At 50.4% G+C, this 221,544-nt stretch overlaps 2 protein-coding genes across 12 annotated transcripts; one reads left to right on the top strand and one right to left on the bottom strand.

The window, feature by feature from the left end:
- Positions 1–9,787: 9,787 nt before the first annotated feature.
- Positions 9,788–55,985, top strand: PARP6 (poly(ADP-ribose) polymerase family member 6). 7 transcript variants are annotated; one of them, XM_090029109.1, is made up of 23 exons: positions 9,792–10,181; positions 22,113–22,376; positions 26,786–26,863; positions 27,600–27,694; positions 32,991–33,051; positions 33,900–33,990; positions 34,290–34,356; positions 35,342–35,491; positions 36,261–36,438; positions 37,509–37,562; positions 38,846–38,941; positions 39,824–39,916; positions 40,452–40,577; positions 41,366–41,431; positions 41,978–42,045; positions 42,720–42,768; positions 44,002–44,111; positions 45,660–45,732; positions 46,577–46,646; positions 51,939–52,018; positions 53,011–53,074; positions 54,328–54,412; positions 55,312–55,985. In XM_090029109.1, exons 2-23 carry the CDS (start codon positions 22,374–22,376, stop codon positions 55,412–55,414), a joined length of 1,860 nt encoding a protein of 619 aa, XP_089885235.1. In that variant the 5' UTR covers positions 9,792–10,181; positions 22,113–22,373; the 3' UTR covers positions 55,415–55,985. The 7 variants fall into 7 exon arrangements, 6 of the variants coding, with proteins under 6 accessions (XP_089885238.1, XP_089885235.1, XP_089885234.1 ...); XM_090029108.1 differs by having other exon boundaries at positions 9,793–10,169; positions 43,999–44,111; XM_090029111.1 differs by having other exon boundaries at positions 9,793–10,181; positions 36,261–36,411.
- A 2,204-nt stretch (positions 55,986–58,189) lies between these two features.
- CELF6 (CUGBP Elav-like family member 6) lies at positions 58,190–199,162 on the bottom strand. 5 transcript variants are annotated; one of them, XM_090030176.1, is made up of 12 exons: positions 199,015–199,162; positions 149,204–149,252; positions 116,923–117,051; positions 115,521–115,600; positions 112,930–113,073; positions 110,935–111,070; positions 109,277–109,426; positions 106,978–107,040; positions 99,613–99,693; positions 98,421–98,564; positions 85,889–86,044; positions 58,190–72,609 (listed from the first exon to the last, which is right to left on the bottom strand). In XM_090030176.1, exons 1-11 carry the CDS (start codon positions 199,129–199,131, stop codon positions 85,917–85,919), a joined length of 1,221 nt encoding a protein of 406 aa, XP_089886302.1. In that variant the 5' UTR covers positions 199,132–199,162; the 3' UTR covers positions 58,190–72,609; positions 85,889–85,916. The 5 variants fall into 5 exon arrangements, with proteins under 5 accessions (XP_089886302.1, XP_089886300.1, XP_089886301.1 ...); XM_090030174.1 differs by having other exon boundaries at positions 58,191–72,609; positions 110,935–111,079; XM_090030175.1 differs by having other exon boundaries at positions 58,191–72,609; positions 110,935–111,079; positions 116,923–117,048.
- Positions 199,163–221,544: the final 22,382 nt, after the last annotated feature.

Genomic DNA, 221,544 nt, shown 5'->3' with positions numbered 1-221,544 from the left:
CATATTATATAGCTGCAAAAGATTCTGGGAGATGGGCTGTGGGATGACATATTGGGCAATTCTGTGGGCTACAAAAAGAGAAGGATAGGAGGAGCCGATGGAGGAGGCAAGGACTGTTAAGTGGAGATGCTTGCAAGGTGCAGGCCAGGTCCTCGTGTTGCTGGGATGAGAGGTTGGGCCAGCACTCGGATCCTGTTGGCCATGGGGGGGAAGGTAGAGCCGACATTCAGATGCTGAGGAAACCATCTGAGAATGAACCCTTCTCCCCCTCCGGAGGAATTGGGAAGGAGGATAATTAAGGAGTACTCCTACAGCAGCTGGCACCACAGGGATGTGGCCTACAATTAGGGATCCCAGGCACCGTGCTAATGCATATGACTATATTAATTTGTTCTCCATTCAGTCTTTGCCCCCTCTGTGCCAGTTATGAGTAGGCAATCCTCACTGAGGCCCAAGGAGGGTCCCCTTCCTTGTGGGCAGCATAGGAGATGCTGGGGTCAGAGCTCTCTCAAGCTGTTAGCCACAGCTAATTATTCTGCAGAACAGGGAGGGAGGTTGCCAGGCAGGAGGGAGGCTACATGGTATTCTCTCTAGGGTCCCATCTAGCCAGTCCAGTCCTGTGCCTCCCTGCACAGCCTAATCACTGAGCCTGGAGCCTTCCCTGGTGATAGTTGAGTCCCGGGGGTCTCAGACGTAGCAGCCTGTCAGCTGTGACAAGGTGCCAGGAGTGAGCAGAGATGAGGCACCGACTTCTTTAACATGTGACACAGGCCTTTCCCGTAGTGGAGCCAGGACTGGAGCTTGCTAAAGGGCACCAGCAAGGTTGATCTATGAAGTATCTGACCCTCCATATCTTAAATGTCACTGTAACCTCTTCCAAGTGTCCTGCTGGGAACTTTTTGGTTAACACATATTTTAAAGGAGGGCTACAGTATAGATGCATTATAGATACAATATAGATGGATTCTATACATAAATATGTGTCATGTTAATGCTTTATTAACATTATAATATATACTATGCATATATTATATAGCACAGTGATAGGATTGTATTAACGTGTGTGTGTGTGTGTATCCAGGTTGTAGCCATATTGGTCTAGAGGAAAAAGCAATCAGGGCTCGTGGACAGAGGTGATATATTTTATTAGAGCAACAAGATTTTGGCAAAAAATAATTCTTTAATTGCAAGCTTTTGAGCACAAACATCAGGCATCAGAGAAAAAGATTGTAAAAGTTCTCCTGGGTACTTCTCATTTCTACCTGGGAGAACTTTTACAATCTTTTCTCTGATGCCTGATGAAGGGTTTTTGTGCCCAAAAGCTTGCAATTAAAGACCCTTTTTTTTGCAAAAAATTTGTTGGTCTAATAAAAGATATCACCTCTACCACAAGCCCTGTGTGTATAATAAATATATAAGTAAAATAAGCAAGCAGAACAGGCTCTGTAAGGTCTAGCTAGATTAGCAGGTAGCAGGAGGCACTGTGGTGTGCATTTTCCAGCTAGAAGTTGCTCTGCTTTCTCTCCTCCCCCCACCCCAGGAGCCACGTGTTATAAAGCGCAGAAGGGAACTGGCTGCCATCTGCAGGACTCCAGCACTGAGTGTTGCTAGTTGGATGCTGCTGCTATACCAGAGGCTTTTAATATGAGAACAGAGGAACGCTGCCTCTGGAGGACTCTTACTTTGGGAGTTGGGGGCGGTGTCGAAGCAGTAGGGGGAGGGATATTCTTTCCCTGTCTGGTAGGCATTTCTGGAGCAGCTTTCAGAAAGGTGCCACCAGAGAAGGTCAGTCCACAGCAGAAAGTTGTGTTGGATGGTAGGGTGCTTGTACTGGATGAGGATGTGGCTCTAAGTATATGGAAGTACATCCTGCTTCCATTTCCACTAAAATCAATAAGTATCAGACACTGACTTCATTGAGAGTCAAAACAGGTTCCTAGTTGGTTACCAAATATAGCTTCATATGTCGGCATCCCAAAGAATGGCTAAGTCATCCTGCCCGTCCCTCTCCTGCTGCAGCCTGCAGCGCTATGTCAGTCACATACACTGATGCCTGCCAGGGCGTGCAGCAGCAGAACATCCCCTGAAGCCCCAAAGTGGCCGTTACAATTAAAAGAGGAAGATGCCAAGGAAATCAGAAAAAGGCAGATGCTGTGAGAAGTGGTGAGGGAAATCAGTTCGCTAGATAACCTCAGTTTCCCAAGTGCCTGCTCCTCCCAGTTGAATACTAAACTGTACCCTCGGCTCAACGGCTCTTCAGTCCACATCTTCATCACTCCTGTGGGTTGGTTTAAAAACATCCCAAGGCGCATACTGTCCCCAAACATCATTGTTAATTTTACTGGAGAGACAGACAGATGGCAATGATTAAACATTAACACAAAACTCCATGACAATGCTCCGATAAATGCATGCAATCATTCCTGCCCTCAGTGTACTCTCTGCACAGCCTCCCCCAGGTGAATTCACTTCCTCATGCGTCCTGCTTTACCCTCTAAGCCAGTGATTCTCAAATGGGCACCCTAGGGCTCCACTCCATCTTTTGAAGGATGCTTGAGCTGTGAGGAGATAAGCTGATAAACTAAGCAGGTAAGTGCAGGCTCACTGCTGTCCCTGGCTGGACAATCCCCCATCCCCACTGCCAGACTCCTCTGCAAGGAAGCAAGCACTCTGATCTAAAAATTAGTTATTGAAATGAGGTGCCACTCAATTTACCAGAGTTAGGGAGGGGGTCCTCAGTTTCAAAAAAGGTGAGAACCAGTGCTCTAGGCACTAGGGCACCATAGGCCCACTACGCTGTTGCTCTGCTGCTGGGGGAGTTTTGACCTGGTCCCTGGAGGTGCTTATGTTTCTGCTGGAAAACCAGTGTGTTCAGTGAGCATCCAATCCTGGTCAGGTCCTGGCCCTGTGCAGCTCCTTCTGCCTCCGTGATCTCTTATCTCCGAGGACACTGAAAACAGGCTGCACTCAGACTGTGGAGGCTCTCCAAAAGCACCATCTTCCGCCCACCTGAGGGTTTCACAGCCAGTGCCAGTGTAATGGCATCAAGTCCTGGTCTTCTTGGGTCCTCCAGATATAGGGCATAGAGGCCAAGCGTCGTGGTGCTCTGAGATGACCCTTTCACAATGGGATGATGTGCCTTTGAGAGAGAAGTGGTGCAAATACCAAACTGGTAACCTCCTGGTGCAACACCACATGTATGAGGCACATCTGTTTGGTCCCCACTTGCAAATGCATGTGGTCAGGAAGGCCAAATCCTTCCTGGGCCCAGTGCTGAGTAGTTTTCCAGGGGATCCTGCTGCACTGGACTGAGATGTGATTCTTCCCTGTACTGCTTTGAATTAGTGGTCTCCTGCTTGAGCAATGAGGGGAAGGATTGAGGATCCTGCCTCCCTATAGTCAGATCCTTTGCCACTGTCTGCTAATCATGTGTTTGGCCCCGTATCAGCACTTACCACCTCCGGGGCTGGAGAACACATAGTAGGAAATCCCAGCAGTCCTATTACAACCAAACCTTGAGAAGTGAAGGTGGATACACCAGCTGCTTTATCAGCCATAAAGGTATGGAATCTCCCAGGTAAACTAAGGTGAATGGCAGCTCAAGATGACAATGCAACTGATTTACAGGTTGTTGATAAGAAATCAGTCTCCCAAGAGCTAATTCCCAGTGCCTTCCTGATTTGTAGAGGGTTGTGCTGCCCCTTTCAGCACCATCTACAGCCTGAGCTCTGAACTGGGAGGCAGCCAGCTTGGCCTGTCTCCATAGACCCTGCAAAATGCACCAGGCCTGATTCTCCTCTCATGTAAGCAAGTTTTATGTTGGCAAAACTCCTCTGACTTACATGTGCTCACTAACTCCAGGCATTCAAAGATCATGAAACCACTGCACGGTGCCAACTGGCTGCTGGCCTTTTAAATGCCTGCATAATAATTGCCCTCCCCAAAAACTATGAGACTGTCTTGAAAATCATGGGGTTTAAAAAAGATACTGCGTTCTGAATGCTTTTGATTTGCCTTCAGGCTTTTTAGCATCCCGTGGGTCATGTTTTCCACTTTCCTTGTGGACTCTGGGGACTAGTAATATAACTGTTTATTTAAATGAAAGCTCAGATTCTGGTGTATTCATGGTCCAGGGCTTTCAGAAATCACAGGACTCATGATACAGTTATGAGATCTGACTATCCTAACTCTGGATTTAGGCTGAGAAGCAAATCAAGCCCATTCTGGTTTTTGGGATGGTATTGTCAGGAAGATGGCAGCATCAGTCCCTTGGCACAAGCTCATCTGCTTCCCACCCTGCATTTCAAACCCTGAGCAGGCAGTACCTTAGCAAGAAAACAAATTTTCTTTCCAGCTTAGTTTATTCTATTTTCAAATTGATCAGTGAAGAAGAGAACAATCACGTCAACAACAGTCATCTATAAAGCGTGCCGAAGGTTCCTAAGCTTTTGGGCTATAACAGCTCTATGAACATTACTTCGTAGGTCTCTGAAATACTTTGACCTCTGAGGAGGAGCTTTGCAGCTGCATACAAGTGCACAGGAAAGCTACAGAAGAGAATAGGATGAGAAGCAAAAGACATTCCTGTATCCAACTGAAATTGCTTTTCTGTACTGGAGCCAAGTAGTATTTATTATTGGTTATTATTAAGACAAATATGTCCAAAGGATAATGGCTCATACCTTTAATCTAGGGGGATACTGAGGCTAATAGCTGGCTAAACTGTCAGATTAATTTTATGCAGCCACTTCTGGGGTGGAACCAGGCAACTGTTTAACAGCACTAAGAAACACAGCACAAGGGTTTAGGGAGGAAGTAAAGGAGAATTTCTTATCCAAACAAAACTCACCAGACTGCTTCCTGAGGCTGACAGTAGCTCCCTGAACTGGAGACTGGCCAGGGCATGAGCCTAACATCACTCATCCTGTAAAAATGGGGCCAGACACGTCAGGGACCATGAAAGGCCAAGACCTTGGTTGCATATTTCATTCCATTCATTGCTGAGCTCTCTGCAGTGGCTCTGGCTGGTTGGACACAGCTCATCCCCAGGAGAGAGAGGGGTCTGGGAGAACTGCCCCTTGCTATTGTTCTATTGTCTGTGGAAAGGCAGCCAGCACCACGACTGCCAGGGCTTGTGTTTGTGCAAGCCAGGACTCTGACAAGGCAAAAACAGGGCAACGCTTGCAACATCTTGACTTCCCAGAGCCTCCGCTGAGCAGGCCAGATATTTGTGGTCCATCCTTTGCATTACCCTGGGCAGTCCTCCAGAGACAGCAAGTCATGGAGGTGAAACTTGTGCTTTCCCCAGAGCATACCCAGGTCTGCCAGTCCCACATACCCAGCTGAGAAACTGGAGTTGTCATGCCCCTCCCCCATATTCTAGAGACCCCAAGTGAGGCTGGTGTACTGTGATGGACAGGGACACTGTGGGCAGCTGAGGACAAAATATAACCACTGTGTCCCTGCTATCATTCACACCACCTTTCTACTGCTGATACCCATCACTTCCATAGCAGAACTGTGTACTCAAGCCCCTTCTAAGAAGTCCATGTGAGGCTCATCCACCTCCTCACTGCTTATGAGTCAAAGGGCCATGGTAGGAGCCAAGGGAAACATGGAAAAAAGGCCAAATCCCAGCTGCAGCAGTGCAAACCCACTGTGCATGCTAGGTCCTGGGAGTGCTGACAAAGGGGACACATGGGTTCTTGAAAGAGAAGAGGCTGGTGAATGGGAGGATTCACAGGAGTGCTGTGGCCACCACACACCAAAGTAAAATGCCTGCAAGACAGTGCAAGGCCTCCAGGAGATTGCCTTTGGCAAAGGAGGTTTCTGACCCCATTCTGCATTTCTGCTCCTGTTACCTACTCCTGCAGTGGCATTCAGCACAGGAGACATTAATTCATCTTCCCCTTTTGGATGCAGCCCCACTGGGTAGTAACAGAAGGTTGTTCCCATCTGGTGGTAAGCCACTGCTTATGTGAAACAAGCTTGTTGGGACTCAGAGGAGTTCCCAGAGGACACTTCATCAGCTGCTAGGGCAGGAATGGACTGACCAGGGAGGCTGCACTTCCCTGGATATGGTCCCTCTGTGCATGGGAAAGGTGGCAGTGAGCTGTCCCTCCTCTGTGGACAGAAATGCTCCAGTCTCTGGGGCTGTCAACCCCTACTCAAGCAGTTATCTGGATCCTGTGGCCTCTCCTTCTCTCCTTTCCTTCTTGGCTCCATTCACCTTTCTCAGCCCTCCACCAAGTAGATGTCAACCATATACAGAAAATGGATCACTGCCTTCTGCACCTTCCCCTTCGGGTTATTTCCTCTCCTGCTTCTCTCAGGCCCCCTCCTTGCAGCCCTGTCCCCTGGACTTGCTGGCTTTGTAAGGGCTTGGGAGATTCTACGCAAGAAAGAAACTTGAGAAGCCTCTTCTCAAGCCTAGTCCCCCCTCCCCTCTGCCAGGCATCCAGCCATCCAGTTCTTGTCACGACTGAGCAGCCCACCTCCTGGGTGTGTGGGGGATGAGGCAGGGTTACAAGCCCTTGAATGCCAGTCGTTGTTAGGCTGGAGCAGGTCTGAATGAATCATCCACTGCAGTCACCAGGTGCCTGTGGGGTTGCTGGCTCTGCCATCTGAGACTCGCCTGTATGCGAGGGCAGGTCTCAACACACCAAAATGCTTGGTCAGAGCAGCGCCATCAGCTCCAGTGCACTCTCCCACCACACCGCACCACACCACACCATACCACACCAACATGGGTACAACCTATACCCCTCTCCACCGCAGTCACTTTGCAAAAAGACAAAACATCAGACCGCTGCTTCCCTCTGCAGGGATGGTACAGGGTCTGCAATCAGATGTGTTTTCAATAAGGGCTTCTGATTTTGGGTCCCTCCATTAGATGCACAAGTCATTGGGCAGCTAACAACTAAAGGCACTGGGAATCTGTGACTGCTTTTGCAAACCTGACTACTTAACCTGTCTGTGCCTTGGTTTCGCCCTCTGCTTTGTTATATTAGAGTGATCTGGCTTACCAAGCTGGGACAAATTCATTCATGTGTGCAGCCTACTTTGTGTCCTTCAGGTAGAAGGTACTACCAGGTACTATCAAGCAGGCAGCATTTAAAGGGTCTGCAGCCAGTTATGATTACCCCGTGTAGGCCCAAGGAAATGCCTGGCTGGGCCTTCATTGTTTTTGGTGGCTTTGCAATTCATTTGTTAATCATGGAAAGGGGCTACATTTGTGAGGGAAATTCTATGAGACAAAGAGCCTGCCCAGCAGGGCTGTTTCTAGAGCCAGGAAGAGAGGGATTTCTTAGGCAGCTGTTTGGATGCTGGCCCCTGGGGTGGGGGAGCACAGCATTCCTCAGACTTCCTGATCAGATGGCAACCGGTCAGGTCTGCAAGCCCAGACCCCCTGTGCAGTGTAGGGAAGGCAGCACTCAGCACCTCCCCCCAGCTCAGACAAAAGGCAGGAAATGCCAGTGTCAAGAGCAGCAGCTAATTTTGGATGCCCCTGTTTTTGGTATCCCAGCTTCACACTCCGTGTCTGATTTTTTTGGCTGTTTGGGGGTCGAGGCGTTCACTTGGGCCTGGGGACACCCGGGTTCCAGTCCCAGTTCTGCCACCATCTCTCTGGGTGACTTTGGGCAAGTCAGTGAGCCCCTCAGTTCCCATCTGTCTGGTGGACAACAGTTCCTGTCCTGCTGCCTCTTGGTGGTGTGAGGAGAAATGCATTACCGGGTGTAGGGTGTAGCCGTGTTGGTCTCAGGACACAGGCAGACAGGTTCTTTGGGTAAATCTGGTATCTGTTATTAGATCAACTCAAATAGTTGGAAATTTATTCCATCCAGGAAGAGCGCACAGCAGGTGCAGATATGTCCTCAGCCTGACGAAGGGTGTTTATATCTGAAAGCTTGCAAAGAAGAAGTTTTCCAACTATTTAAGTTGGTCTAAGAGAAGCTATCAAATTTACCCAATGATCCTTGTCTTACAGAGTATGAGGAGCTTAGACCCAAGGGTGGGGGGGCACCACAGAGAAATAGGTCTTGTCAAACAAACGGGGAGGGAATACCCGAGAAGATGTCCATGCCTCAGGAGGCCACGCCGCAGCTGGGCACAGTTTCCACACTGTGTGGATGGATGATGCATAAGGAGAGCAGCAGCCTCAAAGACTCAAACCTCAAAGCAATGTGAGAGAGAAAATGGATGCAGCCAGAAATAAACCAGTAGGTAGGACAACCTCCAGGGCTGCCATCAGGTGATACTGCTGCAGGGTCTCTGAAGGGAGCTGCAGTCAGGGTACATTAGACTCATCCAGGCTCCCCACTGCGGGGGGTCTGTGCAGAAGTCACAGCCACTTTGCCTGGCTCAGAAGGATAAAGGTGCCCTGAGCTTGTCCTGTGACCTGACAGCCTGAGAGCTGTCCTGGCTGCGGAGCTCAGAAAGGCTGGGCAGACGGAGAGATGTCAGTGCTGCTATATGCTCTCCAGGCCACACCACCAGCATCGCCTCTATCCTGTTGGAGCTAAGCAACAGCTGGGCACTAGGAAAGCCACACTGGCTGGGTCTGATGCAAATGGCAGGTGGAGCTGTGGGTTATCCTTGAGAGCTGCCTGAGCCACCTTCCCCTCAGCCTTGCAAGGCCTGAGGAGAGCCATCCCTGTTATCTAGGAGAGGGCCCAGGCAGAGATGAGCCACTGGCCAAATCTATTCATCCTCTGTGATCTGTGGAGGGGCAAGAAATCCCATATGAGGGCCCATCCAGGGTCTGCAAATAGGACAGCAACACATCCTGGCTACTGGCCCAGGCCCTATCTGACGTGGGGAAAATTCATTGACCAGTCAGACCTCCCCGAGAACGTGGGCAGGAGAGAGAGCAGGAGTCAGGGAGGGGAGTGAGGATGGGGGAGAGTGGTGCTGATGCAGCCTTTCCCAAAGAAGGAAGGTTGGAGACAGGGTTGTAACCTAGGAGGCTGCTGGTCCTCCATGATCAAGGTGTTCCCTGGGGAGAAAATAGTGCCAAGGTCTCTAGTTAACTCTTGGTCCCCCAAAATGACCCACCTTCCCCTTTCTTTGGGACTGGCAGTGCCTGCAAGTGGTATGATCCCATCCCACAGCCCTGTAGGCTGCAGATCCCCAACGTCTGCCTAAATTTCCTTGAGCGAAATCTCAGGGGGAGGCTGCATTTGCTCTCTGCTACAATGAAACCCAGCAGTATGGATTGAACCTGAGCAGCCTTATCTGCAAAGCAAACAGGACATTCCTCCCAGCAAAGAAACAGGCTGGCTCACTTTCCAAGTCACCTCCTGAAACAGCCAACTGGGGATCTTGCAGTAGGTCAAGCTGAAGAAACAAAGGTGCTCTTGGTTTTCATCTCCCTCAAAGCCCACAGCGTCAGAGCCTCTCCTGACTGTAGCAATGCAAGCAGCTGTTTGGGGGATGGTATAAAGGGAATGGACATCTGGGAGACCCTATATAAAAGAGCAGAAGTGAGGGAGATGGTTATAATGTGTCCCACAGAGAGGGGTCTTGCCCTGGGCTGCACAGAGAGGTCCCAGACCCATACCCAGCTGTCCCTGAGGGCAGGCCAGGGGACAGTCTGTGGGAAGGACATCAGGGCAGGTGCCATGACTTCTCCAGCATCTCATCTGGTGCCAAACCCAGGAAAGCCTATATCCCACCATGCACTGGGATTTTTGTGCCATGCTGAGCCAGGCAGGTGGGGAGGGAGACTCAGCCTCTGGGTCCCAGAGTGGCGAATGGGCTGCTGGTGCACCAGGGCTGCCTGAGTGTGTGTCTGTGCACGCGCGTGTGTGTGAACTTTGTGCAGCGCTGCCCCCCCCGGCGGTCTGTACTGCTCCTCTAGCCGAGAGGATCACATGATTCCAGCCTGGAGCTGCACTGAGCATGGGCGAAACCATCCGGGCCGCTGTGCTCCTGTAAGTGCAACAACAAAGCCTGCAGATCAGGCAGCCGACAAGCCTTTTGTTTTCTTCCAGTCAAGCCCCAGGTCCCCCTTTTGTCTGCTGCCTGGCAGAGAGGGGCTGGCGATTCTCCCCCCAGCCCTCGCTCCTCTTGGCTGGCTCTTGCACTGCTGCCTTCACAGACCGGGACCAGCGTGACAGCCTCCCTCCCTGGGCCTAACGATTTGTAGGGTCTTGGCCAAGGAAACTGCCGTGAGTATCGAGGTGGGTTGCTTGGCGCTGGCTGCGGCTGGGGAGGACTGGAGCTGTGTTGGGGGCTGCCTGTCACTGAGCTGGGATGGGAGGAGGAAGAAGGGGCAACATAGGGGGCCGGTAATCCCAAACTGCTGCAGGAAGGTAGACAGGCCCTGCCGCTCTGGGCACTGTCCAATGTGCTGGGCACGGGTGTGGCATGGGCCAGCTGGGGAAAGACCCCACTGGGGGCTGAGGCTATCCTTCTGGGAGGAAGAAGGCAGTCACAGTCACCCTTGTCCTTGCCTATGCAGATTGGCAGAGCGAGATGCCACCTGCCCAGTACCCTTTGCATGTGATTTGCTAGCAGTTCCAGTGCTACTTTTGCAGGGCAGACTTGGAGCCTGTACCAGGCAGATGCACAGGGGTCCAGCTGCTCTCAAGATGCTTGCCATGTGGCCCTGGGAATCCAGGCCGAGTCCTGCCCCTTCCTCACGCTGCCCCGTGTCCTTCTGGTCAGACTCTGTCCTGCTAAGAGGCTGCGCCCTTGGCTGGCTCTCCATAATCCAAGTCAGGGTCTTCTGCCCTCTGAGGAGCGCACTTCTCCCCCACATAGGGCCCAGAGCATCCCCTATGCAGGCAGCAGGACCTAGCCCAGAGGGTCCTGCCGTCCCTTTCCCTGGGAAAAGCTCGGAGTGGAGGGGTCAGGCTAATGCCTGGTAGCACAGACTGCAGTGGGGCCTGGCCCCTGGCTCCCTCTCCTGACAGCTGTGGCCACAGCTGAGATGGAATTTGGCTCTAGCCCTGCTTGGATGTTGGCACATCCAATTTAAAGAGATGCTGCCACAATCTGTGACTTCAAATCCTATGCCGAGGGACCCATCCCCACCCCCATCCACGAATGCTGCTGTGTGTTTACGTGCAGGCTCCAAGCAAAACCAAGTGCTCTGTCCCAGGGCAGGCTGGGTGTGCTGCTCCGGGGAGGAAGTGCAGATGCCTTGCATGACTCTTTCCTCTTGATCCGTGTCTCTGGTCACAGGGAGGCTGTGCCGTGGTGCTGCTGGCTGGGGAAGGAGGCTGTACAGCTTCGGGGAGAGAGGGAGAAATGCCAGAGGATAAAACGGAGCCCAAAATGTAACTCTGTGATTGTGCAGGACAAGTCTCCTAACCTCTCCCGGCAGAGGGCACTGCAGGGAGCAGTGTGGGACCTCGCACTCTTCTGTAACTCTGGGATACAGGACAGTGCAGGACCCCTGGCTGGGAAGGGCAGTGGGCAGACGTCCCTGGCTCCCCCAGTTTCAGCCTCCCTTCGCTGGTATTGCTGTAGGCATGGATACCTAGTAAGAGCCCTGCATCCTCTCTGCCTGTCCCCTGTATCCCTGGTTGCTTTTAAACAGGAGGGCAAATCCCCTGCCCTGCCTGTCTCACGTCCGCTCCGTCTCCCCCAGATGCTGCTCCAGGAGGGGTGGCTGGATGAGAGTCTGCCCCACCCCAGGGCAGCTCCATGTCAGGCTGTGATGGGATTTGTGTTCACGCTGGCTGTGGAGGAAACCTGCCCTGCCTGGGTCCCTCTGCCAGCAGAGTTCACTTGGGCAGGCTGATCATTGTGCCACACACTAAGTCTGCCCAGGCCTTTTTGTTGCCTATGTCTCTTCCAACTCCTCTAAGGAGATTTATCCCCCAAGCCTGGAGGGGGAGGTCAGTGGGATCCTGCCAGAGCAGCTGATCCAGCTCCTGCTTTTCCAGGTGTCCCTTTTTTGCTGGAGCCTGAGCATTTTCACAATGGCTTCTCTGAAAAACATGCACAGGCTGACAAGGAAGGCGTGAGAGGCTGCTGCCAGGATGACTCAGTGCTGGGAGCTGGGTGCTGGGCAGTGTTTCTCTCTGGGTCACATCTGTTCCTGGGCAGGATGGCCTCAGACATCCTTGGAAAGGCCTGTGGTGACATATAAACCTCCCCCTCACATGGCTGAGACCCTCAGGATCCAGGGCCCAAATATTTGGTAGCTCTTCCACTTTTTTCCCTGGGCAGTGGCTTTATCAGAGGAATGTACATGTAGTGCGTTGCCCAGAGAGTCCCATGGGGAAAACTACTGCCCAGGCAGCTACAGGCTGAACATCTGGAGCGAAGTCTGGTGTCCTGGCTTTGTCAGCCCCTGTGTCCTGTAGTGGACAGTATGGCCTGCTGGGCTTCTCTGTCTAGAACATTTATGAACGTGCAGTCACCTGCAAACCACTGCACCACCAAAGGTCTGTGGTAGGGAAACAAGCAGCCTGTTTTCATCTTCTTCCCAACCACTTCCTTTCTCCCAAGCCAGGACCATCCTATATAAGATGGAGGTGACATCCATGCTACAATGGGCAAGCAGCACCCTGGCATGAAAATGATATCTGCCTGCCCTTGAAATGAGTAGGAGCCCTGAGGTAGGAGGAATCTCCCTTCAAAAAGATCCAATATTGCTTGGACCCTTCCCAACCAGCCATTGCTGTGCCATTATTTCCTAGGATGTCTTGTGCTAGGGAAGGCTGGGCAGGGAGTGACCTTGCTACAGAAGTGCTTGTATATCAGGTACCTCTGCATGAGAAAGCCAGAAACCGGCATCCAAACATTTGTTACAGAGGAGAATCTGGCAGGTATGATAGACCCTGGGCCTTGACACATGGCTGAGTTGGGGCAGGGTGCTGTGAACAGCAGAAATATGGGGTTGTCTTTGAGTACCAGGAAGAAACAGGCACTTGCTGGGATTTGGGTTGGCCTGATAACTGTGTGTATATTCCTGCTCTCTACTGTACACACTGCGGGTGGCAGATTTCAAGCCAAGGTGTTTCAACTTTGCTCATCCAATAGCAGCACTTGTAGTATTACCAGTTCTGAGCACTGGGAATTTAAGAGTAGTTTCCCCCCACCCCTCCCCTCTGCCAAAAAAAAGATGAGATTGATTTAAAGAACACAAGGATTTAGAAATCTTTTGTGTTCCCTTTCATTTGGCTTTCAGCTGCATTGACTTCATGTTTCCTGGCTTTTCCCCCCCACAACCATATGGACTCTAAACAGCTTTATTTAAAATTAAAGCTGACATGCCCCTACCATCCCATGACTCCAGGAGCTGGAGCTTTAACTAAAAAACCCAAATACAGTGAAACTCACAATTAGATGGCAACATGGCATTGGTAGTTTGCCCAGGGTCTGAAGATCACTCCTAATGCATCTGAAATGGAGGTGCTTGTATTTATATTACAGGAGTGTTTAAAGTCCCCAAATGCAATCTGGCTCCATTGTGCTGGGTGCTGCACAAACCCAGGAGGAGGCAGTCCCTACCTCAGAAAGCTTACAATGTCTACAAGGGAGAGAGGGACACAGCAGGCCTGGAAATAGCAGAATACGTGCTGGAACCTGATGTCCCTCCCTGCAGGTGACACCTCTGTATTAAATATGGGGGTAGGGACAAATGGCCGGGCAGTGCGGCCCAGTGATTAGTTTCCTGAGCAGGGAAGCAGGAGTTACCAGGTTGTCTGTCCTCCAAGCTATTTCCTTAATTCCTAAATTGCAGGTGTTCTCACCTGGGTGAGCGAAGCACAGCCTCCAGAGCCTTCAAGTCTCAGCATGCATCCAGGTAGAACACACTGGAGCACTGCCCCCTGGGATATGTAGTTTCCATAAGCCTATGATCTGTTAAAGAGAAGTTTGTTCCCTGTTTCCACCCTGAATAAAAGGCAGCAGCAAGAAGTGTAGGGAGCAAGCAGCACAAGATCGTCAGCTCTATAATTTGCAGATGGGAGAAACTTTTCTGCTGCAGTAGCTGGCCAGATGTGCTCCTGGGTTGAGGAGTCTCCCAGCAAAATCCTATCAGGGAAAGAACTGTATCACTGAAGACATCCAGGGCCAGCCAGCTCCCGGCAGTCACAGAGGACCTACCCCCAGGTCTGGGAGCAGCTGAAAGGCCAGTGCAATCCCTTGTCTTCCCACAGGGCCCTCTTCCATGGATTAGGCAGCTGTGCATTGAGGAGGGAGCTTAGAGAGAGAAATGAGTGAAGTCCTTGGGGTTCATTGTCCTGGGTTGGTGGTGCCTAAGGGGTTCATCACCTGGCACTTGGGCTCATGTGGAAGGGCTAGTTCGGGATAGTTGCTTAGAACAAGCATGAAACTGAACCTAGCCCTCGGGAGTGAATCCTCTGCCCAGTGCCCTTTTCTTGTCACAGGGACCTGCAGCCTGACCAAGCTTTGTATGTATAGGTGAAGGTGATGTGACTTGCCAGTGGTCATACAGCGACTTGGTGGCAGAGGCAGGCATTCAACCCTAATACCTTGCAGTGCCACCAGGCCTGAGCATTCAGAGCTCATGAGTCAAGACCCTCCAAATCACAACATGATGGTACACCTTGGGGGTTTGGCCTTCTGGCTTGTGAATCTTGAGGTTGTCTTTAGATCCCATTTCCCACTTTTCTAAGCAATGATGAGGGCTAGCAACTTTCCATTTAATTGATAACTGAGGAGTTAACTAATCACATGCCTCTAGGAGCCGGGGCTTTACAAAGAGTATTAACTGTCATAAGACTGGTGTTGCCATCTCTCTTAATTTTCTCTAGAGTTCCAGGTGTCAGGGGGAATCAGTATGTGAGTAGTCAGGACTGGACTTGACCCTAGAAAGTCACAGGCCAGGGGATCAGGAGCAGATGAGACCAGGAACCAGAAGTACAGGTGCATACTGGAGCCACAAGGTCAGGTTTGAAAGGATCAGGAAGCAGGGACCCAGGTAGGAGTCTGGAATAAGGAACTAATAGGCTGGAACTAAGAGCAAGCAGAAGCCCAGGGTTAGCCAGAGAGCCCTTTCTCCCATGGAACAAGCTGGTGGACCCTGGAAGGACAACTTCTTATAAGCCAGAAACAACACCCTTGCAGATTAACAGGGGCAGCAGGAGTTTTTTAAAATTATAAATGTGTCAAACTCTTGATACCTTCTCCATCTGTGTTTTAGGTTTATAGAACACTAGCGCCCCTTCCCCTCTCCTGCTTTAGAAACATTCCCTTCGGTCCCCCTCTCTCTCCAATTTACCCCTTACCCCACTCCTAACTCAGACTTCACTACGAGTAGGCCAAAACTGATATCAAAGACCCTTCCAGTCTTGGTTACACTGTGTATCTTTGCAGGTAAACTCCTGCTTGCCACCACACTCAGCCTCCTCTGATAACCCACAACCTCCCACACCACTACAAGGACTGGCAGGCTGGTAGGACTTATGTTAACCCTACATGACTAATTAAAAAGTTTAAAACCTACATTTAAAGGTATATACAATGTTCTTCAAGTGTCATACATCATCCTGTAAAGCATATAAAGCTATAGCACATGTATCACATAACAAATGCTTGAAGGGTGATTAAAGAGAAGATAGAGATGGCCTTTTATTTGTTGCTGTAGGGGACAGGACTAGAAGCAATGGCCTTAACCTGCAGTAGGGGAAACTTAGGTTGGAGATTAGGGAGAACTTTTTGACTATGAGGGTTGTCAAGCTTTGGAGCAAGCTACCTAGAGAAGTTGTGGTATCTGTATCCTTGGAAACTTTCAAAAGCAGGTTGGGCAGACACTTGGTTGGGATGCTTTAGTTAGGGATTCTCCTGCCTTGAGCAGAGGGGCTGAAGTAGATGACCTTGTGAGGTCCCTTCCACCTCTACTTTCCTATGATCCTATGATTACAGTGGACATGCTAAAAATTGGTATATCAAACCCAAGATTTTTTAAAACACATAAAACCCACTCAAAATTCACCACCAGCTAAAACTTGGTCCCAGGGTTCCTTGTGAATAAAAGCCCCCAGTCACTTTGTGTCTGCTTCTTCCCATCTAAGCTCTTCATAATCATGGTTAGCATAACATCGAAGTTCATGTAGTACAAGTTTCAAGCAATCCTTAATCATAAAAACTAGGCTCTTAAAAGCCAGAAGATTTTGCACTCTCTCATTTTAAAAGAGATTAAAAATATCCTTAAAAATGCACTCTCAGGTCCTTTGGATACCAGCCCATATAAAACCATATCTTTTGTGAGGGTTTTAACATACAGCATTGTAGCCAGCTATACCTCCACTCTGCTCCATACTTTTGGAGACAAAGCAGTGGCAGAACAAGTTGGAGATCAATTTTTCATCCCCACACAATTCCCATGGGCACTGAGGCAGTTGGAAAGAGGCCACTAGCAGCCAGGCCCACTTGACTAAGGGCCAGCTGGGGGCTAATTAGTCTGCCTGCTCCCCTGACTCCTGACACTGCATGAGCACAGACTGTGCACCAAGGGCTCCTAAAGCTCAGCTTTGCACTGTTCCTGCTCTAAGTCTATGTGCACAGGTCCTCTGGCCCTGCTAGAGCTTCAAAAAGAGCCTCAACCTCTTCTCTTTAGCTGTGTCCCTTTAACTGTGTCAGGGAGGGTATGTAGCATCAGGGTTGCCATATTAGAGCTCTACCCCTGGAAGGTCCCTCGCTCGCAAGTGTGCTCCTCCCTGCCTGGGTTAATCTGATTTTACATTACTACAATGTAGTTGATCTGAATCAAGTGTTAATGTCTTCAGATACTTTATAAAACTTCTACTGGCACTCACTGGGTTCTTTGTTTTAGGGTATGTCTACACTGCCCACAGTGGTGCCTTCTGGTACCCAAGCTAGTCTGTGTAGACCTAAAGCCTGTCCTGGAAGTTAGGTCCTAGAAGTAGGTAGTCAGCAGACGCAGCTTTTTGGACTGAGCTATGCTTGATTGGTGTCTGCATATTGATTGCCCCAAAGCTCTCTTACTGCAGAATTACGGCCAACTGGCAGTCCTCGTACCCTTTTGGGCTGTCAGGCACCACTATATGTAAACTGCTGAAAAAACAGGCTCAGTGCTAGGAGACACAGCCACCCTGCCTTGCTGCATTCACTCTGGCCTGGGGCACTGCAGAGGTACATGCTTTATTCTGTTGTGAACAATGCAAAGGACTTGGCACCTTGGCAGCAGAGTGCCCGGGGGGGTGCTGCTGGGCCAGACACTGTGCCTTCTGGCCAGGCTAGCCCAAGGAGGAAGGGCTGCCTACAGCCTGAGAAGAAAGGCAGCTTGGTGGCCAGGGTGCTGTTCTAAGATCTGGGGGATACATGTCTGCTCTGCTGCCAATGCTGTGTGACCTTGGGAAGTTACTTTGCCCCGTAGCAGATTTGAGCCACAGGGGCTGCCGTGATGCTCCTTGGTGGCTGTGTGGCTCCTGCCTGGCTCTGCCTCTGATGTGGCCCTCCTTTAATTGCTCTCCTACCATGCCTTGTTCTTACTGAAATTAAGTAAGGGAGGCTGCCCAGGGGCCTTAGAGAGAGCCTGAGTCCAATCAACTCCTCAACAGATCTCTCCTGGACCCCACTAGTCTCAATCAGCCCTTATGCTAAATAGGCCCCCTCAGCCTGGCAGCACCCCTACAGGACACCTGTCATCCTAAGGGCTACTTGTATGTGGCTCCATTCCTCTCCTACACAACAGCCCAAGCCTTGTGGGTGTTATCACTCCAGGTATTAGTTTCTCTTAGCTCCTCTCAGGACTCTCAAACTCTCTGGGTCTCTCCATCCTCTATCTCTGGGACCACAGACCCCTAGCCCCAACATGTAGTCCCTCCCGGAAACTCTAATCCCTCGCTCCAACTCTTCCTGGCCAGCAGGTCCTCTGTTCAGCTTCCTGACTCGGTCTTTTCTCTGGGCTGGGGAACCATTTGTACCCTGCTCAGATCCTTCTCTCCTTCTCCGGGCTGGTGGGCACTATTCCCTTATTCAGCCCCTCCACTGGGTGGGGAAACCTTCTGTGCCCCACTCAGCCCCCTTCTCTGGGCTCATAGGCCCTATTCCCTTGCCCCCCTATCCCCACTCAGCCCCTTCTCCAAGCCAAGGACCCTCTGTATCCGCACTCAGTCCCTCTTCTGGGCTGGGGAATTATCTGTAGGTCTCAAACCTGCCTCCTGCAGGTCTCAAAGCTTGTACCTCAAACAATTATTCCAACATAAAACAAAGCCCCCTGCCTGCATAAACCCTTTCTTCTCTGCCCCAGGTAATATTCTCTGGTTCCCAGGCTTGCAGAGTCATATCTGCTTTTCCTGCCTTCTGGAGTCCTTCAGGAGTCCTGCTGCAGAGAACTCCTTTCTTTAACCTCTCAGGGCTAGGCTCCCTGACCTGCTCAGGCACTTATCTAGCTGCAGTGGGGCTTTCTTCCGGTCAGGTGAGCCTGCCATTAGCCCCCGTACCACCTAGAAGCTGCCTTTTACGCAGCTTTTCTCCTAAAGTAGCAGGCACACCACAGTGCCCTCCTACAGCCCTCCCCTCTCCCCCTCAATTTTTCATCTTTAGATGGGGTTAATACCACTACCTGCCCTACTGAAGACACTGAGCACACTTACATGTGCACTTCAGTGTGCATTAGCCTATTTTAATGTGCATCAAAATGTCACAAAAAGCACACTTTTGCTAATACACATTAAAATAGGCTAATGCCAAGTCCTTTATGGGTGGAGAGCCTGGGGCACTGTTTCAGAGGAAGAGCACAGCGGGCAGTGGCCTTGCCAGCCCAGCCCAGATTTCTCATGCACATTTGTGGGGTGGAGTTAGAAAGGCAGATACAACAGAGGACTTCTGAGGGAGTGCAGGAAGGTCTGGCTGGTAAGGCTGCTGGCCCATGTTTGTGCCAGCGCTGGGGAGTGTGGCTGGTATAACAACGGCAGCCCGTGAATGGCAGTGGCTGCACTGCAGCCAGTCACTGAGGTTTCCCTGCCTTAACCGAGCTTCGACACTTCCTTGTCATGGAGAAGAAACCACTCAAGGAAACTCAGCCCAATGTTACTGGGGCTGACCATGGCACTGCCTAAGTATAGGCCAGATGAGAGCCCTTGCTCCTGAATGCAAGGCTCAGCTCTCCCAACTCCAGTACCTGGCTCTCCATGTGCAGTTATGCTGAGCAGCCCCAGACATCCTGGGGGGAAAGGAGTGTCAGTGATAAAGTTTGTTCCCTGTGGGGAGATGACTGTGGGTTAAGTTCAAACTCCAGACCAAAGCCATCATTGCATGGACATATTCAGCTTGAACACTGACACTCTGGCAAATGGAGTGGGTCTGATTATCTCTCCAGTACAAGTGTTGCTCCAGGCTCTCTAGCACTGGCAGCTTTTGAGCAGCAAGGTGGGTGGAGGTGGTGCAGGGCTGCCCCTGTCCCTGATCCACAGGGAGGGTGAGAGAGAATTGGATATGGGGAAGGGCAGTATCTGTGCAAGAGATACCCCCAACTACAGCCAGAGCTATGGCAGCAGATAAGGGCTCAAAGTTACCCCAGTCCCTGTCCCCCCTAGATGTCAGGAGAAGGTTGGGAACTCATAGCTATGCCAGGCCCAGCCGCAGCCTGCAGGCCACAGCACAGCCACACGTCTCTGGCTTGGTTTCACGGTCCAAGCTGATCAGGAGACCATTGCAGGGTGGAGCAAGGTGTCCCAGGGTGCACGTAGGAATAGCAGCACCAGTGCGGAGACAACACTTTTGGAGCAGCCCCTCTGAGCATCGCTTTGATTGCATTTCTGAGTCCTGCTTGTGTTCAAGCATGTGGTAGCAGCCACTTGAAGGCGAGCTCAGAGCTGTAAGGGGCCCGCACTGGCTTCTTCTCCCATATGGGTCACAGAGAATCTGCTGGGAGGGTCCTGAGAGGAAGAGGGGACCAGAAAGTGTGGGGTGGGGTGGAGTGGAGTTAGCTTTGGGGCTGGAAGCACAGTGGCACTTGGGGGCTTGAGGTAGCTACTTGGGACTGTACACTGCAGAGAGACTATATATACAGGCTACGCTGTGTTAGCAGGGGATCCAGCAGCCTGACTTTTCCTCACTGGGTTTCTCACCCTTACCTTGGGGTGTAACAGCCTGGAGGAAACACCCTTGGTTGATGTCTGGGCCTGTGTTTGACTGCTTAGGGAGTGGCAATGAGGGGAGCTGGGCTCAACGGCAAACTCTTCCTCAGTTCTCCCCGTGGTTCTGTCAGGCAGACATGGGTCATAGTTGCAACCAGCCTGTCATGTAAGACATCCCCCCACAGAGCCAGTGATGCTACATATGTCATGATGGGGTAAGAGCAGGGCTGGGGCCCGGCCATGCTGGTTGGACACAGCTGCAATCCTGACCCATGCTAGAACCACCAGTATGCCCTTGCCACTTTACTTGGGAGCAGCTGGGCCTGGGATTGTGGGGAGGCAGGGAGGCTGCTGGGTGTGCGTGTGGGTGGGTGGGAGATTATGGTGGGCTAAAGTGGTGGTGGGTGCAGGCACATTAGGTAGAAGATGGATGGTGGATGGTAGGGGATTGAGTGGCTGGTGACCATGCTGGGTGCAGGTGGTTGGTGGGTGATGGGTGTCAGGGGCAGCATTTGGTAATGGGGTGCTGGGAGGTTGGTCTATGTGGGGAGTCAGATTCAGGGCAGTTGATGGATGCAGGGTGTGAAGTGGATGGTGTAGGTGCTCTGGGTGTGGAGTAGTTGGTGGATGTGGGGTGGTTGGTGATGTAGGGGGTGGGGTGCAGGGTGGTTGGTGGATGTGGAGTGGTTGATGGCGTGGTGCATTGGGTGGTTGAAGGCGGTGTGCTGGCAGCTCTGGCTGCATTAATGATAGCTGACTTGAGTATGTTGCTTGTGGACTCTGTGGAAGGAGTACTAGGAAGTGGCTGAATTCTAGTTTAGGGAATTACATCCCGCTGACCTGGATTCACCCTGCCTACGTGATTCCAGAGTGCTGCGGGCTGTTGCTGCATCATGTGTAACAGCTGGTGTGCTCCTCCCATAAGGTGGCTGAATTTCGGAGGCTGGGATGGGGATTGATATCCTATTCTAAAGATATCCTTTCCATATTTTAATTAATGCTACTGCAGAGTGTGGGACAAGAATACCTGACCACCCCAATACTGCTACGGTCAGGGACAGTGAAAAGCGGGGTGCAGTGGTGGTGGACAGCTCACTGCACATGCATCCAGCAGCCAAGACTGGAGTTCCTGGGGGCAAACTGGCAGCAAAGTGGGGTGTGAATGTACCACCATACCTCCCCTGGATCCTCCCTTGTCCAGGGTCCTCCCATGGCCCCCAAAATTGAGCATTACCTGTGAAAGGGGCACTTTGGGAGCTAACACTTCTCTGACTGTTAGGGGGTAGCAGACTTTTGTGGGCAGTCACTCGGAGGAGGACAGCGAGCCCTTCCAGTCAGCCAATGTGTTACCCTTGCTCAGTGCTTACTCATGAGGGGAGTTTTGCTTCAATCCTCTGGAAAAACTCTCTCTAAAAGCCAAGTTCCTTGTGCAGAAATGCACATACCCAAACCTGTCTGCCTCTGTGGCTGCAGTCACTGCTGGGACTAACCCCTACCATCATAAGCAGTGGGGGAAAATATTATTTGGGGAGGGGGGGCTGAGCCCTGGCTGACCCCTGTCCCTCCCTCCTGCGTGTGCTGGTGCTGTACACGGTGGTGGAGGAGCGGCTGCCCGCCGAGCAGCACTGGGTGCTGCTGCTGTCGCTGGCTGCCATGAAAAGTTTGGGGGGACTAAGCCCCATTAGTCCTGGCCTTCTGCCACCCCTGCCTACAATGCAAGAGGCTGCTGTGTGGGAGTCCTGCCTTTTACCAGCTTGGCCCTACTCTGCACACGTAGTTGCTGGTGCCAGGGGCACTGCCCTGGCATCCTGTTTGCAGGCGTGTTTCTGCCCCCTCTCACCTGTGAAAACAAGCTGCTTTGGGTTTAAATGCTACCGGAGACGGTTGCTTTTTCCATACAAGGTGCAAGCCCAGCTGGGTGGGGTGGGAGGGGGGTGAAGGGATAATCAGCGGGCCAAGTCGCTCCCTGGGGGAAGAGCTCTGGAGGCTGCAGCGCTGCTGGGGGGGTTGCAATGTGCTTGTGCCGCGTATCCTGTATTTACTCCCTGTTTGAGATACAAAAGAGCGCCTGTGTTTCCCTTGCAGGACAAGGCAGCTCTCCCAGCCAGCCAATGAGCCCCCGCTGCACGGCGCTGACGTAATGGGGATGCTGTCTGCCTTTTAGAGGACAGTGACTCGGTTGCCTGGGAGACAGCAGAAGATACTCTCCGGGCCGGGCCGGCTCTCATCCCTGACGTCACGGCCCGAAGCTGCCTGGATGTCTGTCTCCCTGTTTCCAGGCTGGCTGGTAGCATGGAGGGGAGAGGCCTAGCCCTGTCAGAGGAGTGCCTGTAAACCACTAAGCAAATGGTGAGGATGGCTTGGCAGAGGGCATCTGGCAGGAGATGGGCTGAGGGCGTGAGTCTTGGCCTGGCTGGAAACTGATCCCGGGAGAAGCCAGGGGCTTGCATGTGCGTGTGTGTTGGGGGGAGGGAGGGTCTTAAAGCATCCTGGAGGCTAACGGGGCTGCCCCTGTGGTGGGATCAAGCACCCTGGCCCCGCAGTGCGGCCGGCTGGCGGAGCGAGGGGGGCTGGCCGGGGCTGAACGCGGGGTGCCTGGTGCAGAGGTGATGGCGTGGGTGAAGCCCTCGGATGCCAGGCCGGGAGCCCGGGAGGCCCCCGAGAGAAGCCAGTTGGGTCAAGGCATCAGGCTGACCGCTCCGGAGACAGCCGGGGCACGCCTGGCCGTTTGGGCATGTCTTACATTTCCTGTACGTGCCTATCTACCTGTTTGTGTGAGTGTCTGTCTGTCACGCTAGCCTCACAACCTCGCCCAGCGCTGCTTTTCTTGTCTCGCTTCTAGTCTCTTTTCCATCTCTCATCAGAGCACTTTCTTTGCCCCACAGCAGAACAGACTCACCTCCTTCCTCCTTCACAGGCTTTTGCTTGTCTCTTGCTCATCCCTTTCTTTCCTCCTTCTCCCTTTCCTTTCTCCAAACCTTGCCTTTATCTTCTGTGAGCCTGTCCTCCCTGAAGGAACAGGGCATAGATGGGAGGGCAGTCAGACCCTATGGCAATGAAGAGGTGCCCGCAAACATCGCAGAGCGTTTAGATGGAGCTTCCTAACACCAATGGCCAGAAACGTGGTCCATTACGGGCCTAATCCTGCTCTCTGCTGCTTGTGGCGTACGAGGATTTTGGCTCTCCCCCCATGATTTTGGCTCTGAGCAGGGGACAGTTGCTCTCTTTGTCCTTTATGGCAGCCTTTCCAGTATTTGGAAACTTTTCCCATGTCCCTCCCACCTTAATCTCGTTTTCTCCAAACAGAACATCCCGAGTGCTCTCAATCGGTCCTCGTACAGTTCGCGTGCCAGCTCCTTTGTTAAAAAAAGGATTGGACACAGTCTTGGAGAAAAGTGGCATCAGCAGCTATGGGGCACAGGAGTTCGGGGCACAGCCTCCAAACCAGAACTTCCTCGACTTTAAATGCTGGCGGCTGCGAGCGAGAGAGGAACTGTGGAAAAAAACCTGAGCTGTATCCTGTTCACTCTCCCTTTCAGCATCCACACTTTGCCACTATGGCACAGGACAGCCGGCAAGATGGACCTATAGTCTGACCCAGTAAATGGCAGTTCTTATGTTCTTATCCTTTGTTGCTCACTTTTGGATCCTCTCCAGTTTCTCCACATCCTTCTGATAATGGGGTGCCCAGAACCACACGGGGTAGTCCAGCTGGGGCCTGGCCAGCACTGCGTACAGTGACACCTCCCCTGTCTTCCATACAGTGCTTTGCTGAACACAGCCCAAACTTGCATTTGTGGTTTTTGTGGCAGCTTTGCCCTCCTGACGTACATTGTGTTTGTTATCCACAGCAGTGGGTTAACCAGTGTGGGGTGACCGGAGGCCATCCCAGGTGCCAGCTCTGGGAGCGGGTGCTAAAAAATGGTTGCCACTGCCGCTGCATGATTGTGCCAGTGGTGAGGCAGTAGCTGCAAGCTGCTGCCGCCCCCGTGCATGGCACATCATTATGCCACTGATCTGCCATAACCCCCAGATCCTTCTCAGCTATGTCACTGCCTAACCTGTTATCCCCAGTTCTGTGTTTGTGCATTTGGGTTTTTTCCCTTAGTGTAGCATTGTACATCTGTCTTGGCTGAATTTCATTTTGTTGTCTCTAGCCTGGTTCTCTAATTTATCAGTCTCCTTTTCACGTCTGATCTTGTCCTCCAAAGTGTCTGCATCTCCTCCCAGTTTTGTACCATGTGCAAACTTGATTAGGAAACTCTTCAGTTCTGCATCCAAGCCATTAATACAAACGTTAAACAGCATCAGACCCAGAATAGACCACTGTGATGGCCCACTTGAGACCTCCTGCCATTCTGACATTGATCCATTTCTAGTTACTTTTGGCTTGTGGATATTCAACCAATTATGTATTTGCCTAATAGGAATTCTCTCTAGCCTCATTTTTTATTTTTAGTTAACTTCCAAGGATGTCATGTGGGACTATGCCACAAGCCTTACTAAAGTCCAGGTGCATTATGTCCATCGCATTTCCCTCATCCACCAAACTGGTTACCCTAGCAAAGAAGGAAATCAAATTGGTGTAGCGTGATTTGCGCTTAATGCATCCAGTTGTTGACTGCTAGTGATAATCCATGCTGGTTTATTAACAATTATTCTAGCATCAATTATAATAAACTTTTGATTGATTGCATCTAGCGATCCCCCCTGCCCTCACTGCAACAGAAGGAAAGGCTCCGTGGTGCTAGGAGCTGTACATTTTACAGTCTGTAGAACTTACAGCCTCAATAGACTGTAATAGAAGCTGGGAGGGGTTGTCATTGCTGCACATACGTGAGGTGGGGAAAAAGGGCATTAGTTTCTTTAGCAGAGACCTGCGCCAGCTCCTTGTAAAATGTAGTTTGTGCCTGGCTTGGTCTGGCTCATGTCTGATGCATCCAGACACCCCCAAAGGGTGTTTTTTCCCCACAAGAATTTTTCTCTGCTTGTTTTTGCTACTTTAAAAGATAAAGTTTGTTTTTTCTGCTTTTCAGCATCTGATGGAGTGAATTTCAGCCTACAAAAGCTTGTGCTCATTTATATACCTTATTTAGTTAGTCTATAAAGGTGCATATCTACCCTGCCTTCTGACTAGCACAGCTTACTACCTCTTTCCTTCTTTTGCCAAAAAGACTCCATGGAGGACTAGTGGGTTTCTGATAACCCAGACAGCAAGCAATATTTTCAAATGCACATAGGTGGCTTAGAAGTCTCATTACTTTTCACTTTGGGTCCTAAGGGACTTAAGTGCTTTTGAAAATCTTATGTATCAGGGTTCATTTTCAAGCAGAGGTGGTCAGAGGAGCATTTGTCTGATCAAATAAGATGCTTGCTCCTTATGTCCAGCAGACCAATTGCATCAAAGGAAACTAAAAATACATCAAATGTTTCCCTAGAGCCAGTCTTCCATCGAGTGAGCTCGGTAGCTGCCAGTGACCTGGGTGCTAACCCCAACAGTAGTGAATGGAGAGCCTGGTGTCTATGGGACAATTTACAATGGATCAGGAGGTGACAGCAAAGTGTAAAAACTAGAACAGCACAAGATTAATGCGTGTTCAGTTACATGAAATTAGGAGCAAATGCCTGGTATATAAATGTGGGGGCAGAGGGCTTAGTTAGCACTGATTACATTTGAGTTATCAAATGTCAGTACACAAGGGGGAAAAAATGCTCTTTTTGTTAAAGGTTCAGTATCTCCTTGTAGTTAATCTAATCATGTCTCTGATTCCTACATGTATGAACTCCAGCCTGAGGACATATCTGATACTGCTAAGGCAAAACTAAGGAAAGCTCCTTTTCTCTCTTTATGGAAAACAAGGCATGTTTCCACAAGCCTTTCTTCATCTGGGTGCTTCCTTGACTGGACATGTGTTTACTGGGGAAGCACGAATGTGGCAGCGTAATGAATTCTGTAGGTCTTCTCCTGCCTTTGGCACTGGCTCTGCTTGCTTTTGTCCCTTAAGTGTGCAAGCCAGATCACTGTTGAACAAGTCCCAGAGCTTGCTTGGAAGAAGGGTCCAGTGGTCAGACCACCAAATTCATAGATTTCATAGACATTAGGGCTGGAAGGGATCTTGCAAGATCATTGGGTCCAGCTCTTCCCAAAGGGCAGGCAGTCAGCAGGGGTCAAATGATCCCAGCAGGATAGGCATCCAAGTATTTCTTAAAGGAAACCAGCGTAGGTGCCTGCACCACCTCTGGGGGAAGTCTATTTCAGGCCCTGGGGACTCGGACAGTAAAGAAGTTTTTCCTTATGTCCAGCCTAAAACGGTCTTCCAAGAGTTTGTGACTGTTGGACCTAGTCTTCCCATGGAGTGCCCTGGTGAACAGTCATTCTCCCAGTTCCCGGTGCACACCCCTTATGTACTTATAGGCTGCCACCAAGTCACTCCTAAGCCTATGCTTCTCCAGGCTGAAGAGTGCCATGTCTTTCAGCCTCTCCTTGTAAGGCTTGCCCTCTTGTCCTCTAACCATTCGCATGAGGCAGAGGATAAATGGTGAGGCACTTGGAGAAACTGGCAACAAAGGCCACACAGACATGGTGATGAAGGCACATGCTTGGGTCCCCTCTGCACAGTCCTTGCCCATGCTAAACTCTTCTAGTCTGAGTTGCTTCTTTGATGGCTGCTATGCCAAACTGAGTACAGCTGAAGTGACTCTAGGCCCTGCTGCTTCTTCTGTGCCTTGTCAATTCTAATACTGGCCCCTTCTTTCAGGACATCAAAGGCCAGTACTGGACGGATGATGATTCGGATGGGGACAATGAATCTGAAGAATTCCTGTATGGAGTCCAGGTAAGGAGGCATGTGCTTATCTCCCAACGCACATCCACAGCTGACACCTCCTTGGCCCAAAGACTCTGGCTGGCATGAGGTTTAGTACTGTGTCTGTCAGGATAGTGCATGGAGAGCTCTGGTCTGAGCCTGGGAGAGGCACTGGATGGTAACAGCACAGTGATTTCCAAGAGCAGTAGTGGGAAGGGCATGGTCCATCAGTCCACTTTGCTCTTGAAACTGTGCTAACATGTGCCTGAATCAGGACAGAGCCCTGGAAACAATGCTGGGAGGAGCTGGAGAGCTCTGGGGGAAGATGCTCTCTACTTAGATCTCTTCCCAAGCGTTTCAGTAGCATCTCAGCATCCCCTGCTGGGCCCTCAGCCCTGGCTGCTCCACTAACAGGGCACATGGCAGTATTCTTCCTTTCTCTCACCCTCTGTTCCAATGATGCTGGTACCTGTGAGAAATTAGTCTCATGGTGTTGCTGAGAGGTAGGTGCTGGGGTGCCCCTCAGGTCAGACAACCTCTCCCATTGCCATCTGATCCTGCCCTCTGCTATCCAAGCTCCAGGCCTCAGCAGATGCACCTTGGTCCCGCTCTGCAGCCCCTACCATTACTGTCCCAGTCCCTGGCTTCGCCTGAGGGCAAGTATCTGGGAAAGGCCTGGCTGAGCCCCCCTTTTGCTGGCTGCAGCCACTGCTGGCTGTGGGTGCACATTCCCCTCCCATCACCAGCCTGGGTGCTGTGCTTGCAGGGGACATGTGCGGCAGACCTGTACCGACACCCGCAGCTGGATGCCGACATTGAGGCCGTGAAGGAGATCTACAGCGAGAACTCGGTGTCTGTCAGGTGGGTATTGCCGCCTCCTGCCTCCTGGACTTCCCGAGCTGGCTGCTTCTCTCATTCCTGTGCTGTTGGCTGCTCTGAGAGTGCACAGATTAGAGGTGGCCAGCAGGGGACAGTTTATATGCTCCGAGGTGCACATCTCTGCATCTCATAGTAGTTCTGCAGCAGTGCAGGGTATCGGTGCAGCATTGTTAGGAGCAGGGAGAGGTCTGGGTTGTGTTTGGATCGCACTTTGTCTGGGCTGCTAAGGTCTGGGGTGAGGTGCCAGCCCCTCTCTGCCTAGAAGGAAGAGAGTCACAGATGGGAGGTATTCCTTTTCTGTGGGTCCAGTAGACAGACTGGGGACACAGGGATCTTCAGAAAGTGTGGCTGCTGCTGGAGATGTGTCATGCACTGTCCCCACCAAGCAGCAGGTCTGGGCTGTGAAAACTGGTCTCCTGGGTGCGCTGGAAAAACATCTGTGGGGCTGACTGGAAACTGCAGTGGACAGGCAGAGCTGTGCCAGGGAAGGCCTCTCTGCCTATAAGCTGATCTAGGATTTTGAAAAGTGGTGCGCAGATGATACGGGACAATATCACATGTAACACAGCACATATATTTTCCAGCTAAAGAGAAACTATATGCTTTACTAATATGCTAGGAGGCTAGCATGATATTATTTAGTTTAGGATCAAAGGAAAAATAAACAAGTATTGGAATGTGCACTAATTTGCTGGATTATATATATGAAGTTAAACAAAACACAACACACTAGGCAAAAGATAGCCCAAATTGTCAAAAGATATTACCTCATTAGTCCTGCAGTCATTACAGTTAAATGTACATCTCTTATTCAGATTCATAAAACAAAATCTAGTCTTGAGCACCTTGAGGCTACCTCCAAAACTTCACTGTCAGTCACATTCCCATCTGAGTTATTCTTGCCACACCTGCATTAAGGTTTTAGCTAGAGCCAAAAACCGTCTGCAGAGCTGTGAAATAGAAGAGAGACAGTACCAAGGTTGGATAACAGATAGCAAAATTGAAGAAGAAAGGATAGTTTGAATAGTGGAACATCAAAGACCATTGAAAAGGAGAGAGGGTCATTAACACCTATGGAGTGGAGAGAGATTAGCAGGAATCAGGGAAGGGATAAAAAACCAGTTGATTCTCAGAACAGCCTGAATAGAAATGCTGCTGCCTCTCTCAGGTAGGTAGTTTTAAATTTTGGGTGAAGGAGGAATCAGAGGGCACACAACTGCACCACTGCACCTACCTTGGACCTGCCCCTGCCTCTGCCTTTCAGGAAGCTCCAGCAGATGTACTTCATGTCAGGGGAAGGGCAGTGGCCAGGGGAGATGGGGACAGCTACATTTTACCAGGAGCAGAGTCTGTCTGTTAGCATAGTCACAGTCCCTCCAGAGAGCTTTCCCCAGTAATGGGGAGGCAGGGTTTGGGTCAGGTCTCCTCCTCTCCTGTTAGCTTATCCAGAGCCTGTGACTGCAGCAGAGGTGTCCAGCTGTAAATGAGGGCCTGCAGCTCATCCTCACAGGCTACCCTGGTGCATGGGCTTGGGGAGAGGAGGCTGGTTTGATCTCCACTGGGTGCTGTGAACCCCTGCCCAGCTCAGCTGTAGATCCACAGTGTGGTCTACTCTGTGCAAGGGGTCTGAATCACCATCACTTGCCCTGCACGATGTCAGTCTTGTCCTCGTGGATCCATTGTTCTCAGGACTCAGGGGTCTGCCCCAGCAGGAGATCAAAGTGTAGCACCATCCCTGAGAGGAGCACATACCTTCTATGAGAAACCTGTTTGGTCTGAGCAAACAGTTACTTCAGAATAGAAGCAGACAGATGCCACAAACACCATTGCAATTTTACCTCTGATTTTTTTCCTGGAGCGATTCTACAGTTCAACTTACACAGCTGTAGTGGTTTATATCAATGGTTTTCAACCTTTTTAGACTCAGGGCACTCCTCTATAGATTTGAGGCGCCCTTCATTCATATTTGACTACAGAAAAAATAGAACAATCACAATTCTTCTGTTGCAAAGAACTCGGAGAGACCACAACAAGCCAGAAAGTTTTCAACATTATGGATTCCTATTTGAAATCTCTGGGTGTATCTTGTGAATCATGTTTCACCTAACAGTCCTAACATTGTGCAGCACCCCACAGACCCTTTGAAAGACTTTCAAGGCACCCCAGGATGTCATGGGATCCTGGCTGAGAATCACTGGTTTACATTGTCTGTCTGCTCCTTGTTTACAGCCTTTACTGAAGTGCAGGCTGGTTACACTGATATAAACAGGTCATCTGTCCAAACCCCAAGGGTCTCTGTGCTCTGCAATCCAGAGGTGAGGCTGCATATTGTGTAGACTCAAGTACCAGTAGCAGGATAACTGTGACAGACACTGAGCACTTAGCTTGGGCAGGAACAATGTTTCCAGCCCTGCTGTGGGTGTTTCACAGCCCTGCTGTGATGTTTCCAACTCATTGTTCCAGGGCAGGAATGATGTTTCCTGCCCTGCTGTGATTAGCCTGTTAGTCAGCTCCTAAGCTTGCTAGGTTAAAACAATCCTGAGTGTATTGACTTGATCTGCAGTCAGACCTCTGGACTGTGCTAGAGACATATCCAATGCACGATCAAGGCAAGGCCAGGTCTACTGGGCTTGGGATACAGGAGACTTTTTCTGATGCTCTGTGAAGGACTAAGACAGTGTTGATCCCCCGTTTCCAGCTGATGAAGTATCCTGAGGTGCAGGAACCCGAAGGATCTGACAGCAGACATGAGCCCAGGGAGAGGGGGAACAGCCCAAGCCCTGCTCTGCTGTTATTACAATAAGTTCGTCGTTCCCCACCTGCCTAAATATAGCTGCAGCGAAAGAGCAGCAGGATCTTATTCAGCATCTTTGTAAATCAGAAGCAGCCCATAAAGGACATAAGGGGAGAGTGGAAAGAGGGAACATATTTGTGAGGAATTGTGGGCAGCCCAGGGCATGCCAACTACTCTTCTGCCTTGTGAAGTAGAAACATCAGTCAGCTACGGCGGGTGGAAACTTCATGCCCTGGACAGTTTTAGCATCTGCAGTTGGAAAGAGGCAAACAGTTTTTACCACAGGACCCGGGCGCATGGAGTTGCAGCTGGTAGATCCTCATACATGCCACTGCTCTGGGCAAGAGGCCCAGGCCAGGTTTCATCCCAGGCTTGCAGGCTTACTTGTAGGGCAAGGGATACTTCTCCCCTGAGTGAGAAGGAGCTGAAGATGGCAATGAGTGTACCGTGATTTTAGCAGTGGCAGGGCCCAGAGCCCCCCTCCCGCCCTGCCCAAAACAGTCCAGACCTGAGAGCTGTGTTGTGCTATGCTCTGTATGGGGTTACAGCATGGAGGCAGACATTACTCCCAACTCAGGCACAAGGTTACTCCAGAGGGTAGGCTAATCCAACCTCCCTGATGTGTTAGGGAGGGCAGGGAGAAGGCCCCAGTCTTTTGTCACTGAATCCCATGGGCACAGACTCCTGTTCAATCCCTCCCTTTCATCCACCTTTTCCCTGGCCTGGTGGACAGTGGAGCACTGCAACTGCAAGACATGCAGCTTTGCCCCAGGGGATTCTGGGTGCTTTGGACGGGGCCATACATACCCCATAACAGGTAGAAAGAAGGAGCCCATACACCTGCCTACTCTGGGCAGGGCTGGCCAGAAAGGCTCTATTACCACTCTGTAACAAGTGGGCATCCCAGGGCTGGTCTAAACCTGGGCCCACCCACTTGTCTTGGGGCCAGCCGCCTGCCTCCTTGCCTGCCAAGCCTTGATGTTAATCAGGCGGGAGGCTGCCCATTTATCTGCCCTGATGACAAAGGCCTATGTATACGACTCTGACCTCCTCTTATCATATCCCATGCCTCGCTGATGTTTCCTCCAGCTAGCTAGCACTGGGTTTTCTCTTCACACACACAGTCTTGGTGCTGCAACCTCCCCCCCCCCACAATCTTGGGGCTCCGAGCCCAGTCCCCAAGCCCTCCCTGGGCAACCTCCTTATCCCTGGCCCTGGGCACTTTCTTAATAGCTCCCCAAGGCTCAAGGCCCCACCCCCATGGAGTTTCACACTGGCTCCTATATCCACACTGAGGATTATGCAGCCTCAGACCTCCACTGCAAAGTCCGGGAACTGCCACGGGTCCCTCCACCGACCTCAGTACTCTCAGTGAGTCTGGGCTCCCCCTGCTCGATCTCACCTACCAGAGATGTGGGGCTGGGTTTAGAAGGCCCCATACTTGCTTTCACCAGGGTGGTAACTGGCCTGGCATTTATGGGGAACTGTTCCACCATGGACAGTCCCACCAGGCCACCCATCCCCAGCAGGGCACAGTTTTCTGTCATACCCAGGAGCATGGGGCCTCCTCGTGCCCATAGCCCTAGCCCTTACTTCCAAGGATGTTGTTCCTTCAGCTGCAGCAGCAAATTGCTGCCTCTTTGCAGTTCAGGGATCAGCTCTTATAGAGCACAGATGGGCCCTGCTTCCAATCAGGCTACTCTGCCTAATTGGCATTGCAGGCAGCTGCAAGCTGCCTAGCTGCCGCTCAGGCCCCTGCTAGTAACAGAGCACCCTGTGCTCTGTTACACACTCCCATTGTTGGTTGGTTGTTTTGCACTAGCAGCTACAAGCACTGGTCAAGGACCTGTTGGTGCAAGGCTCATTGGTGCAAGGCACTGTATAAACACGGGACAGAGAGACAGTCTTTTCCGCCAGGATTTCATGCTGCTGGATTCAAGCTGGTCTCCAGCTCAGGGTGCAGATTTGGCTATTGTTATGTGCAAGGGCATGCTACACTTTTCCCACATGCCGAATCAGTTTTGTCTGTCTCATAAGCTACTGTAGTGTAATGCTGGTGGCACTGTTGTGTGCATGGGAGGCTGTGGATTGTCCGATGCATAAAGGGCACTGCTGTGCATGTGATGTGGTGGGGGTGCATGATGTGGGAACATGGTGTGTGTGCAGCATGGTGGCTGAGGTGTGTGACATGGGGACTGTGATGTGGGTGTGCTGTGGGAACACTGTTTTTTGTGTTACATGGGTTGCTGAGGGTTGTAAGTGACCTGTGGGTGAATGACAGAGCTACTATGTGTGCTTTGGGTAGTTCTGTGCCCACCCACTGCATTAATTATGGGTTTGTGTGATACCTGTAACTAGACAAAGGCTACTGAATCTGCCCACCAGGCCTAGGATGATGGGAAGAACCTTATAGAAATTCTTTGTGCGATGGTGATGACTCCATATATCCAACCCCCCTTACACCTATTGTGTGTCTCTTTGCAGAGAATATGGGACCATTGATGATGTGGACATTGACCTCCATGTTAATATCAGCTTCCTGGATGTGAGTAGTCCTGGAGATTTCCATGGGTGCATTGTGCAGGGCCCTCTCTGTTTGCAAGCTCTTCAGTGTCCTGGCTTCCAGTGGTTGATAGCAAGATGCAGAGCCCTCCTACAAAGCTATCCTGTACACCCTCAGAAAGCCAGTCTTCCCTGGGTTTGCAGTAAGATCTCAGATTTCAATGTCATAGTTGTGTGGCTTTTCTAGATACACCTGTTCCCTGGCTTCACTACATCTGGATGAAAACATCCATAGTTTCCAGAGAATTTATGCATTCAGAAATTACAAATGCACTCATTGCTTCACTATTGTCATTAATGGGCCAGGTCCAGGGGACTCTACTCATTCCTTACTCCGTGAGTCCAGGGACTGAGTAATTGTTGACTAGGGACATTTCTGACTTCTGTTGCCTGAGGAGAGTCCCGGAAGAGGGTCACCACACATGGAGATGGAGGTGGATGAGCCATTTGCTGCCCCTGTCTATAGTCAGGGTGTTGCTGTGAACCTGGGAGTCACTCTACACTTTGGGAATCCCAGGGATAGGGGAGAGCACCCTTTTGGGCAGTCAGACTGTAGCAGCAGTGGGACTAGGATGTGCCTCAGCACACTGGGAAAGTGGTTGACCCCACAGGTAGCAGTCAGAGACAGGCGTCAATGCTGTCTCCAGTCTTCTGTCACTCCCTAATGCTTCTGCAGGGTGAACACCCCAACAAGAGCAGCAGGTGATCAGTACTTATCAGTATCAGGCTCTTGGTCTGTTGCTGTCTGGTGAATGGTGCGAGGGAAGCTGGGCCCTGGATATCTCTGCTGTCCCATAGCAAGTGGCGATGATGCTCTGATTCTCTCTGCAGGAGGAGGTGTCGACCGCCTGGAAGGTCCTACGGACCGAGCCCATCATCTTGAGGCTGCGGTTCTCACTCTCCCAGTACCTAGATGGACCCGGTGAGTGCAAACACAGGCTGGGGGAGGGCTGCAGTAGGCCAGCCATGTTTACCTTGCTCAGAATCACCTCAAGGAGTTGATGGGAAATGTAGCCTCACCTTGGGACCTTCCAGCCCTTCTGTTAGGGCTGGGAGGTTCCTGGGATTAGGTTTCTTGGGGCAGGAGCCCCACAGTGGAAACTCTGTGCCCCCACCCCTTCTATTTCACTTGCACTTAAACAGGCGAGGGCAATGGGGAGCGATCTATGGAAACGGCAGGCAGCTTGAGACCAATGCCTGCTGCTTCTGCTCTCTCTGCAGAACCGTCCATCGAGGTTTTCCAGCCATCCAATAAGGAGGGGTTTGGATTGGGTCTTCAGCTGAAAAAGTAAGGACTTGGAGATCAACACTGTAAAATGCATTGCACTCAGGGTGGGAGCTAAGAGCCTGTTAGTGCAGAGGGGTGGGCTCAAGGCAGGGCTTGGGCTCTGCTTCATCTATGTTTATTGGACTGCCAGGACCAGGACCACCATCCTGCCTTGAGGAACCAGAGACTAAAATGATAAGGGGCTTCATTTTGAGGAAATGTCATTCCTTGCTGGCTCCCTGAGGCTCAAAAATCCAGTGGGAAACACAGCCCTGGGTGCACACCCCCAAGACACTGGTTCTGTTTGAATTCCCATGGGACCTAACTGCTCAGTTGTGGGCTGGGGCAGCATCATGTGCTGCGGTCCTGTGCTGCAGTCAGAGTCTGGTCATGGGACTTGCTGGCATGGGGGACTGGTAAGGGATGTGGCACTTTCCACCCCAAGGCCAAAGCCAGCCAAAGCTGAATGGAACCAGGTGAAGTGGGGCATGATCGCTGGATGCCCAGCTCCCAAGGCAGCTGGCGCTGGCTGGCATCCTTGGTAGAGAACTCAGCGAAGGAGACCAAGGCCTGGATGACCCGGACCTCCTCCTCACCCGGAGCTCCCCTTGGGCCTTGCCTCCCTCATTGTTTTGCCAATGCACCTCCATCCTGACCTGCCATGTCCTCTGCTGTTGGACTCTTGGACCTCCCCTGAGCAGAAGCCTACTCCATACCAAGCACGCTAGGCCTGGCTGTTGCCTGCATAGCCCTATATATGCGTAGTAGGCTTTACAAAGCCCCACTCATGGGCCACGCAATGCAGAAAATCTCACAAGAAACATTCAGGCCCTTTGAGTTTTGTGGGAGTCCATCAGGAATCAGACAAGGCCTCCACATAGCCTTCAGAGCTGGCATTTGTCTGGGTCCAGCCTCACAGAGTGGATCAGTCTTTGGGTGCCTTTATGATTTTTCCTTTGGTCCTGGCAGTGACTGACCGGGTTTCCGTGTTTGCCTTCCCCCCCAGGATCCTGGGAATGTTCACTTCCCAGCAATGGAAACACCTCAGCAACGATTTCCTGAAGACCCAGCAGGAGAAGCGGCACAGCTGGTTCAAGTCAAGCGGCACCATCAAGAAATTCCGAGCAGGGCTCAGCATCTTCTCCCCCATCCCCAAGTAAGGCTGCCCCAGGCACTTCCACTCAGGCAGTGGCCTCCAGGGCACAACTCTGTCTTCAGGCTGGCTCTCTCTTTCCTTTGAACTGGGTTTTCTGCTAGTGCTCCCAGACTTGCACTTCCCCCTCTCTCTACTTTCCCTCCCTCCCTGCTCCCCCCAGCCCCTCTCCCCTGTCTCCATCACTACTTCCCACTTGTGCTGTGAGAGCTGTGGGGCTGGGGTGCCCCTGCCCCATACTGCGTGAGTCCCCTCATTTGCTGCTCAGAGACTCATTGGTTCTCTTGGATGTCCTGCCTTTTCCTTCCAAGAGCTTCAATATCCTCACCAGCATGGGTCCTCTTCCTACTGTGTAGTTTGGCTACAGATCACCTGTGCGCTCCTAGCTGTAAAGTGGGCAAGGACTCTGTGAAGCCATGTGGGACCTTCACGGGGTGGGTGGTGCTGTATCAGGGCTGTGTCTGGTGCTGCCCCTCTTGGGACCAGGTCCAGCCTCAGGTTTCCTTTGCACCCGCTGGGCTGTGCTGATACACCGGGTCCAGTGAATGATGGACATTGCTCAGTCCTCCCCACCTTTGTGGAGTGGGGCCTGCTGTTCTTCTTCCTGAGGGGATTGTGGGGCACTCTGCAGTGGCTTTCCTTAACCCTGTGCCAGGTGGCCATGTGGTGATAGCTCTGGCCCTCTAGGCAACTTGGGGCCAGCCCCAGGCTCAGCCGTCAGCTACGGGTGGGAGGCTCTGTGGTGGCACTTATGGTTCCCTCTGCCTCCCAGGTCTCCCAGCTTCCCCGTCATCCAGGACTCTATGCTGAAGGGCAAGCTGGGGGTGCCAGAGCTCCGGGTCAATCGCCTCATGAACCGTTCCATCTCCTGCACCATGAAGAACCCCAAGGTGGAGGTGTTTGGCTACCCACCCAGCACCCAGGCAGGTGTCGCCCCATTCAGCATCCTGGTGGGTTTCCTCTCCATCCCCCTTGGCTCTGGGTGCACTTTGCACTCACTGCTCTTTGAACATGCTTCTCCAGGGTGTCCTCCCACTATTTCCCAGGCATTTGGAGGGGTGTCCCCTCTCCAGGTACCCTGGTGGCCTCCCCTCCCCATGGCATCATATCTCTGCAGCACACACTGTGCCTTGCTGAAGGGTTGGTGAATCCCATCTTGGCTGGGAGACTGTGTCTTGTAACAGCTTGACCAGATCTGGGGGTCAATAAGACTGAGGTCAGCCTGGCTTGGCCTGGCAGTAATGTTGCATTGAGTGCCTGGCCATTTCCTTCAGCCTAGAAGATGGTGCTGAGGTCTGCTGTCCTTCTGGGGATCTGGGGCTGCATCCAGAGCAGGATGATGGGTATTTTGCCTACACGGTGCCCCGTGGGAGCATGAATGGGCCAAATCACCTTGCTGTCATTAGTAGAGCACTGAGGCGCTGAGTTGGAGATTGAATGCACCCTCTCTCTGGGGCCTGGCTGGACTGGGAACTCAGCCACAGTAATACACTGGGCTCTTCAGTCTAAGCCTCCTTCTTGAGCTAGTTCTTGCTCCCTCCTAGCCTTGATCTCTCATTATTCTTCCCAAGGAAGCCACTCTTGGCACCCTGATATTGAGGTGGGGAGTCGACCAGCTGCTTCTGCCACAACATGGCAGCCTGTTGGCAGCCTGGTGCATGGTTTGAACACCTGCCAGCAGTGTGAGAGGGCAGAAGAGTCCTGCCTGCCCTGGCATGGATGCTCAGTGCAGATTTCAGCCATGCAAATGGCCCTAAGCATATTGGAGTCCCTTGGAGCTGTGGGATTTTATACGATGCTGATTGAGACTTGGAGAAATGGGGGGCAAGGCCCGAAGGTGGCTCATTCTCCGAGTCTGGCAAAATGTTCTGAATAGGCCTGTGGCCTGAGAGATGTGAATTCAGCCCTGCTGCCAGCTTTATCTCCCCACCAAGAGGCTGTGGGGTCAGTGGAAGGCAGGAAGGTGTGTGGAAGGGCTGGGGGGTGACACGACTGGGTCTGCTTTGTGTGGTCTCTATAGGTTGGTGGCCACTGCAAGAACATCCCCACGCTGGAATATGGATTTCTCGTCCAGGTAAATCAAGTCCCTAACATGGCTCTCTCTCTCTGGAAACCATCTGCCCCACTGAGAACTCCCTGTTTTAATCCTCTTCCCTCAAGTCATGGGAGTCAGGAGTCTTCCTGGCTATGATTTGCCCTGGTTTGTGGGTACTGTCCTCTTGGTGGAGAGGTTGTACTGACCAGTGGGCAGACCCTGTGTCCACAGGCCCCTGTCTTCAGAGACATATGTCTTGTTCCTGCTCCTGGCTGTACTTGTTTTTATACTGTGCCCCTAACTGTGGCATCAGAGCCCCAAGTGCCTCAGTATGGAGGAGGGTTGGGTCCATGCGGCAGTGTCATCTTCATACCATGGGTATTCCTTGCTGTGGACAGGGAACATTTCAGGCCATGTTTTCATAGGAAGAAATGTGGTATTTTTAACAGGGGTTAGTTGAGACTGTCCCAGAGTCTGGAGCTGCCAGGCCTGGACTCAAGGCCATTCTTCCAAGGGCATGAGGAGGTCAGGGCCCTGCCAGGCCTCCTTTCTCCTTAGTGAGCTCCTACCTGGTCTGTGCATCACAGTTCAGAGCCCCTGACTGCCAGGGCTGGTACCACAGATAGCTTTGCTCTTCACAGCTAAGTGGGTCCATCTGGGGGTGTCAGGGACATGGTTCTGCCACCACTGATTGTTTCCTTTGCGAGGCAGTGGAGTTTGAGGGCTGGCATGGGCACACTCATCAGTGTGTGTTGCCTCAGGAGACATTCAATACACTGTTGTACTCAGGGCTCCCATGTCCCAGGCCACGACTCCAGCCTTCATCCCAGGTATCCAGGTTGCCACCTGGCTGCCAGGAGTCATGTCCAGCAATAGCAAGAGGAGCTCCTTCGTCATGGGATGCTGTGAATGTGTCTGGCACTGGTCATGAGGAGCTGTCAGTCCAGGCTGGGACATGAGGAGCTCTGCAGACTTGCCCCGATCATGCCTGTTCTGCTGCTGGTCCTTTCAGTTCAGGTGTATGGGGGTAGGGCAGTGGCTGACCGATAGGGGCCAAGTGCATGAAGGTGTAACTCCTACACTTTGGGTGTAACTCCATGGGGTGTAGGTGAACTCTGCCCAGCTTGGTCGCTAAGACAACAGGTGGGACTGGACAGAGCCAGTGCAGCCCAGACCTGCCATTTGCCTGATGACGTGGTACCCACCAAGTGTGAGATTTTGCATGGTCTGGTACTGCCTGTCCTGGCATCTTCCTTGGGGTGCAGGGTGGCTGATGCTGGGGTTTCTTCCTGACCCTGCTCCCCCATGCTTCGTCTCTGCAGATCATGAAGTACGCTGAGCAGCGGATCCCCACCCTGAACGAGTACTGCGTGGTGTGTGACGAGCAGCACGTCTTCCAGAACGGGTCCATGCTCAAGGTACGGCCTGCCCCAGACTGTGCCCGTGGCACTGTCTGCCCATCCAGGGTGGAGAAGTGCCCCTGGGGCAGAGGATGAGCCCTTGGCATGGCTGGAGGCCTGGTGTCCCGTGGATCAACCAGAGTTGGGAAATCTCTGCTGCTCCATCATGATCCATCTGCACCCTGGTCAGGCAGAGACCCTGGCTTCTGGGGTGGAAGGTACCTCCTTCCTTCCCCTCCTCATCCCTCATGTACTTCTTTATCGCCCCAGCACTCCTGGGCTGGTGGGGCCGGACGTCTCCCTGGGGGATGGAGCATGGCGCGTGCATTGCGCTGGCCTGTGCCGGAGGGAAAGTTGCCTGTTCTGCTGCTGCCCTCTGCTGTCTGACTCATAAACAGCACACAAGTGTTCATCTGCCCTCCTCCTTGTGCCTCAGTCAGCCTGGGCCTCAGTTTCCCCACTGTGCTCGCACCCTCCTGTAGCCAGCCACCGGGGGCTGCAGCTGGCCAGTGCGGGCGCCTGCGCCAAGCTGTCTGAGCCCCTCAGGTGAAGGTGTGGAGAAGGCGGATGGATTGTCGCAGAGCCATGGTTGTTTCTGTGCCCCTCAGCAAAGCGCGGGCGGGAGCCCACAATTGCCACGCTAGGCAGAAACAAAACAGGTTCCCAGGATGCATCAGTGTGTGGTCATGCTGCCAGAGTGCGTATGGGAACAGCCTCCCAGCAGCACGTGCTGGTCACAGCCCCTGGGGGTGAGAGCAGCATTGCGGAGACACCAGGCCTTTCTCCAGTCTCACTGCACGTGGCTTTGGAGCTAGGGCTGGAGAGCGATGTGGAAGTGCCACAGTGGCCTGCCCGCAAGCCTACCTTTGACCCCTAGTGTCGCTTTTGTCTCCCCTGCAGCCGGCTGTGTGTACACGGGAGCTGTGCGTCTTCTCCTTCTACACCCTAGGAGTGATGTCCGGGGCCGCGGAGGAGGTGGCCACAGGAGCAGAGGTGCCGGCGCCAAGTGAAGAACTTCACTGGGGGCAGGGGAAGGAAGGGTTAAGAAGGGCCATCTCCATCTAACGAGAGGGCGAGCAATTAGGGGAGCAGGAGAGCTGTAGTGGCCTGGGGTCTGTCTCTATGGTAGGCAAGAAGCCCTCTGAGGAGTTGTTCTTTCCAGGAGCCCAAGCCCAGCGCTGGGAGAAACTGGAGTCAGCATGGAGGAGCACTGCATCGTGGGGTGCTTCTCGGACATCTTCTCCCTACCTTGTATAGAGCAGATCCCTCCCTGCTCCTGAGCAGGGCCCTGTGCCGTGGAAGCAGCTCACTGCCACACAGGCAGCCTCTGTCATGCATCTTGCAGCAGGGCCTGAGCTGGCTCCCCGTGAAGCCGAAGGCAAAACTAATCTGTGACTCGGGAGGGACCAGGGTCAGGCCCCTGTGAGGCTGGGACTAGCAGAGGGTGATTAGGGGTGACAGAGAGCTCAGGGCCTTTCTCCCAGTGCCTGCCCTCCTCCTCCTCTCAGCCCCTCTCCCTCTGCCCCAGGTGGTGGACCTGCTTGTGGCCATGTGTCGGGCTGCCCTGGAGTCTCCACGCAAAAGCATCATCTTTGAGCCTTACCCCTCTGTGGTGGACCCCAACGATCCAAAAACGCTTGCCTTTAACCCCAAGGTGAGTGCGAGGGGGGCCAGGAAACTGAGGAGGGTCCTTGTGCCACTGCTGGGCTAAAATGAGAGGGAAGGGCAGCGAGTGAGACTCCGGGAATTGGTCTGGGAGGGTCACCAAACTGGGCTTGGGTCCTTTTTGAGGTCATCCCAGCTCTGCTTTTTCTAACCCTCCATTGTGCCCCGTCACTGTCACGTGTGCAGTGGGTAGAGGAGGTCCAGAGAGCTTCCTTCCCACTGTGAACAGGGTGCTCATTGCTTTCACATCGGGGTAGCAGGTTGGCTGTATCATGCAGACAGTGCATACGTAAACCTTTCCAGACATGGCTGCACCTTGAGGGGTAGGAGATGCTACACTGTCATGTAGAGGGATGTCCTCTTCCTGGTTGTCGACTGATCCTGGGCATCTGCCTGGGGATATAGGGGTTGCTAGGTGGGGATCAGAACAGGGCCTAGCCCGCCAGGATGCGGTGGGTGACAGTGGCCTGGGACAGGCGCCCTGACGTTGACATCCATTTTCTATGGGCGGCTTGCAGTTCCATGCAAGAGGAAGAGGGCAGGTTGCAATCAGGTCCAAGGCCCCTCTTACTTGTATCGACGACTGTGGTATCCTTGCTCTCACTGAGCTCTGATGCGACATGTGGGAGACGGGGTGGAGGGGAGAGGATCATGCAGGGACTCGGAGTCTCCCAGGGAGGTCACAACCTGTGAGTGAAGTGTCCCTCACATCAAGGTGTGGGGATTGGCAGGGAGCAGAGGCTGACACACTTGTCCCTCCCTTCCCGTGTGCTGCAGAAGAAGAACTATGAGCGTCTGCAGAAGGCCCTGGACAGCGTGATGTCCATCCGGGAGATGACCCAGGTACCCAGAGCTGCCACCACCAGGCCAGGCCAGGCCCAGGGCAGACCTGAAAGCTCTCTGACTCTCTCTACTCCCCTGAACATCTGACCCTCCCACCCCATCCTTGTGGGATGGCTTCCAGCCGCCTGCTTTTCCGCATGCCAGGGTGGAGCAAGCTACCTCAGGACTCCTTAGAGCTCTGCATTTGTGTGCCTGGGACCATGACCAGGGCTCCATTGTGGTAGACCTTGCCCAGATATACAGTGAGTGGGGGTCTCTGTCCTGAGAAGTGCCTCACTGAAAGCCAAGCTGGGTCTAGGACCCACATGCTCCTGAGTAGTTGTCTGTTGCCCCCAGCCCTCACGACCCAGGATTGCTAGTCACCCTCTGTTCTACCCACTACCAAAGCACATGAGCCATGTGCTTTCCCCTCCTGTGTGAAAGAGACTCCATGGTCCACTTCTGGATAGGCCTTTCTGACTGAGGCCTGTCCTGACTTGGATTGACTGCCTGATGAGTGGGGGAACCTTATATGTGTAGCTGCAATCACTGGCTTATCTTTGGCAGGGTTCGTATCTGGAAATCAAGAAACAGATGGACAAGCTTGACCCTCTTGCACACCCGCTACTGCAATGGTAATCCCACAGTGGGCTTCTGAGCCAGGCTGAGTTAGAGCAGGGGCCAGAAGGAGAAGTGAGGTGCCAGGGGGTGAATGCACCAGCTCACAAAGGGGTGCACTTTCAGAGGGCTGGGCAGGGGACCAAAGGACCTTTCCTCTTGGAGGACCACCCAGGAGAGAGGGAGATCCTGAGCTTTCTGGGCCCCACAGTGTCACCATCCCCAAGGCAGGACGGGTCAAAACCCAGGATCATCAATGAAAGGAAAAGCCTGGGTGTCTCTGAGCCTGGAGTGGAGGTTGTGCCCAGCTCCTGGGCTCCCCTGTGCCAGCCCTGGCTTAGGAAGGTGCCCCCCAAGCTGTGTCTGTGTGGCTGTGCTTCTGGGGGTGCCATACAGGGAGCTGCGACCTTGGGAGGAGTAAGTGGCTCAGCCTTTTTCCATCCCTTGTGGCCAGGTTCTGGGCAGCCGTCTCTTGCAGGGGTCAGCTTGGGCAGGTAGTGAAGCCTGAAAGGCAACAGCTCTGGGGACAGGCTCTTTGCCCTGTGAATGCACCCAGCGAGGTGCAGCGGGGATCATCTGACTGTCTTCTGACATGCTGAGGACAGCCCACCAGTTAGGCCAGGGGTCAGGTCTATTTAGGGCTGGCTGTCACTCCTATGGGCTAACGGTCTCTTTCTCCCCCACTACCCAGGATAATCTCCAGCAACAGGTCACACATTGTCAAGCTACCTCTCAGCAGGGTAAGCAGCTGCTCCCCTCTTGGGGTGGGATCTTCTCCCCTTGGGGTCAGGTTGGCAGACACCCTGCTCTCTGGTGTTGTACCCCTTGTGGGTGCAGCCCTGATGCCAGGAGATGAGGAGGACTGCACTCTACCCATCTGAGCCTCTGCCCAGCAGAGCCTCCCTGCCCCGCAGGGTGCAGAGTCACCCCCCCGATTTGGGTCTCACAAGGGTAGTTGAGCAAATAGAAAAGGAAGCACTAGGGCTTAGGACAGCAGGATGTGTGTGTGTGCGCACGCGCGCGCGTGTGTGTGTGGTAGGGGAACAGTGATGCAGACGACACCAGGGTCGTGTGTGCAAACATCCCCTCAGCTGTGTGTGCTCGGCGGGGTGCCTCAGTGGCGTGTGCGTGCCCTGCTGTAGTGACTTCATTAAGAAGCTGTCCATTCCTCTCCCCCACACCGTTGGCCTGGCTCAGGCCTACAGCCAGGCAACCCCTCTCTCGGCCTCCCCAGCTCCTGACATCCCTCTTCTACGCCTGGGTTGGTGCCAATGGGCCGCCTCTGCTGGCATGACTCAGCAGCCCTCAGCTCTGCCAGTGAGTGCCAGCAGTGTGGCTCAGCAGAAGAGCCCTTTGTCTGCCGGCGGGGTCCTAGCACCTGCCTCCCCTTGCCCAGCTGGCATCTGAGCAGGCCCGCGCCAGCTGTTGTGGGCTCTTCCCCGCTCCTTACCCCCGGGACTGGAGTCCCCTCTGGTACACGAGCAATAGCTGAGCAGTCCCCCATCCCTCACGGGTGACTTCTCCCTGGGCTCAAGAGCCTGTTCAGGGACAGAGAGGGGATTTCTCAGTCCTGGTGGTGGCATCTTCATGACAGGGGCATGAGTCCAGCAGGATGCCAGATACAAGGCACTTGCTTATGAGTATCCACTAATGGCTTTCAGACTGTCCCAAGCTGTGTAGGGCTGAGAGGTGGGTAGCAGCATCTAGCACTGACCTCCATGCTGTCATGCCCCTTTGTGCTCCAACAACAGCTGTCTGGGGGCTCAACTTGCCTCTGTCCTGCTACCAGTGGCTCCCCCAGTATCCATGCACCATTGAGCCCTGCCCCTGCTCTGGTCTGGGCAGCAACTGGGGGTGGAGCTGGGGGCAGCGTTGAAACAAGCTTCCGTGCATGATCTCTCTCTTTTATTTCTTTCTCTTTCTCTCTCTCTTGCTCCTTCTCTTTTTTGCTCATATGTTTCCCTTGGTAGCAGCTGAAATTTATGCACACCTCACACCAGTTCCTCCTGCTGAGTAGTCCCCCGGCCAAGGAAGCCCGCTTCCGCACAGCCAAGAAACTCTACGGCAGCACCTTCGCTTTTCAGTAAGTCCACAGAGAGGGAGGCTCCCTCTTGTTGCCCACGTGCACCAAGGAGCTTCCGGCTACTCCTCCCTGTGGAGGCTGCTAGGCCACACGGGGTCTGGGCTGGCCAGCCTTGTGGGGAGCGGTTGCTCAGTTGCCCCATAGCACCGGGGACAGAGCAGTGAGGGAGAAGCAGCTGCTCCAGAATGAACCTGTTGCCCCATAACCTGATCTCTTCCTGTGCTGGTAGCAGCGCTTTGGGTCAGGCCCTCAGAGCTAGCCTGGCAATGGAAAGGTGAAGCTGTTTCCAAGGGATGGGGACTTTCTGTGGATGATAGCAGAAATAACTTGATCCATGGCCCAGGGATGGGGACTGGCTTCCAGGGCAGTCAGCAGCTGGCTAACACCCCTCTGCCTTGTTTTCCTGCTTGCTGCCTGCCAAACTGTAGCAACAATGTGCTGCTGGCTGGACAACCCCAGCCTGGTGTGCCCACCCCTTCCCATGGGGAAATACCAGGGGTGAGGCTGTGAAGGAGCCACTAGACTGGCAGTTGCTTATCTGCACCAGACAGGTCCTGGCCCTTTTGAGGCTATCCCAGCTCTGCTTGTTCTAACCCTCTGTTGTGCCCCGTCACTGTCACGTGTGCGGTGGGCAGAGGAGGTCCAGAGCTTCCTTCCCACTGTGAACAGGGCGCTCATTCAGCGGGGCTGCTGCTGTTTATCCTCCGTGGTGGGAGCAGAGCCAGCATCTCCAGTTAGCTTGAACCACTATTCTGCCCCAGGGCCCAGAGCTGTTCACAAGGGGACTTTGTGAGAGTGTCTCCTGCTGAAGCAGAGCAAAGGGGAGGGGAGTGTCGGTGTGTGTGTTTGGGGGCACAATTTAGTGAGTGTGTAAGTATGAGGGAGGGTATGGGGCCCTAGACCAGGGGTGGGCAAAATGAGGCCCAGGGGCTGGATGCGGCCTGCCAGGCCATTGTATCCAGCCCGCGGGGCCCCTAAAAAATTTGGAAAATTAATATTAATCTGCTCTGGCCTGCCTGTCATGCGGCCCTCGATAGCTTGCTGAAACTCAGTAAGCGGCCCTCTGCCCAAAATAACTGCCCGCCCCAGCCCTAGGCCCTGATGTGGAGGGGCAGTGGGCATGGAGACTGAGTTGCGAGGGAGGCAGGATGTGTGTGCATTTCCATGCAGGTGGTGCAAGAGGAAATGGGGGTGTGTGTGTGACAGGGCTGGGGAGAACGAGCAGTGAGAGGATGCACAAAGAAGGAGGGAAGGGTTTGTGATTCTGAGTGGAGGGTGTGTGTGAGACACCTTGAATGAAAGAAAGCAAGAAAGAAAGAAGGGTGCGTGCGTGTCATACTGAGCAGGAGGAGGAAGGATATGGATGTGAGGCAGAGATGGTACATGTGATTGCGGGTCTGAGTGGAGGATGTGTATGTGCCAGGAAAGCTGCACGTGTTGGAGGTTGGAGAGTGTGTGGCCGTGGTTCTAAGTGGAAGGACAGGGTGTGAGTGGCAGGACAGTCCATGCTGGGCCATGCTGCTGACCCCCAGTACCTTGCTCTTGCAGTGGCTCTCACATTGAGAACTGGCACTCCATCCTGCGCAATGGGCTGGTCAATGCGTCCTACACCAAACTGCAGGTAATGGTCCTGCACCCACCCCACCCCGCCCCGGGGCAGCTTGGTAAAATGCATGATGACCTAGACTTTTCAGTGCCTCTCCCCAAGACATCCAGGAGCCAGCGGCTTGGAGATCCCCAACCTGTCCAGAGCCAAGATTCACTCCCGCAGTGCTGGGCTCCAGCAAGTCCCTTGCAGTAGGGTTTTGTGTCAGTGTGGTGGGCCTTGGGTTGGTGGGCTCTCCATGGACAATGCACTTGGGTCCTGACTGTGTCCTGCTGAGGTAGCTAACCCTTCCTGTCCCTCCTGACCTTGGGGGCTCTTCTAGATGCTGTGAGAGGTGGGTGTGCAGCACTGTTTTTTACTGCTAGGAAGTCCTGTGAGTTTGTTTGCTGTGGGTGAAGATCATGTGTCCAGGTCTTTGCTCTTCCTCCCTGCCACACTGCAGCTTTAAATCCGACAGCCAAGCCTCACAAACCCACCCACCTCTCTGTGGTATGCTGCAGCCCTGAATTACTTGCTCCTGGAAGGGGCAGGCAGACAGATATAATTAGACAGCCTGGTGAGCCAGGGCCTGTTGCATGGGGCAGGCAGACAGACTGGTAGGTAGGGGTAGGGTGGATGGAGAGGAGTCAATGGATAGCATGATAGAAGTAGGGGAAGGCCGGAGAGGCTGGCAGTGGATAGAGACGTGCAGCTGACACCTGCCAGAGGGTCCGTGCTCTGGATTTCTCCCCCCTCCCAGTTCTCTTGGGCTGGGATATATGGTATCTGCTCCTATCCCCGCTGGGGCGAGGGGGTGCTGACTTCCTCACCACTTGCTCGCACCTTGTGCGTGTTGCTCACACTGGTGTTTCCCTGCAAGCTGCATGGAGCAGCCTATGGCAAAGGCATCTACCTGAGCCCCATCTCCAGTATTTCCTTTGGATACTCAGGTAAGAGGCTCTCTGCCCTGCCATCTCTCCACCTGTCTGTGCATGCCCTGTCCCATGGCATCTGTAAGCCGCATGTTCCCCTGCATGTACACCCAAGTGCAGCCTGCCAGGGTGACGGCAGGGCCTGGCAGGTCAGAGTGCTGGGGGAAGGGAGGGAGCCAAGATGCTTTTGCTGTGGTGATCCACAGAGCTGCTGTGGACGTGCTCTGGCTTAGCCCCAGCCCCACAGTGTTGCTGCAGGGCACAACCCCCATATCAGGTCAGTGCCAGCCCAGGAAGCCCTTCTCAGATCCATCCCCAAGTGCTGGCCTCACCTTCTATTGCAAACTGCCAGCCCCGCTCCAGACATGGCTTCTGCCACCAGACCCTATATGATTGTCATCAGCACCCCCAGGCCCTCCTGTCCCTATCAGCCCATCCTCTGTGCCATGCCAGGAAAGCTGGGCATGTGAGTGACAGAGGCAGGTTTAACCAATGGTTATAGGGGAGCTAGCCCAGTGATTGGCATATCATTGCACCCATCTTTTCGGAAGTTTAGGCCTCAGCAGATTGGCTCTTGTGTGTGGCGGGGCACGTACCTATCAGCTGTGCAATCCCTCCATACGTTCCTTCACCCCTATCCCCTGGAAGCAAGAACAACCGCACCTGTCTTTAGCCATCCGCTGGCTGTTCTGTACTCCGCAGCCGCCTGCGTGCATGGCAGCTTTCCCAACAGATGGATGCTGCGGGGTGAGGCAGGCCCTGGCTGTGTGGGTACTCCCTATAAGAGACAGGGGTGGCCTCAAGTGGTGGGATCTTGGTTCATGTGGCCACTGTCCCAAGTGCCTGGAAGCAGCCTGCAGTTTGGCAGGTCCAGTCTCATAAAACGGTGGGTCCTGCCTTGCTGTTAGGCAGCAAGGTGCTTTTCCAGCTCATATGGTGCATGCCTGTGGTAGCCAGTGTTCAAAGGATGACCGAGGCTCCCATGGCCCCCACCCCCCGGTCACTGGCCGTGCAGTACGTTCCCCCTGAGGTCACCGTCAGCGAGGACAATTATGGTTTTGCTGTTGGAGCCAACTGGGCCCCAGTGCCGCCATGCTGCTCTTGTCACCATTGAGTGGCGTTGGGGGGGTGGAATGTCTCTGTTATGAGCTCGGGCCCCCAGATCACGGGATAATTACTGGGGCCCTTTTTTCACACCGTTTTGCTTCTCTGAGTGTAATGGCACAAAAGGCCAATGAGCCAATGGCTATGGAAATGCATGGAGATTAGGCCCTGTTGGAAGTTTTACCTTATATAGGATTTTTGACAATTTTTTTTTTAAATGGAAAGTTCATGCTTTGATTCAAAAATGAATGTTTTAGTAAAAATTAGAAGTACAGATAATTCATTTAGTCACTTTTGGCTGAAAAACCAAACTGTCGAGTCAGCAATGCTCCTGCGGTGCCTTGGGGGAGCTCAGCTACGCTCCAGCTCCCCGCAGCTCCTGTGCTAGGGACCCAGCTCCTTGCCCAGGTTTGGTCTCCCATGATGCACCACAACTGTGCTCTGTGAGGTAGCACCTACCCTCTCCAATGGGAGACCGTGGTGCATCCTGGGAAGTGTAGGCCGATAAAGAACTGCGTCTCAAAAAGAATAACGGGAGCCTAAGTTGGCTGAACTGTAGCTCCCGTCAGACCTCTTACAGCAGTATTTCCAGATTGAAATGTTATGTCCAAAGTTGCCCAGTTCTCAATTTTTCATCTGAAAAACGTTCTGAAAAAAATGTTCTGCTAAAAATGGCTTTTCCGTTTTGGCAGGGATTTCAGTGGAAAGATGCCCTGTTTTCTGACCCTCCCCAATCACCATGTGCTCCCTGGAACACCTCTGCTAAGGCCACTGTAAGAAATCTTGACCCACATGTGGGCCAGTCCTGCTTTGATTGCACACTAAAGGCTCTTAGCGATTGATTTCAGTGGAAATTTTGGATGCAGCAGGTACCTGGCATCAGGACACTGCTCTCAGCCCACCACTTTGCCTGGTCTTCCTCACACACACAGTCTCACTGGACTTTGCATTACATTTTTCATCTGAGGTAGTCGTCTCTCCATGGTGGAGTCTGAAAACCAGGCATTGTGTGTGCAGATGATCTCAGGGCTAGGTTTAAGTGCCTAGCCCTAGTGACTTTGGTAGGCTATCCAAAAGGTCCCTGGAACCACTTAGTGTGGCAAAATCATTTGCAAACCTGAACAAGCCCTGGCCTATCCTGGACTCTGCATTGGTAATCCTTACTGGAGCATGGGCCCTGCCCAGGGGTGGGCAAGGGCCCCAAAGAGCTGGGGGATTCCCTTCCAGTCTGTTTTTAAATCAGCTGCTGCCTGTGCAGAGCCAAGGCACTTGCCAGCTGCAGATGGCAGTGTGTAGGGAGCAGCAGTCCTGTTCAGGAAACAAAGTATTTTGGTGCATTGAGACATTTCCATCAGGCCCCACCTGTCTTGTCTGGGGCTGGTGATGATGGGAGGGAGGGGAAGTCCTAGCACCACCGACCTAGCTTGATCTGTTGTCTGCTGTCCTAACCTAGCCAGCCTCCTCTGCATTCAGCCCCATGTCCCTTGATGGATACTTTGCATCTCCCCTGTGCTATGAGATACAGGGGGAGCAGCCCCAGCCCTGAAGCTGTAGCAGGGCTGTGTGGATAGGCAGGATGGCCACCCATCACATAGCCACTTCCATCCCCTCTGCAAACATCCCTGTGATTCCTTGGCCAGCTGAGAGCAAGGGTGTGGCTGGTGGGAGAGCTGTACCAAGCCATGCGTCACCCCAGCCCCAAGCCCCGCAGCAAAAGTCGCTGGAGACTGTGACGGGCTTGTTGTCACAGGGCTGGCCATGATGCTCCCTAGTAGCCTTAGCACTCCTGCCTGGCTCAACCTCCAATGCCACTCTCCCTGGGTTACTCTCCTGCCACACCTTGTTCTTATAATATTGATTCAGGAAGGCTGCCAACAGGCCTTAGAGCAAGCACTAATCCCAATAAGTTCCCACTGGGTCTCTCCCGAGACCCCTCCAGCCTCGATCCAGCCCTCAGCCTTATTAGGCCCCTGCAGGGCACCAAGAGCCTTAGTGGCAAGATGTACAACTGCTTCACCTCCTCTATACCGCATCCCAAGCCCCACGCACGTTCTCTCTTTGATCTTCCTCCTTACATACTTGGCCCCCTTGGGCTCACAGACCCCCCGTCCCATACACAGCTCCTCCTCCAGGCTCAGGCCCCCCAGTCCAGCTTGGGGCACTCTGGGCTTGTGGACCCTCTGGCCCAGCTCAACCTTTCCCTGATCTCTCTCGGACCTCCCAGTTTGTGTCCCAGTCTTTATATAAGCTCCCGGGCTCCTCACTGGGTCCCACCCTCAGTCTGAGTCTCTCTCAATAGGCTAAACTACTGGTTTAGCTCAAATGAATAAGAAACATCCCTGCCCTCTGCCAAGCATCTTGATCCCTATAGGGGTTTAACACAGAATAAGGCCCCTTGCCTGTAACCCCAGTCTTTCCCAGTCCCAGGAACTTGCCCCTGTTCCCAGGCCTGCAAAGTCATTCAGCCAAGAGCCAAGTCCCTTCAAGAGCCCCTACAACCAGGAGCTCCTCACTTCTTGACTGCTGGAGAGAGACTCCCTACCTCTGCAGGCTCTGGGTTTATATAGCCCCAGCCTGAGCCCTCTTTTGGTCAGGTGAGTCCCTCATTAGCTCCCCTCTGCCACCTGCAAGCAGCCTGTGGGCTGCTGGCTCCCTTAAAGGAGCAGGCAAATCCCAGTGCCTGCTCCAGAGACAATCAGGTGCCTCTTTCTTCAGGAGCCCACTTCTCGGGGCTGGCAGCCAGAGGCATCATGGCTACTGGCCAGATAGCACCGTCAGGGCCAAAGGGGTGCTCGGGTGTGGAAGGAGATTTCCATAGAGCCCTGGCTTTTAGGGCTTTTACTGATCCTTTTTTTGGTCCATGGAGGCTGGGGAGCAGGGATGTGCTCTGGTACCAACTCCACACATGGAGGCAAATGCAGGATCACTGTGATTCCCACAGCCCTCATTTGGGGCACCCCGTGGCCCCCCAAAACTGTCACTCTCATGATCTGGGGCTCAGGCAACCTGGGCAGGTCTGTGAGGCAGAAGATGATGTCTGCTTCAGCCTTCGCCTCCAGCCCAACTGAAACATCTTGCCCTGGTACAGGCCTTCCCCCCCTGGGTCAGAGCTGCCAGACCCATCACAGTTTCAGGAACAGGCCCTTGGCAGCTTGTTTTTGACTCTCTTCATGCCCTGAACCCAGAAATTGCCTGGGCAGCATAGATTTGGTCCAGGAGTGTTTAGTGGTGGTGCATGTCTCAGGGGTCCAACATAAGCCAGATGCAAGAAAGTCAGGGAGCCTGTGTTATCAACAAGAGCGCTTCTACTACTTGAGCTTAGGGCCACCAGGCTTGCTCTGCCCAACAGCATGTTGAGCGAAGCAACCCCGATGACAGCCTCCAGACTGAGATATCCCAACCCCCGGGCTCCCACCACCTGGGCACCACTCCACCCTGACCCTTCAGACCACCATTGATGGTGACTTTGCAGCGCTGTAGGTGTCTCTGTGTCACTTCTCCAACAGCAGCATGGTAACACTTTATTGTAGATCCCTGCTCTTTTAGAGCCTTTTACGTGTTAAGTTACAGACGATGTTACATGTCAAAGGCAAGGCCTGGACATAGGGTAGGAAAGGCTGCATAGTGGGTAGGGGCACCGACTGTGACTCAGGAGACAAAGGGTCTGCTCCCTGGCTTGGCTGTAAAGCCCTCTGTGGCTTTGATCATGCTTCTGAATCTACCTCATGACTCAGTTTCCTCTCTGTAAAATGGGGCTAATCCTAGAGCCTAGCTCTAGACATGGCTGTGTGGTACCAGGTGAGGAGGACCCATGTAAGGACCTAGATAATCAGCATTTTCTCCTCAGGGTGCCTGGCAGAGCGAGAGAGTGCTTCCCAGCTCGGCCAGGATCCATCTCATATATTCACCATGTCAACTCGATGTCTGGCCATTGGCCTGGGCTGCCTTGAACTCTGTGCCCCTCAGATCCTGCTGCGGGTTGTGTTGTCAGCCATGCTGTTCTCTGATGACATTGTCCCACCCAGCCGGGGGTGGCTGGTGGTAAATGTAGTGCTGCTGCCCTCCACTCAAAGTAGACTGCCCAGCACAGCCCCCTGCCATCTCCCTCAGAAAGCAGCTGTCCCCTGTGGCACATGCTTGCCCTAGGGAGGCCTTGAGTGCACATGTGCTGATCCGTGGTGCTGTTGTGACTTTGTTGCCAAACAGGGATGGGGAAAGGACAGCACCGGATGCCCTCGAAGGATGAGCTGGTCCAGAGATATAACCGGATGAACACCATCCCCCAGGTAACTGGCCCCAAAGGATGAGGGGCAGGGTAGACTGGGGAGCAATGCAGGGTATTTGCTCTTCTGACCTCAAGGGGTGTCAAAATTGATGTATGACATACCCCATAATACATTGCTGCTGCTGTACTTCTGGGGAGGGAGCATTGTCCAGTGGGTTGAGCAGGTGACTGGGCATCAGGACTCCTGGGTTCTGCACCCATTTCCACTCTCCTATTTGACTGTACATGTGACAGCCTCTCTAGATGGGATTTTCCTGGGCTCTTGGCCTCAGTTGAACACTGATCATACTGATAGCAATGCAGCTTTGTGTTCAAAGCCAGCCCTGAGCAGTTTGTATACCCTCTTCCTATGCCTCAGTTTGCCTCTCCACAAAACTGGTACATTTGTACTCACCTTCCTGGCTGGTGGTCACCCTGATCTTCTACATCTGGAGCCCTGGTGGTACATCCTTTGCATGCCTTACAACAGATGTCTGGGAGTATTTGTTGTGGCCATTTGTGCAAAGCCAAAAGTCTTATTATGTGTCCAGAGACAAGGAATAGTAGGGAATTTGGTGGCTGGGGACAAAGCTGAGCTGCACTAGTATAGCTCTGTGTATGCACCCCAGCCCTGGTCAGTGCCTGCCCACCCCATGCACAGCCCAAGTTAGTGCCATAAACCTCTGCATGGGACCTGCATCAAATCCTGGACTCAGTGCGACTGGAGATTCCCCAGGCACCACTCAGTGGAGGGTGGCAGGCTTTAAGCAGCCTGGAGATCAGCCTGTTGAGTACTGGGAAGGGGATGGAGCCTGAGAGCCACCCCTGAGATGAGAGCAGGGCCACAAAACCCACATCTGTGCAAACAACAGAGGCCAAGGAAGGGCAAACGTGGGATGGAGGAGCTGGGCACTGGGGTCACACTGCAGGCTTGGGCATTGGGGCAGGCCGGGCTGCTGAGTAGCAGAGGCAGGGGGCAGGCGGTGATGCTGGCTCTGTGTGGATCGTTTGCAGACCCGGTCCATCCAGTCGCGGTTCCTGCAGAGCCGGAACCTGAACTGCATAGCACTTTGTGAAGGTAAGAGGGGCTGGGGGCGAGGGGAAAGAAGAGGCCCTGGCTCACTGTCTACCCCTGGGAACAATACAGCAACAAGGGTGTGGTGCTGTGGGCACCTTTGGTCTGCCTTCTGAGGTCCGAGGTTGCTAGTGCCCCTGGTGCCTGCTGTCCCCATGCCGTGGTGGGAGGGGCACACTGCTCAGGACTCCTGCCCATTCCTACAGTGGCTCTTGACATCATCCCACTTGTGCTGTCCTCCCTAGCTACCCCGGTGCATGGATTACCTGAGAAGAGGGGTTGTAACAAAAGAGGTCCCTGGCTCCTGTGCTGTGAGCATCATGGAAGCCCACATGGGTTTGTTTCCCTTTATGGGAGTGTCTCAGCCTGTCCAGGGCAGTACCACAGCTGGAGGGGAATGATGCCACATCATCCGTGGCCACATCATCCATGAAGCTATGGATATAGGGGATGCCAGTACCATGGTTGGAGGGGAATGATGCGAGTACCACAGCAGGAGGGGAATGATGCCACATCATCCATGAGAGTCCTGGCTGGCTTTGCTCACTTGGGTTCCTCCTCAGATAGTGATGGTGACTTTGAATCCCCATCCCACAGCTCTCCTGGGGGCAGGAGGATGCTAATGATCTGACCTTCTCCCCCAGTTCAGTGAGCTGCCAAGGGAAGGGAGGGAGTAAAGCAGCATGGGTTGCTGCTGACACTTAAATAAGCATTGGTCTCGTTGGAGTGTCCCTTCCTTGCTTGGTACCTCAGTTTCCCCTCCCACCCTTTTTTCTGCCTATACAGCAAAGACTGTGGCTGGACACTAGTAATACATCAAAGGGGAGTGTGAGAGCCTCTGATCTGGGGGCTGGTACCTCCAGAGCACTGGCCAGTAAATGTCACTAATGGACAGAACTTAATGAATGAATGAATAAATGCTCACGGTGGCTGCTGGGACGGGCGCCTGTTCTGCGGGAACAGGAGTCCGTTGGGTTATGGCTCAGTCTAGAGCAGTTCCCTGGAACTGACATTTGGCTGCACTGCTGTGCAGCACCATCCATACCCTATTGTCCTTTAGCGGCCGGCAGCCACCTCCTGTCTCTGGAGTGGGCAAGGAGGGTCCCAGGAGGCAGCTCACTCTCTTTGGCAGTTGCAGGATGTAGCCCATCATAGCCAAAGTCTAAGGCAAGGCACTGGTGTAGTGCAGGATGAGGGACAGGGTGGGGCTGGCTGGGCTGGGCAGGCACCTGTCCGATGGCCTTCCCTCTTGGCAGTGATCACCTCCAAGGACCTCCAGAAGCACGGAAACATCTGGGTGTGCCCAGTCTCGGATCACGTCTGCACCCGCTTCTTCTTTGTGTGAGTACTGGGGCGTGGTGGGGCTGACCAGACTGGGCCAGGGCATCAAGAGTGCAAAGGAGATTGCTAAATGTCATGGGCACCAGCTCTCCCCAGCCCTGGAAAAAGGGGACTTGTGGCCCATGCCTCCTAGCACAGCTCCAGTGGGGGCAGGGGGCACGTCTCACACACACAACACGTGGATCTCAAGCGCAGCCTCCATGCCAGTGCAGCCAGGCCTCACAGTTGTGGCCACCCCCTCTCCCTCTGGCACTGCAGGGTGGCAGGGGGTGAACTCCTGGCCAGAGCTGCATTGGGACATAGGCATGGGGCATTCTCAGCCCCCTGCCTGCCTACCTGGGGTCAGCAACAGGCCGACAGGGAGCCCCAGCATGGTAGAGCAGGCATGGCTCAATGGCTGATACATGTGAGCATGGGGTGCTGTTGAAGGGAGGCAGCAGCAGCTCAGGAGGGAGTGTGGGGGCAGAGAGCCCTTGATCCCCATGCACAGCATCTGCGTCCCAGCAGCGGGGCTGCATTTAGTCCCTGGGAGCCTGGCCTTGGCCACATCCTGCCTAGGCAGAGACCTGCCTCCACCCCGAGAGCCGGCCAATGAGTGATGCTCAGGCCCCTTCACAGGCTCTGCATCCTGAGCATTAACAGACAGGACCATCCCCAGGTGTGGCTCAGTGTGGGTGCTTTAAATGAAGTGCCCTCTTCATCAGCATGATCCTGTCGCTCAGCGTGAGGTGCCCGCGTGTGAAGGCAGAGGTTCCTCTGTCCACACAGAGACACTGTTGATGGGCCACAGCCCAGCATGGAAGCTCCCCTTGTTGGGCAGAGCTGCACAAGGCTTGTTATTAGCCCCGCGGGCCCCCACATTCTTGTGTCTCCCCTCATGGAGCTCTCCCCCATCGCAGGTACGAAGATGGACAAGTAGGAGACGCCAACATTAATACTCAGGACCCCAAAATCCAGAAGGAAATCATGCGCGTGATTGGAACTCAGGTCTACACAAACTGAGGGGCGCACGGAGCATCCCACTTGTTCGTGCAGGGAGCCAGCGAGCTGCTCCCTCCCCTCAACATGGGCTGAAGGAGCCAGGTGTCCGAGGCTGCCGACTGGAGCAATGAAAACACCGGCTGGAAGAAGGAACCGGGAAGAAGGGGGGTGGGGGAGGTCGGGGATGAGGGGAGGCCTCAGCCGCCTCCTTCAGGGGGGATCATGCTGCTCTAGCCAGCGCCTCCGCCTGGACAGTGGTGGCTGTGGCGCCACATCAGAAGCTCAGCAGCGACTCAGTTTCCCCCCCCGGCTCCGCTTCTGCCTGTACATAGATGTAAAGCAGAGAATGCAGAAGGGGTGGACTTGTGGATACTTCCCTGTTTCCTCCCCAACCTGGCCCCAAAGTCCCTTTGTCCCAGCACCGCGAAGGAGCCCGTTGCCACGTCCCATCTCACTCATGCGCCCTCTGCCCGCAGGCCTGGCCTTTGCGGCGGGGCAGGTGGCCATTCTCACGTTTACAGTGATGACGTTTTTAACGACTAACAAAACAAAACAAAACAAAAAATGGTTTTAGCTTATTAAAGTTCTTTAAAAAACTCTCCCTGACTTCTCCAGTGGTGTCACGAGCTTGCGGCGGGTCTACTCATCAGTGCCTGTGGAAGGTAACCGTCTACTGCTGCCAGTCTTGCTCTCTTGGCTCAGGAGTGGAGCTCTGGGGTTCAGTGCTGAAGGACCTGGACGTGGAGCCTGGGGAGAGCATTTGAACCCTGCTGTGGGGGACTGGTTCCCTTCATATGCTGGCTTTGCTATTCCCCTGGCACCAGGAGGAGGTGCTGTGCCCCCCACCCCATTGCCATCTCTCCTTGCTCAGCAATGAGTGACTGCCAACACTTAGTGAGACCATCTTGGTGCAGCAGTGCCAACCGAGCTTTGGAGAGCTGTGAACAGCAGCCCTGCTCCAGGAGGCACCAACCACAATGGCAATGCCATCACCAGCCAGGGCAAGCTACTAGGTATTCAGTGATGTGAGCTTCTTGTGGGCAAGAGTGACGGTGGCTGACCTGCCGGCAGTCAAAGGCTGAGACCTGCTCCCATTGCTGACAGAGCAGGTGATGACCAGTAGGAGTCTCCACCGTGGCAGTTTCCTGCAGGCAGAGCTGCTGACTGGCATGGGAGGGGACCTGTAAGGATGCTCCCCAAGCTCCTGTCTCTGCAGCGTTGCTCTGGGACACGGTCCATTTACTGACTGCAAGTTGTCTTGGCAGTGGCAAGATGCGGGAGCTCCCAGTATGCCAGCGCTATCAATACAGAAGGGGCATCCGTCACGAGGGACGAGGCCCACCTACAGTGCTTGGTGCCAGGCAAGCCAGGTCTGGTCAAGCTCACCGGGCTCCTTTCCCCATAGCCACCATCCCCAGGAAAGACAGATCTGCCATCGGCACCAAGCTGGTGCTGCTCCATCAGGCAGGGGAGATGCTGCACCACTCTCCCAGAGCTGCCCTGCCTGCAGGCCTCAGAAAGGAGAGAATGGCTTTGTCCTGTAGCAGCCTGTGCTGCCTGTATCTGCCCTGCTTATGTGTGCCCCTAACACACCTCTGTGCGTGCCAACAGCCTTGAAGCCATCGGCTTGTCCCAGGTCCCCAGCCTCCATTGAGGAGAAACTGGCTTTGATTCAGCAAGGGCTGGAGGCACTTGCCCAGCTTTAAGCCCATGCCTAGCTTCACTGAAGTCAATGATGCTGTTCATGTTACACGTCTGCTTGTGACGAAGGTCTGGCTGAATCAGGGCCTGTGATATGAAGCTCCTCTTGTTCCAGCTCTTTAATGACACTGCTCGGCTCCAACACCTTGTGGCACTTCCCGACCAGGACCGAGGCTGGGCATGCTGGAGGTGGGATTTGAATTTCTATGGGAGAAAGGCACCTCAGTAGTGGGGCAGTGCTTCAGCACCAGGAGGTATCCTCTTCATTTCAGGACTCAAGGATGCTGGGGAAATTTAGGGCCATCGATGAAATTCGGACCCTGGTGAACTCCATGAGAGCATGATTTCACCCCACATTTTCGAGAAGACCTCTGATTTGGGACACCTTTATTCTAGGATACCAGCCCGAGCTGCAAAGATGGAGCAGGGTACTTCTTTCTTCTACTGACATCAGCTGGGGCGAGGTGAGGACGTTCCAAACCACTCATGTCAAATGCCTCCCGCCCCATTTAAAATGGAGTCTCCTTAAATTGGAGGCAATTCAGAATGTAAAGTCTTCCAGAGGAACCACGATTTCTCCTGCCGCAGGAGCTGCCCCTTAGCACAGACCCCAATGCCCAGAGGCCGACACAAAAGATTCAGCTCCTTGGAAAGAGTACAGCTGCTCCCACAGCGCTACGGCGCAGAGAGCTTTCTTTCCTTTTCTCTCTCTCTGGGAAGATCTTGTGTCTGTTGCCATTTCTCCCTGTCCCAGTAAATCAAAAACTGGTTTTTGGGGCTGTTTACTCAGACGGCACTGTAGCTGAGCTGATACGGTCAGAGCCACCATGTGGGCCGTGTAGAAAGATCAAGAGTGAAAACGGATAGTTCAGGGTTGTAGCATCGCGCCGGAAGCCATGTGCCAAGAGGCACTGTCAGCTGGGTTTGGCCACGTCTTGCGGATGGGCAGAGACACAAAGATGAAGAGATTCACACATGAAACAACAGGGAAAATTCCCACTGGACTGTGCTTTATTTCAGTCTAAGCAGAATATCATTAACTACAGAGCTACAGAGTTAACTTCCATTCGTCTTTCTTTATACTACAAGGAAAGCAAAAGAAGAATCATTCAAAATAATCAGAATAAATTAGAATTTCAAAGCCCCTGGTGGTCTGTTCCCCCCCCACGCACCATCCTCCCCACCACCCACGCTCCCCCTCCTGGGAAATGAGTGCTCTGTAGGCAATTGACCAAAAAAAAAAAAAAGGAAACAAAGGAAAAAAGAAAGAAAAGGCAGGAAAAAAAAAAAACAGCTGAAAAAAATCTTTTGGAAAACAATAAAAAGATGTTACGTGAATGAAGTGGTGGGTGAGAAATAAGGAGAGGGCTGGGAGCAGCATGTTCTGTTCTCAGTGACCTTCCATGGGCGGGTGTGAGGGGTCCATTTGGTCTGGCAGCCCAGTGTCCACCTAGACCCTAGGAACTGGCTTCCAAAGCTGGCGGAGCAACTTGCCGCCTGGGCTGTCTAGCTAGTCAAAGTGATGTGCACCTCTGCCCCCACGTTGGACTTTGGTACCTCAGAAAGAAGGAAGGTAATTATGGGTCGGTAGCTTCTTACAAAGCCACCTTGGTCCTGGACTGGGTGAAGAATGGAACGCACGGGAAAAGACTCACATATGGGACTGCTACCTTGAAGTGTGATTGGGCTGGAAGGATGAAACATACCCTCCCCTCTCCCCATTTCCCTGCTCCCTACAAAAAGAAAAGAAAAAAAAAAGCAGCAATTAGAAATAGCTTTTCCATCATGTTGCTCAGCCAGAGACTTCCCAGGCATCCCCTCCAAAGTCTGAGGCATAGAGAAATGCATTTAGCTGGACCGATACATCCCCATTGCTCCGACTGCCGTGCTCGGGGGTGCGGACAGGAAAACTAATGACTTGAATGCAAGATTGGAATGTATCTCACCAGCAAACTGAGCTAGGCCGGACCCCCCACACTTCCCATGATTGCTTTTGGGAAAAAGCCACATCAGCATGCAGAAGCTGAGAAGAAAGGCTGGGGAGAAGGAGATCAGGTCCCACAGTGTCTTGGGCAAGGCCATTTGAAGCCACGTGGGCAGTTGGGAGGGCTCCTGAGCTCAAGTTGGTATCCTGGGATGGGAGATGCTGCCTGTGATCTCAATATTCCCATGAACTCCTGTCATATTAAACCTCTCCTCACCAGCCCCTACCAGCCCCTCCTCACTGGCTCAGTCTGGGAGAAAAAGGGACAGTGGGGACACTGTGCAGGACTCCATCTTGCCAAGAGTATCTTCCACCACTAGCAGCTCAGTGTGGCTCTTGCAGTGTTGTCTTCAGCCCCCATGTTCCTCCTAGCTGAGGTCTCCTGGCCTCTCCTGGACACAGTGCACGAATACCAAGCAACTCTGAGCCTCATGACAGCAGACGGGAACTTTACTAAGGTGGGTGCAGGGTCTGTGGCCGGTTTGGTTCCATGGCTTCCCAGGTTGGGGGAAGATCAGGGGTGACGTGATATAGGACACGTGGGCTTGACCAAAGATAAGACAATGAGCCTTCAAGAGGAAGGCAATGGAGCCTGAACATTTTCAAGGGCTGTTGGCAGGAAGCAGGGAAGGGCAGCTGGAGAGCGAGGGGGTGTTGTCATGGGTGGTGCAATGGAGCACAGCCAGGAGATAGCAGCCTTTATGTCAGAGGTAGCTTTACACTGAGAACGCGCCTGTAAGTGTCCTGGTCATTCCTTCAAGGTAGCAATAGGCTATGGCAGCAAAAAATTAGCCCTTAGATATGGCAGTCACTGCTGTGTTTGTGCTCAATGAAAATGGTGGGGATGGAGCCAAGGGGAAAGAGCAAGAAGGTGAGAACAGAAGAGCTTCTGGGACAGGGTGCCCCTGTCCAACCCTGCATGAGGACAGCCCAGCTGAGGGATGGCGATGGCAAAGCAGACTGCCTCTTTGCAAATAAGCACACACCTTCAACCAAGAACCAAGGGGTTGTGTGCCAACCCCACCTTTCTCCAGCCCCTCTAGGGCAACCCAAGTGCAACCTTGGGGTTTCAGACCAGTGCCCCCCTGCCACCCTCCCCACCATGACATAAACACTCCAGAGCATTTGACTTATGCATGTTCTCCTTTCCCACTGTCAGCGTCTATCAACCCCAAACTCATGGGGGAGACATGGGGTATACAAAGGCATTTTTTTTTGTTTTTTTGAATGAGACTAGGTAGCTGCCTCTGTGGTTCTGGCTGCCTCAGACTCATGGAGGGGCGGGGGGGGGCGTGCTTGCCAACAGAACAGACTGGGCTAGAGGGCTGACTCTCCCACCTGGGCATATTTGTAAGGATTTCAAGTCTCTGGAGGAGGGAAAAAAAATAGCCCCCCCTTCCCCTCCCTCCACGTCCCCCCGCCCAAATAATCCAACCCCCAAATAAATATGCAGCAGATAATTCCCGTTCCCTTCTCCCCAGCAGCTTGGTCCAGCAGTGATCTCTGATAAGGAATTCCAAATTCTCCTTTGTTGCACAAACCCACTGAAATAACTTGCATTGTTTTAAACCATGATTTATAAAGAAAGTTAATAATAGAATTAAAAAATATGCTATATTATATACAGTTGCTGTGGCTAGTTGGCAATCATGGGTAAGCAGAGACAAAGAGAACAGCTGGTCCGTTTCAGTAGCTAAATCTCATGGTGACAGAACAGCCCCCAGCTCTGGCTCTAGAAGGGGCGTTGGCAAGGGAGATCTGGGAGGACGGCAACGCTGTTCTGGGATAGCCCATGGGTCTTGACTGCATAAACAGAGCCAGGTCTTTTGGCTCTGCTGTTGTATGGTGCTCGGCGCAATGAAGGCCCTGATGCATTAACTAGGCACTGTCACATCATCCTATTGGTATGCCTCGTCCTAGAGAAAGCCTCAGCAGTGGGAGTGGAGATGTGTTGTGGCCATTGGAGCAGTTTTTGCAGATCTAGCCCTGATTTTCTCACCTGAGACAACCAAATGCATGCTATAGCTGGTCAACTGGGTTTCACTGAAAAGCCTTTTTGACCAAGTGGAGATTTGCTCACAAAAATGTCTAGTTTTGCTGAAAAAAGCTGGTATTTCATCAAAACAGATTCCCCCTTTTTAAATAAAAAAAAGAAAAATTGAAATGCTGAGTGAAGAATGGTGACAGAAATGATTTTTTTGCTGTTTTTGAATTTTTTTTTCACTGAAAATCCATTATGTTTTCCAGCCAGCTCTTGACATACACACACAACTTTTACTGATGCCATTCAGTACAAGCAGAGGAAGCTTGGTATTGTTTAGAGAAGCCAAAACAGGATGTGCCTGCATTTACAACTAATAACTGCTGTCAAGGCTTGTGTATCTCCCAGTGATTATTAATTTAGCATACTCCCCTTTCCCTCTAAGCAGTCTCCATTTGTAGCCAAAAATACCAGGTAGTTGAAATTGCAGACTTGAAATTTGACATGTATTTTGAGGGTTTGATGCCCCTCTCCTCCAGGCCACGTCTCATGCCCGCTCACCTTAGTCGAATGACAGTGGTGTCAGGAGCGCATCTTGCTGGGTAGGAGCTGCTATGTCATTTTAATAGTTGGGCAGATCCCAAGCAATTTGAGATCCTCGTGCCCCAATCCAGAATGGTCCTGGGGATCAACTGGAATCTACAGTATTGTAATACAAGGAAAGGCCCCGAGGTGCCCAAGGAGCCCCGGGTTGGCTGTGGTGGATCACTCTCCATGTGAATGACAAGAGACAACCTGAAGTGTCCAAGAGGAGGGGAGTCAAAACCCTGTTCTGAGGATGGGGCTTTCCCTGCTGCAGCAGCTAGCTCCACTTTCCCACACAGCATTGGCCCGGAGCCCTGATCTCACTGGATGTGCCTGCCTGGACACAGCCTTCAAATGGCACCTCTCCTCGCACCATGGGAGGTGTCAGTGCTGGGTGCTGACAGCTCATTGTGCTTGACGGGGCCAAGGGCTGGTGGTTCATGTTGGATGGGATTGATAATTACTCTCCTTCTTGACTGTACTGTGAGGATGTCTCCAAAGACCCTAGTGGAACTAGAAGCCAGGCCATGAGTCGTTAAGGATCATGGGTCAAAATGGTCACCTATGCATAGCCCTCTCTTCACCAGCCCTTGCCCTTATGCCCGAAAAGGCAGTCAGACTGTACAGTGCACCATGGAATAATCATACTTTGCATGTCTGTAGTGCCTTTCCTGGGAGAGCTCAAAGAATGGTACAAACCTATTATCCACATTCAACAGCTGGGAAGACTGAGGCACCAAGGGGCGACATGACTTGCCAAAGAGCCAGGACTGGAACCCGAGTCTCGTGACACACTCTGCCACACCCTTCACAGCGCAACTGTTGGGTGTTGGGCACAGTGATGGCTTGGCTGCCATTTTGTTTCCTCCCCTTTTCAAATACTGCCACTCTCAAAAGGTGGGGCAAATCCACCCATGGGTAAGGTGCTCATCTTTCCCTCCTGCCCACCCACCCACCCCTGCTGCTGTCTCTTTGCCTCTGCTTGTACTCTGCAGAAAGAACCTTTGAACCGACAGTTTCTGTAACACCATCCTGGTTGCAGCGGTGGTCTGGCAGCCCAGGAGTACCATGCCCCCCCACCAATCATGGGGACCATGCTCAGGATGAAAATAAGGCTGGGAGCAGAGTGGCCAGGCTGGGCCTGGGTCCTCCATACATCATCACAGATGCGGCTCTTTCCCTGTATCTGAAAACTTTACACCAGACAGAAACACAACCGCTTGAGGTGGCAAGCTCAGGTCACAGCCCTGCATGCCTTAGCGGTGGCTGCTGTGCCTTGTATTTCCATGAGATTCCCACCAGATTTCAGTACTGGTGTCGATCCCTTCAGAAAAATTGTAATTTGGTGTTACATAGAAATTCTTTTGTTGTAGCCCTTTGAAATGAACGGGCTACTTTTGATTATGTGAGTTCCCTGGGACCCACCATGGCACCTTTAGTGATGGGGTTTGATAAGCCAAGACAATACCTTTATGTGGCCATTTGACCCTATCAGGAAATAATGGCAGAGCGCACTGGCTAGCATCCTGTCTCTAACATCTAGGGCCCAAGACCGGTTCTGCCCCTGCATCTCTTGCAACATTAATACCTCATAATACTCAAGAGGGGGAAATCCTCTTGTGAAAGGTGCTCTAGGTTTGCCTTGTAATGCCAGCTAGGAGGCTCCCAGACAGATTTTGATTCTCCTGAGCATGTTCCTTAAGAAGTCTGCCAAGGCTCAAGGATAAGAGTTCAGGCATGGGTGACTGCACTGCAGAATGAAGGCAATATTAGAGCATTGTTTAGGATAGAGTAATAAAGACTTCTACGCACACACAGCAGCGCTGCAGACCCACTGTCGCACAGCCCTTTCCAGATGCCTGGGGAAAGTATCCCAAAGGGAAAGATAAGCTGGCCTAAGTCTTGCTTGCTATTGCTGGCATGTATGTCATTGTGATTTAGCTGAGTCTCAAATGCCTGTCACCTAGGATCTTGCCCTAGGAGCAAGACTGCTGATGCCTGGCCAGGACCCAGTGCATTTGCATCTTAGACTGATATTCTGTAGGCAGACAGGATCCAGGAAGCAAGAGGGCAAACATCCTGACAACTCAACTTTGCCCCATTCTACCCTTCCTCCTCCAGCTACAACCTGCCCATCTGTTTTAGTTAGGAAGGAGCTGATGTCACTGTTGCCCTCAGAGTCCCATGACATCAGAGGAAGGCAGAGATCAAAATTTCTACTGGTTCTCTTAAAACATATCTATTAATATTTAACATACTAAACATTGAAGCGAGTGCTGTGTAGCCCTCTATACAGCCCTGTACAGCCCTCTATCGGCCCAATCCTCCTCCCAGTCATGCTGGTTTTAAAGAAGTCTAACTGCACTGACTTGATGTTACTCCTGATTTACACCTATGGGATGGGAGGAATAGTTCTTGTTAATGGAGTTATGCTGGTGCAGTTTCAGCTCCAAAGGGTGCCCTCTGTTTTCAGGGCTGTACGGGCACTGTGACCAGATGAACGACGCTTATGTTCATGGTTCATGAGCCATGCCACTGTTTTTTCCATCATTAAGTCTAGTCTGGAATTGAGTGCTTTTTTAATACGGGAGGATCCTAAAGTGGAAACCTTTCAGTTTTGATCCTGCTCTCACTTTCCTGCTGGATAAATCTCAGTGGGACAGTACCTCTGAGGAAGTCAATGGAGAGGGAAAATTCCAGGCAGCTCCATCTGAATCCTTCAGCTGACCTGCTCTAGTTTCTACTGAAGTTCCTGTAATCCTAGGAACAAACAAAAACTTGCTTGTTTCTCAACCCCCCAGTAATAGCCACCTTGGATGGACAGGATCCAGCTGGAAGTCCACATCTGCAATTTCCAGGAGGGCTGGATGGCACTTGGCCACCATCTTACTGCAGATGTTGTCAAGAAAGAATCCAGTAGCTTCTAGTTCTATGGTTTTGGCCAATTCATTCACTTGCCTGCTTGAGTCCTTACCTCAATTGCTTCATAATGAAAAATGGAGGGGAAGAAGACATAGGGCCAGATCTTTAGCTGGTGTAAATTAGCATTATTCCTTGGGATTCACTTAATTCAATTCTATTCAATTCAATGAAGCTAAACATACTTAGACCAGCGGAGGACCCAGATCAAGGTCTCATGTGGCCATGAACAAGCAGCCACCCTTCCATAAGACATTATAGAAACTATTTCACACTGGGCAAGAAGGTATCCTTTTTCTTAGAAGCAACTGGTACCTCAGCTACAGAACAAGGGGCTGTAGGTCCTGGCAGGTATACAAAGATTAAGGTGGGAAAAGATCATCTCTTCCGCTGAAGGGAACCAATAATGAAACCACGTTTGCAGGGACCTGCTAGGAAGTAAAAGCTGTGAGCTGAAAATAAAGAGCTCATCCAAGACACTGAGATGAAGGTGTTCCATGGATCCTTCAGACAACGCCTCCTGCTCACATCATGGTCTGGTCCAACTTACGGTGGTGCTGGAGAATCAGCAGGGCTTTTGAAGGAGATGGCAGAGCAAACACTGCCCCAAGCAAGATAGCTCAAGGATGGAATTAGAGCATTACTGCATTATTTATTCTGGCTGCTCTCACCCCTCTGGTTGCCCTCAGCTTAGTTGTTTCCATTTCTCTTTTATGCCACTAGGGAAAATGGAACAGAAAGCAATTCATGGGGCAGGTCCTCAGCTCTTGTCTTAGCCCTTCAGGGAGGCTCTTTTGGGCTGAGCTTTCTAAAGTGCCTTAAGGGGGCTATGCACCCAACTCCTGGCAGAAGCCACAGAAAATCAGGTGCCTCTTAGGTCCCTTTGGAAATCTCCCATTTAGTTCTTCTGCTGCTAAATTTAAGGAAGAGAAGGGGAGAAGTGGCCTTTTACACTTGGACTGTCCAGCCTGCCAGGGAATCCAGCACTACCAAAGCCTGTGACCTTAATGATATGAAAAAGCGTTTTAGGATCAATCACTGACCAGTGAATTAAAGGTATGGTTTAAAATTCTTAGAGGAACTTTAAAATAGTAATCATCTCCTTCTTGCAGAAAGCATCCTTCATCCCATGGTCTCAAAGCATGTCACAAGAATTTTCTCCTTCCAAGACTTCTGTGGGGTTGGGATAGTCGTTAAAATCCCAAAGATCTGAAGTCCCACTGTCTAAGCCTCCCTGTTCTGTTGGCTCCATGTCTGCTCCTTACCAACTATTCACATCTATTCCTATTCTATTTTAGTCAGGTTCTTACCCTGGGCTGAATTCCTATTTTGTGGCATCCAAGCCATTAAGCTAATGAGGAACATGCCTTAAAGCTCTTGTCTGTGTCAGTCCTAGGCTAATAGACTAGTTGTTTTCAGACAGTGAATAGCCAGGCTAGCTTTACTTCTCTCTACCATAATGTTAAGCCTTCCCTAACAGATCCTGTAGAGCCTTTACTTTGTTCTCCACTGCTGTTCAGTCCCCAGATTGGAACAAGCTAGCAAAGCTGATCCCCTTCACTTTGCCATCACTTAGAGATGAGCAGTTCCCAAACTTCGTGGGCAGCTATTCCAAACCAAAATGGCAGGCAATGGGACACCAGAGGAGAATGCTGTCCCGAGACACTTAAAAAAACCTTTCCAAAATTTGTAATTTAAGGGAATCATATAACAACTCAAAGTGTTTGCCTTATTCAGGGAACTAAAAAGTAGTGGGTCATGTCAGTGGTTGGTCTGAAGATGGCAGGCCCAAGTTTCCATTGTCCCATATCTTTGTCTCTTGTCGCACAGTGACCAAATGGATGCAAGATGTGACCATTTAGGCCGGGCATTATCTTACAGTCATTTACGGCACAGGGTGAAAGATGGAGGAGAACCAGGGCCTCTGTCCTGTGAGTAAACTTCTTACCTTTTGGTAATAGGTGACAAACTGATTACATGACTCAAGCACTCTGTAGCTAGTCCCCCATTCTGAGCAAAGGCATGTGGCTTTAGGATACACCGTAATGAAGCATACTCAAGACCTGCTTGCAGTACCTTGACTCTTGCTCTAAACAACTATTTTTAGCAGGTGGTCAGAGGTTGTAAATTCCATTCTAAAACTTAAGGTCGTAGCTCTCCTGGGACTGCCGTGCCTTTATTGTAGATTGCACAGAGTCTAACCCATCCAACTCTATGCCTCTGAAAGCAGCCCGGTTGAGCTAATGTGTATGCTGAGTGCCGAGTCCTAAAGTGGGCAGATGGGCAGGGAGGAAGCCACTGAATTCTCAGGCCAGTTATCTAAGAGCAAGGACTGGGCCACTCGTTAACTTTCCCGTAGGCAGCTGGAGCGGCAGGGCTGTCGCACCTCCCAGGTCCCGTGTTCATTACAGCGGTCTGCTGTTTGAAGTAGAGCTTGGAACGTGCTGTTCCCTTGTACTATGAGTATCGTTTGCTGATTGTAGCCCCTCGGTTGTACATAATTTTTTGTTTTTTGTTTTTTTACAAAAAAAAGTCACTTTCACATGATCACTAAAGTCGATTGTCTTTTTTGTTTGTTTGCTTGTTAGTTCATTTTCAAACGGAGGGAATATCCTACATTAAACGCTAACGTTCTACAAAAGCATTCTGTTCTAAACCACTAGGAAATGTAACAATGGATCACAGAAAAAGGAGTCCAGTGGCCCAGTAACTGAACCATGGAATGGGAGCTGTGAAGGGCACTAGCCGCATCCAGTCTCCTCACTTGCCTTGTGCATCCAGCATCCCCGTTAACTGGGCATTTCCCTAATTTCCCCTCAAACCTCCTCTCCTCTCCTCCCCTTGAGGCTTTGGCCAACTCGTTCATGGGCCACAAGAATCCTGCGACATCACGCAAATTGGTCACTCAAGACCAAAGGACAAAGTGGGGTGGGGTTACACGAGTGCAGCAAGCATCAGGATTTGGCCCTTGACTAATGTTACTCAGAGAAGCACAGCCCTTCTCCCCCATGGGGCAGCTGCAGGCCTCAGGGAGAATCATCAAGGTGCAAGTGTGATGGGGTAAACACCAGTGCTAAGAGGCAGGGGCAGGTTATGGTCTACTGTGAAGCAGGTACTGCGGCTCTGGTGGGATGCCCTAGAGTGTGGCACTGTAAGGCAGAAAACAGTTCTAGGGATGTGAACAGAAATCAATGAAAGATTGAGAGGCAACCCCTAGAAACCCATTGTTTCTGGCAGCGCTGACCCCATGGATCATGGCATTTGGCACAAGAAAAGCAATGAGAAGGTTTTATGGGTCGCTGGGCTTCATATAGAAAAAGAGGGCTGAAAGGGACCTTGGGAAGTCATCAAGTCCAAACCCCTGCTCAAGGCAGGAACATCACTGTCTAAATCGTATTACCCTAGAGGCCCCTCTGCCCACTTTCAGACTGTTTCCACTGACCACCTAGCTCCATATTAACTAATATCCTCAATAGCAGCAGCCACTTTATACCATGAATGGCATTCTTGGGGGGGTGCCAGTGGCACAATGACTTTTCTTTACCCATTCAGAGAGCAATCTCCTCGTGCCCTGGGTGCAACCTATATGATGAGCCTTCACTAACACACAGCAAAGCCAATAGTAAAGAGCCCATGGGATGGACAGATTCTGCTCTAATAGAATCCATTTAGTTTAGTTTAATTATTATAAAACATGAAACTAATTGGTTTTAACACTATGGAGTGGGAGGGCTCTTTTGTTGGGTCCATGATTCTAGTTTTACTAAATGGGAGGACACATTACAGTATCTGCTAGGTACAGAATAAATAATACTGATCATTTTCAATGTGTTCTCAAACCAGCTGGCAAAAGCCAATGAATTATGCTGTACAGTACCGCTTGCGTTACAGGCATCAATTATTATCCTTGTTCTCTGAATAGGGGAACGGGAGCATGGCATGGCAAGGGTAAGTGACTTTTAAAATAAATCTTTAATCTCATGCATTGACCATAAAGCAGCATCCGGAACAATGCCCTTGGGACTTTACACCTAATGCCTCACTCTAACTGTTATGAAAACCACTACGTATGTGCAGTGCCTAACACCCCTCCTCCTTCCACAGCAGCCACACACTACCTTATTTCAAGGTGCCACCTAATTTAGCCCTGAAAAAAAATGAATTGGAGAATAAATGTTGCCTTTGTCCTCCTGTAGGGCAGAGGCAGCAGTGTCTACCATAAACCACAATGTGATTATTAACACCATGATAAAAATGAACTGGCCCCCTGCATAACAGCAGTGAATCCAAGCTACTGCTTTGGTGGTATAGAGAGGGTGGGCAACTGGATAAAACAAGTCTGAATGTGTCTACATTTGGCTGCTGTATAACACATCCTGTGACTCAGCAAGTAGTTAGGTGGGTCTGGATTGAGGGATGCTTACAAACCCAAGCCCTACAAACCATGGTGATGGATTTTGTACTGCATGCCAAGGGGTCCTCTGAAAGGTGACACCCAGAGTGCTGCTCATAGGGACTGCAGGGTATGCAAGGTACTCACATGCCAATGGGTACTCAGAGAGCTAAAGCAGAGTTGGGGTCAGGCACTGAGCCATCCTACAAAGATGCCTGCCTTGAGGTTTGAGACGTTCCCTCATCCCCCAGGAGCAGACACCGGGCCACACACAATTCAGTTATCTAATTTTAGATTCTGTATCATTTCACTTTATGGATGTTAGCCCGATTCCTTCCATCTGCTCTCACGATGGCAGGGGTAAGCTCACGGTGGCAGGGGTAAGCACATGGGAAGGCACAAACTGATGCCTTATGGCAACAGGAAAGAAAAGCAGCAGATGGGTGAAAGGAAAACCGCATGCCTGTTCCTTGAGGATCCCACAGGTGCTACACTCCTTCCCCTTGAAGATCCCATCTGTCCTACAGGGTTTTCCTGCTATGCAGGGCTAATGCCATCAAATTACAAGGAAGTCCAGGTTAGAAAAAGGACAATGCCTGCTGGTAGAACAAGTGGAATTTTAAAGGGCCCCTTGACTCAAAGGAAAGGCTGTCCCAGTGGCAGGGAGGAACGGTACATAAAGTCAGCCACTTCTAAGAATTTCAAAGAAGGGGAGTCAAGGGCCAAAACTGGGATAATCAGAGAGAGTCTCCATTGGGAACAGAGTGGTATGCCTACATGCATGTATGGTTGGCTGGGAAATGGAGCACTGGCTTTAACAAATCTACTAAATTATTGGGTATGATAAACAAATAACGGGGTGAAATTCTACTATGTAGGAGGTCAGACTAGAGCATAATTGCCCCTTCTGGTCTTAACAGCTACAGTGAATGCTGGACTCATTGAAGTCAATGGTGAAACTCTAATGGATTCCAGTAAGAACAAGTTTTCTCCTTGTGACTCTCTACATTTCGATGGCACAAGGAAACTGAGTCTCCTGGGGTCTTGAAATTGGTCCGCCTCTAGTCTGTTTGGTGTGTGGTTTTTTAACTTTACCTGGAAGTGAGGGAAGGCAGCGATTAGCTTTCATGGAGGAGCCTCTATTGTATTGGACATATGGAATAGGGTTGGGGAATTAGCCTGGAAAGTGGGCCTGAACACCTGAACCTGATGATGAGGCCAATGTGGACTGGGGGGGAGTTGGACTGGAGGTCTACCCACCTGGACCTAACCTAGAGTCAGTTCATCCCTCTCATCACAGATTCAAAACTCTTCCACCAGGGACCACAGGAAACTGTATTTCCATCCTGATGGCTTGTTTATGTTGTAAACCCCAAGGAGGTGTGAGTAACCAGGCATCCAGAAGGAGGAAACACAGATGGTTTGGATTATTCCTCATAATCCTTGTGTAACAACAACCTCCTAGAGAACTATATCCTAACTTGTCCACATGTGCCTCCACTGAAGTCAACTGAATTGAGTCTGCTCTTAGTTCCACTGCCTGTAAATCAAGAATATATCTATAGGTTTCATGGGTGTTATTTTAGATTAACACCAATGAAAGTGGAAGGAAAGGTGGCCTGTTGCAGTTACTTCAGGGATGAATTATGACCTAAGTTAAACTTGATGGGTCAAGATAAGCTCAGATGGTTGCCCCATGCAGGCTGATTTGTCTCTGTTGGAATGGCAGAGGGTGTAAATCAGTGCAGAATCCAGCCCTTGATATTTAAATTGATATTACTAACTGGCGTGTTTTTTCCCTTGGTCAATGCAGCTATCAGTGAGATAAGTTCAAGGGGCAGATGTATCCTGATGCATATTTTTGACCCTTTCTGACAGGAAATCTGAGTCTTGGTGAAGGGATAAAGGAGAGATGCTGCATGTGTGAGTGAGCTCATGGAGAAGTGGTATGCTTCACATATGTGTTTGGCATAGTCTGATAAAGCCTCATGCTAGAGCATTAGAGACTCATGCTTCACAGATCTCAGTCTATCTGTAGCTTCTGAGCCAAATTCTTATGCTGATAATGCAAAGAATGACTTTAATGCACTGGTGTAACCGGGGCTGGGTTTGGCCCTGCAGGTGTATGTTGAGGGGTCTGATTCTCTTCTCGTACACAGCGTAAATGAGATGAGAATCAGACCATAAATGTTTTTGTTAGCTAACTAAAGTTGCAATACCCTCATCACTCCCGCAAAAGGAAAAACTGGTCAAAAAAATGTTGACCCAAGATTCTTAAATGCAAAATGCACCTTCACCAACAGTGAAATGTTACCACTGGGGAGAAACTGGATGCTTTGATTAGAAACAAACCATAGCTTTCACTGCAAGTTTGTCTCTTGAAAGCCCACATATTTTGTGAAGAATTTCAGATGCAACGATTTTCCTTTGATGTTCTTAGGGGAAATAAAATCAGATCTTTTGACCAGTTTTCTTAGTGCACCACGCACTTTGCTTCCCTTTTTTTTGTTTTGCTGGGTGGGTGGAGGGGAGGGGAGAAGAGGATGCTGTAATAGAAATACTATCTTTCCACTTTCCATAACCTCAGAAAAATTCCCCAGCTACTTACTCCTTTGAACTGCTACCACCTATGCAGTCACTAGGCCACTGGAACACACTACACTGCAAACAAAGTTCCTCTTAGTTACCTTGATTTGTGTTTCTCTTTGAAATGCTTGCAGCTTTTACATGATACTTTTACCTTTTTTCTTTTCTTTTTGTTTTTTTTTAAATTAATTTATTTATATATATATTTAAAAAAGCAATAGTCCTTTGGTCCCTAAACTCTAAGGAATGATATGACTTGAAAGAAGTAATCCTATGTCCCTGTGCCAGTGACAAGCAGGCGGGGAGAAACAGATCCCGCCGCCCTGCTCCATGGGAGATATATATATATATATAGATATATATATATAGATATATATATATATACTTATTTATATATATCTTCTATAAGTCCAACATCCTCTTATCATTTGATTTCTTTTTCTGTTTTTTTCCAGCCAGATGTGGAAAAAAAATCAATTCCTTTTTCCCTTTTAAACAAAATGTTATCCAGGTGAAACATACAAGCCTGGTCCATTCCCACTGGCTTTGGTTTATATCCGTTTGGAGCCTCTTTCCTAGTTCCTCCTTTGAAATTTGTAGCAGCAAATGAGTGCTTTAAAAAGGTAGGTTTTTGTCCTCGCAACTGAGCTGTCCCAGCTGACAATCCTGGGCTGGTTTGTTTTTTATCCCTTTCAAGAATCCTGCCTTTTTCCACATGAGGAATTCACAAAGTCTTCTCAAGCAGCCGCCGTTTCAGAGTTTAAGCAAATCTTTGCACCTGTTTGCCTTTGTCCAACATCGTTGTGTCTCTCTTCCTTTTGTCTGTTCGTCCTTCCTTCCCTTCTTGTTAAGAAACAAACAAAATCAATTGGAAAATTAAAAAAGAAAAAGAAAAGATACAACCGAAATGGCTCTCTTTTTTTTCACCGGTGTTTCTTCTCCTCCATTGGTTCCTCTTCCTCCTCCTCCTCCTCATCCATTATATGTTGCAAAGAAAGAGAGTTACAAGTTTGGATACTGCACTTGGGAAAAGGGGAATACTCTTCAAACGCTGCAGGGCATCCAACCTGCAAGACAGCAAAAGGTATGTTAGATCTGCCAAGCCATCCGAGGGTCTGCCAAGCCACTGGACGTAAAATACAGAGAAGCCCACTGGGAAAGGCTATGACACATGTCGAGTTGTAGTACTAGGGTAGCAGAGGATGGGGCACTACTGGATAGTCATATTGCTAATGTGGGTTCCTTTCTCTCAGCCAGCTCTGCTAAGGCAACTCAAGGATGTCCTACAGCCTTACTGCCTGACCAGCTCCACCAGCACTCTTCCCTCCTAAGCTGAAACACCCACTGTTACTCCAGACCTGGGTTCCTCTCATACAGTACACCTCAGTTTGGACTTGCAGTGCCCTCACTCTGCCAGCCATGGGCTCCTCACTCAGATCTGCCAACGAACACATCTCAGTCTTGACCCACCAACCCTTCTGCTAATGCACTCTTCAGTCCCCACCTCAGCAGCTCCCCTTATTGTCCCAGTCCTTGGTCCGCCTGAAACCAGACCTCCTTCATGTTATGCAAATGATTGCTTTTGCCATGTGGAGAAATGTCTTTTAGGAGTTAAATGGAGTTCCCTTTACCATGTTGCCACCTGGAAGTGAAGCTGGATTTGAGGCTGGGTCTCTGAATATGAAAAGTCCAGCGCATATCTAACTTCTCTGGGGTCCTCACTAACTAGTTAAGTGGTATGGAGGAGCATCTGTGTGACTCTGGTGAGGAAACATGTAGGTCCTTAGCTAGGTCACTACCTCTAGTTTATCGTCTCTGCAAAATGTCCTGCGTTAAAGAAACATCAGAAGCCAAATTCTCTGCTGGTGAAATTCCAGTGAAGTCAATGCAATCAACTGAGGTTTTAGACTTAGGTGTCTTTGACAAATTTCATTTAGCACTTTTCCCTACTGTGAATTTAGGCTTCCTAGCTCTGACGATTCACAAAGGCTGACTACTCTATCCCTTCTCATTTAAGCAGAATGCTTTGCAGGGAAATCCAATGTCTTTTCACGATGGAATAGCTCTGGGTGAAGAGTTGAGTTACAAACCCTCTGCACTGGACACCAGATTCTTACAGACCCTTTAAAAATTCCCAGTTTCTGCCCCATAAGTTCTACTGTCACTTTCTGCTTTTCTTCCATGAACTCCCTCCTGCATGGGATGGGAAGGAATATCCAGGAAACAAATGCAAGACTTCAGGTTCCGACTCAGAGCAAAGGATCAACATCTGGGATATTCCTGAGTGCTTTCTTTCTTTCTTTTTGAGAGTCTACTTTACAAGGTAAAAAACAAAAAAGGTGATTCAAAGAAAGGGAAATACAAGACTTGTCATGTCTAACTAAAATTAAGTGAAAACCATTTCTTTTTAGAAATACTATCAAAATCAAGGGTGATTCCATAACAATCACGACAGTTCCCCAGTCATCATGGCCATATGGTGAATGCAGGTGAAACACACATACAGATATTGTTACATTACAACAGAGAGAAAAGAAGAACGGGCAAAGGAAGAGGAAGTGGTGTTCAAGGGGTCAAAGGTCACAACTAAGTAAGACTGACCAATCAGCACTCCAATAACTATCCACCATGGGCTTCAATACGGCACTTCACAATCGCCAAAACAAAAGAACTGATACAGAAAAAATAAAGATATATATAGAGAGAGATACCAAATACTCAATGTCAAGTCATGCAACGAGGTAACAACCGGCCACATGGCGTCATCGCAGAGGACGATGACAACATGAGTTAGTCACTTACAGTTTCGGTTTATTTGGGAGGGACAGATTTTGTTTGGGTCTCCCATAACAGCTAGAGGGCTGCTAGGCAACTGTGGGGCCATCTTGGAGCAATGATTGGCCTGGTCTGGTTAGGTACAGTAGTGGTTGGGTTGGAGGAAACAAAACATAAAAAAAGATGAATTGGTTTGATGGAGTTTTTTCAGTTTCATTCCTGTTTGTGGTTGATCAAGAATAGAAAATGTGCCTTTGAGGACCCTCATACCAATGTCTGCCCTTCTCGAACACCTTTCCCTCTAAGCATCTCACAAGGCTTTGTACTCATGAACTGACACTCACTCATGACCTATGGAGAGATCAGCATTATTGTCCCCATTGCTAAAGCTATGGGAATAATTACAAATGAATACGTTACCTGATGAATTTGGGCTTTTTTAACTTATGACATCTCTCTGAATATCCTCCAACATTTGGATTTATTTTCGTGTTTGGATTTATTTTGCAAATACCTTTGGAGAATGCTGTATTGTCCAGCTTGGCTACAATTACTCATTTCCATAATGCTCAGCTGTGATTGGTTAGATAAATGGTATAATTTCTGTTCCCTGACTGGATGTCAGCTGGCAAGGTCATCCCCCTGGAAAATCTATGTGCAAATTTATTATTTGTCTGCCAAGAATGGTCATGTATGCAACTCTGAAATGCACAGCTTCTTGTTTCTGCTTGAGGTGTCTAACTCTGCTCACTGGGAGGGAAGATGAGGCACAAAGGAGGTAACTGATCTACCCAGGATCACACAGTAAATCAGAGGTGGAACTGGGGATAGGATGCAGGTAGCCAGGCCCTAAATCCATTTTCTCAAGAAAGCACACACGCTGTTTCTCTGCTGAAATAACTGAACACTGAACAACAACAAAAATATTTAAATAAAGAGAGCAAGACTAGCTTATTAATAGTTCTGAACATGAAGCAGGTGGCAAAGGAAGACTCCAGGTTGTATGCTACAGTTTTTTTCTTCTAGGAAACATTGTTAAATACTTAATAAAGGGCTATGAAAACCACTGCTCAGTCTTCCCAGCTGTCAGCACCAGCAGGAAAATGACTCTCCCTGACTGATCCGCTCACATGCATGGCAAGTGAGAGGTAGGCAGTCTCACCATGCTTTAACTCTAGTGCTTTAACTCAGCAGTGTAAGCCATAGCCCTCAGGACCTGGCATGCCATGCTCCTTTTAGATGTGAGAGGCCATGTTGCCAGGCTGAACAAAGCATGCTGGGACTGGCTGTCGCTCCAATCCATAACTTCATGTTTCTACCCAAAGGGAAGTTGCAAGTCATGTATTTTGCAGAAATTAGATGCAGCTGGTGGCCTCTGGCTATGGGCCAACATTCAGAACTCCAGTTTTACATGCAGCAAGTGAAGAATCCATTGCCCAAAGCATGCCAGTCGGAGAGGGAAACATGCTCTCTCTCTAGCTGAGCAACCAGGACAGGGGAAATGAAGTCAAACAGTTGTCTAAGCTTGGTCATGACTTTGCAACCTACTGACCAGCAAGGAGTAGCCAGATGTATTGGGGTTCTCATGCTTCCTAGACTGCAGGTAAAAGTAGCTGAAGACTTCATGCTGTAACTAGGTTAAAAGGCTTGATCATGAAAGGATGGAAACATGAATCGGACAAGGAAATCAGGTTGAATAAAATGAAGTAAGGTTACTCACCTGAAGCTCTCTATCACTGTCTCTGAAGTGCCCACCCTCAGGGATGCAAGGCACAAACCCTACTACCATGTCACCCAGATATATGGCTCCACAGATATGCTCACTGGCAGAGCCCTTCCACCCATTCAGAAGAAGGGATGGAGATGGTAGAATGTAAGCCAGCAGCAGAAAGACTAGTTACAGGTGTGTATCCTTTCTCTACCTGGGACTGTCTCTGCAGATTCTCACACTTGGCAAACTGACTAGCAGCTAGTAACCCACCGGAGTAAGGCTGGGGAATAATCTTTCATTAAACAAAGCTCAGAAGAACTTTCTCTCAACATCAGCACCTTAGTCAAGACAGTCTTGTGTGAACGGCACTCAAGGCAACTGCTTTGTGATGTCCAGCGTTGCAGGAAAAGTGCTCTGGGAAATTGCCTGAAGGCTCCCTGACCAGTTGGCCATAAATCACTGCTTGATCTGGGTTGAATCCGGAGTCTAATCTGTTTATACAGCCTCTGAACAGAAACTGATTTCCTCTTAGGCTTGTTCTGAAATACCACCAATAACCCTGAAAATCTGCAAAGGATTTTGTTCTTTCCAGGTATAACACAATACCCTCTCAATACCTGATGCATGCAGCTTTGCTTCATCTGGTGAGTCATGATGTTGAGGGAAGAAAGAGACAGAATTTCATCTTAACCAGTCTAAGGGAAATCACTTCGTGGAAGTATTCAAAGCATGGGTGCAGTACTGTATTATCCTCAGCAGATGCCATCAAAGGAAGATAGCCATAAATGTGTGTCTTTTACCTTGGCCACATATCTGCTTCTCGGAAAACAGCTTTGTAGGAAAGATGGTAAGGAGAAGCCCTGTCAGACAGGCTCAAATGAAGGGTCTCTGAAGCTCCTAACTGATTCTATACTGATGGATAGACATGACCTACCCTGGAGTAACCTTTTTATAATAGGATGAACAAAAGCTGGACTGGAAGATGGAAATCACCGAGGGCTCACAGGCAACAGCACACATTCAGACTCTAGATGTGATACTACAGAGAAAAGAAATTAATGTGAAAAACTGGTGTGAGACAGCAAAATGACCCCTGTTTTGCTTTACTTTTCTGATGACCCAAGAAAGCAGCGGGATTGGTCAGAGGAGTACAGGAGAGGCTTATTTTAGTCTGTAAGGAATAAACCCAAGAGACAGGCAGGATCTCTGCCAGCTCTTACACAATATGGAGGTTATTTGACGTTGTCTTCAAAGGCAAAAAAAAAAGACCACCCCCAACCATCTTGGATATTCAATTGACTGAAGAAGGCAACAGACACTGACAGTGATAGCCATGACTCTGATTTCAGTCTAGTGTGTGGCCTGTTTTTCTCCAGCAGGTAAGGGGCTCCAGGAAAGACATGGTAAAGAATATGCACCCTTTCCCCAAAGCACTACAGCTTGCAACCCGAGTCATGTATGATGTGCATGTCATGCTGGTTATATGATATTTGTTTCTCTCTTTTGTCTGGATGAACACAACTCCTAGACTCCATGGAGGAAAACACTACAGAAGAGCTAGGTATCATTTTTCAAGGTTGGAGAGCCAGCCAATGTTACATAACTGTACCTGGTCATCACTACCTAGAAAGCTGCCTCCCTCACTCCCCGTATCTTATGCTGGAATAAGATTGTCTTAATTTTTATCATTCCATACTCCAGCATACTTTCCCTAGGTCACAGAAGGGAGTGAAGCCAGCCTGGACTAGAAGTCTTTGGCTAGTGTGAAGAGTCCCTTGTTTATATGAACAGTCTTGCCTGGTTTCTGACCCTGAAGAGACTTTGTGACCTCTCTCCCTCTGACCACTCCAGAGTGTTGTAGTCCTGCCAGAAAGGCCCATAGCACCATTTAGTCTTCCTTTAGTCCATTTCTTCCTTTGCCATCTCATGGATGGTGTGGTTTCATTTCCTTCTGGTAAGGGAAAAGGGGAAGCTTCTGCAAGGATCATTAGGGTCATCTGATTCCTTCACCACCTTTCCAGACTCCAAAGATCATTCTTCAGACTTGTCACTAAAGAGGAAAGCAGGCTTCAGGGAGATGCAGTGAGAATGCTCTGGAGATGCGTTAAGTACAGTTCACTTAGCAGAAGTCCTCTCAGGGGAATGGTTTCTGGCTGGATAGCCAGACAATGTCCTTTGTGCCATAGAAGCCCCAGGGTATGATAAATGCAAGCGGTCTCTAGGAGACTCTTGAGGGGAGGGAGAAATCCAAAGATCAAGACTAACTATAACCTCAGAGCCATCCTGGATACACATTTTCAAGGTGCCAGGAGAGGAAGGATGGTCCTCTCTCCCATCTTAGCTCTGGTCTTGCAGGGGGGCTTATAGATCTAAAAGCCACTGAAACGATTCCTCTGATCCTATCTCAGATGTCACTAATGCTGCCTTGATGGCCCATGGATTAAATCTGAGACATCAAGGCAAGAAGTGCCAAGGGAGATCTTCGGCCTTTGGGATCTGATGATGTCAGGGGAGATATTCCACTCCCAAGTGAAGAGTTTGACTCTGAGTTCTACACAGAACAAGGGCAGAGACAGATCACACCATTAGTGACCGGATCCCAAAAGGCAAGGGCAGGCACTCCCACACCATCAGTGGGTGCTTGGAGCTGAGCTCTCCATGGTGCCTGGTACTCATCTAATAGAGAACGCATGGGCCTACACCGAGACTTGTTAATGGAGAAGATGGCAGGATCATGAAACAGCTGCTTTCTCACTGAACCTTCCTTGGCCACATTGGTTCTGAGATGGATCCAGATTGAAATAAGATCAGTTCTTTGGAGGCCACTGGTGTACAAAAGCTGGACAGAATTTCAAGGCATTTTCCATTAATAGATGCTTAAGCTGTCATTCCTGACTGAGGATAGCCTGGGGATGAATCTAGCAAATGCGCAAAAGGAGCACCCTTCTCCCCTGCATGGCCTGTTATGGACACTTCACTGTAAGACATGAAGGTTTTAAATGGGTACTGAGCTGGGTAGTGAAAGAATGTGGACAAGAACACCATGGCACAGAAAGGAACTACACAGTGCACCCATCCAACCTGCTCTATCACACTAATTGCACTATTACAAAACTGAGGCAAGTCTTCAAAATCCACCAGCAAACATGTGAAATGATGTCAAAAGACAAGGAAAAGTGGAAGTCCAAGTCCTGCATGAAGATGACCTGAATGCTAGTCCTGAGACTACTGGGGATGGAACTAAGGCTGGTTAGAGGGAGGTTATAGTGGAAGGGTCTGTCACAGCCCCCTGTGCAGCCTTGTACCAAACATGTTAATCAACAGGAAGTTGGGCAGGCAGCCCCAAAATGGTCCAGGGCTTGCAATGCAAAGGCTCACACTGGTGAGGAACTGCCGATGCAAAGTCAATTGCTGTTGTCATCACTCCACACCATTCTTTGGTGCTTTGTTGAGATTTAAAGAGACACCATCCTCTGCCCAAAGAACTGAGCACCTTCATAAGACATGTGAACTAAACCAGCTGACGATATGCAAAGGGAAAGCCAGGCGAGGCATTAAAGCAAGACAAGGTGACATGCGCTGTATTTGAGAGTGGTCTGCTTTGTGTAGTTCTGGCTTGTTTGAAGCAAGCACTGAGAGTGGGCAGAGGGGAGGAGTGAGGAGCACAGGACAAGGCAGGGGGGGTCAAGGAAAAGATAGAGGGCACATGGCGTATGTAGAGAGGTCATGTTAGGTCTGGGGAGAAGGTTAAGAAAGTCATGAGGGTAAGAAAGAAAGGAAGCCAGCTTGGAAGAGAACTGGCACAGCACTCAGGGCCTGGTGGGCATGATGACCTTGGTAAAGGACAACATAACAGGGCCACAGTGCAGGGTTTACCATGGGTGCAATGGGGGATGAGACAGGATGTAGGCAAGGGCAGATCATGGAAGCGGGGGAGGAGACAAATTGAGATGCTGGAGGAGAGGTGAGAGGAGCTACTTCTCCCTGGAGAAACTGTATGCAAACCTTGGCCAACACCTGACATGACCCTGCCCAAAACCATTTAAGGTTTGAATCACTTTGGTCACATTTTCTTTCTTGGGCCTGGGCGCAGAACTGCTGACGGAATCCTGTGCTGACGGCACTCCCGGCCTCAGGGGACCCATCACAAACATCGGCTGGACTTAGGGGCCCAGGCACTGCTTCCTGCCAGGGGCTGGACTGGGGTTATGGTGATCCCTGTCTGCAGGGACACAATGTCCCATGAGGGGGCTTGGCCCATAGCCTGGAGTGGGCTGGGTTCTCCCCTGGGTTCAGCTGCTAATAGGAGGAACACAAGGCTGAGTTCTCCAAGAGCCCCGATGGAAAGACCTGTTTGGAATCCATGGACACAATCAAGTGTTTGCTGCCGGCTGACAGTCCCTTGTGGCTAATATGAGCGCCCATGTGCGCAGTCAGCTTCCATTTGACCAAACACTGATGTTGCTCTCAGCAGACAAGGAGCTGTAACCAACCAAACGTGATGCTCAGAGCCTGGGAGTGGGGGGACAATAAACACTGCATGCCCCCTCCCCACCCCAGCCACACTTTCCCCCAGTGTGAAAATGCCTTTGATGAGTAAGGGGGTGTGAATCCTTTTCTGGTACCCAAGTTGAGGTTTGGAGGGCCTGATTTTCAAAAGAATGGAGGATCCTCAACTCCAGCAGAAGTTAACAGGAGACACAGTTTTCCAGTTCTTCTGAAAACCAGGCCCACAAACTGCTTTGAAAAGCTGGTCTCCTACAAATATATGCCTCCAGATCACAGGCTGATTTTAAAACGGGCCCATTATTATCACGATGTGGATGCAGCATCTTTCGTTCTGAAGGGTCCTGTGTAAACTGGACCTGACTTCTGTCTGAGCCTGATTTCAGTCAGCAAACCAATCACAGTGTCCGCAGCTTTTGTGTCATTGTGTGAAACAAATCGCTGCATCTTGTATGCAAGTGAATTTCAGGCACTGGCTTGCTCATGGGCCGTGTGCATGTTGTGCGTGCTTCAAGTGCGTCAGCTTCAGATGTCTCCATTGGACATCTGTCGGTCACACGGTATTTGTTTCTCTCCTTTGACTGGATGAGCATAATGCTTAGAACCAGGCCCCTGGCTGAGTATGAAATTGGCTGTGCTTTCTTGCCTCTAGTCCCTTTAAGATTTGCTGTTACCTTGCCAGGAAATTAGCTGGCCAGGTTATCTGCGGAAAACAAATGCAAAATGGGCACAAGCAGAACTGAAACCAGCTTGTCTGAACATTCACATTAGTGCTGGTGAATAATCTGCTGCAGGATTTGCCAAGCTGGACAAGACTAAATGTCAAAGAATTGAGGATCTGGCCTTCTCTGTCAGACATGGTGTTGTTTCATCTAGTCATCACCTCTGCAGAGGAACGCAGGTATTCAACTGGGGCCAGCGGCAGCACATGACTGTTTTGGGCAAGGTGCGAAGGGGATTTTACCTGGGAAATTCAAGTCAACAAAATCAAATTACCTAAACTACAGTCTCTTTGGATGGGGTTGATGTTCTAGGGCACGCCTGTCCAGCTTCTGCGTGGCTGGGGGCCACAGGCTATTCAGCCACATGCTTCAGGGGCCACATGCCATTTTATGCCATCTGAGCCAGCCTGCACTGCGTGGTGGGTGTCCTCCTGCTGCACTGCACTTGTCCCCTCGCACTGCGCCACACGGGACCACACTGTGCAATGGCCGACCCCCACTGCATCATGCTCGTGTCGTTGCTCAGTGTGGAATCCCCACGTGCTCCCGAGCCCGCTGGCTGCCGGCTCCCTCAGCCCCGTGGGCCATGCCCCGTCCCCAGAGATGGGGGAGCCTGAGAGGCCACAGGTTAACCCTTGGGAGGCTGTATGCAGCTCCTGGGTCACCAGGTGGACAGCCCTGCCCTAGGATCAAAGTGATATGAGCTCCAAAGGGCTTTGCTGCTAAGCCATGTTTGAAAACAGCACCTCCATTGGCTTGGAGCCCTAATGCTGTGCTGATTACCACCACTGACTGATCTTCTATCCCAGTTGCCCCTGAGGTCACCGTGGTCACCCAAAGCTACATGTCACACCAGAAAAAATGAAGAAACAACATAAGACTTGGACAGAAGACTCCACAGCATGGAACACAAAGGCCATGGGACCTGTTCTGTTCTGAGAACAAACCCAATGACACTGATGGGAGGAGTATGCACCCATGGCATGGAGTTTGCTCCCCTCTCTGGTGATGTGCTTGGAACTGACCTGCTCATTGGTAACCGACTCCACTCACAAGCAAACAGTCATTTTGCATGTACCACTTCATTGTGTCTAACCTGGGCAAGGGGTAAGTAAAAGCTCAGACTCATGCCTGCAAATTGCACTGATGCATAGCAGAAACTAATCTTTTAAGGCATACAGAGTAGATCAGGCATAACTTTCACTTGCTCTGGAGCCAACTTGGAAGTCTCAGGTCACAGTTTTGAAAGATTTTGGTCTTTCAGGGATAACTTGGAAAATATTAACCAGCGTTTCCTTTGTGTGTGTCCACAGACCCTCTGCTCTGCTGACCAAATGGTAGATGGGTAGAAGAAACAGGTTTCCAGAGCCAGACAGCAGGACATTTGTGTGCCCCACTGGACCATGAGACAGGTACAAAGCACCCCGGCCAGCTGAAAAGCAGGAATGTAGTGGTGAGCATGGAGTCAGCAGCATATGTGTTAGCAGTCACTGAAGCCTCTGATGATATGTCTCTGGGCAGTGGCTATTAGCCACAGCAGCATGTGCTGTCTCATATCCTGCCTTAGAAAGATGCTAGGATAATAGGAACAGTGACTTTTCTTGCTGCCTCCCTTGTAATTTTTTTCTAACCTGCACAGAAGCCTGAGTTCACCATACATAAGCCACTGGGGGAAGCAGACCAGCTATAGATATGGACAGTGTAGACTGCGTTGGATGGCTGGGACCATGGCCTTCCAATAAATCTGGGGTCTTAAAAGTTCCCAGTGTTGTTACTTGCTAGTCTCCTACTCAGCTCTCTCAATACACCTTGCATCTGAGCTGCAGCAGCTTGGATATTCCACTCCTGGGGTCCCCATACAAGTCTGCTCCCATCATAGTGACAGCTACGTATCCCCCATCTCCTCATAGTCCAAGCCCAGGAACCATAGTCAGCTCTCTCCATGCATCTCTTCCCTGACCTGTAGCTCCATTTTCTACTCCACTGCTCCTTTCCACCTCCCTTGCCGTTGACCCATTCCCTGCTCAGAGCCTGCTAACAACACCAAATTGTATGGTGCTCTAGCAGTGTACCCACTGGGGACTACAATTTCAAAGCTCTTGTTGATGTGCCTTAATCAGATTTAGCTGTTCAAGTCTCCACAGCTGACAGTCATGCCACAGTTCTCCTCTCCACCACTGAGCCCTTCTTTGGGAATTAGTTTTCCAGTTCAACAATGTAATTACTTTCCTGTTACTTTTCCCCATTTACACAAAGCAAGGGCAAGAGTCAGGTGTCTTCTGCCATGTTTGATTAGATGCCACCTGGGAAAGACATTGTGTGACAAAAATCTAGCGGGACTTGTTTTCTACAGTACATTCAATTGTTGCTTCATGTACAAACCAGCCAGGCCAGACATTATGAGCCCTTGGGCATTAGAAGCTCTTCTCCAGGCAGAAACACAGGAAAAGCTAAGATGAATCAACTGAAGTTGTAAAGGAGGATTAAGCCACAGAAAACAAAAGCCAATGTACTTCTGAATGAAAGCATGCCATGGGAGGGCTAGATGTGCTTCAACAGATATGTGGTAGCATCATGTCTTTGACAATTCGTCTTCTTTCCTGAGTGTCTGACTGCAGCATCTTGTAAGAGCCCCAAATGAATGGGCTTCAGACTTCTGTTTTCTTCTACACTCCAGGCTCCCTACCTGGACTTCATCTCCCATCATTCAGCACCTGCCCTAGCCAAGGATGGAGACTGTGAGAGATGCAGTTGGACCGTGAGGCCTGAAATACAGCTCCCATCAGCCACTCTCAGCTGTGCCAGCATTTTAGGTTTTCTTCAGCTAAAATATTTCAGATTTTGATTTTTCACTAAAAATTTGAAATTTCCTGTGGAAATCTGCCTCCTATTCCCCTCCCACCACTTTCCAACCAGTCTTACCCAAACTGCCCTTTCTCCTGTGGGGAAGAGGGAGTCCAGTATGTGCAGGGCCAGTCTATAAACACTGATACAAATGCTCCCCAGAGGCTTGTAACAAGATGGTAGCCATAACTCCCCCTGGTTATTACTGCCTATGCTCATGATAGTCATCAGGGACAGGTTAGGCAATAACTGGAGTCTGCACTTCAGATGCTCAAACAAACAGGCTAAGGCCATAAGCTCAAAATCATTCAAGAACATGCTGTCTTGCTAGATTTTCCCCATTGCTTCCTGTTTCTACTGAGAGGGGTATAGAACAGAACAGAGAAACCCAAAGTGCCTGAAAATAAATTAAGGGGAAAAAAAAAACGTGGACAGAGCCTTTCAAAACCTGTGAGGAGGCTAGGGGGCTGTCTTCTATTTTCATTTAGGATGGAAGGTTGCTGGACAGGAATATTCTGGTTTTTATACTAGTGCGGGGTTCCTCTAGCCTGTATGAGTTTTAGGGAAGAGTCAGGTGAAATCTTAATTTATCCAGTGTGATTCAAATATCCTTAGATCGGGCTTGCCTTTTGCTAAACCCAGTACCCTTAGCAGATGTCTCTGGCTGGAAGGACCTGGGGGAGGGTGGGGGCACCATTTTGGGAGGGAAAGGTCAGGCACACATTCAAACGAAGGAAGATCCCAACCAAACCCTTGGATCCAAATGCCGCCCCATTCTTTCTCTCACTTGAGTTCTGATCCACACGCTGCAGCTTCAGCCCATCTCCACTTGGAAGTGGCCTCAGCTGTGAGAGGGGGTGGGGAGGAGACATCCACAGTCTGACGGAGCGGTGAGAATGGGTGGCTGGTATGTTCCCCATGGGGCCAAGTAAAAACCTAGTGCTTGTAACCTAGTGCTTGTCTTCTGGAAAAGAAGCAACCCTGGGAAAATAGTGAGCTTCTAGTCCTCTCTGTGGCAGGATCCCCTCAGCTTGTGTGTAAGTGCATCACTGCCCTTAGCTAGATCCTGCAGGTCTTGTTGCAGTAGGACAGATGTCCCATGCGTTCCTAGACAGCAATGTCTTGGTTGCGTTGTGGCCTGCAGGCAGGCAGGCTGGCTGGCTGGTGGTTGTGCCCTCTGCCCACGCAGGCAGGCATTGTTAGAGCAGCACCCGATCGGGAACTCTGCAAGTCTTTGGGGCTGCACGTGACGCCTTCGAAGCACTGTGTGGCCAGCCGCATCAGCAATGCTCTCTAGCATCTGTAAATCTCCATGTATATTGAAAAGGGGGGAATGTGTCAATCTTTGTTTTACAGATGAGGCAACTGAGGTCCAGAAAAGGGAAGCGGCTTGCTCAGCAGAGTCAGGAACAGAGCCCAAGTCTCCTGAGTCACCGCCTGGTGCCCTTAGTCCCTGGACAACACTGCTTTCTGCTGAGTTAAACCCAAGACTACCAGGTCGAAACAAATATGCTTTCTTCCGCAGAGCTGAAAGAGCAGCTCTGTGAACCAAGGGGTGGGGAATCTGGGGAAGGCTGAGCAGGTCCAGTGCTTTCCATCAGGTGGCAGCGCTGTACAGAGCAACAGAAGCCAACCCCATCGAGATGCGAGCGAAACGGCAGGAGATGCCGTACTGTCCCCTGGCTTCCTGGCAGCAAGCACAGATGATCTGGTGAAAACACCGAACTCTTCCCCCACACGCTCCCCCTTGTACCACAGTCGGGGCAGTCTGGCCTGCCAGCCTCTTACCTGTTTGCAGGGCCAGGGTGAGCAGGGGTCAGTAGGGTCTGTTAGCATCTTTTGGCCGCTTTAGTTGGACCTTTAGCCTCTTCATGCCGATCTGGAAGCCGTTCATGGCCTGAATGGCTGCCTGAGCACTAGTTGGATTGTCAAAACTGACGAAACCTGGGGGTGGGGGAGGGGGTGAAAGGGGTGGGAACGGAGAAGGAAGGACACAGGTCATCACCAAAAGCACCAGAGACCCTGTCCTCTCATCACACTCTCACTCCAGGCATCCAAAACTAACTGCCAGAAAAGCACAAAGGGGACTGCCCTAAAGGCTCTGGTGCAGAGGAGAGAGAGGGGAGGCTGGGGAAATGGTGACTGCGGCCCTGGGGCACTCAAGGCCTGGTTACCAGGTGCCCCCAAAATCCTGAAGTTGCATTAAAAAAAAAAAGCAGACGCAGTGTCTGGTTGCTGATCGTTGAGCCCCGATGGGTGTGAGCAGCCTGCAGCCAGGCCATGTGCGAGTGCCAAAGGGCCGAAATCCAACCTGACGTGCATGTGAAGCCTCTTTACTGGCTTCTCCTTGCTGGGAACTCTGCTTTCCTCCCTGCCCCTGGAAAGGAAGCCATTTTGTTTCCTTCCACCTCTCTTTCTTATCACCATGCTTCCTGTCCTTCTTATATCTCCCCTCCGCACGCTCCTGACCCCCATATTTTTCCTTAATCCTCACATTTTGTCTCCACCTCCTAGACCTCGACTCTCTCACAGCATCCCTCCTGCTTTCTTCAGTGTCCTTTTTGTACCCCACACCCCCTCAGTGTCCTGTATTCCTCTGCACCATCTGAGCTTCCCCAGCTCTCCTCTATCCGCTTACAGGTTCCTAACAGTAAAGTGCAAGAGGCAGGTATTTCTACTACAGATCGCCAGTGGAAATGTCAACCACCTTTACGAGGGGCAATCTCCCTTCTACGTGGAAGCTATGGAGAAATGGCAGCTGTCTTCAGTGAGGGAAACCTGTAGCTTCAGTCCCGTTTAATGTAATGTTACATGATGTCTGTTTGAGAAAGGGCAAATGTTTGAGAGTGGTCTGCCAGAAACCAGGACACCCTGAGAAGCCACATCAGTCCCAATTTTCAAACCATGGGCACCAACTGTTTATACCTACAGTGTCCTGCTTCCATTATAGAATAACTCCCACCCCTGGATAATGGACTGGCAGAAGGGGCTTAACACACACCACTTTAAACCCAAAGCTAAAGGCTTTCCCTTGCCCTGTCCTTGTTACAGCACTTAGAGATGGAGGCCTTGAGCCAAGCTTGGTTTTAAAGCCAAGAGTTTATGCTTCTCTGACAAAGGATGGCTGGGTTTGGGAGCCAGTCAGAAAATCATGCTGCTGCCCTGTCAAACCGTTGCCTCTGTGCTGGAACTGGGAGACCTGAACTTTGGAGCATCCTCCTCTTTCTTTTTTCCTTTGGTTGTTGCCGCTGTATCTCCAGCTCCTCAGACCAGAACACAAACGCCATCATGCTGTGAAAGAGGCTGAATGGCTCTACTCAAAGCAGAAAACAACCCAGGAAATACAGCCCATTTCCCCATGATTACAAGCCCCACCATCACAAGGGCAATGGATACTTTAGTGATGGCTCCCCTGAAGTTTTGAGGGCTTGGCTCAACCAAACCTTTGAACGAGAGGTGGGCCCACAGCTGAAACCCCAGATACAGAAGCTACAAATCATGAGATTTGGAGCCAGAACTAGGCTACAAATTTAGCAAATGGCTCTGACCTTTATGGAGGTCTCAGCCAAAACCCTGGACATGGAAACTTGAGCTTCCAAGGGACATGAGCTCTGGGAGCTGGTTCTCTGCCTTGAATCATCTGTTAGCATTTATCATAGGACAAACACAGGTTGTGCAACATTTGTGCAACGTTTTTCTATCACATTGCATAGAGGTAGAGATGACACAGGGCACAAGGCAGTGAAGAACCAGGGCCCTGGAAGTGACGTTTGTCCCTTATAAACACAGCTTTGATATTCCCATACCCACCTTCTCTGGCTTCATCCGGTATCAACCCTGAGCATCCATATTAAAGAAACCCAGCCTTTGTCCACAACTGCTCTCTAGGACAGCCAAGAACTGCCCCAACACGCAAAGCAACCCCACCATCCCTCACCTGGCTGCCCAACGGTCTCAGCTCAGCCCTGGAATTGCAGACAACAGTGCACAGTGCTCAGCACCTCATGGAGATGCAGTCCAAGATCCAAGTGGCTGCCTCAGCAGCACTGCATATTTGAACGGCCTCTGCCTGTCACCTTATGCCATATTTTTTCCCCTCTCTTGGCTAACATCTGCTGCAATAAAAATGTAAAGTGCAGCAATAACTTGCAGACTTACATCAAGCCTGGCAGCTCCATTTGTCCCAGCCCCTTCTGGGAACTGACAGCAGGGCCCAGCAGGGGGCCATTTTAATTGAACGTACCATTTTCACATCTTTGAAAGGGAGCGTGTTGGGGGAACGGATCCTTTTCTCTCGATGGGTTGCAGGTGGCCACTCTGTAATTATTTCCTCATTTCCTTTTAGCATCGGAAAGAGGCTCCATGGAGCTGCAGCAGCCATTAATGGAGTAGAGCTAGGGGGACTTCAGGAAGAGCAGCAGTGACTGCAATGTGATGAGAATCACAGTGCAGCATAGCCAGTCTCATCACTGCCAGTAATTACTTTGGCACAATCTTCCAGATAAAGATCCCAAAGCACTGCACAGGCACTAACAAATGCTGTTTAGGCATCCTACCTCTATTATCTGCAGCTTTGGCAAACAGCATCCAAAGAGGGGACATGGCACATCCAAGATCACGCAGTGAAAAAGTGGCGGAGACAGGACCAGAACTCAAATCTTATTACAGTCCTGTGTTTAGATCATCAGGCTGTGTGCTGACCTCAGGGAGTGCACCAGTAGGAGCCCTATTACTTTGGGGCAACTCTTTTCAGAGACAACAGTGAATACAAGTAATATGGGAGCAGCTCAGAAGGATGACACCCACACTGAGTTGCATGGGGCAGCCACCGGTTCTTCTTTTAATCTGGCAGGGCATTATTGGTGTCTTGCATTTGTTCTGGGGCTGACACAGCATCCTCATGGTGTGATGCTTGTCAAGCCATGTACCGATGTGTGTATGACAATGCACCATGGAAAATCATGCTCGCACAGTGATATGGTGACTCTTGCATGGTAGGATGGTCCCATGTGATCCTCTGAATGTGCAACTTCAGCAGGAAAGAGTGTGGCTAGATTAGCAAGAAAGAAAGAAAGCCAGGGAAGGAGGGGGTAACTCCACATCTAAAGGGTGATACCCTATGCACAACCACAGCAGAAACAGGCTCCTTTGGATCTTCCAGGGGAAAAAAGAGATAGCAAGATATTGCCATAGCAGCAGAACATAACACTAATGACTACCAGTGCACAAAGAAATACTGTATGGGCCTAAGATAGGGGTGAGAAGAATTAGAGGCTAGGTCACCAGCACCCAAACCTGTCACCTCTACAGTATGGGTTCAAGTCTAGCACAGGTCACTGGCAGCTGGAATGTGTCGCCATCTGCCCAGGGAACATTGCGAGATTCAGCATTACTGCAGGCTTGAATCAGCAGGTTCAGCAGAGACCTGACTAGACCTCCAGCATGATCTACCTTCTTGCCCTTTGAGGTAGTCACCCCAAGGAAGGGCTGGGACATTGTGCCAAGACAAAAAAAAGGTAGCAGTGTTTGTGTATGCTTAACCTGCCTCTGACCATGTCCTACTTGCCTTGCAGATCCCTAAGGCAATTCAGCCTCTAAGTCTATTAGCTTTGCAAGGTCCATAAACACCACTACCACACACGAAACCTCCAAGATGGTCCTAACTCCAAGCCCAAAAGACCATACAAGTATAAAGAGCCCTCCATACTTTGACAATTAAATGAAGAAAAACAGGAAAAGAGGACATTCTACCTACACAGTCCTTAAATACCAGCATACAATAGACTAAAGCTACTATATAAGAGAAGCATGTGCTCCTCTAGGAATTTCACCTGTACAGCCAAATCACAAACAGCAAATGCGAAAATATCCAGCACTGCAAGAGGGTAGTATGGAAAATAAAAATTACTTACCTGCAATTCTGCTTCTCTGAAGATATGATTCGCATGACAGGATCTCAACTCCTCAGCGTCAGACTGGCATTGCTCCCCAAGGTCTGAAAAGTTATTTTAGCCCTGACATGCTATGGTAGCAGTGCTGTTATTGGCTGTCATATGCCACCCTGCTGAGCTTCATGGCCATCTTTTGAATGAACAGGTCAGTTCTGATTGTGCGGGAGGCAAAGTTCCCAAAGGGATGTCAGTCACTAAAATGATCCAAAGCTTGCCTCATAGGGGAAAAAAATTAAGGGAGGAAATGGACATGATTTGGTAAAGGTATGAGGTAGAGGGATAGTCCTTTCTGAATCATTTGAGCAAAGAAGCAGAATTACAGGACTGTCATTACTCCTTTTCTGAAGATACTGTCCGCTGGGATTCTCATTGCTGGAGGAGAAGAAACTCAAAAGATGCCCCAAAAGAAAAAAAGAGGGAGCCTGGCTTCAACAGGCAACAACTACAAAGTCAAAGCCAATGGAGACAGTTCTTATAAAACTCTCTCTAGTTACGTATCTGGGGTGGGGGCAATAAGATCAATATCTGAGGTATTATGGATGTGTCAGACAAGAGACTTCAGAGACCTGGCCAATCCCAGTGAGAAACATCCTGAATGGAAACATTTTTGGGTGAGAGTCTGGACTCTTCTGCCTTAGAAACAAGTTGTGGAGCAGGAAGGTTAAAAAATCAAATGCCCTCCCAGAGGATAGATCCTATGGGTAATGTTTTGTGAGTGAGCTAAGAGGACCATCTGGTTGTTCTGCAGATATCAGTAACAGAAACATCCTTGAAGTGGGCTACGGAGGCTCCATGGTATTGGACTGAGTAGGTTCTCCCATAACCCTCTAATTTTAGACCAGGCTGGTCATAGCAGTATGGGGACTGATCAGACATGTATTCACGCAGAATCCTTCTCAAGAAATGCATGGCCTGATAAGTTGCTGTGAGGTGAAGCAAACAACCAGGTGAACTTTCATTTGATCATATGATCACTGAGAACCTTTTAACAGTGAGCAGATGGAGGAAAGCTCTCAAAGGAACCTGTGGGTTATAGGAACAATGTTACCGGCATTCACGAGAAGTGGAACTCCAGCGCTACGCTGGAAAGGAATTGTGGGTGCACCCACAGCCCTACCTCAATTTTATGCAATGTGGTGCAAAGTGGACACATCACGATGGCTGAAGTCACCCAGTTGGAGAGATGAATCCACCATCTCTAGGCAAATGACTTTCCATGCAGGATGGTTAAATGTACAGGAACTGAATGGTCCCAAGAAAGTTCTGTCAGCTTTGTTGAAATCACATTCATACCCGCTAAAAGACAGAGCTTTGTAAGAGGTTGGACGATCTCAAAACTGTCAGGCCTGCCTTTCATTAACAATGAGAGCCTGAAATAGGTACCCCACTGCACCCAGTTGGGATCAGTCTGTAAGTTAGATTTAGGCAGGTAGGGAAAGAAGCAAAGCAGGTTTTGTGCAGGTTAAGTAAAAGGCCCACTCAGGCCTGACTGCAGCACACTACAGACTCACTTCACTTGGAGTTATAAAGTTCTCTGAAAAGCGGTTCTTACATGCTAAGAAAACTTAGGGCACCATTTTAGAGGCATCATGGTTGAAGATCTCTCCCCTGTGAGGAGCCATATTGCCAGGAGAGGACTTAGGAGTGGGGTCCATGATCAGACTCTCAGCCTGTTGGATCTTGTTTGGCCATCTGCAATGGAGCCGAGAACAGTTCTTGTCTGGATAAGTACAGAGCTATTAAGACTACTGAGACATTGTTCCTCCTATGCTTTCCCACCAGTGTACAAAGATGTGTAGTGGGTGGAGCCGTCCCTTGCTAACATGGCCTTTTCTTGATGCTGGAAATGTGAAGCCAGCTCCCAAGGTCTCCAGAAAAGAAAAAGGAATGATGGAGGATGGACCCCAGAAAGCTGAGAGAAGTGACAGGGCTCTTTGTGGCACCAACATGGGTGCTGAGGAGAGTTAAGGGAAGCACCACATGCCAACACCACAAATATCCAGACACTGAAGTGGGCATCAGTGCCCAGGCAGACACCAAGTAACCTAAAAACATGGTGATGAAGCCCTAGGGCCAGTGATATGTTAGCAACAAATCCCAGGAGCATGATGGGTACCTGTGCCCCTGGAAAGAGTCCTGATATGCTGAGAAGCCAACACGCACAGATCCCAGAGCATCGAGGGGTCCTCCCATCGCCAAGAACACAAGCCTTCAGATGCTGACAGGAAGCATGGACACACCTAAAGCAAAAACCTCTTCAGCATTATTTAGGAACAGCTCGGGCCAGCAGGCAGGACTAAATCCAGCCATGGATCCCCAGAAGGATACAGAGGGTGGCTGAGCAACAGCCAGAGGAGTTTTTTACCCTTCTCTGGCATTGCAGGTAGAGTCTGGAACACTTCAAGGGCAGCTGACAAACTCCAGGCCTGTAGTCTGTTTGTGATCCTGCCTGCCGAAAAGCACTGAGCACTTGGGGAATTCTGCCAGTCTCATGCTTGGGGGCTGAGACCCTGGAGCAAGAAGCTGGGCAGGGGGTATCTGCTGAAAATGCCTGTTTCTTTAAATGCAGAGCTGGGCACTCATTTACAGGGACAGAGGGCCACAAATGACTATAATTATCTGTCAGTGGTGGCAGTCCCTCAATAAGAGGATGACAGTCTTTCTGTAAATAGGGAAGTTATTGTTAAGTCCAGAGATGACTGAGGAGACTGATTTGAGATCTGCCTGTTTGACTGCAGATGTGGCAAACAGTTCTGGAGGAAGGAGTAGATCCTGGCGATGTCAAGTCCCAGGTCTTTCCCTTTGTCTCTCGTGTCTATCTGCCTTCACAGTGAGGCAAGCTGGCTCAAAATGACTGATGACTTGTTGTACATAATGGTGGCATCGGGGATGATTCAGTGCTTGAGTCTCCCAGGAATTGATGTTAATATTGCATTTCTTCAGATTGGCTTTGAATGTGTCCTTGAATCTCTTATTTTGACATCCTAGAATGGTGACCGTTGGGGAGCTGGGAGTATAAAACCTGGGAGCTGGTTGGCAGACATCCTTATGATATGTCCTCTCCAATGGAGCTGGTGCCATATAAATATGGTTGCAATACTGGTAGTATTCGCTTTAGCCAGAATGATGGTGCTCATTCTTCTGTATTAATATAGCGGATTTTCTGATGACAGAGTTGATGATGATAATGTTCCAAAGCTTTCAGGTGTTTCTGACAGGTCATCCAAGTTTCATACCTATACAACAGGGTAGGGATGATAACACCCTGGTGGATGAAAAGTTTGGTTTGGGTCCTGATGTCATGATCATCAAAGACGTGATTTTGGAGACGTCCAAAGGCAACAGTGGCAGATGTTATTTGGCGTTGAATATTGTCTTTATGTTTACTTTTTTGGGAGAAATGGTACCCAAGTAAGGAAAATGCTCAACTCCCTCTAAAGATTGACCTCTAACTGTAATACGTGGAGGAGCAGTTGGCTGATTTGGGGTGGGCTGGTAAAGTATCTTGGTTTTGTGATGTTGACACTGAGTCCAAGAATTTAATGCACTTCACAGAAACCATTAAGAGTGACCTGGAGCTCTTCAACTGAGTGGGCACATATGACATAAATGTCAGAGTATTGAAGATCAGTGATGGAGGTGTTGGTTATCTTAGATTTGGAATTCAACCAGTTGATGTTAAAGAGATTCCTGTCCATATTATACTGGATGCTGATGCTAGATGGGAGCCTATCAGCAATGAATTATTATCTCTGTTCCACTGGTGTCTAGAAGCCTTAGTCATGGAAAAGGACCCTCTGGTGCCAGGTGATGTACTAACCCTGAACAGAATGACAGTCCCTGCTCCAAAGACCTGAGAACGTATCCATCATGGGCATTCTCAATAGTGGCACCATGGTCCCCTGCTGGGAGTACACTGTAAGTAGAAGGGGAGGTAAGTCTGGATAATGCCAAAGCTCTGGGTGAATTCTGCACTGGCCACTTTGCAACAGGGAAGCGTTAGAATTCATCCATTGTGATAGGTGTGTAACATGCTAACCCAGCTGGATAACCACCTCAGTGCCTTCATTTCCCTTCTCCAGAGCAGAATTATTTCGCATTGCTCTACCATGTTCCCCTGGGAAGCTTCACTCCGTAATTCACTGGAAAAAAATACAGAGCTACTTGCTTCACATATTTTAATCCAGCCACTAAAGGAATCCTTGTCACTAAATCCACTGAACATTACCAGGTACCTGCTGGCTAGATACACCAGGGAAAAAACAACAAGGCATCATTGCTGCTAGTGTTGTAGCCTGAAACTGTATTGCATGAATATGTCTAGAGGGGGGCTGTAGTCCATAACATGCTGGTCTTTGAACCAGGAAGTCCTTGCAAACATGATGGGACACTAGGCTCCAAGACTCTAACACTCCTCTATAGCTGTTTCCCTCTCTAACCTGCAGGGATGGCATGTGTGTTACTAGGAGTATATGGGTGAGTGTGTGCTCTGTGTATATCAGTGTCTATGGATCTGAGTATGAAGCATGACTGTAACTATGATTCATGACTGTGCAGGAGTGGAAGGGATTGTGGCTGCAGAGAGGGATGTGATTACAACTCTCAGGGTGAATGTGCACTGGTTTGTGTGTGAATTTTCACCAGCACGTGGATGACTTGAATGTATGCGTGAGAGTGGGGGAAGAGGTGACACACTGGGGAACAGGTAACAAAAAGGAGTAGCAATTAAAGTAATTTTCCCACCCTTCCTTCCCCAATTAATTCATATTTGCACAGTGCTTCCAAAGTGTTGCTGTTAATTTGGATGATGTCTGTCACCCACTTACCAGCCTCCTCTAAACCAAAAAAACAAGAGATCTGACTCCGCCATGTCCCCTTATACTAGGGAAGCCATTTTGGCAGCAATGAGTTTTACCCCAAGCTAATGTGGGGTGCCTTCCTGCCTCTCTTTCTAGGTGCACTCTTCCAATGCACCATCAGTCACATTGGCCCAGAGTGACAGCAGGGTTTCTGCTAAGCCATTCAATCAGGCTCACTCTAATATAGGAACAGAGAAGCAATGATTACCAGCTCCTGGTATCCTACCTGGTAACACAGCCTGGTACTAAGGTCACCTTCCTGTGCCTATCACTCTCATGCTGGGGTCAGAAATATCCGATTTACTAGCTGTCATGGCTTGCTAGTATTTCCAAGCCCCAAACCAATTGAAAATGCTTCTAAACTTTACCCAGAAGTTCCTGTCAGCACCAGACAGCTAAACAAGGAGTGCCAGAAAACTCATTCATCCAATCTGAGGCATCCTGGCAGAGCCAATGGATATAAGCACAGCTGCTGGAAGTTACGGGGTTGTGCCTGGCCTGAAGGAGCTCTGACAAGCTGATGGCAAGACTGTCTTCTGCTAGAACCATGTGCTATGGTGGTATAAATTGGTGTTACCCCACAGTAGTCACAGTGATTTACACCAACTGAGAATCTGGCCCCTCAAATTTTTAATGCCCATCTACATGACCATCTAAACTATCCAGTGCCGTCAATGAACCACTTCACTGCTGGTAGGTAGGCCAAGTTCATCAGGCCAAGAGGTATCTCTCCTTCCTGAATGCTGTATCTAGGCATCTCAAATGGCTCAATGATTTCAACAAGATGCTAAGAGAGGATGAACTGGAAGACCATCTGCAAACTAGTGTGTCTACTGGTTATGCAAAACAATATACTGGTCCGGTGCCCAGGTTAGCAGCTATTTAAATTAATCCAAAAGGATGTAATCCTCCTAGAGCAGATGTCTGAGGGTGAATAGGTCCATATTTCACAATAGTCTGATTGTAGAGCTGTATCTGAATATAGCTGTTCTTTTGCACCACTGTTGAAAACAAAAGCAGGTGAGCCCATGCATCACATTATTTGACAACCATCTTGCATGTCAAATGCTGTGCAGACTCCCAAGGCCTCTCTGGATCACTGGCCTGGTTAGCAAAGAGATGAGATCATCAGGCAGAGGCCTCCTCTAAGATAAGTCCTGCAGCTCTCACTTGCATGCAGAAGGCCTTGGGTTTTAAAGTCATGGCCAAAAGATGCACAATACTAAGAGCTCAGATCTTAGAGGATGATGTGATGAGTCAAGTCTGAGAGGAATCAAACCTGTGGCTCCAGGCAACCTTGGCACTTCCAGACTCATACTTTGTCCTTGAGGATGCCTGCTGCCCTCTGGGGCAGTCCTGGGACCTTGTCACTGCTGTCATGAGGACAAGATCTCACAAGACCATTGCTCCTACCACCCTGTGACCTGTAAGCTGAGTGCTTGGTAGGACTGGGTGAAGGGATGTGATGGTAAAAAGTGAGGAAGCTTCCAGAAAGGCCGATGAGTGGAATACGAGATAGCTGGGGAGTGTTACATTACTCAAAACCTGAGACTTCTCACTCCTTTTTTTACTTCCTTTCTGTGGCCCTGGCTCTTTTCACTCTGGCTTCCTAGTGCAGCTATCATGACAGAAAACAAAGACTTAAAATTCATAGGTGTTACTTACCTAAGCCACTGTGAGAGCTTATTCAGCACCCCTGTGAGGTATTGCTGCTGCCATTTTACAGGGGGAAAACGGATGCAGGGTGCCTAAAGCTGTGCCAACACAGTAAACTTAGCAAGCCCAATAGTGACGTTCTCCAGCTTGTTGCACTGCCCCCTAAACCAACAGCAGTGTAGTGCTTCAGGGGAGTTAATTAGCACTGCTGAGAGACAGATCTAATTAACCTGTCCTTAGTGTCATTCAGACATGGCTACCCAGCTTCTGGTTTAGAAAACAGTCCACCAGGAGCAGCCCAGTGTGCTGGAGGACACTGCTTTGAAGCACAGTAAGTCTGTGCTACAGACATGGTTTAAAATACAGAGAGGTCCCACAGACAGTCTGCAGAAGAGCCAGCACTTCAAGCCTACTTCCTGAAGGCCCAAGCTAATACCCCTAACCACTGGACCAGGCTCCAATTGTGCAACTGGAGCAGACAGGTGAGATGAATCTGTCCAAGTGAATATGCATTTCTTTTGGCATTATAGTTTGTTATATCTGTTTAGTCCTTTGATGGCCCTAAAATGGTTTGAAGCTTCAGCTAGTATAAATTAGCTCTATTGACTAGAGTGAAGTTACGCTGATTGGCACCTGTTGAGAACCTGGCCAAGCATGCTTGTTTTTCTGCATACCTGATCTTGTTAGTATGGAGTGTGGTTCAGAAAGACTTTTTGCCACGTCTGTCTCTTATATTGATCCTGGACACAAAATTGCTTGCCTCTTTTATAATGTAGACAGCATCACTGTCTATGCATAGGGCACGACTAATCAGGAAATGTTACAGTGAATAACTGGTTGTCCCTGTTGACTCAGCAGATCCTGGCATGGGAAAAATATTGGGTTAGAGAGCCAACATCAAGGTGTTCCCACCCTTTAAGCACAACGTTACCATGAAGGGAGCAGGGCAAACATTTGCCCACACACAGATGCAGGATCTTATCTTTGCCCCAGATCTGCTGGGGTGTGAACAGGTCTGCCATTTAACTGTAAAAATGTCTTGTGTTACTAGAACAACACCATGGGGTCTGGGATGTAGTGATCATGGAGGCCTGTGTCAGAGCAAAAAGCAGGAAAAATATGAGGTCATTCTCTGGATGGTGCTATACCCTCTAGAGGTAAAACTGGACCATCATCAAACCTGAGAGCCACTGTGCTCATTCCAGTTTACTGCTGGGTTACTTACCATTTATTAATCCCAATCTCATCATTGTACTAGCAGTCCTCCTACCCCCTTCCAGGTCAACTTATGTGCTGCACTCCACTTCCTACAAGCCACCACTGCTTCTTGCTTCTTTAATAAACTCTGCTGGCCTCAATAGGCTGACCCTAGGGCTGATGGGAACTGCAGCACTTTGCTTCAGGCAACCCAGTTTGGAGCAGACCATTGACTAAAACTGCAGTGTGTGAGATCTCTTTAGGGTCCTGGCACCTATAAGGAGAATGTACAAGGACTTATGGAGAAGTGACTGAGTCTGGTCCCTTAAGTAGTTAGTCCATTCAGATGGGCTTCCAGCCTGTTTCCTGGATAGCCTGAAGAAGCAAATAATGACAGTGACTGCAGTGGGGTTTTAAAGCAGTAACTGGCACTGCAGGATCTAGTCTCTGCCCCTATCATTTCAAGTGGCATCAGTACACAGGTTTTGTGTGTGACTGGCAAGCTCCCCAGAATAGCTCAGATTTGCCTGCAAGTCTTAACGTTGATTGCCTGAAGCTCCTTAACCAAGAGACTAGCCAACTGTCCAAAACAACCAATGCGGCTGCTGCCAACCTCCTACAGGGAAAAACAAAACAAGCAGGCACTCTGGTACTTACCAAAGCATTTACTTTGGTTGGTGGCACGGTCAACAAAGACTTTGGCAGAGATGACATTGCCAAAAGGCAAAAACATCTGCATGAGCTCCGCATCTCCGAACTCCTGGGGCAGGTGATAAATAAACAGGTTACAGCCTTCGGGACCTGGGATAACACACATGCACACACAAAGGACAGCCACACATTAGCAAAGAGGCCACACGTGCCAACCTCCTCTTTCTCAGACTTGGGCAGTATACTGCCTCAGTTATTGCAATAAGCATCTTCATCCACCTATTCAGCTGTCTAGTAAATCACTAGTGTATCCTTCTGTCATTCACCCACCTTACCATCCATCCCCCTCACCCCCATCTTTTAAGCTGCTCATTTCACCATTTCTCCATTCACCCCTATGGCCCAGTTATTCCTTTGTTCTGTTGATGTACCAGTCCATCCAGTCATCTGCCCCCACACATTTCTCCCATCTCTAAATCTTTTCATTTAATTGGTTTTGTATTAGTTTCTCCATCCAAAAGTCACTTAGGAATCCAACTGCCTCCTTTCAGAGCCATCAATACGTCCATTACCTTGTTTCAGTTTCTGTCTGTTTTCTCCCACCTTCTTACTTTTTGTCCATCCAATTGTGGGCTATGTCTATTCCCCACTCCTCTGTTTTAATACCACTCACCCACATCCACTTATCTTTCTTCTCATTCACCCTTTTCCTTCATCTATATCTCATCCAACCATGAATCTCTGGAATCATATGGAAATACCTAGCATATACCAACACATACTATTGGTTATCTTCCTCCTCTAAAATGAGACTGATTTCTAATAAGCATCTCTGGTAGCAGGGACCTCACTTCCCTTACCCTAATCTGAAGAAAAAGACATGAACATTTCTTTCCAAATGATTGAGACTATTCCTTTAGCTCCTGCTGTGGAAATGCTTTCTTTCAAGCCCCACTCTGTTAACGAAGGCCACTAAGTCTAACAAAATTTACTTACCTTTCTTTTTGAATGGGTGTTCTCTTTCTCATATCTATAACTTTATTGATCAACAGATCTAATGATTTCAATGCCCCGCGGCCCCCAGGAGAGCAATACAACTTTATACAAGATCGGTTAATAGGCCTGCACAAATTAATCTGCCTTTGTTTATTACGGTAATAGATCATCCCATCCCCTGCAGAAGATTTCACCCTCTTACCTTCTCTCTGCTGCTGTGGAATGATGGGAGCTTGCTGGGGAAAGGCCTGGCTGATAGGTGCATAGGCTGCTGGGTATGCTGCTGGAACAGACAAACAAAATGGTCACGCCTCAGTGCCCTGTCCCACTTGGCTTTGACAGTACAGCCTCATGTCACAAAGGTCACCCCCAGCAGATGGTTCTGCGACACCCAGACAAAGGGACTGAAACCCTGTGACAACAGCCCCAAGTGCTGGCCTTCTGAGCTTGGCTCAGCTTGTAGGACTTCTCCCAGGAAGCAGCCTCTTGCTTAGTCCTATAGCCTCCCAGTTCTACACCTAGGAGAGGGCAGGGTGGGATGCATGCAAGAGAGATCTGTACCAGTTCACAGATTAAACCCTGCTTTATTACATGGAGATGGGGTGGGGTGGAGAGCCAGAGAAGGGCAGGATGGAGGACACTGGAACAATGGGAATGAAAGCACCCATGGAAGACATGTTCCTGTAAAACCTGTAAGACTTCCAAGAGACTCTTTGATTTTACCTTCCACCTGGAGCTGTGCAGTCCCTAATAAGCACCAGGGGACACTATTCAACACCTCTCTCCCAACTCAAGCTAGGGATCAATTTATGCCCCCAAAGCAGCTCATCTGTTTCTACCTGATACCCTTGGACCAGCTGCATATCTCGGTGAGGTCCGCTGGGCTGAGTGTCCATTTGTTCCAGCTAGGCAGGGCTTTATATAGCCCAGTTAAAAGGGCATTTATTTGCAGAGCACTTCTCGCACTTTACCAGTACAGACTTATTTCTGCCCAGTCCACGCTATTGCTCCCCCCTTGCTCACTCTGACACTGACCATGAAATGAGTGGCTCCAAGGCAGTTTGCCTCAGGTGCAAGATGAATTAGTTACAGGGACAGAAAATGGCAAGACGTACAGGCCCTGCCATCCCCCATTCCCAGAAATGGCATCCAGCATTTTTGAGGCTCAGAATGGCTAAAGACTCCTCCTCAACCTCCTGGAGGACAAAGAAGGCAGCCCCTTCATCCCAAACCATTTGCCTGCCAGATCCTATCTGTTCTCAACTGGGGAGGTCCAGCAGCTTAATGCCCCATCTACAGGGTCTTTCAGGGACAAAAAGGAGGCATCTCCTCCTTAAGGTCCTTGCAAGCGTATCTGGGAGGCCACCTTCTCTATTTTTCTCTTTCCAGGTCCCATCAAATCAGAATCCTTTTTCCTCCTACATTTCCATTACCCCATTGCCCTCAGTCACCAGCTTCCCTCCATGTGAACATTCCCTGCTGCTGGTAATGTCACAGCTATCGATATTAGATTGGAGCCTGCCTGTTGGTTGTATGGCAAGGCTAGCTGTCTGTGTGTTTAAATCCTGTATACAGGAAATATCTTCCTCTCTTCCACAGGTAGGCTTCATTTAATGGCAATGCAAAAGTATCTCACACCTTCCTTTGCTTATTTGCTTTCATGATGCTCCATATTCTGCTGCTGCTTCTCTGTCTGGCTTGCAATCCTGTGCTTCTGACTAGAACTAACATCTATTTCTTCTCCAAGGTGGACATCCCTGAGACACTTTCTCACCCCCTCGCTGGGCATGGGGACTTTTATTTCCCTATTAGACATCAAACACGATTTGGGGCCTTCACTTTATCTAATCTGATAACAGACCCAGCTACAAGAGCAGCATCCTAAGGTGTTACTCTGACTTCCTACAGTAGCATAAAAAAGTTGTGGTAACTTTTTATCAGCTTTCCTCAGCTTGGTCCTCACACCACTGGCTCCCGTCTGGCTGGGAAGTGGAAGCATTTCAGTATAGTGAGGCAGCCTTTCTCTGTTGGGATTTCAGGCTGGAGTAGAAAGAGGAAAACCCTGTTGTCCTGAGATTTATGGCCACTTTACAGACCCCTGCCATAACTTGGAGGAGGCTCAGGCAGGCCTATAATTATGTGGCCCCACTGGACCTCTGAGCTTCCTCAGATTTGTCCACCACAGACAGCCCCTGGGTTTCTCACTCTGTGTCCAGGTCACAGCTGATCCCTGGTGGTTTCTGCTGAAATGATGTCACATGTCAGAGTTGTTCCAGGTAAACCCAGCTGACATCCCTACCATAGCAGCTGAACAGTGATACAGCTCCACTGATTCCTGATTTACTCCCATTTAAATAAGACTGGAATTTGCCCTACCTGTTTAAAAGGGTAAACCTGTCACGAAGCCTTTGTGCTGTGCCTCTGTATAGACTATGCAGTATGCCTTGTGGAGAGCCGCTTGATCCAGCTGACCACTCTGCCTTGGTTCTATTTCCATTTCTGCCCTGACCTAGGCCAGAGGTCTAGATATTGGAGAAGTCACTTCCTATCTTGGTGCTTCTGTTTTCTCTCCCCTTCTTTGCCTATGGTGTCTGTTTAGACCAATAATATGCAAATCATAGGCAGAAGGATGGGTGCTAGAACCTAGCTGCTGCTACTTCTCTCTATGGCGACCCACTGCTACCATTTCTCCCCATGGTGACCTAGGGACAGTGTCTGCTTCTGAAGCCCTCCCCCCCAGCTGAATGCTACTGAAGTCCCACATGCACAAGCTGGATCAAATGGCTCCATGGGATGGATTCAGCCCATGGAACATAGGTTGCCAACCCCTGATTCAGACTGTAAACTCTTTGGGCAAGGACTGTTTCATACTATGTGTATGTACAGCACCTAGCACAGTGAGTCCCAAGCATAGCTGAGGCTCTAAATGCTACTACTAGTATTAAAACAGTAGTACTTTGCACTTACTTCATGAATCTGTGTTGGATTCTGCCCTCTCTTCTCATGCAGTAGCCCAGATTCTGCCCTGCTTTGCACCCATGGTGCTCTGCTCTAACTCCAGGGTAGGTAAAGGGAGCTAATGGTACAACAGTGTTTTTCAGGACACACATTTAAGGTAAACTTGTAGTTTTCTGTGTGGGGACTTAAAAAACACCCCAAACCACTTAATTAACTGGATTAGAAAACCTTGAGTGGAAAGAATGTCTATTCCCTTCACTGACTCACAGAATGAAAGGGGGATCAACTGCTCAGCCAGCCTTGGAAGATACTCTGAATAGCACATGTTAAGACATCTTCAGTGTAAAGCAACAACAAGAATCAACCCCCACAGCACGCAGAAGTGGACCGGAAGCGCTTCTAATCCACTTCCAGGACTGCTGCCGAGTGCGCTAGGGAGCCCCCTGCGCTCCTGTGGGACTCTCCATGTGCCCCAGCATCACAGCATTCACGAGCCACCTGGTATCTAGAGGTGTGTAGAAAAAACATTTAAAGCTGTCTCTGTGTCCAAATCACCCAATCTTTCCAAATCTCTCCGAATCGATTTGGAGGGTTCTGATTCAATTCAGAGAGATTAAAGGGTCCCCTGATTCAAGTCAGATTCAGAGATTTGGCCATCGAATTGGGCGGAATCTCTGCCAAATCAAATCAAGGACCAAAGCTTTGCATACCCCTAATGTGAAGCCTGCTGATTCACTGAAGTGCATGGCTCCCTGTGCCTTGTGAGTGTTAGACAGATGGGCATGGATCGGGACAGACATTCAAAAAGCCTAAGCCTGAATTGATTAAATTTTTGCAGGTTAGTCTAACCCAGCTAGGCTAAACCAGTTTGTAACTATAAAGAAATCCCCTCTGGACTGAAACAATGCAGGCACATGCCATCAGTGGCTCAGGCTAGAAGCCAAGGGGTGCTAGAGCAGCCCTCCCTTCCCTTCTACAATGCTGAGCTGAGGGGGCGTGGCCAGCCTGGACAGGACACTCTGATTAGGGAGGGGTTCTCCACTCTTCTAATCAGCCCAGCAGGGAATAGATAACACAGTGTTTATTACCCCTAACTCAGTGTTTATCACATCATTAAGAAAACAACAGAGGGACACAAGTTGATTCTGCCTTTATCCCGTCTGCTACAGCACGGACTGTAGCCAGCATGTGGTCTGCTAGCGAATGCTGTGTGTCTGTGTAAGGCAGAGGGGATGGGGACTCTCTACTTAACAGGTAATGGTTGGGGGGAGGGGAGCAAGGGGAAATGAGGCAGACGCCTGCAGTCTCTGCCACAGCTCCAGCAAGGGAGTAGAGGGGAGGGGCCAGCCCTGCTGTGGAGCAGAGAGCCCTGCCAAGCCCAGAGAGCATGTCAGTATGCTGGGGGAGTCTGATTTAACCTAAACCAGCAAGGGGTTTGGGACAGACATTGCATAAACTGGTTTGACCCAAATCAGTTAAGTCTGATACTACATTCAACTAAATTTATCTCAAACCGGCTCCAGCCATTTTCAAACTGGTTTATGTTCACTGAACATCTGTTCTGTTACAGGTTTAAACCAGTTTCTGATCACTTAAACTGGTTTATGTGTAATGTCTGTCCCTAACCTAAGAGAGGACCAGAGGTGTGAGCTGAGCTGTCTGCAAGCAAGAACCCTGACTGCAGCTGTTTCATCCTTGACTTGAATTCTTCTGAAACGAATGGACAAACACAAAGATAAATTAGGCCCATGGAGTCTCATTTTGACTTTGATCTCAGATTGCTCCAGATTCATGCCAGTTTAAATGAGAGTAGTCCCTGCCCTTCAGTTTCCAACATCAATAATCTTCTTCCTTCTCTTCCTTTTGGGTTGCTCTTTCAGGGTCAGATCTCTGGCCAGTGCACATTCTGGCAGCTCCCCCGAAGCCACTACCATTACATTGGTTTGCATGTTTTGGGGACCTGGACCTCCACATTTCCACAGGTTCTCCCTCAAGGACAATTTCAACAGGCTAAAGAAATAAATACAGGTATGTTCTTCAGGCTTCTGGTAGGTGGAATTTCCACATCCTGGTATCCCATTGCTTTAATTATTTGAATGTCTGTATTTCCTGTCTCTAATGTAAGATAGCAGAGGCTAGACCTGCTTGTGATATGCCAGATGCTTTCTCACCTAAGGCATGCATCCCGCAGGGGTACAATATTAGTAGCAGGAGCGAAAGGATCTGACTTTAATCAGTAAATGTCACAAGAGTATTATTTCTCTCCTGTCCAAAAACCTAATGAATCAGGGAAATTTTTAAAGAATGCATTAAATCTAATGAATGTGTATGTGACTGGGAAAAGTGATTTCTAGGCCTTGTCTACATAAGACATGCAGTTTATTGGCTAAGAACTTAACCTCCTCCCAAGATGTGGTTTTAGTCACAAAAGGAATTCCAAATGAAACAACAGAAAAACCAGCCTAGGGCTTCTTACCAAGCATGGCTGTTTCCTGGGGCTCCTCTCTAAGCATTTTTCAGCCAATACCCTAGGTCCTCTCTCACTAGAGAGACTGCTCCCACGTTTTTATAGCTGGGTAGGGTAGTAAGCCAGTTACACCAATGAATCAGCAGAACCATGAAGAAAGGAAGAACGTTCATATGAACTGGGATTTGGGCAATCTGGATCCTATTTGCCACTCTGTCACAGATTCTCTCTTTCGCCTTGAGTAAGTCACATGATCTCTTTGGGACTTGGTTCCCATCTATATAATGGTTCTTTGTTGTCTTGTCTAGTTAGACTTATCGCTTGTTGAGGCAGGGTCCCCCTCTTGCTATGCATCTGAGTACTTCAATATCAGCCTATAGGTGCCACTGTATTTCCACTACTGAAACTAACAGGAACTCAGTTCAACCTTCCCTCACCATCTCATTGCCTGCTAAGAGGGTGAGGATTTTCAGACAAACTCTGCCAACCTATTACAATATATATGAGTCTAGCAGTGTCTGATGATGCTTAAAAAGGAACTAATATGTTTAGAACTGTTCGAAAACTGTGAATTCTCTGCAGGAAATTTTTGGAAATGAACTGAAATATTTTAGCTGAAAAATATACCTTGAAGCATTTCAGCCATGAACAGAAACATGACATTTTGGAAATGCTGTTAAGGTTCCACACGGGCACTGAAGTTCAGATATCACACACTTCCAGCCCCTTATTGGCCCAATTTTCTGGTCAGACTGAAGTGCAACATGTCCTCGCTTTTTGGTGAGAGAAAGCATGCATCACGGGAATAATTACCCACCGTGCATCATGGGATATGTATTCTGACTGAGTAGTTTGGCCCATAGAAAATACAGACCCAAGGCACCCGAACAACACACAGCTCCCCCAAGGCACTTGGACAGCATTTCCATATGGAAATATTTTGTTTTTTAGGCATTTTTTCTATGAAAAAAGAATTGGGTTTTTTGGGGCCAAAAACCAGTGAGTTTTTTAATCAAAATTTTCCTTTGGTTAAAAGAACTAATTTCCTGTTAAAAAGCAGTTTTTGATGGAACATTTTTGACCATTCCTAATTAAATTGATATCATCAGGGTTCCTCATGATCCTCCACTATGATTATATTTCTGTCTGTTGGCTCTTCCCTCATCCAACAACTATATTTTGAACAAACAATTATGAATTACTTTTTTTTTTTTAATTTCCTGCTAGTACCAAACATGTAAACCGGTAAAAGCCGGGGAAAAATACTGTAAGGGACAATGAAAGCACAAATAAGAACAAACAAGACCCACTCCTCTCCGTGCTAATTGGCACCTCTTTTTTCCTTCCAAGTGCTCTCTTGGCAGACTCTCCTCGGAGAAGTGTACTGACCTGACCTTCAACCCAACTGACTCGCAATAGGAACTTATATTGAGCTTGTTCTCCACCATTACCCCAAATCTCTCTCACGCTCTGTGGCTGCTTCCTTGCTAGCTTTCCCTAATGTATATCTATGCTGCAAGCTACCCTTTCTCCACTGAATTATCTCAAGCTTATTTGCATTAAAACTCATCACACTTTCATCCGACCAGTCACTTAAATTAGCCAGCGTCCCGGGGTATAGCCATGGAAATGAGCACTCCTGGCTCTGAGTTATTTCCTAGCCCAGTTGCTGGGGTTGGAGCTCTTTTAGGAATAAGCAGGAAGGTCTAGGTCCCTTTTGTGATCATCTCTCCTATGTTCTTTGCAAGACTTTCCCTCTTCTCCTGAGCTTTCTTTCAAAGCTGAAGAAGTGTTGAGCTCTGCAGAACAGAGGCCAGAGAAACTGCTCACCCGGTCTTTCTCTTATTGGTCCTTATAATTTGTGTCCAGAGGAGTGTGCATCTGTGAAGAAACTGTCCCGACGTGACCAGGCACAGAGCAAAGGAGGCCATCAGATTTCATGATGATTTCACTCCATATAAGAAGCAACATTTGCCAAGACGTGTGTGTCTTGCTACCTGCCCCCATCCAGCAGCCCCTGCTTCCCACACCATTCCTGCCACGCTCCTTTCCTTTAAAAGCCACAGGACAATGACAACCAACCAAGAACAGACAGAGGGAAAGCAAGAGACAGAGGGAGAATTGCAAAGCAAAGTTTGAGACCTGCATAGTGCTGCATGCCTGCGTAGGCTTGTTGGAGGGGATCTGCCACAGTGGGACTTTGAGCTGGAAAGAGAAAAGAAAGGAGAAGGAAGAAAGAGTAAGCAAGATAAACCAGAGGTGAAACAGCTTGCACAGCAGGAGCAGCCAGAAGGAATCACTCAGAGATACAGTGAACCAGGTTCCTATTGGCTTTTTTGTCCCCTGCTTCCTATTGTAGTTTAACAAAGCAATTTGTGCTGGGATACACAGTAACAGGGGTAAACCTAATCGCTAATTATTCAGAATCTGGGGCCCACCCGATGCAGCCTCCAGAATAGTTAGGCTTCATTCTGGGAGATGTCAACAGTTTTCCCTCCCAGCCCCTTCAACAGGAGTTCAGGGGCCTTTGTGCCCCCAGGTTCTGGGCCCTTCTAAGGGAAATAAGTTTTAACAGGAAAGCAGCCAGGTTTGTGTCAGCCAGGGCAGTAGCTTGAAGCTCTTGTCCTGAGAAGCATGGCAGAACACAGCCCAACTGGACATGCATTTTCCATCCCAAGAAATATTCAAGATTTAAAAATATGTTCTGATTCCAAATTAGGAGAAAAGGTCACTATTTTGAAATATACAGTTCTAGACTGCAGGGGTATCAAGTTCACTGGTGTCTCCCAGGCCAGATCTGGATCTGGCAGGGGGGCAAACAGTAATGTGGGGGTTAGCACAGCCGTTGCTTGCCCCTCTCTCCCTCCCCATGGCTGACACATGGGCCCATGGGGGGCTTCATTATGGGGAATTCAGCAGAAGGCCTTGCCTCTGCTGCCCCACCCTTATTGGCCTCCTTCTGGGACCCCCAAGGGTTGGGTTGAACAGTTCCACAGGCTGCATCCAGCCCATGGGCCATATGTTTGAACCCCTGGTACGTCATATACACAATGCCGCCTTCCCCCCATAATTGGCTTGGGGCAATCAAAACATTTTGAATAATTTCAAAATATTTCACCTGAACCTTTTTCTTTCACATTTTGAAGGTGAAATGGAATTAAATTTCTAAATGAGAAAAAATGCTTCAAGCATAAAAAAACTGAGCCTTTCCTTCCAAAATGCTGACATGGGACATTCTGACACTTTCAAAATATTGTAAAATACTGTTTTAAATGCAGTGAAAGCTGCTCTTTCATAAGAATTTTTTCTCTTGCTTTTCCAGTGGCAGGGGAAAAAACCAAACCTTTCACTGAAAAATTCCTGACTGGCTCTATTGGCAAACACTAGCAGGACAACTGCTTTTTATAGTGACCAGGGACAGAACACAACCAATGCAACCAACAAAAACCTGTGGGTCTGGACATGGACCTGGCTCTAACCACACACTCTAGCACTCTCCTGCACAACAGTGTAGTCCTCATAGCACTGTGTCATGTGAATTAGTATGTCAGATGTCTGATGGGTACAACCTTTGGCTCTCACAGACCCAGTGAGGCTAGGAAGTGGTAAGCTAGAGATGAAAGGGACTGTATCCCATCACCAACTGCCCGCATCATCCCTACAATTAACTGATTGCCTGATTTAAAGCCATATTGAGGAGTGAAAGGCTCCATACTGTCCTAGCCTCCTGCACACTCACCTGCGAGACACTCTTGGCTCTTTTATGGCCACACTGTGCGCTCACTATCCTGTAGACAGAATGGCATGGAGGTGCTTTGCTCTACAGAGGAGCTGCAGGCAGCCCTGTCTCTCTGTGTGCCCATGTGCTCAGTGAATTACAAAGGCTGCAAATGTGGCCAGCTCTTATGCAGAAGGCACAGAGGTGAGGGGATACTCCACCTTTCCTTATGTACTCCTGCACAGAGGCTCCTGGCCTCCAACTTTTGTCTAGGCCAGTGGTTCTAAAAACCTTTTAAGACTCAAGGCACCCCTTCGTAGACTCTAACTGCCTCTTGGAAAATATCAGCTCTTAGTTTTCACTTGATTTTTATCTACAGAAAAATAATAGAGCAATTCTTGTGTTGCAAACAACTCAGAAATACTGCAACAGAGCAGAATGCTTTTAACACCCTGGATTCCTATTTGAAATCTCTGGGTTTATCTTGCAAATCCACTAACACACCTAACAATGCTAACATTGCATGGCACCCTGCAGCACCCCGAAAGGATCTTAACACCCCCCCCATGGGTAGCCAGACTGTGGTGGAGAATCAATGGCCTAGGGTCAAATCCTCCCCACCACCCATTTCACCTCACCTCCTGCAGCCACTCCCCAGACACTCAAAACAGCAGGATACTCCCAAGCTTCCTTCTCCAAGGTCTTGGCCCCCCCAGCACCTACCTGGGTACGGATGGATTCCATTGGTGTAAATGGTCTCTGATGCTGGCTGCCCATTGGTCTGTGGTGGGAGGGGGCTGAACCCATTCACTCCAATGGGCGTGGCTATGCTGGGGACCGGTGCTGTGCTGATCCCTGGAGGTGTGCTTGTACCTATGCCCCGAGGAGACAGGGTAGCAGGAGAGAAAGAGCAACAACTTTAGCTCTGGGTGCCTCAGGGTAGGGGTTTGGTGGCCTACAGGAAGGACTTGAGACTCATAGCCTAAGTCAAGCAGAGGGATTTTGACTGGTGGGTTGCTTTGGATGGAGAGGCTTGTGGAGGGCTCATTACAGATGCCAGACCAACCAGTTGTACCAACCAGGCCCTTGTGGTGCTTGAGGTAACCCCGAGCCTCAGTGCTGAAATTGTGATGCTATCAGCTAGCTGGAGCCAGCAGGATGTGGCCATGCAGGGGGCACACAGAGGAAAGGCAGGCTAGATGATGCTGCCTGCTCCAAACACCAACCCAACTAGAGGTACAGGCAGCCTTAGGGCACTAATGTGTCAAGGTATGTCCACTAAAGGGCTGGCTGGGAGCTACCTGTATAACATGCCCTGGGATTAACATCCAAGCTACTGGTCACAGGTTCTATAGAGGGTGCTGGAAAGTCAGACTTTTCCCAGCATTGTCCTTCTTGGCCAGGCCCATAGTCTGCAGTATCCTGAGAGACTGACAGCAATGAGGATCTAAACCAATGACAACTCCAGTTGCCAGATACTCTCCAGTCTATTGTACACCTTTCTGCCCTTATGTAGGACACTAGTGCCCTTTTTCCTTACCTGCATCTTCTGATCTGAGCAGAGCATCAAGAGAAATAGATGTTCTTCCCAGCAGGCGGGTTTGCACAAGGGGTGGAGGGCAGTTCTGTTGGAAACCTATGGGCCTCTGATTCACAAAATAAAAGAGGCCAGGCCTAGCTCACCTCTTCCACTTCCCATTCACTCTAATACCACTGGTTCTACAGCTGATGTAAGATCTTATCTGCACAGCTCCTGCTGAGTGGGGCTAGCCCAGCTGAAGGTCTGTCTTCCCACTGAGCAGGACACCATGCATGCAGACATAGGGTGGAAGCAACCAAGACAGTGGCTGGTACCTTGGTCACTCTTCTTGCATGTGGAAACATATGTTCCAAAAAGCTCCTCTTTCCATGCCTTTTACTCTTTGGATCTCCCTGTTGGGCCAGGCTGGCAGCCCTGGAGGCAAGACAGGCACAGGAGGGAAGTGCTGTGACTGGTACCAAGAGAGCTTCCTACCCATGCTGCTGTCTGTCAGGGCTGCTGCTCTCTCCTCTTGTGGGACCATCTATGGGGCTTCAATCTTCCCTGCCTATTCTATGTATTGCTGCCCACTGAGACTGCCAACCAGTGCCTGGTAGGGGTGCTTACAAGATATGGCCACCTGTCCTTAAGGAACTGGCCTCAGATTTCCACTTCACTTCATAAAGGCACAGCTGGCAAACAGGAAAGATTCATGGTTGTTACTGTCCCAGTTTCCAGTTCATGTATAGGGGACAGGTGCCCTATACATGAAAAGCAGTAGCACTGGCCATTCCCAGGTCTCTACATCTTCCATACTCTCAATGTGCCTCTGGGTATTCATGCAGCACTGGGTGACAAGTACCTGATGAGGGGGTCATAGGTGCAGCCACCAGCCCGCTGACATTGAAGGCCGCCATCTGCTGCATCTGGGCGGCGGCGATGGCTGCCATGGGGTTCAGACAGGTCCCTTGTGCTGCAGCCATCAGGGCTGCCTGCTGCTGCATTATCTTAAGGAAAGAAAGAAGGAAAGAGGGAGGGAGTGGAAGTGAGCGAGAGAAAGAGAGAGAGAGAGAGAGAGATGGATGGGCAAAGGAAAATGAGAGAGGAAGGGAGGGGAGAAAGAGGGAAGAGTCAATTAGCTTCTCTCATTTCGGCCTATGAACCATTAGTGATTCCTGTGTAGCTGTCTTCATCACTGCTGGCTACAGCAGTGTCTTGGGTACAGCAGAGGGGGGCCTGAGCTACTGATGCCCTTTGGATAGATTCATTAAAGAGAGAAGGGGTGTTTTCCATGCCGTGTGGATCCTAGCGCTGGTTGTAAACCTCAAGGAGACAGTGGGTGGGCTCTGGATCTGGGTCTGTTTGTTTCCTGGCTTGTTTTTTGAGCAGCCTAATGGCATTCAAGAAAATATTGTCTGGGTGGGATTGAGCAAGGCAGGTGTTCTCCTTTCAGCCTGCATGGCTGTTGGCAGTGCGCTTGTCTCTGGGCCAGCAAGAAGTGGATTAAGCTGCCACAGCAGGACTTGGGCTTATACCAAATACTCACACTAACCTGCAGTACGGGGAAGAGAGAGAGCCTGCTGCTGCCTTGCTAGAGATGCAGAACCTTCAGATAAGAGGTGACACTGAGGTCCTATTTTCTGGCCGTCTCTAGTGGCTTTCCAGCCAGACGTATCCAGACAAATTGCTCATTTGGAAAAGTGCCACTGCCAGCAGTCCGTCCCTGGGTCAAACAGATCTCAGGCACCACATGCCCTATTGTAAAGTGCTTACTTGCAGGCAATGCATTGCCATTATCAAGCTTGTTACTTTGGAAAGCATAACATTCATAGATCTTAAGGCCTGAATAGAGCACTGTGATCATCTAGCCTGACCTCTTATATTAAAAAAAGGCTAGCGAGTTCACCCAGAGTGTCTGCTGCACAGAGCCTAATCTAGCATTTCAGAATAAAAGGTGCTACATCAGATATCATCCTATTGTGCTCTGCTCTATGTGAGTTCAACATTGAGTAGATACAATTAAACACTGTGAGAGAGGTTGTGACGCCAAGCACTGTTTGGGCAGGTGTTTATGAATGCTTCTATCTGCCCTGCTATTCTACACTTGGTTTCTCATGAGTAAAGACCTGCAGAACCACGGTGCCAAATTGACCCAAAATGTATAGCAGTTTCGGAGATATCCTTATAGCTTTAAGGCACTGCTGAATCGTAGGATGGTTTCAATAGCAAGTGCATTTCAATAGCAATAGCTCAGTGGGTTTGAGTGCAGGCTTTGTTTCGGCCTTGAATGAGAATATGGTGACTTTGATTGATCGGTATTTCAATACAGTCTTGACATGACTTAAATGTCGGGGGTGGAGGGGACATTTGGGATTTGATTATCCACGCCTGCTATTTATGCCTATACATGCCGCTTAAGACAGCAGCCACAAAAAAAATCCAGAGAAAATTCCTACGTGAAAAGCCATTAGTCAAGTTTTTCAGCTTCCAGCACCATGAGCTTGTAGAAAGTGGGTGTTTCTCTTGCTGGCCTGCCACTGTTTTCTAGTAGGTAGCAAGTGTTGATCATGGCTGAAGGTGGTGAATGGCAGCACTGTTTTGTGTCATGTTTTCCAAAAGGGTGGGGAGGCCAGCTGACATGTGCATGGGGCACTGAACCTTATTGCTTAATAATCTAGTTCTTCACTGACATCAGGTCACTCTATCACTAAGAATTTACTATGGGCATCCTCAAGTTAGGGTAAGTGCAGTCTATATGAACAGATCTCCATTCATTCTGAGAAGGGCAACCACATGAGATGACCCCACATCTCCAGTGGACATTTCATTCTCCATCTGATTAAGCAGCATCTCCTACCGCTTGCGTGTATGCCCCATAGGCTCCAAACTGGATAGTCATTGGGTTGAAGATCCCCAGCTGTCCTGCCATCTGATGCATCCGTCTTAAGGTCCTCTCCTTGTCTGTGTCTGCAAACTTCACTACCAGACTGGAGGAGGCGCCCTAGGAGAAAGAGAAAGAACAGTGGCATCACTTTGTGCCCATGAGCACTGGTTTGCAGGGGCCTATAACTGTTAGTGATTAACACAACACATCTCATGGTAACTGGCATAAGTCTACTCCATACTAGGTTGTTTTATTAACTACTTGTTAGATCTGAACTTCTTCCTCTGTGTTGGGTAGAGAGAGTTCCTCAGCTGGTGTAAATCAGCATAGGGGCACTGAAGTCAACAGAATTATGCTAATTTAAACCATCTGTTTTCTCAACCTGGCTCGTTCATTTGTTCATTCTTTCTTTCTCTCTTGCTTTGTATATGATGTCCTAGAAATTTCTTTCAGGACACCTGAAACATCCCAGAATTTCAATGCCTCAATCAACATGTACAGGGGTTATTTTAATATCTAGAAACTATTTGATCGTGATGCATTGCACTGAGAAGAATAAAAAGGAACAAACAGGCCAGCAGAATAAGCAGTCAGTGTGATGAACAGTGTCTAGAATGAAGACAAGTCAAATGAACGCTGATGCTATCTGTACTGCTGTCTTGCTTGGAGTGAAGGCAACTTATAGTCACTCAGTGTTTCATGATGCATTTATTCAGATTCTTATTGGAAAGAATCCTCCCCTCTGAAAATTAGGAATGGTGAATCAGAAGCAAACGTTTATGAAAGAAAACCTGCACCTTTGTTTTTTTGCATGAATACTTTGTGACTTTAAAATGCATTGCAAGAAGAGTGTTCTGCTCTGAGATGTAGTCACCTTAGCTCAGGCCAGGCCTGGGAGGTCCTGAGGGCAGGGAGGTGTCCTCTTCCTTCTCTAACTGCAGGCTCCAAGCACTTTAATTTATATGAGCAGCTGATTTTGTTTATCCTGCACCCACCAGGTTCCTTCTCAGAACTCGCCTCACGCACATTTGTGCAAATTCATTTCCAGAGTGATTCTACCCCGACTTTGCTAGAGTCACCCCAGGGATAAACTTGGCCCAGGCTGTCGATAGCAACGGCTGATCAATGCAATGTTTAATTATAGTCGTCTTTTATAATCATGGCTGTTCTCTGGACTCTGTTTCCTTTCTCTCTCATTCAGAATTTTGACCTTCATTGTTAATTAAATGGCAACTTTCTCCAGCTAGTGATTGAATTATCCCCTACCACCTGCCTGGAGAGCTCAACACTGATCAAAACAAAAGGATGGACCTTGTGTTATTTTACAACAAATTGTTTGATCCTTGAGATTTTGATCCAATTAAAGGGAGGATCAAATTAGCTGGTGATTGGATTAAGGAGAAAGCTCTGTGCTTTCGGCAGGGAGGGAGAGAGCATGTCCAGTGGGAGTGCCCATTTCTACCCCTCCTGAGACTACAACCCTGTGGCAGTTTCCTGCCAAGAACACTGTGAGACGAAGCAGGTTATGCCCTTGGAGCTATGGTGGGACTGTGGGGACCTTCCAGATTTCTGAGCAACTGTTTCCTGTCTTTAGAATTACAGCAGAAGATGAAAGAGAACTGAATGTTAAAGTTACCACCCAGGGTCAGCCAAGTCAGCTACATCAAAATGGCCAACCGTGTGCCCGAGAACGTCACAGCCCAGCTGCCTGCCAGGATTCAGTGACATGAGGCATTGCACCTAAACATGCCTTCTCTCAAGGCTGGGTTTCAAATCCTGACTTAGAGCAGAGGCCTCTGCAGGTCCCTTTTCAATTCTTGGGAGATCTGTTCCTACATCAGAAAAGCAGCCTGTCCCACTCCAAGAGTCTGCTTAGTTGAGGTCCAAGGCTGCAGTATCAGGGAGAGCTGCAAGACAGGACTGAGGAGCATTGGCAGAGAGGAGATGCTGCAGGTCAAGATGGTGGCTGCTGGCTAAGCTGCCAGTGCACACATGGATGAGGGGGATACAGGGGTGGGGTAGCAATGGGTTCCTTCTTTCAGGACTGAAGTACATTAACAATGCAGCATGGGGAAACCTCACCTGCACTACTGTGCACTGGCCAGAGGGCTTTGGGCTAGGTGGGACTAAGCAGGACCTCTCTAACTCTGTTCCCTGGAATTCCTTCAGCCTGTCACTTGGCTCAGACCAACGGGCCTTTTGGCCCAGTTGACTCTTCCTGCAGAACCTGTCATTTTGTTCCAGCCTCTTCTTAGGGGCTGCCCTCAGGACCTGGGCAGAAGCAGGTGAGTTTGGGATGGAATCGCAGCCCAGCTGAGCAGGTATGAACTAGAAACAGTCCATGAGTCACTAGGGCAAGTTCCCCTTTCAGACACCCCTGCCCGAGCCCTGTCAGTTCAGTGGGTGGGTTTGCACTGGAGCGGGCCTATGGACTGGACTGAGAGGTACTGGACTCCAGGCTGAGCTCTCATCTGGATCCAATGGACAGCTCCCACAGATCTCACTTATGGAAAGGAAGGAAAACCCACGCGCTTTTCCCCTCCAGCTCTAGCTCTGACACTTACCGGCATAGTTTGGCTGCCGTGAAGGCTGTTGATGGCTGCTTGAGCCTCTGCATGGCTCCCATATTTTACAAAGGCACATCCTAGGAATGAAAAGGAAAGCATGCTGTCAGCTTGGAAGCCAGACAAAGAGAAGCAGTTCACCGAGGAAGAGAATATGTGCTCAGGCCTAGTACATATGCTGGCAAACTTCCTGCAGGAAATTCAGCCTGTCCTGGACAGTCCCACCCCAGCTCTGCCACTGACCTATATCCCTGGGCAAGTCACCCGCTGTGCCTGTTATTCCACCTGTAAAAGGGGGCAGGTAACTCTTAACACCTGCAAGGAACTCTGAAATCCTTAGGTACAAAGGAAGATGTCAGTGCCGGCTTTGGAACGGAGGAGGAAGAGGACAAGGCTGAGCTGGATGGAGGCTTCAGTGGTGCTCTCAAAGCCCGTGTGTGTTTGTGTGTGTGTGTGTGTGTTGCACACATGTGCACACATTCTGTAGGGTAGTTAGCCCCCATGACCAGTGTTTAGAGGATGGTCCCTGGAGTACCCTGAGCAGGGAACTATTAGGGATACATGGGAGGGGATGAAGTGGAGCTTCAGGCATTGGCTGAGGAAAGCAGGGGTGTGGTGGCAGGTATTCATACACTAGAAGGCTGCAGTCCTGGGATAGATTAAGCCAAAGTATGTTACAGTTCCTGCTCTAGTCTTTGATGGCAACGACTGCATCCGCGTGGATCCAAGCTCCATCCCCCAGGGAGGGCAGGAGTGCACTGTGCCTGCTTGATTTGGGCCTGAAGTGCTCAGTCCTGCAGGTTCTGTCCATGGTGCAAAGGAAGTTCTCCTCCAAGGGCAGGGGACAGCCAGGTGCTGCCACTGAGAGACACAGCAAGGACTAGTTCCGGGCCAGTTACCCGCTCTACCCCACACCGATTTGCTACTGCCCTCTGGGACTCCAGCTCTGCCACCACTGCTCCATGCTCTGGCCTCTACTCAGAATTCACCAACCCACCAAGTCAGTCCCTTTACCCTACCTCAGGCCCTCAGTTTGACCCCTGTGTCTGGCATGGTTGCCCGAGAGCTCCCCAACCTCCCTTGGCTCAGGGAGCTGGACTATATCAGCCATTACCCTGCCCAGCTCTCCCTAACCATATCTATGACCACCTTCCTGTGCCCTGGGCAGAGGCTGCCATGATGACCCATCTGGGTGCCTGGAGCATCTCTCACACAGCTGTATCCCACCCCATAGAAAATACAGTCATCCTGCTACAAACACATGTGCTGCACACTTTTTCCACAATCACCAATATTCACAGAGCCTAGAGTTCTGGCCCAAGCCATGTCACGTTTACACTTGATAGGATGACTCCCAGAAGCCTCCAACCAGTGCTCAGATACTGCTGGATCTGCCTCCCACCTTTGCTGGCTCCATCAGGCCCTCTGAGGATGGTGCATTCCTCGATCTGTCCAAAAGGCTCAAACAGCCGCCGGACATCGTCTTCACTCTGCTGCTTCCCCAGCATTCCCACGAAGAGCTTCCTGTCTTCTAAAAGCAAACCACACTCCATTAGCAAGTGGACCAAGTGTGCAGAAAGTGTGCAGGTGGGGCTACTGGACAAGGGGAAGCCTGTAAGCATTGCAAATATACACCTGTTCTGGAGAACTGTATCACTTGGACCTAAAAGACCACAGCCAGAGGCAACATACAGCATCTCTATGACTACCACCTCATAAAAACTCTTTCATCCCATTTTGACGTGATCCATCTACATGGATGGCTGGCTGGTCTCTAAACCTTGGGAACCTGCAGTCTACCCATTATCCCATGCCCATGAAACATCACTGCAAGCTCCCAGGGCATGTCTAAATGTGCCTCTTTTAAGTGGGCTTGGCCTAAAGTCACCATTTTTAAGGCGCATTGAGGGCATATGTCTACACATGTGTGCCCCTAATGCACCTTAAAAAATGGCAATTTAAGGCTATGTAAGCCTAAATTTGATACTTGCATAAAGCACGTATCAAATATAGATGCAAATAGCTAAGGTGTATTTGCACATGTGTAGATGTGCTAATGCACATTGACTCAGTATGCGTCAATGGATACACACTGTGTTCATGTGCATTAGCGCATCTACACATGTGCTAATGCGACTTAGCTATTCGCGCCTAAATTTAATGTGCCTTAATGCACATTAGTCCATCCATGTGTAGCTGCATGCCTAAATCGCCTTAATATGCCTTAATGTTCAAAATCCATGAAGCTAGTTCCCCCCAAAATGAAGAGACTGGCTTAAAACTAATGAGCTTTAAGGCATAATACACTAAAGGTTCTCATGGACCTTCTGGTTTCAGAACCTTTAGGGCCTGCTCAGATCCCCTTGCTAGGTTCTTGTCTATTAGCACCAAGGGTAAAGACCCTGAATCTTTTTTTAATGAAAGCCAAGACCTCTCCCATCATCACTTGACTCCAGGAACTGGGGATTTAAGAGAAATGTCACATATTGCAGGACTTGCAAGTCAACACAGTGTGTTTACCTGGCTGGCCAGTTTTGTTGGGGCTGTGGACAAAGTCTAGGAGCAAGCTAGATGGAAAGGCTTGGTAACAAAAAAATTAAAATATCGCTTGTATTGGTCTGCTTTCTGATGGCCTCACTGTACACTCTGGTTATTTCAGATTATTCCCCATTCTATATGAGTGGGATAGCTTTGGCAATGGGGTTGGTGTGTGGTATTGGAATGTCATTATTTGGCTCTGTCTCTAATACTTCATCTCTGGCAGTAGCCAACAGGCAAAGATTGTATATGACCAGTTGTGCCCTGTTCTCCATGTGGCTGGGGTGGGGTGGGATGGGGGGCAGGGCAGGAGTCAGGACTATGCCTTTCCCATCTCAAAAGAAATTCTGATCTTTTAAATCTTGTTTTCATTTGGAATTGGACCAAAATGTCAAAAATCTACCACAAAGTGAAATTTTCAAAACATTTCACACTGGGTCAATCACAAGGTTTGGAATCACTTTCAAGCTTCTTAAACAATTAGTGTTGATACAAAGCACAATACATTTTGAACTGAAAGACTGAAACATGATGTTCTGAAAATGAGAAAACATTCTGCTTTGACTCTGCCAAAACGACTTCCTTTTGATGAGAGGCAAGGATTTTTGTGGGTGATATCTTTTATCGGACCAACTACACGGTTGGGATAGACCTAGACAAGCTTTCAAATGCAATGCGTTATTGCACTTGAAAGCTTGTCTAGGTCTATCCCAACCATGCAGTTGGTTCAATAAAAGATATCACGCAAAAAAACTCCTTGCCTCTTGCCTATTTCCTGAATCATCACAGCTACAACTTCACTTTCTTTGGATAATATTTTCTAAACAAATCTGGTCAAAATTAGCATAACACTGCTGCCCCCCCCCCCCGATTTCAGGACACTGAAATGCCAGTTTCCATAGGAAAAATGTTTAGTTGGAAGATTTTGGTGCAGCTCTACTTGGGGTGAATTGCTATTCCTACACACACACACATGCATACACCATGAGGCTCATCTGTCCTGAAGCAAGATATTTTGCTGCTTGATCTCAGCCTGGACAGCTACAAATAAGTCTTCACAAAACGAGATCAAAGAGTGACTTTCCCAGTGCTTGTCTCACTGCATAGGGAAACATTTCAGAGACACTTAACTGCAGACAAGCCTGTGGGTCTATAGCGAACTCTCTCTGGTGAAGGTGAAGTCAAAGATGCCTCAGACCTAAACCTCCTTGCTTTCTTGTTTCTGTGCCCAGGGAGGGCAATATAAAGAGGGTGGTATGTTAAGTAAACAAGGAGCAATGTGGATAAAGGTTAAACAATGGCCATAGAGCCTTAGTTCAACACCAACCCAGGTCTATGGTCATTAGTGCCCCAGGACCTCTAAAGCTGGTCACACATTTTCCAACAACAGTGACTGCTTGATAAACCTGATTTGACAACACGAAAACATGACAGAAATGTGCTTTCAGCCTAATTTTCAACAGAAAACAATCAAAAAGCTTCCTTTTGACTTTTCTATGGTAGAATAAAAAGTATCTGGAAGAATGCCATTGAAATAAAGCGCTTTGACTGTAAAATCATTCTGGTATCATCAAACTGAAACGTACTGGAAGTTTTTGCTCTGCAGGAAGTTTCAACACTTTGTTCTGCTCTGGGATGAAAGGAAAGTGGTGTATGGACTAGGGAGCCTAAACTCCTCTTTCAGCCTACAGAAGCAAGCTGAGTCTGGCAAGGATAGCACAGGTGAGTAGTGGTTGTAAGGACAGCTGCTAAGGAAAGACCATCCAAGGCTAACAGGCCACTTCTGGGCTTCCACCCCCCTTTAAAGAGAAGGACACTGCAGAGAGTAAAGTGGGTCACTTGTAGGAAGAGCAGGAGGTTTCCTTCTTGGAAGGAAAATCAGGTTGTTGGTCTCGGCCAAATGCCTGGGAGGGCATAGCTCAAATGAGCCCCCTCTTTGAAGGGGCTGTGTGTTGGGGTGAAAGGCACCGACAGAGCCGAGAGCTCAGGACTGGACTAGGAGGGTGATGAGATAGGGAGAGGTGCATTGGTATAGCTCAGAGCCATGGGGGAACCTCTCACGGTGCCTGCCTCCTGCCAGTGCTACCTTCCCTTCATGTACTAAGTTATTCCACTCGTCCTGGCCAACCAGTCAGACCATGCGGGGTGAGGTGGAGCACAGCTGGGGGGCAGCGGAGGGCGAGCGGGGAAAGAGAGACAGAGAGACTATTAAGTAACAACAATTGCATTTTTATGATTGACTATCAGAATAACCCACAGTCTCTGGCCATGCCCAAGGGACATAAATAACTTAAACACGATAGAAGTGAGGGTAAATAATGAGAATTTCATGATTATTACCAGCATCTGTCTTCTGCGGCCTGTATGGCCAGGCTGAGCACTAATGGCATTTGACAAAGAAAATAAGGTGCCCTGTCAGAGTGTGGCCAGGAAAATAAATAAATAATGGCAGGAGACGATTAATGCTTTGTCTGTTAAGGCACCGGGAAAATTAGTTAAGGGAATAGGGCTCATATATTGTCTAGTTAAACATAAACCATCTCTATAAGAGCTGGGCTTCTATTGAGCTGTACGATTCGGCCAGGTTTAAATTTCTTTTGACAGCTCCGTGCTCTGGCTTTGCTCTCCACCTCCCAGGCTTTCTTCCTTTGCCTGTCCTTGGACTGCAGGTAACCTCAGATGAGGACCGCGGCGTGTGTCTTAGCAGGGCTTGTCGGAACATGAAGGATATTCTGGCCTGGGGTGACTGTCAGGACGAATAGCTGTTCTGGGCTAACTCCATGCACAGGCAAGCCCTTAATGTGTTGGGCTGGGACTCAGGAGGCCCAGTTCTGCCACAGACGTGCTGTGTGCCCTTGGGCAAGCAGTAGCATTGGGGGGGGGTACCAGCCTCAGGTGTGAACTATGATGGGGCACCAGAAGTCCTTACCATGGTAGGGGCAGCCATCTGGCTATAGGAGATGGGCAAGATAGCACTGCATCTGGGGGATGAGGGGAGTGGGGGACAAGTGGAGTGATGCTCCCCTTCTCCCAGGATTGTTCCTCACAGTAGGTGCTGCCCTGTGCGTAGCAGTATATCTGGGGTGGGGGGAGTAAATGGGGCCTGGGGGGGGGTGTCCCAGGGTTGCTGCTGCCCAACTCTGCCACTGCTGCCCTTCCTCCCCGCTAGTGCTGAATGAGCTCGCTACAGCTCTGTGGGCAAGTGACCTAGCCTCTTCAGTCCCACCTTTATAAAGGGGATAACCACCCTGCCCCCACTTCACACAGGTCTGTAAGGATAAATACATGCAGCTCTGAGAGATAAAGAAATGCCTGCCTGTACCCCCGTCCCCAGCCTCAGAGCTGCATGTGTCATTTGCCTGTACAATGTACCCCCCACCCCCTTGCCAACAGCATGTGTCTTTGTCCTGCAGGTGCGTGTGGACATGCCCAGACAACTGGCCCTCACGGACATCTCTGCAAACGTCCACTGAGAAGGCCCAGCAGTAGGGGACTCCCTGGAGCCTGTGGGGTTGAGTTGGGCTAATGAGTCCCCATGAAGCAGCCACCACAACCGTTGTTTGCTTCATCCTAAATTACGAGAAGGCTCAATGGGCTGCTACTCCAGGAGGTGCCCTGCACTCAGGGCTGCACAGTCCAGCAGGCAGATACTGCTGCTCCTATATCCTGGCTGGACATCTCTCTCCTCCCTTCCAGATCCAGAAAACTTATTTCCAGGGATAAATGCGAACTGGAGGAGTCTCCACCCCCATCCCCAAAGAGTGTACAGCCTGTGACTGCATGTCCAAACTCACCCCATCAGAGGACTGTCTTTGCCAGGAGCTGAAAAGCGATAACACTACAAGAGGCTCTACCCATGCCTCCTCCCTGAGCTCAGCTATGTCTTGCTCTCCCTAGAGGACCTTCTGCATCCCAGTACCCTGGTCCCTCTGGCACACTGATACCCCTTTCTTCCCAGTGATAGTCAGGCTGGAACAATCTAGTGCTGCCTTCTGGCATGGCCAAGCACTGACAGTACTTAGTCTTCACTCCAGATCCTTGGGCATTTTAGTGGAAACGTCCTCCATACTTAGACAGAGATTTAGAGCCTGCTACCCAAAAAGCCATGTGTCAGCCTGCCTGGCAGGGATAAGCAGCATAAATCCTAATTTTTCAAGGCAGCTCTGCCCTTGTCTCCACAGGGCTATGGACGAATTTGCCCCGTGTGCACTATAGTGGGCTAGGGGCCATCAAACAGGGTTTTAAAACATCACCTCCCTCTCCACCCCCCTCCCCACCTCCCCAGTGATGTGACCTGGAGAGGCCAGGGTCTAGATCTGAAGACCAAAGATTCTGATCCAGCAGGGCTAGGGGCAGGCTCCGAGGCTAAAGGGACCAAAGGCTGCTTTTCCTGTAACACAGTATGATACCCTTCGGGGCAGAGAGAAGGCAGGGCTTGATTTGAATGAATACAAAGGGGATTTCTGATTGAGGCTGCTGGGCGCTGACAGACCCTGGGGTATCCTTAGGTGCCCTAATAGTCTCCAAGCCTTCACCAGGCCTTAAATCCCTTAGTAGATGTGGAACAGATAGCAGTGTGGCCTGGACCTCTGATCTTTCCTTCACCAGTCCTTGCACCACTGGTGGAGGAAGAACTGGAGGCATTTGCTGCACAGGAGGAAAGGAGGCAAGCTCCTGTCCAGAAGAGGAGGTGTAGGGTAGTGGTAATGGGAGACTTACTCCTGATGGAGACAGAGGGTGCCAGTTGCCGGCCGGATCCCTTCACATGGGAGGTCTGCTGACTTCTGGGGGCCCTTATCCAGGATGTAATGAAGAGATTTACAAAACTCATCTGGCACTCTGACCACTACCCCATGCTGCTCATCCATGTGGGCATGAATGACATGGCCAGGAGCAACCCTGGGTGGGTAATGAGTGACTACAGGGCTCTGGGGGCTGGGCTCAAGGGGTTGGGGGTGCAGGTGGTTTTCTCTTCCATCCTCCCAGTCTGCCGCCAGGGTCCCTGGAGGGACAGCTGTATTAAGGAGGTCAACTGGAGGCTCAGGAGATGGTGCCACAGTGTGGGTTTTGGATTTTATGATCATGGAACGCTGTTCTGGGATAAAGCTTGTTGCGAAGAGATAGCATCTACCTCACACCAAGGGGGAAGAAACGTTTTTCTTCAAAGATGTCTGACTTGCTGGAGAGGGTTTTACACTAGGTGCATCAGGGAATGGGTGTGCAGAATGCAAGCTGGGGAATATTCAAATAGGAAGGACATAGAGAGTGTGGTCAGGGAGGTGTCAAGAGGCTGGAATGATGTTGGGTCAGTGGGGAACTTGAGGTTACCACTGGGGGACTTAAGTGTCTATATACAAATGCTAGGAGTGTAATAATCAGGAGGAACTGGCACTCCTGATAGCAAATAGGGAATATAATCTCATTGGAATAAGGGAGACCTGGTGGGATGTCATGCATGACTGGGCTGTATACATGGATGGCTACAGGCTGCACAGGATAGATCGGGTAGGAAAGAAGGGAGAAGATGTAGCTCTCTGTAAAAGAGCAGCATGCCTCCTTGGAGACCCAAATTTGTTCGAGACAAAGGTGACTTGAGACCCTGTGGGTCAAGATATGGGGGGCTGCAAAAAAGGGGACTTGATGGTAAGCATCTACTACAAACCTCCACACCAGGAGGAGGAGCCAGATCTGGAATTTTCCAGAGAGGATGAACATTCAAGGGACATGTTTGTTATGAGTGACCTCAATTACTCTGACATCTGCTGGGAGGAGCATTTGGCCAGATCTAACTGGTCACATAGGTTTTTGATATATGTGGAAGAACTTTATTTAGTACAGGAGGTGAATGGGCTGACCAGAGAGGAAAGACTGTTGGATTTTGTTCTAGGTAAAGGGGACAACCTGTTGGGAAATCTGAGGGTTGAGGGTAATCTGGGAGATAGTGATCGTGAGATGATAGAATTCACTATCCATCATAGGGCAGGGAAGTCAGCCAGTAGGGCAGAGGTGCTTGACTTCAGGAAGGCTGACTTCAATAAGCTTAGGAAAATAATGGGAGAGATCCTATGGGAAGAGGTAAAGGAGGGGAAGGGAGTTCAGGAAGGGTTGTCATTCCTCAAAGGAATGATCCTCAGAATGCAGAAAAGGTCCATTCCTGGTAAAGCTGGTAAAGGGGCCAGGAAGCCCTCTTGGCTTACCACAAGAGTCAAGTGCTTAAAAAAGAAAGAGGAGGATTATGGACAGTCAAAACAAGGGGTAGTCACCAAGGAGGAATACACAAGTATAGCCCATATATGTAGGGAGAGGATAAGGAAAGCAAGGGTGGTGACCGAGATCAGGTTGGTGACTGAAATCAACAACCATAAGAAGTTCTTGTTTAGGTATATAGGGAGCAGGTGGAAGACCAAGGGAAATGTGGGGCCCTTGCAGAATAGGATGGGACAGCTGATAACAGACAGTCAGGAGAAAGCTGAACTTATTAATGAATACTTTGCATCAGTGTTCCTGCATAAAAATGGTGGTCACTCACCTGGTCAGATACTAGACTGATGGGGGAAGGGGATGATTGCCAACAAATGGTCAGTGTCAAACTGGTAAGGGAGCAGTTGGAGTGGCTGAATGTCTTCAGGTAGGGAGGACCAGATGGACTATACCTGAGAGTGATGAGGGAATTGGCTGGAGTCACTGTGGGACCATTGGTGAAGGTATTTGAAGATTTGTGGTGTTCAGGAGAGATCCCAGAAGACTGGAAAAGGGCCAATGTGGTGCCAATCTTAAAAAAGGGGAGGAGGAAAGATCCAGGAAAATACAGGCTGGTTATTTTGACCTCAATACTGGTTAACATTTTGGGGAAAACAGTATCAAGAAGTTTATTTGTGAGAGACTGGCAGAAGGCATGATGCTGAGCAACATCCAACATGGTTTTGTTGCGGACAGGTTATATCTGACCAACCTAATCTCCTTCTATGATCAAGTAAAGAACTGCTTGGATGTGGGAAATGTGGCTGATGTCATATACTTGGATTTTTAAAAGGATTTTGATATGGTCTCCCATGACACTCTTAAGAAAAAAAACTGAGGAATTGTGGGCTGGCAAAGTCCACAGTCAGGGGGCTTAGGAATTGGTTAAGGGGTCAAACCTAGACAGTGTTAGTGGACAGGTCTGTATAGTCTTGTCAGGAGGTGGCCAGGGGTGTCCCATAGCATTTGATTCTTTGTTCCATGCCGTTCAATATCTCTATCAATAATTTAGATGAGGATGTGGAAGGCATGCTGGCCACATTTGCAGACAATACTAAGTTATGGGGAAAAGTAGTTATGTTAGGAGGTAGAATGTGGCTCCATGCAGACCTGGACAAGCTGGAAAGGTGGGCAGAGCAGAATCAGATACAGTTCAATAAGGATAAATGCAAAGTGCTTTATCTGGGGAGAAGTAACCAGAGAAGTTCACCAGAGTGCCCCAAGGGATGACTAGGTCAAACAGTCACAAACTCCTGCAAGACCGCTTCAGGCTGGACATAAGGAAGAATTTCTTTACTGTCCGAGTCCCCAAGGTCTGGAACAGTCTGCCATCGGAGGTGGTTCAAGCACCTACATTGAACACCTTCAAGAGTAAATTGGATGCTTATCTTGCTGGGATCCTATGACCCCAGCTGACTTCCTGCCCCTGGGGCGGGGGGCTGGACTCAGTGATCTCCCGAGGTCCCTTCCAGCCCTGATGTCTATGAAATCTATGAAATCTATGAAACATAAATATAGGTTAGGAGGAGATGTCCTGGCTAGCATGATGGCTAAAAGGGACCTTGAGGTTATGATTGAACAGGATGAACATGAGCTGCTAGTGTGATGCTGTAGTCAACAGAGCTAACAGCATACTTGGATGCATTAGCCAGTGTGTTGTGAGCAGGGCTAAGGAAGTGAGACTTCCTCTCTATACAGCATTGGTAAGACCCCAGCTGGAGTACTGTGTCCAGTTCTGGGCACCGCACTTCAAAAATGCATGGAGAATCTTGAAAGGGTCCAGAGAAGGTCCACAAGAATGATTAAGGGCCTGGAGGACAAACCTTGAGGAAAAACAAAGGGATCTGGGACTGTTCAACCTGAGGAAGAGAAGACTGAGGGGTGGCTTGGTGGCTATCTATAAGTATGTAAGGGGTGAATATCAGGAGCTGGGGGAGAACCTGTTCGCTAGGGTGCCCCAGGGGAGGACCAGGAGCAATGGCCATAAACTGTTAGAGGATGGCTTCAAGTTGGATGCAAGGAAGAACTTTATGGTAAAGGTGACCAATATCTGGAACAGACTTCCCAAGGAACTGGTGTAATCCCCAACCTTGGAAGTCATCAAGGACACTGGACAGACACCTTGCTAGGATCATGTGATCTTAGCAGTATTCTTGCCCAGAGGAGGGGAGTTGGACTTGATGATCTTTCAAGGTCCCTTCCAGCCCTTAATCTCTATGATTCTAGGATGCGCCGTGCTGTGTGTTGGAGCCCAGTGGAAGCAGCTAGCTTGCACTCTCCTTCCTATTGATTTTTAATCCCTCACCAATTACATTCTGTAAGTGGGTAATTTATTTCCTGGGTCCCTCTGGGATGCGCCAGAGGTTGCGCTTGCACCAGCTGAGTCGTGTTTAATAACTGCATCTCACTTTGAATACAGTTATACGCCCTGCTATAGAGACTGAACACACACCTCTGCCATGCCAGGGATGCCTGGTTTGGCTGGAAATACTGGTGCTCTCCCACCTGCCCACCTCAGTGTCTCCTCCTCTGAGGCGCAGGTTCCCTCCCCTTCATAGGGGAAAGCAGGATCACCAGTATCCGTCTGAGGCGCAGATGCCTTGTTTGAGAGGAGGCGGGACAAAGCTGACATTCATCTTGTCCTGGCTCTTGCTGATGCTGCAGCACTCTGAGCTAGGGGAGTGGGCTGTCCTCTCGCAGGCTGTATAGTGCAGAGAACAACAAGGCCCTGGCTGGGGTGGGCCTGCCAGGCAAGACTGCAAAAGTACAGATGGAGAAACTGAGGTATGGCCCAGAGAAGAGGACAGCAGTGGGAAATGGGAATCTTGTGGCTTCCTGACACCTGGTGCAGAGCCTTACTAGCCAGAGCCTTCTTCCTCCCAAGGCCAGGACCTCTTCCAAGGTCTCACTCTCTGCTCTCATAGCCCAGTTTCACACCCCACTAACCCTACATCACCAGAATGGTGCCTGCTGTCTACCACCTAAAGCAGAGGATCAGAGATGTGGCCCCAAGCAAACTCCAGAACCCCATGCCCTCCGAGCACCCGCATACACCCCTACTCTAACTACTTCACTGCAGTACTGGTGCCAGAGTGTGCTTGGAGCTAATGGCCAGCACTAGTTTCCCTGCCTCATGCTGCTGCAGAGCCCTCCCGATGGCATGGGAATAGGTAATGCCTGGCCTTAAATTAGCTCCCGGCTTTTATTTTTAAACTCCGCTCTGGTGCGATCGCTAAATATGCTCCTTTCACAAGCTGCATATGGCCGTAAATTTAAATCCGTACTATTACAGGCCTCTATCCTAGTTATAAATTAAGCTGGTGGCATGTGGAGTGTGTGTTGTGCTGTGCATTCAGTTAAGAGGACAGTCTCCTCCTGCATTATAAATAGCACCATGACTTGGCCTGGGGATCACTGCTCAGGAGGGGAGGAACAAGACATCCACTGTACTTCGCTTCTGATCCTTTTCTCAGCCTGTTTCTCACTAGTCATGTGGGAAGACAACAGTGTCACCAGCCCCTTGTCACCTGGAACTGCAGAAAAGCAAGCAAGGGATAGGGCTCAGCTCCATCTTTGCCCCTGACAACTGCACTAAGGGAGAATCCCCTTCTGTTGTCTGCAGTATGGGGCATATGCCACTGCGAGCTGGATGGTAAATGGAAAACAGCATTTTCCCTCAATGCATTCCTGTGGGAATGTCCCAAGTGGCTCTCACCACGACTGAATGTGTATCCAGCTGCAGGCTGTGGAGGTTTGGTTGGGAGAGAAACCTGGGTCCTGCCAGCTTTACTAGCCATGAGTTTGCCTTCCTCTCCACTGGTCCACAGAACTGGGGCCTACTGAACTAACAGTGAGTGCTGCTGGGTGGGACAGACTGGTCTCATCAGCAGTGAACCCCACCTGGTCTTCCAGGTGACCAGCCCTCGGAGACACTATCTAGCTGATTTCATAGATTTCATAGATTTCATAGACATTAGGGCTGGAAGGAACCTCGGGACATAGAGATTCCTAGGTCATCAAGTCCAGCCCCCTGCCCAAAGGGCAGGAAGTCAGCTGGGGTCATAGGATCCCAGCAAGATAAGCATCCAATTTACTCTTGAAGGTGTTCAATGTAGGTGCATGAACCACCTCCGCTGGCAGACTGTTCCAGACCTTGGGGGCTCGGACAGTAAAGAAATTCTTCCTTATGTCCAGCCTAAAACGGTCTTGCAGGAGTTTGTGACCGTTCGACCTCATCATCCCTTGGGGCGCTCTGGTGAACAAACGTTCCCCCAGATCCTGGTGGTCACCCCTGATAAACTTATAGGTGGCCATCAGATCACCCCTGAGCCTGCGCTTTTCCAGGCTAAAGAGTCCCATGGCTCTCAGCCTGTCATCGTAAGATCTGTTTTCCTGACCTCTGATCATGCGCGTGGCTCTCCTCTGGACTCTCTCAAGCTTCTCCACATCCTTTTTGAATTGTGGAGCCCAAAACTGGACGCAGTACTCCAGCTGCGGCCTCACCAAGGCCGAGTACAAGGGGAGAATGACGTCCCGGGATTTGCTTGAGAAGCATCTATGGATGCAAGCCAGTGTTTTGGTCACTTTATTAGCCGCAGCATCGCATTGCAGGCTCATGTTCATCTTGTGGTCAATGATGACCCCCAAGTCTCTTTCTTCTGTAGTGCTATCCAGCGTAGCACTGCCGAGCCTATAAGGAAGCTGCAGGTTTTTCCTCCCAAGGTGGAGAACCTTGCATTTTTCGGTGTTAAACACCATGAGGTTCTCGTCTGCCCATTTGCTGAGCTTGTCCAGGTCAGCCTGGATCACCCGCCTATCTTCTGGCGTGGATGCTTTGCCCCAAAGTTTGGTGTCATCGGTGAACTTGGCCAGTCCACTCCTGACTCCAATGTCCACATCATTAATGAAGATGTTGAACAGGATGGGTCCCAGGACAGAGCCTTGAGGGACCCCACTGGGTCACAGGGCACCACGATGAGTGACTGCCATCGATTACAACCCTCGGGGTCTGACCACAGAGCCAGTTTCCCAGCCAGCGGATCGTGGTGGAGCCAAGGCCACAACTGGCCAGTTTGGCCAAGAGGTGATCATGGGATACCAGATCAAAAGCTTTTTTGAAGTCAAGATATATGACATCAATCTCTTCTCCCTTGTCCAGGTGATAGGTCACCTGGTCATAGAAGGAAATGAGATTGGTCAAACAAGACCTACCTGCAACAAACCCGTGCTGGCTATCCCTTAGGATGTTAGCCTGGGCCAGTCCATCAAGGATGGCCTTCTTAATAAACTTTTCTAAGATCTTCCCCAGGATAGAAGTCAGGCTAATGGGCCTGTAGTTAGCCGGATCCACTCTCCTCCCTTTCTTGAAGATCGGCACCACATTGGCCTTCTTCCAGTCTTCGGGTACTACACCAGAGCACCAGGAGTTTTCAAAGATCCGTGCCAGGGGCTGGGCTATGACGCTCGCCAGCTCCTTGAGTACCCTGGGGTGCAGATTGTCAGGGCCGTCTATTCTAATTTCCATTTTAGTGAGGCCACAGACCCAGGACAGCTGGAAAGGCAAACCCAACAGCCTCGGGTGGGCACAGGAGAACCAAGTGGCAGTGCTCATGTGGCAGTCACCATGGGCTAGTGAACACAGCACTGGTGCAGAGGACAGGAGACCTGGTTTCTATTGCAGTCTCTGTCCCTGACCAGCTGGGGGTCCTCATCACCACTGGGGGCTCTAGCCCTACCTCTATCAAAAGAGGTCTGGGAATGTGGTGTGGAGGTGCTGCCTGTTTAGAATGCAAGCTCTCCAAGGAAGGAGCTGTTGACCAGCATTTGCCAGTACAACACCTACTGCACAGTGAGGGCCTCATTTAGGATGCAGCTGCTAGGTGCCAGTGCAGTACAGGCAACAGCTGCTGGGATTAGAGGTTCCTAGGTCATAACACTGCAAGGGAACATTGGGATCATCTACTCTGACCTTAACAGGGAAGTGAAACTTGACAAGGCCACAAAGCCTAGCATAGCAGGGCAGGACTTTCATGAAAAGGGGCTTTTGCCTTGAAAAATATGAAAGGCCAAATTTCTGAATATTCTGGTGCAAGCAGCTCATCTGAAGTTCCTGAAACCAAAGCAAAATGCCTAGGGTTGGAGGATTCACTCAAAAGCATCCACCTTGGATGTTTGCATTTCCACATGAGCAGGCAAAGTTTTCTACGGCATCTGATCATTTTTGCAAAACCTCAAAGACACGCAAAACTTCAAATGCTGTGGTTTTCTGATTTAGTCACCAATGCTGTCCATGCACAGCAAAACGCCGCAAAGCAAAGAAATAGCCCCAGCAGACATGTTATTTGTTATATTGCTTTTCCTCCAAGAATCAAACTCAAGGGAAGACATTTTATTTTAAATTCAATTGGCCAAATGCTAAGCCCCAGTCTGCCTGGTTTGGGATTTCCTGTAGAATAACTGAACTGGGTGCCAGGAAATCCAGATGAATAAATAGACGTTAAGCAAACACATAAGCCTTGTAACATCAACAGCATCAGAGCATTTCTTGCAGAACTGTAAAGGGCTTGAATGAGACATACTGTATGAGTACAGTATGTAAACACTCTAACATCGTCTTATGAGAATGGTTCCTATCCCCAAACCTGACTGGGAGCTCACCCCACCGCTCCAGTCCTCGTGTTACATACGTAGCTCTGCCAAATCCCCCCAGCTTCTATCCACAGCCCCAGTCTGGATGGTCCCACTACTGAAATGCCAGTGCTCCATCAGTCTTGACCCCCACCTCCTCTCATCTACTATACATGTTGCATAGCATCTAAGAACCAACTGTGATCTAGGCCGCATTGTGGTGTGTGCTATGTATGGTGCACACAACAAAACAGCACCCCTGAGCAGACTGTCAGAGTTGACCTGAGGATGACAACTCCATTTTGCAACAAATCATGAGGTTTCATTCAGCACTGGAACAAAAGCCAAAGCTTTCCAAGTGTTTTTCTGAAATGGAAGAGTGTCAAAATGTCCCTTTTCTGCTAAAAAAAAGTCAACTTTTCAATTCTGTGCATTCTCTCTCACCCAAGTGACCAGACAGCCCTTGATCTCAGAAACCTTCCTGGGAAAACCCTGACAAAACTCCTGAGCCTCCATGAAATATTTCACTTCTGACAGAAAAACCCAGCACATTTCAAGAAAAAAACATTTGACCAGCTCTACTTACAATGGACGTACACAGTTAGAGACAACAACTAGCAAGAGCCTAATGGGACAAAGTGGTCCCTGAACAATAGACAGTATCTATGTACTGGGAAATAAATGGGCCTTATATCAAATCTGAGAGGCAAAATCAGTTCCCACTGCCCCTGCTCAGTGCATCCCTCCTCACCCAGGTGTTTTCACCCACTCTCACTGATGGGACATCCAACTTCTGATTTTGCCCCAGCAGTCCTTTGTTGAGCAGCTGCAGACATCACAACCTTACAAAGCAGCCTGCTGCTTAAAGAGCATCAGTGATGTGCAGCCTGGTGCAGCTTGTTTACTTACATGACATATAGCAGTCCTTGAACACAGATGATCCTGAATGGTGAGTACAGGCTATTGCCTTTCTTAGGAACTTTAGCCCAAACACCAAAATCTGGTTTCCCAGAGTGCAATTTTGCCTCAAGAATCAGAAAAATCAAGCTAAATGGCAAACTCTCCTGCTATTTATTCCAGTTCCTTTCAAAAAGACTTGAGCATTGCAAAACTACCAACAGGACAACGGTTCTTCCAAGACGGAACAGTTCACAAACAGAAACTGGGGGTTCTGCATGGCAGGGGTTGCCTACCCCTGCCATACAGTGTCAGTTGGCCTTTCAACTTCCTGATCCCTGGTGTAAAGCTCTACTAGCTAAATCCCTCTTCCTTCCAAGGCCTCATTCTTTCTCAGTTGCAAGCAGGACACTGTGGAGACAGCGTGTCATGCCTGGATCATCCCTAAGCATGCCCTACTCGCACACTCTAAACTGTCAGTCCAGGGCTGTTCCCAGTGGCTGCTCTTGAGACTTGGCGTGGTTAAGAGCAGCCATTGGAGACGAGCCTGGAGCAGCCTTCCAGATGCATTTCTGGGGTCAGAGTGTGTCAGCAGAAGAGGGTGCACAGGGCCTGCTCAGGACTGGCCTCAAGGGGATACACGGCGTAAACATGTCTTTAGCATCATGTGAAAGCATATGTGCACCCTTCACAAGGTGTGGCACCCATGTGCTACAGTATGTTTATGTGTGGGTTAGTGTAGTGCCTTTGTTCATGACCTGTATGTGCAGTTGTGCCTGATATATTCACCATGTGCATGCCAAAGGCTTGTATAAAATATGTGTGTATATATGTATTGCTTATTGTCCATAACATGTATATGGGCAAGCATCAGTGTAACTCTCAGATGTTCCTCATTAGAAAGATGCCACTCACCCATTTATGGGATTTTGCATTTGCTCTTGTAATTCATTGCCATTGGGAATGTGGAGCTGTGCAGATGAGCTGATGCAGTTCATTATCTGTGCTACAGAATCCAATCTGGGAGCTCTAAAACTTCTGCTTCTGGGGCTGCTGACTCACCCTATACACACTGCTTCCTCAGTCTGATACACGTGTAGGCAATCGCACATTCATGCAGCACATGTGTGATACACACATCTCTGTGGAGTAAGGAATGTACTGGTCTGTCCAGCACGTGGATGCAAGGTCCACGGGTAGCTTGGTATCTAGTAGGGCTGCTTGAAACAGCACCATTTCATTTCGACTTCCGTTTTGATGGGACAGCGTTTCGTTTCAAGTTTCATTTTGTTTTGAAAGCACTGTTCTGTTTTGTTCCAATGTTTTGCCCATAGGCTATAATAGGGAAGCACGAAACTGCATATAATTTTGTCATTTTGTGTCTGATTCAGATGAAACGTGCAGGGATAGTAGCCCCTTCTGAGGCCATGAAGCATACCAAGTATCAAGGAGATGGGTGCAGGGGTTTCTGGGAAAATGCACCTCAAGATGCTGACAAGCAAAACTCATGACTTGGGTAACACCTTGTGTGTTAAGGCGTGCCCTCACTGGTGCTGGGGCCTCTACATGACATGGTAGTGTGCCCCAATGAGGTCTCCTCCTCCCGTTTAGCCTCAGTCCGGTCCACTACTTTAAATGACAACAGGTAAAATAATAACTTAGTGAGCAGCTGCACAGTAGTACCAGTAGTATCTCAGGCAGCCAAACTGTCACAGACTAGAGCCTTTCTTTCCTCTCCTGCAGGGGCTGCTTCTGCAGCAGCTGACAGAGAACTCTCCCTGCCAGCCCTGGGACTTAGATGTGCCTAGGGCCCTGCAGCCTTCTGGTCAGGTGCTAGTGGTGTTGGTCTAAGGACATGGCACTGGCAGACAAGGTCCTTTGGGTCAATCTAATCTGGAATCTTTTAGCAGACCAACTGAATAGTTAGAGAAATATATTTTAGCAAGCTTTTGGGTTGAAAAGCCCTTTGTCAGGCTGAGGAAGCACCTGCAGTTGGTGCGTGTGTGCTTGTAAATTCAAACAAGCACTGAACCTGGCTAACCTCATCACCAGAAGCCAACTTCCCACAGCCCAAAACACAGTGAATGGATCAAGGCCATGCTATGGCAAGACATACAAAACCTGCCAACAATAACTCCAGTATGGAGATATCTTCACAATACTATACATATCTCCATCAGGGCACTAAGTGGAGACACCAAACCACAACACCAAGATCCCTCTTAGCTGAGCTGGTAGGGAGCCGCGCTCCCGAGCCGCGCAAACAGGCGCGGTCTGTAAGATCGCGCCGGCGTTCGCGCCGGAGGGGGAGCAGGAGGGGCCGAGAGACCGACTCTTGTTAGCGCGGGCCAGAGGACCCGAACTCAGCTAGGAACTCCTACGATGGTGTCGACACGGAGTGCTGCCAGGGCCCCTGCCCGGGGGGTGTGGCCTTCCCGGGGCTTGTCTGAGACCTCCACCCAGACGGAGCCCGCGGGGGGGCTGGCATCCCCCAACCCCCTGGCCTGCGGGAGCTGCCCAGCAAGGCCTGGGGGGGCAGGGACTGGAGACACCTGTCCTGCAGGCGCCCGCCTTAGGGCCCTGGAAGCGCAGGTGAGGGAGCTCCAGGAGGGGGTTAGCAGGCTGAGGGGAATCAGGGAGACAGAGGAAGAAACTGACAGCTATTTTCTTTCCCTGCAGGGTTGTATGACCAAGGAGGATGCACCTCAAGATGAGCCCTCCACTGCTAAGTGGCAGATGGTCACCTCCCGTGCCAGGGCTGCTCGAGACATGGCAACACCAGTTCCTACAGTCCGGCTGGAGAACAGGTACAAAGCCCTGGCAGCCTTGGAGGAGGAGGACGGAGAGGACGAAACCGGGGAGGAGGCAACTCCATGCACACCGCGCCCCATGCAAGCCGAAGGAGGCAAGAAGGCCAGGAGGAAGAAGCGTTGCGTGATCGTCATTGGTGACTCCATCCTGAGAGGTACGGAGGGCCCTATCTGTCGCCGGGACTCCTCGGCACGCGAGGTATACTGCCTACCTGGAGCGAGGATTCAGGATGTGAAAGGGATGCTCCAGACCGTAATCCAGCCCACCGATTATTACCCCATGGTCCTAGTCCATGTGGGTACTAACGATGCGGCCAGGAGGAGCCCTGATCGCCTGATGGAGGACTACCACGCTCTGGGGTGCGTGCTGAGGGAGATGGGCACACAGGTGGTTTTCTCTTCTATCCTGCCAGTGAGTGGATGAGGTAGACGGCATGAAACGTGCATCGCAGAAACCAACTGGCGGCTACAGGAATGGTGCTTCGAGGAGGGCTTTGGCTTCCTCAGCCAGGACCGGCACATCATGACGAGAGACATGCTGGGGTGGGACAGGCTCCACCTTTCCCCTAAAGGTAAGCGTGTGTTCTCTTCTAGGTTGGCGGACCTCCTCCGGCGGGCTTTAAACTAGGCTCGTCGGGGGAAGGGGAAGATGAGGGCAGAGGAAATATCAGACTGCCAGACCAAACAGCACCCACAACTACAGCCCAGCCCAGACTGATGAGCGAAGCAATCAAACAGGTAAGAGAGAGGGGCCAGGGCAATGTTGGGACTAGGGGGTCAGTACACACACCCACAGGAGGCCTCAAATGCCTCTACACAAATGCTCGTAGTATGGGCAACAAGCAGGAGGAACTCACCCTCCTGCTGGCTCACACCAGCCCGGACATAGTGGGGATTACGGAAACGTGGTGGGATGAAACGCATGATTGGGCGGTCAATGTCAAGGGCTATAGGCTGTACAGGAGGGACAGGATAGGAAAGAGAGGTGGGGACGTGGCGCTCTATATTAAGGAGGAATACACATCCTCGTTAATTAGCAAGGAGCCAGGGGAGGGGCACTCTGAAGTGCTTTGGGTTAGAGTACAAGGCAGTCGAGGGGAAAGGGACTTAACGGTGGGAGTCTACTACAGACCTCCCAACCAGGGAGAAGAGCTTCACCAGGAATTCTTGGGTCAGCTCACAGAGGTGGTGAAGGCTAAGGATGTGGTTGTCATGGGGGACCTGAACTTCCCGGACATCTGCTGGGAAGAGCAGTCAGCCAGGTCTGAACGCTCCCGCAGGTTCTTGGCCAGAGTGCAGGACCTCCATCTAACCCAGGAGGTGCACAGCCCCACCAAGGGGGCCGCCTTGTTGGACCTAGTGCTGGCCACAGGTGATGACCTGGTGAGGGGGCTGCGAGTGCTCGACCACCTGGGCGACAGCGATCATCGCTTGCTGGAATTCACCATCCAGCGCAAGGTGGGAAAGGCATGCAGTAAGGCAGCGGCCCTAGATTTTAGGAGGGCAGACTTCAACGAGCTAACGAGGATAGTTGGAGAAGTGCTGAGGTCCCGGGGGGGAGGGGAGCCAGGTGTCCAAGGAGAGTGATCGCTCCTTAAGGAGACGATCCTCCAAGCCCAAAGGAAGGTAATCCCAACGAGGATCAAAGGGAGCAGGAGGGCACAAGAGCCTCTGTGGCTCACCAAAAGCATCCGGGAATGTTTCCTTGCTAAAAAGGAGGCTTATACCCAGTGGAAAGATGGGGTCTTCACCAGGGAGGACTATTCTGTAGTTGCTCGGGGATGTAGGGGGGCAGTTAGGAAGGCCAAGGTGGAGATGGAACTGGGACTAGCTTCCCAGATTAAGGACAATAAGAAGTCTTTTTTTAAATGCGTAGGGGGTAAAAAGAAGGTCCCGGGTAATGTGGGGCCCTTGCAGGACGACATGGGTAACTTGGTCGTCACACCAGACGGCAAAGCTAACATGTTTAACGATTTCTTTGCCTCCGTCTTCTTAAGTAGGGACCAGAACAGCCACCTCCCTGCTGGGCCCCCCTCGGGCCCCGGGAGAGGCACACCTGGACCACGGGTTAGCGAGGATTTAGTTAGGGAGCTTCTGGAGGGGTTGGACGTATTCAAGTCAGCCGGCCCGGATGATCTCCACCCTAGAGTTCTAAAGGAACTGGTGGAGGTCATTGCAAGTCCCCTGGCATGGCTGTCCGAGCACTCGTGGTGCTCTGGTGAGGTACCGGAGGACTGGAAGAGGGCCAACGTGGTCCCCATCTTCAAAAAAGGCAGGAAGGAGGACCTGGGAAACTATAGGCCAGTTAGTCTCACCTCGATCCTAGGCAAGCTGTTCGAGAAAATTATGCTGGCACACATCCAGGAGGGGCCAGCAGGAGACTGCATGCTTAGGGGCAACCAACATGGGTTCATCAGTGGAAGGTCCTGTCAGACCAACCTGGTGGCCTTTTACGATCAGATCACCAGATCATTAGACGCAGGGGTAGCAGTGGATATAATCTTCGGACTTCTGGAAGGCTTTTGACACTGTCTCTCACCCTGTTCTCATTAAGAAACTGGGGGGCTGTGGTGTAGACACCCACACAGTCAAATGGGTCGCCAACTGGCGGGAGGGCCGCACCCAGAGGGTGGTAGTGGATGGGTCCTTCTCAACCTGGAAGGATGTGGGCAGTGGGGTCCCCCAGGGCTCGGTCCTCGGGCCCACACTGTTCAACATCTTCATCAGCGATTTGGATGAGGGGGTAAAAAGCACCCTGTTCAAATTTGCTGATGACACGAAGATGTGGGGGGACGTGGGTACACTGGAAGGATGCAACAGGCTACAATCAGACTTAGACAGGTTACAAGGGTGGGCGGACGAGAATAGGATGGGTTTCAACACAGACAAGTGCAAGGTGATGCACCTTGGGAGGAACAACCGGCACCATACCTGCAGGTTGGGGAACTCCCCTCTTATCAGCATGGAGGCGGAAAGGGATCAGGAGGTCATCATTGACTCCAAGATGAACATGGGCCGGCAGTGTGGAGAGGCAGTCAGGAAGGCCAACCGCACCTTGGCATGCATCCACAGATGCATCTCGAGCAGGCCCAAGGAGGTGATCCTCCCCCTCTATGCGGCACTGGTCAGGCCGCAGCTGGAGTACTGCATCCAGTTCTGGGCGCTGCACTTCAAGAGGGATGTTGACAGCATGGAGAGGGTCCAGAGGAGGCCACTCGCATGATCAGGGGACAGCAGGGCAGGCCCTACGAGGAGAGGCTGAGGGACCTGAACCTGTTCAGCCTCCACAAGAGAAGGCTGAGGGGGGATCTTGTGGCCTGTTATAAACTAGTCAGGGGGGATCAGCAGGCATTGGGGAAGTCACTGTTTCCCTGAGCACCGCCAGGAGTGACCAGGAATAACGGTCACAAGCTGGCAGAGGGCAGATTTAGGTTAGATATCAGGAGGCGCTACTTCACAGTCAGGGCGGCTAGGGTCTGGAACCAGCTTCCAAGAGAAGTGGTGCAGGCTCCTACCCTGGGGGTGTTTAAGAGGAGGTTAGATGAACATCTTGCTGGGGTCATTTGACCCCAGTATTATTTCCTGCCATGGCAGGGGGTCGGACTAGATGATCTGCTCAGGTCCCTTCCGACCCTACAAACTATGAAACTATGCGTCAGAATGGGTACACACTGAAAATCTACCAAAGACAACAACAGAACACCACCTGTCTCTAATCTCTCAGGCCTGATCCTCAAAGGCAATTTACAAACTACTTTTCACAGATGAGCCTATGAACTGCACTTCATCAGCCTCCTAGGTACAGAAACTGTGTGTCTCGGTTTGGTGGGGGGGGGGGAGGACTTACACCTCTCCCTCTACCCCCTCTTCCGCCCCTCTCTAAAGGCTTGCCAGCTGCCTTTCCACTATGCTTCATGGTGTGTTTCATAGTATCGTGTTTTTATTAAAATTTATAAATGTCTCTGCATTCCTATAATTCCATAGTGTAATATGCCACGAGACGTAAATGTATAGAAAGAAAAATATATGTAGCTGCCTTTCTATATAAACTCTATAGCGTAATATGCCACAAGATATAAATGTATCGAAATAAAAATATATAAATGTATCTGCCTTCCTATATAAATTCGATAGTGTAATATCCAATATAATTATGAAATTGAAAAGAATAAATCAATGAATATAATAAAATAAAACAGTCTAGAAAGAAAGCAAAAGGTATTGTGGAATCCCACTTGCAAGGCTAGCAAGTAGGAAATCAAATCAATGGTAGTAGTAGCCTTTGTTGTCTAATGCTCCTGAGCTGCTGGAAGATAGCTCACTAACTTTCAGACCCCAAGGCAGAAAGCAGGCCAGTTAAACAATGCTGCCTTTTATGCTGTTTTTCCATCCCTCCCCCAGAGCACTGGGATTGGAAGGCACCTCAGGGAAGGATCACAGTCACTGGCCAGCTACACAGTCAATATGAGAATACTCTTTTCCCCTCCCTCTTCTTACTTTCTGTTTCCCTGTGGGCAAACCCAGCTTGAGCTTCAAAACTTGAAACATTTCAAAACTTTCGAAACATTTCAACTGCCCTCATTTCATTTCGAGGCTGTTTCAAAGCCCTTCATTTCATTTCAAAGTCACTTCCATTTCAAGCTCAAAACGAGTCAAAACAGCATCAAAACAAAACAGCTGGTGAAATTTCACACAGCTCTACTATCTAGCATGACTGATGTGTAGTATACATATGTAGAGGACTGCATGCATGAGTATCATAGTATGGAGGTTGGCTGAGCATACTGTATTGATGCCTCTGTGAGTAGGTGTGCAGTGAAGGCTATGTATGCCATAGGTATGTATTTGCATCGCTCAAGCACAAAAACTTGGTGAACATCTACGAGAATTACGAGCATAATACAAACAGCCTCTCTCCAGACACTGAAAGCTACAGCTGAGCTTCTGGCTGGGGACTTGACCTGGAAGAAATGAGATTCGCTTCAAAGGCAAGTGGAAAGGGGCTGAGCTTGGAGATTCAGGTTGGCTGGTCTGAGCCATACAGGGAGCACCAGCCCAGACATGCCCTGCCCACGTCAGATCCCCAGAACCACGATGGCAAATGAACCAGATATCTTGATCAATACAATGTAAAATTACTATGAGCCAAGTTGTTGGCTGGTGTATATCAACAGAACACCACCAAAAATACTGGAGCCGCACTGCTGATTTATGCCAGCCTGCAAGGGTGGGAGATGGCGGGATGAGGAGACTGGCCTGTGACCTTCAGTGTAGTCACTTCAGGTTTACACTGGCTGTACCTGGATGTCAGTTCAGGACATCCCACAGAGTTACCCGTTGTTTCCACAGCTGTAAGTGCAGAGTCCGGCTTGACAGGCTTACACCTGTGTAAGTCAGGAAGGACAACTCTCAAGCCAGTGGAGTTCCTATGGGGTAAAACCAATGAAGGAAGGGAGTTAGGATCTTGTGGTCATCACCCACCAGTCATGAGTCCACTAGTTGTGCCTGGGTGTTCCAGCTGGAAGTGTGCACAGGAAATGGGCTTTCTGGACCAGATCTTCAGCTGGTCTAAATCACCACTGGCCATGGGGCTGCCTGGATGCTCAGCAGTGAAAAATCCAGCTCATATTTGGAAAAAGTGGAGAAAATAACTCAAGGGAGCAGGGGAGGGGGAGAGCAGCAGAGAGTGTGCAGGATGAAGAGAGAGAAGCACGGAGAGAAAAACCCACAGCACAGCTGCATAACACAGTTCAGCCAATCACAGCTAGATGGCTCTGGCAGCCCCTCGCTCCCAGTTTGGAAGGAGAAGAAAAACTCCCGTTGAAATGTGCTGTCCAGAAGAGCTCATCCACCCCTGCCATTGCAGCCACCTGGCCTGAGACACTGCTAGAGTCTGGGGTAGAAGAAGCTGAAAACCGATGTGCCATAACTGACTCTAATGAGCGCGAGCGGGGTAAATCTCAGTTCGTCTCCCCAGTGTCCCCCACCAATGGATTAGCTAGGTTCTGCTCAAAAGGGAAAACAAACAGATTGTGTTTAGATAACAGCCATTTTCTATCAGGCGTCATCAGGATCAATCAGGCAGGCCAAGGGAAACACAACCCAATCGAAGGGATGCGCAGTCATGGGAGCTAATTTGATGGCCTTACAGGGGCTCACCTGGGAAGGGGAGAGGTGCAGTCACCTTTGGAAGGGCTGGCAGTAGCTCAGGTGCAGTCTGCCCACCAGCAAACACAACCCTGTCAGCCCCTTGTAGAAGTAGTGCGGTAGGTGACACAATAGGTGTTGCTCTCCCTTCTGAGACTTCCCTTAATGGTAAACTGTTTGAGGCAGGGAATGAGTCCTTTGTGTCTGTATAGTGCCTAGCATACTTGGGAACAGATCCCAACCAGGCTTCTGGGTGCCACTGCATAACAAAGAGTAAAAATGAGGAATACTGCAGCCCCAACCCAGTCCTCAGCCTGGTGGAAAGGGGCACTGTGTCACTGGAGCTGCGGGTTTTCAGAGGAGGTATAAAAATGAAGTATGGAGGCCATGAACAACTGTCGGCCTAGTGCTCCAACACATGGGAGACCCAAGCGTGACCTGTGGGCCTAGTCACTCTGGGGAAGTGTTGTGGATGTAGCTTGCCAGCTCACAGGGCGGGTACTTTGATGAGGGTCAGTCTGGGGTGACATCTCCAGGCAAACTAGGGAATAGCATTGATGGGTCCTTGGCTAGAGGAGAGGCAACATGCCTGTAGATGCTCTACACCATGACACCCTTCCATGGCTGCCCCAGGGTAGCAATGGGTATCCCGTAAAATCCGGCTCAGATGTTCCAGGGCCTGTGTTTGTCAGGATTTTGGCATGATGGAGAAGCGGGTGGAGGAAGGGGGTGGTGTGGGCACTGTAGGCCTCTCAATTTATTAACATCAGACTGCTTCAGCTTCATGCCTCTCTTTCTCCATGCATATCCCTCCCCCCAACCCTTCAGCTTGGCAATGCCAAAGCCACCAGGGAGCTTTTTTTGTCTTAATTAATTAGGGTTTTTATTAAACAGCAGTTACCTAGGAACAGAAGTAGGAGGGCTGCACACAGCCCAGAGTGATAAACAGTAATCTGCATCATACAGACAGCCTGAGTGAGCCCGGCCTGCTTCCAAAAGCAGGAGACCGCAGTAAGCAGGAGCCACCACCCACAGCAACGCATGGTTCTTTGAAAACAGATTCCATTTCCCCACGACCCTCACATGAATGCCCTACAAGAGCCAGCCCTTCCCTTCTCTTCCCTTCCCAAGATGCAGCTGTTCCTCAACCAGCTGCACTACATCTGGAGGCAGCAGCAGGTCCCACATCCACTGGGAGGGAGACACTTCTCACTTCCCTGACAGAAAGCCAGTCTCCCATATAACCCAAGCTCCATCTTCTCCCACAGCTTGTGCCCAGCAAAGGGCAGTGGGCGATTTTAGAGTGGCCTGAGAATGACAGCTCCATTCCCCTTCTTTCTGCAGTCGCAGCTCTGGATCAGAGAGAAACGGAGCAGCATAAAAAGGGCTCCAGAGAGACCCACAATCTGGTGCAATGGAGTTGTTAAAGTCATTTCTATAGACTCCAATTGTTCTTTCCCAGTGCATTTCTATTGGACTTTTCAAAACTGTTGATTTCTTTCATCCTTAGATTCTGAATAAACAGCAACTGAGGGTACATCCATACTGGTATTTAGGATCAACCTGGAGGTCTCTTTCTCTGAGCTGCCATTTTCCACATATGCTATTCTTTGTAACCTGCATCAAAGTCAGCCACCTTGTGCTGCTTATTTCTCAAGCAAGGCACAAAGCTGTATCCCATGTTCCCACGTGGAGCCCTTCTAGCAATAAGTCTGTAGATCACTGGTTTGTCTTTCTGGGCTTGTTTTGTACAGGGGTCATAAAGAAAGGAAGGGACCATGCAGAAAGGCCAGAAGTCAAGAACAGGAAATCCTTGGACTGATGCTTGAGGACTTCCTATGATTAAGCTCTGCATACTGGGAGAGGGATCCTATTACAGTGCAGGGAGGGAAGGGTGAGGAGCAAAAAGGACATGATTGACCCCAGACCCTGAAGTTCAGCAGATCCCCGGGGGTGAGCTTGGATTATACATGGGGTTTGTAGTGTAGATGGTCAAGGAGTATGGGTTAAGGATGACTTTAGAATAACCACTGGGGTAGATATCACTTGAATCAGTATGGGGTTTTTTTTACTTTAATTCTTTCTTAGCTCAAAATCTTAAGTTATGTTCCTATGATAAAACCAAACTAAATAAACACATGGCTAAAATCAGGCTCATACCCTTGTGAGCCAGTCTGTAACATCTTGTAGCCATTCCTCTGGGATGTATAACTGCACCGAGGACACCACAGGAAATATGCAAGAGGTAAGGATTTTTGTGAGTAATACTTTTTCTTGGACCAACTGTATGGTTGCGCTAGAGACAAGCTTTAGGGTGCCACAATACCCTTCCTCAGATGCTATGTTACCCCAAACCTTGTCTAAAGCTCTCCCAACCATGCAGTTGGGCTAATAAAAGGTATCTCCCACGAGCATCTTTGCCCCTCACACCATTGGTCAGCATACCCGCAGCAATGCCCATCTGCAGTCTTTGTATACATGCTTCTATGTAACCCATGCAAATGCACAGACTTGACAGAAACATGGACCCCTTCTGCCCAAATAGACATAGACATGTCCTCAGACACATGGACAACGGATCTGGCGTGTAGGTTCACAGTCACACACCCAGCTGTACAAATGCCTTCATCTTGGCAATGGGAGAGGAGCTCTCAACTTTGGGGGCAGTAGAGGAACTCAAAGCATGAGGCACAGCCCTTTAGTCTTCCTGGGGTTTTGAAAAGCAGCATTACCTTTTCTACCAGAGATCAAAAGGACCTTTCCCTGCTCCACCATCAGAATAAAACCCCCCAGGTGTTCACCCCAGTAACTCCGCTTTCAGTCGCAGTGGCAATACCCCAGACCATCACTCTCCTAACAAGAGTCCCCTTGGGAGCCTCTCCCAATCTGAGTTTCTTTTGTCATGTCTGACCTGTTGTGGCCAAGCTAGACCAATAAAGAGCATTATAAGGCACTGGAACATCATCCTGTCTCTTCCTCCTAAGCAAGACTCTAAGTGGCCAATATGCATTTCAGAGCCCTGCTGATATGTGAGGTACCAGGCTACTTGCCCAGGACACAAGCTGAACAATTCAAAGACTGACAATCTGTGTCTGTGGTTTTTCCACAGAAAATTGGAACATCTAGAACAAAAGACATTTCCCCTCAATTTTAAGAGAGGCCTTTTTTCTGTCAAATGATTTCTCCTGAGATATTTTGACCATCTCTACATGCGAACATGGTGGCATGGAGTTCATGCCTCTAGGGATGGAAGTGCTTAATATCACCACACAGAGGACAGATGGGGGCTCCAGGCCTTTCCTAAGCTTCACGAATAGACACACATCTCTGCCAGGTCTTCTCTAACTCAGACACTTCTCCAGGGTACAGCATCTTAGAAAACAGGGCTGGAAAGGACCTCAAGAGGTCCTCTAGGCTAGCTCAAGGCAGGCTCAGTTTCACCCAAACCAAACCAGACAGATATCTGTCTAACCTTTTTTAAAGCCTTCAGTGAAGAGGATTCCACATGCTTCCCAGGTAATCTATTCAAGCATTTAACCAGGCTTACAGTGAGAAAGCTTTTCCTGATATCTGACCTAGGACAAGTACTATTATACCACTAGAGATGGGGAACTGATGCAATGGGCCCAGATCCTCAAAAATAGTTAGGGCACTAACTCCCTTTAAAATCATAAGAATTAGGAATGTAATACAGTTGTGTATCTGGCCCAAAGATCACACAAAAAGTCTGCAGCAGAAGTTGGAATTGAACTTTAGTTTTCCCGCTTCCAAACCCTGGGACCATTGCTCTTCTCCAAGTACTCCTCTGATCCTTTGGATATTCTCCAATCCTAGTGGAGAAGTTGTCATCCTCTTGGGAAGGGTGGAAGGCCCAGTCTGTTCATCAAGGCAGCATTCAGCTCTGTTGGAATTGCTTGGATGAGGGACACAGCAGCAAAGCTGTGGAGTGGTCTTTTGCTTGGGTAGTAATTGCATTTGATACAGAGGCTGGAACGGGCTCATCAATCAATGGGGAACCAAGCCAAGGCCAAGTTCTTATTGATCCCTATGCCATTTATCTCTGCATTTGCTGTGCATCAAACACCATAATCACAGCTCCCTGACATTTGGGGAAGAGGAATTGGGTCTAACTGAAGGCTGAAGTGACAGACGCACCTTAGATCAACCCTGATATCCCCTGCCCTTTATGATTCAAAATGTTTCCTAATGCATGTGCCCTGCCACACCACCATGCCCTCATTAGACAAGACATGAATCCCCCAGTGACAGTTGGACTGTGGAGTTTTCCCCTTAGAGTTGCTGCAAGTTCAGAAGATGCCTTCAAAAAAGTTTGGATTTTCTTCTTTGCTATTTCAAGGACAGGAAAATTGGCTTGGATGAACCCAAGCCAGAGATGGTTGGAAACTGAATCCAGCACTAAAAGGAAGGTTCTACACCACATCTGGAGCCAAATGTGTACTTGGCCTCTATCCCTACAGTGGACTGAATCAGACCCCCTAACCTGGACTTCACTGGTTGCATCATTTTTGGGCCCAGCTTTGTGAAGTGTGTGTCTTCTGGACTCTGCAGTATCAAACTGTAAATGGAAACCCAGTAGTTATGCAAGTTTTGAGGCTCCCAGAACCCAAACAATCTAGGAACTCAGATAGGGAGAGGCTCCCAAGGGGACTTTTGTTAGGTGAGTGATCATCTGGGGTATTGACACTGAAAGGGGAGTTACTGGGGGGAACACTTGTGAGTTTTATTCTGATGGTGGGGCAGGGAAAGGTCCCTTTGATCTCTGGTAGAAGAGGTAATGCTGCTTTCCAAAACCCCAGGAAGACTAAAGGGCTATGCCTCATGCTTTGAGTTCCTCTACTGCCCCCAAGGTTGAGAGCTCCTCTCCCATTGCCAAGATGAAGGCATTTGTACAGCTGGGTGTGTGACTGTGAACCTACACGCCAGATCCGTTGTCCATGTGTCTGAGGACATGTCTGTGTCTATTTGGGCAGAAGGGGTCCATGTTTCTGTCAAGTCTGTGCATTTGCATGGGTTACATAGAAGCATGTATACAAAGACTGCAGATGGGCATTGCTGCGGGTATGCTGACCAATGGTGTGAGGGGCAAAGATGCTCGTGGGAGATACCTTTTATTAGCCCAACTGCATGGTTGGGAGAGCTTTAGACAAGGTTTGGGGTAACATAGCATCTGAGGAAGGGTATTGTGGCACCCTAAAGCTTGTCTCTAGCGCAACCATACAGTTGGTCCAAGAAAAAGTATTACTCACAAAGATCCTCGCCTCTTGCATAGTTCCTGGACCATCATGGTGACAACAGCACTTCACTATTACCAGACAGATGGTGTGGTTCATGTGTACAGTAGTGTGTGTGGTGTCTGTATGCTGTCTGAGGGTGTCAGGGGGTGGTTTTAGGTATGTGTAGTGGTGTGTGGTATATATGCATGTACAGTGTAATGTACATGTATGCGGTTTCTACATGTATTTGACGGTGTGTGTGTGTGTGTGTATGTATGATGTGAGGTGTGTGGTATATACCTATGTGTTTAGAAACCGCATATGTGTGTGTGCCAGTCAGTGCATGTTGTGTGGTGTTGTCAGTATGTGGGGTAATGATCTCCTCATATCCCCTCCTGCCCCCTCCTGAGTCCCAGGTGGGAATGTGGGTAATGCCAAGAGGGTTGGACAGGGCTGCCCACTCCCTGTGGCCCTGCTGCTGTCCCTTCCCTACTAGGTTTCCAGCAGTAAATGGCCAGCTGACGAATGGCCTCATTTGTCACCTGCGAAGTGCCTGCTCCGATGTGTCTCTTTCACTGGACTGGCAGCTCCCCAAAGCTCTGCTGATTGGATTTCTCCCCTGCCCTCCTCTCCCCACATGACAGCGCTTAATGAATGGGGCGCCCGGGCAGCGGTGTGATTTACAGGAGACTGGGGGAGCCTGGAGCAGTGCCTGCAGCTGGTGCTTGCCACATAAATCACTGCCTGGGATCGGGCAGGAGATGGGGGCTCGGCAGGGCAGAGACCCAGCCCACAGCTCCCATTCTTGCTCTGGCCCTGGGAGAGGGAGGAGCAGAAATTCCTGAGGGGAGCAGGCGGGACACAAAGCATGCCTCAGGACACACACGTTTCTTCTTAGGAGCTTCCCTGTGCTGTACAGATCTTGGCTCTTTGTGGAAGATGGGCCTAAGGACTGTCAATGCTTTTCAGAGGGCCAAGTGAGGCAGAGAAAGGAGGCTAAGTCTGTGGTCCTGGGTTACCAAGCTGGATCAGTGACTGGTGGACCCTGCTGAGAAGTGTGTGGTAGGCCCAGGGGAAGAAGGGGACATGCTGGAGAAATGCCATATGGGTACTTCTCCTTCTCCAAGAGGACTCAAACTCATCATCTTGCAGCAAAGGCAGAGGCCAGCCCCCACAGTGACTTCTACAGCCTCTGCCCCCTCCATCCCTGCCTGAGGTCTTGCATCTCTCCACTCACATGCCTACCTCCAGGCCCTCGAACTGTGCAAGCTGAGGCCTGCTGAGTGTCCAGAGCCCTGACCCACTAGGTCTCCACAGTCCCCTCTGGCACTTGAAGACTAATTTCTTCTTGAGCCTCTTTAGCACACTGCTGCCAGCAGGGTTCCTGTGACCCTTGCAGACCTGTAGAAAAGCCACAGCATATTACCTCTAGCCCTTGGGCACTCTAGGTTACCTATAGCACTTCTATAATGCCAGTCACCTACCGCATGTGTATGTCCAGGGTTTCCACTCAGCTAGACAGCAAAGATGAAGCTGAATGCTGGAATGAAAGTAAGCCTTCTGCAAAAGCCAGTATAAAACCACCTGGTGTACAAGCAAAATGGACCCCAATGTTGCACTGAGTTGTCAGAGCCTGATTTGATGATCAGAAGGCCCCATGCCCTGGAGCATCATAGAGGGCAGGGGCCAGCCAAACTCAGGTTATAGCCAGAGGAAGTTAGTGCCAGATGCAGCTAACAGCTGGTTCTGTTTGATAGTGATAAATGAGAGCATCTTCATTCAGTGTGTGAGGGAAGGGTAGGAAAGCTTGCCAGCATTTCAAAACAAGCTTGCTCTGGCTAATACAACCCAGGCTAAGGCAGAGGCTGAATTACATACACTGATTAATTAGAATACTAGTAAATCTTACACTGAAATTTGAGACCACTGCCAGCCCTGCTCTCTAGTCCAAACCTACCAGCCATTCACATTAGAAACTCCTTAGCTTCTCCCTTTACCACAGGGACAGTCCTGCCCAACCCCTTCCCTGGAAGCTCTTCTGATAATCAGAGCCAAAGGCCCCCCTGACCCAACCTCTTCCACCAGTCTCCTCCCATCAGCTGCACTTCCCTCTAGTTTCACTTAAGCCCTACAGGCTGTAGGCCAAGAAGTCTGCCAGCCCCTGACTTCAGGCCATTCTATAGCCTACATCTTGTCTCTACTGCCTGTAATCAGAGTCAAGCACATGAGGATACATAGGTAATGGGTACACTGAGTCCTACATGGCCTTGAGAGGAGCCCTTCTAGAACTTGGTCTATCCACTACTTGTCTCTCCCTGTGTGCATGGTACAAAGTTGCAGGAAAGGAGTATAGACAAGGGACAGGTGGCTCACATGATCTGGACAAGTTAAGGGCAACTCCCTGGATCAACCTGAAAGAGATTTACCTTTAGTCTGCAATTGCCTCTTGGCTAATGGGCACAAGTTAGACTTTTAGTTGGAGTTAGGCACAAAAATACCTTAAAAAAATCTGAGGCCTGCTTCTTAAACTCAAGCAATGAAGTCTTCCAATTTAAGATCCCACCCTGATCCCTACTAACAACCTCAAGTGCCTCCTCTCTCTATCCAGACCTCATCTGAAGGACATGTAGCGCATGCCTCATATAGCACAAGTAGCACCTGTGTAGCTCCTGCAAGAGTTGTGTGTTAAGACCAGGCCCTTTACCATTCTCACAAGACGATACCATGTTCATTGTGAAGTTTGTAACAGAATATGCTCTGCAAAGACTTCTTTGCATGCTGGAGTGTCTACTCTGTATAGCCTTTCTTACAGCACCAGTACAACTAAATCTGCACCTATACAACTTAATAGGGTACAGACAACACTTGCATTCTTAAATGATAACAAAACCTTAACGTGATGTACCTAGATTTCACCAGCAGTCCTTTTCTATTTGAAGGGCACATTGCATGTACTTCATAGGTACTAGGAAGTAATGCAAACAAGCACTTAGAAGGGTTTCTGTATCACTGCACCATGGTGAAGGTACAGAGGAGGAACATTCCACTTCCTCCTGTACAAATACACACAAATGTGCTAGGAGGAGACTCTTTCCTCTCACTGCCTGTACAAGCCATTGAACCACCCACCTCCAAGACAAAGCTGGCCAGGGAAGGGTTAATATGACATATGCATTAAAAAGACAATTACCTCCTCTGCCCTCACTGTCCGCTGGTTTCACCTGGATGGGGCGATTCATCTGAAAAACAAGGAGCAATGCGGTTAGACAGTTAATAGGCAGAGACTGCAGCAGAAGGGAAATGATGGATGGCTGCTACTAACCCAAATGGAAGTTAGACCTCATTGCTGCCCATGGGAGTAAGGGCCACTGTTGTGATCTGCTCCAGGAAGAGCAGTTACCCAGTCCGGTATCTTTATATGACTGTTAGCCGAGTGGGAAAGGACAGCACTGGGTACAAGAGAAGATACAGCCTACCCCCCCAGTCATCTAACAGAAGGGGCATGGATTGGTGGACCTGGCTGGAATGGATTTTGAAAACCCAGCCTGGTGACCTGGCAAAAATTCCATGGACTTCAAAGGGCCCAAGATCTTGCCTTGCATATTGCCCCATGTATCAGAGCAATGGGGTACCTGGGCAGGCTCTTGCTAGCTAAATCACTAAGATGTTACAGGAATAAGAAGGGAGATATCATTTGGAGACAGTCTGAGGAGAACCAAGGGGTCTCCTAACACAGAAGGGTGGGCAGGGTGTACCAGAGATGGGGCAGAGAATCATCTTGGAAGAGACAAAGGACTAAGACGAGGAATAGGAAGATGTATGTGAGCATGAGAGTGCTCTGGGATATCAGATCATACCTGCCAACGGCCCTCATTTAGTGGGAACAGCAAAAACACCTCTCCATCCCCAACTTACGGGAGCTTGCCCCAGCTTCATACACTTCTGGCTCTAGATGGTAAGGACAGGTCCACAGAGCAGAAGGAGAGCCTGGGGCCCCTGGGGAGGAGGGGCTGGGAGGGAGGCAGCAATGGGATGGATAACATCCATTGTGGGGAAGCAATCTTCTCCCTCAGGCCTTGGCTGGTCTAATGCACTTGCCCTTATCCCAGAGCAAAGCCGCCTCTCTGCTCAAAGGGCAACCCCTCTGCAAAGGCAGAGAGAGAACATCATCCTCTAATCTCTCCCCAGCTCCCAGGGATTAGTGCCAGGATTAACTGAGAGGATCACTGACTTCATCAGGGTTATGGGGAGAGGCAGCAAGGAGGAGGAGGTGGAATCTGCCTCCCTTTCTCACAGCTCCCTGCTTCCTGGGCTTGTTTCTGGTCAGGGTTGGAGAGGACAGGCCACCTTCTAACACGGGTTGAACCAGGGCTAGGAGTCACACCCACTCCTGGCCACGGGAGCTACTCTGCGAGGACCCAGCAATCTCCCCCACCAAGATCACTAATAACCAACACCATCATGCCACCCTGAAAGAGAGAAAGTGGGTATTACCCTGCCTGGCCAAGGACTTGCTGGCTGGGGAGAAAACAGCCAGCCCGTGGTCATTACTCCAGCAGGCCAGGCCATGGGCAGCAGGGAGCAGGGACCAGCTTCCTCCTCTGACATTGTTCTTCTCAGAGTTCAGGCACAAGACATGCAGGCAGCTCCAATGACTTGTGCAGGCCTCGTAGCCAGAGGAATACCCCTGTGTGTTCACACCTATGCCTGTGGCCCCAGAGAGGCTGCTTGTGAAGGACATACATGGAGGGTATGCCGCTCTAAAGGAGACACAGTCAGACTGGGGTGCCAGGGCTGGCTTTAACTTCCACAGACCCTTCTCTGCTGGAGGCCAGCACCAGGCAGGCAGGGGTCCCATCTCTGGCATATAATTTTCTACCCTGTGATCTTACTATTGCGAATGTTGGCTTAGAAATGGTATCTAAAGGTTTGTTTTTGGGAAGTGGCTTATAAGTATAAATATATGTATCAAAATTGTGTAAGATGGCCATCAGGGGTTAACTGATTTCTAAAAAGCTTGGTTCTTATACACAAAGTTTCTCATAGCTTTCAAGGCAGATGAGTTTTCTAACACAACAAGGACACATAGTATAGAAAACAGTCTGGGAACTGGAAGCATATACAATACTGTCCCATAATACGAGATAATTAGCACCAGCTAACAAGGCCCCAGAGTGGAAGGGTGCGAGTTCCAGTTTTGGGGGAACAGACTAAATTAGGAGAAGGCTGGGGAAAAAAAGTTAGTAGGTGTGCATGTGATGGGCCTGGAATGTGTTGATGACACAATATGTGGATAGTGTGACCACAGAGAGACAGCCAACCAGGGACAGCCAAGGATGAAGAGTCATCAGGAGGGAAGGAGAATACAAAAGCAAAGACTTGAGAATAACAAAGGGTCCCTCCCCGTTCCTACTCCTTCCCCCTGAGAGGGGTCCCCACCCCTGTTCCTATCCCCTGGAGGGTTCCCCAGGCCACCATGGACAGAGGGAATGTCACCAACCTGTCTCATATACCCCACCGGGCCTCAGCATCCCACTTCCAGACTGCTGACACCTATGAAACAGCCTCAGAGTGAAGACTGCATCCTGGCCAGATGTACTTTGACTCTGATGACTCTGTACCCTAGGATTTGGTAGGTATATAGAATTGACTGGTTGTCTGTATTGCTTCTTTTCTGTTATCACCGCCTATCAATACATTTGCCTATTACTGAATGGAAATGTTGTGGTTGGTCTGGAGGTAGGAACAAGGCCTCTGGGTCCTAAATCCAGAGCCAACAGGGTGATTCAGCCATCCCATAATGCACTGACTCAGCCCAGAGGTCTGAGCTTAAAGCCTGGAGTAATCCCACAATCCTAGAGCCAGAGCAAAGGAGAAAGCTGGCAAAGGAGATGCTGCCTGCTGGTTTTTGAAAGTGGGAGCTCCCTGCTAACCAAGCCACCTGCTGTCCCCGCTTTGTGCTGAGGCCATGACCCTGGCCCAGTCAGAGGAAACAGGGGTGGGCCTGTCTCCCTCAAGCAAACCTGGCAATGCGGACAGGGGACATTACAAGTGCAAAGGCAGGCCAGCCTGCATTCTGCACTCACCAGCATCCCGGGGGTAAGGGAAACAGATGAGTATCTTTATCTTAGACATTTGGTCCAATTCAGCTGCGGTTCAGTGGCTGGTCAGGCCTGTTATAACTGTGCATTGCCAGGGGATATGCAGCAAGGCCCAGCACCCGGGGGAGGCAGCACTGGCTGTTCAGCTTCCACTAGTACTCAACTTTTGAACCCATCTCTGCTCCCCTTTTTGCAGCATCATAGATTACCTGGCAGAGATGGGGCCAGACCAACTGCAGAACTGACCCCCACTCACAACAAATGTCAGGAAAACTCAGGTCCCAAACCCCACAGATCCAGATGCCTCTCAGGCACATTTTTAAAATTCAGTGTTTTACCCAAGCAAAAAGCCCAGCCCTTCCCCATACTCTGCATTTGTTTTAGGCTCATTCATTCATTCAACACCTCCAGTGCAGCCCCTGTTCAGTCACAGAGCCCCAGGACTGACCTGTTTGGATGGGAAATCAGCATCCACAGGCAGATCATGGCTCAATGGAAATGGCAAAAGTGCAAGGCACTTTCGGCGGCTAGCTCTCTGCCCATTGTATAGGGCAAGATAGCACCAAGAGCACTAGAGTGATTGGTCCAGCACTGTTTCCAGAGGATCCTCCCAGCCCCGTGTAAGGAGTTAGAAAAAATAATACAAGTGCTTGCATGAAATAGACGGTTTGGATTCAGAACTTCAGCTTCTTTCAAGTTAGGCTCATGCGTGATATCCCAGTTTAGGTGCCCTCTAGGGGCTGGTTATGCAGGTTCTAAGTCAGGGGTTCTCAGACTTTTTAGTCTCAAGGCACCCTTTGGAAAATGCCAGCTCTTCACTTTCACTTGATTTTTGACTACAGAAAAATAGAATAGTTTTCCTGTTGCAAACAACTCAGAAAGACCACAACAGGGCAGAATGCTTTCTACACTGTGGATTCTTACTTGAAATTTCTGGGTTTATCTTGTGAATCATGTTTGCCTGCCTCACAGTGCTCACATTGTGGGCATCTCATGGCAGCTCTGAAAGATTCTTAAGGCACCCCAGGGTGCCACAGCTGAGACTCACAACTCAGAGTTGAAGAGATATGCCCTTGAGATGAAGTCTGGGCTTCTGATGCTGAGGGCAGAAAGGCCAAACCTCGGACCCTGCTGACAAATAATGCACGAGTGCGCTTGGTCCTGGCTTGTTTGGTTCGGACTTGGCTTTAGTCCATTTCTAATCCACCCCTGGCTGGAAGCCCAAATGCCTCTACTGGATGCTGGGGTAGGTCCAGAATGTTATTTCTCCTATTGAAGGTAAAAGAAAAAAAACATACACACCTATACTTACACCCTGATGCACATGCACACACATACACAGAGTCATACAAACAAGCACACAACCGCACAAACAAATCATCTTTCCAATGAAAGATCATTACTTGGTTGGAAAGTTTAGTCTGGTCAAACCTGTTCGACTCATCCCACTAATAGCAGCTGCTCACTAACATGAAATGCCCCAAGGACAAATGTGAAACACAGGCTAGTTTCATAGTCCCAGCAGAATGAAGTGCACCCAGCTAACAAACAGTGCAAGTAGGTCACGGTGGAGCACAAAAGCCATCTTCAGAAGCTTTAAATTAGGGCACAAAGCCAGGCCCACAACTTCTAGTCACTCCCCCTTAAAAGCCACCTGAATCTTTAGGGATCTACAGGTTTTGGGAGCTGGACCCTCAACCCCCTCTCAGAAAGCCAGCCCTGCCCTACTGGAGTCCTAATACCTACCAGAGCTGGTCCTGGGTAAGAGATGGGACTCTGAACCTGAACCTCCCCACAGGCTGGTCTCTCATCCTCCATGCAGGACATCAACAGCCCCTCTCCCCATCCTGGTCTCCTCTGCTTCAGTCCACAGTCCCTCAGCTTTCTCCACCATATTCTGTAGTCTCAGTCCTCTGCTCCTACAGCAGCCATCTAGGAGCTGTCCAGCACATCTCCAACCTCCCTGGCAGTCAGGACTCACCCCGTTTCCCTTCTTATATAGCCCAGAAAGGGCGGAGCTAGAAGTGGGCCAGCCCAGTGCCTCAAAGGGCCACCCTGCAGTACTGCTCCAGCAGCTTAACTATGGGGGAGGGAAGGGACCTGCATCCCTTATTGCTACATGCTACCTGAAGCATCAAGAGCTGTGTTACTGTGGGCTGGGTACAGCTACCCTCCATCCCAGGAACGGCTGCCTTTCTGAACAGGAATCCTTGGAGGAAAGCTGCTGAGGACATTACCTCTCTGCTTGCCTGCACTGCTCATGGGCTGCCTCTCAGAACCCGGCTCCTGCCAATCCATCTCACTAACTGATCTGCGTATTAGTAGAAGTTGTTGATGTCATTTGATGGCTATTAAGGTCAATTAAAGCTCCTTCGGCTCATCAGAATGACAGATGAGAGGACAGTGGCATCTTCCATCAATCATCTCTCCTGCACCACCTGACACAATCACACGCACATACACGGTATCCCAACTGTGCACCCCCTTGTGGGCTGGGTGCCACTTGGCTCTCTGCATTTGGGTGACTGGTATTATTGGTTGCAGCAGAGGAGGGAAAATCTGCCCTGCAAGGGAGAGGTGTCTGGGTAAACAGGGGACTCAGAGGCAGCTGCAGAGAGCAGGCTGCCAGTTTAACCTCTAGTGGCCCAGATAGAGTCACCTGTAGGGTTTCACTCAGGTTTCCAGGTGAGTGTGCGTGAAGTACCCCTTTGCCACCCTGGAGGCCCTCCTGACCACAAGCGACTTCCTACAGTGACTCTCAGTGGCACCGGCCTCTTGCTATTGACTGCTGCTTACTTGTGAAAGGGGAGGAACATTGATACCAGCCGGAGGTGCATTGCCAGAGCAGTACAGGACAGGAGACTGGGGCTAGAATAGGAGATGGGATGTAGATCAGGACTCAGGTGCTGTCTGTGAGCAGAACAGGGCCAGGATAACAGGGCAAGCTGCAGGTCAGGATGGAGATCCACAGACAGAACTGTATGGAGCCAGGGAACAATGCAGAGGTGTGAGGCTGTGGACCTGGGAAAGCAAAGGTTGTTTAGGTCCCATCCCATGGAAGATAATCCTGTTGGCTGACAGTGGCTCTGATGCCTGACCTCCCTTTTTGCAGGTGGGACCCCACCTACCCACCCTGGGCTGAGGCTGTTACAGGGGACTGCAGCTCTCAGTAGTGGAGTCTTGGTGCCTTAATGCAGCTGTGGGGGAGAACAAGGCAATATATCAGGGTAGCTGTATTGGACCGGGTCTTTAGTGGATTTGCTATGAGGAGTGCATATTAAATGATTTACAGAGACAGAAGATAAAAGAGAGAGATCAAGGGTGCCTCGCTGCACCAGCCTCAATGCTGCTGGGTTTCTACTAGAGCTCCTAGTCTGCTTCAGCTTTGGGCTGTGGCTCATACTCCTGCATCACTGTATCTAAATCCAAGGGACTTTAGGTTAGGAACGCAGGGCACTGGCAGAGCTGCGGGAGGCTCACGGCTGAGACACCAGGGATCTGCAGGCTGGCACTGACAGACCTGATCTGAGCTGGAGGGGCTCTACGTTAAATCAGTTCTTTCTGCTCCTGAGGCCCTATATTCACTATCTCTGCTGAGCCCTTCAGGGGGAGAGGTAAGGCCTGAGAAAGGGTTAAATTAATGAATTAGCCAAGTGCCAGAGGGGGTGTGAAGTGACTATTTACCTCAACAGAGCCCTGAGATGCCCTTCCACCCCAATAGGTGACCCCACCAGCAACACAAGCCAAGTCCATGCCAGTGACAGTCACAAAGTTTCCTGTGAACTTCTCCTCCACCCGAGCCCAATGACAAATATTTCCTTTAAATTACCCCCTGGTTCATAAAGCTAATGCCTGTTCCAGACGGCGAGCCGTACCCATCATTATGCGGGGCTGCTTCCTCACTACATTAGTTTTATGGCCTGTGCCTGTGACGGGCACATCAGATCCTGCCAGCGATAAGACTAACAAATTAGTCAAACTGACACTGAGGGGAATTTTTACGATTCCTGGTTCCACTTTGTCACCTGCAGCCTCTCTGCTCTCCTCTGTGCCCAGGGTAACAGGGGATGTTTGGCTCAGTGGGGTCCCCCACTGGCATGGGGAAGCTCACCTTCTCCTCCCCATCCCTGCTGCCTCTGCCTACTGCGGCTGAGGACAACTGGGCAATGCTCCCAGAGGCAGAACAAGCAGCGCCAGATGCCCTGGGCTGATGGAGTATGTTGGGGAGGAGCCCGCATCCCTTTTCCCCAGAGCCGCAGCCTTGGGCACCTGGCATCTAGCCCACCATGGGACCTCTGGCCCTCAGTGATCTCCTGCATGCCATCCTCACAATGAGCCCAAAGGCTGAGTATGTCATTGGAAAACCCTTCAGGCATCTTGAATGTGTCACCTCCACTTTGTTCACATCCCCTGATATACCTCAGGCCACATGCTCCTATCAGCCTCTGGATGGATGGGTCTCCAAAAACCCTCTTTGCAAGTCACTGATGAGCACTGAGAGATGCTATGCACAGCATTCCCAAACCCTGAATGCAAGGAGCCAGGAGATATGGTTCTTCCCCATCCCAGTGCCAATCACTTTCCTAGACCCCGAGTGAGGAATCACTGACACCTTCATTCATAAAGTCTGGACTGGAGGCCTGTCCCCTTCAGCATCAACCCACACCAGGCCTATCCCCGAGTAAGAGATAAATCCCACCCTTTAGGATTCTCCACTAGGGAATGCCACCTCATTTTCAGCCTCCACATAGTTTTCACCTCACCAATCCTAGCAGTGCCTCCTTCCTTGTTTTGCTTTTGTCATTCAATACTTCCTGCTTGTAGCCACAGACTACACCAGTGGTTTTCAACCTTTTTTCATTTGCAGACCCCTAAAAAATTTCAAATGGAGGTGTGGAGCCCTTTGAATTGTAAGTGTGGGTATTCACATACTTTTGATTGATCATAATAATCTTCTGCAAGCCCCTTAGACATTTGTGGACACCCAGGGGTCCATGGACCACAGGTTGAAAACCACTGGACTACACATAACAGATAAAATGTGAAAAACGACCCACGAGAGAAAAGTAGGTATTTCTTGTCCATGATGACTAAAAATAAAAGTACATACTTATTTGAGACTATTACACTTGCTTCCCTGAGATAGCCTTTCTAGAAAATACTGTATCAAAATAGTGTACATGTTCAAACTGTTTCTGAGCATCATGGCATCTAATAATGGGCTACTGATTCTTGGGCATGAATTTCAGCCATTTGCCCTGGGTTGGTGGAAAATGGTGTTAAAGTAATAAAACACCTGCTGAACAAGGTTCCAGCTTACAGGTGCACTGAAGAAACATGCTAGCCAACTGCAGACATTTTGTTTATCAGGAAACTGAAAAGTAAAATGCCTGTAAAGTTACAAGCAGAAGACAGAGGAGCCTAGTTTTTTTGGAAGTATAGAGCCAGATAAACCGAAATGAAAAAACCCAATATGATTTGAAGTCCTGCGAGGCCATGAGGATCTAGGTTAGAAATCAATGGTTATAACTGGTGGCTGTCTATGGTCTTGTGACACTGTCACCCCTTGCAAACATACACTAAGGAAAAGGCAACATCTTCTGGAACCAAGGAGCATAAATTGGCCCTTTCAAGGGCTCAGATAACAGTCACAACGGTTAATGCTACTATAGCCCAGGACACAGAACGAATGGATGGCTTGTTCCCTGACAACAGCAGTACTGATATTTCAAGGGAGACCACTGGTGCAAATGACAGTAAAGGAATCTCAGAGATGAACTGAGTGCTGTGAATGAGTTGAGTTAGTAGGTAACTTGCACATATGTGTAACTGCAGGTTAATAAAAAGGCTGCGTGGTAAGAGTTGCTGTTTGGCTTTGGCTGGAAAGGGAAGATGGATGTTGGGCTGGGTGTGGGCGATTAAAAGGGTAACCTGAAGTCTTGGAAGGAGCTGACAAAGGTTCAGAGATGACTCCTTTTCAAGTTCCTGTGGGCTGATGTGATTCCTGTATACCACACACCCTCACTCCAACATGTGATGAATTCCTCTACAAAGCTCTTGGGGTCATGCCAGTGTGAGAGATGCCAGAGGAACCTCCATCTCCTTTTGCTCCCTATCCTGTAGCCCCTGAATCTTCAGGGCCCGTCCTTTACACTCAGGCAGCAGCAGGGGTGCAGCACTTCCCTGCTGGTGCCCTGGGTAGCACTAGGCCCATCAAATGCTGCTTCCTGGGCCAACACAACATGAGGGGTCAAACACAGGATCTGGTCATCAAACGGAGACATCCCCTTTGGAAAACTGGGGTCAGTTGGTCCCAGCAAGGAAAGAATTGGACACAACTCTACACGTCAGCTGTGAGTGTTCAGAGCCAAGAGATGCTTCCTACTCCCCTGCCAAAGGGCAGCTTGTGCTCCCCATTATTCTAGTGTAAATTGGGACTCACTCCACTGACATTGGAGTTGTTTTCAACTGCCACCTATGAGACTTCGACTGAAATTTCACCTGTAGCTTGGACCTGGACAGCCGAGCCGAGCCCTGTGCATAAGCTACTGTGAGCTGGGATGGGCTAGATACTGACCTGCATTGCACTGGTGTAGATCTGGAACAACTCTGCTGGCATTAATGGAGTGACTCTCTCTTTCCTTGCTCTCCCTGAGATTACTCTCCAGCCCTGGGGCTACCCTGTCCTGCCACCATAAGCAATCTTCTGTAGAAATGGGACTAGCATCACTGCCTCCCTGGTGGCAGCTAGCATGTGTATGTTCCCAGCACACATCTCTATCCTCCACCCCACACACGGGGTCTGGAGGGATGTACAGCCCTGTGTGAAATTAGGGAAACTGCTCTCAAATGAGCTAACACAGTGTGAAATATTATCAAAGGCAGACGCCATCCATCTCTTCCCAACACACGCCAAAGGGGATCGGCACTGAGAGGGGCCAGAATTGTGGGGTGGCACTGGAATCTGTCTGACAATGCACAAGGGCTGCCTGCTGCTGTGGGAAAAACATGGAGAGTCCCTCGCATCGCCTCCCCCAAACCCAGCAGAGAAGGCTGAGAAATGAGATTCCCCATCCTCCAACCCTTCACTGGCTGCTGTGGATCCAGAACAGCTCAGCCCAGTGACTGTGAGGGGCCAGATCTGGATTGGGGTTGAGGTAGTATAAATCTAGAGGGTTGGTGTGACTGCACTTCTCCACTTGGGTAAGTAAGATCGGAAGCTGGCTTTTGGCAGCCCAACCAAGCACTAGCTTGTTTTTGCCCTGCTACATGCTGCAAGGGGCAGAGAGTCTGGCTGGCTGGATAGGGGATGACTGATGCTAGGAACTAGTGTATATGTCACATGGAAGCTCCCTGCCACCTGCTGTATCTCTTCTCGTGGGGAATGAAGAATCAGGACAGTGCAGAATCCTGCCTTCCCACTCCAGTAGAGTCTAAGGGCTGGCGGGCATCTTGAGCCAAACCATGGGCTATAGATATACTGTATTTTCTTCTATACAACATGCCCTGGTTTTGAAACGTACAATGAAAAAAAAAAGATGCACTCTTTGTAGTAACTGGAGTAGCAGCAGCTACAGAATCAAGACTTCTCACCATTTTGTTCCCTGTGAATCATGTGCTTGGTAAACAGTAGAAAGTGCTCTTATCATATTTCTCACATATAATGCATGCTCTGATAGCTAGCAGCAGGTTTTTGGGAAAAAAAAGATGTGTTGTATATGAGGAAATATGGTACTAGTTACAACCCTCCACCCTTGTCTGGCAGTGAGCAGCAGGTCATTGCTCAGGCAGAACTGCAGACAGGAAGGAATCCCTCTGCTTCCATCAAGGGGAGCAGCAGCCAACCCCAAAGTGCCATAACCCACAGGCTACCTAAATTCTTGCCAGGACAAGAAGTCCTGTGTAGCCTGTCTTGCTGGCACCATGGCCTAGTGGGCCACACAGGAAACTAGGAGTTGGGGATCCTGCTATGGTGGGACGTGTTATTGAGCATGTCTTTGTTCAATGGACAATCATGGAGCTGGCCGAAATGACAACCGTGCTAGCCATCCTTCAATCAGGCTATGTAGAACAGTGTTTCCAACCTTTTAAGTAGCAAGTACCCCCTAACTCCTGAAAATTTTAATAAGTACCCCAACACTCAATTTTCCAGGGGATTTTATATTTACAGACTAACGTGTGCCACATGTTGGAAGAAGGGCTGTGTATATAAGGCCATGATATGACAAGATGTCTGATCTGGTGTGGGTAGGGTTGCCACCTTTTATACCAGGGGTGCACAACTCAGGTATGGACCTGGGCTGGAGGTGATGTTGGCCAAAGCTAGGAGGGCTGAATTAGGTGTCGTGTAAAGTGCGGCATGCCAAATTATTACTGGGGAATTAAAATTTTTGCCATAGTTTTGAGAGGCCGAAGGAATGAAACAGAGAGAAAAAGAGGGCAAGAGAGAGAGTGTGTTGGGGTACCCGGGTACCCCCTGCCTGTCTCACATACCCCCAAGGGTATGCCTACCACAGGTTGAAAAACTATGATGTAGAAGAAGCAATTAAATTCCTTCACAGTGCGAGATAGTTGGAGATAATGGAAGCCACTGCTCGAGGCAAACTTCATGCAAACCCAACCAGCAATTAAGCCATGGGACTGACTACACACACTAGCTATGTTCATAATGCAGCTGTTGTACTGGTCATGTAGCTGTATCTGAGCTATAAACTAGGCAGCGCGAGTGGTGCTAAGAAGTGTAGCTGTGGCACTAAGGAGCTCAGCACAGGCTGCAGAGCCCTGAATACTCAGGTGGTTAGCCAGCGCTGAGCTCTGTGCTGCCACTGCCACACTGCGAGCAGAACCCCAGTGAGCCAGCTTACAGCTAACTTGGGTCTGGCTGCATGACCTGCAGTCACCACGGTTCAGGTACACTGGAAGGGGCAACCTGACTGATTGGTTACCATCCAAGGTGCACCGGAAATGTAAGGAGGCAGCTGAAGAATCAGTCGTGAGCGCACTCACCTTGTGAGGGAGCTGAGGCAGAGCTCGCTGTAACACAGGACTGCCTGGTGAGTTCAAGTTGGACACTGTGAGCAGGAAGCGGCCTGCAGTTGTCTGTTCCTACTGGCTTTGAGTGTATATAAGCAGCACTACACCTGAGAAATAGCTTTCTTAATGGAGATACCCAGATACTGGCTAACTGCTAAGTTCAAGGGGCATAATGGAGACCTCCACTATATGGACACCTCCCTTCCCTCTCTGTGCCTTGGTTTCTCCTTCTGGAGGAAAAACCTCCCACCTGGAGGAGGTTTGATTCATTATCCCTCCAGCACGTGGAATGTCTCAGCTGGAAGGTGCTTTCAATGCAAAGTGGGGCTCAGCTGACACAAAGATTGCTGCATGGTTTTCTGTGTCAAAGGGAGTGTGCAAAAGAACTGCAGCTGTGTCCACGACTTCACATGCCACCACCCAGCCTGCACTTCCCCACATTCCCAGAGATCCACTGGGTGCCAATAACAAGACCAAGGGCATCTCTGACCCATGCAGCCCAGGGGCAAAGAACCGTCACAAAAAGGAGCAGGGTGGATAGATACATAGAGACTACATGGCCTGTGAGAAGGGGAGCAAAGGCAAAGCAGAGGGAACTGAGAGCCAGGTGATCAGGCACATAGGCATGCTCACAGAGGCCCACCACAACCTGGCATGAGATGCAGTCCTGAGGGCTGCCAGCTAGGCTGGCAAAATGGAATTCTTTTTTCTATTCACTTTCTCTCATCCCCAAATCCTCCCCATCCTCTCTACCCCTTATTCCCACCTTCCTCTCTGTTCCCAGTACCAACCCTCTCCAGATCACGCACCACCTGCACCCCAGTATAACCGTCTTTTCCTTCCTGGGGGATGGAAACAGTTTGCTCTGCTCCCCTCCAGGTCCGTGTGAGGGTGAGAAGGCTCATCTTGCCCCACGCCATGCCAGGTTGAGTACGAACTGTTTGCCAGTGCAAAACGGCTGCTGTACAGTCATTGCTATGAGTCACTGCTCTAGAAAGTGCTCCCAGGAGCCCTGAGTCTGAAAGTTGCTCTAGCAGAGCTCTGGGTGCCCTACTCGTATTGGAGAGGGGCAGGCAGCTTGGCCTCTTCGCTGCAGCTCCCAGGAGGCAATGCCAATCATGGCAATCCTCTCCCTGCTAGTGAAGAGGCCTAGTGGGGTGTGTGTGTTTGCTTGCAAAGGAAGTGCAGGGGATGAGTGGATGCCAGATGTGCTACTGTTTCAGTGATGTCTGTGTTACCATGTGCAGCTCTGTGCGAGTCTGTATCCTTGGGTTGTGCAGGTGTGTGTCACCTGTTGGGAGTGTTCACGCGACTGTATATGCCTGTGCATGGTTTATAGATCCTTGGGTGTGTCCCCCGCTACATGTCTTATGGTGTGTGCATGTCCTGGGGGTGGAAGCCTCTGCTCAATGATACCACAGGACAGCCTGGGCCAAAACCCAGCATACACCTTCTTCCCACACTGTCCTGTGCTGGTGTCTCTCAGCCCTACCCTGAAAGGACCCCACTAGAGGCTGAGAAAATGGCACTTGGTGCCCATAACCCAGTGGTTCTCAACCTTTTTAGACTCAAGGCCCCTCTTGGGAAATGCCAGATCTTAGTTTTCACTCTTTTTTTGATTACAGAAAAATAACACAGCAGTTTCCTACTGCAAAGAACTCAAAAAGGCCTTAACTCTGGATTCCTATTTGAAATCTCTGATTTTATCTGGTGAACTTTGTTTGCAAACCTAACAGTGCTAACACTGTGTGGCACAGCGGGATACTCTTGGAAGGATGTCAAGGAACCCCCAGGGTGCTGTGGTGCCCTGGTTGCAAATCACTACCTTAGCCCACACAACCTTCGGCCACCCTAATACCACTGCCCAAAGGGGGCCTAGCACTACTGCTACTATTATTTGCACTCAGAAATCTCCCGAGAACCAGTCACTGCTGGTAGCAGCTGCCCTGTTCCTTATCACCACTCTGCCTAAGGATGCCTCAAGTGCCCATCACTGGGAGCTCCTGGGTTCTTCCAGGATAGCAGAGCATAGATTCATAGATATTAGGGTTGGAAGGGACCTCAGCAAATCATCGAGTCCAAGCCTCTGCCCCAGGCAGGAAAGAGCGCTGGGGCCAAACAACCCCAGTCAGGTGCATGTCTAGCCTCCTCTTAAAGACCCCCAAGATAGGGGAGAGCACCACCTCCCTTGTAAGCCAATTCCAGATTCTGGAAACCTTCACCCTAAAGAAGTTCTTCCTGATGTCTAACTTGAATCTGCTTGCTGTCAGTTTGTGGCCATTATTTCTAGTTACTCCAAGGGGTGCCCTGGTGTATGCCCACCCAGCCCAGCCAACTGGGGTACACATACGCCACGGCATACAGTGATAGTGTTGGCTTCATACAGGGCACTGAGGAATACTCAGTCACCTCCATATTACTCCTCCACTTCCCCTTGCATCACCAAACCATCCACTCCAGCACTGATCCAGAGCAGGTCTGGGGCTGCTCCCTGTCCTCCCCTGCCCTGTATATGCACACACACATCCCTCCTCACCCCCGTGGAGAGGGTGGTGATGGGAGGCTGGCTGTGAGCATTGCATGCTCTCCCTGACCCGCTGCCCCGTTGAGCAAGTTTGTGCTTTGTCGCCTGCTTTTTCTCTTTATCTATTTTTCCCTCCTTTTCCCCCCCTCTTCTTCCAAGCAGCCCTACAATTATATTGGTTTCCAGAGCAACTGAGAGCGCTTCCCCTGCTGTGGGGACGTGCCACATGCTTGATAGGGTAGCTATGGTAACTCAGGAGGCAGTCACAGATGAGCAATTTACTTTGTAAGTTGCTAAGCTAATCGTGGTGGGGCTGCGGAAGCGGAGCGTTGGAGGACTGGCCTGAAAGAGAGAGGAGGGAGACTGGAGGGGACCTTTCAGAGCATCTGGCAGCCCAACACCATAGGGGGAGCCCCACACTGAGGGGCAAGGGGCAATGCAGGCTCCTTCCCACACCAGAACACATGCAGACATATGCCAGTGTTCATGCCCAGAAACACACAGGCATACACCCCCCCATACGCATACATAGTTACATAAGCACACACACATGCAGAAACACGCACCTGTCCATTACACACACAAATATGCAGCCTGTATATGCTCCCCATGCACACAAACAGTTCTATATCCATATACACATACTGTACACAGACATACACACACCCTATAGATATAGCCATGTATCCCTACATACAGAGATGCACTTATGTACGTACCACACAGGGACACAGACAACTACGCATATCACACACCCACAAACACACATACTTAAATATCAATGCAACAGATACATATACCATACATGCACATAGATATATATGCAGAAGCACTTTCAAATATCATACACATACACACACATATAAACAACCACACTAGTACACAGGCATGCACCCACCAGGATAGATACACATCCACTAGCATACACGCACACAAACACTTGTACGTCATACACAAAGGCACAGGCACTATATACACAGACATAAGATTTCACATATGCATACAATACACAGAAACTGATACATCTCACCATCCACACTAATGAAGAGACACAGAGACATATATCTGTGCAGACATACACGCATATTCTGGTATGCATACAGGTAGCCATGCTCACTCACATAAACACACTGGAGGATATGGATGAAGAGAGGCAGGAGAAGATCCCCATGCCCCTGATTTCCAAGCAGCTGACTTCACTCCTCTGTACTCTGCAGAGCTGTCGATTGGACTCCCCTTCTCCCCTTTCTTGGCTCCCAGGCCTAACGAAGTGGGGAGGGGAAAGGAAATCAGCAGAGCTCAGTCTTGCCAATGGGAGCTGGACCTGGTCTGAAGTCTGGTCTCCTTGAGCCCTGGGGTAGATCTGACCCTGGCTTGAAAGGTAGGTAGAATTTGCTCTGGGCTCTAGTATAAACTGAACTAATTGAAGTCCAGCAGATGGGCACACCCACGTTGACCATCCCCCCTCACCTAGCCCTCTGGCAGGCTCCCCAACAGGCTGATTCCTACCTATGAATGGTTTCCCGGGTTGCTTTGCCATAGTTCCCAAGCCTCCATCACCCAGCTGGGCCCAACCCGCTTCCCCCTCCACTTTTACGTGGTTCTTGCTCCTCTCTGCCTCTACACATTGCTTAAGACCTGGTGCCTCCCACCCCACACATCCTACTACCCACATGAAGACCTCCCTCTTAACTCAACAAAGCCCCTGCCTGCAAGTTCATTCACTAGCCCCACTGCCATGCAATTGCTGGAGAGTTCAGCCCTCCCATGATGAGGGTTTTCCCTGCCTCCACAGGTCCCTGACAGCAGTGGCAACTTGCTATATATGTGCCACTGCTGTAGAGAAAGAGGGAGAAGGGAGGGAGGAGAGCTGGTCTTTTGATCATGGATGGAGAGAGGTGGGATGCTGAAAGCCATACAGAGGGAAGGGCAACCTGCAAAAGCACTGCCAGGCGCATCAGCAGGGATCCAAGCCTGGCAGCCAGCAGATACAGGAGATGCACCACCGTGGTTCTTGTAGTTTAAAAGCATCTGATTCATCGGCCAAGTGGGGCACACCCTGTCACTGCATCCCAGGCAGCTCCCCTCCGACCGGATGACTCTGCAAGCTCTCTACGCCTCACGCACACTCAGGTCTGTGCAGCTGATATAGCATGGCACACACCTCAGCCTCCTGCAAAGGCTTCAAGCCCCTTGCTGCATGGGCAAGTAACACCCAGCTCCCCTGTAGCACAGGGAAGCTCTTGGAGACCTGATGAAGATTTAACAGCTCCAAAATTTGGGGCAGCAGAAGGAGCCATTTTCACAGCTCTCAAGAGGAAGGTGGGCGTTAGATGGGAAGGGACTGAACATGGAAGGGGTGATCTCCCCACTGGGTGAGGGTCTGGGCTCCTCCACTGGGTCTTCTCCCATCTGCTGCACAAACCACCAGCTCAGCACTTGGTTCCATATATGCCTGGTAAAACCAGAGTTAGCCTTGAACCTGACCCCCAAGAGCCCACTCATCTGAACACGCCAGTCCTCTCCTCAGCCTGCTCTCTTCCTGAGCCCGAGTTCAAGCCATTGCAGGAAGCGGCTGTGAAGACATGTGAGCTAATGCAGGACCCCTTCTTCCGCAGGAGGCTGAGCCCTTCTCCTGCCTGTGCGCCATCGGTCACCCTCTCCTCTACGGCCCAGGAGGCGGCATGTAAACACAGCCAGCGCCAGCCGGAGCTCCCTCCTCCTCGCCCTCGGAGTCTGGAGCATCTCATGACAAGTGACAGCCAGGATCATTGCTGGGCCTGTAAATCTATTTCATTAAGTGAAGCTGATTCCCCTGAGGTGGTCTGAAGGGGCCTGTGCGAAAGGCTCAGGCTGCAGGGATGGACAAGGCCGACGGGGGAGACAAGCAGTGGGGAGGCAGGCAAGGGCTGATGGCTGTGCCCAAGCCAGCAGTAGGGCTGCCTCTCACGCTGAGGGTGTATCCCTGCTGGGGAGTGGAGTGTGAGCCACAGGCCATCACGCCCTCCCTACACCAAGGAAAAGGGGAGGGGGCTGGTTTCCACAGCAACTGCCTCACACACTCCATCTCCAGGGAGACGGTGGGAAAAATTAAATGTCAGAGGCAGAGAAGCTAAAGGAGCAGATGAGAGAGTCCCATCAGGGGTGGAAAGTGGCCTGTCGGGGGTGCGTCCCTGTTGAGACAGGGGAGGTCTATGGGGGAGAAGACAGCCCCTCAGGGATGGAGGAAGGGTCTCTGGGGCAGTGGGGGATAAAGCCCCTCAGTGATGAGTGGGCCTGGGCATAGGAATCCCCTCTTGCCCATGAATGGTGCTCCTTTCCCTTCTCCATGCTTTTAGCTGTTGCCCCCCCAAGCCTGTTACTGGACCTCACAGCTTCACTCCTCTCCTGGCAGCAGTTGGGCCTGTGTGGGGCAGGGTAGAAGGGAAACCTGCTCCCAAAAAACACATGCTGCATGGACCCTCCAGCCTCCGAGCCTCCTGGGCCTAAGCACTTGGAGAAAAAATGGCTGCTGCCAGGAGCCCCCTTGCAAGAGTGGGTGAGGGTGGGCCTCTCTCCTCCAGTGCCAAGTCAATGCAGGGGCCTCCCAATGGCACTCTTCTTGAGATGGTACACCCACTGCTGCTCAGCCTCCCAGCCCCATGGCTACCACAGATGCCCTAAAAGGCATGGCTGCAGGAAGGCCGCAAGCCCGTGCCTGTCCTAGGCCTCCTAATGGCACTGCTCCTCACAGAGATGGTTCAGATGCTCTGGGAATACCCGCATCAGTCCATGTCGTTGCTCTAAGCAGTGATATCTGGGGGATATCAACCTCAAATGCGAGGCACTGCCCTTTGGGATGGCTTTAGGAAGGCTGGTGGAGGTAGGAGGGCTGCTTTACTCTGCTTCTCCATCAGCATCGGAAGGCAGCACCATGGGGGGCAGGGATGACAAATTCATCTGGAACCAAGGTAAAGATCTGATAACAAGCACCACAGTTATCCAGCCTGCTGTGCCTCCTGCCTATGAATCCACACCTTAAACAGACACTATGAAGCCCAAGGGTTGCAACCCCATTTTTTTGTAGCGATTTCTTTGCTTTGTGCAAACCAGGCCCACAAGAATTTAGCACAACAGCAGGTCTTCCACATGGGCTCACTCCTCTCCTGTAATGCAGCATCCTCCTCATCTCCAAGCGATGAGGGGGACTCTTCAGAAGCAATCGATGGCACTCCTGAATGCTTCATTGCTTCTCACCCAGGGGCTGGACACAGCGTTCCCATCCCCCACTGGCTCAGAGAATGAGACCAAGCAAGTCAAGCTTGAAGCATTTTGTAAGGGCTCGCAGGCTGGTGTGCACCCTGCATCTTTAGACAGCATGCTGCTTTCCCTTTCTTTATCTATGTCAGAATTTTGCATGCCTTGCCACAGGTTCAAAGCACCTCAGAGAACTGTCGATCCCAGCTCTCCCCACCCAGCATTATGTTGCGTTTGTGCAAGGCTCCTGATTTGCTACAGTTCATTACAAGCGCCGTTCCAACATGTTCTAACACAAATCCCTAATGCAAATCAATATTCAGCATATACAACCCTCGGTATGGCAATCCAATATCACCCAATCTACAGCCATCAAGCATAGAGCAATACAGTCTCTGCAGCTCCATCCCATCAGTTAAAACTCCCATTTGTATTGTTTGGTTTAAAATATTGCTATGGGATCACCTGGTTGAACGTACTGTGTTATTTGCAATGGGAGCTTAAATCAGATACGCTTGCACCACCCAACCCCACAATGCTCTAGTGCAATTCAGTTAATCTGGTGGCATCCAACACTTCCATGCTCTCTGCTGAAATCCTATGCAATGCAGTGGAAATGGCTATCACATTTTCTCTTGCAATGCCAAGTTGTGCAACTACCCCAGATCTCAAAACACTCCCCTCTTGCACCTAGCTTTCATTTGAAGGCTTGAACATGCCTCCCCTTTTGGGAGAAACTACCCAGTAGGCCACCCTCAACAATTCTGCCAGTGGCTACTATTTAAGATATTTATCTGAGCCCCAGGCCTAATACAACTGAGCATCTCTCAGTCTTTGCTGTATTTATCCTCACTACAGCCCCTCAGCAGTAGGACAATGCAGTTATCCCAGGGAATGGATGCTTGGAAGCTAAGGACCTGATCCATAAAAGGTCATAGGCCCTGATTCCAAAGCAGTGCTCCCCATCCAGTGGCCTCCTAACCCTAGAAGCAGCCACTAAGCGCTTTCCTATTTGGCCTGAAGGTTCCCTGTGCACCCACATCTGCAGGTCTGAACTGCCCCAGCCTAAGCAGCTCCTGCCTGAGCTCCAGATGCAGAAACTAGGGAGAATAGTGGCTAATTCCCCTGAGGGGCCCACCCTCAGTGCACACCTCACATATAACCACAGGACTGGGACCCTCACAAAAGGCAGGCATAGTTGTTTTGTCTTTAAAATGCAGCTGGCCCAGGTGTCCTCCTGTTAGATATTATGCTAGAAGCTAGAGCACTTGACAAGGAAGTGGGAGACCTGGGATCTAGGCCTTCATCAGCCCAAGGGTGTTCACACCCACATCTCCCACTTCCCAGGGGAGCGCCCTAACCACCAGGCTGGGATGGGGGAAGTGCTCACTGGTTGAAGCCGAGCGACTTGTAAGAAGGAATGAGTCAAACCTAGGAAGACAGAGTGCAGGGGACAGCCTGACTCTGGAGTCCAGTGCTTAGGGCACTCACTCCCATGAGAGGAAGGAGGAATAGGAGACTCCAGTCCTTGTGCCCATCTCTGTTGACACATTTTATAATAAACAATCAATGGACAAAGGACAGGAGCAATTCCAGGACCAGAAAGTAAAACCCAAGGCTTTTCCCTTTGCAGCTTAGTGTCCTGACCACCAGCCTGCAGTTAAGCTCCCTTCTGGGCTTGTTTGCTGACCCCAAGAAACTTTCACCCCTTTTCAGCTTTCTCGGGATTCTGCGACAGCTCTGGTTCTTGTGGAGTTTCTGGCGTAACAGGAAATGGTATGTACTGTGAAGCCTGTACGCAGCACGGACCCATCGAGTTTGGATGATTCCAAGAAATTTCTACCTTTTCACCTCTACTGTCTGTCATCTCTGCACCCAGTGGTTTGACATCTCCATCCCAAACTGAGCTGCTCCTCAACTCCATGGAGGACCATCTCACTATTTGCCTGGACGTTACCAGCCAGAGCTGGTGGAAACCTCCAGTGCAATGAAGCATGGTGGAAATAAATACATTTTATGAAAGGGGGGCAGTTAGGGATGCAGGTTAGGCCCATTGCTGACCTGCCAATCACGTTTACGAGTGAAATGGCCTTTGATGGAATATATTTCCAGAGCTCCGATGCTATATGCTTAATGTAATAAAAATCCAGTGAGTATGATTTAGAATAACATTTACAGAGCGGCGGAATGTCATTTTGATGTGTCTCTCTTCTTTGCTCTGCGGTTATTAAACTCTATTGATTCTCTGGGACTGTCTGATGTTTATAAATGTCAAGCCGGCTTGCGTGATCTGAACTTAAGGGACTGACGAACCTACCCAAGGACTGGCGGTTCTACTGCAAAGCTCAAGGTTGCTAAAATGGGAGGGGACAAGAAGATCCGACCACTCCTTCCTTCGTGCCACCCCACTATGGCAATTAGGAACTTTTCCAGACTGCCAAGTGATGCGATGCGAGTGTGTCCTGGTTGGAGGTGGCAGATAGGGAATTTGCCCTCTGGTGGCACAATGCTGGAAGACATGGCACAGCTGCTTCCTGTATCAGCCATGCTCCAGTGCCAGCGCTGGGGTAGTAGAGAGGTGCAGGGCAGGGTTGAAAGCTACAGAACAGCCTAAGGTCGCTGCAGGACCTGGGTCAACTTAAAGTGGCTGTTACAGTGCTCTGTGGGGTTGGGTGGCACAGGAGCTATTGGGCCTCACCCTGCTCACCAGGATCCCTGCCCCTAAGGTCCATTTGGGCACACAGCAGACTCCAGCCCTGTGTCAAAGAACTGGCCAAACTCATAAGTGTGATGAAGCCAATGAAGTTAGAGCAGGGATAGACCCAGCTGCTTGTGCTGCCTGCTACAGAGATCTTCACCCCAGGATGCTACAGAGCACTGTGAAGGTGCGTCAGTTCTACCAGCCGTCCCCAGAGGTAGGTTCGCATTACCTTGTGGGTCAGCTGAGGTGCAGAGAGGTTAAGTGTCACCCAGGGTCAAAGCCAGAGCAAGGCACAGAGGCTGGCAGTTCCAACTCTCAGTGCCCTACTACTATGTGTAGGGAATGGGACAGAAATGCTAAGGGAAGGATTATACATCTATAAAATCTCTGGTAAGCCCTGAACAGAAGCATTGTGCTCAAGCCTGGTCACCTCTATCTCCAAAGAAACAGGGGTTCAGAGATTAAAACAATGGCAGGCTGCCTATTCACATCTTCCTCTAGCCACTGTCAGGGATAGGACAGCAGGCTAGAAATCAATTAGGCACTTAATTATAATAATTGAGGAACTGGCCATATTTTAAAGAGGTACTGAGTACAATCAAGAGAATGGGAGTTATGCACGCTTCACAAGGAGGTTATTAATAATGACCGTATGATATTATAACGCATTATCATCATATAGTATCATTAGATCTTATTATATATCTAGTACTGACTGTGTCATTATATCTTATTATATATCATAGGCTATTATTATGTTTATGCCATTGTATATATTTGATATCATTATTATTAATGATAGTAGTAATAATAATGGAGTCTTCACCCACGCTTAGTCTTTGGGGCTCAGCTCAATGCAGACTGCTCTTTCCTCGTGCACCCTCAAAGTACATCCATGCTTCCTCTCCCCGGTCTTTCTGTAGTCTCGATTCCAGCTGGAACCTCCCTCCCTCTGCCCTTTCCCTGATTACTTCCAGCCTCCCAGACACCCATTTCCCCCACCCCACAGCTGTGCACAGGAGCTCTTTTGCTAAGCACTGCAAGCCTTAGTCATTTAGAGGTTCAGGGGAGCATAAAGTTGCTGGAGTCTCTCTGTGCCAGGGATGTCCTTCAGCCCACGTCCTATCCAAGATGTACTTGCAAACCAGTCCAGACAAGCCAAAATGTCCATTATTTAGTTGTTCTGAAATTAAGCACCAGGCTCTCTACTCGCAGGAAGCTCACACGGGCTGCTCCAGGTCAGGGCTGCGGTATCGTGCAGTGAGCCTAAGACTGGGATAACAGGAGAGGGCTGCAGACCAAGACATGACTCAGCTCCTGGGGGACAATGCCTAGGACTAGAGTGTAGGTGGTGTGGGTTGCAGGTCATAACTGCAGGACTTCAACAGAGCCAAAGAGGGCTGGAAGAAGCAGAGTTACAAGCCAGGACTGAAGCTATTCCTTTAAAAGCACTTTGATTCACATCCATATGGGTCGTCCCAGTGCACAAAACTATTCTTCTGATCGAGCTCTTCTTTACAGAACAACTCAAGTTGTTGGGCTTCAAGCAGCCCCTCTGTGAAGGACTGCCCCAACCACGTGGCAAGGCAGCGCCTCAGAATACGGACAGGTGGGGTTACAATGTCCCTGCCATTAAATGCTTGACTGAAGTGGCGATCATCATAATGGAACAGCACAAAGTGATGGACGGGCCATTCACCACCAAGCTGCCAATTAGCGGCTCACGACTCTATCAAGGAGACCTGAAGAGCTCATCTATCTCTGGCAAAATTTGTTCCCACTTGGCTGGGATCAGGATCTTCCTTGTGATTCAGCACTTTGGCACTCATCTCCGATGGCCAGGTTCAGCTCTTGGCTTCCTCACAGCAAACCTGCTGAGTCTCAGGGCAGGGACGACTTTATATCTGAAGAACAACGTGAGTGGGCTTTGACATCCAGCCGCAGTTCTGGTAGCAATCCTGTGCGTGGGTGCATCAACGTAAGGCAAATATTGGCACTGTACAGCTTTTACCTGCCACAGGTAAATCATGCACTAAGAGGCTGATGCACCTTATGGTCAGTAAAGATCTCAGTTCTTTTCTGATGCCACCCCAGTATCCTGACCAAATACCACACTGAGCAGTGACACTGTGCTTCCCTCACTCCCCTGAGGAGCTGCATTGAGACGTGATGTTCAACTCCTGTGGACTGTTGCTGTGTGCCATTACCAAGCCACTATGTTCCACCCCAGAGGTGGCTGCGGTTCAGTCCTGGATGAAAGGATTCCCATGGTAATCTACAAGGCTACACTGGAAGGGCACTATACAAAGGTGCTGCCTCTTTCTGCATGAAAATGACCATCTGCTTGGTAATAATAGAGTGACCCCCTGAGATCCAGAGAGAAGCAGGCAATGTCTGCAGTTAAGCTCATTCCAAACTATGAGCAAACTCTGTGCAGGCTATTTCTAGTAATGCAGCTGGATTCACTGTCCAGCTGCTTGGGCAGATGGACTCCTCATGTCTAGATTGTGCAGGACAGGCCCCAGCTGTGAGGCTCCCCCTGTGGAATCCGTCCCCTGGCCACAGCTGGCGGCAGCCCTGACAAGAGACAAGGGCCTGGTATGGAATATCCTGCCGGTAGGCAACAGCGCTCACATGCTAGCATGTGAGACAGGAGAGAGCAGGCTTCAAGGACCAGGAGGACACCAATCAAAGCCCTAATCAAGAGGCCAGGTGCAATGCTCAGCATCAGTTCTTGGTGACTAACAAAGACAAGAGCCTGGGCTATACGGACCAGCGGTGCCACCCTGTATGGTATCTCCTGTGGGCCAAATGGGAATCTCCGCACATCACTTTGGGTAATTACCAGTGAAATTCAGTCCTGTATTGCTCTCTGGTTACTTGGTGATGCATCACACAGTGCAGGGAAACGCACACAACACAGGCACCCCACACTTGCATACACCCACACACACATGCGCACACGAGCCTACAAACAAAACATGCACAAGGCAGGCATCACACCCTCACGAATGCACACCACCCACTGCACAGGTACAAAACACTGCCCCTATACATGGCACCATGAGCATAACACAACCCCCAGCCACACATCTGCAACGCGCTGCTCAGCGCGCATGCTGAGGAGAAGCAGAAGGCATGCTCTTTCACCACTGTGGACTAAATGGGGTGCCCCTTGACTACTGGGGACACCTACTCACACAAGGTCACAGTCCCCTCTGGTCAGACTTGGGCTCAAGCAGGTCATATGCCTGGACCCACATTCTGCAGGAAGTAAGGGGCTGCAATGAGAACAGACCCTGCCAACCATCTCCCAGTTTGTAAACTGGGAGCCCCTGCTGCCACCCCAGAGCTCCCCTCTCCCCACTACCTTTCATTTTTCTTCCTTTCCCCTCTTCCCTACTCGTCTCCTATCACCCCATGCTCCCGTCTCTGTCTCCTCTCTCACTTTGATTTTTCATCCAAATTGGCTTGTGTCAAACAGGAGAAAATTCCATTTCCATTCAAATGAGATGAGCGGCTCCTTTAAACAGGTGTGACAGTGCCCGAGTCACAGCTCAATTCCCAGCCCCCGCCTTGGCGCTGCTCACAGGTGTGAAATCACACGCAGCTGCCACCAACTGCCCTTGAGGGCTGGGGTGACCTTAGTGTTGGGCTTGAATCTCATTAGCTCTGGGGTTTCAGTCTGTTCCCTCCTTGCATGAGCCCTGGGTGTTCAGTCTCGTGGGGGACAGGGATCCAGGAGCCCAGAGGGCAGAAATCTGGTGCACTGCTATGGATCTTGTCCCTCAGGAAGGCCCAGGAGAGGGCCCCTAACAGCAGGTGCCATGCCCAGGGCTGGTGATGGAAGAGGCCAGGGTGGCACATGGTAATCCAATCCCTCTCCCTGCTCAAGCCCAGGGCTGCAGGGGGCAGCGGGAAGGCAGACAGTTTTTCAGATGACACCTGCTGTGGCACCTGTCCTGACTCTTCTCCCAGGATGGGAAGCTACAAGCAGTGTGGAGGGAGAGGCTGGGAGCCTTATGTGAAGACCAGGCTGTCCATGCACAGCTTCAGAGAGAATTCAGCTGCACCAGTGGGAGTGGAGACCTGCCTGAGGCAGGTGGGCACAAGAAATGGCAGAAAGGCACAAGCTATCACACATGCCCTCTAGCCAGCCCTGGGGCTGGGCATCCCACTTGCTCCGGGCACTGCAGCTGCCTCTGGATGCTTCTTTGCATGCATCCCCTTACATATGCAGCACTGGCACCAAAGGGAAGAGCCAGCAGCCTTAGTCACACCCTTTCTCCTGGTTTTTATGGCTACAGTGACACTAGCACCTTGCAGGTGCACAGGGACAACATTAACATGGCTGCAGGGCACTGCCTTCCTGGGGCTGGATACTGGTAATGCAGATAAGCCCCCTTCATTGCCTTCCTTTCCTTTTTCCTGTCCTTGTGACAAAGTATTGGGAAAAACTCTCTCACTAGGAGGATGGTGAAGCACAGGAACAGGTTACCTAGAACAATGGTGGACTCTCCACGGAGGTTTTTAAGGACCAGCTCAACAAAGCCTGGCTGGGATGTTCTAGTTGAGGCTGGTCCTGCTCTGAGCAAGGGGCTGGACTAGATGACCTCCAGAGGTCCCTCCCAACCCTCATTTTTTATGATTCTGTAATTTAGCAGAATTCATGACAGCTTCTGCAATGGCTTTGAACTTGTGACCTCTAAGCTGTCAACCATGCGTCTTAGTGCCCATGTCACCCTAGCCCCTCTCCCTGCATTGCAAAACACAAAGAACCGCCCTGGTATTGTGGTGAAGCCGGACATCATTAAACCCCACAAGCCACCCAGAGCAGAAAGGAAGACCAGCGCGAAGGAGCCGAATCATGTTCAAGGCTGCCCCTAAGGGCCAAACAGAGTAGCAATGTCCCTTCTATACACTGTGCTGCCACCCACAGCCAGGCAGTGGCAGCACGGAGTAGGAGCAGCCGGAGCCCCTGTGGCCCTTTTTGGGGCACAGAGGAGGCAGGACTCCCTCGCATGGCAGCTCCTACAGTCATTATTATTCTCTTTCTCTTGCTCCATCTCCATCTCGACGATGGTTTGCACTCAGCTCCTTCACAGCTCTCAGCCTTTGCAAAATACTCTATTAAATTCTGTCAGGGCGCCAAATTACTGTCCATAAATCATCCTTCTGAGAGCAGCACCAAGGAGGGAAGGGGGAGGACAGCCTGTCCTCTTCACCCAGCAACCCCTGCCCTCCCCACCTGGCCTTTTGAGCAACAACCAGGCCACAAGCAGGACAAAGAGATCCCACTACATCCCACAGGCCTAGGCATCTCTGCTGCCCCAGACAAAGGGAATGATGCTTCCACTGCAGCTTGTGGTCGCTTATACATCGAAGTGCCCCAAGGCACCTTAGTCTATTCAGGGCTGGGTTGTAGAGCTGGTTCAGATACCCACACACAGAGGAGGGGCCCTACAAAGGCTGAACCATGGCTTCTTCCCATAAAGATACCCCCTCTTCCCCCCCTCCCCCCTTTTTAGAAGTGAAGTAGGCTCAGGTGTTCATTCCTCAGTTGTTCATTTCCCACCAGTTATCACCATTGCTGAAAGTGCCTTTGGCTTGGGTCTACAGTGGGCTTCAGCCCAGGGCCTCAGGTGCTCCCAGCATGACCTGTTACCACTTACATGTAAGAACTAAGCTTGTTACATTTAAGGAGCAACCAAGGCATCAATCTACTACATGAACTAGCCTTGGAGCTGGCTGAAAAACTGAAAAGAAAACAGGTTTCTCTTGGAAAAGGCTGTTCTAATAAAACCCACAGGTTTGATAGGAACATCCACATCACTGGCATTTCTAGTGGAAACTTTTCACAGCAATTCCAAACTGAGATGCATCTGGACTTTCATTTCACTATGCCATGCCATGCCAATCACAATTATTATATTACACCACACCATACCCATATCTGCATGTTTTGAGATTATCCAAACAAAACATTTCAACAGGATCATGTCAATGTTTCCTAAGAAGATTTTTTTCCCCTGCCATTCTGACTCTTCCTGATCTAAGACAAAAAACCAAATTGCAAACTGATGCAATTTCCTGAGACAGTAACTCCATTCTCTGACCAACTCCAGCACCCACCAGAGCTGGGTGCTGCACCGTAGCAGAGTACGTTGCAGTCACACAGATCTACACTCTGCTACAGCCTCGGAAGAGCTTGGCAGGCTAGTACTTGTACACTTGGCCCGTCCCTTTGCAGCCACAAGCTAAGCGGGCCAGACTGGACTGCGTACTTCAGGGTGGGATATTAGAGATGTGGTTCTGAGCCAGCAGCCCAGCAGGAAGCATGAGAGGGCTCCTTGCTGTTAAGACGTAAAACCAAATGCAGCCATCAGGAAGCCAGCCCGGCCATCCTGGCCAGAGCCCAATTCCAGTGATTGCACTTTTCCCATGAATGGACCCCTGCTCTTTGGCAGCTTCAGGCTTGGCCCTGTCTCGACACACACTGGTTAAACTAGCATAAAAGGCTGCATGCACTCCCTTATGTTTTACGAGGTGTTCTTCAGTTTGATTTAGTGAAGTCGTTCCTAACAGATGTGAACAAAACCCGAAGAAGCTAGGTACAAAGTGAAGTCAGAGCATCCATACAGCTTAAATAAATAGCTTTCAAACTCTATTGTAAGCTAAATCAGTTCAGTCCGTTTTGTCCCAGGCTAAGAAGCGGTGTTTGCTGGCCAGTGACAGCATTTTTACTGAGTGAGGTTTTGAAACGGATCGTTTCCCCTCAAAACATTTTTATTCAATATTCTTCCAACAAAGGAAAACCCTCATTTTCCACATTTCCTTTTCACCGCAGAATATTTCTAATGATAAATTTTTTTAAAGTATCCCACACAAACTTTAGAATCAGCTCCACTGCACGATTTAAAAGGAACAAATGTGAGTGATGCAGCAGCAAAAAGAAGACAGAAAAAGGGAAGGACCAGAGAACAGATACATGCCCCTGGTTTTCCAGGAATGGGATTGTACCCTCTAGCTCCTGACTGCACAACACAAATAAATAAGAGGCAAAGAATAGAGAGGCCTGGTCCAGTGGACTCTATGCATTAATCTTCATTTCCAATGGGGCAGCTCAGCTCAATAAACCTTTCCCTCCTCCTAATTTGTTGCGCCTGCTATTCCCTTATGAAGCTGGTTAATGTAATAAAAATTTCTAATTTTCACATGCACGTTAGTCAAAGTCCCCCTTGCTTCCCAATCCCCTGCCCTGCCGAGGCCCTTCCTGCTCTCTCCATCAGCCGTCTTTTGCTCTGCCTCCTCTCACTGTCTGGCTCTTCCTCTATCCATTTTCCTGCCTTCCCCCTCTGTGTCTCTCCAGCTCTCTCTGCAGCCTCTCTCTTTGTCAGCTGTGCCAGCAGCTAAACAACCAGACATACTTCTCCAGTGATACCCCATGAATGCAAAAGACCGACAGTTTGTTACTGACTGAGACACAGCCGCCGGTTCACGCTCTATCAAAGCCACTATGGCTGGTGCCAAAGGCTGCTCACCCCTGCCAGCAAGAACACTGATCCGAACGTCCTGTCCTTTCTTTGTCTCCCTCTCCCTTGCTATCTAGGTTTATATACTCCTCCCACCATCAGAGCATCTGAGCGTCTTTAACCCCAGCTGCCATCTTGTGCATACCACAAGTTCACTCCCTGCTGACCCCTGAGCTGCCCCTTGGGAGTCTGGTGGCCAGAGAAAATGATCTGTCCCTTCCAAACCTATCACCACTCACCGCAGCTCTAATCCATGAGGAGAAGCCATGACACTGAGTACAGGCCAGGCCAAAAGCCATCCCCTATGGGTACAACCAGCTAGACCTGTATGTAGATGGCTTGTGTTTAGGGCAAAGGATGGAATTCACCAGCCATACGGGTTGTTCCCTTCTAGGATTAAGGTCCTCAAAAACGTTCTTACAGAGAGAGGAAGGCTTGCCCAGAGGTTCAAGGAACTGGACTTCCCATAGACCCAGACTAAACTTCTCTTTCTGCTCTGGGTTCCCTAGTATGACATTGGGCAAATCATTGCAGACTCATTTGGCCTCACTGCCTCATCTGTGCAAAGGGGCTGACAGCACTGCCCTGCCTCTGAGGTGCTGAGAAAATAAATACAGCAGATTGTGATGTTCTTGGATACTCCAAATTCAGGGTCCGTGTGTACCAGATTTGGATACCTTACAGAGGTATTTACAGTGCAGTCCAGCACTAAATTCTCAGCAAACATTGAGCAAGAGACTGTCCCTGCACTCAAGGGTTTACAATCTAAGCAGACCCAGGGTGAAGAGGGAAGGTGAGAGTTTGGAAATATCTGTCTTACCAAGAAAACAGCCACAGGCATTACATTTAAAACCAGCAAAAGACCTGTCTCATAACGCATCATGGAGCTGTCAAACTCCTTGTTGCAAGAAGTCAGTGAAGTCAAGAGTTTACCAGCAGTAGCATTCAAAATGTGCTTGGATATATATACAGACAACAGGAATAACAGAATCATAGAACTGAGGGACCGGAAGGGACCTGCAAAATCATCAACCTGGTTACCTGCCATGGGCAGGAGGTTATTGGACTCAAATATGCTCAACAAATGCCTATCCAGCCTCATCTGAACACCTCCAAGGATGGTGACTGTACCACCTCTGCTGGGAGTGTGTTCCAGATCCTATTTATCCTTTTGGAAAAGACGTTCTTTCTTATCTCCAGCATAATTTTTCTCTCTACTAGCTTGTACCCATTGGTCCTCGTCCTCCCTTGACATGCCTTCCTGAAGAGTTGCTCCCCTAGATCTTGGTGCTCACCCCTGATGTACTTGTAGGCAGCTACCAAGTCAGCCTTCAGCCTTCTCTTGCTCAGACTGAACAGGTCCAATTCCTGGAGTCTCTCCTCATAGGGCCTATCCTCCAAGCCCCATGTCATACGGATGGCCCTTCTTTTTACCCTCTCAAGCTTCCCCACAGCCTTCCTGACACAGTACTCCAGCTGAGGCCTCACCAACACCGAACAGAGAGGGAAGAGTCCCTCCCTGGATCTATTGGCCACACATCGGCTGATACATGCCAGAGTGCTGTTTGCCGTTCTGGCAACCTCTTCGCACTGTTGGCTCATGCTCATCTTCTAGTCCATCGTGACTCCTAGATCCCGTTCAGATGCTATGCCAGTCAGTGGGCCACCACCCATCATGTAGTTATGGTGAAGGTTCTTCCTACTCAGATGAAAAAAACTGCACTTCTCCCTGTCAAACCTCATCTGATTCCATTCTGCCCATAAAACCAGTCTGTCAAGGTCCTCCTGGACCCTTACCCTATCCTCTGATGCCCCCACGTTTCCCCACAGCTCGGTATCATCCGCAAACTTAATCACTAAGCTTTCCACCCCTTCATCCAAGTCATGAATAAATATATTAAAGAGCATGGGTCCAAGCACAGATCCCTGTGGGATAGCACTGGAGAATAAGCTGAGTTACAACTAACACTGAAACTGCTAGAAGGAATATCAACCCCAAGCTTCAGGGATGAGCCAGTCTCGGGCCCTCAGAAGTTAAGGTGAAACCTGATGCCGCCTGGAGATTGTTCCATCTTTACTACCGTAGGGTTTTTTTACTTCTTGCTGGTGCTAGCCACTGTCAGACACAGGATATCAGGTGAGATGTCCTCAGGTCTCAGTCAGTGCTTATGATCCCATGGTCCATACAAACAATCAAAATGGAAGCATATAACTCTGCATACAACTTGTGCTTGGTCACATTAAACCACGTGGCCATTTTCTGCTCCCTGATTCTATGAGCAGACTGTGGCAGGAATGCTTGCAGAGGCCTGCATGCTGGTTGAGCATCAGAGGATGCTGGGTTAAAATGCACATATCCCAAGTGTCCTATAGTAAGAGAGTACAGATCACAGAGAGGTCAGGGGAAAACAAACCCCAGCAGCACAGAAATGTGGTTCAAGCAGATTTTTCAAACAACCAGAACAACTATTTGCAGAAATCACTGTACAGATCCCCTGAGCTGAAGCACAATCAGCACTTGCAGTCAGAAAAACTTATCAGGGCACCTGACAGTATTAATGGGCCCCTTTCAGTCGAGAGCCCAGCAAGCAAAATGCCACCTCAGAAGTGATTCTTAAAAGGAAAAGGGGGGTGACTGGAGAACTTACCTGCCTGAGTCTGACTGGATCAGTAGATGACTAAGGGATCAAGATGGTGGCAGGCTTCTATGCTCCACCCACAAGAGATGCCAACATAGGATCCTGCTCATACCAAATGACAGAGATGTTCAAGATGTGATGATGGAACACAGGTTAACTCAGTGCATGTCATGGGTTCTCCTCTGTGCCCACATCACAGAAGGGAAAAGACATCACAACCTTCAGCCTGACTCTTTAGCCCAAGCTAGTGAAATGCAGCTCGAGATAACTAGTGCCCAGCCAGAGCAAGAGCGAATCCCAGATGGGCATCCATGGATACAGAAGCCCCCCTCTTGGCCAACATTGCAGAGCTGCGTACTGGTGATGCCAAATAAAGGGTTAGTCCCAGTAACTGCTGCAGTTCTGACACGGTCCCTGTCTTTCACTGGACCCACACATGTGCATCTTCCTGACTGCCTGCAAGGTCCATGTCTCCTGAGTCAAACAATCAGTCAGGCCTTCAATCCTCCCTAACAAGCTCCCCTGGGTGGCCCAGTCCTTTACCATGAAAACCATCCCACACTACTACTACCCTGAGAACCAAGTTTTCTCATAGTACCAGCTCACCTCATTAAGATCTTTCCAAATAGGCTGGGCTGAGCCCAACTCCTAGAAAGCCAGGAGGTGTGTCTATTGTTTGGTATCTCCTGTGGCCACTCCAGCACGCATGTCTGACCTGCAGTGGCTGGATGTTTCCTGGGAGGCACACAGATGAGCACAACTGCTTTGCCTCAGAGGACTTCTTCTGCCAGGGCACAGCCACCAGTGCATCAATTCAGGAAACCAGACGATCCACTTTGGGATGATTTCATGGTACATCCTAAACCCCATGCCTGCTGCCCTGAGCATCACTGGCATTTGGTGCCTATGATATTTTGAGGCACTGACACTATCGGTTGCGACTGCCCCACTGCTTCTCTCTGTCGGCCAGGAGTTCAGCATCCACCAGCGGCTCCTGCCACAATCTGCCACGACCAACAGTTTGGCTCACTCAAAACTCAGGACAGTCTTCCTATCACTGCCTAAACCCCTGAGGGTCCTGATGCAGGAGTGGGCAGAGGACAAAGAGAGACAGGAGGAGAAAATGGAAAAGATGAATGGAAAAGAAGGAAAAAAAGGGGAAGAAAGAGAGAAAAGAAAGAGCTAGAAATGTACGTGCGACTAAAATGGCTACCATCTTGGCCAACCCCAAAGCAGAACTGAACCAGGAGACTTCAGAGGTGAAAGTCAATATTGCTACAAAAGGGAACACTTACGGCACAAAAGGGAACACTTCACACACCGATTAGCTGGAAACACTCAGATGTTCCACTCACAGACAAGCTCCCTCCCCTGCTTTCACGATTCAGTCTCCTAAGAAAGCTTAGTTGTTATTTTTCTACCTGGCCTCCATCCCTTTCTAATGCCATCAGAGCACTGGGGACCACTGATGGCCCCTCTGGCCCAGCTGCACACAGCACTTTGCTTTTCATGTTCATGCCTACCATCGCCCTCCTCCAGCCCTCAGGGACAAGACAGTGGCTCCCATGTGTCTAGCATGGGTGTGTGCTTGGGACCCATGTGTTCAGTGCTGTGCCTGCTGGGTTTCATTGGGCATCAGACCTACCAGGAACACCAGGCCCTAGTTTCAACTCCCTCCCATCTGATGGAAGAGAGATAAACAATAATGTTGCGTCCAGCTTCTCTGCCAGGGAAATGGCTTGAAGTACTTCCCCTACTCATGCGCCATGGGACTAAATAAGCGATTCTGAGTAAAAGAACTTTATGGTTAGAACAGCAAATGGAGTGGGAGGCTCCAAGCCGGAACCTGTCCCATGAACGATTATAGTCCCTGTCCTTGGAGCTCCTTATGTACAACCTGGCCTGAGAGTTTGAGTGCATGTCTACTCTACAGGGACTGCAGCCCAGGTAGCCATACCTAAGACAGCTCTAAACCAGCTCAGTGGTGTGCTGTTGGCAGTGCAGCCAAGTCGTGAGATGAGGGCAGGAAGACCCAAGAGCTCGCTCAAAGACATCACTCCCATCCTAACCCTACAGCACTGCCTGTTAGGAAAACATGGGCCTAGGATAGCTGGGATAGCCAATACCTGCACCAAGTCTTACAGAGCCCCTGCTGGGACACCATGAGGCTGAACTCTAACCCTTACTGCTTCCCTCAGGGTAATATTTCCCTCCGGGCCAAAATGAACAAGACCAGCCTCGTCCAACAATTCAGTGCTTCTTCCATCCTCCTGATCTCCTCTTCCTGAGCCCAGCTGCAGGCTAGACAATGCATCCACCTCACCCTTGCCCACCCCTCCCAGCCTCCCTTGCCAAAGGGGGTCTTTTGATTGTCTCCCAGTGCAGAACCAGGAGCTGCATTTCAATGATGATATTTAGAATGATAATGCTGGAGCTGCCAGCATCAATTCATGCCAGCCTAGGTGGGTGTAATGGTATTTAAATTGATTAGATCCATTTCAATACGCTCATTCAAATGAGCTCAGGAAGAGAGAGCTTCATTTTCACTTTGGGGGCTTTTTCCATAATCATTTTTATGATGCCCCCTCAGACCTCCTCCTTCTCCCCTCTCCCTTTTGCTCTTGCTGCAAGGGGACACACAACCAGCAGTTCTCTTTCCCTAGGAGTCAGCTCTTCTACTTCTTTTTTTACGAGTGGATCTTTGGAGGCTTTCAAGACCTGGCTAGACAAAGCCTTGACTGGGATGATATAGTTGGGGATGGTTCAGCTTTCAGCAGGGGGTTGGACTAGATGACCTCCTGTCATCCCTTCCTACCCTAATTGTCTATGATTCTGTGATTATGCTTACAGGTAAATCTTGGGTTCTAATCCTGTCCCTGTTGTTTGCGTATGGTGGGCAGAGAGGCGTACAGGTTACTTGCAATCTTTGGGTGTGAACATACAACCCGGTTACCATGGAGTAAGTAACCCTGGCCTCTACTCTGCAGTAAGGAATGAATACAGGACTCCTGAGCTGGCTGCCCACAGCAGGAACTATTGCAAAGTTTGGCCACTAGGTGGCAGGCAGCTGGCTTGCATCAAGCAAATGCTTCCCCCAGGATAAACTAGATTAAGGCAAGGGAGTAAAAAATATGGCTCACGAACCAGATCCAGTCTGTGAAGCCCTTTTAGCCAGCCCACCAGAAGTTGGTGGGAAAGGCCTGCTTCAGAAACCAGGGCTTTTTGACCCTGCTGGCCATAGCTATAAGTTTGGCTCACCACCGTCACCCTCAGACCCATTCTCTAGACCCACTGATCCCACCACACCCCTAGCTACCTCTGGCCCCCTCACTGCTGCTGCCAGACCTGCGACCACTGTGGTGGCTGCACTAGGGTGGGCCTGGCCTGCAAGAAGCCTCGTAGGCCAGATCCAGCGCCGGGGACCACTGAGTCTGATACTCCTGGACTAGAGAAATGGACATACAATGGGTACACCTCCATTACTCACACTGGTACATGGTCACTTCTCACTTTCTGAAGAGTAACTTTACCCCACAGTAGAGTGACTTACACCAGTGTAAAACTGTCTCTCATGTCTACTGCATTTTTACTATGGGGTAAAGCCAGCTTTCTCCAGAGTAAATGTGCCATGTGCTTGTGCTGGTCATTTTTGAGCAAGCGCTAAAGACAATGTCCTGCTACACTGCTTTCAAAAGTGTGTGCTGGGGGAGGGGGGAGGCAAGAAAAGGGGCTGCTCCATGCACTTAAGATCTCTGAGATCCTTTAGGTCAGGGGTAGGCAATCCCCTGGCATGCGTGCCAGAGTGTGACCTGCAATGGGGTTTTATTTGGCACTCATGCCTCAGGGAAGGGGTCAGGGCTACACTGTCACAAAGATCAGGCCCCGTGAGGCTCCTCCATCATCCACCCCGGCACACCAACATCTTAGAAGTCAGGGTTAGGGGTGTTTTTGGCACTCAGCCCAAAAATGTTGCTGACCCCTGCTCCAGGTCCACATAGAAATGCCCACTAGGATAATGAACTGGCCGAGGGTGAATGAGCCCCACTGCCATCTACTGGGCAGACTCAGAATTATTCATATGCAGATCAACCTCATAGTCTGCTTCTGCCTAGAAGGGATTTTGCCTTTGGTCAAGGGAAGGGAGCTGAGATTTAGGAGCAGAGGGGTAAGAGTTCTGCCCCACTGCAGAGAGCTCTGGCAGGTATGCCACTGTTCCTAGAGGAACACAGGATCCTCCTCAAATCCCAACCACTGTGTACTTCCTGTGCTACTCACCTCACCCCACCTCGTCTAGCCATGCCACTGACATCCTGGGACATAAGGAAAAACTTCTTTATAATTTGAGTGCCAAGGGTCTGGAACAGACTCAGATGACCCCAGCAGTCTTTTCTGCCCAAGTGCAGAGGGGCTGAACGCAACGATCTTGTAAGGTCCCTTCCAGCCCCTAACATCTATGAATCCTAATGAAACACCACTGGTGGCTATGATGACACTGTACAAACCCCTGAAGTACAACCCAATCCAATGCTGGAAACAGATGGATTGGGGGGGTCGCACCTGTTCTTGATCACTATGGCTCTACCCTCCCCAGAACCTATAATCTGTTGCATCGAAATTCTTGTGGCAAATGCACTTGCCTGACTCAGTGGGGAGCAATATGGCTGTAAAATCTCCACTGAACATACCTGATAACATCAAGATACCTCCTGCCTTTTCACTATAGTCACCCTGGCCCAAAGGTGGTTCTACCTGCAGATACATTTTACTACATTTGTTTTAGCCTGCTGGCTCCTTGCTTTGCATATGGCATAGAATGCACCATAGAGGCAATTCTTTGATTAGGGAACAATGAGACCCAGCTAGTTGATGGTTTTGTAATTGCCACAGAATGCAATAATAGTGGGCTGGCAAGGAAAGAGAGGAACAGGAGAAGTGGGCCGGCCAGGGTGGGGTTCAGCCAGCTGGATGGGGCAGTGGGAGTGGAGTGGTGTTCTGCACAATTAGACTGAAAGGATAAGTTTTGTTGTTGCAGCCGACCCACTCAAATAGTCCTGCCAGCCTCCCTTCTGCTTTACTGTCATAGTGACCCCAGTGAGGCAAACTGAGGCACAGAGCTGGAGATCTAGCCCTGATCATACGTACAACATGTCATGGCAAGGAGCTTGCTGCTCAAACAAAGCACAGGGATTACCAAATTAAATGAGTGAAGTCTGATCCCATCGACCATAGCAAAATACCTGCTGGTTTTGAAAGGGCCGAGATCTCAGCTGCCAAATTCAGCTCTGCCCCCAGCACCCTGGAGTTACCTGTGCAACTGGTGCAGAGCTGGTGCCACTTGCAAAACTGATGCTTTAGCACCTGGCCAACCTTTGTTCTCTTTATGCAAGTGCTCCATGTCCAGGAGCCAGGCCTGGGAGGTTTGTACAGGCAGGAACACTAGCTGGGTGTTTATGGAGGCTTGCAGAATTGGCAGCCTGTCAGGCACTACTGAAATATGTAAGCCTCTCTGGGGTGGAACAGGGCAGCTGCTTCATAGCACATGCCAACCTGACTACAGAACTCAATGTCTTCCCAGGAGGTCCCCTGTTCCACCAGCTTGATGTGGGGGAGCCGATGGTAGGAGAGACCAAAAGGGCATGGAGGCAGGCCAAGGGTGGGACCTCAGAACAGGCTCAGAAGCAGCTGATCCAGCAGCTCCTAAGGCTGGAGGGTGTGTGCATGTGTGTAAGTGAACTCAACTGCTCCTTTTGAATCAAATATTGTTGCAGGCACCTCCCACCTCCTCTTCAGTCCCTTCTGTGGTAGCAGGCATCCTAGAGAGCTCATTTAAAAGCTTCCCACCACTGGCCCTCCTGCCTGCATGATCACCTCTCCTTCCATAACCAACACCCGTGAAAGCTGCAGCCTATCAGGACATTGAGACAAAATGGGGCTGGGACTGTGGAGCTGACTCCTGTGAGATGTAAGACCCCACCATGCTCAGCCAATCAACACTGTGCTATGATACCCCTCTTGTCCTTAACAGCTCTTCACAAATCCACATTACATACCCACAAAACATGCATGCCCAGCTGCATGTGCCTACCCAGATCCTCATGCCCCCAGGCACCATAAGGGGACAGGGACTTCTGGTGAGAATACTTGCTTGAGGCTCAAACCATGTCAAGTCCTCACTGCTCCCTAGCCAGGGTGAGCCTCAGGTCAGCCTGCCAACAGCAAAGGAGCAGCTCTTCTCAGGATATCCCAGTACTGAGAACCATGTTATGCACATCATGAATCAGTGAGGAACCATTCATATGTGATGCACCTCCCTCCCCCACTTATTGCTGCTTTCCAAGTTCCCCACCCAGATGCAGAAAGTAGAATAAATTTCCACATCACACCCTTCCAGCACCCTTTCTGCCTGGCATGCGCATCCTATGTACAGCTGATGGCACATTCGGGGGCTGGGCTGTGGGTACTGGCCTCTGGCTAGAACTACACAGAGCACTGCCTTATCTCTGAAGCATGGCCCAGATGATTGATGGGGGCTGACTTTGAGACCTGGCTGGAGCTGCTTCTGTCCAATCTGATCTGTTTCCCTGTCTCTGGGAAAAGAGGAATATGGCATGGGAAGATATGGCTCATGCCCACTCCTTGGTGCTGCCTCTGCACCTTATAATGTTTGTGGGTGTCAGAGGAGAACCTCTGCAGCACTGCCAGCCCTGTCTCAGGGGCCTGCTGACCCTTGTGAGACAGAGCCTTAATACTGTCAAACCAAGAGGGTTGAAGAGCAGGCCTTGGGTTTCTTCCGGAGGCAGATCCGAGCCAGGAATTCTGGACTCAGATGCAGATCTCCCCTGAAGCCTAGGCACTGCTTGATGCAGGGCTCAGGGTTTGGCCTACACATTGCTGTGAATGGCACTGTCACTGCTCTTCACTTCTCAGGGGTGTCCTGTTGCCTCCCACTATGTGGGACCTGATCACTTTTTCCCACTGATGTCAATCTGGAGCAACTGTGATGAAGTCATTAGGAGTTATATCAGTGACAGCCATCAATCAGGCCCTGAGTCCATGGTGGGCCCAAGCCAAGCCTCCTCTCCCCCTAACAGGCTCAATAACAGGCACATGGTGGAGCTGGGCCCATTTGTTTCTTCAGCAGCAAGTCTCAGGAACTGGGCCACCATTCTGTGTCCAGAAAAGGCCCAGAAGCAGGGGAGCACTGCAGGCACTTCCCTCCACCCATGTCCCCTTCACCCAAGGCCCTGTGCTCACGCAAGTGCATGACAAGCATGTGTTCGCTGCCATGCGCAGGGACCTGAGGGCAACTGGTTAACATGGACAAGGCCAAGACATGCTGGCTAGAGGAAATGGCTCCAAAGGGCTCCCACCCACACTGTGCCAGATGGACACCAAGTCAGACCATAAAACCTTCAGCTGTATCAGTTCCCCTGATCGTCTTTGTCTATGCCTCTGCCTCCTCACTTCTCCCCTTGCTGTCTCCCGCTCTCTCATTCCCGAGCCATGCAGTAGGGACCCTGTACAAAGCCAGCAAAAGACTGTCCCCTTCTGTTCAGTAGGCTCTTCTGACAGAGCTGAGAGGAGAAAGATTCCTTGCATTCACCAAGCTGGTGACCATTTTCTCTCCTCAGAAATGCAGAGGAGATCCCAAGCCAAGCTGATCACTGCCAAAGCAACCTTGGCCATGGACCTTAAGGACCTGGAATGATATCTCAGCCCAGTCTGATTCCCTGCCTCTCTGGCAGGCCTCTCCCACTATGTACCAGATGTAACCCACTTGGGAAACAATGAGACGGGGAGAAAAAATGTTATTTTCTCCCAACAGTTTTCCACTTCCTTAGGCTTGCCCAGTGGAAGAACATAGAAAAGGAGACCTTGTCATGGAGAGCTAAATTACCTGGGTGCAGGGTGAGAACAAAGGCCACCCTCTTGGTCACCAGGGACTTAATTGCCAATCCCCAGTGCTAAAAACATGGATTTCTATACTTCTAATTAAAAAAGGGTGTGGGTAGAAGAGAGTGTTACAGCCTAAAGGGTGGCTGCAACACACTTGCAGCCTCTGCAGGTCACAGAGTAAAGGGAAGTGCAAGGCACACTAATTTACCGGTTATACTGGAAGTGACAGAAAAAGCTGGGATAGTTAGAGGGGCAAGTACAGAGAGAAACGGAGAAGAGAGAGACAAATAGTTACATTTCACACTCTTATCAAAGCGAGAGGCGGGTGGGGATGACTATAGGGTGTTGCTGGATCACAAAGGAGATGAAAGAGGGAACAAAAATAGAGCATCAGCAGAGCAAAGTGACAAGAGAGCTGAGAAAGAGGAGAGGGGTTGATGTAATGTGGGAGCTGGCTGGGCAGCAGGAAAAGGGCAGTCAGGATGGGGGTGGGAGAGGGGAAGAAAGAAAAAATGAGGCAGGAAGAAATGCTGGGTGCACGGAACAGAGATGCCAAGGGCTGGGAGATGGAGTGAGGGAAAGGAAAGGGCACAGAGAAAAGGAAGAGGGATCGAAAGACCACAGGCCAGACCCTCAGCTGGTATGAAGGGGGCATAACTACACAGGTGCTGGACCCAACTGGGGATGTGGCTCTGAGCCTGGTCCCCTCACCTCTGCCATGCTGCCCTGGCAGATGGCCCATCTTGCTTGGACTTTGTGGGGATTTGGGGGGGGGGGGAACAAGCTGACTATTTTGAGCCGTTATGTAATATTAATGCTGTGTTGTCCAGCAGTGGAATCCAGCAGACTCTGGCCACGACAATGCCATCCAAGGGGATACCACAAAAACTCCCCACTGAGGGAGTCTCCAGTGGGGCCCCTCAGGTGACTGGGCTCAGGGTAGCACAGCACTCTCCACCTGAGAGAGTCTGCCCCTCCTGCCAAGACATCACCCACAGGCAGACATGGTCTCAGGTGCTGGGAAGAGGCTGGTGTGAGGCACTGTTCTCTGGTGGGGACACCCCAGCTGGGTCTGAACCCTGTCTCTGTGTGGCTCCAGCTGTCCCTGTGCTGCAGATCCTGGGGGGGCAGGATGCTAAGCCAAGGGTCTGCTTCCAGAGTGCTGGCTCGGGGTGGGCTCTAAGTAGCAGCAGTGCACAGCCCACAGGCCCCATACACTGTTAGCATCATCTCCTGCCCTACAACAAGGTTTCCCTGTGGGAAGGGGCCTACTGTGCTCCCAACAGGGGCCTGGCAATGTGGAAAGGCCTATATGTGGTGCAGCACTGCGTGCTCCATACTGCCCCCTTTGCCCCAGAGTGTCTCACAGGCAGCTCATCCATTCTGCAGATGGGAAAACCAAGTCACAGAGAGCACGGAGTCAGGCTAGGGCCACTGGCAATATGGAGCCTAGGTAACCTGAATCCAAGTGCTGCTCTCACCACTAGATATTACCTCCCCACCTCCAGAGTCCTTACTCTTCTGAGTGTCCCATTTCCCAGGCTCCTCTCACTAGGTATGTATTACCGTCAGCCAAGCCCCACCTCCGCTTCTGCAATGAGCTGTGGCTAAGCTTCCTAGTTACATAGGAATCCCTCAGGATGGCGTGGGGCAGGAGCAGTGGCTGGGAAGGAGCTCCCAGCTACTCCAGGCCAGCCTCTCCCTCCACGGGTGCTGAAGAAAACAGTGCAGACCCAGCAACTTCAGTTCCTACCTTTCACAGACAACTGGGAACTTGTGAATCTGCAACACAAACAGTGGGGACTTGTGAATCAGCCTACACCCAGCAGGAGACACTGAAAGAAGGGGCCATAACATGCCCCCCCATTTCCCCTCCCCATCCTTCCCTGCCAGGAGTCAGTCTCACAAGTGATGTCATTGCTTCTCTGGGCATTTAAAAGCCTGCTATGATTCGGCAAAACGCTGCACCTGGCACTCTGTGCCCAGCTGGGAGGCAGCGCTGAGAGCCTTCTGCTCACACATCAAGACCACAAACCCCAACGTGCAGCATTAAGAAGCAATTAGCTCCCATTATCAAAGAAGCACCAGAGATCCCTGTAAGGTGTCAGCCCCTTCTCCATCCTGCAGTCGCCCCCTCCCCCTAGTGCTGTTGGGAATCCTGCTTGCCAGTACCAAGGGCAGTGGGGGCTGGTGAGCTGAGGCTGCCCAATACAACCCTATGGAATGAGATTAGGAGCCCGGAGGAGGAGTGAGGCATCAAGGCAGGCCTGAGGAGCCAGGCACCCATAGCCCTGGCTGGAGATGGGCACCAGTGATCTCTCTTTTCCTTACCTCTCCTGAGCATGGAGGGCAAGGCCCAGCTGCAATTCAGATGAGCCCAGGACAGTGCACTACCTCTGCTGGGCTGAGGGAACCCAACCGGCGTGGAAGACTGACAAGTCACATGCCCCATCCCAGCATCCCATGAGAAACACTGCCAGTGTGAGGGCACACCATGCCCTGATCCCTCCCCTGCTAGGACAGACGCCCCCCACCATTCCACCCTCATTCTAATCACCCGCTCTCCCAGATGGCAGCAAGCTCCCTACTGGGTGGACTCCTCTGCAGCCCCAGGAGAAACCTGGCTGCATCTGTGACAAGGGGCTCATGCTACAACTCCCTGCTGCTGCTCCAACCTATTCTGGCAAGCACGGGCATGGATGGGGCTTACTGGGCCTGTGGCAGCAGAATGCTGCACTATGCGCACCTGCTATGTGCACACCCCCAGTGAAGCCAGCATTGCCTAATGTTAGATAAGACACCCGAGACACCAGGAAGCACAGAGGAAAGCATCCCCTGTCCTCTGCAGAACATTGCCAATGGCCCTGGCACTTCCACCCTAGGCACAGAAGTGAACTGACACCAGCACAGAGATGCATGCAGCCACAAGAAGCTAGAGATGCTAGCACATAGTTAGTCAGGCACTCTTGGAAATACCTGCACAGCAAGGGAGTCACCAGGCTCCCAGAGTTCAGCCCCCAGCACTGCTGAGAGGGAACAAAGAGCAGGAATTGAATTGTGGGTCAGGAGATGTGCACATGCACCCCTACCTCTGCCTTAGCTCCAGAACCACCCCCACCCCCACCTCCACTAACTTGCTCCTTTGTATTCATAGGTTGGATTCTCCGTCTAGGCTACAGGCCTGGCCCATGTAATCCCCCTCCCACTGGATGGGTCCTGACTGGCTGGGCCATGTGAGGGATAGGCTAGGTCACAGTAGGGGCTGGGCTGGTCTTGCTAATGTGTATGGCAGGGCTGGATGTGGGGCAGGCTGTACTGCTGTTGCTCACATCAGGCTGGGAGATTCCGTCCAACTAGCACATGAAGCAATCTGGTCTGCACCTAGGGAATCCTTAAGGGCAGCAGATAAGACACTAGAATGGCACCGAGAGACAAGGAGGCCTGAGCAACCCTTGTGCGTAGGCAGCTGCCTGAGTCACCAGAGCTGGCACTCAGCAGAGAAGCTGCTCAGCCCACTCTCTATACTGCAGGAATGGCTACTGGGGCCCAGGCTGGAAGGGGAAGAGGCTGAAACCACCACAGTGCCAGGGCTGATGCTGTAGTGGCTCCAGGGCAGGCAAACACATATGTATGCGCACCCGCACACAACACTCCCCCCACCTGCATCATGGGAATGGGGGGGAGGGGCTTCCCTCTCACCCAGCCAGAAAGGACTCTCCAAAATTGATAAGGCCAGGCCTACCATGCAGTCAGACAGCACCACCTCCTTGCAGGGGAACTTCCCTACCTTAGTCCTGTCACCCTGTCTGGGGTTGATGGGTGCCAGAAGGGCAAAGCCAAGACCCAGTAAGGGCTTGGGACAAGGGCACAGACATAGAAGAGGCTGCCATCTCCCTCCCATCCTGGAGGCCCTCCTGGGCCTGCCTGGTAGTCACAGGACGGTGGGATGCAGGGGCTGCTTCCTGCAGTGATATACACAATGCTCTTTCAGATCAACACTGCTCCAGTGTGGGAGTCCCAGGGAGGCTAGAGCAGGTCCCTCTGCATGCTGTGCTGGGCAGGAAACAGCAAGTAATGGCTTCCCCCAGTCTCCACAGCCCCACATCTTTACTACCAATGCACTGAGCACAGCAGAGCAGCAGCACAGCAAAGAGCTGGAGGGCGGTGTGGGCAGCAGGCAGGTGCAGGCTGGTGGGGTGAGCTCAGCACTCTGTGCAGGTACTGATGAGCTCTCTGCTGCTGCCCTGCACCAGGCTTCTGCACGCCGAGTGCAAGGACACAAGGACGTGCCAGCCTCGTAGCTATCATCTATGAGCAAAGGAGGGAGCTAGTGGCAACTCTCTAGCTGCCCAAACCTAGACTGGTTTGTAAGTGAAAACTCTACTTCTCTGTGATTCTGAGCAAGGGACCATGGTGCACACCTATCTGTGGGGCTCCCTGAGCAAGCTGGGGCCAGGAACTGGGATGGTAAGAGCCAGGTCACCACTGTACGTGCCCCTCCATCCTAGCCTGCAGCACCCATTCCTCCACCAGTTCTGCCAGCCTGCCCCTTGGGCTGCGTCAGTGTACCAAGCCCTGTCCTCTGTTTGGACCTTTCAGTCCCAGCTCTGCCAAAGCAACCTGGTCCTGCCTTGCAGGGGCTTTGGCTACAGGATTGAACTGGAATAGCACAGTGGGGTGGCATGGAGATCTGGCACGCTGAAGCAGAGGTGGCTATGCAGATGATGCCTTAAAAGGAGATGCCCTGTTAACTCAGATCAGTTGTGAGCATCTCTTCTGTTCACAAAGCTGCTTACTAATTTCCTATGGTACTCATTTGTTACTGAAACTAATGCTCAGTTAGGCACCTCAAGAGGATTTAGAAGCCTACAGTCCTTTGTGAATCTGGGCCTCAAGCCTGGCCACTGTGTGTATAATGTTGGCTCCTGGTGCTTTACATGGTTTGCCATGCTACTCCATGCATGACCAAAAGGCAACTGGGACAGCTGAGCTGTAGCCCTACCTCTGATGAGTGACCTTGGGGAAGCCACCTGACCTGTTCATACCAGTTTTTCTAACTGGAAAGGTGGTTGATGATCCTTTCCTTTCCTTTCCTCACAGGAGCATGGTGAGGCTGACCTCCTCACAGCATGTGAAGCCCAGAGAGCCTCCAATGGAAACCATTCCCAAGGCATTGTTATTTCTATTTCCAGCCAAGAGACAGAGTGAGGGGTGGGGGGTAAGAGCTCAGAAGACCCCAGATGAGAAGCAGGTTAATAAGACCAAGGAAGAAGAAGAGGATGCTGCAGGCAATGGCTCTGGCTTCAGTCGTTCTCAGTTATATCCATCACTTTCTATTACTGCTGTGGCAGAAGCTGACATGTTTGATCCTTGCAGCTGCCAGTAATACATGCTGTGTAAGAGCTGCAGCTCTTCATAGGACAGAAGTGAGGCTGAGCCTCGAACAGGGAACGTAACACAGGCTCTAGCTAGGTAATGGGCTACAGGACAGGCCACTTGCTTCTCCTCTTGTGTTTGGTGACTGGGTGAACCTCTGGTGGATTTGAAGGAGAGCCTGGGACATGACTTCCTGGTTGCTCAGCCTCCACATACAGTGCAAAGTGGAGCCAATGCTGAATGGGAAATAGTCAGATTTCTAAATGGGAGTCAGTATGGGCACATCAAAGCTGTTGCTGAAGCTCACTGAGATCTTGGATGTGCTGAGGTCTGAACCAAGAAGCTGACCTAACTGGCTAGTCATGGAGCTGACACAGCTCAGGCAGGAATCAGCCCAGGATCCAGCTTTATTATTCTGCAACTAGCCACAGTGGAATGAGCACACTCTCCTGAACAGAAGCAAACCCAGGAGAAGCCTCCAGGCAGCTGGTGGCTTAATGCAGCAGAGTCCAGGGGGGCTGGGCCCATGTTGGGCTCAGTGTGCAGAGCTGGTAGACTTGAACACACTATCTGCTATGTCCCTATGGAGCATTCACATCTTGTGGCTCTTTGGTGGCCAGTAGGCCACGAGCCATGGTCCCACCACCTACAGCACCACCCTGGCTAGCTCCTTCTGATACTGCCCCCTGCTAAAAGAATAAAAGAGGCTGACCTCACCCTCTCAGCTTCCAGATAGTCCTCTCCAAGGCAGCTCTGAGGCCCAGGTGCCTGGGGGTACTACTTGTGCCAGTGCCGCTTCTCTCTCTGTTCAGGGAACGGAAGAGGCTATCAGCTCCCTAAGCCAGCAGAGAGTTTTGCCCATCCACCCAAGCCAACCCACACTCCTCCAATCCTCCCACCCTCTCCTTTCGCTTTCTTGGATGTGGCAAGGCAACAGCAAGGCCCCAAGGTGGATTACAGGACTCTGCTTATGAACAGGCATTTCCTCCAACCCTGTCACGAGGGCATGGGTCTGGAAAGGAGCACTGGGTTATTGAGTGCAGGCCCCTGAGAGCACAGGCAACCACAAAAAGGGTCCACCTTGGCTCTTTCAACTACCCACGAGCCAAAAAGTAGCACTGTAACAGCCGAGAATCTTTAGAACAAATTCTGCCCTTCAAAGATTGCAATGTGCCACAGGAAGACAGCAAGATGTACCAGGACACCACAATCCCCCAGAAGCTACACAACAGCCTGGAATCTGTTAAGCAAAGTATTCTGGTGGTCACACAACTCTGGGCTGAACTGGCTGCATCATGGCTAATTGAAATGGACTCCTGCAGCGTCCACAGACCAAGCTAGATGTGCCAGCTCACAGTAGGCTCTTCCTTTTCCGCCTCCTCCTCATGCTCCCTGCCCCCAACCCATGGCAAAGCAAAGAGCAGTGGGCCCTGGGTGCTACCATTCACTCTGGGCACTGCCCTCAGGTGCAGGGCTCTGACGTCAGCTCTTCCGAACATGAAGCACGGCAGTCAGCTTGCCGGCTTCAATCAATCCAACTGCTCTATTAATAGCTGGCTCTTGGCTGGAGGGAAGGAGGGCCTGGATGTGAGAGGAACTTGGCAGAGGGCTCTTTCAGAGAAAGGCACAGAGGCCAGCCTAGCCCTTTGCTGCCACTGTGGGCATGCAGTCTGTGCCCCAGTCAATGGGCCCCAGGCAGGCTTATGTCACAGTACCCCTAAAATAGCCTCACCCCCCTGGGAAGGCACAGGCGTCTCTACCCAGCAATGCTGAGGTGGAGGCCTGGTCTGAACTTGGTGCTCCTGTCTCCCTACAAACCATGGAGTATTTCCAGGAGAGGCTGTAGGACAGACTTAAAGGGTGTGGGAGGTTAAAGGGGAGGGCAGGAAGGTGCATGAGCTTTAGCTATTTTGCCAAAGCTGCTGGCAGCTGTGCTTGCCCCTGCAGGGTATACCTGGGGACTGATCCTCTGCCCAACCCATTTGATCATTGGTCTTTCTGTTCAAAAAACCCACAGAAGCACCTATGGCAGCTGCAAGGCAGAGCTCACCTATAACCTGGCCTGGCAGTGCCTCAGAGACAGCTCCATCAAGACCCTGCCAGCAAAGGCTGGATCAGCAAAGCTCTTCCCCAGCTCGGTCTGGCTCTGTTGGTTCTTGGCAAGGACAGGGGTGACGGCATGGCCCTGCCTCCTCCTTGGTGTGGTGGTAGGGGAAAAAAGAGTGGCCTCCTCTCAGGCTGGGGCTCTAACTGTGCCTGTCCCCAACTCTGCCTGTGGCTGGGGGTGAGATGGGCCAGCTGCCTCTCCACCCTGCTCACCAGACCAGGCCCCAAGGGGTAGAGAGGGCATTACCAGCTCTTTTGCCTCCCTGGTTGCAAGGGGGCTTCACACAGTTGCACACTAACCCAGTTTAGTTGTCTTGGCAGCACTGGTGCATGTTACAGGGAGGCTGAGTGGGACCCCTGCACAGGCCTCTTACCAACAGCTGGGCACAGAGAAGTGAGCTGTGCCCAGTGGCCTAGCAGTGCAATGATGAAATATGTGCATCACAGTGGGAAGGAGAAATGGAGCTTGGGCAAGGAGCACAGTCCAACAGGCAGAGCACTGGCCTAGGAGCCAGCCATGCTGTGTGCCACTCCTGACTGTTACGGAGCAAGTCACTTCATCCCTCTGTGCCTCAGTTTCTCCATATATGCAATGGAAACATCTTCCCAGCTTTTGAGATACCCTCCCCAACCCCCTGGGAGTCCCCCGTCTCCACAACCACAGACCACTAGACAAGGCAGGGACCCTCTGCCTGGGCCTGCACACACCACAGTTAACCCCCAGCCAGTGCCGTGCAGCAGCGTGCAGCGAGCACCTCTCCCAGGGGGAAATGCATGTGCCTACTTCGTTACACTCACTGCACAGGAGCAACTTCCCCCACAATGGTGCTGAAGCCAGTCAGCTAGGGACACTCAGCACTATGCCCCAGGGACCCCCAGGAGTCAACACTGCCATGCCCTCACTACCCACACACTTGGGCATCACAGATTCACCAGGAAATATCTCCTCCCCCATCACAAAAATAACCCCATATCACAACAGGGAATGGTGTCCTGACAAAACCAGACTCCCTGCTCATATCCTTAAATGCATCAGGCCTGCAAGGGACTCAGGGGAAGGAAGCTGGGAGTGAGGGTGTCAAACCCCCTCAACACCCTCCACCTGCACCCTTCCTCATTGACCCAGGGGCACATATTTACCCCCAGCCCCTTCACCAACACTTGGACAAAACAGCACACACACACCAGCACAAAGACATGCACTGCCTCACCCACACACAGACACACATACATCCCTTCACCCATACACAAGTACCCCCAATCCCCCACACACACACTGCTTTCCCACATGGGCAAGAATACACATCTCTCCCAGATGTGTATTTACCCTTCTCAGCTAATGGTTACAGAGGCACCTCTGTCACTAGCAAGCAGAGGGTGCAACTAAACCTCCCCCCCAACAGTGAAAGGACACGTGTGTTCCTCCCCAACTCATGTACACACATACAAAAGCACACCAACGCAGCTCATGCATGCAGCCCCACCGACACATAGACGCCCACCTCTTGTACTCCTCGCCTACACAGGTGCACAGAGGGGTACACGTGCATACCCTGCACACACTCGCCCACTGAGATGCCCACACATCGGATCCCTCACTGACACACAGGGCCAACCTCCACTCCCGCACTTTTATACAACTCTCCATCCTCCCCGCCCAAACACACTTGCTTCCAACCACACACACACACACGTGCACACTTCTTCTTCTGTACCTGTGTACATCCTCCCCCATCCATACATGGACACACGCACATATCCCATCGCCTCCTCTTCTTCCTATGTGCACACTCCCCATCCACACATGGATATGGGCACACACACATACATATCCCTTTTCCTTCTGTACCTGTGTACACCCCCCTATGCAGACATGGACAGACACATACCCTTCTCTTCCTCTGGTGCCTGTACATATCCCTCCCATGCATACATGGACACACACTGCCTCTTCCTCCTGTACCTGTGTGTACACCCCTCCATCCACACACGGGGACACACACCATGCCCCTGACTCTAACCCCCTCCCCGCAACAAAACCTCTCCTTCTCCTGTATCTGTGCACATCCCCTCATCCATGTATGGACACACACAGACCCAGTCTCCTCCTCTTCCTGTACCTGTGTATACATATACCCCTCCACACATGGACACATACACACCGCATCTCCTCCTCCTGTACCTGTGTGCACACCCCCTTGCATCCACACATGGAGACACATACACACAACCCCTTTTCCTCCTGTACTTAGGTGTACCCCTCCTTTCCCTCTCTTCACACATACCCTGCCTCCAATCACACACACACACACAAGCCCTCTTCTCCTGTACCTGTGCACATCCCCCCCACAGACACATGGAAATGGACAGCCCCCCCACACACATATCCTCCTCCTGTATCTGTGTGTACCCTTCCATCCCCATGCAGGCAACCCCCACCACCTCCAACCCCCCCCCCACACCATGTCCTCCTTTGCCTGTACCCATGCCTACATCCCCCCACATACAGAAACACCTCCCCTTTCGCTGGTGCCTCCCATCCCCCACACCCCCTGCCTCCAACCACACACACACACACACACACACACACTCCCCTTCCATACCTATGTGTACATCCCCCCCATCCCGTTCCTGGGTGCCCCTCAACACACACCCATCCCCCCCCCCCACACACACACACACGCTCTTTATCCTGTACCTACGTGTACACCCCCCTTTCCTCCTGTCCCCTGGGTGCCCCCATCAGCAACCCCCGCCCCCACCTTCTCGTCGCCCCCCACCAGTCTCCTGCCCCCGCGTGCACCGCCCGCCCGCCCGCCCGCAGCGCAGACAAAGGCGGGGGCCGGGCGGGCGGTACCTCGCTGCAGAGCCCCTTGGGGCCGGCGGGAAGCCAGGCCAGGGGCAGCCGGGCGGCGGCGGCGGCGGCGGCGGCGGCGGCGGCGGGGGGGGGCGCGGCGAGCTGCGGCAGCTGCATGGTGCGGGCACGGGGCTCGGCGGCGGCGGCGGCGGCGCCCACAGCGGGGCGGGGGGGGCGGCTCGCCGGGGAGCGCTGGCCCCGCCCCGCCCGGCGCCGGCAGAGGGGGCGGGGCCGCGCCGCGCCGCGCCGCGCGCGTGCCCCCGTCCCGTGTCCGTCTGCCCACTGATCCAGCGGGCTGTCCGCCCGGCCTCTGCCCATCCTTACACCTACCTGTCTGGCTGCCGCTCTCCATCACTTGGCAGACATGTCTGCCCGCCCATCCACATACATGTCCATCCATCCATCCACATACATGTCAGTCAGTCAGTCAGTCTGCCTGTCCCCCTCCATTCGTGCACCCGCTCCCACCCATGCCCACCACAGACCCTCCATCCCGCTCCATGTCTGTCTGTCCATCCACACGTTCCCACACACATCCATGGTCTAACCCCCAGCGTCAGTCCCGCCTGCCCTGCCTGCCGCCCCTTCCCCCTTGCGCACTGTCAGCGTCCATCCCCGGGCCCAGCCCTGCTGCCTCCCCTCGGGAAGCTGCAGTGCACATAGCACAGGACGGGGCTGAGGGCACTGGCAGGCTCAGAGGATGAGGGCAGCGATGTGCCCAGCAGTCTGAGCGCTCAGGACCTGACAAATGCAACCAGCTCAGTCTCAGTCCACCCCATTACTGAAATATGACCATCTCAGCACCCAGATGTGAAACAGGATCTAGATCAGGGCCTCCCCAAGCTCCAAGGATGGGTTCAGATCCTGACCCACCATATTATACGTATCTGCTCTCATTAACTTCCCTGTCCTTGGGGGTCTTCTTGTCCTGGACAAGACAGACCTTTGCATGGAAGAGGTTGACAGGAGGCAGCTCTTCTCTCTAGTAACAGGAAGGCTGCAAGCCTGAGCCGTCCCCTCACATATCAGATTACTCTGCCTGTTGGGGACATGGTGGGACCTTCTGAGAGGTGGGGGAAGAGAGGATGCTTTTCCCTCTGCACCTCCTTCATCTCCTGATGGCCTAGCTGTGAACCCCAGGCCAAAGACAATCCCAATGGGAATCCACACAAAGCCTTGAAGGCAGCCCCATGAGGTACATGCATATTGACAGGGGCCTTTTAAAGGGATTAACTAAATACAAATAATGACATAATCCTCCCATGTGCATCTGCCTGATTCGCTGTGGATGTAAATTGTGGAGGTCTGCTGGCTCCAACTGTTTCTACTTACCACAGCAGAGGGCCAGGCTCACTTTGCAGCCCCACTTGCACTGCACAGGCATCAGCTCCAGTTAAATGTCTAGCAGTTAAGTACATGAATTGGTTATCTGGATACCAGACACAGGCACAAAGGCTGATTCAGCCAAAGAAGACCCCTCTGTCCCTGAAAAGTTGACTTTACTGGACATTTCTAGAGTGCAGGAGCTGCAGGATCAAAGTACTAAGAGCCAGCAATGGACTGCAAGACGTAATAAAGCCCCAAAAATGAGACAGCTCCTGCCCCAAAGACTTTACCATCATCATGGATGGAAGGGGCGCCACAGAACAATTTTAGCAGTCGTGCTCTCTCCTCCTGAGCTAATTCTATTGCTGTATTTGACAAGCTCCAGTGAATTGCTCCTCAGTGTCAATGTATTAAGCTGTCATTTAGCGCAAGGAATGAAATCCGTTTTAGAGCCATTTATATTGGCACGTTGTTTTAATTTGCCACGGGAAGCAGCCCTGGACCCAGTTAACATTAGGAAAGAGCATACTGCAGTTATATTAACAGATCGATACCATGAGAATGAGCACATCATAAATACCCAGACGGGAGACACACTGACAGATAGGGTAAATTTTGCTATGAATTAAGAGCAACTTTGCTGACTGGAACTTAGTAGAGAGACAGATTTTCATGGTGATCCTATGGATAGGCATATAAGGGAAGCATACATACATATTTATATCACATACAAAATCGTGCCAACACATCAAGGCTTTCCAATCCAGTCTCAAACAATTATATATACTGATCTTACACTGCACATGTGGCTGACGCTAAGTTCTGCCTATAACAACAAAATCATTGTTTCCATAGAAACTAATGTTCTTCAAAAGGAAAAAAACAGAGGCAGGCTAGAGAAGGACAAAAATAAGTGGTATAAATACACAAGCTGATGAGGGAGGGTGTGTTAAGGGCCCTATTAGCATCCATTTGGGATGACCCACGTGATGCTTGTGAGAAGCTACAATTCAAGTGTAACACAGACACCCCGAAACATGTGACACTAACAGCTCCAAAGTACCCCCACCCCATCCTGTGGGTTACATATGCACATATTTGATGTGCACACAGTACACACACAAGATAAGGCAATTTCATAACCGAGCACAAAACCTGATCCTCTGCTTTTTCCTTTATTGCTTCGTTTAAAGTATTGTATGATGCAATCAGAGGGATGTTTTGTATTTGTATAGCAAGGTTATGTCTCCTGCCTGTCTGTCTGCGCACGCACACAGAAATCTTCATATTTACAGTCTTGTTGCCAGATTCTGACCTTGGCTATTGGCAGTGGAGGCGGGTTATAAATAAAGGTTTGGAGCTGACCGACATCTGTTCACTGCAGAGAAATATAGATGTAGCTACGAAATACTTAAGCGTGCTCAGCCAATCAGATCACTGGATCGCTTGAACAGTCTCAACCCTACAATTCTGCATGCGTAGGAGCCCTCATGCTGGAGAAATAACTATTCCTGAGAGATATCATTGTTACTGTTGGAGTGTCCCCTTTCCTGCTTACAATATGCAAGAGATTTAGCATGCTGAATATTAGCATGGTTACCTTATCTAACTGGTGTTCTTCAAAGAGATTGGCCAGGATGATACAGACATACCAGGGTGCATATGCCTTTGTAGGCTATATTAAGTGATTCATCCCAAGCCATGCCTTTTGCTTAGAATCTCTAACAAAGACAAAAAAAAACTGAGATGGAAGGTGGTGAGGATGGTTCTATCTAGACAGTTTGCTCAGCTGGCGTATAACATAAGTACCGTCTGACCCGAGAGGTTTACTAGCAGTACCAGCTGTCAAGTGTGGGTCTAAGATGAACTAGCTCCATAAAGGTGCAGGACCCCTTTCCCAAGTTGGGCAGTAGATGTAGCTGCCAAATTAGAGAGGTGCACACATATCTCATTATAGCACTAGGAAGTAGTTACAGGAAGGCAGGTGAGCTGTGGGGCTGGCACATGGGTCTAAGGCCTTCAGGTATCAACTCTTCTGCAGAGGCCATGGCAGACTTATATACAGAACTTAATCTATATAGTCACCCCCTAAGTAGAGATCATCTCCTAGTCAGCTTTATCTCCAAGTGTCATGGCTAGGAGACTTGCCTGCCTACATAGTATCTAAGTGCCCTCTTTATGTTTAAAGTGTGGAACCTGGTGGAGGGAAAGCAATGTGATCTAGGGAAGAATATAGTGATGTATTGCCTCTAATGGCACTCAGATGACCTCTCCTCACCCATGTATAATTGTAGTGTGGATATAAGGCACCTTGTCAGTATGGAGCAGTGTAAAAGAAAGTCCCTCCACTGGGATATTTGGTTTTATGGAGTCCTCTGGCCCTGCTGATATTGCTGCTAGGAGTGCAACTCCCAGAGATAGATGGCAAATGATGGGTAAACACTCTCCTGAAGCTTTTATGGTGCCTCAAACAACACAGTAGGGAGCAAACTTAAGTCCCAAGCAGGTGGTGATTCACATACTGGTGTGAGAAAGATTTCATCCTCACCATCAATTTTGTTACACCTAAAGGCCTCAACCAACTATCATGCCAGGTGTTGTTCATGTGTATAAGGGAAAAAGACCCATGCCCCAAAGAGCTTACAACAAAAGCAAGCTTCTAAGGGTATGTATACACTGCAGCAGCCCTGTGTCCTGGCAAGGGTAACCCTAAGCAGGTGCTGCCTACCCACTCCTGTTTGCATGCTCCAAATCCAGGAACGCACTGGTGAGACCATGCTATGGCTGCTCTGAAGACATCAGTGTCCTACATGCTCGAAAACAGTTGCAGAGGGACACTCTGGGGCAGCCTCACCAACACATTTCCAAGTTTGAGCAGCAGGTAAGCAGCAGCACACTCCATCTTGGCTGGGATATGTTGTCACCACACTATAAACATGCTCTTAGAAGACTTTGGTCTGTGAGCTGCTTGAACTTGGAAGCACTACAATAAGCTGTCAGAGCTGCTGGGTAAACTTTGTCCATGTTTCACGTCAGACCAGGTAAAACTTGTTCATCTAGCAGAGACCTTGCCAGATGCTCGAAGCAGCTGTTCCTGCAGTGCCCTGTTACCAGACTTCCTTTGCTGTGCAGCTCTGTTTTGTGCATGGTTTTCAAAGAATTGCCTCAGTCCCAGTTTTGACAACTTCAGTCACCCAAGGAACTGGCTTCAAAGATAACAAACTGATATGCCCAACTGGGAAATATTACAAAGTCATAATCCAGGTCCTCTTTTGGCTTCCTGCTTGATTTCAGAAGTAAATTCCTTTGGAAAGGAAGCACATAATCCAGTCCAGTCCAGTCCAGCAGAAAGAAAAGTAAGGCAGGGAATGGTAGCTTCTTCCCTTACTGGAACCCAAGAAATGCTATGGGGCATTCACTGAAACATGTATATTGACTACATTCTCAACTACAACATGTCTTCTGCTTTCCAGTGTCCTTCAAAGATCATTTGTGCTGGACACATGAGTTCCAGCTTAAATCATCTTCCAGGACATTGTCCTTGCCCAGATGATGGCGTGCAGCAGGTGAGATAAGATGATGAATGCATGGACACACAGTTTCCAAAGTCAGATTTCTTTGTGACAGTGGACTATGGGCTGAATTCCACCCTCCTGACTGATGAAATGCATCACAAGAGTGGCTGTGCGTCAGAACTTAGACCTGTTGCTCTTTGGCGTGTGGGAGAGAAGCCCGGAAGGCCAGAATAAGTGCTTTTAGCGATGGTACATTTATGTGCTGTCTGGCCCTTTTAGGCTCCAGTGCACACAGGTGATACAGATGGAACATCAGGACATTGCAACAAATGACCTGTCATCCTGTCCTTGCAGCATCCAATAATGTCACTGTAGATGGACCTGGTGGAACAAACAAGTTGCTTGTGCATTTTGTTGCACAAGGTTCCAGCATTCAGGGCAACCTCCAGGTTCTTCAGGAATTGTTATTATGCCTGAATATTGTCTCTCTGAGGTAGATAAAGCAGTCCTCAAACCATTAGTTCAGGCATTTCAGCCTGAGATTGGTGGAGAGAGTAACAGACATGTAAAAGGCACAAGTCCATGCTGTCTTAGGGGGAAGCCAGTTGTAGCATGATGTATCTGTTGCATCTCCTCTGAGCCGGCATGGATCTGGCCTTCTGTTGTGGCCCTGCAGGACGCAATGGCTGGCATAGGGCACAGGATATCCAAAGGCACCATGTATTCCTGAAGCAATTTGCCAACCAGTCATCCCAACAGGATGTGGATCCTTTGACATTCTTGATCAGCTGCTGCTCCACCTGGGCTCTTGAGGAGGGCTTGCGATGCCATGAACACTTCATGAAACTATCACCCCTTGACATGGCAAAACCACAGAGACCTGCTTGTCCCAGCCTGTAGTCAGGGGGAAGCAGGCATCCCTAAAGTCAGGGTGCCAGAACAATCCAGCACCATCCCAAATATAGATGAGAATGACAGAGGAGGGTGATAACTTCTCCCAGATCCTTCCCATAGGAAGGATCTTTGAATTGGGCTGGAGAAGGGATCAGGGGATGGCACGAGGTGGAACTGGATGGAGAACTGCAAGGGATCATTTGATCCTAGCAATTTCACTCCATGCCAGCAGGAAAATGGACTATTTGTCCTCTCCAGGAAAAGGGGAAGGGAATGCATCCAAACTGATAAGCTGACTTCTTTCTGGGGGCACCTTCAGCTCTGGTGCTTATAGAAAGAAGAGGCAAAAGAGGGCAGAAGAACCTGTCTTCAGCCTCTGATGAATTCCAAAATCTGATGGCTCCTAAGCCAGAACTGAAGTCATTGCTGCCACTGGCACCAGAAAGGAGTGCTGACCTTACAGAAAGCTTGATGTAACTCTAAAAGTGCAGAGGGCATGAGGAACCTCTCCATCTTCACTTGGTTTCATTCATGCTGGAAGTTCCAGACTCTTGAGAGTCAAGTCTTCAGCTCTTCTGTGCCAATGTTACAGCAGAAGGTCCCTGCAAATGCAACCAGGCCTCATCATGGGCCAAAGGGGTGTCTCCATTAAGCAAGGTGGAACACTGGATTTCTGCTGTTGTTTCTCTGCCATGCTGCCCTTAGAAGCTGTGTTTGTTGATATACGTGCTGCACCCAAACGAACTCCCTTCTGAGAGAGGGGAACCCTTTTGATCTTCCCATTGGGCATCTATGGCCATGCAAGGTAGCTCAAACATGTATGAACAACATCAACCCTCAAGCTTAAGGTTGACCTTCAGGTGGGAAATGCCTGCCCCCACCACATGTCAGGCACAGCACTGCACAGCTATCCACATGTACTATGGACAACTTTTACTTGAAGCACTAGGTTATTGCTGGTGGACCACTGCTCAAGGTGTTTATTCTGCTATGGCAGGAGGCAGGATTCTAGGCAAAATGGACCAATGATCTACACTGCCACATCAGGAACCAGAAACCAGACCAGATCTCCTCTGGTAGAGATAAGACAGACAATCAGCCATTCAAGTAACGCAACAAGCAAACGCCAGAGCAAATAAACAGGCCAGCTAATGGCAAACATTCCCAAGCATCTTGGTGGAGCTCAGCCAATCAGATTTCATGGCCAATAGGGGCTCAGACTCTTTATTGCTAGAAACAATACCCCCAAAAGAAACCAGACCAGCCATACTGACATTCTGTGATGCAACCAGCACTATTACAGAGGTCTGAGGAAATATTGCAATCACTGCCCAATTACTGTTAGAATAGTAACAATAACCAAGTTTCTTTTAATGGCATATTCCCAGAGCAGCAGTCACCTTTGCAGCAGCCTCCATAATGAGATAAACAACCCTCACCTTTGCCTGGAATACATAACTCAGGCTGTGGTCAATTATCTCCTTGTGGGCCCTGCTACATCAAGGATTCCAGCTTAAATAGCTGTGTCAGGATTAGAAATGCTACTGTTGTCATTTGATTCCCTGTGACTCAGTTGGCCTTGATCTGAGGAGTCCATGTCCTTTCACCAGCTCCTGTTAATAAGGGGAGGCTGATTAGATACCAAACCTCACAAGGTGGCTGTTTCACCTGCCCTCCCTCCAGGCCCCCTCGAGAATGACCTTGAAATAGAGCTGCTGTCCCAGGTGCTGAAGTTCAGCATTTGATGCTAACCAGGTTTCTGCCTCCAGCTTTTTATCGGCATTAAGCACCCCCAAGCATTTGCCGTGATGAGACCAGGGTTCAGTTTTTAGGACTGATATTTAACGTCTGCCTGCCCATCTATCTAATTACACACAGTACCCTGATAGAGGAGGGTCTATGTGCTCAGGGCCGTATCTATATCCAGGTTCCAGTTTAAGATGCATTTAAAATATCTAGGCTCTGTTGAGGGCAGATTCCACCCCCAACTTACCCTGTAGTTTTCCCTCCTTACTTCCCCTACCACTGCTCAAGCTGGCCTCACTCTTCCATGAATTTCAAAGCACTCATCAGTTAAGCCTCGCAGCGCTTGAAAGGAGGGATAAGTTCTTCTGAGGTTGGTTTTACAAATGGGGAAACTGAGGCAAAGACAGAAGAAGTGGCATGCCCAAGCTCACTTAGTCTGTTAGAGGAAGAGCTGAGAATGAAGCCTGAGACTTGTAGCTCCCAGGCCCTACTGTGACTGACAGACAACACCCATCTCCTCTTCATTCATATACCCTTGATGAGTCCTGGGATACTTGATGAGGCCACCAATTTTGTTGGGTGACGGCAAAATAGCCCCTTCCCTCATCTCCAATTCTCTACATGTCTCTTCTTTGTCTCCACCACTTTAGGAGTTAAATTCTAATCTGGCGTTATTTCCACCAGCATCTTCCACAGCAGTATGGCTTCTTTGATCCCACAATGCTCTAGCATCAGCAGAGGTAGAGGAGAATTAAGGCACTGGACTGGGACTCAGGAGCCTGGCTCCATCACAGATTCCTCAATGGACCCACAGGCCAGGCTCTCAACACTCTGGGTCTCAGCTTCCCCTCCCTGAAACAGATCCCTTCTCCCTGGATCTCTGAAGAGTATAAACTTAGTGGGAGGGAGAGGGTGCAGTCTTTCACTGTGTGTGTACAACACCAGCACTGTGACGATCTAATCTTAAACCGTTTTTAGACCCAAGGTTCCACCTCATTAGACTCCAGGCACCCCTTGAAAAATGCCAGTTCTTAGCTTTCACTCATTTTTTAACTACAGAAAAATAACACAGCAATTCTGCTGCTGCCAAGGACTCAGAAAGACCACAACAGGTCAGAATGTCTTTGATGTTATGGATTCCTATCTGAAATCTCTGGATGTTACAGATTCCTATCTGAAATCACATTTAGGTGTTTGTGCACTGTATAGCACCCCAAAAAGGATCTCCTGGCATCCCAGGGTGCAGCATTACTCCAACTGAGAATCACCAGTCTAATCCTACTCCCATGTTGCACCACAGGTCTGATCCCACTAGAACCAGCAAAAACAGCCCTTTTCAGCTAATACTCTCAATGTTCCTCATCTGCCATCTCAAATCTATCCTTCAATTGGGGAGATAAATCCAGAAGAAAACCTTCCCAGCAGTAACGTCAGCTTTTGCTGCAGCTCAGCCCAGGCTGAGAAGTTACCAAGGAGCAACAGAGTAGCTAGGTCTGACCTGCCCCAAATGTGGAAGGGATTCTCCAGCACGTAGCGCAGAATGCCAGCTCCCAACTGCAGAGTACAGGGTGACAGTCACACTGGTGCAATACAAAAACCCCACTTGGCTTTGGTCAAATTATATCCTGAGGGTCAGGAAGCCCCTGCTGAGGATGCTGCTTGGATGAAAAGCCTGAGCAGTGCCACAGCACTAAATGGGATCCAATATACTCATTAATATCAGAAACCAACCATGTTGCACCCCAAGGGGACCTGCCTAGCAGCCTTCGCTATAGGGGTGAGCAGCTGGCCAGGTGCTCGGAGCACATGGGCTGGATGGAGAGCCCCAGCTGTTTGCTAAGTGACTAGAATGGCATGCTCCTGGGCTGCAGCGGCTTGAGCTGGCCCACCCCTGCTGCACAGTGTAATTCTTCTTCACACTTCATCAGGATTACACTTTGCCTTTCAGAAAGGCTTTTTTTTTTGTTCCAGTCCTGGCTTGGTTCATGGATTTAAGCAGAACAGTCCTAGTTTGGAAGGGCTAAGGCCCTGGTTTGAGACTGCACAGGGCAGGACTCACCCTCACAACCTGACTCACTAGGGTGATGGTCTCCTAAAGGTCCTTAGCAATGGTGGCTCATAGCATCGGACCCTCCCACTACACAACAGGGGCTCTGGGCAGGAACCACAATCTGAATACTGGAGGTCAGGACTGAATGGCACTGGCAGCACTGCATGTGGGCTCAGGGCTGGAACAACAGGCAGGACTGCTGGTCGGGACTAAAGGGCATTGGCAGACCTGGGAGCATGTGTGGGAGCCCGGGTCTTGCACGGTCAGGGCAGGGGCTGTGAGTCAGGACTGAGGGGCATTCACAGAACTATCTGTGCCTTCCCAAGTACAGCCTGTCAAGACTCCAGCACTGGAGCAGCAGGAGACACATCAGGTTGAGGTTTAATTGCATGGACAGAGCTGGGAGGGAGCAGGGGAGGCAGGCTATGACTCAGGACTGTGTTGAGCTACCTAGGCCTTGGGCGGAAGAAGCTGCAAGCTGGGGTGGGGGTGGTGGTTAGCGAGGGCTGTGGGTGAGCGTTAAAGGGCCCTGGGCATTCCAAGACTGGGGACTGCAGGTGGATATTCAGATGCATCACCAAGGACACTTGGACAGGACCACCCTTGGTTCTCCCCAGAACCATCAACCCCCAGCATACAAGAGCAATCAATCTCCTGTCACTCTGCCAAGCAACAGAGATGCACATATGCCCAGTCCCAGGGCTGAGGTCTGCTGATGGGACAAGTCAGGAGTGTTACTGGCAGCATAAAATTCACCCCCCTCCTTCTGGGCCTGATTCTGCTCTGGCTATGTTCAGGCATGGCTCCATTAAATGCTGCCACTGCTTACTTCCACCAAAGGTAAGTGAAAACCAGACCAGACACAACCATGTAGGCAGCTCCAGTCAGTGAACCACTGAGCAGCTAATTAGAGGCAATGAACTGATTGGCATGTACTGCTGTGGTGAGCCCATGTACAAATCAGAAACCCAATGGCCAGCTGAGAGGGCCCAAATTCCAGGGCCTTGTGGTCTAGCAGGATCTGAGACAGCCCGGGGCCACTTTTGCACCCAGAGACATGCTGTCATGCCAGAGGCTTCACTAGACCTAGACATCAGCTCTTCTCCTGAGCTAGCCTGGGAGTGGGTTCATGCCAGGGCTGGCAGGGCAGGGGCAGTGACCTGACTCTCAGTGCTTCATCCAGGCCTGGAACAAAAATTCCAGCCAAATGTTTCCTCCCTGAATTAATTAATCATAAACGGCAGGACGCACAGATTCCTTACTCAGTAGTTAATGACAGACTGAAGAACCAAAGGGCCTGAGGCAGCGCTCAGGCAATTAGCACTCCATCTGGTCAGCCAGCCCATAAAGAACCCATGTGTGGGGCAGCGGGGCGGTGTGGAGATTTTCTGAAAGAGCTGCATTAATGCACGTCAGCTATGGTGGTAGCATGCCATTAAATGACCACCCATTACACTGCCCTGGCCAAGAAGAAGCCCTGGGGGGCGCTGAGTTGGCTGATGTGCAGCAGCTTTCAGAAGGGGCTGGGGCACCCTGGCAAACAGGCCTGGGGAAATAAGGGTAGGGAAGGGAAGAGGTTCAGGGGAGCTACTAGGGACAGGTCTACACAGGTCGAGAGGCTCCTTGGCATCTCCTGGTGACCCCTACGCACTTCTTCAGCTTCTTCCTCAGTCTCCATCTCCAGCCACAGAACAAGAGTGGGAGAAGCACAACCCTTTCTGCTGTACAGACTCCCTTGCAAATCACAAGGCTGGGCTTGTCTCTGGCATGAATCCCAGGAGGTCGCTCAAGTGACGTCAGCTGGGAATCCAGGCCCATTAATCAACTTGGCAGTTAAAATAAGCCCCTTCCTGTCTGCTATGCCTTTTCTGGGACCACCACTAACAAAAAGGAGTGGGGTCTAAGTAACAGCCCCAAATGAAATATGAGGAAATTGAAGCTCCAGGAGAGGAGGTGACTTTTCCAATGTCACGCAGGCAGGCAGTGGCAGAGAACCCACATCTCTTGAATGCCACGCTGAGGCTCTGCGTGTGTGTGAAGAGGCAGGGGAAGATAGGCAGTGAGAAGCTTTTCCAAATGCTGTCTGCAAGAAGCACTGGGGGAGGCTGGTCCCACCTACCTTAACAAGTGTGGCCTCAATGACTGCTCCCTTCCTCCCCACTGAGCCTGTGCTATGACTGGCATGGCTAGCACTGTCCTAGTGTGGCCACAATCCTGTCTAGTGGCTTCTTTCAAGCACATTAGAGTCCACAGGCTTGGAAGCAGCTGCAGAGCAGCTCAGTGGAGCAGCCCCTGCATTTCTGAGTTTGGTGCATGTCAGCGAAAGGAGGCAGGAGGGAGAGCTGGGGAATGTCCTGGCTGGGGCACACTGGGGCCACCGAGGTGCAGGTATACTCTTAAAGGCCTCACACCAATCCTATCTGCCCTTCAAGCTCAACCTTAGCAAATGCCTTCACAGTCCTCTGCTGGTCTCACCCTGGAATGACCACGAATGCCCCTCAACAGCTCCTCCAAAGGGGGACCCATGCCAGCTGCTGGCAGTTTTCCCTCTATGAAGGGGTGTCCCTGCACTGCCAGCCCAGAAGTGAAGGACTAACCCCATCTCATCAGCATGCCTAGCTGGAAACCACCTGACCAAGGGTGTGCAGGGACAGGAGAACTCCCAAGAGCTGCATTCACACCACATGCTTCTCTTGGCACTTCAGCATCCAGATGGCAAAACTGTTATGAAAACAAGATGGAGTGGGAGCGCACGGGTATGTGCACGCACGTGCGTGTGTGGACAGTGAGGAAAGGGGCCTTCCTAGCATCACCATGTGTGTGTGTGCATGCACATACATGCATTTAAATGCAAGCCCACACAGGAATGCATATATTTGCATGTATGTGTCTGCATGCATGCATGCGTGCAGCATGCATTTGTGTGTATGCTCATCCCTGCACATCCATGGGTATGTGTTGTGCAGGGGTTTGCATGCATTCATGTGTGCGCGTGCGTGTGATGTTCTCACCTCTGCAGAGGCTCTCCATTAACATTCTGGCTGTGTGGTGAAATTCAAGCCACGGCCCCTCTTGTTTTTTTGCTTTCCTTCCTTTCAGTGCAGTCTGATAACAGCCATCACACAATCACCTTCCCTTTGGTCTACTGTTAACCCTGCCCCAACTCTGACTCGAGTCACCTTTGCTGCCAGTGCCTAGTGCTTCTTACACAGAGGGGCTCTGGTGTAGGGGGCTTCATTCTGTCAGGGCCACAGCCTTCCCAGCTCCCAAAGCAGGGTGAGGGGTCCCCCAGAAAGGTACTGGATGGAGGGGCAGGGAGTCCCCCAGGGTCTCAGGCACATGCAGGGACCCTACCCAAAGTACCAAAACCATGACCTAAAAGGAAGAATTCCCTCAGCTACCTTAGCTCTGTGTCCACCCTAGACTGGTCTCAGTGCCTGTTCTGTTGCCTTCTGGGCTTTTAAAATGCCCAAAGGACCCTCAGCAGCAGGAAAAAATAACAACAGTATCAGCCATTTTTTCCTTCAAAACAGTTCTAATTCTTCCCCTCTACATGTCCATTTACTGACATCCCCTTTAAGAGGCAGAACAGCTAGGGAATTTGTGACTGGTGGACAAAGAAAGGAAAAGGTCAGCTTTGTAGAGATGCATAATCTAATCATCTGGTCTGCCCCACTTTGGGATGCAGCTCTCATGAATATGGTGAGCCCCATTTGGTGGGGATAGGGCACAGCATGAGAGAGCTGTATTGAGAGACCTGGGTCTGTTCTGAACAAGACTGGCAATTCTGCTGGGACACGGGGCATAAGCCCTGGGTACAGTGCGCTGCTAACACAGATCCCCAGCTTCCTGGGCCCAAGCCAGCTCAGAGGGCTCTGCGTTGGACTGCATAGATGTACCCACTGAGCACAGGGCCAGCAGGGACCACCTGGTCATGGAGCCCTGGTCCCTACAGCCACAGGTATCCATATGACAGACATTAAGTCCAAAAGCATCCAGAGGACCCTCTACTCTGGCCTCCACCCACACACAGTGCTAGTCACAAAGTGCCTCCTATAACATACCAAGACGTTTAGTATGAAACAGCCATGTGCCTCCAAACCCACAAAAAGCCACCTGAAGAGACCCATGGCAGCACCAACACCTTGGGACCCTGACAATGAAAGACATCCAGCCCGTAGGAACAGACCTGTAGAACAGATTTTCCCCACCCCCACAGGATATCATTGTCCTGAGTATTTGTCCCTCATGCCCATGCTGCATTTATCTAGCTCTAGGCTCTGGGGCTGGATACACCCCACTGCACCTTGAAGAGAATGGTGATTAAACACAGAAGGTTTTTTCCTTCTCCCTTGCAAGCACTGGGTTCCCTGCTCATCCCCTAATAGACACTGCCCACACCACTGACATGAGTTACAGAAGAAGGATGAGATGGTGACAGGGGCTAGAGAAAAACTCTTGGATGGATGCATGGTTATGAGAGCTGCAATATCCTCAGCAAGGGCACAGGACAGCTAACTTCCATTCTCCCCCTCACTCACTTGAGTAGGGAGCTGCATCCGTTTGTCTTCCTCATTCTTTTTCCCCTTTCCCTGTAATATCCTGGGAGTCGTAAGAGTAGGGGGGTGGGATGTCCTGCCAGGAGAGGCCTACAACACAGTCCTGTTGTCCTAAGGTTGATATTTTATAAGTCCTCTCCTTCACCCAGCAAGTGAACCAGACCTGGCACAGATGGGCAGTGGTACAGTGTGGCTGAAGGCTGTGGATTGGGGTTCCCTAGCAGATGGGAGACAGATGTGATGAGGGATCAGGCTACCCCAGCTCCGCTGAGTTTCATGCTGTGGAGGCAGGCCCTGCAGGTCTGAGGGATGGGGCAGGGCTGAGGGAGCTGCCCCAGGTTTGTGTGGATGCCCAGGCAGTGCAGCCATGGTGGGGGAAACCAACTCAATACTGAGTCCTGGAGCCTAGATTTCTGGAGCAGCCAGTCACCTGGGCACACCACAGGAAGGGGCGTGAAGCATCCATATTGCCAGGCCTGTGCCTCCAGCAAAGGGCTGTCACAGTACTAGGTGGATGAGTATTCTGCCCCATACTGCCGGGGTGTTCTCTACCAAAGGCAACACTGATCATGCTCAGAGGGCTTGGACTTGCCCCGTGGAAAGGTGAGGAAGGGAAATGCAAGGGGATTAGGGGATCCCTCCAAATGCCACCACTGTCCAGGCAAGCATTTGGCATCACAGGAGAGCAGGCAGGAGGAGGAGGAGAGAATGGTAATAGGGGCAAGCAGGCAATGTCCCCAGCAGGGGATCAGCAGTTTGCATCAAAGCGGGTGGGACTGGAAGCTCTATGCTGGGGAGTGATCAGAGGAATCAGGCCATGTCCCCTGGGCCCACACCCCTACCTTCTCTGACCACAGTGCCCCAATCTGGGATGTGGCTCAGGAACCCACCCTGGACAGTGGTGTCCTGCTATTGACCATAATACCATTCTCCCCACAGCTCTGTCCTGATGCTTGTGTCCCCATGCTCCATCATGGTAAATTAGCAGCTGTCTCTACTTTGGAAAAGCTTCTCACTGCCCATCCTCCCCTGCCTCTTCACAAACACACACACACATATGCATTCACTCTCTCTCCTGTACACTCTCTCTGTCTCTCTCGCACACACATGCCTTCCATCACTCATTTTCTCTTGCACATATTCTCTCACAAGCACAGCTAGAAAGTCTCCCACCCACTCACTCTCTCACATACACCCCCAAACTTGCACACACCTTCAGTCTCTCTCTCTTTCATACTCAGTTACACATATATTTTGTCTTTTTCACACACACACACACACACACACACACACAAACTGCTTTAATCTCACTCACTCTCACACTGACATTTTCTCTCTCATACATGAATGCACACACACACAAACAGACACCCACTCTCCCTCTTTTTCCAACTCAATTCCTCTCCCCCAGAGCCATGCTTACACCTAGAAACCTCTGGATTTGGGCTAAACTCCAGGCTTCTCGCTCAGAGAAGCTGTCCACAGTGCTGAAACTCAACTCTCTTTCCAGCTACCAGGTTCTCTCCTGCTCCCTTTAAAGTTTGCCATGGTTGTGCCCAGAGGCCTTCAGGCAACAGGAATGAAACGTGAATATTATTTATTAATTGCTGCAATCCCTGGCTATGAGTGTGCGGGAGCCTGCATGCAAACATGTGCATCTGCCATGCCGATGTGTGTGACTGAATGGAGGCACGGATGTTTCTGTGGCTAAAGCTATGCGTAACAAATAACGACCACCATCAGCATGGTTTGGCCTGCAGCCCCAAATAAAGACCTCTGCTCTTACACTCTTACAGGACTGATTCCAGTTGCTGGTAGCAGTAGTAGGCTTTTATCTTCTATATGCACTTCCTCTCAGAAGGGTGTATGATATACACACTGCATAAGACTGACCCGAACAGGCCAGTCCTGGCCCCCTATCAAATGAGGGAAGACAGCATGAAGCCTCCTTCAATCTTATGGTCCCTTTGTGGCTGATCAGTGCCTGGGAGCATCCCTGCCTGCTGAAGATCATGTCTCCCCAGGTAGTAGGAAGGCCTCATTAGTCAGGAGACATTTCAGGTTTCCTTTAAAAGGCATATGGCGCTTGAACCACACTTGTGCTCCAGTTCATTTGTGCACCACCTGAATAGCAGGGGCCTGTCTCCTGGCTCTGTGCAGCAAGGCATAATACCTCACTGCTGCCTTCCTTCCTGACAGCGCCACGCCTTCATCCTTAGGAAACCTCAGCTGTAAGGCATCACTGGCTTGTCCTGAGCTTGGCTGGCTTCCCTGTCAGAGCAGCAAGGAGCTGTAATTAGCCCAGCCCAGTTTGGATCAGACTCCCCCTCCATATCTGAAAATACCTGAAGTTTGAGTGGTTTTAAGCCCAACATGCTTATCTCAAGCTGTATCCCTCGGGGGCATGGACAGATCCTCTGGGAGCCTAGTGTAACAATAAGAGCTTTCCACTTTTGCGGTGTCTCAAATCCTATTACAAACATTTACTAATTAAAGATCAACACACCACCTGTTAAGTATCATGTCATCCACATCAGAAAGGCAGCCAGCTCTGGCTAGGAGCACAGCAACCAGTTAGCAGTGCACTGAACGCTGCTCCACAGAGTAAGAGAGGAAGTGAAGAATCTTGACATCCCATTAAAACTCCAGAATGGAGCCTGAGTTTGGGCAGGAGATCACTGGAGCCAACAGCGCCCTCAAATTGTCAAGGGTCACCTTGGCTTTATGCTTCATGAAGAAGCTGCCTCAGTACCTCCCCACCCCCACTGGGCCACCCATCCGAGACCCTTGCTGCAGGAAAGACAAAAGGTAGAATAGCACATCCATTTCCTGGCGCTCCACACCCTGATGTAGCCCCAGTACTGCTAATCTACAAGATCACAGTCCAGCGGGGTCCAGCTATATCCCACTAGGGCCTGGATAGCAGGGTTTGTCAGTTCCTACCCAGAGGTTGGCTGTCAACTGTGAGCAGCTGGATATTAGGTGCTAGAGGTGGGTGTCAGCATGCTTCTGGGGCTAGTCTCCAGCCTGCAAATTACCAGCGTCCCCAGTTTAGATGAGCCTGGCCAGCATGGGGAAATGGGGAGACAGCCACCAGTTGGTGGGATGTTAAATAAGCCCCAGTACTGTCTCCATTTGTAAAGTCACTTCCTACATCCACTTTCCACAGAGGTTCACACCACCCTTGGAAGGCTACAAAGGGTTCAGGCACATCAGCAAGGACAAACTGTTTTTTAGGCAATGTCTGACTTGATGAATAAAGACATCAACCGTAACCTAGAGAGAGTCTCACCCTGTCTGCATTTCAGGAGTTAGTGCACCAGGAAGAGACAGGTCCATTCCTCCAGCCTACTACACAGCTACTGCTACCAGCATTAATCCAATGGGAAACAAGGGGTCATTTCAGGGCTAAACTTCAGCCATGAAATCACGACTATACAGGGGATTTCTTGAGATACAACAACAAAGATGTACACTTGTGTGTCAACATGTCAGCAAGAGATAGACTGCCATGCCAATGACAAGATGCAGATGGGGCATCCTGCTGCACAAAACCCTCCCTTGCTCCACAGACTGCCTACATAACTGGCAAGAGTCCTCCAAGGGCCCTGGTCACTGAGCAGCTGCCAGCTTCCACCCCTTACCAACGCATTTTTGACCTTAGGCCAGGGATGGGCAACAATATATTTGGGCCTGAGGACTACATAGGGAGTTTTGATGAGCTGTCGTAGACCAGGTCAGCACCCCCTCACAATAACTCACCAAAACTCCCTACAGGGTTTTAGGCAGGTGGGGAACAGTGTTCAGAAGTGGGATGGGCAGGTGAGGCTGGGATCACAGGGCTGGGTGACAGGACAGTGACAGCTCTGGGCCAGGCTCCTGGCATGCCCTGCCCTGTGGGGGGAGCTAGGGGATCTGTGGGAAGAGGATGTGTTCATGGGGGGAAGGCTGCCTGGCTGCTAGGCTCTGGGAGCCAGCTGGGGGTCGGAGGGGGGAGAAAGCGGTGGAGGGCACATGCAGCAGAGCTCACCTGGACAGTGCAGTCTGTGGCTACCCCTGTGGCACTTCTCATGGGGCCAAGCCCCGCCCAGGGCACCATGCGCTGGGCTCCCACCCACACCTGCCAGCCCAATCCAGGACCCAGTCAACACACAGCTTCTGGCAGGGCAGCTGGCCAGGTACTGCTCTGCCTACTTCTCCAGTGGGAGCCACCCAGATGAAGCCTCCCAGCAGCAGGGGCCGGAGTAGGAGCAGGGAAAGGAGCCACGCTGGAGGCAAGGGGAGCAGAGCAGCATCCAGCTAGCTGCAGCTGTACCAGGAAAACCCCTGCTGGAAGCTGCACTCACTGGTCAGGGCCCAGGCCAGTGGGGCTGTTCTGCTCCCCTCACCTCCAGCAACAGTTCCTTCTCCTGCCCGTGCTGCATCACTTCAAGCGGGCAGGGAGGAAGTTTCAGCTGGGTGGCTTCTACCTCAGTGCATGGGGCTCCAGATCCAGGCCACCTGCTCCACCTGCCTGCAGGTGGCTGCTTGTCATGCTGGGCTTGCACAGCTGGTGCAAGGCAGCCAGGAGCTGCAGCCAGAGCGCTGTGTGTTGAAGCAGGACCCATCCAGCTGAACTTTGTCCCTGCCTGCCTGCCTGAAGAGGTGCAGCAGGAGCAGGAAGAGGTGCCACTGCTGGAGGCAAGGGGAGCAGAACAGCCCCGCTGGCCTGGACCTCAGCCAGTACATGCAGCTTCTAGCGGGGCTGCTCCTGGTGCAGCTGCAGCCAACTGGGTACTCCTCTACTGCCCTTGCCTCCAGAATTAGCTCCTCTTCCTGCTCCTGTCTTGGCTGTGCCACTCCAGGCAGGTAGCTGGGGGGTGGTGTTTCAGCTAGGTGGCTCCGGCTGGAGGCAAGGGGAGCAGAGCAGTACCAGGCCAGCAGTCAGGCAGTGGGATAGATCCAGCCTGCAAGCCATATTTTTCCCACTCCTGCCTTTGACACCCCCTTCTAGTTCAGCCAAGTTTCCAGCTGGAAACATGGCTGCTTCTGGATGCCAGGAGAACCTGAAAACACCCACATGCCTTGCAAAGAGACCCCTGCCTCAACCTGGTGTGATCCAAGCCACCCACAGCAGAGCTGGCAGGGCAGAGGGTGGGGGGTGCTCTGACCCCAGAACCCACAACTGGAAGCGGCCCCGGCAATGTCTGTCCCATTGCCCTGCGCCTGGGGCTGACGGAGCAGGGAGGGAGTGGGGAGTAGGAGCGGTGTGGTGAGTTAATATTATATGGAGCAGCTTCTGTGCCCCTGGACACGCTGGAGTTTGACACATTAAGCTGCTCCCATCTGGCGAGGCAGATCCGAGAGGCTTAGGAAGGGCTCTTTGATACAAATGTCAAATTTACATAAACTGACACAAATGGTATGTAAAAATGCGCCAGATTATCGGAACCCCAGGGTTTACATGGCAGCCGGGCACGCGGACAGAATCCTAACGAGGCGGCCCCGGCGCGGGGAGCGAGGCAGCGAGACGCAGCCTCCCAATTAGCTCCTCGGCCCAAACTCAGCAGATGGGAGCAAGAGCAAAACGGGCAGCTGCCGCGTGCCTGTGCAGCTGCAGGGCTGTTGGAATAGTCTTACCCAGCATGCCATGCTCCTCCCCCCTCCCCCCCACTGCTGTAGATGACCTGCCATCTTCTAACAGCAAGACGCTGAACCCTCCCAGCCCCACGGCCTCATGTTTTCCTTGGGAAGCAATTACTTCCTGGCAGTTGGCCTAAGCTCCTTAGACCTCCTCTAGCACTAGCCTGGAGTTTGTCAGTGCTACTCACTGGGTTTCTTGCTCCTGGCACTTACGGGGCATGGGGGTAGCTGCTCCTTGCCTCTGTGGCACAGGAGGTGTGTGCACTAGGTAGGATCTGCCTCCATGGACAATAGGCCAGCATGAGACCTGAGCACCTCATGTGAACTGGCTTCGTGCCCACAGGGGAATTTCACCTGCCAACCTCAAGCCTCCCACCCCACTATGGTGGGCCCTTCAGATGGCAAGTTTTGATCATGACATTGTAGCCCCTCTGGGCAGCAAACCAAAATCAAGGCCTTCTCATGCCAGATGCTGCACATCCCCAGGGTCCCTGCTGGGCTAAGGAGACAAAGGGTAGCAAACTGATACACTGCACTAAGGAAGGAGATGGAGAGTCCAGCAGGGAGAGGGAGGTCATTCATAGATTCATAGAAGTAGAGTTGGAAGGGACCTTGTAGATCATCAAGTCTGACCCCCTGCCCTGGGCAGGAGAGAAAAAAACGGGCTCAAATGACCCCAGGTAGACATCTAGCCTCCTATTAAAGACCCCCAGGGTAGGAGCGAGCACCACTTGCCTTGAAAGTTGGTTCCAGATCCTAGCTGCCCTGACAGTGAAGTAGTGCCTCCTGATGTCTAGTTTAAACCTACTCTCTAACAATTTGTGGCCTTTATTCCTTGTTACCCTGGGGGGGGCGGGGTGCTAGGGGAAACAGGGTCTCTCTCAAACCCTGCTGGTCCCCCCTGGTGAGTTTATAGACGACCACCAGGTCCCCCCCCAGCCTTCTCTTGCGAAGGCTGAACAGGTTCAGGTCCCGTAGCCTCTCCTTGTAGGGCCTGCCCTGCTGTCCCCGGGTCATGCGAGTGGCCTCCTCTGGACCCTCTCAATGCTGTCCATATCCCTCCTGAAGTGCGGCGCCCAGAACTGGATGCAGTACTCCAACTGCAGCCTGGCCAGTGTCGCATAGAGGGGGAGGATCACCTCCTTGGCCCTGCTTGAGATGCACCTGTGGATGCACAACAAGGTATGGTTAGCCCTACTGACTGTGACCTTGCATTGTCAGCCCATGTTCATCTTGGAGTCAATAATGACTCCAAGATCCCTTTCTGCCACTGTGCTCTCAAGAGGGGTTTCCCAGCTTATAAATGTTCTGCTGGCTCCCACTGCCCATGTGCAGCACCCTCCACTTGTCTGTATTGAAAGCCATCCTGTTTTCGTTAGCCCACCCTTGTAACCTGTCCAGGTCCTGCTGTAATCTGTCCTTCCCTACTAGAGTGCCCACCTCATCCCAGATCTTGGTATCATCAGCAAATTTAAACAGGCTGCTTTTTACCCCGTTGTCCAAGTCACTAATAAAGAGATTGAACAGTGCAGGCCCAAGGACCAAGCCCTGGGAGACTCCACTGCCTACTTCCCCCCAGGTCGAAAAAGACCTGCCCACAACTACCCTCCAAGTATGACCCTTCAGCCAATTTGCAATCCATCTGACTGTAGGCATCAATGCCGCAGTCACCTAGCTTTTTGATGAGCATGGGGTGGGAGACAGTGTCAAAGGCCTTGCTGAAGTCCAGAAAGACAATATCCACTGCGACACCTGTGTCCAATGCTTTTGTGACCTGATCGTAGAAGGCAATCAGGTTGGTCTGACAGGACCTGCCCCTAATGAAACTGTGCTGGTTGCCCTTGAGCATCATCTCTGCTAGTCATGATAGCTTATGAGCATTGAATGGTACTCTTGGTGGGTGACACATGCTGGCAAGCTATGGCTGGGCTGCTCTCAAGCCTCGAGCCTGAGTCTTCTCCTGTCCACCTTCCTTCCTCTACATAGAACAACATCCAACCACTATGGAAACATGTACATGAGAGGGGAGAGGGGAGGGAGGCTAGAGCTCTTGCCTGCCTTCTGGGAATGCGCATGTCTGTAGAACATGTGCAGGCATGGGCGCAGGTGAATACAAAAGTGCACATGTATGGCAGAGGTCCATGTTTGCTTCTGTGTGTTTACATCTGTGTGGCTTTATGTATAAATGCATGCATGGAGATGGTGTGCAAGTGTGGTTGTACATGTACATACAAAATGTGTGTGCGAGGGGGAAGCCAGGGTGTATGTATAAGTGTGTGGGGTGGATAGAATAATGTGTTCTGGCCTGTGTGTTGGGTGTGCATGTGTACTTTAAGGTGAATGTTATTGCATATGGATGGTATGTTTGAAAGTGCATTTAAGAGAGCAGAGCTGTGTGTTCACCTGTGAGAGCATACGTCTGAACAGGGGTGGGCAGAAGTACATGGAGGGCTGTGTGTGTACAGATGCACTGGTGCCTGTGTGTGTGTATGTATGTGTGTGTGCATGTATGGTGGTGGGTTTTTGGCTGCCTTTGTGTGTGAAAGGGAGCTAGAGCCTTTCAGGGGGTGCCCTGTCTGGGCAGCCCCCTTGAGCCCAGCCTGTTTCCTTTGTCTCACTCTTTCCCAGCACTCACTTCGCAGTCAAGCAATATGAAATTCTTGTCAGGAATTTCCAGGGCTGCAGCTAGCAGGGGAAGGCAGGCAGGCAGGCTGCTAGCAGTGCGCTGCCCGCACCGCTCCAGGGCAGCAAGCACTCCCAGAGCCACTCCTGTGATTAGTGCTTCCCTTTGGGGGCAGGATGCCACCCTCGCTCACTC

This window comes from Crocodylus siamensis, chromosome 15, assembly GCF_052110815.1.
Source record: "Crocodylus siamensis isolate JL-2025a chromosome 15, ASM5211081v1, whole genome shotgun sequence".
Classification (NCBI taxonomy): domain Eukaryota; kingdom Metazoa; phylum Chordata; order Crocodylia; family Crocodylidae; genus Crocodylus; species Crocodylus siamensis.
Note: the sequence above shows the minus strand (reverse complement) of the source record. Positions and strands in the feature narration are given on the sequence as shown.

What these genes read in the sequence shown, in the direction of transcription:
- PARP6 (XM_090029108.1), top strand. An exon ending in TTAATATCAGCTTCCTGGAT is followed by an intron (nt 33,052 to 33,899) that starts GTGAGTAGTCCT and finishes TTCTCTCTGCAG; the next exon opens with GAGGAGGTGTCGACCGCCTG. An exon ending in TGCACCCGCTTCTTCTTTGT is followed by an intron (nt 54,413 to 55,311) that starts GTGAGTACTGGG and finishes CCCCCATCGCAG; the next exon opens with GTACGAAGATGGACAAGTAG.
- CELF6 (XM_090030174.1), bottom strand. Translation starts at nt 199,131, where the DNA reads ATGCAGCTGCCGCAGCTCGCCGCGCCCCCCCCCGCCGCCGCCGCCGCC. An exon ending in ACGGCAGCCAAACTATGCCG is followed by an intron (nt 113,074 to 115,520) that starts GTAAGTGTCAGA and finishes TCTTTCTCCTAG; the next exon opens with GGCGCCTCCTCCAGTCTGGT. An exon ending in CAACCAAAGTAAATGCTTTG is followed by an intron (nt 86,045 to 98,420) that starts GTAAGTACCAGA and finishes CCCCACCCCCAG; the next exon opens with GTTTCGTCAGTTTTGACAAT.